This window comes from Lepidochelys kempii, chromosome 2, assembly GCF_965140285.1.
Source record: "Lepidochelys kempii isolate rLepKem1 chromosome 2, rLepKem1.hap1, whole genome shotgun sequence".
Classification (NCBI taxonomy): Eukaryota; Metazoa; Chordata; order Testudines; family Cheloniidae; genus Lepidochelys; species Lepidochelys kempii.
Window position 1 is genome coordinate 241,799,572 of NC_136381.1, and position 288,358 is coordinate 242,087,929.

The 288,358-nt window shown below is 42.0% G+C and overlaps 1 protein-coding gene across 1 annotated transcript; it reads right to left on the minus strand.

The window, feature by feature from the left end:
- Positions 1-26,910: 26,910 nt before the first annotated feature.
- On the minus strand, positions 26,911-157,584 carry NRP1 (neuropilin 1). The gene is given in 18 exon segments (XM_078851847.1): positions 26,911-27,432; positions 27,435-27,692; positions 28,925-28,981; positions 30,871-30,964; positions 31,457-31,731; positions 37,808-37,945; positions 45,651-45,710; positions 48,969-49,073; positions 52,826-52,970; positions 58,801-59,132; positions 62,093-62,237; positions 65,693-65,848; positions 83,413-83,579; positions 87,601-87,756; positions 96,592-96,819; positions 101,906-102,087; positions 153,203-153,377; positions 156,749-157,584. Coding segments are annotated over 18 exon segments (2,790 nt in total). The 5' UTR covers positions 156,816-157,584; the 3' UTR covers positions 26,911-27,382.
- Positions 157,585-288,358: the final 130,774 nt, after the last annotated feature.

A 288,358-nucleotide genomic window follows, 5' to 3' on the forward strand; every position in this document is an offset into this window, starting at 1 on the left:
GCTCTCATTAACATTAAGGGGAGCTACATGTATTCATTCAGGGGCAGACAGAACCCAGTGCCGCTAAGACACAGTTCAATGGTATGAGGAATGCTGGGGAGTGTCATCCCAGCTGCAGGGCACTGGAGGAGCATGGGTCACCCTTTTCCTGATTGTGGAGAGTATTTGCCCCAGGCATAGTTAGTTCTATGTGTTTGGTAGAGGAACCGAGTCTAGGTCCTCCTCCTGAACCCATCTCTCCTTGTCCCATTTGTTATTACTGCTGTTGGATTGTACAAAGACTGGGACTGAACCTGGCTCCTACAAAGGAGTATTGGTGGGTGGAAAGAGAAGGTTCCTTGTTGGAGCTGGGGTGTGTGTGTGAATTAAATAGTTTAATTTAATTGTGGGGTCAAGTGAATTGGGGGCTGAGGGGAGGGAAGAAGCATTTCTGGGGTCCTGAAAGCTATTAGTCAAATTCAGCAAAAGGTTTTGGTTGAACAGTTTTCTTTCAAAAGAGCCAGGATGTTTTGTTTTGATCATTTCATTTCAAGACATTTAGTTGTGAGAAAGTCAAAACATTTTGAGTTGACTCAGAACTATATTTTTCAGTTTTAGTTTTTGTCATAAATATAAAGGGAAGGGTAAGCCCCTTTGAAATCTTTCCTGGCCAGGGGAAAGCTCCTCTCACCTGTAAAGGGTTAAGAAGCTAAAGGTAACCTCGCTGGCACCTGACCAAAATGACCAATGAGGAGACAAGATACTTTCAAAAGCTGAGAGGGAAAAACAAAGGGTCTGTGTGTCTGTCTATATGCTGGTCTTTACCGGGGATAGACCAGGAATGGAGTCTTAGAACTTTTAGTAAGTAATCTAGCTAGGTATGTGTTAGATTATGATTTCTTTAAATGGCTGAGAAAAGAATTGTGCTGAATAGAATAACTATTTCTGTCTGTGTATCTTTTTTGTAACTTAAGGTTTTGCCTAGAGGGGTTCTCTATGTTTTTGAATCTAATTACCCTGCAAGATATCTACCGTCCTGATTTTACAGGGGGGATTTCTTTATTTCTATTTACTTCTATTTTTATTAAAAGTCTTCTTGTAAGAAAACTGAATGCTTTTTCATTGTTCTCAGATCCAAGGGTTTGGGTCGGTGGTCACCTATGCAAATTGGTGAGGCTTTTTATCCAACATTTCCCAGGAAAGGGGGGGTGCAAGTGTTGGGAGGATTGTTCATTGTTCTTAAGATCCAAGGGTCTGGGTCTGTAGTCACCTAGGCAAATTGGTGAGGCTTTTTACCAAACCTTGTCCAGGAAATGGGGTGCAAGGTTTTGGGAAGTATTTTGGGGGGAAGGACGCATCCAAACAGCTCTTCCCCAGTAACCAGTATTAGTTTGGTGGTGGTAGCGGCCAGTCCAAGGACAACGGGTGGAATATTTTGTACCTTGGGGAAGTTTTGACCTAAGCTGGTAAAGATAAGCTTAGGAGGTTTTTCATTCAGGTCCCCACATCTGTACCCTAGAGTTCAGAGTGGGGGAGGAACCTTGACAGTTTTGATGAAAACTTTTGGGGCAAAAAGATTTTTTTATTCAAATTGAACCAGAATACTTTTGGATGTTTTTGGTTAGGGGGCCAAACCAAAAAAGCCAGTAGTTTAACATTTCCACTCTCTCTCCACTTTGTGTTCATATTATCCAGCACTAAAATGTGAAACTAGACATTCCAGAATGACAGCCTGATATCACATCATTGCTCAGGAGAGGCCAGAGAGTAGAATAGCAGGGATGTTGTTCAGACTGACCCAAGCACAAGGGTCCTAGTCCAAGATGCAGTGGTGATAGGGGCAAATAGAAACTGCTTCTTATTTGCCACAGAGACAACACAATCTTTCTCTTCAGAAATCTCCCAGATGGTGAATCATAATGTAAATCTGATCTGTCTTCACTTGACCCCAGAAACAAGCAACTGTCATGGTGAATAACTATCATTGCATTTCTCAGGAACAATCACCTGCATCCAGGATGACCTTTAGAGGCACTGGGGCCAACAGACCACAGTCAGAACAGGAAACACAACACCCTTATTCCAAGAATTTGATCCATTTGCACAAGAGGGAGTGATAGATGGAAGGATTGACAGCATGCAGGCTTAAAACCTGCAACTCTGATCCTTGGTTTTCCCAGCTGGCGAAAGAACAGGGAACCTTAGGGCCTCTACTAACTGAAATTGTCAGCTCCTCTTTTGGAGTAAAACTCCTGTTTCTCTCTCTAAAACATGCAATAGTCCAGCCAGCACTAAAGAAACCTACCCTCAACTCAAGAAATGTATCCAGAGAAGGGAGATGGGGGATAAATGATCTGGAGTAGTTTATCTAGCATCTACTCTGAGCTTCCGAAAAAGGTTTAGGATTATCACAACAGTAAAGTCCCACGGATATTCACAGTTTCATATAGGGAAGAACACAACTTCTCTAAGGAAAAGGAAGTTAAACAGTGGCCTTCCTTTCTTGCCAGCTTAAGCGGCATATCCATTACATTACTCTTAAAATTACAAATCTCGAAAGAGATAAAAACAGAAGAATGAGTACAATGTAATACAAGGTATACACTCAGCCTTTCACTTCTCACTCCAGATCTGGTCCTCTGATTTTCTATATAGTGTAGCAGTTGCTTCATCTCAAATTAATGCCTTGATTTACATAGGTAAGGAACCGATCTTGCTTTTTGGGAAACTCTGACATAAGCCACTTCCTACTCTGGTCTTGGAGCTAAGGTGGCCTCTTCTTCCCATGAGTCTCTTAGTTGGGTCTGTAGACCAAGAACTGTTCCCTACATAGTAAATGGATCTGGATTCTGGAGGGCAGGATGCTGCTGTGCTTCCCTAGTACAGCAGGGAGGGGCAAACTGTTTCCTCTACCATCTGGCTCAGTGATTGAGTTTAGGCCGGAGTTTCCTAGCAACTCAGGGTTATTGGGCATTTGAGACTGAATTGAAACTGAGATGCCTTCTAATCACTTGAATTTGGTTGCTACAGCTACAGCCCTAGGGTGTATTGTGTGCTTTTTTAGCTCCCATGCTTTGGCACCTTTCACAAACACTAAATTTAAACAAACAAACACACACCCCTGGCCATTTTATAATGATAAAAATACACACTGGGAACATACATCCTTGCACTAAATGTTTTCCTCCTGCCAGGCAACTGAAAGCCTTTAGCTGCACAATGCATCAGAGTCATGTAAGTTTGGCTTAGAAGAACACCTCATGGTGTGTTGCACTCCTTCCTATGAAAAGATATATTTTTTTGAAAATAACTATAATTTGTTTCTTTAAAATCTCCTTCTTGGGCACTGGTATTCTTAATAATTGGCAGAAAGTCTTGTTTTTAAATGTAAACAGATGGATGGACTGCCAGCGTGGCAGAGTATAATTCTAATGCAGTGAAACTGATAGTGTTTGAGAGATTGTAACAAAATTATTTGAAGGAACTTTAATGTGTTTGAACAACCGTATTTGCTTTACCTTGGTTGTGGGTCTTGTCTTAATGTTTCAGACACTTCCCCTGTGAAGAAGTGCAGCCATCATGTCATGTGTTTCAGAGTCGAGACAATCCATACCTTTATCCATGCCAAAGATAGCCTATTTCCCCCAGGTGCCTCAGAGAATAATAAATCCTATGGATTGCTGTGGTCTCCTGACTGGCGCTCAGGAATGCCTGATATCCTGTACTAGCCAGGAGCCCAAATAGCTCACCAACACTACTATCAGCTGGTTGCCTCTGGGGTCTGAGGAAGGTGGAAAGATGAGAAGAAAATAGATTGTGAAAAAGCAGCCAGAAAAAGGAGTTAGATGTTAAAGGGAGACATGAAGAAGGGGATGGCAGATAAATCAGAGAAGGCTGGAGGTAGCATTAGATTATGTCCATGTGTCACAGTGTTCTGAGGGTGCAAGCCAGACCAATAAGGGGTTGTGTCACAACTTTTCCTGCAACTAGGGTGGCCTGGTTTTCAACTGGAAAGTCAGGTCGAAGAGGGGACCTGACAACGTCCAGTCAGATCTACTGACTGGACACTCAAAGTCCAGTTACTATGAGCAGGGGAGGTGGGGAGGCACCGGGTCATCATACACTCCAGCCCCTAATCAGCCAGAGCCCATCTCCTACCTTCGTTGGGTGGCTGCAGCTCCCAGCCCTGGCTCCCCAGGTAAGTCCCTCCTGACCTGGGGGTAGGAGGGGAAAAGTAGCGAGCAACAGGGAGAAGGGAGGAAGAGGAGTCAACGGGGGCAGGGTCTCAGGGGAAGAGGTGGGTCAAGGGCAGGTAACTCGGGGGGGGGGGCGGGAAGAGGTGGGGCAGGGCTTTGGGGGAAGAGGCAGGGCAGGGGAGGTTCCAGCACTCCTGTTGGAGTGTCTGGTTTTTAAATATTACCAAGTTGGCAGCCCTACCTGAAATCCTGGGTGCCTTACTATGCTTTGTTGCTTTATCTCCCAGCCTGTGGCACTCACAACTAGCCTACAAGCATGCAGATCACAGCTTGAGTGTCTGTGTGCTAGTTGGTTCATCAGCTCTGACCCCAGCAGCCTGTCTACAACTTCCACCAGCCATGGCTACAACCAGCAAGGTGACCAACACACCCCCAGTCCCAAATTTCCCCCAAACTGTATGCTCCGCAACGTCCAGCCCTCTCCTGGGCAGTTCAGAGAAATAAGGTTTGTTGCTCCTTTAAAGAGACAAAAAACACATTACAGCTTATTAACTTAGCTGAAGTAAATACACCTTCCAATCAAACACAGTACTAAGTTGGCTAATAGTAAAATAAAACAAATATATTAAAGGATATAGGTTAAGTGATGCCAAGGAAAAGGAATAAAGTTAGAAAGGGTTACAAGCAAATACAAGTGAAAGCATGCATCTAAAAATCTAAAACTTAATTGGAAAGGTACACTTTTTGTTCAAGATGGTTTCTCTCACCAGTCTTCCTTCTTCCCAGCCATGGCTGGTTTTCCCTCAGTCAGTTCAACAGAAATACAAAAAGCTGGTTTCCCTTGTCTTCCTAGGTGAACAATTTTTGCCTGAGCAGGTTTCTCACCTATATTAAGTTTCCAGAGACTTCAAGCCTGCCATGTTTGAAGGACCCATCTTTCTCAGCTTGCAAGAGCTCTGTTCCCTTGTGTCAGCATAGTAATGGATGCCAAAGATGGCTTCTGTCTTTGCTTATATCTTCCAAAGTTCAATGACCTTGTTTTGAGAGGCAGGAGGACCTCATTCTGTTCTTCCCTTCCTGTGAGCTTCTTGTCCCCCTGGTGATCTGAATGTAAATGCGGCTTCCATTGTTTTTGGTCTCACCTTGCTTAATTTCATTGGAGACAGGTAGATAGCTATGATGTTCCCTCTTGTCTGGGAGAGACCTGTTTTTCCCTTTGTTTGGTTACAGACTGTAAAGCATAATATTACTAAGAATCCATAATTCCTTATTTAGTATTAATACATATAATTTACAATGATATTAATCACCAGTGTCATAGGCTTCCATAAAACACCTCACTTTGTATACAATATGACTAATCAAGTTAATAATCAGTTGATTTAATTGCTTATGACTTGAGGTTCAGACCTGTCTTTATAGCCCAGTCAAAGTTTCTCTTCCCTGATGGAAGCAGTCTCCTCCCCCACTTGTTAGTTTTGTTTACCTAATATATAAATGTACCTACATCGTCTCTTCCTGATGCCTGGGGTGGTCAGAGAATCAAATACACATTGCTTTGTCTAGAGCAGATCTGTTTACCAACTCACCATGACCCACCCTGTGTGGGTCTAGCATATTTTAGTCATCATTCAAGCATATAGTCATAATTCTTAATACACATCATATACATACATCATGCAAGAATATTATTGGAAAGTGAGCTATTAGTTTTCCAATGGCATGTTACATTCCACCTTTTAGACATAGATTATAACTCGTGAATTGGAATACGCTGAATTGGTCAAGCCAGCTAAAACTCATTGCCTGAGACCAGTGAGCCCATTGCCCTGGGTTGCTCTTAGGGGCACACCATGTGATCATGACATTTTAGTTAAATTGATTACAAAGTCACTAGGTCTAGATGATAATCTTGAAGTCAGCCCTGGGTAAGGGGTGGCACATAGCTACACTGTTCCAGGAGCAGACTGGACAACACATTGTGACTCAGAGGCTTAACTCTTTCCCACTTGCTGTATGATGGAGTATGTGACTTCACCACTTTACATGGGAGAAAGTTACCTTGCCTCCTTGTCCCCGCAATGCACCTGGCCAGCTACTCTGTCTAGAGAGTGAGGGAGAGTGGGTACAGTCATGGCTTTGACCCTCACTGCTCTTTTGCTCATGATGGGGAATCCCTGCTCTCTCTTCTCCCACTGGAGGCGGGCTGAGCCGGGCAATAATTTGATACTTTCCTGCACAGCTACATAAAGGACTGTGATGATCATCTAGCCCTAAATACTAGCTCAAGTATTTCATTCCAGACGATTGCCAAGCACCTTACAAACTACATATAGTGATCACTTTGCCCACCACTGAAGTGCAGCAGGTAAAACTTTGCAACTATTCAGTGATACAAGGCAACAGTACATTAAGAGCAGGAAGTGAAGAAGGATACTGTTTCCAATTGAAATGCTAGGAAATTTAGGTAGTCAGAATTGGCTGTTAGAATTTGTCCAGGACACCCAGATTAAATTGAGTTTTTTTAGTAATCTGTGCTTTAACTAAGTAGTGAAGGCAATAACATAATTAAGTTGTGTCTCCATAGGCAATGTCTTCAGAGAAGAACTTTCATAAAGGGAGAATTGAAAGGTGCATGTTCTCATGGGAAAGTTGGGACAACTTGCCATAGCATGAATCCTGCTTCACTGCAAAGGGAAGACTATTTCAGCTAGTCAGTGCAAACAATGAAAGCTATTGTCCATGTGGAGATAAAGACAGAATGTAAGGCACCTCTGTAATTACACTCTTTGTTTAAATAGAAGTAAAGGGATATGTTTAATTATGCCCTCTGTACACACAGAAATCTAAGTTCTGATGAAAAAGGTAGTATTTTAAATGCTCTTTCAACAACTATTTCAACATCTTCCCATTAATGTTTAAATAGGTTTCAAACTGAGCTTTCAAAATGTTCCCACAGTGCATGACCTCTACTTCAGGGGATCATTACATCTTTGTCGGCTGACAAGATATGCTGTTATTTAGTCTCATAGTTATGGTTTGTTTTAAAGGTTTTTAACAGTCCATGGTCTTTGGAGGGTTCAGGCTGGAATTCATACTGAATATCCCCTTAGAGTGTGGGCAAATTTCACAGACATGTCTGGAAAAGAGTGGTGGCTTTGTAATCAAACCATAATGATGTTTTGAAAAGTTTAACTCTAGTTTCTAGCAGCTGCACAAGAGTTCAAATGGTGTATAGTTGAGATGGAATTTAAAAGGAAAACAATAGCTATCAAACACATTTTACAGTAAAAGAGAATAGGTTTGTTTTGTGCAATACCAGATTATACCAAGTCATATAGATATGGTTTTAAACTACTTGATTGTTTATGCTGCAACATATGGTGGTCACCAGGTTCTCGGGTCAAAAATTCTGGACAGATTCCATGTGCGTGTTAATATGTGGTTGCTGTCTTCCAGTAAAATTGAAAGTAGAAGAGTTTCAGTGAAGCTGTGCAGAACTGCCAAATGTTTGTGACTTGTTTGCCAGCTGCCTGTCTGATACACTATAAGTAGCCAGTGGGAACTGCTCATGGCATAAGGTTCCCTGATACGTGTTGTATGGTATCAGAACTGACCTCAGTGGGAGTACTTGTAGAATAATGTGCTACTAAGTTTGTGTAAGGGTATCAAAATCTAGCCCTACATTTTTTAAATTGTTTTCCATATGAACATTGATTTAAGTAAAAAATTCTTAAGATTTATGATATGTCCCAGTGTAAAATTCACATTTGTTTCACCACATTTTGCAATTCACAGTTATAATGTATAGGAATTGGGTAGTATCCTTTTAAATAGCTCGTGAGTCCACTTAGTGGCCTCCCTATTTTCTGTTGCAAAAGCAACCAGATCTTAATCAAGCCACAATGCATATATAAAGAGACATTGTTTGAATATAGTTAGTAAACATGGTTATTTGGAACCCAACTGTCTCTGTGGTTTCCTCATATTCTTTACATTGTCTATGGAGCAAAGACACAATTAAAGTTTAAGTTTGAGTGTCAAAAAATCACTTGAATGCTGGGGATCAGAGACTAAAATGCTATTGGCATTGCTTATAGGGCAAAATGTGATATTAAAACTGGTGTGAATTGTTAATGCACAGTTTATCCTTTATTTCAGCAATTGATTAAAAATGTCTTAGTTTGTCTCTGCTCTTCTTCTTAATGTCTGGTTCCAGAGGTAAGGAGTCTCACTAATACCCTTCTAAAGCACTGGTGTTGCCATAGAGTGCACTGCAGTGGACATTGGGCCTGAACGTGTACCCTTTGCTCATGCTGATTTTAGTGGAAGTTTCACTGGAATACAGAGTGCAGAACTGGGCCCAAAATTAGGATTGGTAACTGCAAAAGCATAGGGTATTTATGCTTGACACTTCCCCAGTGACAGCATTGCCCTGGGAAGCCAGGACCTCTCATAGGTTCATAGTAAAGGAGAGACTTGGAAATTTTGTTTGAACAATGTCTTTCAGCTATTTGGTATCATCTACACCTAAGGGATAGTAGCTGTCTGTTGCTTTCACTCAGATTTGGTTAAAGACTTGTATTGGATCCGAGGCAATAATCCTAAAAAGATGACATATTTATTACAGTGACCGAAGAGAAGGCATAACCTATATTGATGTTATTCCTGCAGAGGGGGACAAGAGGAAGTAGGAGATTCACCCTCAAAGTTACCCCAATTGTCAAAGACTCTCAATAAGTATCAGAAGATAGGAGAGTGGCTTCAGTCTCCCTAAACACACTCTGTGGGCAGCAAGCACAAAAAACTAGGACATGCATCACCAGCTGGTAATTTTGTTCATACATGTCATGTGCTGTAGTCTGTCTTGTTTGCCACATAAATGCTAAGGGAGGAGGTGAGGGAACGTGGGTTGTGACACTGCTGTTAAAATACCATGTCAGAGAGGAAATACAGGCATCACTAATAGGAGACAATCTGAAAAGAAGTGGAGGCTAATTGGAGTCAAAAGTGGTAGAAATTATCATCATAGCTAAGGCTACGTTTTAGTCATGGGTATTTTTAGTAAAAGTTATGGACATGTCACGGGCCATAAACAAAAATTCACGGCCGGTGACTTGTCCATGACTTTTACTAAAAATACCCGCTGTGACTAAAACTTGGGGGGAAGCCCGCGGGTGCTCAAGGGGTGGGTGGTCGGGGGGGGGGCGCAGGTGCTGGGGAAGGGGGTGGGCTGCGGCGCATGGCCTGGGACCCCTGCTGGTGCTGGGGGGGGGCAGGTTGGTGGGGCTGGTAGGGGCTTCCTACCCAGCTCCACGTCCCTGCAGCTTCTAGGCAGTGGAGGCAGGGGCCAGGACAGGGGCTCTGCTGCTCCTGCCAAAAGGCTGCTGCAGCTCCCATTGGCTGGGGACCACAGCCAATGGTAGCTGTGGGCGCGGGGCCCTTGGGCGCAGGCAGCGCGTGGCGCAGAGACCACCCCTCCACCCCTCCGCCATCTAGGAGCTGCAGGGTGGCCATGCCAGCGTGAGCCAGGGAGCCCCCCACCCCGAGGTAAGCGCCCCTGCACTCTCCAACCACCTGCTTCTAGTCCCCTCCCACAAACCCAAACTGCTGCTGCTGGCCCAGGGGCTGCCTGACTCGGGCAGCCCCTGAGCCAGCACTAGCTGCTGCAGAAGTCAGAGAGAGCATGGAATCTGTGACTTCCGTGACAGACTTGCAGCCTTAATCGTAGAAGTAATGCATAGAAACACCTCTGGCCCTTTCCTCTAGGTCACTTCAAGTTTCTCTTTGGCTCTAACTTTGTTCAATATGTTCACTTCGACCCTCTTAGAGGCATCATATGATACTGTGTCACTGGCAAAAGTATGTTTTTGCCTGAGAGCAATACCCAAGAAATCTTCTAAAATGGTAATCTAAAATGCCTTGGGGGGACACAAAACAGAAGAACTACTATTCTTATGGCATGGAGGAGTATGAGACCTTCCCCAGATAGCACAGAATTGGACTTGTGAAAGCTATGTCTTATTCAAGGAGTTGGAAGAAGCAAGAGATTATAAAACAAGAGGTAACTAAAATCTCTTTTAAAAGACAACTTCATACAAAACTATGCATGTAGATCAGAATGAAACTGAAATATGTGACTGTAAAGTAGGCAAAGAACAATTTACAGCTGGCACTATCAGGGGTGGCTCTACCAATTTTGCCGCCCCAAGCAGTCGCCGGTGACGGTGGAGCTGCTGCCAAATTGCCACCACCCCCAGAAGAGTGGCGGAGCTGCCGCCGAATTGCCACTGCAGGACACGGACTGCCACCCTATTCTGAATGCCACCCCAAGCACCTGCTGGAAACTGGTGCCTGGAGCTGGCCCTGGGCACTATACAAACTTCTGGAGTCTAAATTAGCTGTTATCACTCAAGAAAGATCTGAGAGTCATTGTGGTTAGTTCTCTGAAAACATTTGCTCAACATGCACCAGCAGTCAAAAAAGCTAACAGAATGTTAAGAACCATTAGAAAATGGATAGATAAGACAGAAAAGATCATAACGCCGCTATATAAACTGATAATACACTAACATCTTGAATACTGCATGCAGTTCTGGTCATCCAATCTTAAAAGTGCAGAGAAGGGCAACAAAAATCATTAGGGGCATGGAACAGCTTCGGTATGAGGAGAGATTAAAAAGACTGGGACTTTTCAGCTTGGAAAAGTGATAACTGAGGGAAGCTGTGACAGAGATCTATCAAGTCATGAGTGTTGTGGAAAAAGAATAAGGAAGTGTTATTTACCCCTTCACATAACACACGAACCAGGTATTATCCAATGAAATTAATAAGTAGCAGGTTTAAAACAAACAAAACAAAGTTCTTCTTCACATAGCACACTTTCAACCTGTGGAACTCATTGCCGGGGTTGTTAGGAAGGCCAAAAGTGTAACTGGGTTAAAAAAAGAATTAGGTAATTTAATGGTAGATAGTTCCATCAATGGCTATTAGTCAAGATGATCAGGGATGCAATCCCATGCTATGAGTGTCCCTAAACCTCGACTGCTAGAAGCTGGGACAGGATAACAGGTGTAGATCACTTGATAAATTGCCCTGGTCTATTAATTCCTTCTGAAGCATCTGGCACCAGCTGTAGTCAGAAGGCAGGATACTGGGCCAAATAGACCGTTGGTCTGATCCAGTTTGGCAATTCTTATGTTCTTATGCAGCTAAGATTTACTTTGCACCTAGCAGTCAGACTTATGTTCTGTCCACATTACAACTTTCCCCATTGCTACTGCTAATGGAACTGCACTGGTGGCAAACTGTGGGTGCTAGTTTTCTAAGTGTAGCCCAAGTGGTTAAATCTGCACTAACATCTTCCCATCAGATGGCAGTCCCAACAGAGATGATTAAGAGATTAAACACAATGAAAGCCATTCAGATCTTTGTTCTTGACACTCAAGGATCAGAAATCCAGAGAAATAAGAGAAGCTGTAAACAACAGAGGACTAGTTGACCTCACTGTTACTAATGTGAAATACTTTTGAATCAGGTAATGAAAAGCAAGCAAAATCCTAGGAATACCAGAGTGGATAGAGCTGGCAGCAGAGACTTTAGACAGGGAGGTTAGGTTTTAAAACACATAGTGGTAACATTATAAGCTCTTTGGGACACGGACTCATTTTCTATATTTTTGTACAGGATTTAGGACAATGGGGCCATGACCTGGTTGGTCTCTAGGTACTACTACAATATAAATGTTTAATAATAATAATCATTATTATTATTATAGCTCATAGGAAAGGCAGGTGGTATCCATTCTATGAAGTAGCTGAGGAACTCAGGAAACTGCTCATGAATAGTATGAAGGGATCAACCCATCACTGGCTCCTCCTCATGGCCAGGCATGGCATGGCAGCTTTTTCTCCACTGGGGTCTGCTGCCAGTGGCTGCCCCACCTGTGCAGTGGCCTGCCTCTTCCTGTGATTGGCCTTACAGCCAGGTCATTTCAAAATTCTCCTCTTCCAGGGTAGTCCACTGACAAAAGGCAAAGGGAATTAACACAAATAAACTGAGCTGGTAAGAGAGAGAGCAGAATGATTCTCTTTCAGGGTGTATCAAGATTTGGCTCTCCCTTCCCCTCAGGGCGGGGCCTTCAAGCAGTGGTTGTCTGGGAAGCTCCTGCCTTCAGTTAGCCCTTTCCTCAGGAGCTGAGGGTTAACAATCTGTTCTTTTCCCTGGTCTCCCCACAAGTGAGCCATTCTGTTCCCCTTTTAAGCTCCTCCTCCAACCTCTGCATGCTTTGCAGGTGTGGCGGGGAGGAGCGGCTGAACCCAGAGCAGCTCCTTAACCCCTAGTTGTCTAGCATGAAGTTTGTATAGCTTATCACACATAGGTTGTAAAGTTATTATTGTAAAACCCATAAATGATGTGTGTCTGGAAAGAAATGTTATATGTCTTCGTTTAAAAAAAATTGTTTTTCTAAAAGCCATTTAGATCTGTCAAGTCACTGAAACTGCACAGTTATGCACAAAGAAATGCCATAATGACCATGTTGAAAATCTGGATGGATAAAAAGAAAAAAAAGAGGGAAAGAAAGAAGGGCGTCTAAATACAAAGCAGGTTCTAAATGCTACAGCAATTTTATATTAAATGAGTCTGTTTAATGTTCTTCATTTGGTAACATGCATTGACAGTGCTCCTTTTAAAAAATGAACATATCCATAACCTCATTTAAACTCTGCATTGGTAAAATGAAATTGTGTGAAAATGCAAAATTACTGAACAGATTATGCAAATAATACATACACTGTCAGACAAAGTCATACCACTGTATTCAAAATTTGCTTTGAGTATCTCCTTGTGCATTACATGCAGAAATGGGTGAAGATTCTTCAGCACTACATAACCTGAAATGGGGAATTTCCTGGAATACTGACATGATAGTGAGTTGAAAACAGTTTCACTGAAAAGACTGTCTCTTACTATGGGTATGTACAATACCTAGCATAATGAGGTCCCAGTCTTGGCTGAGCTTTCTAGGTGCTACTCTAATACAAATAATTATTAGCAATAATAAAGTTCCAGTACAAAGCAAATTAAAGCTTGACATGCAAGCTAAAAAGTAGCCTTTAAAAAAATCTGAGGCATTTAAACTAATCTTATATTAACAACACTTCTGAAACAAGGTTCACTTTATATGGTTGAAATATGTACCTCTGGTGATTGGAGCAGCATCATGTTTGCACACCAAAAGCTCAATATAATATGTATATAAGCTCTATTGTATCTATCTATCTAAACACTGTACCATAGGTTAATATGAATATTAATACATATTACCAATGATCAGCAGTCCCAAAGAAAACCAGGAAAATGCCAGAAGGATGTTACCTCTGCAAGTCTATAACAAAGTGCCTGGAGCAAGTATGTTCTGAGCTAAAACTACAAAGGTCAGACTAGTGCTGTTCTGTACATTATAGTCCAGATTCAGGAGAAGTGACAACCTGTATTAAAGTTCAAAACCGATGGGAAACTGGGCTTGATTGAAATAATACCAGTTGTTATCTCTGCAGTAGTTCTCTATGTGAAGGGGACAAAAATCACAACGCAAAGTCATTTGATGCATAGAGCACTATTGCTGACATCTTTTCATATGAGTTTAAAGTAGGGATTGGCCTTGTAATGAAGCACTGGATGCAACTGTAATGTAGGGTCAGTAATAGAGGGAGCAAGAAGAATAGCGTTACATTAAAGGAAATGAAAGAACTGACTATCAATTTACCCGTATTACTCATGATGGAAAGTAAAATGAAGCATGTGACCCCATCCCCTCTCCACTCTTTCATGTCCTTCTTCAAAATGCATTTCTTCAAGGAGACCCAGAAGCCCCTAATTTTTCCCTCTAAATTGGCACTCTCTCTCTCTCACACACACTTATATAAACAAAAAGAGAAAAGAAAAGCTAGAATTGTCATAGGCTACAACGTGATCTTATGTTTGTCACTCTCATCCTTCCTTCCCTTTATCTCCCCAGCCTCTGTTTGTCACTGATGCTTGTTTTTTTTTTTCCCCTTAATCTAGACTGTAAACTCTTCAGAGCGAGGGCCTTGTTTTGCTATCAAGTTTTATGCAGATTTATGACACTTTATAAATAACAAATAAGAAGAACCACCAAGAAAGTAGGCTGGTGCCAATTTATTTCAGTTTAAAGGGTAAACTCATTGCTTTAATAACCAACTACTACTTAACTTTCTCTGAGAGAGCCTTACTAAACAGGACCTTCAGCAAGACACTTATCCTCTGTAGAAATCCATCTTTGCAGTAAAAGCTACTAAGAGCCATAAACTAATTGTAGATAATGGCCTACCATTCAGCAGCAGTGAGTTCAACCACTTTCCTAAGAAATATGAATTTAAGATGTCTACTTCAAGACCTCATTACGTACTTAGAAAGGAAAATGGATAGGAATAGACTCCTTACAGCAGCAAAGATGATCCTTTCAAGCCTACACAGTGATGCCTTTAGACAGCATTCAGCTGAACTTATAATAAACCACATATCACAAGTGGTATCAAGAAGGTTGTGAAAAGTTGCAGAAGAGGCAGTATAAATGCTGCAACTAAAATGAAAAGTCTGCTCCTGCAATGTGCTTAGCACTCCCAATTCCCATAGGCCCAGATCTTCAAAGGTTCCTAGGTATTGCTTCACTCAGCATTGCAACTCCTAACCCCTAGTGTTCTGCCAACTAGTAGACTCCTCATCCCCACGCTAGGCTCTCAGGCTCCCCATATAACACAAGGGGGAGAGTTAAACACCTAATAAAAGGATCCTTAGAAGCCAGCCAGCTGAGTGGGGAGCCTCCTGGGCTACCCAGGAGTAAGATGCTGAAGAGAGGAGCAGGGAGAGGAAAAGGTGTAGGTGGCTAAGCTGCTGAACTGGTGCCCCTGGCTGATGGGCCAGAGACAGGCACCTGCCGTTGCTTAGGATCTTCAACTGCAAACCCTCTCCTGGAGTTAGGTACCTAAGATAAGTCAGCTGCTTAGGTAACCCACACCTTAGCAACTGAAATTTTCCATCTCTGTCTCTCTTTTGCTCATGCTTGATACCTCCCCTTATGCTCGCCCTACATTTCCCCTGTGCTCCTGGCTGTCTTTGGGTATAGGTGCTCCATTGCCCCATCACCTATCTGGGCCTCCTGCCATGGGGTCTGACACATATTAGGTCTTAGACATGCTTAAAGTATGCCTACTGAATTGGGCCCTGCTAACAAGATAGGCTTTCCCCCCATTTACTTTGAGAATCCACTTCAGGGCGTCCTGAGCTTCAGCTTGAGCTAGGGCTTCAAGCTGCTCATTAGCTGTGGGGTGACATCAGGGATTAGGCACCTTGGTGACTGCCGACCGGTGGAAATTTTGGCACCTATGGGGTTAGGTGGCAACCAAACAGTGGTTTATAAAATGTCTGTGGAGTCTAAATTGTGGACTTTAGGCACCTGAAGGTTGGTCTGAGCCCTCATGACTGGTAGAAGATTCAGATGTTCTGCGCTATGCAGTCCTGAGCATCCTGTTGGACCTCACCTGAACTATTTGGTGATGGATGGCAGTGAGAAAAGGAAAGGAAGGATCTAAAGCCACGCTCACTGAAGAAATTTGGCCAGCAGTGAACCGTGTTGTGATGGAATATGCAGCTAAGCAATATAAGGAAATTGGCATCACTTCTTTGAAGTACAGCAGCTAAGGAGCCCAAGGAGAGGAGAAGAAAATGAGAATAGTGGCGCAAACAATCTGACAGAAAATCTCTGTAGGGATTATCTGTACACTACCATTAGTTCCATTTTAACTCCATCTTGAGACACACATGCAATATAGAAAAGGAGTACTTGTGGCACTTTAGAGTTTATTGTTAGTTAACAAATTTATTACAGCATAAGCTCACTTCATCAGATGCATTCAGTGCATACATTTGTTAGTCTCTAAGGTGCCACAAGTACTCCTTTTCTTTTTGTGAATACAAACTAAAACGGCTGCTACTCTGAAACCTGTCAACATGCAATATAGACACACTGTACTTGACGACCCATTTTTGGGGTGGGAGAGATTACAGGTTAGATGAACACAATACAGCCACACTACCTCCTTAGCAAGGGCCTCACCCCTGATCAAATCATGGGTGGCTGGCACTTCATAGCCATAGATATTATATTAACATCCTGAACTCAAGACCAGGATTCTTGTCTGTTGACACCTCCAACCTTCTGAGGACCAATTAACAGTGAAATCAGTAGAATCGAGCATAAATATCACCTTTCTGATTTACACCTTGCATCAAACATGTTCCTGCCTTCTCTCTCTCTATCCATCACCACAGGAGTCAAGGGACCCAAATCCTCACAACCAACCCACTCTGGTACCCTCATGTTCTAGCATTCAGAAACATTGTTCAACCCTCTCAGTCACCATAAAGTGGCCATCAAAGTGGTTACTATTGTCAGATGTTGACTCTGTGTGTGTGTGTGTGTGTGTGTGTGTGTGTGTTCTCTCAATATGCTGTCCCAGCTCTGTGCAGATAGCCGAAACTGCAGACCTCAATCAAACTGCCCACAAGGACTACAAGCACCCAGCCAGATTTATTGCCAATGAAGCATGGTGCTAATGACCTGGCTCAGTAGTTACAGTTCACTAACACATATGCCTGTGATAGTGGACCAGCCCAGTGAATGGCAGGACTTTCCATCCCCCCCCGGCCTATACAAAGACACTCCCTTTGGGGATCCTTTTTCTACCTCAATACAAGCAAGTTATGTATTGCCCCTCTGATGTGGTTAGTTGTCACCCTTTACCTTGTACACCCTTTACCTTCGATCAAAACATCCCTGTTAATCACCCTGTCATCCTAACCTTATCTTTAAGAGGGGTTCAGTTTGTCCTTGTATTATCTTTGGGGAATGTGTGTACACTGTGACCCTGTAATGGGGTATGCTGGTACCACCCTTCTGGAATATGTCCTGTGCCTAGAACTTCCTAGGAATGTGTGTGTTTTTGCAAGACCAGCTCTGTTCTTGCCAGGTTCTGTGATTAAGTAGGCAGCGCCTGACTTTTGCTAACTTTGCTTTATATTAGCAGTGTCTGCCTACCACTTTAGTCCAGGCCTCATACCGGGTCTCTGATACAAGGCCTCATGTCTCAGGCTTTCTTTCTACTACAGCTACAATGACAGAGGAATAGCCAAATGGCAGCTTCCAGAGCAGGTCGCAACATCCATATACAGAGCATGTGCTCTCCCACTACCCAACCTTAGCCTAAAGACTTCACACCCATCATGAATACCACAGACTCCATCTCCAGCAAAACTGATGGGTCTCCTGACCTGAACACAAGTTATTCTTCCTCCCCCAGGTATCTTCTAAAAGAGGTAGGTCTTCACTCTAATTCAATGAGTTGCTCATCCTCATGTATAGACAGGCATCCCTAGCACAACTCAGTTTTAGCTCTTTTAAAAAAATATTTTAACTAATACAGCTATAGAAGACTGATTCAAAGTAGAAAGTCAAAGGGAGGGGAAGATAAGACATGGAGATTTAGTAAGTAGTCTCAAAAGGCAGAAGAAAAATGACCCACTCCGGAATGTTAACAATTATGAAACTGGAAAGTAAATATTAAGTAGGATGGTTGGCATCAATATTTAATTAATGGATCAATACAAAGATGCCGTGCCTTGATGTGGAGTCAGAACAATAAGGGTTTTCTGAAACAGACATGATTTATTTAGGGGATGTTGTCTGATCCTATGATGTGAAAGTGGCATGGGGGAAGAGGTTCTAAAGCAGTATTTAAACCAGAAGGGAAGCAGAAAACGTGTGTCAGAAAATACATTAAGAAAATGAAAAAGTAAGAATAATTGTTTAATCAAGGTGAATCAGAATCAAAATGCCTGATTTGGAAGATAAGGCTACAACGGTGGGGGAAAAAGTTCTGAAAGTGAATCATAGAGTCATAGGACTGGAAGGGACTTCGAGAGGTCCTCTAGACCAGTCCCCTGCACACATGGCAGGACTAAGTATTATCTAGATCATCCCTGACAAGTGTTTGTCTAAACTGCTCTTAAAAATCTCCAACGATGGAGATTCCACCACCTCCCATAACAATTTATTCCAGTGCTTAACCACCTTGACCTTCCTAATGTCCAACATAAACCTCCCTTGCTGCAATTTAAGTCCATTACTTCTTGTCCTAACCTCAGTGGTTAAGAAGAACAATTTTTCTCCCTCCTCCTTGTAACAACCTTTTATGTACTTGAAAACTGTTATCATGTCCCCTCTCGGTCTTCTCCTTTCCAGATGAAACAAACCCAATTTTTTCAATCTTCCCTCATAGGTCATATTTTCTAGACCTTTAATCATTTTTGTTGCTGTTCTCTGGACTTTGTCCAATTTATTCACATCTTTCCTTAAATGTGGTGCTCAGAATTGGACACAATACTCCGTCTGAGGCCTAATCAGCATGGAGTAGAGCAGAAGAATTACTTCTCATGTCTTGCTTACAACACTCCTGCTTATAAATCCCAGAATGATGTTTGCTTTTTTTGCAACAGTGTTACACTGTTGACTCATATTTAGCTTGTTGTTCACTATGACCCCCAGTTCCCTTTCTGCAGTACTCCTTCCTTGGCAGTTATTTCCCATTTTGTGTGTGTGCAACTGATTGTTCCTTCCTAAGTGGAGTATTTTGCATTTGTCCTTATTGAATTTCATCCTATTTACTTCAGACCATTTCTCCAGTTTGTCCAGATCATTTTGAATTCTAATCCTACAATTATACTCTATATTTATACTCCTATAATCCTATAATTATACTCTCTATGCCATAACCTAAATCATTGATGAAGATATTGAACAGAACTGATCCCTGTGGGACCCCACTCGTTATGCCCTTCCAGCATGACTGTGAACCGCTGATAACTACTCTCTGGGAACGGTTTTCCAGCCATGGGAATATAATGCTCATGATTGACAGTCCTGGAGACTAGATTCCTTTATTAATAATATCCACAAAACAGGTGTAGATAGCAGCAATACAAGCTTTTTTTCATACTCCTCCCTCCCCATAACCTCGTGCTGGAAGGGCCACGTCTTGGAGTCAGGGGGATATTCCAGTCTCCATGCCCATTCAGACCGTGGCAATTGCCATCATGATTTTTGTGGTGCATACAGTGGTTCAGATTCTCAAAATGGAAAATTGGGGCATCTTGATATTGTTATGGAAGAAGGAGTGGAGAAGCGGAACATGCGAGTTCTCTGACAAACATCCTCTCAGCTGTCACATGCCATGCCTGTTAAGACAAGCCCGTTGGCTGAATTAGCTTAATTAGTTTAGCTTAATTGCTAAAACCCTCCAGCCCACTGTTGTGTACATCTACCCTTTGAGCTGAAGGGGTGATTCCCAGCTCAAGGAGACATACCTGTAAGCTAGTGCTCTAAAAATAAGAGTGTAGTCCCTGCGATGTACGTGGCAGGAAGGGCTAGTCACCTTGAATATGTACCTAGCATCTCAGACAGCTGATGACAATCCCTACCCAAACTGCATGTCCTGTCTAAATCTTCCTGACCCTTCCATGCTGGGTGTTGAAGGTTCTCCACTGATTATCAAGAACAGTGATTTTTCTATAGAAGCCACTTCCCCCATTTCTAAAGTGCAGTCACTCTGGTGTGAAACACAATAACTGGTGATCTCTGTGTGTATATAATGTCTGCTGCAGTTTCCACGGTATGCATCCGATGAAGTGAGCTGTAGCTCACGAAAGCTCACGCTCAAATAAATTGGTTAGTCTCTAAGGTGCCACAAGTACTCCTTTTCTTTTTACAATAACTCTAAGAGTAACAGTAGTAACAGTAATGTTGCACAATGATTTAGGATAGGAATTAAAGACCTCAGAGGTGATTAAAAACTGTAGGGGGTAATTATAGGTGGGCAGAATATAATTACTGAAGATAGAATTAGGTTTGGATGCATAAGACCCAATTGACTTGTGAAAAATGCCAGAGGATTTTTAGTCAGATTTAGATAACAAAATTGTCATGGATGTCTTGAGGTGGTACAGAAGAAGAAGAAGAAATTAAAGAGCTGATAAATTATTGCTCCTTGAACCAATTTGCTGCTAGGCATAATATATTTTAAATAACAGGTTAATTAGGAAACTGGAACTGAAACTAGTTGGACTTCTGGGATCAAATATTAGCGGTGCTACTAAAATTAACATTTATCTGATAGTTGAAACCAGTTTCAACATTCTGACTTCGGGCAACTTGGAAGTGAAGAATGGAAGAGAAAAATAGACTAGTTATACATAAGAAAACACAGAGAAGGAACAGTACTAGTGAAAATGTACTCTCTAAGAGCCTAAATATAGATGTTCCTTTTAACCCTGACTAGTTAGGAATGAAACTGAATGGAAATTCCAGTTATGTAAACCTTACAATGGAGTATGAAGATAAGAACATTGAGGAAAAATAGGAAAGTACTGTACTAGACAAAAGCAGTTAGAGTTGCACAAAGACAATTGAATGTACAGTACTTGGAACAAGGGTTGATATAAACAGTGAGTTTGCAGTATTTTAAAAGATAGCGGATAAAGGAAATGACATGAAAGAGCTGAAGTTTTAAATGTGTACCATACTTTAATATGGTACACATTTAAGTACATGGTACAAAAAGCTCTAAAATTAAAATCATGCCATTGGACATCATCTATGTACACTGGGTACTGGATGAGTTGCATGCTTTACAGTGGCCTCCCTCTTGTTGTTTGTGGTAACTCATATAACATTAATGGGGCTTATTGGTGTACTTCAGGGTGCAATGCGCCTCTCTGCACACAAAGCTTGAGCAGCTTTTGTAGGAATGGGGCCAGGGCCGTCCTTACCATATGCAAAGTATGCAGCTGCGAAGGGCACCAGCCCCTGCTCCATCTTTTCCCCATGCCCCCCCCCATCTCCACCCCAGCCTCGCCTCTTCCCACCCCTGCTCCACCCCAGCACCACCTCAACCCTTCCCCTGAGGACTGTAGCAGGGGTTGGGCGGTAAGTGCAGTGACCCAGTCCCAGCCTGTTCCGTGCCGCTGGTGAGTGCTGAGGGGCGGTTCCCCCTACCCCCCAAGCCCCAAGGCTGGGAGCCAGGGGAGCAGAGCGGAGTGGGCTGGGGCTGGGTCACTCCACTTCCCGCTGCCCCGTGAGTGCGGGGTTGGGCCCGCCAGCCAGTTAGCTATAAAATCCCTCTTCTTAGTTGTTCTCTACTTCCTTTGCCTGTAAAGGGTTAAAAAGCAGAGGTAAAAGGAAGGGAGTGGGCACCTGACCAAAAGAGCCAATGGGAAGGCTAAAACTTCTTAAAATTGGGAAAAAACTTCCTCTTTGTCTGTCTGTCTGTTGTTCTCGGGGTGAAGCAGAGGCAGGGCTGGAACTATGCTGTAAGAAGCTTGGGGCCAGGTATGAAAAATCCTGTGAATCATACCTAGAAACTACCTACTTGAAACCCGCAGATATGTAATTAGATCAAGAAATGTCTAGGAAGACGCAGTTAGGTTTATCTCGGTTTATTTCTTTATGGCTTGTGGACTCCTCTGTGCTAACCCCAAATGCTTTTGTGTTGCTTGTAACCTTTAAGCTGGACCTGAAGAAGGTTATTCTTGATGCTGAATTTTTGTAAGTGTGTTTTTTAAATCTAGCCTGAGTTTTCAAATGTATTTTCTTTCTTTTTGTTTTAAATAAAATTTACCTTTTTTAAGAACAGGATTGGGTTTTGTGTCCTAAGAGGTTTGTGCACATGTTTAATTAGCCAGTGGCAACAACTGATTTCCTTTGTTTTCTTTCTCAGCTCTCCCCTGGTGGGGAGGTGAAAGGGCTTGAGGGTACCCCACAGGAAGGAATTCCCAAGTGCGCCTTCCTGGGTTCTCAAAGGGGTTTTTGCATTTATCTGATGGCAGCATCTACCCATCCAAGGTCAGAGAAAAGCTGTAACCTTGGGAGTTTAATTCAAGCCTGGAGTGGCCAGTATTAATTTTTAGGATCCTTGCGGGACCCCACGTTCTGCACTCAAAGTGTCAGAGTGGGGAATCAGCCTTGATAACAATGATTAGGGGTTCTGAGAAAATAAAAAGAAGGGACATGGTGGGATTTTTGTGTTTAAGTGAAAGTGCATGAATTCCTTTGATTTTGATCTTTGTGTTTTTCAAGATGTGCAGGAGTTTAGCTGTGTATTGTTTTTCTTAGCAATGGGAACTGCATGGTGAAATTCCTGGACACTGGCTGTGTTGGAGGAAAAATGTACTGGTACTCTATTCCCATCTCCACCCCAGAATCCCAAAGTCTGCTCAAGCTCCCAGAATCACTGAATCTTGCTGCTACAGTTACGAACACGGACAAAGTTACCAGTGCTGACATTTAGATTGTCACCATTGGGCTTCTCCTATCAATGAATGGCTGCAGCTAACACCTCTATTGTTTCTACCTGTCTATCATTTGGAAGGTTTTCTTTGCACCCAAAAAGATTAGAAATTATTTTTTTAAATGAAAGCCTAAATTCTGCAAAGACTGATTGGGCTATCAAAACGTGTTCCCCCACAATGTATTAGGTCAGTCCAACCCATATGTATGCTGCATGCAAGACTGAAGGGCTAGTGTTAAGGATCCATTAGATTCTAGGCTAATTCATTTCCAGTAAATGAAGGAAAGACAAATTTCTGTCAACTTGAACTCAGAACTGTTTCTCCACTTCCCTAAAAGTGACCCTAGATGGACTAATTCTGTAGCTGTATTCTTCACACCACCTCATCTCCATCTGCAACAGTGAAATAAAATGAATTATGAGGAATCTGGGTTTGCTGATTATTCTGAAACCTGCTTTTCCAAATAGTTCTTGTGAGCAACTCCAGGCCTGGGCAGAAAGCAGTACCATGCATGGGCATATCTCCATAGCAGCATCTCACATTTTATACAGCAAGTCACAACATCCATCCTGATCAGTGCTTCCTGATCAATCATTATAATCATCAGCATTGTGAGTAATAATTTCTGTGATGTTTTCCACCTATGGTGGTAAAGTAGATAAAGAAAAATGTATATAAACAATTGAAGACCATGAACTTGTTTATGTATGCAACTTAAAATAAGAATAGGGCTTTTAGAAAGTTTAAAATTGAACAATATTAAAAAGAAACGTGGGTAAATATAATGTAAAGGGCATAGCTAATAGAATATGCAACTTGCAATTTATGCAAGGTCCGGGCCCAAACTACTTGACAATATTGCTATTCCTGTAGGCGATTTGTACTCAAAATTTGCACTGAAATCAATGGAAGTTCAGCACCACAATGATTGCAGGATTGGGCCCTGAGAGCCTGCTCTTGCAATATTTATTCATATAAGTAATCTGCATTTAGGTGAATAATCCCATAGGCCCAGATTCTGCAATCTGAGCTGCGTAAGCAGAACACTGTACCTGGGTAGGCCCGCTGATTTAAAAGGAATTCTGCCTTGGGTGTTTGGATCCACCTGCACAAATCAGGCTGCAGGACCAAGGCCATAGACCTTAAGTGGTGCATATTCCCTGTGCTGGATTTCTGCAAAGGGGTGAATTTCACTCTTGTGAATAATGGTGGCAGCCTTGGGGTTCTTATGAGTTCAATTTCAGTTAATGCAGATTGAGTCTAGCAAAATATTGTGTCTCATCCTTTTATTCTAAGCAGTGATTTTCTCTTCTAGCAAATGAGACTCTATTACTATATTGTGCTTGTTACAAGATATTAAAAAGACAAGCTCTTTTAAAAACAATCCATCTATGCATAATAAAAGGCATCAGATATGGGATATTTTATGAAAATGTTTAATTCAACTGTTTCTTTGGAATGTAGTAGTCATAGTTTGGAAATTTTAAGTTACAGTTCAGTTCTATGTGGTTTTTATGCTACTCAGTGACTGAGAATACAAATGTCATTTAAAGTTAAGGCTTCACTGTTCATTTGAAACAACAATTTACAAGTGTCATATTGTCATAGAAAATAAAAATTTCTGTAAAAAAAATTTGCACAAAATTTTATGATGGTACAAAACATGAAGGAATAATATACCAGTAAAATGAAATCATTTTACTACAGAAGATTTTTATAGTTTTTCAATAAAGAAAAAAAATATGTTATTTTACACTTTAAAATTATGAAACAATCTAAAACAATATAAACTGAACATTTTGTAACACTGCCTTTACAAATTAATAACTCTATAAACATATAATTTTTTAAATATATTTATCAGTGCAAGATACTTTTTCAATCTAAAGTTGCAGTATCATTTTTCCTTTATTGAAGGGCAACTTTCATTCCAACACCTTCAGAGAAATCAAATCATCAGTGCTATATTCTTATTTTGATAATAAGGGCTGGATACCCAAGGGAGATGTATTCTTTTTTGTTTCTTAACAAGTTTTTCCATTCAGATTAGACCAAGACCAGGAGTTGATCCAAAATCCATTGAAATTACTGGAAAGACTTTGGATCAGGCCCCCCAAATTTGGATTTCTTTTATAAGGCAATACATGTATGTAGGTTAATGGAATGTACATTTTCTTATCTAAGGAAGAACAGACCCTAATGCAATTAAATTGCACTACTGTGATACAAGTGCAGTGAAAAAAAATTTGAAAAACAATCTTCTTTGGGATAATTAACTAGCTGCCTTGATACCAATATGGTTAGATTACTGTATGAGTTGGACATGATGGATAAAAATCCTGGCCGCATTGGAATCAATGGGAGTTTTGCCAGTGATTTGAATAAGGGCAGGATTTCATCCTAAGTCTCTACCTTTTGAAGGTTTTCTGTCTTTTTCTTATGTTCCTGAAGGAGTTCATAGTATTAGCAACTAATAGGTTTTTTTCTATTTTGTCTTATTGTAAAATAGTTAAACTTTCTCATCCCCACTGCCCTGTTACAAGGATACACATGGATTTTCTGTAAGACTTTTTGATCTATCATTAGGACTGGTTGAATAATATACCTGGAACCATTTATCTGATGAATATTGATTACATTTATCACTTAAATTATTCAGGGCTAGATTGAGGCCTACTTAGTCCTAGCCCTGCATAGAGATACTGCATAGCTGTCCTATGGAAGCAGCTCGGGGAAAGAACTATGCATCCTAAAAATCACAATTATTTCCCTGGTTCCACTTTGCTCCAAGGAGGAAGCAAATCACTGCAGTGCTTTACTGAGACTCACTTCCCCCAAAAACCTTTGTGTTGAAATAAATCCACTGGTTGGTATATTAGGGGCATGTGGTATCCAAGTTCTGCCCACTTCCATCCCTCTTGCCCCACTTCCCACACACTTGCTTGTGCAAGAGGCTGATTTCACACTTTCATCTGCAATGGTGATCAGCCAGGCCATGAAAGGGCTGTGGGGATAGTTCTCACAGACCCTTACTCCCCTACCTGGATACCAAAGGGCAGTGACAATCTTGCCCTCAGTAACTCATTTCTTCTTACCTTGTTGGACCAGCTGCATAAGTGGCTGAGTATTATTTGCTGAACAATTTATTTGACAAATTTGTCACATCAATCATCAAACACATTATTTGTGAATATTTGTTTACATTATTCAACCAGCTGTATCTATCCAAAAAGCTGAGGGTACAAAGAAGCAGTACACCCTATAAAGAGTGCTGCTTATTCACTTGTAGCCAATAGCCAAAAGGCCTGGACACCATTTGATATAACCTGGCCTAAATGTTCATGTTCTATGTACAGTGTGGGATCTTATTCTGTCATAGAACATGAGAAACCCTGATTAGCATGAATACATACACACTTCAAGGGGAGAATAGAACCAGGGGAGGGGAATGTTTCTTGTTTTGGAGGCAATCTTTCAATAAGGAAATTCTTAATAATTTTCACATCTGTAACTATCTATTAATAGGCATCTTGGATTGGGTAAAATACATGTTTCACGACTAAGGAAAAAAGATACTGTCACTTTATGCTGTTAACAAGAAACCCAAAGTTCGACTTTGGAGGGTTACGAATTTTCCCTTATTTTTTTTAACACAAAGTCTAATAAAATCCTTTGCCATTACCAGCAAGTTAAAGCTGCAGTTTTCATTCCTTTACAATGGCATATGCTTATGCAATCTACTCAGAGAGAAAGAGAGAGAGAAAGAGAGAGTTTACATTTGAAAATACATTCTATATGAAAGAACAATAAAAGGGAATATTGCAGCTTTATACAAAAGGGTCAAGAGACATGAAATTGAAATACAGAAAGCAGAACAATCAAGCTAATTTGTCAAATATGATTAGCCCTTGCCTTTCCAAGGCTACTTTTTTACACTAAAATATACTTTCTTTTTAGTCAATGAGCCACCAGAATATGATTAAAGACAAGGGCTTTAACGGGAGGGAAACAGAGCTGTAGTTAATGTTAACACAATGAGAAGCAGTACAAACAAAAAGGCACTTGAGAGGACATACACTAGTCAGTGCCAAGGACTTTTTGTTTAGATTCTGGGCAGTACACTCGGTTGCCAGTTGTGTCTGATGATGGCACATATTCTTGTATGGAATTCACAAGCACGAAGTTTAGTACAACACTGAAAAACATCAATAAAATTTGACCGTATTGCTTCGTAAACAGAGCTGACACACTATATCAGTACTGATGCTACAGTACTTTTCAAAAACACCCTAATTCTTTTTTGCCTACGCACAACACGAGCAATTATACACAAAATACAGGTGCAGGAGTCCACTAAATTGCCATTACTCCAATATTTTCTGGGCACTGAGCTACAGACAGCATGTCCATCAAAAGGACCCCACTGAATACACTTTGTGACAGCATCTCGGATTTTGCACAATAAAAATAAAACTATCCATAAAAGAAAAACAAGAGAGAAGGAGAAAAAGAAAGACAAAATGAACTATAAGTCAATCATACTTGGTCTCAACACCAGCATTAGATTATTCCAAATAAAACCAACAGGAAAAGCAGACTGTACATGATTCAGATTGTTAACACAGATTGTTGTCCATGTTTATCAGTTATACTAATTGAAGCTCCTGAGAAAAGCTTGGCTCAGCGTTATCAACACACTTTTCAGCCTATACAGTAAAAGAAGATGGACAGTTCCCCAGCACAATCACGATATGTCCTTCCATTCCAATTCTCTTGAAACTTCTTTAGTTGCTTTTTACTTTCATGCTTCCGAATAAGAATTCTGTGTGTTTAGTTTATCTTTTTTCAATTTTACACCATCCACAAGTTCAAAATTGTAATTCTCCAGTGCAGATAAGTTCCTGTCTGACATTCCATTGTGCCAACAGGCACAGTACAGGACAACTCCACAGATGGCTCCTAGAAGCACCCCAAGTGCACTCATGGCTATAATAGTAATAAGAATGGGGTCTAGGGTCTTCAGCACATTGCCTTGCTTTCTGGCGACATTATCATTGTAGTGGTCTTCATGCTCACGATTCTGAGGAGTAAACCCTGAAATGGAATAATAATTGCAGCATTCACAGGACTGAGTATAAGAATGAGTATATGCAACTCAGGCTAAGAATGCACTGGTTTCTTTGGGAATGGAGGTGAGGTTTGGAGGAAGAATGTCTAGATTTTGACAAAAATTGATGCATCGTTTGAAAACACAATTTCTTTAGCGCAGTAATTTATAGGTAAAAACTACAGTATGGCCCAGATACTAGTTCAAGCTTGACTCTTATCTCTGAATTTGCTGTGGCTCATTTAGGGTATTATTCTTCTGCCTCAGAATTTGAGCGAGGCAGTGGGAGTCACTGGTATCAGGTATCAAGAAGGTAGTGTTCACCTGAGGCCCTTTGCCAGTATTCTATCGTTTTATTAAATGTGACTACTTTGGCTTCCAGAGATCAGAATCAGGCCCTGAGACAGGTACAGGAGAAAAAGCACTTTACAGATGAACTTGTTCTACCTCCTTATGTAAAATATTCAGTTGATGGCACAATGACTTCCCCCATCTCTATCTGGATTTATTACAGAGATATGATGAGGCTATAAAACCTGCTAACTTTACAGTAAAAACTGAAAGCGTTCTCTGGGTTAATCTTGCTTCCATTCAGTCAATAGTAACATTTCTATTGAATTCAGTGGAAGCAGGATTAGCCTCTTTGACGGCAAACTATGAACATATTGGGGCTATTTTTTTATCAGGTTAATGTGACAATTATGATACCTTTAATGAATATGTTGAGTGATCGATATATTTAGAACTATGATTATTACTGCTGGAGAAAACTGCACTGCTTTGGTTGATTGGTCATAAAGTTACATTTTCAGTGCACTGAGAGAAATTATTAGCCAAGAGAGTTTTGAGCGTAATTACCTGGGTATGACATGAACATACATTATACTATTTCCTTCAGCACTAAAGATCACTTACAGACAAAAAAATTCTAACCAGGTTTGCATTATATGGTGAGCTTTAGAATGAGTAGCTTTATGCTACTGTTCTTTACAATCTGATGGACTTTTATTATTTATATCTACTTAAAACCTCTTTAAATATATTAGATATATTTTATATTTTGCAAAATATAAATGGCATCTACAGATAGATCATAAATATTCAATACTGTATATCATTATATAATTTTATTTAGTAAATGGGATGATAATAAATACTCAAATTCACATGAAAATGCGCCTTTTAATTTATTCTATTTTAACAACAAGACCATTTTTACCTGTTTGATTAATTTCTGGGTCGTCTTCGTCTATTTCATTTTCCACATCAGTTGATTCTAATGAAGCAAAGAGAAATGACATTGATTATTAGGGTTACAAACACTGATTGACGATCATGCTGGCAATAATGGTATTGCAGATTTTTCTGTGTCAGAGCATCATTATGTCAGCTTGACAGAGCTGTTCATTACGTTGGAGCTTTGAAAATTAACAGAGAAAAAAGAAAGGTTTAAAAACTCCCCTCTGCCCAATCTTGGCACAGTTTTAGCGTTATCAGCAGGGGTTTTCCATGTCTGGGAAAGAGAAATCAGAATGAGAAATTAGCATCTCATTCATTCTATTTACAATTTTGGTGTCCAATCCTGTAACCCTTAATCAGAGAAGTAGTAATAACAAGAGCAGTACCACTGACTGCAATGGGACTACTTGTGTAAGTAAGAGTTGCAGGATCAAGCTCTTGATTGGAACTCAAAGGTCCAAATCCCTTGACCAGCATCCAGCCTGAGTAACTCAACTGGGGGGAGGGGGTGTAAGTAGGAAATTATCCTCCCCAACACAGCCAACTATGTGGGACAGGAGATGCTCTATAGGTTGGCTTATGGTCTTAATGTCCTGCTTAACATGGGGGAGGTTGCTGGAGGAACTGGATTATCCTAAACAACCAGTGTATGACAGCATGCAGGGTGCCCCACACAGCTGGATTCCACACTACGTAGGGAGTGGGTAGTTTCTTCAAATCCTGCCCCATCCTCCTGCAGAGAAGCCACAGTGGATTTACTGCATGTATGTGCAACATGCTGGCTGAGTTTTGTCCCCTGCTAGTGGACAAAGAGGATAAGAGTTTACTGTAGGTGATGGTGTTAGCCAAATGACAGAAACTGGGGCTGAAGGTCTTGGATTCTATTCCCCATCCCCTATGGTAGAATCATTACATAAGACACTTAAAGACAACAGGGTGGTGGCAGGACTTTACTCTTGGTGTACAGCTGGGATTGCTGCCAGAGTAACTGCAGTATGCTCTACCCATAGAGTTATTATGGAGTAACTAGAGACTGATCAGGAATTAAAGGTCTGAACTGCCCAGATGCTCCCAGATATAAATATCCATCTTTCCCACTGAGAGACTGAATGTACCATGTTCTTAAAACACTCAATGTTCCACACATCTAGAAGGTGGTAGTTAGGGGAATCAGGTCACAACCAATGCTGAATTACAGATTTAGCGGATGAAAGGAACATGGCAGATGTGATCTATCTGGGTTTTCATAAAGCATGTGATACAGTGCTTTGCAAAATCCTATCATAAATATTAATTCATATTGGCAGAGATAAGAACATTTAGTGTGTGTTTTGAAAACTGACTAAAATACTGTAAATAAATGGTAATGATAAATGCATTAAGCTTTGGGGAAGGTGATTAGTGGGGCTGGGCTGGGATCACTGCGAGGATCAGTCTGATACAATATAGCCACTAATGATCTAGAAGAGGGAGTAAGTAGCATGTTCACAAAATTCACTGATTAACTAAATTGGTTGAAATTCTGAAAATCAATTAGAACAAAGAAAGATACGAAGGGACTTAAACAGATTAGCAACATGATGATCGAAAAGGTCTTTTAATTTCTGTCTTCTGTAATTATATGGTTGCCTCATCTTGGAATGCTATCCGCAGTTAGGGGTTGGTATTTCAGAATTATTTCATCCAAGATGGTGGCATGCGCCATTTTGGCCCTGATCCTGCAGTCCTTGACTTTATTGGGAGTTTTGCCTGAGTAAAGACTGAAGTAGTAGGCCACATCATGACCTTGTTCAGAGTGCAAAACTCTCACTATAATCAATAAATCAATCCATTGCATGATATAGCCCTTAGCAAAACAACAGCTATCAGAGCAGGATGAATAGTGTTCTGGATGAGACTTTTGTGGTTTCTTCCAGTCATACTTACTTTGGCAATCCTCTTGTGCTATGTGGTTGTCAATATTAATGTCATCTACAGCAATTCCTCCATGTCCTTTTCCAATTTCTCCCTCGACAACCACCTGGCAAAATTAGATAATTTTACATTGGCTTTAGTGTTAATGCCCAATAACTGTGTTCAGGAATTCTCAAACAGTTCTTTAAAAAAGCATCCAGCTTAAGTTCACATGATGTCACATGTACATGTACTTTGCTTGGTTTTGGTCAATATTTGTTGCATACCAATATTGCATTATGTAATTTCACACCTTTTCTAAAGACTTTTAAATTGAGAACAATAGATGTAGTAAGGTTGAAACTTTATAAAGGTGACAAATGGTTGGTAAAGCAGTTCAACTAGCCTTCTGCAACAAACTGCTTGTATTCCTGTCATCTAGAATCCCATGAAATATGCCACTGCTGTTATTGTCATGGCAATAACATCCCACATGCAGCTACAACATTGTCTACAAAAATTGTTCCTTGACATTTTCTACCATCTCATATGAAATATAGCCGGCACAATCTCTCAGACCTTGACTCTGTTGCCCCAGAACAAATCCAACCAATCTTACCTGATAATGTTTCACAGACTTGTGAAGAAGGACACGTCCTTCTTTCCAGCAGTTCCCCTGATGTCCACTCAGTGTCCACAGAACCTGATCATATTCATCTGGCTTCTGGTATCTCAGTTTGATCTTCAAGGTGCCAACATGGGGCCCAGACATATGATACCAGAAAGTCATGCAGTGTGCAGAGTTCTGAGAGTAAATCACAGGGCTTAGCAGCCGTGCAACCTTGCCTTTCTGGTTTTCATCAGCTTGTGAGTAAATGAAATTGCCATCTCCTGCTGTCACAATAATAGTGTGTTAGAAACAGTGACCAAGTTTCATTTTTTGTTAGCCTAACAGACCAAAATATTCCAAATCACTCTATCCTCTTCCAGATTTATCTGTTAAGAGTCACACTGTTAAGGTAGGTGGAGTATTTACCTGGGGAATTTTTAAAAATGATACATTAGCAATAACTTCTTTTGGTTGTAAATCACAGCTAATGACTTTCTGTAATTCACCATGATCATGTATAAGTCTGATAGCGAACTGAACTGTAGCATCATGGTTGATGTTCACTGCTAAGGCATGCAGAGGTCATTCACAGTTGCCCAGGAAAGGAGACTAAAACATGCTCATTACAATGAGTGTTCTGTTTTTCAGTGTATGCCTACTGACAAGAGACATCTATGTTGCACCAGTCTAGATATAAATACACCTTGGCTTGCCCTACAATTATTGTGTGAAGGACTATTTTAACTCTGTTTTCAAATTGTGCAGTGTTTATATTTTTTAGGAAGGAATGAACATAGAAGTATAAAACCATTTTGAATAGCCATGGTTAGACAGGAACTGAAATACAAACATTGCTGCAGAAGTGATTTCTATTTAAAGCTGAACCACAATAAATAATGGCTGGACAAATTAATCTCTGGAATTACTCGATTGATTTCAGGGATGAATTTTGATTCAATATATTTGTGTGAAATACTCTCCCAAAACTCCAAGAATGTGCTGGGATTTCCAAAGCGTGCAAGTGAGTTAGGTGTCCTGGGATTTGGGTGCCTAACTCCCTTAGGCTCCTTCAGGAATCCCATCTTTAATGACTTTAAGTGAGAAGAATGTGGAAATTTTGTTCAGTTTGGGTAACAAAATTACACCAGTATGTTTCTCATAATGTCCATCCAACAAAGGATTATATTTAATTTCCATCCAACTAAGATTAGTTTATAGTTCATATACAGTACAGTTATAAGACAAAAAGAAAAGGAGTACTTGTGGCACTTAGAGACTAACCAATTTATTTGAGCATAAGCTTTCATGAGCTACAGCTCACTTCATCGGATGCATTCAGTGGAAAATACAGTGGGGAGATTTATATACACAGAGGAAGTGAAAAATGGGTGTTATCATACACACTGTAAGGAGAGTGATCACTTAAGATGAGCTAATACCAGCAGGAGAGCAGGGGGAGGGGTGAAGAAAAGCTTTTGTAGTGATAATCAAGGTGGGCCATTTCCAGCAGTTGACAAGAACGTCTGAGGAACAGTGTGTGTGTGTGTGGGGGGAATAAACATGGGGAAATAGTTTTACTTTGTGTAATGACCCATCCACTCCCAGTCTCTATTCAAGCCTAAATTAATTGTATCCAGTTTGCAAATTAATTCCAATTCAGCAGTCTCTCGTTGGAGTCTGTTTCTGAAGTTTTTTTGTTGAAGAATTGCCACTTTTACATCTATAATCGAGTGACCAAAGAGATTGAAGTGTTCTCCGACTGGTTTATGAATGTTATAATTCTTGACGTCTGATTTGTGTCCATTTATTCTTTTACATAGAGACTGTCCAGTTTGACCAATGTACATGGCAGGGGGGCATTGCTGGCACATAATGGCATATATCACATTGGTAGATGTGCAGGTGAATGAGCCTCTGATAGTGTGGCTGATGTGATTAGGCCCTATGATGGTGTCCCCTGAATAGATATGTGGACACAGTTGGCAACGGGCTTTGTTGCAAGGATAGGTTCCTGGGTTAGTGGTTCTGTTGTGTGGTATGTGGGTTAGTGGTTCTGTTGTGTGGTATGTGGTTGTTGGTGAGTATTTGCTTCAAGTTGGGGGGCTGTCTGTAAGCAAGGACTGGCCTGTCTCCCAAGATCTGTGAGAGTGATGAGTCATCCTTCAGGATGCATCCTTGATGATGCATTAGAGAGGTTTTAGTTGGGGGCTGAAGGTGATGGCTAGTGGCGTTCTGTTATTTTCTTTGTTGGGCCTGTCCTGTAGTATGTGACTTCTGGGTACTCTTCTGGCTCTGTCAATCTGTTTCTTCACTTCAGCAGGTGAGTACTGTAGTTGTAAGAATGCTTGATAGAGATCTTGTTTGTCTCTGTCTGAGGGGTTGGAGCAAATGCGGTTGTATCGTAGAGCTTGGCTGTAGACAATGGATTGTGTGGTGTGATCTGGGTGAAAGCTGGAGGCATGTAGGTAGGAATAGTGGTCAGTAGGTTTCCGGTATAGGGTGGTGTTTATGTGACCATCGCTTATTAACACCGTAGTGTCCAGGAAGTGGATCTCTTGTGTGGACTGGTCCAGGCTGAGGTTGATGGTGAGATGGAAATTGTTGAAATCATGGTGGAATTCCTCAAGAGCTTCTTTTCCATGGGTCCAGACGATGAAGATGTCATCAATATAGCGCAAGTAGAGTAGGGGCGTTAGGGGACGAGAGCTGAGGAAGTGATGTTCTAAGTCAGCCATAAAAATGTTGGCATACTGTGGGGCCATGCGGGTACCCATAGCAGTGCCGCTGATTTGAAGGTATACATTGTCCCCAAATGTGAAATAGTTATGGGTGAGGACAAAGTGATATATGCCATCATGTGCCACCAATGCCCCTCTGCCATGTACATTGGTCAAACTGAACAGTCTCTGCGTGAAAGAATAAATGGACACAAATCAGATGTCAAGAATTATAACATTCATAAACCAGTTGGAGAACACTTCAATCTCTCTGGTCACTCGATTACAGACCTAAAAGTCGCAATATTACAACAGAAAGACTTCAAAAACAGACTCCAACGAGAGACTGCTGAATTGGAATTAATTTGCAAACTGGATACAATTAACTTAGGCTTGAATAGAGACTGGGAGTGGATGGGTCATTACACAAAGTAAAACTATTTCCCCATGTTTATTCCTCCCCCCACCCCCACTCTTCCTCAGACGTTCTTGTCAACTGCTGGAAATGGCCCACCTTGATTATCACTACAAAAGCTTTTCTTCACCCCTCCCCCCGCTCTCCTGCTGGTATTAGCTCATCTTAAGTGATCACTCTCCTTATAGTGTGTATGATAACACCCATTTTTCATGTTCTCTGTGTATATAAATCTCCCCACTGTTTTTTCCACTGAATGCATCCGATGAAGTGAGCTGTAGCTCACGAAAGCATATGCTCAAATAAATTGGTTAGTCTCTAAGGTGCCACAAGTTCTCCTTTTCTTTTTGCGAATACAGACTAACATGGCTGCTACTCTGAAACCAGTTATAAGACAAGACCTTATGCTAGTGTAAATCAGAAAATCTCTATGGAAGTCAGTGCAGCTATGTCCATTTACACCAACCAAGGATCTGGTCCATAATCCTTAAAACTCTACAATAGATTTCTACAAACATCTCAGATGGCAGGACATAAGACTTATCCCGAGATCACGTAACAATGCATTGTGATTGCAGATGTATTTCTGCATATGAAGCGATGCAAATGGCATTAGAACTAAGTAATTTTGAATGTAGGAGAGAGAAAAGGAACAATAAAGGTATATAACACCTGAATTCTAAATTAGGTAATATCTGTCCACGCACACATCCAGTGTTTAAACAAAAGAAAAGAAAAAAAGCAAGGGTTGTATGTAACATAAGGCTATGGAAGAACAAGGCTATATTTTCAGGATTGGTGTTTATTTCTGTACAGTGTAGTGATATTAATACCCTAAAGCAGTGCTACCCAAAGTGATGGTCCGTGGACCAGAGCTGGTCCGCGAGCCATCAGCTGCCGGTCTGCGCGCACATTGGAAAAAAAAATTGCCGGTCCCCCACATCAGATAGCTTGAGTAGCACTGCCCTAAAGTACCTTTAGAACAACGTTCATTTGAGTGTTTTGTTGAGGTGTTGTAATGTGTTCCAAACTGGGCCAATGGGGGCTGACCAGCCATGCCACTCTGGGAAGTATGCGAGGGAGGAGACAGTAAAAGCTGAAGGAAGAAAGAAGAGAGGAGTGGGAGCCAGGAGCTAAAGGCAGTAGAGGTGAGAAAACTGGCCTCTCTAATGTGAAATGGGGGTGTTTCTGCTTTATTAGACTAATCATTGTTCAGTCAGATACCCAGTCCAAAGGGGATGCAGGGTAGATCAAGGTTTGGAAGAGCTCTGCACAGGAGCCAGGATGAAAATTATGTGATTCTTTCAGTTTTACTGCAATAAAGTTCTGTTCAGCTTCTCAGGCAAGGGTTTCTGTGCCTGAATGTTCCTCCCAGCCCTCCATTCTGTTCAGACTGCAACATATACATGTGCAAGTGTGCCTACAGGGTGGTGATAGGGAAATCTGAGGGGCGGGGGGAGAAGGGAAATGACTGAAGAGTTAGGCTGACTGACCAGGTTGGGAAGAAGTCAGTCCAAATATAACCATGTGGAGGCCTCATACCACATGTGTATGCTGAAGTCATGTGAGGCAGGCCTTGCAGTCTTAAAGCAATTGCTTCAGGGAGGGCGCTGTTGAAGTAAACATGACTTCAGGGGAGTTACTCCAGATTTATACATGTGCACATGAGAGCAGAATGTGACTCAAAATGGTTAATAATTTCTCTTCCATAATATATAAAGAACTCTGGAAGAAAAATTGCCTAACTTTAGTGACTTCAGATACTGGTCAGCTTGTCTATCACTGCAGTTCTGTGCAGCCAAACTGCTTGCTAGTAATCTACCTACATACCCATTTTGTAGCTGCTGCTGAGTGGGTGGCAAGCAAGGCAGGGGGAGACCACCTTTGAGTCAGAGAGGAAATTTAGGAAATTTTTGTGTGTTGCAGTAGGAGGGAGGAAAAGGGGCTTTAAGATAATGCTTTGGAAACTTCTCAAAGCTAGATACTGGAAATAAAAAGGTCCCTGTAATAGCAGAGCTTGGTAGGAACAACAAAATCTCATTTAAGAAATATCATTTCTTCAGCTCTTGACTGAAGACAAGTTCAGCCTCTATAATCTTTGGTAGCAAAGTGCAGATATTTCTCATTTCCAGAATATTATTGCAGTGCTGGGTCAGGAACTCTGTCTTCGTTGTCTTAATTAGAGCTTTACTTATGCATGCCTTTTAGATTTTGTCAGTCTCTGGCTAACGTAGCTTTTAACCTCCTTTCAATGTCAGATCTTATTGAACCATTTAACTTTACTTTGCATCAATTTTTCCACCATTACAGCCTTCATTTCAGCTAACTGCGTTTAGTTAATTTGATGCCATTTATTTGTACAGTGCCATTTATAGTCAAAGTATTTTAAGTTTTTTTTCTAAAACTACTGTACTTGTCTCAAGATTCAATTGAAAGTGTCTCAGAATTTAAGGAGTCCACTTTTATCTAATTTCCTTGTCATTCTCATTAGGCAAAGGGGCTGCAGAAGTGGAAAGGGGAAATTCATCTCTAGCACATTTAATTAGACTACACGTATGAAAAAGAGAACACTAAAACTAAAGATGTGCAGGTCATGAAATGCCCTCCCATCTCTGGTACTCATCAGTGTATCTATGATCCTGCTATGCCGAAGCCCGAGTTGGAGGGCACTTCTGGGAAAGGGGTTCCTCAGGATCAGCCAATCAGTTCTTTGAGATATTATTTCTTGAAGAACCATGTATGAAGAGGGGGATACCATCTGAGGTGGGTTGATGTTTGAAGAAGCCTTGGAAGTTACAATTCTATCTTATATATTGCTCCTTTGGTAGATGTATACCCATCATTATTAACAAGAATGCATAAGGATCCATTTATTATTATATTGGTTGTTAACTAGCAGTAACAGGATGAGTGACTGGATGGAAGGGTACTGCTGCAGACATTTGAAGTCTTAGTGCCCCGTAGAGGAGTTATCAACCAGGGGAATTGGGACTGATGATTATCTTCATTTCCTGACAAAAAGGCACATTTGTCTTGGCAGTAGCAGACTCAGGAGACCATGAGACCACGACTGTAAGTCATGGGCTGGGTTAACTAGGGCATCATCTTCCTGAAAAGACATATTTTAGAATGTAGATACAGCAAAGTCTCATGCTCTGGAAGATGCTCTGGCACTACACAAATGCCCCTTTCCCCTAAAAGGTGACTCCATCATGAACTCATGATTACCTGTATGATCTTGAATAGGCCCAGTTTTGCTAGTCAGCACTGACCACTTTAAATCTACTTGGCTGTCGTGTTCCCAGTGGCACAAAGTCTTGTGAGATCCCCAACCAAATCCACAGTTGAAACCATATGCTGGCAACTCTGCAGGAACAGAGGAAGGTGGGGCAAAAATAAAAGGATACAATTTATCAATATAACTTAAGATTTTTTATTTAAACAACAACAACAAACTACCTTGATTAGTCTATGGAAATAACCATTTCTACTTGAAATTCTGAGAAGCCCTTACAGATCAGGATTGCAAGGCAATAGCTAAAATAGCCAATTATTTCCAATAACTTATGTAGCTATTTTCTCCTGGTTTTATGGGCTAGACTGTGGCAAGGAACCTCGCTCATTTACAAGAGCCAGCCACAATGTGGCTAGGGAGCAAAGCCACTGCTCCATGAGGTAGTGGTACTCACCTCAGCAAAAGGACTGGGATGAGTGAACAGCAAGCAGATTTGGCTCTGTGAAGCGTGGAGGATCAGGTGGTGGACCTCCTGCTTCAGAATTCCACCTGGGAATTCAGCTTCAGCATGGCTCTTCCATACATTCCAAGACAGGGCTTTTTAGGCTATGTCTACATTAGAAGTTAGGGGTGTGATTCCTCTGCTCTCCTCATTGCACTAGCATGGATATAAATAGCAGTATAGACATGGTAGCCATGGTAGTGGCAGCAGAGGCATGGCTGAGCCATCGTGAGTACAAACTTGCTGTGCTCAGCATGGATCAGCTGTGCCTTCACTGCCACTACTGTGGCGGCTACACTGCAATTTGTACTCATGCTCGCTCCATGTATACACCAGCAGGGGAATCACATCCCTAGTTCACAGTGTAGTAATAGCCTTAGACACTGGTAAGCCCTATGTATAGTAGTGCCAATGGCTTTACATTAAAATGCAAGACCAATTTCTTTCCATAGCGTATATGTGATAACTGACAATTCTCTGCTCACCCACATTTCCACTCACAACAATATATGTAATATAAATGTACTTGAGGGTCACAAGGAAAAAATTGTGCCAAAGCCACAAAATGAGAGTCTCTTAATTAGTGATGGGTGAACCACATGGAGATTTGGTTTGGATAATTCATCAAAAATTCAGAGGATTATCTATGTCTCTGAGGAGGGCTACAAAACTGGTCTGAAAAACTCATAAGAAAAGGTTTTTAGGATTTCTGGTCCCAGGCAGAACCAGAAAGTGCAGAGAGGCTTGGAAAAGGAAGAATAAAATAAAGCTAGTCAAATATTTTTGAATATATAAATGTTTGAGTCCACTCTGATTTTATGTGACTTGATTAACTCATCTGCTCTTTGAAACATTATCAGATAACTTTTGTTGTAATACTTGTGGCTCAAAGAAGATGCTGTTCCAATTGTCATATTTTTTTTCTAATTGTTCATACCATAAGATTTTGATTTGTGTAATAGCTCACAATAAAATTTGGTTATGAAAAACAACAACAAAAAGTCAGACACGCTAATGAAAGGATTTGGGACAAACATGGCTCCAATAACAATGCAAACAACTCTGTAGGAAAGGCCTGCTGGCAATTACAGTACATAGGTTTAGTAACAAACAGTTTCAGCATCTTTCAGACAAGTTGGCCCACAAGATGGCAGCATTGAAATGGACAAATCAAAAATGAAAAGAGACAAATGTGGCCCATTGCCCACAAGTTCCGTGTAAAACAAGAGAAGTCTGGTATTATGGGGTTTATTATGGTCAGGATGAGATCATATCTTGTTTTCAGCTTCTCTTCAACTCTGCCTAAAGGTTTAATACAAAGCAGTTTTCAATGGAACTTGGAATTTGAATGGATAGATGTTACAAAAGATAGGATGGAATTCTTTGCATTTCTGGTTTCCAAAAACTGTTTCAAAATCTGTTACACTTTGTCCCCTTTGGAAGAGGGGCTCATCTGAAGCAATGAAAATTCACAGTGGAACAACCCCCCACTCTCAACAAAGTGACTGCTCAAAGGGCCAAATCCTGAAGTCGTTATTCAGTTGTCCGTCAGTCCTCATTCAGGAAAAACTTCCATTAATTTCAATGAGAGTTTTGTGTGGGTAAGAACTAAGAACAGAGGGCCTCATGCGCCCATCAATATCAACTCGGGGACATGAGCTGTGCTCCTTTTCATTCTTATCTCCAACTCACAAGGAAAGCCAATGCAAATACAATGCAGTACCTGCAGTATTACAGAGTTTCCCCTACTTATTGTGAACCACCCTGCAGGGGAGGTACAGAAGGCAATTTCTGTTGGGGGAACCCTTGGAACCATAGCTCCTGAAGGATCCAAGAAGTAATAATGGAGCTGGGTTGTAGAAGAGAGGCAAGGGGCTACTGGGTGGATTCCCTATTCCAGGGGATCCCCCAGGCTCTTTTTGGACAGAGGGGATCCAAAGCTTGAAGGAGCAGAATTCCCAGCTTCTCCACAGAGCAGGGGGAGCATCTGGCCTGGAGGAAAGAACATGTAAGAAATGCCTTCCCACATAGGTTATTCTCACAGACAGTGGGGCCCTGAGTAAAGATTAAAGGGATTAGGCCCTAAAAGGGAACACTTCAAAGTCAAAGGAAGTTTTTGAAGGAAGAGAGCTATGTTGCAGTGATGTGAAAGTTTTTAAGTTAGCAAAAAATATCCTTTCACGGCTAAAGATGATGAGAAAGACAGCTGCGTCACATGGCGGTGACATTGCATCCATGAAATAGGACTTTAAAAAAGTAGAAGAAAAATGTTAAACAACATTTATTTGATTGAACCCCAAAGGCAGCATCATGCAAAGCTTGTGACATCCCTCACAACATACAAACCACAACACAGGAAAATTGTGATCTATGCAGCACATTGGTCTGAAGCTATCACATAGCACACACAATGAGGCTGAAAAGACTGGGACTGTTTACTTTAGAAAGGAGACAAGTAACAGGGAACATGATAAAAGTATATAACACCGTGAATGGTCTAGAGAAAATTATTTAATTCTAAAAAAGAGTGCTGGAAGAGCTAGAAAACCTCATGCTTCAGGGTTTAAGTCAATCTCTAACTAGTAGGGATTCATGAGACCTTCATGGGGTGGGGGGGTACATTATCCAACGTATGCCTATTGTGGAGTTTCTTGCAACTTCCTCTGAAATATCTGGTGTTGGCCAATGCCAGAGACAGAATACTAGACTAGATGGACCCTGGTCTGAACTAATATGGCAGTTTCTATGTATCTGAGCTTTGGTGTGGTAGATACCATGGTTGGGAGTGAAAATGGGCTTCTTTTACCCAGATAGTCCCCTTGATTTCAATGGGCTAACTCTGGCTCACCTAACCCATGGGAGTAGTTCTGCTGAAGTTAATGGGACTTTTTTTGTGAGTTAGGCAATCAGGTTTGGGCCAGTGTATGCTTGCAGTTATTTGAAGTATTTGTTGCTCTGTCTCTATTGTTTTCTCAAAAATTGGCCTGGTGCTAATGCATATTTCAGAAAAACAGAACAGCAGTGTTAGGGAAAGGCATGACATTTCAGTGTGTTTAGAAAACAACTTAATGGGGAAGTGCAAGAATGGGCAGTAAAGAGATTAGGAATTAAAAGGGCCCATAAAATGAGAAATGGACATTTTAGCTATAGATATTTGGCTGAGGAGCACCAGGTGTAGAGCTGCTCTAAATCACACTCTTCAAGGTCCCAGGGAGTGATGCAATAGCTAGAGGTCAGCTGCAGCCATTCCCCCATGGACCCTATGTTGGCAGCTGTGAGAAAGGAAATTTAGATGCTGTGACACTGGGTCCATGCCACTAGAAGATCTTTTTGAACTACAGTGATCCTCTCATGACTTGTTAAGCAATCGCTAGGTTTGCTTTGTAACAACAGCATGGAGTAAACTGGCCATAGCTCAAATGCATATCAGGTTGTTTGCACTAGAAACAATTGGTTATGTGTGGCAAAATCCCCACTCTTTAAAAATGTAGGTTTATGTGGTATGGAATTAAACCAATTTATCCTCTCAGAAAGTATCCAATGGCTGTACTTCCAGGCTACATCTTGCTCACAGCTGTAATCATCAATGCTGCATATGAACAAGCTAGTCATTTGAAAATCCAGCTGGGTGAGTTCCTTTCAAGTCCATTTATCTTTCTTGGGACACAGTCTGACATATTTCTACAGTTGCACCAACTGGAGGCAAGAAGGAACAGAATGGCATTCAGGACATGAAGAAAACTCTTCATAGATGCTGTGAATCAGGGTTATCTGAACATTAAAATGGGAATTTATCAAAATAATTGGACCACGTCAGTGCTCACATACTGGATCTGATTCTCATTTACAGTATTCTCATTTACCACTCTGGCAGTGTAAAGCAGTCTTAAACTGGGAGTAAATTATATTTTCACACACTTTAAGGTCCTTTTACACTACTATAGTGGCAGGGCCGCGCAGAGGATTCAGGGGGCCTGGGGCAAAGCAATTTCAGGGGCCCCTTCCAGAGGCGTAGCCAGGTGAAGCGAACAAGGGGAGCGGACATAAAAAAAGGTGCCAGCCACTTGTACTCACCCGGTGGTGCTCTGGGTCTTCGGTGGCACTTCGGAGGCGGGTCCTTCACTCGCTCTGGGTCTTTGGCGGCATTGAAGGATCCGCCACCGAAATGCCGCCAAAGACCCGGAGCGCTGCCGGGTGAGTAAAAATTTAAAAGGCGCCAAAAAATTAAAAAGGTACCACTTGTGCTCAGTGGGAGAGCAGCCGCTGCCCCGCTCCCACCCTAGCTACGCTACTGGCCCCTTCCCTGTCTTAGACCTCAGACTTCACACATTCTCGTGGGGGCCTGGGGCAAATTGCCCCACTTGCCCCCCCCAGGCGGCTCTGTATAGTGGTGTAACGTTGCCCTAGTGTAAAGAGAATCAGACACACTCTACCTTAAAGATGTTTCTTGTCCCCTCATTTTACCTGATGTATCTTTGTAAACCAGTTATTACAATTGCATGAAACAAAACATTTGATTTATTAACTTTCCTGATTTACACAGGGCTGTGCACACCTGTTGAGCACATATAGTGCAAATACACAGCTTGGTTTATGTGTAAATAGGCAAGAGTTGAGCATGCCACTTGGTTCTTTAAATCAATTCCTTGCCACTGCAAGAGAGGTTTAAAAAGAACTGGGCTGACAAGGCACAGGAATGACACTTGTCAAGTAGTCATCTTGGTGGGCAGGACTGTTAATGCCACATTAGGTGTCTGGGTGACTCGACACTTTTCAACTTTTGCAAGCAGTTTAGATACTCTCCTAAGAAATTCAAACCTTTAAGCATTTTTTATTCCATTCTTGTTTCTAACTTCCCTAGGACTCAGCCCCACTGACATCAATGGCAAAAATCTCTTTGATTTAAATAGAATCAGGACCGAATCCGAGGGCCGTTGACTGCTGTACTGAAGTTACACTTGGAGCAGCTGAGGAGAGGGGGTGGAGAAAGATGGCTCTAAGTCACTCCTCCAATCCTGGGTCAGTGGGGGCCAAAGAGGTCCCAGGAATAACTTAGACCAGCTTCAAGGTTAGTTTAAATTACACTGCTTGCAACCAGTAGCTGCAGAGGCTGGGGATCTGAGTAGGGATCTTGCACTCTGCCCGACCCCATCCCTCCCAAACTTACTTGCCCCTTTTCTGCCACTCCATGTCCAAGGTTGACCCTTATGACAACAGGAATGGGTGATGGAGAGCCACTTACACTGCCTTCACATCACTAGAGATTTCCCCAATGTTAGGGAATATCCTCAGCTTCCCCTTTATGCAGCGTTTAAGGATGCCTTGCAGTGAGGCAGTGCAAAGATTCTGGAACTTTTGTTTTAATTTATAAACATTTTTTCAGGGACCATCACTATTTTATCTGGCTGCCCATCTGTCTGTGAGCCTTTGTTATATGCTGCCACATGGAGAATTGGAGTTTGGGATCGGCGCTTATCCCTTATGCCATGGGAGGAAGTAGTGCCTAGGTGAACACAAGTGACTGACTGAACAATAAAGGGAAATAACATTGGCAAGCTCTGAAGGGTGCCTCAAAGCAATGTCTTTAGCTGGAAAAATGCTGGCTCATCACAGAGCAAGTAACGGCAGTGTGGGGGGGCGGGCAGTAAAGAAAGACAATGAAGAGATCCTGAAAGACTCTACCCTGCCCTTGCCAAAAGTAGTCAGTCATATTACGGAACAGTCCACTCAAGCCAACAAGACTCAGCATAACTTGCAACTGGAGCTGTGTGCAGAGTGGAAATTCCATTTCATGGAGGATTTTGAGATTTCCAGATTTGTTTTCATTCCTATATGGAAGCAAATACCAAAATTTCAAAATTCTCAGTGAAAGCAAATTAAAAAACAATCACTCTGGCTTGGTCAGACTGTTTTGTTACAATATATAATACATAATAAGAATGTTAGAAAGAAAAAAATCATTTTGAAAGGAAAAATCAAAATGTTTCATTCTGAAAATGTCCTACTGGGATGTTTTGGAACTCTTCCCCACCCCCCTTTTTACTGCAAAACAAAATGTTGACAGCATTGACATGATGTCACAAAGTATTTCGATTTTGACAGAACAACGTTTTCCAATCAATAACTGCTTTGTCTGACTTTTTCTGACCAGCTCTACCTGCAAGCTGGTTGTTCCCTCTAACCGAGGTGGTGCAGGAGCAGGCAGGCAGAGCTGTCTGTTGAGATCCCATCTTGACTCGAAAGCAGGACATTGCTCAGAATAATACATGCTGACTAAACACATGCCTAGGACAAGGGAAACAAATTCTGAGGTGGGGGGAAAGTTTTCACCTATACACCTTTATTCTGGGAATCAGAAATTAAGAACAAAAACAACTTCTAAACTAAGTCAATTTTGCTTCTTAATCAGGTCACCAGTGTCCTTAAGGAAGCATTCTAATTATTAACACAATTCTTTTTGCTTGAAGCAAAGCCTGATGGTGTCCTATTGTGGAGGAAACACTGATACACAGTTACACACCCTGTTAATAATAAATTACTTGGGAGACCGTGCCTGGCTGTGCTTTACTAAAGGAAATGGGAATAACTGAACATTGACCTCCTCACCAGTCCACAGTTATTAATGCAGAGCATTTAAAATTGCTGCTCATACTTTTAGGAGTTTGGGTTTTGTTTTTTTTTTAAATTGTACAGGATATTAAAAATGTCCAGAACTCAAATGCTGTGAAGCCTGGGCTGTGAAGCAGGGGGAAGTAGCAAATGAAGGATTGTAAAAGCTGTTAGCTATTGTATTGATTAAGGAAAGATGACTTGCTGCCCATGACAGCTCCTTTCCTCTTAGTGCAAGTTTATGGTAGCAGTTTATATAACCCCATTTTGAAAGTACTTGCTAGAAAATAATATTGTAAACTTGCCAGCTCTGTGGTGGAGAAAACTGGCAAACTTTCTTTATCTTGGTTTTGCAGAATTGTGAGGGATGTCAATAGTGAATCTGTCTTTCTGTCTGTTTTTTTCATCTGGAGCTTGCAAACAGTGTCACACATATGCTGCATTTAAATGGAGTTTGTGGCGTGATTAAGTTAGTTTAGTTTATAACGAGTATTGTCACCATTAGGCATTTGCAGAAGGAAATATTGCTGTTGACTGCATATACATGTGGATGAAAGGAGTTAAATATTTACTGTACAAAGCTCAAAGACCAGATGCTTCTTTACTTCAGAGACTTTTAGGGAACAGAAAGCCAGGAAGTGCTGCAATTCATTATTTTTGTCTTTGGCATGAGATTTGGGTAAGGAATTTACTATGTTTTTAATGAGAAAATTTCTTTTTTATACCTGGCTGTACTGTACTGTCTATTACTGTCGGCTTTTCTGTAGTCAGCACTGTAGTACCACCTGAAAAATAAATTATACATGATATGACACATGAAACAGGACAGTAAGACACAGCAATCATTAGGAAGTTTCTAAATATACATGAAAAATATTACCGAGATGTTTGTCTGGCTAAGCACATACATATGTGAATGTGCATGCATAAATCTCATACAGAATGAGCGAGAGAGAGAGAGAGAGAGAGAGAGAGATCTGGTTTCCTTTTTCAACACAAGAATAATAGAAAATATTAATAACAAACAGCACCTATGTAGAGCTGTATATCGAAGAAACCATTTAGAAACACTAACTAATTAATGCTTACAACGTTCACTGTGATTGTCCTCATTTTATGAATGGTGAAAATTAGGCAGAGAAGTGAAGTAACTTACAGCAAGTCTTCCTTGAAGTAACTTACTGGCAGAGCTGGGGACTAGAATTCAGGACTTCCTAAAACCCAACTCTGCACTCAAGCATCCATACTATGCTGCCTCCCAAATCAGGGATAGAAAAGATCTACATTAGGGAACCTAGTCCATCCCCAGCGACTGCAGGATCCTTCCCCAGCATTGTCTTGTAGCTAAGTTGTGAGGAGAGTTCACATCAAAACTCCACAAGGCTCAGCTGGATCTGGGCTAGAATCTGACACAGACTTTGTGCCTGTGGAAGGGATGAGATGGATGAAAAGCTTCTCTTCTATCCTGACATGGACAGCCTGGATCTTGTGTTCAGGCACACGGGATAGAATGGAGAAACTATTCCACGTGTTTTCTTCTTGGAGCAGGTAGGCAAGGAATGGGTGGAGCCTTGGTTCCACTCTGCACTCAGTAATTTACTGCTGATGTCATCATATTGATAAAGGAAACAAAAAGTAAAGGAAGAGGAACGCTTGTTTATGAAGCAATAGGCTGCTGATTATCAGCCAAATCTCCCTTCTCTCACCAGTAAGTTTTACACGTTAGAGAAAGGCCTAGGATGAGTTTTAATGAAATTGAATGCCCAAGCTATATTGGTTTTCTGTCTGAGTGAGTGATATAATGGAGAGTCTGATGACGATGCAGGAAGACACACAAATAATTTAGCTATATTTGGGGCCAAAGTGTACCAGGGAAGAATCTGGTCTAGAGTGTAATGACAGTTATATTGTCAGACAAGGTTATTTTGATACTTACATTTGTGTAAATACTATCAAGCAGCTGAATCTGACAGAGTTATATATTTGAGAATGTAACCTTTCACATGCTAATTGAAAACTAGCAAAAAAAGGGAAGAAGCTGAAAAATCAGCTCTTCACCTGTCCAGTATCCGTAGTGTGGCACACAATTTACACAGCATAAAACATTCCTTTTATACATTTTGAAAATTCACTTAAATAATTAAATTAGCATCATTACATGTTTGTGTTATGTATATTATCTCCATAAAATACCACGTGTCTGAACAGTGCCTAGCACAATGGGGGCCTGATGCAGGCTGGGGTTTTTAAGTTCGATTGTAATACAAGCAATGAATAATATTAAAGCCTGAAGGCTTTATTGAAAAGCTTTATATAAAAAGGCAGTGTTGTGCAGTGGAAATAGAGCACTGGACTAAGAGCCAGGTGACCTGGTTCTGTTCCCTCCCCGAGTGGCCTAGCACTTAGGGAAGACTGAAGGCTGCATCACTGTGTTGGATGGTTCAGACTGCTCCCTGTAGTGTATTGTAGAGTTGGCCAGGGTGGATGGTTGGGGCCATGGTCTCATATCCTCCTGATATGGGTGCAGTTCCTTTCTCGCTGGAGAGCAGGGACTGTGAATGTCATTGAACTGGGAAGCTCTTTGTGTGCTCCTTCCTTCTTCCCCCTACCCCTCAGATGGGGCACCTGTGCCATGCACCATCTGCTCCTAAACTGTGAGCCTTGCAACTAGGGGCCCCAGTTGAATGTCATCACAGAAGGCCCCAGATTTCTTTGAATCAGCTCTGGAGATATATGCATGCAAGAAATCCAAAGGTTTACTGATGCTGAAAGCTTTCTGAACTATTTAGCAGTCAGATGGTATTTCCTTATTTCAGATTCATTGCTTTGGCTATTTTCAAAAGAATAAAAATCAGCTAGGATACTGTGATTTGAAAAGCAGGGACTGGGACTGTGCAGTGCCACTTCTGCTCAAAAGATCTGTATTTTTTAACTATGAATAAAACCCTCTGTTTGCAACTTGTGTTTACAGGAAATACAGTGAAGGCTCAGAAGGAGCTGGATGCTGAAAGGGCAGGTTTTTTGCATCCACTCTTGACTGCTTCCAGTGCAAGCCCCCCTCCCACCCCCAACTATCTAAGGTTATCCAAAGTGCTCTCAGACACAGAGTGCCAAATTTAAGCCATATTTTATATTATGGATATAGGAAGCAATACACATTTAGTGGCTAACCATGGAAGGGAGTGATAGTGCAATAACTTGTATCAGTTTGTCTGAAAATAAGCCCTGTTGGTGTCAGTGTATATTTCTGCTAACCGAGGGCCTTTTCCAATAGATCAGACACATAATCCTCTGAGATATGTAAGCCACAGAAAAATACCAAAGCTGACTGTGCAGCGCCAACTTATGCAGAGAGAAGGGGTCTCTATGCACAAGAACAAAAAAGAAACATAAACACCCTGGTCTGTGGCCGTATGAGCCCACCGCAGTGCACTGCTTTGGACTCTTTGTCTTCCTATCTCTATGCTGGTGGGGGTATCCTGAAGACGTTAGCAGCCACCCCTTATATGGTTGTGTTGGAGGGACAGTGGAGAAGAGATAGATCACGGCTGTCTCTGTGTGAATGTGTATTTGTTTACTCAATGGCCTCTTGGGAAAGGGCAATGGCTAAGCAGGGAATCCTGCCCCAGATGGCAAGGGCACAAAAGAAGTGTGAAAATGGGCCTCTTGAGTCTCAGCAATACCCTCATTTTGAGCTACCTTTGGTATCAGAATAAAACTTTTCCTAAAGGTCTGTCCAGGGTTTTTTTCCTGAGGGAAAGTTAAATAAGGCATTTGGTTAGATGCAATTCTTGGTCCAAAAATGCCCTATCTGCCTGCTAGTCACTATTCTTTGCCTCAAAAATTACACAGTGGAGAAAACAATCAAAAGTATTGTCACATATAAAATGCAGATGCCTATGTTGTGACAGTGCAGACAATACAAACTGCATACCAATGTCCATTCATCATGAGTGATTCAATCAAGACAGACATTTAGCTGGTAATTGGTGATCAACATGAACTAAAATGAGGCTGCAATGGAATGAGGATGGTTTCTGCACCTGTCAGTTGGTAGTCATCACCTGTTCCGCTGTGACAGTTTGCCTGGTCATCATCACACTCATCTACAGGATTGCCCTCTGTAGTGGTAGGGACTGATGTCGGTGCTGAAACAAAATCCCGGGGTTACTCAGTTAAAATGTGTCCTGGGGACTTGTCATTGTCTCAGCTGTGCGATTTTGATGAACAAAGTATATTGTACTTCATGTGCTACAGTAGGTGAAAAGAATCCCCTTGGATTTCCTTCCTACGATCTGTTCACTGTCATCCCCCCCCACCGCCGCCCTTTAACCGCCCATTAAGGGTGTTTGATCTGAAGTGCAGGGAGGGAATGGGGGATTTAATCATAGTAACATCCTTCTATTATTTACAATCTGATGAGTGATATGCTCCTACTAATGAAGGGTGACATCCGGCACAGTAGAGGGCAGGGCATGTGGGAGGGGAAGAGAGGAGGTGCTGTATTTGGTACAAGAGCCATCCTTCTGCTGCAGAGCAGGGTGCCTGTGGGCGGACCTGAGAGAGAGAATGTTCTGAAAAGGAGCAGCATGAGTGGTGCATGCTCACTTGCTACATACCACGTACTTCACTAGTGGCCTAGCTCTGGGCCATACCAAGTCCCTTGGGGCCGTGGAATGCGGGCCTGTGCAGAAGTCTGTGTGAAGGGGAAGAAGGAGGCAGAGGGAGCCCTTTTTTCCACAGAGCAGGTATTTACTTCACAGTCAGGAGAGGGACTCCACTGTCCAGCGTGCCCATGCACCACAGCCACAGGCATGCATAATCTCGCATTAGGGAGGCAGGCCCACGACTCTGCTAGCCAGCCCCTACACATCAGTCAGCAGCATGCACTAGCCTGGGGGACGTCCTTGCACTAACCTGGGGGACCATCCACTATCTCTTTTTCTGAGCAGCAGCTAAATGTGCTGCACCATGAGTTCCCATCCCCCCCAGCAGGATCCTGCCCTGGTTTGATCACAGGATTTACCTCCCGTATCCCTTGTTCCCATTTAGCTCCAGCACCAGCCAGGACACAATTTGACTTTTAGGATTATGCTGATCTGGATTTAGTCCTCCTTTCCTAAACTCCATGCAATAGAGTTTACTTAGGAAATATTAATCCTTGAAATTTTTAAACCAATATTAATCCACCCACTCTTCTGATTACTGTTTTAAGCATCATCCTTGTGTAACTAAACATTAAAAATGGTGGGCAACATATAACCATTCCCTTCGGAGCCTGTGTGGGAGAGGAACTGTCTGATTATAGGCAGGGTAACAGAGACAGAAAAGCATCATTATCAATGCTATTGCTTAATTTGAAGGTGTGAAAGTTATTTTTTTAAAGATATTCATAAATATGAGACATTAATGATGTCAGTAGCCGCTGCTGGCCATGACTCGTTTATGGCTGGTGATGATATTCTGGTAGCCGCTGCCTATCCAATAAAGGTCTGACCTTTTGTTATTATGATTAAGAGCTGTGATTTGTGAAAGGTGCCAGAAGACGTATCTAAGACCCAATGTCCACCAAACAAACAGCAATAACAACTCGGAAATCACAAAACCCAGACACCACACACACTGTTTAAGCATAAGATTTAGATTTTATATCAGGAGTGTGTAGCTATGCCAGGTGCAGTTAGCTGGCTCAGTGTAATCAGCACAGGGAGCTTGAACCAAGCTTTTATCTACTCTGGAATATTGCTATTTTCAGTAACAACTGGTCACTGTACTGAAAGCCCATGCAATAATGTGTGTCTCTCTTGGACTCCTCCCTCCTCTGCATTAGCCCACAGAGCTGGCCAGCCATTCCAGGTGCAAGTTATGTAGTCCCCTTGTATGCCAGAAATTCCAGGATGGATTGAGGTTCCTCTAGCAGCTCCATTCTGGATGAAACATGGTGGATCCACAGGGTCCACGTGCACTGTAGCTCTAGTTACAGACAAGAACAGGTCTCTACATAACTGAAGTAGGTAGTTAGGGTTGCCAACTCTGACTGAAGCTATTCCGGGAGATTTTTTTCCCTAACATGACATAATGTCATTTTCTTAAAATTTAAAAATTGTTTTCAATAGTCACCGGGAGATCAGTGCCGATGCTGGGAGACTGCAGGCCAATCCTGGAGGATTGGCAACCCTATACACAGTACATCTATTCCCTAAGTCAGGTATCTCTCTCTATGAATCCCTTCCTCTAGCCTTCGGTATCAAGTTCAAGCTTCTTATCTTGACCTTGCGGACCTGGTATCATCCCACCTTTGCCTGCATTTCAGCTCTTATTTCATCCTAACCTCTCTGAATGCCCTGGTTGCATGCAAACCTTCCTGCTAATCATTCCCATTGGATCCTTCTCCCACTCATATTTTTGCAACTTCTTCTGTGTCTCTGTTCCTATCACAATTTCTATCCCTTCTCCGGCTAGCCAATTCTCCTGGTCAGGATGGGATAGTGTGGTGGAGCCATGGACCAACCTCTTCACCACTTTTGGAGTGGCTAGTAATTCTAATGGCACTATCCTCACTCACCTTGTGTTCAGGTGAGCATAAAGACTGTGATTGTGCTCAGCCCTTGAATGAATACATAGAAGGGAGAGTCTTTATGCCCTCCCACTTTCCTTCTGAGTAGAGTACTATGTAGTGCTGTGTGTCTGCTTTAGGGTTTGATTCTGTTCCTATGAACATCGTTAGCAAAACAGTCATTGAGTTCGATTGGAGAATGATTGCACCATAGACAGCAAGGGCCTTTTGGGCAGCTACTGCATCTTCTCTCCTTGATCAAAAGCAAGGGCAATGACCTGCAGGAACTGAGAACTCCCACAGAATGGCCCCAGAAACAGAGAAGTCCCTCCAACCTCATCACTTTGCAGGCCAAGTGTGAATCACACTTCTTCAACCCGGCTTTCACACAAAGCAGCATATAGTTCAGCTTTAACAACGACACCTCCCACACTTTCTCCTGGGGAATGGAATAGAGAAGGAACCACATGTCATATACTAGTTGCTTTAATTTATCTTTGGATACCACTGTAATAGGACTAGTGTAAGAATCTCAATAGACTTGAATAGTGATGCTTCATAAATATAAATAAGAATAATGCAGAAGATCAGCAGCTTTATCGTTTGTAATGGCCACCCTTCTGCACTATTATCCATCCGATAAAATGACCAAATGCACATCACTTTTTTGGTATACAGAAATAAAGCCATTGTGATACTTCAGGGCACTGTTGCAGGATTGATTCCTTGACTTTTCTTGTCCTGGCCATCTATCTTCTAGGTGCCTGATACAGAACTGGGGCCTTGATTAGCAAAAAAACCCCAAACAAACAAAAAACAACAACAACCACTCAACCAACCTATCAAACCCACCACAGTGGGTAACACGATGTCTACCTTGCAGAAAGTGTCCTCAGCATCTTATTTTGTGTAAATGTGCCTCCCCATTCTTAGAAGCCTTCTCTTCCTGTGTCATGTCATATAACTAACCTCAATTGCAAACCACTTGGGGGTAGGGACGCATCTTTGGTCTCTCTGAAAAGTGCTGCACACCCCTCTTGTGCAATAGTCAAGTAATCCTGAGATTGCTTAAAGGAGCAGAAGACCCTGTGCGGTGAGACCATCACAAGGATTCACAAAAGGAATTGTGGAAAGAATAATATATAACTTAGTGCCGCAGACATATTCAAATGTCCTCAGTGAGGGCGTTGACCGGGCCAAGAAACAGCACTGATGGCAGTCACTGATGCAAGAGTCCCACGTGCTACTCCTATGGGAGCAGCTGTGCTCAGCAGTACTCCAAGCCAGAGTGTATCTGTATGAAAATAATTAATACAATGCATTCATCTCTGTCAGAGCAATTACCTTCAAATTCACAGCCCAGTAGTTCCATTCTCAGCCCCAGTCCTCCATGTGTGGCTCTCTCAGGGTAGACACGGATTAATCTGGTTGTTATGGGTTCAAAAGTACGTAGCTCAGGCGTATCATAGTTGGTGTTGCCTTCAAAAGTCTGCAAGGCATGACAAATGCTGCTTGTTAAAAAAAAAATCGCTTTCAACAATTGTCTTTTTTTCTTTAGGTCTCTAGTATTTGAATTGGATGAGAAGTAGGCCAAATCCTACCAATTTAATAAGTGCCTGACATTCCTTTCTTAAATGAGGAAGGAACATGTAGTTAAAGCATCTCTGAAAAGTGACACATCTCATTTTTCATAAACTCAGTAGCAACCAATCTATCAGGGTCATAACAGGAGCTGAGTGTCTAATGAGACATGTTTTTAAATGACACTGTGATATCTGGGGTTTTACTGGGTGACATTTTCAGCACTTCATGGGGAGAAAATGACTGAGGAAAAGATCCTGTCACTTTTTAAGTAGTTATAATAATAACCCAACTATTCAAGAGAAAACTTGAATCTGATTTCCCGCAGTGACAGAGTCAGAGTTTCATAAGTTATAGTTATTTTAAAAAGGTGCAAATTAAACTCAGGAGCAGTAGCTGCAAGAGTTCTTCCAATGAAACTGGTCTTGAATAAGAACAAAGAAAACTATCTACTAACAGATCTGCAAAGAGTACCCAACAGAATTTCAGAGGGCAAAGCAGCTTGATGGACATGTATTTGGGACAAAAATCTCTCAGCAGCATTGTGGATCCCTTAGTTATACAGCAGCTTTCAACTGCTTGTGACTCCTGCTGATGTCAGTGAAATGGAAGTTCTGTATGTAGATCAAGTTATTACTATTTATTATTTGTATTTCATCAATACCTAGAGGCACCAATTGAGATCAGGACCCCATTGTGCTAGGTGCTATACACACACAGCACATACACAGTAAACGACAGTTCCTGACATGAAGAACTTACATTCCAAATATAGAGAATAAAGGATAGGAAAAAAGGAAATATCATTATTTCCATTTTACAGGTGGGGAACAGAGTATTAAGTGCCCAGAATCATACAGAAGACCTGTGGCATTGCCAGAAATGGAACTCAGATCTCCTGAATTCCAGCATTACTCATAAAATAATTTCACTGAAGTACAGGCTAGACAAAAGAACAGAGCAATAAATTGTATGTAAAGCAGCTGAGAGTTTATTGTATAAGAACTGGCTGAATCGCAATGCTAATCAAAATCTCCTTTGAACTGGAATCCAAATTTGAGATTACAGTGACATTTAAGGGAACTTCCAGCTCTTAGTCCTTCAGGATGAAGCTTCATTTTTGCATTGATAAGAAAAGCAGCTGCCAGATACACGTCTTATTTGGATGAGACCACAACTGAACACACAGCACTTTCCTGCTAGTGATCCAAAGGCAGACAAAGCAGAGGCAGCAGGAAAAGCTGATTTTGTATTTCAAAGCAGGGATAGGCCACAGGAAAAACTGATTATTGATTTTTTTTCACTGTAATTCTAAAAATGCCACTTGTTTTTGGTTTGAGTTTCTATATAGTAAACCAGCAGCTCCCAACCCTTTTTGGCAACTGTACAAGTTTACTTGACTGAGACTTTGGCTGTACCAGCTAGTGCCCTGCTGCTTCCTATTCAATTGTGCATGGTCTAACCCACAATTAATCTTGGGGCTGTTTGGAGTGTCTCAGAGCCTGGCTTTTGGAGCACACCAAGCCTTATTGTGGAGTGAACTAGGCACAGTTAAATGGGTGGTGTACATATGCATATGCAAGGCCTTGCAATAAATTATTATTCTAGAGGACATGCCTCTGCTCCCTTTGAAATCAATCAGAGCAAAATCTGGCCCTAAAGTGTGGAGTTGAGTCTTGAGTATTAATCACCAAAAAACCCCAAAACCAATAGTACCAATAATGGTAAATATACCAGTACCTGGAATTACTGATATTAAGAGCTGCTTATAATAATGGCATGACTATCCTCACTCCCTATAGAAGACTGGGTTTCTGGGATTTCTTTCAAAGAGCACTAGGTCAGCTAGTGTTCTGAGAGAACTCAGAAGATTTTGGTCAGGAATGGGTATTCAGAAGGCACTGCGATTTGTATCTAATTAATTTACAATTATTAAGGCTTTCTTTTTATATTTGTATATTAATACAGCTCAAAAGGTCAGAGTAGCTACCTACTGTATGAAAAAGAATATGACAAGCCATTTAATGTGTAAAAGTAGGCAGACATATGTTATCTAAGGAATCCTGACTTCTCTTTTAATAATAGTCTTAATAGCAACATATTATAATGACAACTGTGTTATAAAAGACATCAGTACTCAGCACTGACACCTAGGCATTAGAATTTAAGAGGCATCTAGAATTATATTGAATCATAATTATATTGAATCATTGTCTTTTGTAGTATAGACCTGCCTGTGATTCAGTTTTGATTGCTCATTTCCAACACACACCAATCTTCTTTGCAGGGACAGAGGAAGGTGCATACAGCAAAACGTGATTGTGAGTTGTGTCTTTCATACAGGCTGTACCATAAAATGCTTTATTTGGTTACAAAGATAAATAATAACTCAGTAAAAGGGAAGGTAATAAGTGTTGGAAAGAGAGAAAATATATAATTCTTAGTGACATTTTAAAACAAAGTCAGCCTGGCAGATGGATTAAGGAAGATTGTTCCAGATGGCAGGAGATGCAAAGGAGAAGATTCTTGCAGCATCAGTGGCCAGAAAGCATGGAAAGAGAGTGAGAATGTCAGGAGGGAGAATGGAAAAAGAGAGACATGCTTCATGATGTAGATAGGAGCAAGTCCACGGGGGTTACATAGAAGGAGGGCAAACATAAATTGAATCCTAAAATGAGTAGGGAGCCAATGAAGTTGCCTGTGGATTGAAGTGATATATATTTCTTTGTACATTTGAGGTGGGTGGAGACATGCTGGAATCTGGAAGAGCTGGAAATTAAAGAGACCATGGAGAAGAGAATTATAATAGTCCAAGTGAAATGAGATGAAGACATGGATGGGGAGATAGAGTAAAAGAGGTGGTAGACACAGGACAGTGTTTTATTCCCGTGATATATATTGCTGATCCGCTTAGCTTTTCAGAGTTCTTTCTTTACTTGTATAACATGCAATTGTTTGTTTTTCAAAGTCAAGATTTTACCCAAGTGAAAATGATGTGTTTCATTTCATAAAACAAACAGGGATGTTTCCAATCCACTTTCATGTTGGGACTCAATATAGCTAGCATTCCGTACAGTCCAGCTTTATTAACATTTAAAAATAATACATTCCTCTATTAACATTTTAAATCCATCAGTTTCCCAAATCCTAGGATTTATCAGATTCCCTTTTAATAAAACTTTTTCTAAGGAAGAAAATGTTTTGAATTTTTGGGGTGGATTATACTGTTATAAAACACAACATTTTTAAAAAAGCCATTAATCTTGGAAGTTAATTTCTGATAGCAATGAAAGCTCTGGATAGACTTAAATGGGTTAGCTAGCATTCTTTTTTTGTTAACATTGTTAACTTTTGACAACGATGGCAAGCAGTTGGATTAGAAAACAGAAGGCCATGTAACATACGGTGTAGCACTTAAAGCATATGGCAACATTTTTCTTCTCATTGATCCAGCGTGTGGAAGTACATGTCAAAACAACATCCATTTTAACAGAGAAATGGTTAGATCTCAGTATTGATTTAAACCCTCTTCATACTTTATGGTGAAATCACAACTCATAGTAACGAGAAAGAGTAGTCAACTTCAAAGGATGACCCCATTTTGTGTTTATCCCCAAAAGAAATTAGGAAGAAAGATAATCAACTAAGAAGGACTCAGGACTGAGAAGGACTTTTCTGTGGAGTTGCAACAGGAAAGAATGAAGCCCACTATTTACAAAATGTGCTAAGAAAAGCTAGTCATGTGTCCACTTAGCCCAAGGGTCTCAAACTCATATGATCATGAGGGCCACATGAGGACTAGTACATTGGTCTGAGGGCTGCACCACTGACCACCCCCTCCCACGCTGCTCCAGCCCCGCGCCCACTCTACCCCTTCCGTGAGGCCCCGCCCCTGCCCTGCCTCTTCCCACCCATTCCCTGCCCCCATTCCAACCCCTTCCCTGAAATCCCCACCCCAACTCCGCCCCCTTCCTGCCCCCAGGGGGTGCAGGACAGGTGCAGGGTGCGGCAGGGGGCTCAGGGCAGGGGGTTGGGGTGCAGGAGGTGTGCGGGGTGTGGCAGGGGGCTCAGGGAAGAGGGTCAGGGTGTGGGGTGCAACAGGGAGCTCAGGGCAGGGGGTCGGGGTGTAGGAGGGTTGTGAGGTGCGGCAGGGGGCTCAGGGCAGGGGGTTAGGATGCAGGAGGGGTGTGACAGGGGGCTTAGGGCAGGGGGTCAGGGTGCAGGAGGGGTGCGGAGGGCAGCAGGGGGCTCAGGACAGGGGGTTCGGCTGCAGGAGGGGTTCGGGGGGCGGGTCCGGCCCAGCACACACAGGGGGCAGGGCAGGCATGGCCTTTATACCTGAACTCCAGAATAACAGAACTGAGATAAACAGGTGTGTGGAGTTTTTTGCTGCATTTTTGTCATTGCTCTTCCTCTCTTTATTCCCTTATTGTAGGTACAATTCATGGTTCTTTGTCATTATCATGTCAGTAGCAAAGCATTATGACCTGATTCAGAGTAGCAGCTGTGTTAGTCTGTATCCGCAAAAAGAACAGGAGTACTTGTGGCACCTTAGAGACTCTTACTCTACCTTTTCATGTTCTCTGTATGTGTATATATATCTTCCTACTATATGTTCCATTCTATGCATCCGATGAAGTGAGCTGTAGCCCACGAAAGCTTATACTCAAATAAATTTGTTGGTCTCTAAGGTGCCACAAGTCCTCCTGTTCATTATGCCCTGCGCAGTGAATGGTGATATCTCTTAAGTAATAGAGTAGGAGACACAGGCAGATTATGGAGGTGACAGTTGTGCTTTCAGGCAAAAATATCTAAATGTACATTCTGGGCAAAGATACCAAAAAGGCACATGAGACTAAATGGACAGGATTTTGGCTAGATATTTTTAAAACATTCCAGAGTATGCATCCAGGACTGGACCTAGGCAAATACACTATTTGGGGCCTGCTCTTTGTTGTTGATCTCTTTTTTTCCTCCTACCAGCTCAGTCACACAACAATCCACTTGGTCCTCTGTCTATGTCATTTCCTCCTCTAAAGTTTTTGCTATTTCTGCTCAGCCATATGTGTCAATTGCCTTTCCCAGACAGGGTCCCAAATCCTGCACTAGTAATAATATAATAGTACTGTGCATTGAAGACGGGGTCCATATCTTATCAAAATCATTCGGGAGTTTTCATTGATTTCAATGGGCATTGCATCAGGCCTTACAGAGCACCTCTATCCCAGTGCACTTTACATACAATTCAGAAATCCTCAGATCTGCCCTTTGAGGTAAATAGCATTGTCCCAATTTTACAGCTAGGGAAAATGAAGCACACACAGATTTAGTGATATGCCTAAATTCACATAAAGCCAGTAGCCAGGCTAAGAATAGAACCCTCCAGCATTTCTTTTCAGCATTTGTCACCACAGCGTTGCAAAGGATTCCGAGGCATACCTCAGACCCACAGTGTGCTTGCTGCACATGACCGAACAGAAACAGGGATCACGCTCATTTGCGGGGGATGATAAATAAGCAAAAGCTCCATAGCAGTGAGGAGCAATTTGGGATTGGCTTGTTGGAGCCTGACCACAGTCACAGTACTGTTTTAGTAACATTCGTTTAGATTTGCTGCTGAAGAAGTCTCCCTATTTAGCCTAGACCTAGGATCACCTCAACACAATCCTTTTCCAAAGATCAGAGCTAAGCAAGTGTTTTGTAAAAGAGAATTTACAATGTAGTGATTTCTCCCTCACCTTTATCTTCTTCTTACTGGCATCCATGATCATTTTCCAATCGGATCCATTATTGCTGTAGCCAATCTTGAATTTTTTCATGAACACTTTGTTTTCTCGGAGCTTGCCTCCCTGAACAATTATGCCCCGCACCATTTTCTCCTCACCGAGGTCGACTTGAAGCCATTCCTTCGTATACAAGTGAGTAGTTGGTGGCAGTGCCCAGCCTGAACGACTTGTTATAAGACGAGCGTTTTCTGGGATCCAGTTTCGGTCAACTTGACTAGATGCTGTAATCTGAGAGTCGGTAATGAGTCCAGACACCATACCCAACATCCCAGAGCAAGGATAATCTACAGAAGAAACAGGCCACGTTTAACAGTTAATCTGTGCAAATTTGATACAGCCATAAAACCAAAGTAGAAAAGGACATGCCACAGCCAGTTCAAAGAATATAAGAAATAACTTGACCCTTTCCTCCAAACTCAAATCTCATTTTGGTTGAGTCTTTAATTTAATTTATTTTTTGTTTGCTTAATTTTGTACTTCCTGGTTTCAGAAGGTAGTGGAAGTACCAAAATACCACAAGTATTTCTGGTCTGATGGGAACCAGGAAGTATCAGAAAACTCATTGTCAACTCTATTCTTGGTTTCAGAGTAGCAGCCATGTTAGTCTGTATTCGCAAAAAGAAAAGGAGGACTTGTGGCACCTTAGAGACTAACAAATTCATCTGAGCATAAGCTTTCGTGAGCTACAGCTCACTTCATCAGATGCATTCAGTGGAAAATACAGTGGGGAGATTTATATACATAGAGAACATGAAACAATGGGTGTTACCATACACACTGTAATGAGAGTGATCACTTAAGGTGAGCTATTATCAGCAGGAGAGCGGGGGGGGGGAACCTTTTGTAGTGATAATCAAGGTGGGCCAGTTCCAGCAGCTGACAAGAACATCTGAGGAACAGTGGTGGGTGGAGGGGGGGAATAAACATGGGGAAATAGTTTTACTTTGTGTAATGACCCATCCACTCCCAGTCTCTATTCAAGCCTAAGTTAATTGCATCCAGTTTGCAAATTTAATTCCAATTCAGCAGTCTCTCATTGGAGTCTGTTTTTGAAGTCTTTTTGTTGTAATATTGCGACTTTTAGGTCTGTATTCAAGTGACCAGAGAGATCGAAGTGTTCTCCGACTGGTTTATGAATGTTATAATTCTTGACATCTGATTGGGAATTTTATGGGTAAATGGGAATTTTATTAATATAAAAAAATGGAAGTAACTTTTTAAATTCAAAAATTAAACTTTTTTATTCAAAAATTGTTATTTTGGTTTTGTTTTTTAAAGACAGCATTTTGCTGGTAATGAGGGCCAGATGGTGCCATTACAAAAGTGCTTACACAGATCATCTGGGGAGATCTCTGTGCCACAAAAGGGCAACAGCACTCCAACCAGACTAATGTTCTTTCACAAATGGGAATCTGGCCTTATACATCTAGTTGTTGGAATGGTTTGTAGATCTGTGCGTTCACATCTTTTCTAATTTTCAATTTGGGTATCCACTATATATTATAAAGAGAACATGCAAATCCTAGTGCCCAAATAAGCACTTAGGCATTTATGCACCTCACATAAATGCTGATTTGAGTTTCAAGTGCAAATCTAGACACCCTGTTTAGATACTCATATTAACATTGGGCGGTATTCAGTAAATAGCTAGTATGCATCCGATGAAGTGAGCTGTAGCTCAGGAAAGCTTATGCTCAAATAAATTGGTTAGTCTCTAAGGTGCCACAAGTACTCCTTTTCTTTTTGCGAATACAGACTAACACGGCTGTTACTCTGAAACCAGTAAATAACTAGCTTTATATTCAGTGACCAGATAAAGGTTTTTTGTTCATCCCATGTTACATTGTCCTGGCTTTGAAATACAAAATGAACTCCTTAATAAATCTATAATAAAACCCTTGGCCTAACTGGGAATATCTTGGAGACTATGGGGTGCGGAAAGGAGGGCCAGGTGAGGGACTGTCAAAAGAGTAATGCATGACATAGTAAAATAATTAAAAGAAAACTGTACCCCAGTTTTCTCACCCCTTAAATCTGTAGTCTCTAAAGATGATGCCAAAGTAATGTTTGTATTTTTCCAGGGGTTTTGCTTCTATGGTTTTTATATTTGCTAATTCCACCTACTTTATGCCAAACTATACCCCTGTTTAGGGCTCTGCCCATGCAAATGTGGAAGACATGTGGACCTAGGGTTGCCAACTTTCTACAAAACTGAACACCCTTGCCCTGTCCCCTGCCTCGCCCCTCCTCCAAGGTCCCGCCCCCTGCCATGCCCCTTCTCTGAGGCCCTGCCCCTGCTCACTTCATCCCTCCCCCTCTATCGCTTGCTCTCCCCATCCTCACTCACTCATTTTCACCGGGCTGCCTCAGGGGGTTGGGGTGTGGGAGGGGGTGAGGGCTCCAGCTGGGGCCAGAAATGAGGACTTCAGGGTGCGGGAGGGGGCTCTGGGCTGAGGCAGCGGGTTGGGATGCAAGAGGGGGTGAGGGCTCTAGCTGGGGGTGCGGGTTCTGGGGTGAGGCCAGGGATGAGGAGTTTGGGGTGCAGGAGGGGGCTATGGGCTGGGGGGTGGAGCTGAGGGGTTTGGAGTATGGGGGGGGCTCTGGGCTGAGGCAGGGAATTGGGGTGTGGGAGCGGTACGGGCTCTGGGCTGGGGGTGTGGGTTCTGTGATGGGGCCAGAAATGAGGGGTTCAGGGTGTGGGAGGGGGCTCCAGGCTTGGATTGAAGGGTTCAGTGGGAGGGGGATCAGGGCTGGGGCAGGAGGTTGGGAAGCAGGAGGAGGTCAGGGGTGCAGGCTCCGGGCAGCGCTTACCTCAAGCAGTGGCATGTCCCCCCCTCACTCCTACGCAGAGACATGGTCAGGCAGCTTTGGACACTGCCGTGTTCTCAGGTGCTGCCCCCACAGCTCCCATTGGCCGTGGAGCTGGTGCTCGGAGCGGAGGCAGCACGTGGAGCTCCTTGGCTTCCCCAACACCTAGAAGGTGGAGGGGGGGCATGCCACTGCTTCCAGGAGCCATGTGGAGCCAGCCAGGCGGAGAACCTACCTTAGCCTCGCTGTACCGCCGACGGGACTTTTAAAGGCCACTGTCAGGGTCCCTTTTCGACCAGACATTCTGGTAAAAAACCAGACACCTGGCAACTTTATGAGAATAGTCTTTTTTTAGAGAACAGAATCATTAAAAAGAAAAAAGTGCCAAATGTAAATACAACAAATGTCAGGTTTTCAAAATCTTCCGGACACCTACCTGTTATCTTACAGCCATAAACTTCAAATCTCAGCGATATCCCATTTTCCCAGCTTGCAGGTCTGATCCGAACAAATCGTGCTAACACTGGCTTGGGAAAAATCCTATGAATAACATCAGTGGGGTTGACATTCCCTTGAAATACCTTTAGGAAGAAAGGAAAGGCACCATTTTTAAAAAATAATATATTTTCTTTTAAATGTAGTTTATAATTCTGTGTTTTACACATACCAACAATCCAAAGTTGAAACAGTTTTTTGCATGGAGGAATATGTCATTATACACAAAGCATCATTTCTGCAAGCAACTAAGCCTGGAAGATGCCTCTATATAACATACCAATGCTTAACAGTTTCTCTGCTGTACTGTGGCTTTGGGAAGAAAATTAAAGAAGACACAATATACATGACAATATTGAATGCAATTGTTAATCCATTATAGTTAGACTGGGATAAATTGGATAGGTCCTGAACCTCATGCTCAGATGAACTGTGTTCAGTGCAGAACACAAGGTGTGGGTAAAGGTAGCTATATGCTACCTAGATACTCCTGTGAGGACCTGTTTAACCCCTTTCCCCCCACCTCCACCAAGCAAGACAGGACAGCTTCAGGGACCATTAGGTGAGCTGAGGATCACTAGAGTGTAGCAATGGTCTGGCAATGCCTCTTTTCTCCTGGCATGTCCCTCATGCCAGGAGTCTGTGTGGAGGGCATGATGAAGGGCAGCTACACTGGGTCTGTGCTATCCAAGGATTGTGCTATGCTGGAAAAAACCTCAGCTGCCTGGTTAGGGCAGCTTTATGGCTTCTAAGCTTCACTGAGCTGGTGCAAAGAGGTGTTGTATGAGCCAGGGTCTTTGTTTACATGTGACTCAGAATCAAAGATCTGGATTTAATTCAGTGAGGAATGATTTGCATTTTAGGTTGTGTAAAAGTTCCTTTACTGAATCAGGATAAAATGTGCATTCCTTTGCTTGTACTTGGACTCTGAGTTTTGCAGGGAATAATACCGCTTATTTTGACCTTCTGTTATGTAAAATCCTTTTTAACAAATACCAAAGTTTTTTGTCTTGTATAGTGAGATTTAATCCTTATAGCTGATTGTTTTCAATCTTCTAGGATCCTGTCTTTGTCCCTTTAGGTCAATGGTCAAACAATAAGTCCCACAAATAAATATTGTATTGGTCTCTGCTTTCTTGTTGGTAAGCATGCTCCTCTGTAATAGGGCCAAAACTTCTAAAAGTCAGAGTCCAAAGACGATGACTCAGTTTCCTGCTTCTTCCTCAAATAGTGTGAAGACAAAATTTCCTGTTTTTTTTTAAACGTATGTAGGCTTAAGAACTTCTCCTTTTATGGGAGATTTGACAGTTTCTTACACATAATTCCAATTTTCCTGTTTGTCATGTTCAGTTGCTGCATTGACTTGGTGGGTTAGCTGTGTGCAGCCATCAGCTCATCCCTCTAAGTTATTCATTAAAGAATTTAATGTATTGGATTTGTTATCTAGGGAGAGCCTCTAGATCAGGGGTTCTCAAACTTGGTTTGCAGCTTGTTCAGGGTAAGCCCCTAGCGGGCCACGAGATGCTTTGTTTACCTGAGCGTCTGCAAGTATAGCTGCTTGCAGCTCCCCGTGGCTGGGAACAGTGCACCGCGGCCACTGGGAGCTGCGAGCAGCCATACCTGCAGACGCTCAGGTAAACAAACCATCTCGTGGCCCGCTAGGGGCTTACCCTGAACAAGCTGTGAACCAAGTTTCGGAACCCCTGCTCTACACTGATGTCCAGCTTCTGATCCATTTCTTGCAGCAAAATCTTTCAAAGAAGAATTGGTCTGGTTTTTCTTAGTGGGTGAGTCTGGATGGGCCCAATGATTCTGACTAAAAGGCATGGAACTCCAGGTTATGCTACAGCTGTAATCCTTTCAAAATGAAAGGCTCCTCAAAGAGCTGTGTAGTTTCATGAGCTTGTTGCTGCATCAATAGCCCCAGTCCCCCTACCTTTGGGTTTTTGATCAGGGATATAAAAATTGAGTGTCAGCCTGGTGTAGATTTAGTTGATGTGATTTTCTTTTCTTTTTTTTTTAATACTCTGACCTACAATAAAACATTGCTGTTTTACATCGGATTTGCTTTGACTAGAGAAAAAAGTTTTTAAACTCTTCTAACCAATAAGTCAGAGTGGTCAAATCTTTTCATTAACAAAGCATGTACAACAGCCATGTAAATTGTAAGTTTTCCAAGGAAACTGAATTTTGAGACTAGTTGTGAAAGAGGCATTTGTTCTGAGCACATGACGAACAACCAGAAACCCCTGAGTTCTAATACCACCTCCAACACTGATTTCCTCCATGATGTTGGGTGTCACTTAATATCTCTATATCTATTTAGGTTCTTATACAGTGCCCATCATTGTGGCACTTGACCTTGTGAGCTTCCCCTCATTTGTAAAACAGGGATAGTACTATGTGAAGTGGTTGCTGTGAGGATTAATTTGTTATTGTTCATGAAAGTGCTTAGAAGATTGAATCAGCTAAGTGATAGAGATTATCATCATTTTAGTGGACACTTTTGTTGAAGGTATGAGATCGGACTGGAAGATACAGACATGTCCAGATCACATAGATATGTTTATATATTTTATATTACATAACTATGGCAGGACTTCAACAGCCATGTCTGCTCAAAACAACTATCTTGAAAGAAGGCAGCATGGAGTTATTCAGTTTCCATTAGGTTACATTAGAAACTATTGGGAATACTGACTTCTGGGTGAGCATGTGAGTAGCAGTGAACAGACTACTCATGTGAGCAGGGTGAGCAGAATTTGGCCCTTAAACAAATTACTTTCATGCCCACGATGGTGGATAATGAGGATTTTTCTTACAAGAGGTAAAAGCTGTTTCTGTTGGAGGGTGGAGAGGGCAAATCCATAGACAAATGCAATAGGGAAGGTGATTTACTAATCTTTATAAGGCTGCAAAGATATGCTGAGTCATCTATCTGAGGTACTTATATGACCCCCAACACTGTAGTGTCCAACAGTATGTCTACACTGCAATTAGACACCCACAACTGGCCATGCCAGCTGACTCAGGCTCATGGGACTCGGGCTAAGGGGCTGTTTACTCACTGTGTAGACGTCTGGGCTCAGGCTGGAGCCTGGGCTTTCAGACCCTGAGTGGTGGGAGGGTCCCAGAGCTCGGGCTGCAGCCTGACCCCGAACAGCTACACTGCAATGAAACAGCCCCTGAGCCCGAGCCCCACAAGCCTGAGTCGGCTGGCATGGGCCAGCCATGTCTGACTACAGTGTAGACATACTCGAAGAGCCTCACAATCTTTTAACGGATTTATTTACAGAGCACTTCTGTGAGAGAAGAAAGTTCTATTATCCCTATTTTACAATGGGGAGCTGGGGCACAGAAAGACTAAAGTGATTTACCCAAGGTCACCCAGGAAGTCTGTTGTGGAGTAGGGAATTGCATTTGGGTCTTCCACATCCCAGACTTGGGCCCTAACTGCTTGATCATCCTTCCTTTCTTATTACTGTAGCTACTATGATGGTTTATCACTTGACAAGAGTGAGGTGAAATGGAAAAGACTTACCAAAGGTTTGTTTCCCTCTTTTAGTGTAATCCAATCTTCTCCGTTAGAGCTGACATCTACTCGGTATGATTTCACAAAATATATTTTCTTAGTTTCCTTTGAGATGGCTCCCTGGGTCCCGATGCTAGAGACAAATCGGAGAAGGCCTAGGTCTACCTGTGATAACAAACATGGAGATATGGACAATCTGTTTAGAGCATAATAATGTTATAATAGCAGAAAACAGCCTTGTTTCCAAAGGAGCATAAGGGGTTAATAAAAAAAGAAAAGTATCCTATTATTGATGGCAATGTGGCCTATAGCTCCTTATCTGTGACTGCATATCAATTTATTCCTAAACTATATTACCATAGTATGTGAAAACATCTGCCTTTTCAGTCAAGAGGAATAGGTATGTACTAAAAGGTTCTCTTTCATATATAGGAGAGATAATTCTTCCATCGACCTAGCTACCCCCTCTCGGGGAGGTAGTTTTACTACAGAGAGGGCAGAACCCCCCCATTGCTGTAATAAGTGTCTATACTGAAGTGCTGCAGCTGTGCCATTAGCATTTTAAGTGTAGATGTAGCCATACTGACATTTTCCAGACTGCTGGGGAAATGAATGCCACTCCATGTGCATTTCTGTGCAGTATATATAAAGATATATATATATATAGTGTGTTAGATGCATTCTCGCTCCCTCCCTCATTCAGACAGACAGCATTCAAAGGGTTGAGGGCAACCAAGATGGTTTCTAATAAGTAGGTCAATAATCAGAGCTGTACAACTTTTATTCCTTCCTTATTTTCTGGCTTTGTGCCAAACAGTAAGAAGTGCTAATTAAAATTAAGTTCATTAACCTGCCTTCCAAAAAGCTGGACTCTAGCTTTTGCCTCTTATAACAATTTATTTCATTTCAATATAAGAAATATAATTCGTCACAAAATATTAGCCCTACTAATTTACTCCCCTAAAAGGAACAAAAGACAGAGACTCCATGAAGTCCACTAGGAACTTAGCTATTGCTACTGTTTGTATGTGGAAAGTGCCCAGATACTACAGTGATGGGCAGCACTATAAAACCCTAAGGTAGATAGATTTATAACAGTCACATGAGTCTTTATAATTAATTCTGTCAGAGTGAGATTGATAAAATCATGTTACTAGTCAACATATGTCACTAAAACTTAAAAACGTCATTGTAAATGCAAAAAAAAAGTTGTCTTGTATATTGTGGCAATACAGCTATCATTAAGGAATAAATTGCTCAAATATTTGGTTCCTGCACAAATCCCTATTGAACCCCTCTCCCAAGCTACAGCATAATATCCTAGTGCCCAGCCATTAATAGATTGAATTAACTCCTCTTGTGCTAATGTGCCATGCATGTCTCTGGCTTTTTCATTATTTTCAAAGCATGCAGGATGCAGAATGTATGTCTCCAGTGTTCCACAAGCATCCTTTTTCCTGGATATATGTCATACACCCAAAGGCACCGGAGTGGCTAAATCAATATGCTCTGCATTCTTTCTCAGATAGCTGCAGGAAGTGTTATTCAGGACAGGGTAGCTGCTATTTTGATTTCCATGTCATATATAAGTTGTTTTGAAGTCCTGCAACAGAAGAACAGTAGCCCTGTGTGGGAAGGATAGTGCTGGCTTTCAGTGCAAAACCCTTGTCTCTGCCATAGTTTTTAAGGCTGGTAATGCCAATACTTGCATTTTAGCTTGATGAATCAAAAAAAAAATCCCGGCATCTGAATTTCTGGGGATGAAATGCTGCAAAGATTTGTTTGTAATAGAAAAAAAATTCTCTCTCTCTCTCTCTCTCTCTCAAAAAAAACCCCCAATACTGTCTTACAAAAACAATCAAGTGAGTTAAAGTTACTGGAGAGCCTTGCTACAATCTGAAAGTTCATGGGGGAGTCTGGGTATCATTGCACAGAGCAATCTCAACTTAACTTGAAATGCTCTCAAAATTGTACTCTGCTGATTGTAAAGTGTGCTGCACAGAGTCATGTCCAATATCACATTCACTTCCAGGCTGAAGTGCACTTGAAAATCTGGAAGTCTGAGGGAGTGTAGTGCTGAGTTATTTAAATGAACTGCTTTTCTTAAAATTTCCAACAGCTCTTCAGGTTTGAAATGATTAGGGTCCTAAGCATGTACAGTTCCAGCTGATTTGAAATGACTCTAGTGGGTTTTTTTTTTATTTTTTCACATACAGTCAGTAATACATTTTGAATGAAGTCAAGCGACAGTCTGTTATGAGAGTTCTAGATATTTGAAGCCAAGCTAAAACTTAACATCAGAGGCTAAGGGAAACGTTTGACTCTAAAGCAAACAATTATTGCCATCAAACCAGACCTTCAAAACCATGTTTATGAATCCTTCTTACTAACTGAGGTGATAACAATAATATAAAAAAGGTGGAAACTACCCTCGAAACTGCATAAGATGTCCTCCCGTGCTTTTAAACTCCCCATCACTGAATTCTCATATTAATCACTTTGAGAACTCACTTTGAACTGTGTTTTTCTTTCTAACGTTCATTAAGGATGAACATAAAGCTTTACAACCTGTTTAGAGAAGGGCTTTATAGGTGAAATTTACCTCTGTGCAAAGGGTTTAAGTGTTGCATAGGCCTCTGCACAGAGGTGAATTTCAACCTATATCCAAATTCCTACTACCCACTGGCAACTGAAGGTACCAAAAAGATAACTCTGGTCAGACACAGATGCTCAGTGTTAGAATTTCCAGAAGAATCATATTCAGAGGGCAATACTTCGAGGACAACTGTGTCATAATTTCATTAGATGTTCTTATGCTTTTGGGGTTGTGCTTACAGGAACAGCTGTACCCTACACTTTCTAGTCTTTGTCTATGTATAACAGTATGCTCACTTTTCCACAAAGGCTTCCAAACATTAATGTACAGAGATTGCCCATTTTTCCCTAACTCAGTCAGCCCATCTCCATTTGTGATAGATTATTTGACAGCTGGCTTTTTGTTTTATACTAGTTGTATTTTGGTACGTTGGTTTGAAGAACTTCTGTTTCGCGTTAATTTGAACTGTGGAGGGATGTGGTGATGAAAGACTGTACATCTGAAGCCGAACATCAAATGCATTCACTAAAATTATTTGACATTTCACTCAGTGTGTGATAAACAAACATCTGGTATTTATTTTCTGAGATGCAAACTATTTTGTAGAAGTTTATTGTGCTTTGTGTGGCTGAGTGGCCATTATCTGAGCTAGCCTAGAACAATCCACAATAGTGACATCATGACACGTCACTTTCAATACCAGGATTTTATTTTTGATTATAGTATCTCGATTGTTCTCTTCTTGAGTCTTTCCCTGCCTTCATTCAGATGAAAACTTATATCCCTTCTCAAAAATAATGCATTAGGGCCTGATCCCATGTGCTTAGGGTGTTACTTGTTACAATGAGATTACTTATGTTGGCAAGTACTACACTTGGTAGCAAATGTATAAAGGATTGGGCCCTTAGCTTGTGTGAAATGAGGATAATCTCAAATATATCATTTTTCTGGGAGAGAAATGGCCCTATCAAAGGAAAATAGTTGTTCTTGCTTACTGCATAAGACTTCTTAAAGCAATTCCTGCCCTGTGAAAGCATATTGAAAGATGCTGACTGTTTCCATGTATGAATATTGCCTGACTATTTATTCTGCAATGCCTCTTAGCATCCAGTAAAAATACTTTTTATAGCTGCACTATTGTCTGACAAACTATAGGAGTCACATTCCTGAGATATAGATATGCAAAATGCTGCACACATATTTTATTCAAAACCACTTAAGGAGGAGGACAAAGTAGCATACGTAGCACTGTGGAGTAAATCATACAGGAAATCTCTGCAAACTGCTGGTTAAAGAGCAGCATGTAGCTTACAAGCCATGAAATGAATATTACTTCTTCCTATAATCATACATAATCATGTCATAATGAGGAAGGCCTTATTTTCAAAATGAAAATCTGCTTTGCTCAATAAAATACAGTTCACTGAGGCTGTCATGGCAAGGGAATGGTTGTTACAAGCTTTTAACACCCTTACTGTAGGCCTGGGCAACAACGTGAGAAAATAAAGGACAAAGGGCTAGAGTTTGATAAACAACAGGAAGCTATTTGTTGTGAGCATCTCTTGTGGCTTGAAAAGCTGTATAATTAATCACTTAACATTACATACCAAAGTAAATATTGTTAGAGAATAGTGTCATTTCCTTAGATAACACACATGGCTCTCAGAGTCAGATGAACTATGGTGGTACTTCACTGCCCTACTATTTACTACTCTAATTATGCAAGGGTTCATCAGCATTGTCTTTCATTAGCATACCTTTTTTATAGCTGCTGTTGATTTGATTGATCACTTTGGCCCATGCTGTGTGTAGAACTATTATTCAATTCCTTTATTTATTGATATTTAAGTCACATGGGTTACAGCCTTTAATTGAAACTCTAAAGGAACTTTTAATTTACTTGGCAAATCAAATTAATTTCAGTAGTCTATATCCCTGAAATCTGTGGTCATTACAAAAGTACAACTCCTTGACTCATTGACTTCCACTTTGGCTTTAAGTGAGTAAAATGTATCCTTTCTCTTTGTGCAAAACTCCCATTGATATTAATTATAGTTCCATAAGGAGAATAAGGAGAGAGAATGGCCCTTAAAGAGGGATCCATCATGCACCAATGGACTGAATGGGAGCTTTCTCATTGACCTCAGCAGGAGCAGGACCTAAGTGCATTAGCAGAAATGTATACTCAACGTAAGTATGAAACAGATGATGGGGCAAACATTTGTGTCAAAGGACAAAAATATCACAGCAGCAAAACAAGAGCTGCCCTTGCTTTAAAAGCTGAAATATTCTTTACAGTCTTAGCTTCAAGCCTAAATCCCCATTGCTGCTTTGTAACCTTAAAACTTAAATGTAAAGGGGGCTATTGCATGCAGGCACTGACCCTGGTGTTGCAGTACTGAGTTTAGAGAGATTTTTCTTAGAGGCAGATTAACCAGCTTCTATAGGAGAAAACTTTGGAAAAGGATGAAAAGGTTTGGCTGCAAGGTATAAAGGAGCTTCAGCAACTGTCAGCACTGTGCTTGCTGAAGAAAGAAAAATGCATAAAGTGTAAGAAAAATGAAGTCCAAAAAGAAAAAAGAAAAGACCTCTGTTTTTTGACTGAGAAAAGATAATGCTTGTGTGGGCTGTATTACATCTGGATTCATGGCACATTCTCCCACTCTTATGTTAATTTTTTTTGCATAAATCAGAAGCAACTAATTAAAAAAGAAATATTTAATTCTGACAAGTTCTTTGAACTGGTGTTCCATCTGGTTCTATTTGAATAGTGAAATCTGCTGTAGTTGTAAAAATTGGCAAGCAGCACTCTGGTAAAGAGAAACAAAAGAGACTCAGTACAGCAGGTTAATACACTAGCATTTCAACTTGAGACATTTCCAGAATTCAGCATACCAAATCGCTCCAGTGTGGAAAGCATAAAGATCAAATGTGAAAGAAAAATGCGGTTAGTGAGGTGGGAGAAGCACTGCCACTGGTCGACATTAGCTCTGTGTGATATTTATAGTGTGAGTCTTTGAAAAGAGTTTGATTTTAAAGCACAGGGAATGCAATGTTATGATGAAATGGGCTAAATGTATTTTATGAAATGCATTAATTGCATATACAATGCTGAGAAACAACTCTTCAAATACTCATTTCTATGTTCTACTGAAATATATATATATATATTTTAAAATTTCTGAAGTAACATAATTATATTCAGAAGAATCAGAAAAATATCTTCTTCCTAATTTATCTCATATCTGATAACTCCTTACAACCTGGACACTAAGATACAATAAACTCTGATAACAAAGAGAAGAAAATGTAATAGTATTTGGATTTCTATGGACTCCAGAATCTAAGTAATCAGCATCTTATGCAATTTGAAACCTCCTTGTAGCAATGAACAGAAAGGCTGATGTACTTCTAGTGCTTTAGAAAAAGATTGTTTTAGTCTTCAAGAAGCATATCTAATTGCGAAATATTACTTCTTTAAAATGAAAACCTTTGCTTCAACTCTGCATTAACTTGCAGATACCCTAAGATGTACAATGAGTAGGTCAGAAAAAGGAAAAAATGTGAATGGATCTTTTCTCCAGCTAAGATACTTAGGAACCCTTGCTGAGCAATACATGATTCAAGAACTTAATACTTTTAATTAACGTTTTTGAATGCTTATTTGTAATTTACATTTAATTTTAAACCTGAGTTTAATCCTGTGATCTGGAATGAAGACAAGTACTTAGTACAGTCTGAATGTAACCTTCCCAAGTTTGTTAGAGACTATAGAAATGGGAAACTCTATAGCAATACTTACAGAACCTATTTCTTCTAATAGAAGAACATAATTACAGGACTTTTTTCAAAATGAATGAGTAACTAACACTCACAAATGAAAAGCAAGCACCCCAAAGTCTCCGAGCCAAATTGCTTCCCATGTGAGAAGCTGGGCTTTGTATGGGAAGCAGTGAATTTCACCAATACAGCACTATTGTGACATTTTGCCAGTTACAGTAATCACAGGTAATCACGTCCCAGACGTATCATAGGGTGTAGGTACCAGGACTTTGTTGCCTAATAAATTTTGGCATTCTGAATCCAAGTACATTACTATACACATGTAAACACACACAAATAACCTTAGCTTCCCCCTATTTTCTGCTGTACCACCCACACTAATGCAGTAGGAGGACATTGGTAAGCATGAAGAAGATATATTATAATGGATAAAACTTCTACTGACTTAGATCTTGATCCTCCAAATAGATCTGCCTGTGTAGCCACTGACATCCAGGAAGAGGCCCAAAGATAGACCTGATATTCATGAACATGGGAGTGAGTAAATACTCTTGAGTTACATGGGCATAGCCACAGTTTCTAGTTATCTGTGAGCAGCTCTCACTTTCTTAACATTTGGTACAATCTCTGCAAATCAGGCAATTGCTCACTTTTTTCTGCATTTATTTTTTCTCTTTTAAAGGGGGCTGTCAAGTTTGTGAGGCCAAAAAAATGAATCCCCATTTCTAGCACAGTACATGGTGCATGTTTCTTTTGTTTACTGTTAGCCTAGCAATAAGTCAAGTCTTTTTAAAATATATAGGCTTCATGCTTTCCTCCTGGGGCGGGGGGGGGGGAATTCCAATAACTATGGTGAGATGCTGTGATGACTGGCATGCTATGAACAGAGAGAGAAAGATAAAGTACATACATAGAAGGGTCACCTTGCAATGTCCTTAGTATGTTCCCTCTCAATTGAGAGAGGTTTTAGGATTCCCACAGGGTAGGAGATCTGGAAGTGCAGCAGAAGCCAAGCAACATTGGCATAGATCCTGTCATATAGGTAACCAACCCTTAAGTCAGTGGTTCTTAACCTATTTATCATTGTGGGCCACGTCCAATACTACCCTGAGGATGTCACATGGTCTGTAGCTCTATGCTGATTGGGCAGCATCTGGCCCACGGGCCATAGGTTGAGAACCACTGCCCTAAGTGGTGATCTCTGAGCCCCCTCCTCCCTTCTGACAGAATTTTTGAAGAACCTGCCCTGCTATAGGCTCTCTCCTGGTGCTAAAGGAGGGGAGTGTGGGGCTGGGTGAATTGCAGAGGGAAGTTAATGGTAATTCAAACTATATTAATTGCCATGAGGATTTCACTTAGAAATCTTTCAGTAGCTGAAGGGAACCTGGTGTGTTGAGTGGCCGTTCCCCAGTTCTGCTCTTCTCCCAGCACAACCTGTCTAGCTCAAACCATGCAGATTTCATGTTGATGGGTTTCTCAGGGCAGGGGATGATGCTATGGAGCTGCTGCTCCACTTTTCTGTGCTGTCCACCCTGTTCCTGCAGAAGCTGCTCCCCTCAAGCAATGTGAAAAGGACACCTATTCTATCTTTAGCATCTGGGTTTCTAAAAGCAAACACCAGAGTAGATTTCCTGAGGTAAAGATGTCATTACACAGAGGACCACTTGCAAGGGACATCAATTCTTCTGACCAACCAACTTTGATAACACCACTTTAAAATTATTTCCATACTACAAGGATCATGTCAGTCCAGAGCACAACCTGACCTTAATCGGAGTTGTATTGGTAAATCAAGGGCAATGCCTAATCTAAAGCATGTTTTTACTTTAGCCACTTAATTCAGTATTAAAATAATCTGCAGCCTAAAATATGCAGCTCTCTCAATTCATACCATAATGGAACAAGCTTATTTTTGGAGTAGCTTCAGTTAAGCTACACCATGAATGAATTTGGACCAATGCATTCAACGTAGGAGGCTGCAAAGGAGAGAAGGAACAGGTGAGATAGGTACAGCTGGTTGTTTGAAGTTATGTGTAAACAGTCTCTGAAGAAAAGCCAGTTGTTCCTGAGAGCAGGTGAGGTGAGCCTCAGTTTAATGTTTGGTCAGCTATGTGCTGGAAGCTTTGTTTATCAGACAGCTTGAAGGTTATACTGATGCCCCTTTGAAGATCATTTTAAAAAATAGAAAAAAATATATTAAACTTTTATACGTGAGCCAAAAATGGAACTTTCCCCCTGTAGCAATATACCCTTCTCCACTCCCTATCTTCTGGGGGCAGAGGAGTAAGTAACAAAACATGGGAGAGAAGTTGAATTGCCTTGTGAAGGACAGGTATTTACTACATGAAGAGAATGTCCTTTGTCCTTCCACCTTACCTATTGGGTAAGTAAAAGTGTCACCTAGTGGCAAAAACTAAGGGCTAGTCTACACTGGCAATGCTAAAGTGCTGCCGTGGCAGCATTTTAACGTGCCTTGTGTGGTCACGGTGCAGCGCTGGGAGAGAGCTCTAAAAAACCACCTCCACGAGGGGCATAGCTCCCAGCGCTGGGGCACTGTCTATACTGGTGCTTTACAGCGCTGAAACTTGCTGTGCTCATGGGGGTGTTTTTTCACACCCCTGAACCAGAGAGTTGCAGTGCTGTAAATTGCCAGTGTAGACAAGCCCTTAAGACAAAAAGGCAGGGAAACACAGGGACATATGAGGCAAATAACACAGCAACAGAAACCCTACAGCATGGTTGGGGGAATAGGGAAGGACCCACAAGACCCATAAAATCCTCAGCTTCATACCATTGTACAAGTGTGGAAAGAATAGGCAAAAAATGCCGGATTGTCTCAGTAAGATGCTCTGCAGTAAAATAAATACGTCTATCATCTTCAGAATAATGGACAGGTCCCACAGACACAAAGCTCTCTGGCTCAGTAACAACTATCCTTATTATAACACATCTCAGCTGTGTGTTCTGACCCACAGCCCCATATTTGTAACTGTTACCCTCCATCATTCTCTTCCCCCTTCTGTCACTGCTGCAGTCTGTCACCTGCCCTGTCTCGTAGATTAATTTTATTTTTGTTGCACTTAAAGTCAAATCCTGCTCCTTCCTTCATGTCTTCAGATGGCCTTGGCTGCAGTGGAACTGGTGGGATTCCACTGCATGATGGTGGGAGGCAGAACTAGAGGAGCACATACAGGGGCTCTGCTTGGCTCCAAAGGGGCTTTTTTCTTAGAGCTGTGGAGGAATGTGATGGGGTGTACTTCCCACACTGGCTCTGAGAGGGCTGAGTTAGGACAGGTGGGCCCAATCAGCCAATTGGGCTGCAAGCTCGGAAAATTAAAGGTGGGAGGAAAGCCCTAATTAGAAGGAGGCTCACCTGAGCAGAGGTGGGCTGAGCTAGTAAAAACCCAAGAAGCTAGCAGGAGCAGTAAAGACGGCTGGGAAACTCAGTAGTCACTTCTTGGGAGAAGGGAGGCATGGTTGGAGTCTGCAGAGCTAGATAGTCTACAGTTACTCCCTGGGAGGGTGGCAATCTCAGAGTAGGGGAGTGCCAGGTGGTGGTAAGGAAAGGGCTTATGGAAAGGTAGCAAAGTTGAGAATGGAACAGATCTTGGCTGCTGACTAGAAGGTCTCTGAGCTGGAACCTGGAGTAGAGGGCAGCCTGGGTTCCCCTGCTAGCTATTGAGGCTGTGGTACCATGGGTTAGTGAGTGGGAAGACTGAGGAAGTGGTGAATGGGAAGACTGCCTAAGATTGCTGAAGAAAGACTTTGATAGCCCTCAAGGGGGAAAATGCATATAGTGATCTGGCTGGAGGGTCAAATCACAAAGAGGCAGCAGCTTGGAGTAAGAGAAGCAGAGAGATGGTGCGCAACTGTGTGAAGGCACATTGACCTGATCGCTGGAATGACCAGGAGGAGGTGCCATCTAGCAGTGAGAAGAACCGGCATATGGGGATCTGGAGCTGGGCTGGGAAGCATGTGCATAGCTAGTAGGTCCATGCTTATGTTGATCCACGGGCTCCTCTATAATGGGTGACATGACCAGCGTAGTCTATTGCAATAAGGCTGCAAGTGCAGCCTTGGTGTGCTCCCCTATGCTGGAGATAAGATTGCCCCCTAAGGCCCATAGGATCCTGCTATATCAAGGCTAGCTGTCAAGGTCAACAGGGGCATAGGAAGGGTTTTCTATCATACTGCAGACTGTACCTATCATGGTTTGTTACAGCAAAGAATCTTGTGCAGTACTGTGTCGCCCCGCCACTCTGACTTCCCAGGGGCAAAGGCAAGACCTGGGAGTTCTCTTGGCTTGAACTGGCTCATTAAATGTTTGAAACATTCCAAATGTCATACTTTCTATGGCTCTTCTACTATCTGATTTCAGTATGAGCCTTTATCAAATTGCATCATTTATTTCCCATGTCACAGCTTCCTCCTGGTCAATTAACCCAGCTCCTGGCCTGTGCCATCTATACTTTGTAATAATATCCAGAAAGGAAGATTCCTGTAGCATTCTTTACCTTCATGCAAACATATCTTAAGAGCATAAGACACCCATAATGACACAACTGAACAGCCAGCATTGCTTGTTATAATTTGCTGGAGTGGCATTATGAACTGTAAAATGACATGAACTGAAATATAACTTGTATTCTTAAAGGGGGGAGGTGGAAGAATTGACAGTTACTGTGCTTTCATGTCAATACACTCCCTAACGATGGGTAAAGCTCACCAATAAAGCCTGTGAAGTTCAGCTCTCAGGCAGCCTTTCAAAGATTGGGAGGACTTGAAAGCTGAGTTTTTCCAGCTTTCATCTTATCTCATGCAGTAGTATGATGCACTTCACTGCAATGCAAACTCCAAAAGAACCAAAAACAAAAAAACACAGGCACCACTGGTTTATACTTCCCCAAGCATTCGTGTGAAACATTTAGATAAGCTTGCTCAGGAAAGCCAACTTAAACAACTGCCTGATGTAAGAATAACCCTGTTAAAGAAATTCATGTGCTGTGCACCAGCCTATATAAATACTGACTGTATTTTTAAGTGAATACCTGATAAGGAAATAGGCCAGTTACACAGATGATTGCCCAAGGCACCAAATGATGAAATGCAATTATTTTCAAACTTTTGCAGGAATAAATCTGCTGTGCACCAATTTATATCAGTTCTGCATGATTTTATGTCACACTTACAAAGGGATAAATATTATAGGAATATAGATAACTGCAAATTTAAAGAAATAAAGACAAATGTGGAATGAAAGCTCCATTTCAAAAGTCCCTATCATTCTGCTGAACTACTCTGTACACAAGAATGTTTAAAATCAATCTATATATTTTCTCTGCACAAGAAAATTAGCAGTAAATACACAATAGATACCTCAATCAAAGGAGGCTAGTGAGGGCTCAGTATTATTTAAGGGGGTCTGTTCTTGCCCCCCTACTTCAGACCTAGGTTTACATGCCCACAAGAGGCATGTAAACCCCAGAAAACTTGGGAAACTGACTTTGTATCATGTCTTCTGATCCTCCTGAGGATAGTCGGGCCTATTGAATACCCTAAGTAGGTGCTTAGATGCCACAGAGATGGGTTTGGTATAAGAATTTAGACAGACAGACCAGAGGATAAAAGGGGGATAACAGGGGACCTGCTCCATGGCCAGAAACCCGCTGCTCAGTCTAAGTACTTGTGTAGATAATAGACATGCTGTGCCCTTTTCTGCAAGCAACCTGCTTGTAGAGGGCTTGCTAAATGTTATAGGAGAGAAGAATTGTACTGCAAAGGAGCTACTGTCCAGCTAGGAGGAGGAAAGAAGAAATTGCACTGATATTCCTTCCCAGCTGGGTGGATGGAATAAGAAATGTACCCACAGATGTCATTGCCTGACCGTGCAGAAAGAAGAAAAAATGCACACCTCACACATCACTGCTGAGCTATATGGAAGGAATAATAGTTCCACAGAAATTGGAAGGAATATTTTGATAGTAACTTGCATATTCCGCAGTAAACATATCCAAAAAATGTCCATAGAGGGCTTGAAAAACTGTATTGGCATGAGAATTACTCATAGTGTAGGTCACCAATGAGACTAGTAATGGGCAACAAATCTCAAAATCACACACACCCATTGGTCTCCAGTGACTTCTGTTTAACCTACCCTCTCTGGTATTATGCTCTTTTTGTAGCACTGTAGTCTTTTACGTTCCCCCTTGAAGGGAAGTGGCTAAGCTCTATTACAGAGGTTCAGAGATGTAAAGGCCTGTCATGTTTAGGAGTGCTTGGTTTTTGCTCAAGGGCTTCAAAAACAAGATAGGAACATCATTTAAATATAAGAATTTCATGTGATACATTACACACAGTGTAACTATAGGTCCTAAATGTGAACATTAAATGTACTCTGTAAAAATCCAATTACTGGTGCAAGGGCAGAAATCAGCCATCCCTTTTAAAGGAAAGTTTTGAAAGTGCAGTCATAAAATCCTTGAATGTTATGGATTTCATTAACATTGTACTCCCCTAGGATTCCCAATTGTACAATAACAGGAGTTCTTTAAATTTTAAATACCACAGACAGGAACAGATTTCACTAAAGCCAGATGTGGAACCCTCACCCTGGCCTTCTCACTGGTTCTAAGAGCTGGAACTGTTTGGTAATTGATACCTATTAACGTGTTTGTTGTTTAGATTACAGAAATGGAAACACTATACTATTTTCCCCCTGAAAAGATATGTTAATAAGAGACACTGGCACACATTTCAACAGCAGTATCTTGCCCTTGATTAAATTAAAGGGTTGTTTTTATTTTATTTTATTTTATTCTATTTCATTACAAAATGGAAATTGACTGTGTGAAACAGTAAGTGAAATAAACAAGTAAGTGAAATAAACAAGTAGGTTTAGCTTAAGGTCAGGAGATAGTTAATTGTCCAATGGAATGTTACTAACTTAAGGCTTATTTTTGGTAACCATTGTCATGTGTTCCTTTCATGTCTTATTTCCATTTTTATTTGTATATTCATAGAAAATATTTACATCATCACTTAAAATGCACTGGAAGAAATTCAGCCCAGGGTAATTCCACTGGAGACAATATGGTCACCCCTAGGTTCATGTTATTTCAGTAAATTTTAAACATTTGTAAAAGAATAACAAGAAGTGGAGAAAGAGCTATGTGTAATGTAGTTTTGCTGTTGATCTTTTGTCTGAGCTTTTGACATATACTTTCAAAATGAAAAATAAAAGAAAGCATTCATTTAGCACAGGAGGGTGTGCAACTGATGTTCAGCTGAGCTTAAGAGTTAGTTAGAAATATTTTATGGGCACACCGGGAGAATCTAGTTTTCCCACTGAAGAATAGATCATATGTCCACAGCTTGAATTCATGCAGATCTTTGTTCAATTAAATGTTACAAGCAGCCACCATTTTGCTAACTTTCTTCAGTGAAATGGTCCCAGAGACATCAACACCCAAAGGAAAACAATCATATCATATGCCCTCTAGATGTCCCTCTCCAGATATGGAACTGAATTTTTTCTTTTAGCAAAAATATTAACCTTGAAGGGAGGGGGAAAGAAGGGAAAGGAGATTAGTGGTATTTGCCACATACAAAGAATGGCAAAGCAAGGAAATTAATAGTTAGGGCTACATTTTCAAACACCTTTGCATATGTACAGCTGCACACCTCTCATTTATACACCTGATTTGCGTATGTGTATCAGGAATTTAAAATGATGTTGTCGCTGTGTCAGTCCCAGAATATTAGAGAGACTAGGTGGGTGAGGTGGTATCTTTTATTGGTCCAACTTCTGTTGGTGAGAGAGACAAATTTTTGAGCTTTCTCATCAACAGAAATTGGTCCAATAAAAGATACTGCCTCACCCCCCACCTTCAAAGGCAGACATGGCCACTTAGCCACCTAACTGTTCATGCATAAATTGGGGCCTTACAAGTGTGAATGGATCAATAAATACATGCATTTTTGAAAATCTGTCCCATAAAGCCGTGGATTTTTGTCCAGCTAGTATTATAAGAGAAGTGGTTTCCACTTAGTTTCAGGTTCAACACTGATCTATCATTCAGCCTGTTTTGCTGTTCTCTGATTCCCAGAGTTCCTACTGTGTGTCATCAGTATAAGAACGGCCATACTGGGTCAGACCAAAAGTCCATCTAGCCCACTATCCTGTCTTCTGACAGTGGCCAATGCCAGGTGCCCCAGAGGGAATGAACAGAACAGGTAATCATCAAGTCATCCATCCCCTGTCGCCTATTCCCAGCTTCTGGCAAACAGAGGCTAGAAACACCATCCCTGCCCATCCTGGCTATTACCCATTGATGGACCTATCCTCCATGAACTTACCTAGTTCTTTTCTGAAGTATCTTACAGGAACCTTTTCGTTTTGTATTGTGTGAGTAAATATTTGCATAGAATTCACACAAATAGGCAGCTCATAATTCCACCAGATCAAAGGAGCTTTGATCTTTCACATAAGCACCTTTCTAGAAAGTGAATTTTCTTTCTCCAGACACTTATGAATATTTTGCAAGGAGCATGTAGCTGGTGGTTTAGCTGTGAGCTCTCATGCAGATGCATGTCCTTTCTTGGGGCCATTATATAAAGGAAAAATAGCATTTCCATGCTTTATTCAGGTAAAATCCCGCAGCACAGGTTTATTACAAGCGTTAACAAAAGACATTGAATCATAATGCACAACAGTCAAGATTTTCACAAATGGGTCCCTAAGTCCATGTTGAGGTGTCTGATATTTGAAAGTGCTGAGCAGCTGACCCAGCAACTTCAACTGATTTTAGTGGAAAGCACCTAGCCCATTGTTCCTCAGTATATAATTAAATAAATAAATATGATCATTTAAAATCAATCATTTATCTCTTCCTGCATTTCAAACTTCCTGGGCCAGTTGGGATGAAAAAGGAATCTAGCTACTGAAATGGATGCGGGACCAAGACATGGAATCCTCGGCTCCAACTCGCTAATCTGTCTGGGCTGCCAATTTGTGTGGCTGCTGCCACTGCAGAATATAGGTGGGAGCAATGGATTCATCCCACTCCTTCTCCCGACCTCACGCCATCATTTTGAGGCCTCTTTACACTGCTGGAGTGGTGTAAAGGGTCCTTAGTGTAACTCAGAAACAGACCCACAGAGTTTGGGTGAGTACATCTGTGCTGTCTGCATGCTCCTTCCACAGCCATATTCTCCCTCTCTGGTGAATTGCAGAGACCTGCAATGTAGAGCTCCGCTACAACATACAGGTTGAGTGGAGTTTTCGTATGTACTGTAACAAATCTTTAAACAGGATTTTATGTTATGGGCTCAATCGTGTCAACAAAACACAGCCCTGCACTGGGAGCTGTTTTGGCTCAGATGGCTCTAGGATTAATTCTGCTTCAGAGAGATAAGTCCCCCTGGAGACCCTAGCACATGGGGAAAATTGTCTGAGGCTATATTCAGGTATAGGTAGGGCCTGGGAGAGGTCAGCTGACAGTGTGCCAGTATGGAGCACACGGCACTCCACCAGTTTGTTGGCTGGCATAGCCGTGGGCTGCAGCCTGAGGCCACGCTAAATTATGTTGGAGCTTTTTCTGTCCCTGGCTATGCCAGGTTCGGAGTAATGGAAAGGTGTCTTAAAGCCATCACCCTCCTATCGTTTCCCCCCCCCCATCAGCTGTCCCAAGCATAAAGGTTAGAGCAGTTTATGACTGAGTACATTTCGTTAGATTTTTGTTATTAAAAAATAAAACAAAACAAAAAGAAACTTTTTCCTGGAAAGATCTAGTTCTTCAGTTAAGGGATTAAACTCTCTCTCTATAGTTACTATAAGTGAATAAAGTACATAGGCCACATGAATTAGATTTGATTAACTGCTTGTTTTGATTATGCAGCAACAAATGCGTAAGTGACAGAAAGAAAGAAAGGCAGCCACAAAAACAGATGAAACACGTGAAATTTGATTCTGATGCATTCCACTCTTTTCCCACACACATTCCATGGATTTCAAGAAGCATTGATTAATACCAAGCATATTACTTCTTAGGTAAAGATTGGGAGGGTTTTAACTCTTATTTATGGCTAATTAAGGGAATAAGAATCAACTGCTTTTTTGCCACATTCCAATATTACTGAGTCCATCACTTACAATTAGCAAGTTTCCAGCAATTCAGGATATGTCTGGGCCTCTTAAGCAGGCCTCTTGAGAGTCCCATTGTGTGCAAAGAATCAGAAATGTAAGAATTTTCCTTTCTTGCTTCCCCTTACTGACTACTGCTCAACATGCTTTTAAGCTTCCTTGCACACAGCAAACCTCACAGGAAGCACCAACGTGAACATTCTTGTTGATGGCTAATGATGCATTGTTTTTATATGTCAGTTAGTAATTTCCTATGGAAAACAACAGAAGCAGAAAGATAGCTCCACATATTTAAACTGCTGTAAGCCTTAAATACAGCATTATTAATCTGACATAAGTGAAACGTCTGGCTGTTGCTGTCAGCAAGAGAGTTTGGATCACAATTAAGGCAAGAAGTGAAAAAGATTCTAATAAATAATGCAGATAAGTTTGTATTTTTGTGTGTGTGTGTGATATTAGTATTAGTCTTCTAAAATGAATTTATTTGGTTTTATTCCACAATAATTAATATGAATACATCTAACTTGTTCAGGAACGATGTGACCAGTGAACTATGGACCTGATCTTGCAAATACTTTAAAACATGAGTAGTCCCACTGAACCCAATGAGAGTACTCAGGTACATAAGTGTTTGCAGGACCAGGGCTTATATCAATAGTTCTTTGGCAACAAGATTACCAGTCATACTAAAGAATGTTCTGTTTTGTGATATGGAAGAATAGTTACTAAGGGCAAGATTGGGAACAGTGAACTCATTTCATTTCTGACATAACCTAGAATTGGATTCAGGCCTTTAGAGGTGAAATTCTAGTCCATTAAAGCATGGTATCACATAACTCTAAGTATTATCAGTTAGAGGGATAGCACATGCTCAGTTTACTGGACCATTTCACTTTAAGTGTATGTTAAACTAATATTGACTTTTCCACTAAACCAAAATCTCTGTTATTTGTGCCCAGAAGACTGAAAAAACAATAGACGCAGGAAGCAAAAGAATTAATCTTCTTGACCTTTTCTTTGTTATACCTTCGGGAGTCAGTCTTTTTTGTGTGTGTATAACAGGCAATGTAAGATATTCACTTGCTACAGTTCTTACATTATGCAGAAATATTTTACTGTATTATTTTGTATATTCTTTACATTTTCCATTGCCAAATTGAATGCACTCCACAGAGTTTTATTAATATTATCTCTGTATTGTCTTCTTACCTGTATCCATTCTCTACTGGAATCTTCTCCAGGAGTCCATCCATTTTCAGCGTAATTTAGCCGGGACCTTTCTGAAGACCAGTTGGTGCTATACTGGGAGGAGACAGTGATTTGGTCAGAGTGAATTTCTCCTGATTCCATACCTAGTGGTTCCATGCACTGGAAATCTGAAGAAAAATAAATTACCATAATTACTATAGTCAGCTATTTCAGTTTAGTCTCAGGATAATGAGAACATGTTTTCCTGTTCTGAATATGAAAACCTAAAGATTTTTTTAATATGTGATTTTGAATTCTTTAGCAACTTTCACTGAGGCAGTACTGGGCTTGTAGTGTCATTCTTAACGCTGTCACTTGAGTTGTCATGGCAATTCCTGCAATAATAATGCTGTACAAATATTTTTAGCCCAGCATTGTAGCCATTTCAATACAGAACAATCAAATTCTCTTTCCTAGGATAGAAAAATACTTCTGTGGATGGATTTATAACATAAAACAATGTATGCTTAACCTATAATTACACACAGAACTGGAGCAAACAAGTCAGAAGTCACATCAAAATTTGTAATATATGAGAATTGGTAATGTATTAGAATCAAGTATAAAAATACTTTAAAATGTATTATTACAAAGTCCATCTATTCTTCCCACACCCGGGATATTGAGGAAAACAAACCAGGTTTGAATCCAGCCCAGGTGTTTAATGACTAAAAGGAGTTACCATTTCTTTGATAACTAGTTGTATATTCCATGAATTGATGGTCCCCATCCAATCTCCATAGACACAAACATTACCATGACAATTTAGCATTAATTGGCTGTCTAGTTAGTAGTCTTTACAGACTGCCCAAAGGCTGAATGGGCCATGGGGACTAGGCCATGGAGAAATTACTCCAGACAGGATTGAGACATATTTACATGGTGGGGTATATGCCCCCACTCACTACACTCACTCATTCCACACGCCACTCTTGCCCACAGACACTGCCCCCACCAGCTCCCATTGGCTGGGAACTGGCCAATGGGAGTACAGAGCTGGTGCTCGGGGCAGGGACAGCGTGTGGAGCCCCATGGCCTCCCCCCGCGCCTAGGAGCCGGACCTGCTAGCTGCTTCCGGGGCACAGCTCGGTGTCAGCCAGGACAGGTAGGGACTAGCCTGCCTTAGTGCCGCAGCACCGCCGACTGGACTTTTAACAGTCCATTCAGCGGTGCTGACTGGAGCCACCAGGGTCCCTTTTTGACTGGGTATTCCGGTCGAAAACCGGACACCTGGTCACCCTACCCATGATATACCACATTCTCCCCAAATCCTGAGCCACCAAAGTCTGTACCAGGTTTACAATGGTGCCAGTGGCGCCAGGCCCACACTTTGAAGGGGCCCATTATAGACCTATCTAATCCATCCATACATCTGGATCTGGCACCTCACTCAGGGCAGTCCAGCACCCAGGCCTGGCTGTGTGAGTAACTCCCAGCCAGCAAGTCCTGCTTGCCTGTAGGGGGCTCGCCACCCAGCTGCTGGGCTCCACTATGCGGGATGGGCAGGACTCCTGGCCGCGGGGCCGGTGGGTGTGGCCGGGCCTGGCAGGCTCTTGGGGGTTGCATCCAGGGGTGGGGTCTGCTCCACTCCCCAGTGCAATTCTGGCTCTGACTGGTCTCTGCTGTCCACCAGCTGTCGGACCCTCTGCGCCTCCCCGGGGCTGAGATGCCTGGGACTGGTGCAGAGACTGGGCAAGTCTCAGCCAATGGCAGGGGAGCAGCACAGGAGTGAGGGGGCATGGCTGGGCTCTACCAGGCAAGTGAGTCCAGAGAGAGCCTGGCCTGGGCAGGCTCTGCTCCCGCTCCAGCCTGGCTGATCACGTTGCTCCCAAGGGGCTGGACCGACCCGAGCCATGCTGCTGGCTCAGCACAGCAGATATGGTCACCTCCCAGTGGGGCTGGTGAGTGCATCGGGGGGGGGGGAGGGAGAGATGTGTGTTTTGGGGCCTGGGCAGTGGGGGCGATTGTGTGGGAGTGCTGGTCATAGAGGGGTGGGGGAAGTCTGGGTGTATTGGGGCAATGGGCAGTGGGGGGTTGTGTGGGATGCTGTGCAGTTGTGATTGTGGGGCTGTGGGGAGATCACTGGGCAGTGGGGCATCAGGGGGACTCTGGGCAAAGGGGCGTGTATGCGTTGGAGGGTGCTGGGCAGTGAGGGGTTTGTGTGGGACGCTATGCATTTGCGGTGAGGAGTGTGTTTGTAGGGTCTCTGGGCGGGGGGGCACTTGGCATAGCAGCTCTGGGCGGCACTGGGCATATGGGTCTGTAGGGGATTTCAGCTGGGGAACACAGGGCATAGGAGTTTGTGGGGTGGGTGTCTCTCGGTTGAGGGATGCTGGGTAGGGAGGTGGTGTGGTGTACGGAGTGGGCTCACCCCAAGGGGTCAGGGCAGGCCAGTGTGCACCTGGCAGCTGCTGCTGGTTGTAAACAGTGCCCATGCACTGGGATGGATGGAGCGGGGCCATCCCCGCCACACTGTGCCCCATTACCACTGGCCAGCTCCTCGCTCCAGGGACACCACCCCACCCCCCAGCACCATGCCCCAAGGGGGCCCACAAATACGTTTGTCACCAAGCCCACAAAAAATTAACCCGACCCTGACCACAGTACTTTATGGGAGCCCCTGGAATCTCAGCTGACAGCAGTAATGACTGTTTGAGGTAAAGGAGCGGTTCCCTTAGCTTGGAGCCGGTAGCAGACTCTATATGTGGTTTAGCCACTAGAGGGAACAAAGACACACCCTATTAGCATGGATTAAACAAGAAATCTGCTTCTGTGGTCAGTAAAAATAGGTTTCACTATTTCACTGTGAACAAATGTGCATATATATACACATACTTAGGCCTGGTCCATGCTAGGCAGTTAGGCTGGTTTAACTACATTGCTCAGGGGTATGAAAAGTCCACATCCCTGAGCAACACAGTTAAACTAACCCCCAGAATCAACAACCCCCAGAATTCTCCCATCGTCCTAACTACCACCTCTCATAGAGTGGAGTACTTACGTTGACAGGAGAAGACCACCTGTCGGTGTAGCTAATGTCTCCACTGAAGCACTAAGGTAGTGTAGCTATGCTGCTGCAGCGTTTTAAGTATAGACAAGCCCTAACGTTTTGACTGCACTGTATTTAAAGGGTAAAATTAACCCATGATAGTAGAAGGTTCCTAAAACAGTGGTTCCATAAACAGAAGGAAGGTGGCTGTGGAGCAGAGGCACAGGGATATGATACATCTCCTGCACCTTAGTAAGAGGCCAATGAATCTAAAACAACATACACCAAGTGGCCAGAATATCCCACATTCAGCGTGTACAGGGATAGAAGCCACAGCTCCAGTCTAAGGGGTGGAGTAGGGTGCTTTATATCCTCCCTGCAGGTTGGGTTGGCTTTTGGTCCATTTACTTAGATTTCACATTCAGAAGGGAGAGAATTTCACCCTATGCAAGGTAACTCTTCATTCATCTTTGAGGGAGTGTTACATTCATTCTGGGTTAATGTTTGGACCTCATTAGCTGGGACAAAGAGGAGAGGTTTGATTTAAAAAGGCCTGAAACCTAAGAGGTCCCTTTGTTTTAAGTTCAAACCAAACAAGGAAGTCTACAATGCTGTGGTGTAATGTGAGGTCTCCATTAAACATTTCAGGCTGTGTTGTGAAGGTAAGCACTGAAGAGATTTGAGATTGACATTTGGGAGAGAAATCTGTCACAGGTTTCAGAATAATGCAAAAGATTTCTTTTGATATGGTTTGAGGAAGGCAATGTATGGTAAATCAGTCCTTTTCACCTAGGAACTTGATCATCAAAGCCCACTCCTTGTAACAAAAGAAGAATATGAGTTTTTGAAGGGTACAAGCCTTGTTCATATTTCATTGTTTCAGTGCAATGCTTCCACTGCTCATCAGTCCCAGGTTTACTCTTCCATCTTAGTTATTTATAACAATTCTTCTGCCTTTTTGACTTTATTAAAAAATAAAACCATGAGGAAGTGTCTTCTCCTCACATTGATATTCAAAGGTTACCTGCTTAAAAACAAAACAAAAAATCCCAACATCCTTATTATGTAAGGCTTCTTTAATGTTTCATAGGGCATACATTGTGCAAGAAGACATAACAGAATATTTACCACAAAGCCCTGCAGGATAGATAAACACTGACCTTCTGAGACACTGTTCTGTAAGATGCTGTAGTTTGCTGAGAATCCCTCTTTTGCTATCGCACTGTCGGTATAAAAAACCATTGAAAGGATTCCAGTTGAAGAGCGCACTCGGCCTGGTGTGTTCTGTCCACAATAACGCCCTATGTGGGGGCCAACTGAAAAGAAACAAAGCATAACAGTTCCCTACCTTTCTCCTACAACAATAAGGGTCAATACAATAGCCCACCGAAGAGATCCCTCAGCAGGAAATAGGGAGTCCCTGCAACAGTTTAAAATTACTGTCTCTTCAATAGCTTAGTAATGAACAGTAAATTGCTCATCCTGCCATAATAATCTCGCTGGTACAATGTTCCAGATAACAGATAAAGCTAAATATAGGGCTAGATTTTTCAAAAGGTACAGTTTTTAAAGTGGTCCGTCATGGGCAATGATGTACAAAATTACATGCACAAAGAAGCAGAAATATTGACATGCGATTAAAGCACCTATTGATAATAAGGGGCTCTGAGTGGCCTAGTCTGCAAACCCAGCCTACAAGGTGCTGAACAATGTGAATTTTTCCTAAAGTAAAGGGCACTGAGTCCACTCACCACCTTGCAGAATCACGCACTTACTGCCCAAGGTTTGCAGGCAACCTGTCATTAGTTTTTCAGCAAATTTAGAAAAATGTTTTTTCTCTTGCCATTACATAGTGATCAATGAGTCTCTTCCTATTTAAGCTTTTAACAGATTCTAGCAGCGATTTTCTTCCCTTCACCCAGACACTGGCAACGAAAAAAAAAATGAAGTATGAACATTTCCCCCACCTGAATTCCTTAGAGATATTCATTACAGTTTGAAAGTTAAAAAACAAATCCTGATATTTTCCTGCTTGGCTTGTGCAAGTGTGACAATTTCCCCCCTTGACTAATCTGGCTACCGCACAGCCAATATATAAGGCCTTCCTGTACTTGTGCATCCCTCTTGGATAGAGCCATAAACTGCTGAATAGTGACAAATCTCTGCTAGCAAACATTGAATAGAGTACTAGATACTCTGCAAAAACTTACCTATAATACTGGCAGGCCACAAAACCCACACCTTCAGCCTTCCAGAACTAAATTAACACACTGCCCAGCATCATCATTGTTGGAAGTCTGGTTAGTTTTCAGTTTAAAACTTAAAACGTTTACGAAGCTTAATTATTAAATATGCGAGGAAAAGCATCAGCTAACATAATTTCTCTAGAAACTTACTGGGCTTTGCCAGCAAATAAAAGAGTTTCCACTTGGAATAACCTTCACTGCCAGCCACGCTTCTCTACTAGGCCATTGCTGCCAGAAGGAAGCAGCTTAGATGATGTAGTCCCTTCTGCCAATATAGGGTTTTATTTTTTCTCTATCTTCTGGCCACAGTCTCTTATAGAATCAGCTTCCAGTTGCCTTGGCAATGCCATCACATTTAAAATAATAGTCACCAGCCAACTCAGACCCTTTTTTCACCATGGCTGCTCTGGATGTATGGATGTAATGGAACATGCTGCAGAGGACATAAATTGAATTCTTTCCTGCCCTGGAAACCATGAAACCACTTATGATCTTATTATTTGAAATGAGAAAGCTGTTCTTCTAGAGCACTAGCTGTACTACTCTTTAAAAAACAAAATCTCTTCAGTCTGAATACAGCTTGACCCTTTGTTGTCTTTTTTTTCTCGGATGGGCAAACAGCTGTGACCCTGCTCCTTCCCACTATGGCCTTTGATCACTGTAGCCACTGACTTTGCTGAAGACTACAAGAGAACAGGAGAGATGTGGCCTCCATGTTATGGCACTCAGAGGTCCCCTCCCCCGTTTCCTGCAGGGAAGGACCCTTTGAAATGGCAAACAGAAGAGAACTTTGTTTAAAGTAGACTCATACTTTAAGATTCACCGTGACTCACTGGCTTATAATTTTTAAAACATACTTGTTAATTCTGCATTTCATTCTTCTGAATATTGCCTCTAGATATCACAGTGCTATTCTCTTTGATAGCTCTGTAGATTCAGGAGCCAAAAGCACTGCAAAACGTGATACAAAGAGGTACTGAATTTTCTTACACAACATGTAAGCCTTAACACACTGAACTAATGCAATATTGATCCTAGCAGAACTAGATTAAATAGAGGTTCTTATTCTTCCTATATAAATACCTACCACACTTTGAGGGCTTTTTTTCCCATTTAAGTCTTGCAGACTTCAGAATGAGAATAAATTACTTAATAATGTATAAAGAGTCACCACAACAAATAATGTACTGTGGAGAAAACAGCTTGAACAATAATCCAAAGAGACAATATCATTGCTTATTAGGATGGAATGTGTCTCTATTTCTTGTAGCGTCCTACTAATCCTTCCCATTCAGGAGAGAGCAGGCAAATTCTCACTTATGATGTATGTGGCAAAGGAATACATACATTTCAACACAGAGAATGCTCTCCCAAAATCCAGACAGAAGAATGCATCTGAATTCTGGACTGCTGATGCTAGAACGATAGCCTGCTGGAGATTAGGCCTAGAAATCTGTTTGTAGCCTCCAGCAATAAAGATTCATGTAATTTTGTTAGCACCCCACATGAGGATCTAGTCCAAATGTGTGTCACTTGGGGTATGTCTACACTCTGAGCTGGTGGTGTTATTCCCAGCTCAAAGACACATACTCTGATCAAGATAGGGCACTAAAAATAGAGTAAGCTGTGCCAGCATGAGCATTGGAAAGGGCTAGCTGCCCCAAGTATGTACCCATTTGAGACCAGAGGCATGTACGCAGGGTGGCTAGCCCCTCCTGTCACTCACACTGCCATAGCTACAATCTAACTTTTAGAGCCGTAGCTCAACCACAGCTGGTGTGAATACGTCTTCTCAAACTGGGAATCACATCCCCAGTTTGAAGTGTAGATACACCCCTGGAATTGAACTAAACTCAACAGAGGCCAGTTTTGACATTGCCAACAGAGCAGAGGCATCCGTGCAAGCCCTCCCTGGATTTGCCCACTTGGTTGCCAGTGCTCTATCTGTCCTTGAGATTCCTGCCTCCTTTCTCAGCTAGTCTGCATGGGACTGGTGTGATCATAGTGGAAAGGAATTCATTATATTTAGGCTAAAGGGTTGGAGGGGCAGCAAAACATTATTTTGCAGAACCATCCTAAAATGCAGACACTGGTTCTGCCCAGTCCAATTTAAAGCTAGATGTTCTGAGTATGTACATGGCCGGGGTTCAGCATTCACAGTGCATGCCTAGTGGTTTAACACACTCACTAGAATGTCTATTCCTAGTTGTGCTTCCTTTTTCCCTCTGTACAGATGAAGCCACAGAAGAGATGTTGAGCTGAACTATTTTCCCCTGAGGCCATCAGGCTCATCTCAATGTTGCATACTTTATGGTTGCCTTTCACATTGGCCCAAGAGGCCAAATTCATATCTTGCTTAAATCCACTGGAAAAATGTGTCAGTGATAGCCATCTTAAAATACTATTTTAAAGTGTAAATTAATTAGCCACCTTAAAGAACATTAAAATCTGTTTTTTAAAGTATACTGTATGGCATATAAAGTAGGGCTGTCAATTAATCGCAGTTAATTCATGTGATTAACTCAAAAAATTAATCGTGATTAAAAAAAATTAATTGCAGTTAATGGCAGTTTTAATCGCAGTTAAACAATAAAATACCAATTGAAATTTATTACATATTTTTGGATGTTTTTCTACATTTTCAAATATATTGATTTTAATTACAACACAGAATACAAAGTATATAGTGCTCACTTTATATTTATTTTTTATTACAAATATTTGCACTGTAAAAATGATAAAAGTAGTATTTTTAAATTCTCCTCATACAAGTATTGTAGTGCAATCTCTTTATTATGAAAGTGCAGCTTACAAATACAGATTTTTTTTTGTTATATAACTGCACTCAAAAACAAAACAATGTAAAACTTTAACACCTACAAGTCAACTCAGTTCTACTTCTTGTTCAGCTGTTCGCTAGGACGAACAAGTTTGTTTACATTTACAGGAGATAATGCTGACCACGTCTTATTTACAATGTCACCTGAAAGTGAGAACAGGCATTCCCATAGCACTTTTATAGCCAACATTGCAAGGTATGTACATGCCAGATATGCTAAACATTCATATGCCCCTTCATGCTTTGGCCACCATTCCAGAGGACATACTTCTATGTTGAGTACGCTTGTTAAAAAAATGTGTTAATTAAATTTGTGACTGAACTCCATGGGGGTGAATTGTATGACTCCGGCTCTGTTTTAACTGCATTCTGCCATATATTTCATGTTATAGCAGCCTCGGATGATGACCCAGCACATGCTGTTTGTTTTAAGAAGGTACAAATGTGAGATTTCTAAAGATAGCTACAGCACTCAACCCAAGGTTTAAGAATGTGAAGTGCCTTCCAAAATCTGAGCAGGAGGAGGTGTGGAGCATGCTTTCAGATATCTTAAAATAGCAACACTCTGATGCGGATACTACAGAACCTGAACCACCAAAACAGAAAATCAGCTTTCTGCTGGTGGCATCTGACTCAGATGATGAAAATGCACATGGAACAGTCTGCACTGCTTTGGGTTGTTATTGAGCAGAATCTGTCATCAGCATGGACGCATGTCCTCTGGAATGGTGGTTAAAGCATGAAGAGACATATGAATCTTTAGCACATCTGGCACATAAATATCTTGCAACACTGGCTACAACAGTACCAAGTGAATGTCTGTTGTCACTTTCAGGTGACATTGTAAACAAGAAGCGGGCAGCATTATCTTCTGCAGATGTAAACAAACTTATTTGTCTGAGCGACTGGCTGAACAAGAAGTAGGACTGAGTGCACTTGTAGGCTCTAAAGTTTTATATTGTTTTATTTTCGAATGAAGTTATTTTTATACATAATTCTACAACTGTCATGATAGAGATTGCACTACAGTACTTGTATGAGGTGAATTGAAAAATACTATTTCTTTTATGTTTTACAGTGCAAATATTTGTAATAAAAATAAATACAAAGTGAGCACTGTACACTTTGTATTCTGTGTTGTAATTGAAATAAATATATTTGAAAATGTAGAAAACATCCAAAAATATTTAAATAAATGGTATTCTATTATTGTTTAACAGCATGATTAATCGCACAATTAATCATAATTAATTTTTTTAAATCACTTGACAGCCTAATATAAAGTATTTCACAGGATAGTCGGGTTTTTTATTGTCTAAACATTTACATATAATTTAGTGTTTAGGGTGCTTAATAGTATTTGAAAAAGGAACACCTGTCCTAGCACATGCAATAGTCAAATATAAGTTGTTACATACTATTCCTTAAAAGGTTATCACCAATATAGAGAGTAACCACAATAACAACAACAAAAAGGCAGCTAGATTAATGGCATCCTTCATTTGCACTGATGTGAATGATAGCAAAGTGTTTTTAGTTCTATAATTTAGGGCACACATGTGTGGTATTGACCAGAGCTGTAATGCTTAGCCTGTGGTTCTCGAAACATACGCAAACTTCTTTAAATTGCTTTTGAGCTTCTAGAAGACAATCCATAAAGCTTCAAAAAAAAAAATGTGCATGATGAATATGTGCAGTTCATGCCCTCAGCTCTTCATGGTGTTGAGGGAACTGTTTTTGTTAGAAGTCATCAATTGATTGCTCTTAGCCAGGGTTTGGCTTAGGTACATTTGTGCCCTAGGCAAAGACACCAACACAAAATCACATACTGACTCACTGCTCTTTAGCTCCCCTGCTCACACTAACCCACTCAGTGCCCTGGGTCACTTCCTCCTTCAAAAAGATGGCCCTGAGTCTGCTCAGTCATTTGCAAGGGTTGACTTTAGTTTCCAGATATTCTCCAGAATAGTTTGCACCCACTGCTGCTGTGTTAAAGAGAGGAGCACCTGAGACCAAAAGATGCCCACCACACACAGTTCTGCAGAAACAGTGCTATCCTGCAGGGTGCTAAGCATTCTGGCCTTGTTCCCAGCAAGGCACTTACAACTCATGCTTAAATGTAAACACATAAGCTTCCCCAGTGAAATCCCTTTGAAGTCAGTGAAGTCACTCCCATGCTTAAAGATAAGCACATGCTTAATTGCTTTGCAGGATTGAGGTCAGATCAGCACCTGCAGAATGCTCATCACCTGCCAGGATCAAGCTGCTGGAGGGGTATAGAAGTGCAGCTGGTCTGAAACTCCACTTTGAGACTAGCTTGTTTAAGAGTGAGCATTAAAGCTGGTCAGAAATTTTCCAACAGAAGGTTGTTCCACTGGAAAATACCAATTCATCAAAAGTGAAACGTTTCACAGGCATGTCAATTTTGATGACACTTTATTTTGAAAAAAAAATCGGAATAGAGCATTCTGATATGGTCAAAATGTTCTGTTTGATCTTTTTAGAATAGATCATTTCAATTTTCTATTTTGAAACAATTTTTCATTTCAATTCTTTATGATGGCATACTTTTTTATACTATACTGTACTACACTGATATTATAGTGAAGCACTGGGATTTTATCCAAATGTTTTGATTGACCCAAAACAAATTTTCTTTTGAAATTTTATTTGATGGGAAATTTCAAATTGTTCCCTTTCAAAGTGGGGGGGGAAATATAATCCCGGAATTTCCTGCAAAATGGAAAATCCAGTTCCCACCCGGCTCTAGTGCCATAAACTGTCCCAGTTCTAGTCTGATGTCCTCTTATGCATCATGTCCTAGGCAGCTGTCTACTTAAACCTGTAACTATGGCTGCAGCTACACATATTTCCCATAATATTTCCCACAAAACTGCCCCATAAATTTCCATTAAAAATGTATCTTAACCCACTTTAAAACCTTTGCTATCATATGCAAAACAAACCATACATATGTTGCTGAAGGGCTTGGGTTAGGTGCATACAACTGTAATTACTGTGTTTTCCCAAACACCTTTTTCAGATAATACCTATGTTAAAATACCACATAAATCGACCCTTGTGCGTTTGTTCTCATCTGTCTGCAGAGTCTTGTCATTTACCTAGACATTTGGAGGCAGAGATTGCTTTGTTACCACACAATTGTACACAGCCTGGAACAATGGGATCTTACCAGGGTTTCAAAAATGTACTGCAGTACAAATAAATCATAAATAATAATTTTAATAGCAAAAATAGCTTCAGCCTTTATACATATTTTGTGAAAGAAAGGAGGATAAACTCTGCTGGCTGAAGAATCATCCATCTATGAATGATGTTTCAAATAAGTTCCTAAAACTATCACAGCCCTCAACCGAATGTATGTGAGGAGACATTTTGAACCATGGGTAAACTGGAAGGCTGATAACACTTGTTGTTAATTGTTCTTCAGTTTGGCTCAATCATTTTCTTCAACCAGAAAATTATCACTTTGAAAACCCCTTGACACTAATAATAATGTGTTTCTTTCTGAAAATATTCCATATAAGTTGGTTGATTGGATCTTCTTTTTGCATGTCAGTTTAAATTAAAATTCTACAGGAATTTAGACTGGAAAGATTTGGGCTATATGCAAATAAGCCTATTATTAACTGTTCCAGACTTGTTATAATATTGTTACAATTCTGTTTTCCCAACTAAGGAATTAAATATTGAATAGTCTGTCAGCTACTCTTTTGACTCTTCCCTTGATATTTACTGGAAAGTGTTTAAGAGAACCGTGATAAACCTATTACACCCAAAACCAAGAGGAAATATACAAACACACATTAAAAAACAGATACATTTGCTGTAGCGGGAACAAAAGCTTTTATGAAAATAGCACTGTTTCCCAAATGTGTAAACCCAGTTGTGGTGAAAAATAGATCTGTCTGGAGAACCACACATCCTTAAACTTGTTACTAAAGTGGGTTTCAAATGTGAAATGTTTCCATTAACACAAAATGTTATTACTGTACAGTATTAATGGTTTGTCAAACACCTACTTGCTACTGTTCATAAACTCAGAGAAAACATCCTTCAAAGCAGGGTATCAAACCAATAGAAATTTTTTGGGCAATAGCTCTTGGTACTGCATTATACAATGAGACAAGTTCCATGCTGGTGTATTTGGCTTTAAGTTAGAAAATACAGAGGCAAAAGGACAACTGAAAAATGCTTCTCTTTAGATGCTTATGGCACACACAAAAAAGCTTGTAAAAGGCATCAAGAACAGTTGGTTGCACATTACTGCTTGTATGATTCCTAAGGACTGTCAAGTTCTGATGTGTGCACCCTAAGGGGAAGTGCTCAACCTAAGGGAAACTTGATGTTAAACTCCAGTAAACTCAAGGCAACAGCAGCAGCAAACTGCAGGGTATCATCATATAATACTCATGTACCCTCTGAATTAGTGCTCAAAGTTTGGGTGCACAATAAGTGTCTAAATTATTTTAGCATAGAAGGCCCAGTTCTGCCTTTGGTGAAATTAATGGGAGTTGCATAGAATCATAGAATATCAGGGTTGGAAGGGACCTCAGGAGGTCATCAGTCCAACCCCCTGCTCAAAGCAGGACCAATCCCCAACTAAATCATCCCAGCCAGGGTTTTGTCAAGCCTGACCTTAAAAACTTCTCAGGAAGGAGATTCCACCACCTCCCTAGGTAACGCATTCCAGTGCTTCATCACCCTCCTTCATGAAAAAGTTTTTCCTAATATCCAACCTAAACCTCCCTCACTGCAACTTGAGACCATTATTCCTCATGTTGTATTTGAGGGCAGAATATGACCCTAAACCAATTATTTGACATTAAGGACAGTTTGTAAAACACCATGCACACTGTATTGTGCTAGTTATGTGCTGTATTGTGTGCAATTAAAGTGTATTTTCCCACCCCTTAAATTCAACTCATTTTGTTTAACTCAAATGAAGACCCTCTGTAATACAATATTTGAAAATATGACAATGCGCCTTCTGGAGCTCACTGTGGAGTAATGATTCCATATACTGCAGCTCATTTTTCTCTTACCCTCGGGGAATCCATCCCAGATTTCCAATCGGTCATACCGACAGAACACTCCGCCAGGAGGATTTGAATCAGGTTCTAGTTCGAAGCTTTCAAATTCTAGTATAATCTCTGACATCTTTGGTGCAAAGACAATGTATGTGCATTCAAGGCTATTGGGATATTTTTCAGGGAATCCTGGAGATTTTATCACTCCACTTGGTGAAGTAAAGTTTCTGGAACATTCAGGTCCTGTGTGACGAAAAAAAATACTTAACTTAGCACTATCTTACAAAGCAAGCTGGTTAACTAGAAAACAAATTAGGTCATTTTGTCTTTCTAACAGCAAAGTGGCTTTTCAATGAAACACCTCATTTTAATCACTGTATTAATCATCCAGCCAGCTTGTTCCTATTATTGATAGTCAGGTATTAAAATGTAATTCACATTTATTGTGTGATCTCCAATTTTCAATCTGTGCAGAGCAATATGAAAACTTGTGCCAGCTCTAGAAAAAAAAATTATGACAAATACGAAGTCATGTGGGAACAATGAAAGAGTAAGCTGCAGAAATCTCAACAGAGCCCCAGAGAAATAATTATAGCCCCTTCAAGCTTAAATCTTTAAATCTTAAGGTTGACAGCCTTTTATTGGTGAAATAGAATGTTTTACAAAAGCGAGTGAGTGAATTCAGTAGAGGGAGTAGTGGTTTCAGATTCCTAGAGCAGTGACTCAGTAACTCTGCCAGATGTGACCTATGCCTCTTTGACAAACTAAATGTGAAAGGTAATTCGTACATGTACCAAGGGTGAGTGACTCATTCTGAGTGGTGTTGACACAGGTGCACCAGTAAAGTGTTGCTGTTAGTGAAGGCATGATAAACTGTGTGATTACGGGCAGTGTTGCTAGAAGTCACCTAATATCAATGTTGACACATTAACCTTCCCCAAAGTACCAGTCTTGGCTTAATTTGGTGTTCCAAAAACTGTTGTTGGTTGAGCAAAGCATGACAATGGGGTGAATATAAAAGGCCAGATCACCGCATCTGCCTTCATAAATGTAGGGGACAAAATCCTTATCTGGTCTCTTGCTGGCAGGCCATATTTCTCCATTCCTCATATCCCATAGAAACCCTTCCACAGGATTCCAGCTCCGCAGGTGTGTTGAGAGTGGGATTCAGGCACTGCCTACACAACTTTCTCACCATATTAATGTACTGCTGGTACCCCTGGATGAGTTGTGGGCAATCGAGATCAAACATGAGACATCTGGATCTTAGTGCATGAGCCTCAACTGTTGGTATTAAAACAGCCAGTTCTCTTTTAGGCTTATCAATCTCTAAGTGGCCTAGCCATCACTAGAGGGGGACAGAGCACAACATTGAGTGAGCATGGTTTACACGAACATAGCAGCTTCCCTGCCCCCGCTTTTAATGGAGATTGGGATAGGGGAAGGTGGGGACAGCGGCTTTCTTGGGAGTCTGGTAGCAGAAGCCAGATGGAGCTGTTTTGCCATGAAGCCAGGTAAGGACCACAGGCAACAAACAGCCAACACAAATGCATGTGGATGGCCCTGGTCACATCATAGAAGTCACCTAATATCAATGCTGTATGACAACTGAGGAGTGTGCAGATTTTGGGTGCTGAACCCCCAGTTTCATCCGCATGAGGATGCTCTACTCCCTGGGAGAATGTCGTCAGCAAACTCAGTAAGGGAACCTTTGAGAATTTCCAGTCCTTAACCTAAGTTGTTTACTGTAAACAATCTGGCTTGTTGCATACATATGTATATGAATACCCATCACATCATAAGAAGTGGTGCTTTTGAAAATGATGCAAAACATACAATTTCACATTGATTTGGCAACCCTGCAAGTAAACTCAACATTTAGGAGATAGGTAGATCTGGAGGGTTAGCTCAGCTATTTCAGTCCTTAATTAGACACAAACATTAGATATTAATTTCAGGTCCTGAACACCCTTTAAAAAGGGTCATGACACATTTTGGAAGAATGCTGATATTGAAGCCCCAGTGGCATGGCCAATTCCAGTCTGGGAAATTACATTTTACCAAAAATTAAAATTCCCTCTCCAGTTTCAATTGTATAGAGTATTCATCTTCACTCCCTCTCATACACTGTTGTGTAGTGCTGTGGTTGCTGTTAAATAGTTGCTACTCTTCAGCTGACAGGTGATGCATTACGCTGCCATATTTTTTGTGTATGCCTTTGTTCGGTAAAGTGCTTTATGACCCCCCAAGAATCTAAATGAAAGGTGCTATATCAAATGTAAGTCATTGTCATTATTGTGGTATTAAAAATAAGGAGCCAGATCCTGACCTGCGAGATGAAGGAGTGTTAGGTAGGCACTTACCCTCACACCTCTGTCTCAGCAGTACCCTGACTCATTTTGAGCATGTTCAAACCAACATGCTACAAGGGCACAAAGTTCATTCAAATGAGACCCCTCATCAATATGCCCTCCATAGATCCTGATCCTCTATTTTCCCTGCACAGGGACTACAGGAGTTAAACCAGCTTTGAGGCTGTAGTGGACTCCATGAAGTGACACACTGGGGGAATATGGGAGAGGGGGCGGGAGGAGGAAGGGATAAGGGGCTTTGTCAGAGGCATCCAATGAATAGCCAGTTCTGAGTTGGGGAGGTTGTGCATGTGATTGTGTGTGTGTGAGAGGGAGGGAGAGAAAGAGAGAGGGAGAGAGGATACCAGACGTCTCTGCTACCCACTTGCACGTCATTTGCCCAGCCCTGGGAAGGGAATGTCCTTTAGCATGATGATCCCCTGTCCTTCCTGGCTGAGAGCTTCATTTCAGAGCTCTCAGCTGGCTTCTTAGGGCTTGTCTACAGTTAACATGCAACAGCAGCACAGCTGTAGCCGTAGCGCTTCAGTGGAGACGCACTACCTAGGCCGACAGGGAGGCGCGGGGAGTCCCATTGGCATAGGTAATCCACCTCCCTGAGAGACAGTAGTTAGGTTGATGGAACAATTCTTCCATCAACCTAGCGCTGTGTACATGGGAAATTAGGTTGGCTTAACTATGCTCTTCAGGGGTCTGGATTTTCACACCCCTGAATGATGTAGTTAAACCAACCTAATTTTCCAGTGCAGGCCAAGCCTTAGTTTGAGATCCTGGCTATCAGGCAACACCTCCTTCCCCAACATCACTCCCTTGCTCATCCTCCTGTCATATATAAAATCTCAGACTCCAAGCACGGGGTGTGTCTGAATCTTCTCTGTGGCTGCTGCTGCTGAGGGTAAGTCTCTCTGTTTAGGATTTGAGTAGCAGGTCCCTGATTATAGAGCCCGCGCAATACCACCTTAAAACTTAGCCCTAACTGTGTTGTAGAGGTGGGGTAACATAACTTTAATGAGTTGGGGGATGCCCTCAGAGGCGCACAGCAAAGTATTGTTCATGGCTATCCCCACGTGTATTGCAGTGAAGCTTGGCACCACATATGACATTTATGCTATATTTGTTGGGGTCTGGATCTTTTATCTGGAATTTCCTTTCATGTCTGTGGAGCTGAGAAGAATGTCTTATGGCAGGTGCCTGAGTAATAAGGTCAAGTTGGCCATGTTAGTAGGTATCTATATAATAGAATATACTGATCGGCTTTATTTGGCATTGTATTTATTTATTTACTTACTAAATATGTAGATTATGCATTTAATATATACAGTAATTTAATATTATCTGGGAGATACTAACTGTGCAAAAGTCAGGAAATTCAACATCCATATTCCCACAGCAACAGTAACTCATACCTTTAGCACATATGTAATATTTTCCACCTCTGTAGAAGGTGATAACTTTTGTGCTTTAATATTAGGTATATGTAGCATCAACCAGAGTTAAAGTTGCTTTGGGAGCCATAATTTTGAGTGTCCTGACTTCTGTGTATATAAAATGTTATTTGTAATGTTACCTTAACACAGCTAATGCATATCAGTGTGAGATTTAAATGATCACATGGGGAAATAAATGCAATATTCTTGTTAGTGTACTGTGTTGTCACTAGACTATTATGAAAAAGGTGTCTATCTGAAAATGTTCACTTTCAAAAACAGCTTGTTTCACAGGTCATTTTTGCAGTTGCTTTTTCTTGCACTTGCATTTTAACTCTTTTTAAAGAGAGGAAGGGGGCAAGCACTAAAAATCTAAGGGACAGATTTTCAGAGTAGGTCAGCTCCCATTCTGGCACCAGAATAAGTGGCCAGGTTTTCAGAAGAGCTCAACGCATTCGGTGCTGAATTCTTTTGAAAATCTGGCCATTGGAGCCACAATAGGAGCTCCTGGGTGCTAAGCACATTTAAAAATGTATCCCTGACTTAGGTGCATAAATGAGAGCTCTTTTTGAAAATGTGGGTCTCACTTAAGGGCATTGAGCGCTTGAAATTCTGAGCTTTGGGAACTTTGAAAATCTAGCCCCAAATACTTATGTTGTCAAAGACAACCTTGTTTCCTACAAAGTAACACTGTTTGTGTATTTATGCCTTTATTATCCAGTTTTGGTCTGGGGCTTCCTGGCTTCTTAATGTGTGATTTATCTATCTCCATCCAACTACAGCTAAGGTGTATGCCAAAAATGATCTCACCATCCTACAGCCCGTGACTCAGCAAATGAGCTGATCAGAGTGGGGGCCTTTTGCTGAGCCTATTAATCCTGGGTAGTTTCTCTCCCAGATGTTTTCTTCTGTACATACAGCTGCCCATGCTTGGCAGCCTTTACTGAAGTTCTTATATAGTCAGCCACCAGGATGTGCTTGAAAGCAGTGTGAACTGCCTCTTTCCCCTGCCTCCAAAAAACAAATGCTGAAAGTGACACTATTCTGATCCTTCCATCATCTGCTGGCCATGTGTAGCTAGGTCCATTCTGAGCCCATGGATATCTTTTGGGAATGCAGAGCAAAGCACTAACCAAATAAGCAAGGGACTGCAAAGGTTACAGTGTGATAAGGTGGAAACGTTATACATCATAGGATGACAGTCAGCACAAAGAAAGAAAATCAACAACTAAAAAAAAATCTAAATAAACAACTTTGTAGAAAACATGCCGCTGAAGGCTATCAGATTGGATTTAGAGGTGTAGATCCTCAACTGGAGCTCATGCACTGGAGAAATGACAATTTACACCAGCTCACAACCTGCTCTAAGTGTGTGGATGACACTAGCAATAAAACTTTAATCTACAACCAAATTCTTGTTTTTTCAAAAGACATAGCCTTCCTTTTGTCCTCAAGAACTATGATCAATGTTTCCATGAAAACAAAACAAACACCATGGTCTATGAGCTACATAATAATGAATAGTTTACTCACCTCTTTTGAAAACTTCATAGCGGATGGAAAATCCTGCTCCATGAGTTTCATAATCAGAGACAAATTTAATGAAGAGAAATGGTCCTGAAGACACCAGAGGAGCGGGAGCAATTTTTCCACAGTACTTTCCCCATACGCGGCCATTTGCATTATCTCCATCAATCACTTCAACGTAATCATACCTGATGGATAAATGGAAGAAAGAAACTTTTAACTTCCAGGAAAGAAAGAGATTTAATTAATTTAGAAACCATCGCTATACAACATAGATAATCAAGAAAAATGCTAGCCTGCTTGGAAACTGCATTATGCTGAGAGATGTAAGCAAAATGAAATAATTAAAATGGACTACATCATGTCTGTAGACATCATCTGGCAACATGGAACTATTAGGAAGAATGGCGTCCATTATGCTTGCAGACAATGTCAGCTTAAGTAACCAATTAACAAAAAAAAAAAAAAAAAAAAAAAAGGAAATCTCATGAGCACAATTCTGTATTATTAAATTGTGTTCCTTTGTCTATGGTGGTGTTATCAATACATAATGCATAGCATTCTTTTCAAACTGTGAAGTTCTGTTATGAATTCAAAATGTCTCTTTGGCTGGCGCTCTCTATGAACAATACTTTGATTTCTGTACACTACCCTCTAAATATATGGCCACAGAATAATAAATGAATCCCTAAACATTTGATTTAGCTGAAAACTCCACTATGTTCCAGACCACTGGCAGAAAATCTGTCATTTTCCATGTCAGTTGGACAGAAACTGAGCAAATCTTACAATCCACACTTTAATTATAACACTTGATTTCCTTCAGACAAAAGTGTTTTTTTTAACATATTCTTGTTTAGATATTTGAATTGAGTTGGTTTAAATGAATGTATTGTTATAACATTCATATTCATATAGTATATGATCACTGAACTCTTTGGACTAGGTCCTTATCCTCTGTATATCTGCTTGATTCCTGCATACATTATCAGTGTACAATAATGATTAATAGCAAATGTTTGTCTGGGGACAATAGTGGTGCTACAAAGTTTCTCAGTCCTCTAAACTAGATTTGTCATCTTCAAGGACCTGATTCTGCAAGGCTGACTTCAGTGGAGTTAAAGGGCTCAGCAACAGGCAAGCCTGAGCCTTATAAAGAGAAGAATAATCAAGAACAGCCTTGAGCTGCAGGACTTGGCCCAGATCCAAGGATTTCAAAGGCTCATTGGTGGATGATTCTGGAGATTTGTGTCAGCCCCTGGTAGAGACAGAGAACAGCTGCCACTTACAGAACCAGATTCAACCTTTCCTAAAATGTGGTGGTGTTCTGTATGCACATATTTTTTTGGGCCCATTTCTAATAATAAAGAGGCTGAGACATTGGAAAGCTTTTGTGTGCCTAAGGTGGTGTATTTTTTTGTCTCATCCATATTGCCTTTTTATTTATCGAGTTGCTGCTAGCCAGACAATCTCATTTAAGTTTCATATCTTACAACAATTGACATTAAAATGATGCAGTTAATTTGCTTTAGCCTTTTATTCTTCTATTATGTGCATTGAAATGTCCTGAGACATATTAATATACCAGAAATGGCTAAAAAAAGCAGTAATATAAACTTTATCTGATAATTTTAGAGTCAAAGAAAAAAATGTCTTTCATGATGACCAAAGTCACTTTTAATAACCCTGATCCAAACTGCCTTGGGCACATGACTTATGTTTACATGAAGTCCCATGAGATAACTGCAAAGATGATATCACTAGTTAAAGTGGCCAGCTTAAGGCTCTTTAAATTAAAAATGATATTCCCACATCAGTTAAAATTGTATGCCAGCTTTGGTATATATCCAGTAAAAAATAAAGCTGACGCTGATGGAACTGTAAGCATTAACCTATGTGAAATATTGTGATAACTGCATTTCTTTTAGTCTCTAAGGTGCCACAGGTACTCCTTTTCTTTTTGCATTTCTTTAGGTGCACCTGAAGTTTCTAGTAGCAGTTGCTCAGCCAGTAAGTTTCACTGTCCCATTTCAAAGTAATGGAAATACAAAGAGGAAATGTTTCCTTTTGAGATACTTTTACAGATGTTTCATGTGTAAAAGGCGACTTGTAAAGATTTTGTTATTTTTTTTTAATTGGGCTTGTGCACTTTTTAAAAAATCTCTTTATGATTTAGTAAAAGGTCTGAGGGTTGTGGGGGTTTTAAAAGAAGGGTTTTTTCTTTTTGTTTTATGCCTTTAGAAATATTTCATTAATTTCAACTTTAATCTTCCTAGAAAACTTATGGGATGTGTCAGAGGATTCATATGATCAGTTTTTACATCTAATGGAACGGTTCAGGGTGTTGAATCTTTAACAAAGACATCCTTTCTCCAAAATGTTCAATAAACATCAAAGTTACACGGTTAACGAGAAAGAAAAAGAGAGAGAGCATTTTAAACAGGCTGATCACAAGGCTTTTCTCTGTCATCATTTCATTAGTTTGTCATAGAACCTTCCAGCTTAGACTACAGTATTAGACTTCAGTTAGACTATAGCTTAGACTTCAGTATATCTGAATTTCCTAAGTAAAATCAAGAACCCCACCCATGGATATTTATTTAAATTATATAAAGCATTTCTTGCCTTTTTTGTAAATCATGAAGAAGCAAACAGAGGGCACAAACAGTATATTTTTCCATTGCAGGTATATATAAATTATTTTTCAGAGTTTTACTAAGGCTGTTGTATGCAGCCAGAGATAACACTACACGCTATGTACCAGTTCCCCCCCTGACGTGCACTGCAAAAGATACTCAGATGAAATCTTCTCTCTTTCTCTTTGTGTCTTCCTCTATGCAATAGCTTATCTGCACTCTTCCACTTTAGCTCAGAATGAGAGAAAGTGAATGGTAATTTACAGTGTTCATTCTCTGTAGTCTGGCTGATCTTCATCTGTATGTGACACAATTTTGATACTAATTGACTGGATTCTAGTGGATTTTGCAATTTATGTGCAAGCTGCATTGGGTGATCCAGACCTGCTGAAAACCAGAGGGTTTTTAGGTGGCAGATTTCTCTCTTGTACTTTAGGAAAGTAATAATGGCCATTAGAGACACCTAGCTGTGAGGGTCAGATGGCAAGTTAGAGATGGAAAGTTAGAGATCAGACCTACACAATAAGTATATTGACTTCCGCTTGGCAAATACAAGTCTTATTCTAACAAATGGATTTAGATTTTTCCACAGTGGAAGCTACATTTTACAGATGAGCTGCTGTACATTTAGGTATGGTATTTTGCTTATGGAGATCAAATTACTCTGGATTACAGTGGTTTATATTTGGAAACTGAAGTGATTCTGTCATTTTAGCACTTTTTCAAAATACCACCAAACAGAGAGCAAAGTGTATCACAAACAACAGTCCTTGTAAATAGGAGAATGCACAGTCACAACTTGAAAACGTTGTTGCTGCCAAAGAAGCTAAGAAAGCAGCTTGCGTCTCCCTCTGGAGTTGGTAACAGTTCCACTCCATAAGTTTGTCAGTAGAAAATGGTGTGCCAGGGATGCAGCTGGTATGTTGGCATCCCTCTTAGGAGACTGAATGTGTCACCTCAGCAGTGCACCCAGACGGTCTTGGCTCAGCGCCCAGAATACTGAGTTTGCAAATTTGGATCTCCCAGTCGGGAATTCATTGCTGCCAGTGGTGTGGCAAACATTTCTTGTAATGTTATAGTCCTGCAGCGTTAACAGCACAGACATGTCAGTATAAATATGGAGCTAAATGCTACCTGAAGCTTTAAGTGAAAAAGCAGGGTGTTAATGCATGAGTGCAAGTAGGAAAGCTCTGCTCTACATGGGTAGCACTTGGATATTGGCTTGGAGGTGCTCAAGGTCCAGTAAATATACCCGTAACATCCTATTTTTGACCCTCCAAGTTTGTCTGGGCTCTCCCATTTCCACCGTAGTTAAAGATTTCACACTGCAGTCAGCAAAGCTCTTTGTGGCTTAGAAGGGCTGGGTGGGTTCTCTGTTGCTCAGTAGCAATGCACAGACCTCTCATTCGCCTTCCCCACCAAGTCAGTGGCTGAACATGCTGCTATTAGACAGTCCTAATTTTATGGTTCAGTAAAAAAAGTCTGGGAAAAATTCTCATCAGAATGATGAGAGAATATAGAATTCCTCCAAGAATTCATACAGGAGTTTCAAGAAACTCATTCTCTTTTTGGAAAGTGTGAGTTACGGCTTCAGGAAAAAAGCCAGACAGCACCTATAAAAAAGAGCAGTGGGCAATGAGAAATGTAATCAACTACAAAACACGGCTTCTGGAGAATTCTTCATTCTCAGCTTCAGACAGGAGATTACAGTGCTCTGCTTATCTCTGTTTTTCCTCTTCTGAATATGTCATTGGCCCCTGAAATGCACCCTAGCATGTCTTGCTATTGAAGGTAAAGGCAGACTGCTATAAAGCATTGCCTGCTGCTGAAGTCAGCTACCGTACCAAGCTACTCACAGCTTCAGAAGATTTTCCTGTTATTAAGGCAGCAGGATCTCTTTACTTTTACTTTAAAATCTTCTTCCCACAGACTCATACACACAAATACAAAAGCTTCTGAACCCAAGAATTCTGCCACTTGACCCTTTGAACCAAGTGTTGAGTGACCAGACACGGGTAATTTAGATTAGCACATCTCATAGATATATATATTCTGAGACCCATTGTGCTTTGTTCCTATTGGCTGATCACTAATGTTTTGGTCAGCAAGGGCTCAAATATCTCTGCAAACCAAGAGTACCATCTGTAGAGTTACATGGGAAAAAAGTGAAGAATTGGCACAATTAAATTTTGGTTGGATTTCAGTCTCCAAATCAGAATTGTTTACATGTGTGAGAGAGCGAGGGGGACTGTTCGTATTCACTGTAATGTATATGTATTTTATAAGTTATTCTCTGATTGTTTGAAAGATAACAAAGCAAGCAGAATTTATGCTTAACTGATTCATGTTACAGAAGAGCTGTGAAGGTGGTTATGGGTGTTCCCCATAAAGAGAAGTGCTGAGCATTCTGGGAGGTTTGTTAGCACTTGCAACTCTTACCCTCACGTCTCCCCATTATTTGATGGATAATTAGTGGGTCAAACTACCTGTATAACTGAGAATTATTTTCCCCTGAGGAGTGAGAGGTTTGCCAGCATCAGTAGATTTTTGTTTGTTACCCACACAGCTCTGCTTTAGATAAACAGAAGGACAGAGCAAGAGGAAAACTAATAGAAGAGTTGCAAATTCCATTACATCATAAGTATTGCACCATGACTAACTGATAGTCAACAGTATGAAATTTACTGTTGTAAATTTACTTGTGGTACCTGTGACACAGGATAATTGGAATCCCAGAGCTCAGAGCCTAAGAACTACAAGAACTCAAGGATACTAGCCCAAATCCCAGTTTATTAGCAACAATAGAAAAAACAAATACCATTAAAAAAAATCAAGCACAACCCAAACTAGGATCACTTTCTGGCTCCTGCAGTCAGTGTCCGCCAGTCTTTCCTTCATCAGAGCCTTCTGTCTAGATTGACTGGTCTCTCGTAACTCATTTTGTATCTTGGAGGGTTTACCCAGCCCACCCTGCTCTCTACCTGTCATAGTGCTGCTAGACAACTCTACAGCTACTTTCATCATCAATCCCAAGCATCCAAAAATCATGAGTCTGGCTTCCCAAAATAATGGGGCCTTAAAAGCTCAGAATCCAGGTGAAGGAGAATTCCCCTAGTGCAGAAACTGTGGAGACAGCCACAAGGCTGCCTCTCAAGGACCCCCTTTCAAATCCCGGCATAGGGTGTGTGCCAAGGTTGGAGCTCAGGGGGAGAAAAGACATGCTGGGGCTACAGCACACAGTGTTTTGGAGATTCCAGGCAGCACTGAGGTCCAAAGGGCAGCGTGGGGTGGCTACCATAACTGAGACAGCCCACCAAAGGCTAAGTTACATTGTGGGGAGAAGGGGCTCTCCAGGGCCTGAACAGCTCAGGTTGAGTTTTCGGCTACTTTCCCATCTTCTGCCTGGGCTACAAGTTCTATGCTGTGCCTCAGAGAGGTGCAGCCCATAATCTCACAGCTAATTTACAATTGTCAATGTGATCGATATTTAAATAAATCACATCATGTATTTTTGCAATTTACTTCTATATCCATCACTTTGACAGCCTCTCATTGCTCATACACTTCTGTGATTCTCATATAGCCATGATTTTTTATAGCGTTTGTTCACTCAGGGCCAAATCCTGCTCACCTTCCTCATACAAAACTCCATTTGATTTAGGCAGAAATAAGGACATCAGCATTCGGCCATTGTTCACTAATGCACAAAAAGTCATTAATTCACAATGGGTCTCCAATACTCATGTTCCACTATACTATAAAACAATTTGCTGTGGCAAAAGAAAGACAAGAAAGAGTGAAGAAATTGAAGAGGTTGAATTCAGTGGGCCAAATCCTGTGTTAATTTACATCCCTGCAACCCCATTGAAAACAACTGGCAGATCCTCAGTTGGAATAAATCAGTGTAACTCCATTGATGTAGATGTATCTAATCCAGTTCATACTGAGAAGCTGGCTTAATGGGGTTGCATGAGTGCAAGTGAGGACACAATGTGATTCCTTATATTTACTTAATATGATTCTACTTTAGGTCAAATTACAATTGGAAAATTCTGAAACAGAAATGAGTATCTCATGAACCATTCCTTTTACTATAGGCGTGAGTCCAACAATGTCTTCTGCAATAGGTAAGAAAGAATGAGGCCACGGGCTAAAACACTTGCTCATTTACAATGGTGTTGCCATTGGGCTGCACCACTGTGTGTCTACACTGCATCTGGGAGTGACCCTCCCAACCTGGGTCTATAGACTTGTGCTGTCAGGTCACAAAAAATAGCTGTGAAGATGCTGTAGCTGGGGCCAGAGTTTGGGTTCTCAAGGCACCCTGCCTCCAGCCCAAGCTGCAACTGCTACAAAGCCATTTTTAGCATGCTAGAGCACAAGCCCCACCAGCACAAGTCTGTGGACCTGGTCCTCGAGGCTTGCTCCCAGATGCAGTGTAGAAATACACTAAGATAGTCAGAAATCCTGTCTGCAAAAGGCATTTTACCAAACAAAAGGGCTTGATGTTGAAGTCAGTGGTAAAACTCCCATTGATTTCTGTGGTTGTAGAATCAAGCTTGGAAACTATAATGTAATAATCCCAAAACATAAAAATGGAAAACTCTACTGGGAAGAAACATTTTACTCTAAGCCTATTTAGTAAAGAACTTCAGTTCATAACTTTCTGGCATAGAAAGCCATTAAGTTAGAAAGATTCACAAACCCAAGAGTTCCACTTTAAGGCGGATGGCGGGGAGGTGGAACACTTAGCAATTTAAAGATTTCAGAGAAGATAGAGCTTTCCAGTGTCAAACTGGTGAAGTTCAGTATTTATAGGAAATTCACATGTCTTTAATTACTCTAAACTCAGTTCCCAAGTAAAATGTGCCATCTGGAAGATATTAGAGTTATTTACAACATGTTCACCTCCCTATTTCACTGCAAAATCTTTCTTCTTGCCAACTTTCCACTGTTGTCCGCAAAATAAAATGCAGTCTAACTTTTGTTGCTTGTCTTAAAGCTAGTTGCTACATCTCAGAAGACAAAAATTGATGATACCGACGAAATTTTCTACAATTGTCTTTGTGATTAGATTAAGCTGAGAGGTGATGAGAGGGAGGGAGGTAAATGGTGTGGGTGGGAGAGATCTCGTATATGGCTCCTGTATGCAAAATATTTATTACCAAAACTCAGAAAACAATTCAGACAGTAAAGAAAAACTCAAGTTTTGGTTTTATGACCTCCCAGGAGATATCTATCAATCAGAATACTTTTCATTATTAAAGCACCTCCATCCAAATATTTCAAACTATTAATGTGACTCAAGGTTCACAATTCTGCTGTGAGGTAGATTAGTACTCTCATTTTCCAGGTGTAGAGACTGAGGTAGAAACAGACCTCATAGAAATTCCTTGCACATCCAAGAACAGAACTCAGATCCTTAGACTCCCTGCGCTTTAACGACTACAGCTTCCTTCCTGAGGCCTGATCCAACTCCCATTGATGTCAGAGGAAAGACTCCAACCAGCTTCAGTGGGAGTTGGATTAAAAACCAGACACTGACTTCCAACAAATGTGACAGAAACGTGGAGACTTTTTGAGTTACAGAATAACTGTGAGTTGGGCTATATTAGGTCATACACTAGGACAATTGCTAAAAATCAGTTAATTAGTGCAATTTTCTGGAATGGAGCTAAGGCAGGCATATATATATAAAATCACTAAATCCATTAAGCATTTCTTTTGATGTGCTGGACTGAATTAATCATTTGCAGTTGGATTAGTGCTGTTAGCATGTAGTGCAGAATTCACTAAAAAGTCCTCTTAATTGGTAAATTATGGAACAATCAGTGTTGTCTCCTTGAATACCTAAAGAGTATGGAGTCAGGTTTATACTGAAATGAGATCAGAATCTTATGGTCCTTTTCTCTTTCCATAAAAAGGAGCACTTTTATATGATGGCAACCTCATATCACTCCATTTAGGAATTTTGAACTCCTGATGAATTTGTAATTTTCCTTTTGGGATCTGTGTAGTTATTAAGCATAACCTTAGGAGCTCAGCTCATAAAAGTATTGGGTAGATGTTAGTTTTTCACAGAAACTGTGAAAGTTCAGAACATAAAATAAGTTCCAACCTTCTGAAATTCTCAAATCTTTATCCCTTGTGGGCAGTCAACAACTTCTCTGAGCAACATCCACATTTAGTGAAACCAAAGGGGCTAAAGGAGGAGTGAAATTGTGGCCATACAGATCAGCTGTAAAGTATAGGTTATCACAATTTTCTTCCATGGCAACCAAGTACTGAAGTTTGATAAATGTAGTAAAATGATGGATATTTATACATTTATTTTCATTGAGAAGCTATGTTAAGAGAACGTTAAGTATGCATAGTTAAGCACTCAAAATCCATGCTTGTTCGGTGTTGTTCACTTTGGTCCCCTTCTGCATCAGACTTCCCTCTTGGTAAATTCCTGCCCATGTGTGGAATCTGTTGTGGGATCAGTTACATTATGCATGTCTGATTCACTGTGTACTTTTGATATAAATGACTTTCATGGATGCTCTTTCTTTGCCATTCATAGAGTAGCAGAGTACTTGAGGATGCTACATGTGTACGTAAGTGCAGATTTTTGATGGTATTATATTGTATTATTCAAAAAGCAGCATGTGATCATGTAACCAAAGTCTTTATTGTAATGCACTCTCACAAGAAAGCCAAGTTAATGTAGTACATGCAAACTTAACTTTGACATTTCTTTACTTCCAATCCTGGAAATGTATGAGAGTTCTTTGCATGCAATTTCCTTAACTATTTAAAAAATAAAAAGATAGAACATTTAAAATATTATAAAAAAGGAGCTTCACTCTTTAGGACTTTGAAGATTTACTGGCTTGAAAAATGTTATAATATGTGTATATTGCATTATATAGAATTATTTGGCTAGATACCACAGAAACACCCATTGTCATGCAGCTGAGAAGATCTGCAGCAGCCTCTCTCCTGTTAAGCAGCTAAGGAGAGCTGCTGTGCAACTCCTGTGAATCTTAGGAGCTGCACAACAGCTCTCCTTAACTGCTTCATATCATACAAATTTTGTAGAGGGAGAGTCTCTGAGCATCTTACATAATCTCTAGTTGCTTTGCACCATACCAGGCATACAGGGCTGAATGAAGGGGTTGGAGGAATGCTTGCCTCAGTCCTTGTGCACCTTCAGCATATTTTCCCCTATATCATTAGGTTACCAATGTACAGAGGCTTTCTGATACATGCACTTTACCAGCTTAACAACAACAAAACCACACCAGGCAGAATATATTATGTAATAGGCATACCAGGCAACTTTCATGAAGCCACAGCTCAGTCAAATCAAAACCATATTTCACTAGAGCAGCCTAAGGCACCTTTACTTCTTGAGGGTTATTTCCAGGCCAAATTTCAACACTCTACCCCCAGCAAGCTTAGCTGCAGAGCTGACTGAAAAAAAGTCACAAGTTTATTTTTTTGAAAATGAGAAAGTATAGATTTTTATTCGCTCTCCTTATACTTAAAAACAATTTAATCATTTTTGCTAAGACTTTTCAAAGAAATTCACCCTTAGGCAGAGACTAAGGCTGGAAAATAATCAGCCTGAAAAATGAACATTTTAAAGTAACTAAAATCAGGGGCTTAGAATGGAAACTGTGATGCAAGCTTAACTATAGCTATTGTTACCACTTCTGCTATAGTACTGCTTTGTGTAATTTCAGCAGAGATTATAGTAATGAAATTTCTATGCGTAAAAAGCAGTGTTTCCTTATAGCTGTATTTGCTTTCTCCATACGTCTGCGCAACTAGCCAAACAAATATGCTGCTATAGAATACAAACTCTGTAAGTTTCAGTCCCTACATGACATATACATGCGGAAATACAGTAATGTCCTCAAAGTAATTTTCTTATAAAATAAACCAAGCCCTAACGTTTATGGCAAGGAGATCACTATTTGCTCTAAGCCTTGTTTAATGCAGAATTACAATACATTGTTTTTGTAGTGGTGCTCGGAGTAAAGTTGTACCACGTCAAAGCACCAGTATATAAAAGTTTATCCTGTTAAGCAACTTTAGTACCATTTTATTGTGTGTGTCATTTAGCTGAAAAGTACATATCACTCCAGTAAATGTTTGTATATTATGATAAAATATCCCATAGATGTTTAAAGCTGCTAAGCCTGAAGTTAGTTATTTGTATCATGTATCCCAGAGAATGTCACAGTTTTATGGGTTCTGTGACCTTATGATTTATATGGGCCTTGAGAAATAACTATGTGTTTAGAACTGAGGAAAACAGTGGCCAATAAACATTCCCAGTAGCCTAAAAGCAGGAACAGCTTGTTAGCTGAGGTCAGCCATATGACCCGAAGCACAGTGACAGTGCATTGTTAGGGCTGGAGCCTGGGGCAATTCAACCTAGCAAAAAAATCCACCCCCAAGGATCCACCTCTCATAAAAAAGTCTTTTTTAAAAAAAACATAAAGAGAGGCCTGTGATAATGGGTAATAGAAAAGCAAATGAACGTAGCAGGCCACTGTGTAAATCCCTAGACTTCAGTGGAGATACACAAGAAATGGATTTGGCCTAAACTATTTTAAAACAAAATTGAAAAATAAATTCCTGCCAGACTTCACAAGTGTAAACTAAAGCATATAATAAAAGGTCCTCCTGCTACTAAGTGCTCACTTGTGAAAACAAGCACAGATGTACACACACAAGGAGATGCGTGAACCAACTCCCACTGATTTCAATGAGATTTGGATCAGGGCCTGACTGCGTAAGTATGTGCCAGATCAAATCCCTTGGTGGGTAATGCCCATTTAAGGGATGTATTCTTCAGATGGCATGTTGCAGGGGAAGAAGAGCTTATTCCTGCACGGAACTAGTTGTGGGTTATTCCCTTAAGCTGTTGGAGCCCTGTGCTTCTGAACACCCTCCAAGCTAACCTTTGCCCCAGAGGTGAAAATAAGCCGGTACACCCCGGTACGGCGTAGCGGCAAGAGCCATTGCGCCGGACTGTGGCAGATCGGCTTCCCCAGGCAGCAATTTAAAGGGCTCCCAGCATCTCCGGCAGCAGGGCTCCGGGGATGATTTAAAGGGCCCAGGGCTCCGGCCACCGTTACCGCCCCGGGCCCTTTAAATAGCCGCCAGAGCCCTGCCGCCACTACCCCAGGGCTCCGGCAGGCTCTGGGGACGATTTAAAGGACCCGGGGCCGTAGTGGCAACCGGAGCCCTGGACCCATTAAATTGCTGTCCAAGCCCTGCTGCTGGAGCCCCGGGGGTCACGGTGGCAATTTAAAGGGTCCAGGGCTCCGCTGCAGTAGCAGCAGCCGAGAGCCCCTGGCCCTTTAAATCGCCACTGGAGCCCCAGGCTGTCACTGCTACCCCAGGGTTCCGCAGCGGGGCTCAGGTGGCGACTTAAAGGGCCCGGGGCTCTCACTGCTGCTACCCTCCGAAGCCCTTTAAATCACCACCCAAGCCCTGCTGGAGCCCTGGGGTAGCAGCAGGCCTCTGGCAGTGATTTAAAGGGCCAGGGGCTCCTGGCTGCCACTACTGCAGCGGAACCTCGGGCCCTTTAAAGCTACCCCAGGGCTCCAGCAGCTGGGCTTGGGTGGTGTTTTAAAGGGCTTTGGAGGGTAGCAGCAGTAGGAGCCCTGGGCCCTTTAAATCCACGCATCTCCTTGTGTGTGTGCCAGAGGCCGGGGCCCCGGGGTAGCATTGGCAGCCGGGAGCCCCCGGGGCTCCAATGGTTATTTAAAGGGCCCGGGGCTCTGCTGCGGTAGTGGCAGATGGAGCCCTGGGCCCTTTAAATCCTGATTTAAAGGGCCCGGGGTTGTAAAGGCCCTGCCTCTTCTAGTAGAGGCCACTCCTCTTTCAGTTGAGGCCCTGCCTCCTCCTCAGGACTCCGGAGTACCGGTAAGTCCTTTAAGTTACTTTCACCCCTGCTTTGCTCTCTCTAGTTCCCTGACAATGTGACTCTAGCTGGAGCTACACTGTCCTGGAATCCCCCCGATCTTGTAATTGCTGAAGCAGAGAATCCATAGTCAGCATTAATTTACTCACAAATAAGTGGCAGGTTTTTTGGGGGAAAGCAACTGTTCCCCACAGCCACATCCTCTTCCATCCTTGTCCTGGCAGCCTGCACACATGTGGATCTAGAACTGTACAGTTCTCAGGGAGAGGCTTTTGTGGAGTCTAAGTGAGCAAGGAATGATGCTCTTGAGATGGCACTGTCCCCTTCTTCATCTAATAGGCCAGGATCTGCTGCATGCCAATGTCTGTCTATTCAGGGAAGTGGACAGTGGGACAGGGCCCTGTATTAGTACATTACTCAAGTATCTCAATTAATTACAAACAGTGGTATGTTACAAATGCATGTCTCTTGTTACATATGGGAGATGGATGCCATATCTTCATTAGGTAACTATAATAAAAGGGCTCTTGAGAAGCAATAAACCATTACATAAATGATCACCACACCTATATTTGGCTGGACCATTGCAATTAAATGGATACAAATAGATATGATTGATTCTGTTTCAAATATAGCTATAATCAAAAACCTGAAGTTTTTCCTTTGTCTATATACTGGCTATTAATTATTAATATTTCTATTGTGCTAGTTCTATTGTCCCAAACAAAGATTAGGACCCCCTCATACTAAGCACTGCATCCCTTTTCCGCTGCACTCACAGTAAATAACATACTAACTCAAGCAGACACAAATGACATTTAATGGCAAACATGCCATTAAATACAATGGGCCAAATTGTCCATGATCAGGTGAAAGTTCACAAGGGGGAAGGAATGAGGTACCTCCCCTACTCCCGGTATACTTTGCACAGAGAGGACTGTAGTCTACCTATTCTGGAGAAGGCAGGAACTACTCCTCCTTTCATGCACCTCTATGAGTGTAAATTGACCAAAACAATGTGAGGCAGGGTGGGGAGGAGGTGGGGCAATGCCCTTCACTTCTCTTATGCTGGCCAATGGACTTGTACAGCTACAAAAAGGGAATTTTTCAGGATAGTGTAGCCTGCACAGTCCCCCTGTGGCCTAATCCTTCCTGAGGTCCTTCTTGGTGTGGCGGGGTGCAGATCAGTACCACCACAGTGCAGGTCAGATTTTGATTTACAATTCTAAAATGATCATCACTCAGCGAGTGGTTGAAGTTAAATGTAGTTATTTAGTTGTGTGTAAATCAACTTGTGAAGAACAACCCTCCAACCACTTTTTCTAGTGCCAGTCATTATGAAAATGTTTTCTCAGGAAATTAAATATTCGACTAAGTTTCTGAATATTATAGCCACAGTATACAATAAGCAGGTATTGGCCCATTGTACACTGTGTCTAGAATATCCCAAACTGATGGCTACAGTAACCAAGCTCAAAATCTTAGTTTCAAATGACGTGTGTTGATTTCTTGCTCAGCATAAACCATTCGATAACCAGGAGGGGGACCTAAGCATTGTTTTATTCAGTTCAGAAAACAACAAATTTACTTTTCAGATACCGAAACTTTTTTTCCCTTTCATGTGTAACTCCTTTCTATCTGAAGAACTCATCTATTTCATGCCATGTAGCCTAGGCGTTACTGTGTATTTCCCTTTAACGTTTTACAATGTAACATAACCTCAATTTGTGACATTGTAAAAAGTTCCAAGATACAAGATCCTGTTTTTTATTACAGATCTGAAATGGTAATAGCTCACCTCCCCAGGCACATGCAGAAAACTCCTTTAACAAATTAAATGTACACCATCTTCATTAGCTTCAACCCTAATTTAGTCTCCTGGGTATTATAAAGTCAGGTGGGCCTCTTTCTTTCTTTCTTTCTTTCTTTCTTTCTTTCTTTCTTTCTTTCTTTCTTTCTTTCTTTCTTTCTTTCTTTCTTTCTTTCTTTCTTTCCCCTATTTATGCAATATGAATGTAGCAATAGAATGAGAAATTGTACAGGTTAATAGATCAAATACAACTGAGGCAAAATTCTGTCTGATTCACAGCAACAACACACTGGGGCAAATACATCCTTGGTGTAATTCAGTTTTGGCATATCTGGCATATTACATCCTCTATTTCAGCTTTTCCACATTTATTGCACATATCTTCTTTTAAGTCAGATGCTATGAAATATCTTTCCCCTTCTCTTCATGGTTGCCATATGTTTAATTTTGGAACCATAGCAACATCTCAATGAAACTTTAAGAAATATTTAATGCCCTAGCATCACCTCCACTGCAGAGCACAGAACAGATGAAAAGTATAAATTTCACTAGGAAACACTCAAAAATAGCAAAGGAGGGGGAGAGGAACCATGCAGGATTGTTCCCCTTGTAGTAGGAAGAGAGCCTGAGACATAAGCCCTTGTGTCAGAGGCCTGGTATGTGGCCTGAGCTAAACTAATGGTCAAAACTTGCTAATATAAAGCAAAGTTAAGCGAGCAAGAGGCAGGTCCTGCTCACAGAATCTAGCAAGAACAGGGCTGATATTGCAGAAACACACATTCCTAAGTAGTGCTAGGCATAAGAATATATACACAAACACATTCCAGAAAGGTGGTACCAGAACACCTTGATAGCAGCACATTCCCCAAACAGAACAGGAACAAACTGAACCAGCCTAAAGATAAGGTCAGGATGACAGCATGATAGATACAGATGTTTTGATTGAACCTACAGGTACAAGGCAATGGGTGGCACCCTGATACATCCAGGGTGATACATAACTTGTTGGTATTGGTGTATAAAGATGTATCTCAGAGGGAGAGTCTTTGTCCAGCCGAGGGGGTAATGGAAAGTCCTGCCACTGACTGAGCTACGTCCATTGTCATGGGCATACATGTGCTAGTGTAACTGTAGACATTGATCCGGGGAACTAGGACCATGCTTTGCTGACAATAAACCGGACCAAGCGCCTTCACACCTTAATGGATGTTGTGGTCATTGGGTGGTTTGCTCAAAATCTGCTGTGCCAGCTATCTGCACAGAGCTGGGACAACACAAAGGGAGAACACACACGTAGCCAAACATCTGACGACACTCCTTTCCTCCCTGAGCCCATGGAAGACCCTCTAATGCAAGGAACATGGGAGCATGAATTCTTTGTGACATTATGTTGTGGGAAAGTTATGCTATTTCCATCACATTTCCCATTAGCAGTATTGCTGCTCAGAGCAGTGGTGACTTCTTCCTGACAGCTGCTGCTTCTCTCAGAGAGAGTTTGTGTGCAGCCACAGATTGGGAGCCAATGGCCATAGCACTCCTAATGATCCATGCTGCCCAGGGGAAAGGAAGCTGAGGAGAAAACATAGAGAGGCTGCCTTTCTGCACGGATGCCACAAGTTCTGTGAATCTTAAGTCTTGCAAGTGTTAGAGCTCTATGCTGCTTCCACATTAATAAAAACAGTGCTATTGGGTAGGGAGGGACCCAGAACAGTCAGATACCTATTTAAAATGCAGCTTTGTGTTGTGCCTTATCTTAAACAAAGATTGTAATGGGACAAGGACTGTGTCTGAACAGCACTTAACACAGTGGGGCTCAGACTTGGTTGAGGTCTATAAGTAATACTGTCATAAATAAATATTAACAACAATAATAATGGGAGGCAGTGCTGACTAGTGGATAGAGCACTAGACTGGGTTTCAGGAAATCTGGGTGCTAGTCCCAGCTCTGCCACTAGTCTGCTGGGTGACCTTGAAAAAGTTGGTTCACCTTTCTGTGCCTCAGTCTTCTCACCTGTAAACTGGGGATAATGATACCTCCTTTGTAAAGCAGGTAGAGAACTACTGATGAAAAGCATTATATTAGAGCTAAATAATAATAATAATTAATAATGCAATAGTAGCAAACACTTTGCTAGAATTGAATGCACTAATTGTAAATATTTTAGGTATAACTAACGCTACTGCATCCTTGCTCCGAAGACTTTTTAGTTCTCCCTTAAACCTTCTAACTTTGCACGTAGATAACTAATAAGGAGAACAAAGGAATCTGACACATTACACCCTTCTTGTGAGTCTCTCTCTTAAAATGTTCTTTGCAACACCAAGTATTGTGTTACCCTTCCAGTGACATCAAACCTCCTTGTAATAACCACCATTACCACATCTCTCATAACACATAAATGCTTGGAGGTATAGTCTTATTTAGATGTGCAGGGATTTAAATACCCATTAGTATTAATAAGAGTTCTGTATATAAATCCCCAGGCATTGGAAAGAGGCTACTGTGCATCCCTTAACTCCCAAGGATGGAAATTTAGTTATCATGAAGAGTATTCAGGTTGTTTTGTTTTGTTTCAGGACTGACTCTTTCCGGTGTAAACCCATGGTGGGTGTGAGGGTCATGAGGTCTTACACAAGAGGGTCTGAGTTGCCATCTGCATGAACAATGAAATGCCTGAGGTACAAATTAGCATAGAGGACTCTACTGTCACTCTCAGCAGTATTAGACCCAGTTCAGCTATGAAGGCTGAGCTTAGGGGTATGCCAACAGAATATCCATACTAGTGTTATCTGTGGGCTTCATGAACCAACCAGGTATATGCACTCAGAAGACTTCCTCTTTGAAGTCAGACACTTCCTGCACCTGAGGTCAGGGGTGAGAGGAAAAATGGTCATGTCTCTCCGACTATCTGCATAGGGGACAAGTGGCTATGGCCATTAGTCCAGTAACTAAACTGGAATAGGAACCACAGAGATGAATTGACCTTCCATAATCCCTGAGGAATTTACTACTTAAAGTCTGACTCTAGGCTTTGTGCTTGGGGGATCAATTTCACCTTTTGATATTTGGCATTTACATAGTATGGGAATGGTGCAGTTTTTTAAAATGAGTTTATTGTAAATACGTCTTGTTGCACAGGAGCCTTAACCAAGTTTGTGTACAGTATAGATTACATACACAACATGGAGTTGTCAAAACATTGTGATTTGACTAATGATGCTGCTAATTCTCATACTTGTTTCCCATATTGATCCTGCCCCTCTTCAGTTTATATCACACATTGCACAGTTAATGATTTTCCTCACTAGTCTTTTCATGCATCTGTTACATTAAAATGGCTTTCCTTTTACTTGGCATGTGGGAATCAGGGTCACTGTCATTTACACCCCGGGGCAGCACCAGACGAAGCAGACGCATCAACAACATCACTGCCCGTCTGCAAATCATTTTGAATTTGGAATTCTTGTCAACAAGTATGGTTGTCTCCCTTTAAACACAGAACATAAAGAGATTAGCTTGCTTTTGTTTGGTACATATTGTGTCTCCCAGTGCCCTTAAACCTTAGAGATGTAAACCACTCTGGCAATATAGTCTTTTCTTTTTTTTTTTTTTGCACCCCCAACCACCTTTTTGCTTTAAGAGCACAATGTAAGGTAAGTATATAAAAACAGCATTCTAGGAATAGGACCCTGAAAATAGCCAATTGTGATTTTTTTTAAAAAAAGCAAAAGCTGTCCACATCAAGGGCCTGATCCTGCGTTCTTTGCACACACACACTCACAAATTTGTACTTGGCAAGCACTGTACAAACTGTTATGTTTCGGGACTTGTCACATACATGCAGGGGTTTTTGTTTGTTTGTTTGTTTTTAGGGGTTTTTTTGCATTTCTTTCCATTTTAGAGCATTAGTCTCAAATGGTTGGTGCTTCACAACATTTTAAACAAAATATCCACCACAAATGCAAACCAGACACATTAATGAAACAGCATCTAAAATGCTGGCACAGTTCAAATTCTCCCTCACTCTTATATTCAGCAAAATCTCTTTGCACTTTCAAAATTTGAGATAACAACAGTATTAGGTACAGATTTGCTAATCTAATACATTAAGAACTAGAATGTACAGCCTTCCTGTTGGTAACATCAGTGGGACTATTAATAATCTAGCCCTAATAGTTTAGAACTGATCTGGAGCATTAGTGAAAGGCTTTACTTATCTGTAATATAACATCAAGCATGGACAGTATCTATGGCACAGCAATTAAGGCAGTATAAACAACAAATGAATAACTCTGATTATAAGGTTATAACTATATTTGATGTTATGTGTGATAAATTCTTTAGGTGAATTAGAAATGCACAATTCTTAAAGTGGAATCACTTAACATAATTTCAGATAAGCCCTTTTATATTCTATCTGGTCTTATAAACATCACCTAAAACAGGTTTCCAGCTTTTGTCAAATTAATTTTATTTCAGTTAACACTGGCTAAGAATCTGTCACAAATCCTGCAACTTGTGCATGCTTCAAATACCTTGGAATATTACATCAAGATTTACAAATGTATGCTCATACTTTCAGCAGTAGCTCATATGTTGTCCAGAGTGATTTTGTAACAAGCAGAAATTCAGTTTCTGCACTTATTGCAATAACCCCTCAGAAAAAAACAGCATAAAAAGTAGAGGGGAAAGCAGCTATGAGGTACACCTTGCTATTGTTAAAAGCAAGAGAGCATCTCACCTAATAATTTAAACATGGCCCTGTTGCCTGACATTTTTAAGGCCTTTTTGATCTCTTTCTTCTGGTTCCCTGTGTGTGCGCCACTGTAGAGTGCAGCGCATAGCAAGTTATGGATTAAATACTAAGTTTATTTTACCAATAGCACTTTTAGTTAGGAAAATGATTGGGTGCTTTTATAAATAGGTACTCCATAGGTGTCTGTAGAAAGCAACCTTTATTCAGAACTTTTAAAAGCCTTCAGCTTTCCAGACACAAACCAATCCATAAAACTGCCAAGTTCAAATTTTCAGCTATTATCAAGGCAATAACTCTGCAACACCTTATTAAGCTGATTTGCCATTTTAGTCAGCACAAATCAGGAACTGAGATTTAACTAATACAATCTGGTTTTTAAAATTAATTTAACATAAATTATCCTCCAAAGTAACTTCCAGTAACGCTTTGATGTATTTGCTTTTTTTATTTGGTGAACTTGGATATGATACTTACAAATGGTGAATTTTATGCTTGGAGAAGCAGCTCTCAGATAGAAGGAGAAATATTTCTTACCACAGTTGTTAATTGCTTTAGTGGAAGGGCAAAAAATAGTCTGAACAATCTGAAGATGAAATCTTATGAAAAACTAAGTACTTCAGTTACTAGCTTCTAGCTAAGAGGATCCTTCTCTCACTGAAATCAACATCAAAACTCCCATTGACTTCAATGGGAGAAGAATTGGGTCCAGAGCTTGCGCAAAATAGGGCCAAAACATTGAAAAACTAAAGTGTGACATAAAATTAGTGAAAACAACATATAAAATCATAGACACTGGGTCAGATGGATCACTAATGTAACTCTACTAACCTCAATAGAGTAATCCCAGGGAGGCATTTTATCCATTATGTTTTCACTAGGTCAGATTTAGTGTAGGAGATTGTAATGAACAGTTTTATGTATTTGCATTTAAGTAACATTTAAAATATTTAACAATTTGAGATGAAGCTGAAAAAACCTCTTTTCGGTACGCCCCACTTCAAGAGTACAGACATATTACAGTGTGGAGTGTCTGTAAAGGTCTGTCTATACTGCACACCACTGGTGGCAGAGTGTAGGATATTTATAGCTACATGATGTGTGTCCACACTGCGGTGCATAGCTCCAAGCAGCTGGGAAAGGCTCTGGCATGGGGTAGGCTGTGGGGGAGCCTTTCTCCGCTGGAGCCTTTCTCTCCTGCCAAAGCTTGTTATTGTGGCAGGGAAAGGCTCCAGCAGCAGGGAGGTGATGGGACATTACACTGCTAAAAATGACAGTGTGGACAGGGGAGGCACTGCTTGGTTGTGTAGAGAGCCATGTAGTACATACCTTAAGAGTTCAGGCATCTTTACTTGTCTAAGCAGTGCCTCATCATCTCCACTGGTATTTGTACCTGTGCTAGGGGGCCGTGCCGACACACCGCTGCAAGGAGTATGCAGTACAGCCATAGTCTTAGATTCACAAACTCATTTGGTTTGCCAGGAACCTCTAGTGGCTCATCTTGTCCACCCCCGTGCATAAAAGATAGATTTATTTAAATATTCTTGAAACTATTCCTGATAAAAGAGCATCACTTCTCGCCTTGAATATCTCCCTTGACAACGTCTCTTTGTTTAAGTGATCTCATAGTTACATTTTTCATAATATTTAACCTAAATGTTGTCTGCTGCAGATTAATTCCATTACTTCTTCCTTTAGCAAGTACAAAAGCTTCACTGCTATCAAACGATATTTCTAATATGAAACAGGAATTCATGCTAGAACTCTTTTATCAGAATACTTGCTGCCATGTTGACCTTTGACTCTGACACCTTGAACACATCTCTTGGCATCCTGTCCAAGAGAAAGAGACCACTTACTCCATAAAGGTTTTATGACTTGCCTTTCGTTTATATGGTCATATGAAATACAGGCCACAGTCCAAGATTGTCAGAACAGTCATTCGTCAGGTATACGTTTAACCAATTAATGGGAAAAGAGAAATATGTTCATTTGGCCATATTTTTCTTTCTGTTACACAGGTGCAGCCTCATTGCCCATGTAGCTGCTTCATTATAAGCAAGATCAGAATTTGATTCATTGGGACAATTCCATCCCTGGTGTAACTCAACCAAAGACAATAAAGTTACACCAGGGATTAATTTGACCCTAAAGTCGTCATTGTCACACAGAGGCCCATTGGTGCACCTGGCAAAGGGTTCACTGTTCTTTACAAGCAAGTCCTGTCTCAGACCTGACAAACTCACCAGGCTAATGCACTGCTTTCACTGTATCTATCAATAAAAAGGAGCATGTGAGGTCTCTACTGGAAGCTTGTAACTTGATGCTGGTAAACATTGCAAGGTGTGTGTAGAGGTAATATTTAAGGAATAATGTAACTATATTGAAAATTATGCCCTAAGCATCTTGGAGTGAAAGTGAGTCACCAGAAAATAATCTGTTTCGATGGTGGCCCATTCAAGCTAGAAGGAGTTGTCATCCCTTCCTGGCTAGCTGATTTTACAATGTATTGCTCAATTGTCTACCTTTGCACCAGCATAGAAAAGTCAACTGAAAATTATCAAAGACCAACTCCAATCATTGAAACCACTTGGAAGTGAAGAGGAATGATATGACAGTGAGGGGATTGCCCTGCCTGGGAATAAAGAAAAAAGGCTGATTCAGTACATCACAGGGTGAAGAAAGACACTCTGGATCCATTCACTGAGGAGGTACCTTGATGAGCTGGGGGTACTTCAACGAAGACTGCGTCCTTGGAGCTAGCAAGCACTACAAAAAGACTGAACTTTGGGGTGAGAATCTACTTTATTAGATAGGAAACTAACTGGGTAACTATTAGTAAGTGTAGGCCCTAGTTCACATTTTATGATTTTGCTTTGCAGGTAGCCATTTGTTTCCATCACTCACACTTGTTTCTTTTTGAATCTCTATTCTTTCTTAAAGTAAATTTCCTTTTGTTTTACTATAATTGAACTCAAGTGCTGTGTACTATACAGGAGCAGTGGGCTAAGGTAAAGCTGGTAAACTGGGGTACACAGTTCCTTTGGGAATGGAGGATCTGGGATTTTTGTGGGTGTCCAGTGATCAGGGGTTGGGTACCACAGGGGGACACCTTGAAGGGACTTGGGGGTGAGTGCATCTATTGTCAACCTACAGGGCAAAGGCAGGGCTGGTGCAGCAGGTGTGTTTGAGTGGCTGAGAGGCTGGTTGTCTTAGGGAGTTCACACCTGTCACAGGCAAGACTCTCTCATGCTACACGCTGGGGGCACCAACATGACTCACGGCCCCGAGGAGCATCAGAGTTACTATCTTCTAAAGCACAAAAACCACAAAAGAAAAGCCCACACCAAAACCACTCATTCACACAATAAGGATGTAAACCTACTACAGAGTCATTTCTGATGCTTTGGCAGACAGGGGATGAACAGAAGATTGGAATGCGTGAAGTAGGGGTGGAGATATGTGGGTGGAGTGGGGTTTTTTTTCTGTTTGCAAATTTCTGTATTTTTACTAAATGGTAAAGACACCAAGAGCTTGTGGGTAGATGCCTTTTCCTAATGTTTATACAAATCTAAATCATCAGCTAAAATAAACGCATAAATAGAAGACATTCCAGCAGGTCACTTATGAGATAACCTGCTCAGAGGGTACTTTTTTTTCCTGTCCCCATCTGCTGTGTTTGGTTTGTACCACGAAGCAATGGGTGGTCTATATTCCTTATATTATTCTGTATCTTTTCTAACATAACTGAGGATGTTCTGTATATCCATCTAAACCTTTCTGGAATCCTGCTAAGCTCTTGGTCTCAATTATTTATTGTAGCAATGAATTCCATAGGTTAATTGAATGTTGTGAAACTTTTGCATACTATGGACCTTGATCCTACAGTTCTTGCACAAGAGAACTTCCCACTGATGTCACTGGAACTTTGCCTGTGTGGGAAATGAAATGTGAAGCCTTGTCACAATGGGCCCAATGCACTACTTTACCCAACATGCAACCTATCAAATTTTGCTAATGAATTTAAAAATTTTGATTGTGTGGCATCAAATTTTGCTCTGAGTTATACCCTGTGAAGCTCCATTGGCTTTTATAGGTTTGCACAGGGTGTAAGTCAGAACATAATTTAATTCTTAGATTCTATTTCTGTGTGTGAAGAAAATTACACTTGGGGAAAATTATTCATAGTTCAATTGTTGATTTAAGAACCCGTGGCAAAACAGTAACCTAAGGACTATAATCAGCAAACATATCCAGTGTGTGCAAAACTCTGCCTGGCATTCTGATCCCTAGGGCCAGATCTTTAAATGGAGTAAATTGGTGTAGCTTTATTAATTTTAGTGGAGCTCTGTTGATTTACACTTTGGCCCCAAAGTTTAAAATGAAAGAGTGATTTAGCAGAATTTACAAATATGTAGAACTCTGCATTTTAATGTCTGCATCTTACATGATGACTTACATGATTTTCCGGATGACTGGAAAAAGGCTAATGTAGTGCCAATCTTTAAAAAAGGGAAGAAGGAGGATCCTGGGAACTACAGGCCAGTCAGCCTCACCTCAGTCCCTGGAAAAATCATGGAGCAGGTCCTCAAAGAATCAATCCTGAAGCACTTGCATGAGAGGAAAGTGATCAGGAACAGCCAGCATGGATTCACCAAGGGAAGGTCATGCCTGACTAATCTAATCACCTTTTATGATGAGATTACTGGTTCTGTGGATGAAGGGAAAGCAGTGGATGTATTGTTTCTTGACTTTAGCAAAGCTTTTGACACGGTCTCCCACAGTATTCTTGTCAGCAAGTTAAGGAAGTATGGGCTGGATGAATGCACTATAAGGTGGGTAGAAAGCTGGCTAGATTGTCGGGCTCAACGGGTAGTGATCAATGGCTCCATGTCTAGTTGGCAGCCGGTATCAAGTGGAGTGCCCCAAGGGTCGGTCCTGGGGCCGGTTTTGTTCAATATCTTCATAAATGATCTGGAGGATGGTGTGGATTGCACTCTCAGCAAATTTGCGGATGGTACTAAACTGGGAGGAGTGGTAGATACGCTGGAGGGGAGGGATAGGATACAGAAGGACCTAGACAAATTGGAGGATTGGGCCAAAAGAAATCTGATGAGGTTCAATAAGGATAAGTGCAGGGTCCTGCACTTAGGACGGAAGAACCCAAAGCACAGCTACAGACTAGGGACCAAATGGCTAGGCAGCAGTTCTGCGAAAAGGACCTAGGGGTGACAGTGGACGAGAAGCTGGATATGAGTCAGCAGTGTGCCCTTGTTGCCAAGAAGGCCAATGGCATTTTGGGATGTATAAGTAGGGGCATAGCGAGCAGATTGAGGGACGTGATCGTTCCCCTCTATTCGACATTGGTGAGGCCTCATCTGGAGTACTGTGTCCAGTTTTGGGCCCCACACTTCAAGAAGGATGTGGATAAATTGGAGAGAGTCCAGCGAAGGGCAACAAAAATGATTAGGGGACTGGAACACATGACTTATGAGGAGAGGCTGAGGGAGCTGGGATTGTTTAGCCTGTAGAAGAGAAGAATGAGGGGGGATTTGATAGCTGCTTTCAACTACCTGAAAGGGGGTTCCAAAGAGGATGGCTCTAGACTGTTCTCAATGGTAGCAGATGACAGAACGAGGAGTAATGGTCTCAAGTTGCAGTGGGGGAGGTTTAGATTGGATATTAGGAAAAACTTTTTCACTAAGAGGGTGGTGAAACACTGGAATGCGTTACCTAGGGAGGTGGTAGAATCTCCTTCCTTAGAGGTTTTTAAGGTCAGGCTTGACAAAGCCCTGGCTGGGATGATTTAACTGGGAATTGGTCCTGCTTCGAGCAGAAGGTTGGACTAGATGACCTTCTGGGGTCCCTTCCAACCCTGATATTCTATGATTCTATGATTCTATGACGTGGTTGAAATGCAATTTCAGCAGTCTTTCTCCAGTGAAAAGTGTGTAGTTTGCAAACATAAATTGAGTTATTTGTATAAAATCTACATATAATCATAGGACACTAGAACCTGCCATCCTGACGTGTGTAATCTCTGCATGTAACCATATATCCAGCTTCTAAGGAGTATGTACTAGAAGCTCCAGAGTAAACAGGATCTGTGCTCCTGGATGCTGTTCCTAAGCAGATAAGCCTTCCAAACATTACCAGCTGAAAAACAAATCCTTCTGTGTAATAACTTAACTTGAAAACATGGGTTTTGTTATTTTACTAATAATGCTAATGTGTGGATTTGAACGAATGTGTATTTTAGAATTGGGTTCATCTTGTTGGATACAGTCTAGCTGTTTTGTCCTCTTGAGCAGGAAAGATGCTTGCTTGTTATGGTAGAGGTGAAATTATCAGCTTTCATGAGTAGAAAGCCTCATTTCCCGCACTTCAGAAACTCCAAAACCGGGAAGCCAGATAACAGTTTAAAAAGCCCTCATTTGTTCATCCCATTTATCTTATTGGATATCTAATATTAGCTATCATATTATATAATCTCAATAGATTTCAGGGGAAATTAGATTTACACATGATTTGTTGAATATATACATTGCTTAAGGTAATTCTCCAGAGACCCAATCTTTCAACTCTGCTGTGATCTTCACATTGGTCTTCTCTCACAAATAATAATTATTTGGCTTGAGATACTCTCAGTCCCAGCTAGGATGACATTTTGGGGTAGCAGTTTAGCAGGGCTGAACCCTGGCTTCCCTGCGTGCAGGCACAGTTCATTCTGTGGGTGCACATCTCATTACCTGATTTTCACTTGCAATCTTGTAGTTAGAAGTGCAGCTACTCAGGATGTGGTGGTCAAACATGGTCAGAAACTGCATCTATCCTTCTTAAAATGTATTCCTTTCTGTGCTATGGGGTAAGGAGAAAGCCAAGGAGTAAGTCTGTGTTTGGCCCTTAGAGCAAGGTTTCTTGAACTAAGAACATCTGTGTAAAATCTACCCCAGCTATGGATGGGGCAGAGAGAATTCAGACATGGAAGCCCCAACACCTAGCTCAGATGTCAGATGAGCCCCCACACTCATAAGCAGTGAGGTGGCAAATAGGGTTTCTCCTTAACATTTTGAAGAACAGATGTACTTTGATCACCTCAGTATTTTTCACTCACTTTGACATAATCCTTGCTCACTTGGTTGGTTCCTGCCCCCTATCACAGGAATTGAACAGTGTCCAAAACATACATTTTCACACAAAGAACATAAATGTATAATTTGAATTAGAAAGAGGGGCTAAGCAGCATTCTCATTTAAATGATGCCTAAATCCAAGGTATACACGATCTAAGGGACATGAGAACAGGCATGAAAATCTTTCTACAGTGCTTAAAAGCACATTTGTTTAGCTGTTCCATACTAGGATTAAATTCCTATTTTCCCCGTAAGCCTGAAGTTGCTAAAATAGACAGCACATGGCTGACCTTTGGAGTGGGATTTTCGTAAAATAAATAAACTGGATAGCAGAGTATAAAAGTTACAAACCTCTTTAGAATGCCATATGTGAACAACTTGTAAACAGTCCATAAATATCACCTGCTGGGTAGAAGTCAAGGAAGCTGCTGCAAAATTCTCTACTAACATTTTTTTCCTGAAACATTGAACCATCTGGTAATGACAATTTATTCTCTAGTTCCTCTGTTAGCATGTGCCTAAAATTATAAAACATGTTACTAAAAGTCTGGAAACATGAACACAATTAACTCCTATAGTATGGGTTCAGTAGAAGCACTGCAGCACCGATTAACACACATTGAAAGCAGGGATGTTAACGAATGAATATTCAAAAATCAGACAGAGATTCTGGGTCAAAGTCTCTGTTGATGTAACTCCATCAAAGTAAATTGAGTTAAACCAGTAGAAATGTGGCCCTATATCCTTGATGACTACTCCTGCTCCTACAGAAGTCAATGGTACAAGTCCCATTGACTGTGCTGGTTGCAAGCCTGGGCCCTTAAATTTTCTTTCTGAGCTTAACTTTCTTATGAAGAAGTTAGACCTGATCCAACTCCCACTGAAGCGAATGGGAGCCTTGCCAATGAACGAGTTGGATCAAGTTCTTACTGAGCAGCAGAATTTTTTAAATTAAATGACTTGGTTGTGGCCATTTCTGTTCTAATTAGTTTTCTGAAATAACACACGTGATTTGATTGTTTTAAGAGCTAACTTCTTACCACACTTAGTTTTTGAAAACAAAATTAATTTTCAGTCAAACATGCAAAAAAATTTTTTTTTTAAATTGAAAAGTCTCAATGTTTTTATACTTATGAAACTACTAAAAGATCAAACTGATTTTTTTTCTTTAATCAATTGTGTTAAAAATATTTCACTCTTTGGCTGGATTTCATCCTGGCAGTGAATTTTTATGGGTCATTTTAAAATCCCTGAAAACAGGGGTTTATAATAGAATCTCTTATGTTTTTAACTGTTGTGCAGCAGCTCTAGCTGGCACTGCTCTAACTAGCCCTGCTTTTAATCTGGGGTTTGAAACTACAGCAGCAGAAATACTTTAGGGTTTTAAAGTGTACAGGATTGATGTGGATACTAAATGACTTGTTATGAGAAACAAATATAAGTACAGTACGTATGGTTTAATAGCTTTATCATTATGAACAGACACAAAGGCTGACATTTTAAAGTCATTATCCTCTTGCCCAAACTCGTACAATTATACTTTTAATCAAGAATTTCTATTTCTTTTGTTACTTCCGGTCTTTCTGAGTTCCTGTGATATACAGTTTCCATCGTAGCCTCATCCTGTTTTGTCCCTTTTCTTGTACGTTAAAAAGTCTAGCTCTGCAACAGGCTAGCATTTTTTCAAAGCAGTAACGTGATAAACAGGAAAGATTCCCTTCAAGGCGATGTTGTTTTTCTCTGATCAAAAGACCACTCTGGCATCTGTTTCTTTTTCAAGAAAAATATTATTTCAGTAAAAAGACAAGACGACTCTGGGCTAGGCTTGCATCGTTAGCTTTGTTAAAATCTAAGCAAAAGGCAATCCTGGCATCATGACTAATAAATATTCTGTGATGCTACTTAACTTGTAGCAGTCACAACATACTACGAGTGTGGAGAGACTAACAAATCAGTTTGCTAAGTGAAAATCCAGTGTACATGGGGTTTTTTAGCAGCTTTTTAAGCTACAGCACTTTCAAGACTGATTCCTTTTAGGGAACTCACTACTGTTAAATCAAAGGCATCAACACTGTAACCTAGTTTAGTAGGGTTGCACTGACAGCTTCCCAGGAGCCCAAAGACTGTACTTAATTTGCATGTGTTCAGGCCAGTGAGAGTTCTGCCAAAGTAAGAACTTCAGGATTTGGGCCCAGTAAGTAGGGCTAAGACAGGTAATCTTTTAGACCCGGATTCAGAAAAGTTTTTAAGCAAGTACCTAAATTTAAGCACTCGAGTAGTCCCATGAAAATTGTTTTTTTACAGCATCTCATCTTCAGTCCAGAGGTATGGACTGTGAAGATCACAAGTCCCTGCATGCAAAGCTCCATCTTGATTAAAGGAACCTGGTCTCTAGTTAAAGGATGTTTAAGACCGTGACTCAGCAATGTGCACATACATAACTCTAAGGACATGAGAAGTCCCATTTAATTAAATGGGACTTAAATTTCTGCTTGAGCACTTTGCTGAATCAGGACTTTATTCTCACCTATGCTTATTGAAACTAATGGGAGTTTGGTCTGAGTAAAGACTGAGGAGGACCTCAAGAATGTAAGTTGTGTTTTCTGAATTAGGCGGTCCATGCTATATGTCCCTCGGATTTTTCCCATTCTCTCTAACTTTCCATTCCCTGTCTTTTCATGGACTCTCATGTTCTCATGCCCTATTATTATCTGTTTTGCAAGAGAAGATGTCTGACTGTAAACTAATGCTTCACCACTGTGCAGCTCCTCTATGGAAGCCAGTCACTTTGAACTCTGTTCTGTGTCACTTCATGCAAAGAACAACCCCACCTTTTTGCTTGTCACATCAAGATCCAAAGCTGATTGCTGCCTCCTTTATCCTTGATATTCTGCCAGATTTACAAACATTTTGCAAAAAATCTCTGTTCAGCCATGTCGACATAGTCAGACCAAAAGTTGCGATATGTATTTCCACCCCGCTTGGCTCACCAGGGTGCCGAAGCAGATGTGCATGTGGGTGTGAAGGATGCTGGGCATTCATGCATAAGCACATAGTCCATGTACATTGACAAGAATCTGAGCACAGCGTGTCTGCTTGTGTGGTGGCTGTACCTACTGTTTGTGTTCTGGAGAATGACAACAAAAACACTAGCTGTTCTCTTACGATGCAGGTGTGGAAGGACTTCAGGATAGCCCTAAGATAGCAGCTATAGTAATGTTTAAATTGTTATTTATTAAAATTGGCTACTTGTATTTTAGTTGTTGCATATGATCAAAATGGGACAATTATCCCTATGAAGGGAAGAAAAAAGCAATTCTTCTCTTAAATACCTCCCAGGTGCTTTCTTTCCTTTATTAGATTAAATAAATGCCTACCTACTTCACAGAAACCTCTTAACAGTGAATTCCTAAGGTGGCATTGACATTTATCATGGATCAAGCATGCCAATATTGCCAGTATTACAGAAATAACTGGAAACAAACATAGATGTGCTCGTGAAATCATGGTGTTTTTTCCCCCAGTGAAATTTCCACTTCAGCTCCAAAGAAACATGAAATAATGTTACCGTCTGTAATGTTACCTTTATTATTCAGGCCAGATCTCCACTGCAGCTAGCACAGTGTTCCCATGCTGAAACAAAGCGTAGCTATTAGCAGTTACAAACATGGCTCAGTTATTAGCAATGGGATGTCTACATCCAGTTCATATCATCTGTGCCTCCTTTATTTATTTTGCAGAAACAATGCACATAAAATGTCTCTGCTGGACTCTGACATGGTGTTTACATAGGCAGATGTTTGTTGCAATCTAGGGACTGGGTGGAGAGGTGAAAGGAGGGTGCTGCTCAGCCATTGAAAGTTACTTTCATCTGTCTTTGACTTGTACATAACGGTTCCTATAACAAAGCCCCTTTGGAAAATGCAAGGAGAATGGGAAGAGAAGGGGGAAGGAAGGAGACAGCCACAAAAAGCAAAAATTGGAATGTGTTTTCTTATTGTAGTCATTTAAGGAGCTTTCTTGACAGATAATTCCTAATTATCTGTGAGACATGGGCATTATTTAGGAAGTAAATGTCTCATATTCCTCCCCCCCCCACTTATGCTTTAAAACTTTCTTGAGGGAGGTTGTAATGGTTTTGAAAACATACCACTGAAAACTACATAACCAACAGATAACAATGCCTATTAACGTCTGGAAAAAGTACTCCCTGTAGATATGCCACAACAACAAATTCACTTCGGTTCCGATGTGGAAGTTTCAAGAACATATGTGTCTATCTGTTCTGTTACTGATTCAATTCTCTGGTTACCAGCTGAGGATCCTTAGCCCAGAAACACAGGGTAGTGCATCACTAGAATCACTGACAAAACTAATGTTGTACAAAATCAGACTCCCCAGTATTGCTGTGCATAGTTATGACTGTATATCTTCGGAATTTTCCAAGAACTCACATTAAGAGAGGCTGCAGGGGGAAAATCTACAGCTGCCTGAGAAACAGGCAGAAGCCTAATTTTACAGAATTCTTCTCTGTACACTACTTAAGTAAAAACAACAGGCTGATTCATAGCTCCCAAATGATCCATGCAAGAAAAGTGATTCTTCCCTCTCCCCTAGTTAGACAATAATGGGAGTTTAGGATCCCACATCCTCAATGCTTTGCTGGAGGAACATGCTATAATCCACCCCAGCTCGCCCAGAGAAAACACACTAAAACTGTCATTGCAACAACTCATAAGGGTAAAGCTATTCGTCTGTATGTTTGCAGAATCAGGGCCTTAGTACAGAGCCCATTGTGCGCCCTTCCCCTAACCTGCTTCTCTGTGTCTCCATAAATTGAGAACTCCTTGGAGCAGAGACAATCCTCTTTGAGTGTTTGGAAAACACCTAACATAGTGGGCACCACTAGAAACAAAAATTAAATCAATAGTATTGCCATGTATTTTTAAATAGAAAAATGGAAGGAAACCAAGGTTGGTTTTTAACATAAAGCATGAGCTATGTAAATATTTTCATTTTTAAGACACAAGTGGAGCTGGTCGGGAACTGAAATTTCTGTTCTGTGGGAAAATCTGAAATTTCTTTAAAATTTTTGTTCCAAATCAGAATGAAAAGCAAAAGTTCAGAAATTTCCTGGTAAACAAAATCCCTCCCCCGCCCCCACACACAAAAAAATTGATTCAGGAGTACTGAAATATTTTGTTTTGATGGGTATTGAAAGATTTCATTTCAGTAGTGCCTTTGATCGTGTTGAAACATTTAATTTTGACAGTATCATTTCAATTAATTTAATTATGCCATTTATAGTGTATGAAAATGTTAAATATAATATTAAATGCTATATACAAGTATAATATAATATTAAAATTAATATTTTAATAAAATCAAAGTGATAGTTGAAACAAAAATGTCAACCTTTCCCCATCACAACTGACACAAAATGTTACAATTTCAACTAAACTGTTCCATGAAAAATTTTCCAACCAGCCCTATGAACAAGTAATATCACTAGGTTATGTTTTTCAGTACCAACACACACACATACACAAGAAAACATATGAACATATAAATGACAGCCTCACTCATGCCCCATCTGTACTCACTTGGAAAATTATTAATATTGTTCTAGCAAGAACTATTTTGGAGCATGGGTGTGTGTGTGTGTGTGTGTGTGTGTGTGTGTGTAACAGAAAGAGAGGGATTTCATTGGTAGAGAAGCATGTAGTTGAGGTTAAAATAATGACACTTCCATCATAATCCCATTTTCACATCTCAGAGGTTTCTGCAAATCTGTCCTTTGCTGGTGAAAATGTATACGCTTGGCCCCCAAACTCAATGATGAATTTTATAATTTTTTTTTAAATCTATTAATCCCTTTCTGAGTTGCAGAAAGGTAAAAATAATTCTTTTCCTCCTGTGAAAAAGATTCCTGCTGTGATGCTGACTTTTAAACAGAACTCTCTACTGTAATTAATGGGGAGATCTGTTTAACAATTGATGGCATGATGTGACCTTATGACTCTTTCTGTGTGGATTCAAAAATGGCTGAACTTGACAAATGGAAACTTTCAAAGTGGTTAGTCCTCACTGAGTATTAGCTTCCAGTCTTTTTTTTTTTTTTTTTTTGAGTTGGGGAGGTGGGATGAAAAAATAAATAAATAAAAATGGAAAAACACCGCAATTAATTGGTTTTTAAAGAATAACTTTGAGATTGCTTTAGCAATCATTATAAAATTTCCACTAAGTTTAGCGATATAGGGCCAGAACCTGTGCTGGTGAAAAGCAGCATAGCTCCAATGAAGGTAATAGAGATAAAGATCTAGAACCCAGTGTAAATATACACTATCAGTCAGTCATACTGGTTTTCACTGGTGTAATCTCATTGAATTCAATGGATCTGTGCCAGCACAATGTGGAGTGGAGAATATCAATGTTTGTTAGTAGCTGTGTGACGTTTATCTTTCTGTAATATTGAAAGGGGTAAAATTTACCCCAGTGGAAGGGATCTGCAGAAGTACCAGTGCTACACTTACACCTCTAGAGTAACTAAAATAGAAGGGGTGTTTGTTAGACCTTGAGGGAGTTTTCTACCCTGGGGTGAAGTTCACTCTAGCTGTGTAAGTTGTTGACTATGCAGTGGGGGAAGAACATACAGAAACAGTGAAATCAATCGATTAATGTTTTAATCTCTTTTATTATTCTCTTTTTTTCTCCCTACAAAACAGAAAAACGCATGCCTAATTCCTGTTCATTTCAATGGGAGCTGCATGGCTGTGACTGAGGTAAAAATTGGGTCCTAAAAGTGCAATGTGGGCAAATTAAGGCTTTGATGAGACTCCAGGGCTGCCAACTTTCAAGATTTTATCACGTGTCATGATATTTGGTGTTTTTCTTAAAGCACCAGCTGCTCGAATCATGTTATTACCTGAGAATCTTAGCTTTCAATTAAAACAAAGAGAGTTTCTAGCCCTCAAGGTTGCAGAGAAAAGCTTGAAAAAGTGAACCTTAAAGACTTCAGTACCAGAAGACAAATGAAAAGAACCCAATATTTCAAAAAGTCTCATTATTTCTACACCACTCATGACTTTTGAGGTCTGACTCATGATTTTCAAATGCTTGGCGCTGGCAATACTGAGTTACATTTCCAGAGTTTGGAGTATTTTACTTTAGATACAGTTTTTGTAACTGAGAGGAGGAGAGAATGTGAGCATCACAAAAGAGAGGGAGAGAGAGAGAGGCTGGAGTTCTGCTTTCTAAACAGAAAATTTATAAAAGTCTGCAATAAAGTTAGGTGCCTGAGTACAGGCTTATATAAAAAGGGTGGATTGTACAACACAATGCTTCATGTATGGCATTTTAGATTATTATTTATCAGTGTTTAAATAGTTGAAATAGTTGAAATAGATCTTATTGACTCGCTATACGCACTGTGCGTTTTAGAAAGAAAGTAACCATGTTACACCCAAACTAGAAATAGAAATAGAATAGAAATGGAAATACTGTGCAAGATACATCAGGAAAGTGTCCTTCATCATGGTACCATTTTGGAAATGGGCACCTAGAGAATGATGCACATGGGTGGCTCTAGGAATACCTATCTGAAAAGGAACCCTGGTGGTGCCGGTTGGCACTGCTGATCAGGCTGTAAAAAGTCCGTTTGGTGCGGAGCTGGCAGGCTCCCTCCCCGGTTCCCATGAAGTAGCCAGCATGTCCCTCCGGCTCCTAACCCTCCCCCCCTCCCCTGAGTGCTGGCTCTGAAGCTCCCATTGGCCGGAAACCATCCGTGGCCAATCAGAGCTGTGGGGGGAGCGCACAGAGTTGCCTGGCCATGCCTCCGCCTAGGGACATACCGGCTGCTTCCCGGAAGCCACCTCAGATCAGCACCACCTGGAGCCCGCACCCCTCACCCCCTCCCACACCACAACCCCCTGCCCCAGCCCTGAGCCCCCTCCCACACCCAAACTCCTTCCCAGAGCCCACACCCCCTCCTGCACTCCAAACCCTTTGACCCCAGCCCCCACCCCAGAGCCCGCACCCCCTCTCACATCCCAACCCACTGCCTCAGCCCGGAGCCCCCTTCCGCACCCTGAAGTCTTCATTTCTTGCCCCAGCTGGAGCCCTCACCCCCTCCCACATCCCAACCCCCTGAGGCAGCCCGGTGAAAATGAGTGATGGTGGGGAGAGCAAGCGACAGAGGAGGATGGATGGAGTGAGCAGGGGCAGGGCCGCAGAGAAGGGGCAGAGCAGGGGTGGGGGCCTTAGGGAAGGGGCAGGGCAGGAGTGTTCGGTTTTTTGTGATTAGAAAGTTGCCAACCTTGGGGGCTCACATTTTGTTCACTCGAGATGAAATCCTAGCCCCATTGAAGTAGTTTGGAGTTTTGCCACTGACTTCAGCGAGGCCCAGATTTCACCCTTGGTGGAAAGAACGGGCATGACCCTCCCAAAAGTAGGCATTGTGAGGACCAAAGTCCTAGTGTCTTATGCTCCCATCTAGAAACAGCTTTAAAAAAGTGAGTAAAGAGTGAACAATTTAAAGCTGCCCAAGATAGCTGTAAAGTGCTCCTTTCCCCCTCCACATATGAGAACACAGCCATTAGAGTTGCTGCTGTTAGGTTCACTACTCCTTGGGGGACATTCTGTGTAGGAGAGAATGGACTGGTTTCATGCTGACAATATGCACATATTTGAAATTGCTTGCATTTGGCGTTCAGTTTCGAGTTAGTGCTGCGTCTGTTATAGATTCTTTTCATCATGAGTGATATGTCTTTTGTGGATATGATTTCTGTTCTTTTCTGTTCTTTTAAAAAAAAACCCCAATATATTGGCACATGCATTTATACAGAATAGTAAATTGTTATCAACAAAACGTAATAGCTAGAAGATGAACAAGTACAACACGATGGCAAATAATTTTATTTATGATATTATATCCATCCAGTGCTCTCAAAGAGCTTTTCTAAGAGTGAATCCTCCCAACACTCTTGTAAGTCAGGGAAGTATTATTATCCGTGTGTAAACTGAGGCACAGATAGGTCAAGTGACTTGCCTAAGATTACACAATACATCAGTGGCAGTGCTGGGAACACAACAAGGATGTTCTGTCTCGCTGACCCAGAGTACTATTCGTCCCACTGTGAATTTCTAACTCACTATTAGAAATATGCAAATCAGTGTAGCTCCATTGACTTAAATGGAGTTATGCTTCATGAAATTCAATTAGATTTCTTTACACATATAAATCAAAATAAGCTGATCATATCTTCTGACTGGCCTTTGCTTCAAAATTCTCTGTAATGAGATGCAATACTTGATTTGCAATAGTTTTATACACTCATACTGTCAAGTTTTGAACTTTAGCCCTGTTACTGAAAGTGACAGAATACAAAAATAATCAATATTAGTATTAACAGATTTTTGATAATACAGTAAACTAATATGCTAATCAAAAGCCTTTGCTTATCACTGATGCTATGGTTGTGCTAAACTGAGGACATGTATACACATATGTAACCAGTTTAATTAAATTAATTTAGAAACTGTTATAGTTGAAGCAGTATGACCCCCTAGTGTAGGTTAAATGTGCTTATACAGGCATAGCTTATTCCTTATTTATAGAAAAAGAGTTATACTGGGATAAGGCACCTTTATACCAGTATTACTGCATCCATATTAGGGGTGGTATTCCTTTAATTATATTGGAATAAAAATCACACCCCCTAACTGAAATAGCTCAATCCGTTATAAGTTTTTTGTGGACCAGGCCTTAGAAGAGAAAAGACACAAAGCAACACGGAATCTATGAATACAGGTAGTAAAGATGAGAGTGATAAAAATATTATAGACACCATAGGTAGTCTGAGACTTGGAAAAATGATGCTAGAGCGGCAACTGGGTGGCTGTTCATCCATTGACAGGACATTCAAGTTTGGCCTACGGAAGAATTATTCACTTGGAAAAGGTTGGGGGAGGAGCACTGTTTTTATGGATGATGAAGCCCTTCATGGGAAGACTGAGAAGCAACTTGAGTACATAATAGATAAACTATCTAATCTCTTTAAGGATAATAAAAGACTTAAAAATAAAATGGGAGAGGTGTGCTAAAGAAGACATTGAATTGTTTGATGAGCATCATCCAGGGTAATGGTGGGGAATAAAACAATATAGAAACCATTAAGAGTAATGCACTTGTGTTATTTTATATGGCCTCAAGCAGGTTCAATTCCATTGAAATCAGTGGAGCTGCCTCTGCGTACATCAGGGGCTGAATGTGATCCGATAGCTGTTCAGTATACACACACACACTGACACACAAAAGAGAGAGAGAGAGAGAGATCTGCTCTTCTAAACACAATATAAAACTTCACTTCTGAAATGGAGTTTTAGAATATACATTGGGAAATTGAAATGTGCATCTATTATGGTTGGTTGCCAGTTGGAATAGAAGGAGAAGAGCCTAAATTTTGTTGTAAATGTATGTAAAGAAGTTTTGGATTAGAACCCAGATATGAATATACAAATAGATAAAATGTATAGAATTGTGACACAAAGTCCCAGGGGGTTGCGGGAATGTCAAAAAACACTCAGCAATCAGAACATATGCCTACGATGTTAATACATTTTATGTCTCTGTCTTCAAAACAGATTATGGAGATGGCTGTGAAATGGGGGAGAGAAAGACAGAGATTTTATTTAAAAACTACCTTTGCATATTTTCTGGGACTTAACTAAAGCTACTCAAATGGAGCGATTATCTAGCATTGCTTCTAGACAGTGTTTTCAGAATGAGGAATATAAGCCTCCCATTTTGCATCTTGCAAAGAGCAGTATTTACTATGGAAATAAGAAGCCTCAGCTTCTATGTGGTGATCAAGATAAAGCTTTTCTAAATTGCTGATTTGGTTCTCCAGTTATAGATGAGCATATCAAAGAATTGTCTGTAGAAGTTGATTGGCTCAATGACAGATTGGCAGAGGATTCCACATTGAGGTTAACCTTGACACTCCTCAGTGCATATGGCAATGTGCCTTAAAACCCATCCTGTAAAAGACTAAGATCCTTGAGAATAACTGATATGGTATTTATGGTGATTTATGAACTGCTGTGTCCAAAAGGATTAAACTTGAATTGTTGTCATGTAAGCACCTGAAAGTAATTTGTAGCATATTGTAAATTGTTCTGAAAGCAGCTGATTTCCATTGCTACAAATGATTATTATTGATTAATTTGTATAGTACCATACATTTATACTGTGCCTTAGAAACAGAAGACCTGCTAACTTTACTCATACAAGTAGTCCCACTGTTTTAATTGGTTTCATTGGGACTACTTACATGGACGCATAGACTTTAAGATAAGAAGGGACAATCATGATAATCTAGTCTGACCAGGCCCCCTCAGAGGTCCAGAGAGGTCTGCGCCACTTCCGGCTTTTGTGGCTCCTAGCCATAATAAAAATAAAAAATGACACATGAAAACAAAATAAGGCACCAAAAAAAGAGTGAGACATAAATTTGAATTTTTTTTATTTAACAAATGCTTTTCTAGCATTTTTCTGTGCAAATGCACAAATTATTGAGGAAAAATTGAGCTTTCGTGCAATGTCACAGTTGATATTAAGCATCGCAAGCCCATTCAAACGCTCTTGTCACATAGTTAAATGGTGATAGTTCTTTACCTGCTTCAACACGTTGAAGGTGTGTTCACCTGAAGCCACTGATGCAGGCAAACTGACAAAAATACTCAATGCAATTGTGATATTAGGAAACACCCCAGAGAGTCCAAGTTTGAGTATTTCTTGAAGAAATTCCTTTGGCTTGCAATCCAATTTAAAGTTCATGGAATATATTTGTTTGACGAAGATGACCTCGTCAAAGAGATCTTTTGAGATTTCTTTCTTGTATTGTTGCAGAAAGTACATCTTCATTACTCAGTGTGTTGAACTGCCAAAGAACCCTACAAATGAGTCTCAGTGACTCAAATTGATGTGTAGGACCAGATTGAATAGAGACAATGATTGACCCTATAATGCTGCTCAGCATCAGATTCAGTAAGTAAGTTGCAGTTGGTGGAGAACTCAGATGAAATGCCAATATTCTTTGCTACTAATTTGGACTCAGTCAGGATTGCATCCCATTGTTCATGAATCTGTTAAATGTCATTGATAAGACTTTCAATGTTATCCCTCTCAGCATGAAGTGTAGCATTGCATGCTTCAATTACCAGATTAGTTTGGTGGATCATTATAAGTAACTTCATCCACAAAGATGACATCAGAATGCATTCAAATTTGGACATGTGCTTCTGAATAGACTGAAGTTCCATTTGAGCCTGTGCAGTGAGATTGAGAGATTCAAGCTCATTTAAAGCCTTTCTCACTGAATTCAAATGCAGCGTAACTGGTAGAACACCAATCTGTACAGACCATCTAGTTTTGGACATCCCATGCAGTGAAACAGGAAGATATTGCTTCAGAATATCCCACCTTTGTGGACTGCTACCGAAGAGATTGTACATTTGCTAAACAGTTCCAAAATAATTGCCTCCTTGCATGATTCAGCACAGTCAACACCTACAAGGTTTAGTGTGTGGTTTCCACAGCTGAAGAAAATACAGCGTGAATTATGCTTAATCAGAATGGTTTGTACACTTTTGTACTTCCCAGCCATATTAGATCCATTGTCATAGGCTTGACGAATGCAGACTTGAAAATCTAACTTAAAACCTTCTAGAATTGCTAGTACTCAAGCAGCGATTTCTTTTCCAGTTTTTCTCATGAAGCTATCAAACAAAATAAACCTTTCCTCAATTAAAAATTTTGCACTGTCTACAATCTTAACATATCGAATAACTATACTCGTCTGTTCCTTGTGAGAACAATCTGGAGTGGCATCAACAATGGCTGAAAAATACGTGGCATTTTGAATCTCATCAAGAATTGTTGTTTGTATGAATGACCCACATAGCTCATTAAACTCATTTTGTATGCATGTGGAGCGATAACGGACTTGCATGCACTTTTGACTCTCTTGGGATTCTCGAATACGTTTAACATGCTCTGATAAAAGTGGGTCATATTTGCTGAGGAGCTCAATTATGCCTAGAAAGTTTTGATTTGCACGATCACCAATACATTGACTGGAACCAAAGAAAATCAATCCCCGTTCGGAAAGAAAAAGGATGACATTCAAGATGCGCTCAAGAAGTTTTTTCCTGTTATGAGTTTCTGTAGAGAGTTCAGTCAAGAGTAAATTCTCAACTGAACTTTCAGCTGATGTTGCCCTACTGGCTGATTTCCATGCAACATAGCTTTCTTTGTGTGACGTTGAACTCTCATGTGATGGTATTTGGTCTTTCAACTTCTTCCAACCTCTGTTGATGCTCCATCCTGATTGATCAGAACAAAGTGATGCATTTGACATGACAAAATCTGTATCAGTTAACAAAAAAATTATGTCTTTTAACAAATCACATCTCTTATTTGCTTAAATTTGCAGCTCTAAGCTGAGAGAGTGTATCACATTTTGGTCCGATAGGGATGCACATAAAAACAAGTTGCAAAACTTATCCAATGCCAAAAAATTAACAAGTGTCTAAAATTGAGGCCCCCTTTGAGCTTGAGGCCCAGGCCAAATGGCCCTCCTGGCCCATCCCCTCCCCCCACCCCCACCCCCCGATTGGCCCTGAGTCTGATCTCCTGCACTTGCAGGCCACAGAACCTCACCCACTGCTGAAATAGACCCCTAACCTCTGGCTGAGGTACTGAAGTCCTGAAATCATGGTTTAAAGACTTCCAAGTTACAGAGAATTCACCATTTACACTAGTTTAAACCTGCAAGTGACTCATGCCCCATGCTGCAGAGGAAGGTGAAAAATTTTCAGGGCCTCTGCCAGTCTGATCTGGGGACAAATTCCTTCCCAATCCCAAATATGGCAATTAGTTAGACCCTGAGCATGTGGGCAAGACCCACCAGGAAGATACATGGGAAAGAATTCTCTGTAGTAACTCAGAGCCCTCCACATCTAGTGTCCCATCTCCAGCCATTGGGAATTTCTTGCTACTGGCAGACGCTGGGCCACATGCCATCACAGGCAGTCCCATCATGCCATCCATCTTACATGGGTAAGATGAATAAATTTGACTCCCAAAAATAGTGCTTCCCAAAGTGTGACAGACTAGCCATGGAGATGTAGACAGACCTCTCAATTGTTCTCCGGAGTTTCAGCTTTCATTTAAAAATGGAGTAAATCTCTAGCTATGAAAATCTTCAAAATATGAAGCAAATGCAACTGATGCAGAATGTCTGCCTGAATTTGCAGATAGCCTGAACAAGAGTTTTGATGTGTCAGTTGCCCCATCATTTTTGTGGGTGCTAATTTTAAATGTCAACATTTTAAACTGTTTCACAACTCATTAGACCATGTAAGAAAGGAGACCCAAGCATTTTCCAAAATATGTGTGGGGGATGGGGAAAAAGGAGGAGAGGGGAAGAAACTGAAGTACTAGTCAGGAACAGAAAATCTATAAATTAAGATGTGTAGCCCTTTAACAGCAGACAGTGGGATGTGGGTGATTAGTTTTACTTTCCTGAAGGGGGGCTGAGCTTTCAAAAGTTTGGGAAACACTAAACTTGAGTCTCCCACTTACAAGTATATTGACATGAATAAAAATAAATTATTCTGTTGACTGTCCTCTTAATTTTAACGGAAAACCCTTCTAAATCTTCATTTTTGTATTGTTATGCCAAGATCTGCTTTTTAATATGCAAATCTACTCTAAAACAGTTTCTTTCTATTTAAATGAATTGTTATGCACGATATCACACAATACATGATATCATCTTTGTAAGTTGGGTTTTTTATTCTCATATTTTGGGACCTATTACAGAGAAGCAAATTACCTGTGCTCCTCAAAAGTTGCCAAACTTTCAAATCTCATTCAGGAAGGTCATAAAAATTCTGTATGGAACTAACCAGGTGCTTGTCTCCCATAGTACAAGAAGGAAATATGTCACCCTGCTTGAAAAATTATTTGGTTACTTAAGATAAAGAAATAATCATTATACCAAACTGTGTGGTTTTGTGATGGAGAACTGTGGGTCAGCAAGAAGAGAGCCAAGGTCAACAAAAGGAAAGTTTAAAGTGAACTCAGACCTAATTTCAGCAGTCAGTGGTAGAGGGAGGCCAGAAGAACAAAGTCTCTTCTATGGTCAGCTTGAAAACACTTTATAAGATTCTGAATGAAAACAACTCACTTGTTTTGAGCTAGTTCTACAGAATATTAATTTTTATTTTTCAAAAGAGCACAAGGGAGGTTTGTGTGTATGCTTTACGAGCATATCTGTAGCTGACAAAGTTACCTTCTTTGACATCATGCCATTGGATCCTGACCAAAATACTATGTCCAAGTCAACTAACAGGAAAATAGTAGGGATAAGCCTTTTTCTTTCTTTCTTCTGCCAAACCACTGCCTCTTGCAATCAGGACTGATTACAAACACCCAATTAAGAAGCATTTGGAACATGATCTGAACACTAATCCTGTCTCTTGTTTTCTTTATACCTAATTATCAGCCTTAAGATGGGTATTAGAGCTTTAATTAGTAGACTTACTTTTGGAACGCCTGCAAAAGCTAACATATCTATATTATATACATATATGTACCTATGTATACACACACACGTATGTGCAATTATATAAATATATATGTCCATAAAATATATATGTATGTGTACATAATCTGTCTATATATGCGTGCGTGTAGACGTATCCTCTGCTCACAGACAGAGAAATAATTTGATTCTTTGGGAACACTACAAAAGAAACATAATTGAATTTGGTTTTACATAAACCATATAAAGGCCTATATATTGTAATTATCAAAAGTTATGATCAAATGTTGTAGCTTGCAACAAGTTATAATTAAGCAAAGTAATTTCCATTAACACATAGGGTTTTGTTTTAATTAAATCACCATTGAGGCGGCAGAGGAGAAGTCAAATTAAAGAATGCAGACAACTTCATATGACTGTCTCTAATACAATGTGTTTCAGTTTATAAAAGACCCTGACTCTGTGCTCTGTCTTTTTGTAACTGACCTTGACATCACTGAGGGCTATGCACATATAAAGGCCAGAGGATCAGGCCCTAAGGATTCCATGTTATGCCCTTCTAACAATGTTATGGGTTGAAAGGTATCTGGTTATAGCACTTCAACATACAATTTTCCCCACAGTTCACTTAATTATATACAATACATTAATATTAATATCTACCTATATCAATATTATTATTGTATGTAATGCACTAGCACGTAGTGACCCCAATCAAGGTTTGAAGCCCCATTATGCTGGCAATGTACATACCTTGAGTGAAAAGATGGGCTCTGCTCCAAAGAAATGACAATTAATAATAAATGAAAGGAGGATTATTTGTCAAGCTAGGGTCCACTAGTGAAGTGACACACAACCAATATTTTGTCATGATTTCACTAATACTTTTGAAAAAGCTCAAAACCAAACAACAATACTCTGCAGAAGAAACACTTCAATAGTCTGACAATAGAGACTATTCACAGCAGTTTAGATGAGCAACAATAAAGCCTGGCTATTACATCAAATAATCAGGAACACAATATAATTTCCAACTTCTTTCAATTTTGATTTAGTCTCCGAAGCCCACTAAAATTACCCTGAACTATCTTTAGAAACTTGCGTATGGTACTTGGCTGCAAGTACAAGCTGAGTCTATAAAACAAGAGCACATACTTTTATATAGTTCTTATGATCCAGAGTGCATAATGAAATAAAAAAATATTACTTAGGAATAAAAGGTCCAGTCCTTAGTTGTGTCCAGGATCCATTGCAAAGATGACATTTGGGCTTCCCTGATCCTGGAGCAAGCTGGGGGCTTGTGACACAGTTTAGAACAGCTTGAGGGGTGCTGTAAGCCAGTGATTCTCAAACTCATTTGATCACACCCCATTTCTTTGTGTCTGTAGTAGTTTACATCCCCCCCTCCTGCCACACAAGTACATATACCAATAAAAAAAATCAACATGCAACTCCCACTAAATATTAAAAACAGAAAGGCATTGATTCGAACAGAGCCATTTAAGTATATAGCACAGGGTGGGCAAACTATGGCCTGGGGGCCAGATCCGGCCTGCCAACCATTTTAATCTGGCCCTTGAGCTCCCGCTGGGGAGCGGGGTCTGGGGCTTGCCTCGCTCCGGCACTCGGTGCTCCAGCCGGGGAACAGGGTTGGGGACTGCTCCATGCAGCTCCCGGAAGTAGCGACATGGCCCCGCTCCAGCTCCTACCCATAGGGGTAGCCAGGGGGCTCCACACTGCACACTGCCCCCTCCCCAAGTGCCGCTCCCGCAGCTCCCATTGGCTGGGAATTGTGGCCAATGGGAGCAGCAGGGGCGGTGCTTGGGGAGGGGGCAGCATGCAGAGCGGAGCCCCCTGGCTGCCTCTATGGGTAGGAGCTGGAGTGGGGCCATGCTGCTGCTTCCGGAAGCCACTTGAGGTGAGCGCTGCCCAGAGCCTGCATCCCTGAGCCTCTCCCCAGGCCCCAACCCCCTGCCCCAACCCTGATCCCCCTCCTGCCATCCGAACCCCTCAATCCCAGCCCTGCAGCATCCTCCTGTACCTCAAACCCCTCATCCTCAGCCCTACCCCAGAGCCCACACACCCCAACCCTCTGCCCCAGCCCTGATCCCCCTCCCACCCTCCAAACCCCTTGGTCCCCACCCGGAGCACCCTCCTACACCCCAAACTCCTCATTCCCAGCCCCACCCCAAAGCCTGCACCCCCAACTGGAGCCCTCACACACACCCCCACACCTGCCCCAGCCCAGAGCTCCCTCCCGCACCTTGAACTCCTCATTTCTGGCCCCACCTCAGAGCCCACACCCCCACCCAGAGCCCTCACCCCCTCCCACACCCAACCCCAATTTTGTGAGCATTCATGGCCCGCCACACAATTTCTATTCCCATATGTGGCCCTTGGGCCAAAAAGTTTGCCCACCCCGAAATAGTGTGTAGCTTTCCGGCCATCCAGCTCAGAAGGCAGCACTGCCACCAGCAGGAGCGCAGAAGTAAGGGTGGCAATACCATGCCATGCCACGCTGCCTTGGTGGTGGTGCTGCCTTCAAAGTTGGGTGCCTGGCCAGCAGCCGCCGCTCTCCACTGTGCCTTCTCATGCCCCCTGAATGCATTCCATGTCCCCACTAGTGGCGTGCCCCCCAGTTTGAGAACCTCCGCTCTTAGCTCAAAGCCAAGCTAGCATTGGCCACCAGAGGGCCATCCTCTCTCTAGTTATTGCTAGAATGCAGCAGTACTTCCTTCAGGACTGCCCACAGCGTACCCTGGACACTGTCTGTCTGGAAGGGGCTTCGGGACTGACCCCAGAAAGCTAAGTGCAGTATGTCTGATAGTATTCTGATAAAATAATTGGCAATGAAACAGTTAACGACACATTTTATTTACGTAATTTTAAATAGTTGGCAGGGTTCTCTAAGCCTGCAGGCAGTAGCGTAGCTGGGGGGGGGGGAGGAATGGGGCAGTGGCCGGTCCCCCATGAGCACAAGTGGCACCTTCTTCAATTTTTGGGGCCTTTTTAATTTTTACTCACCCGGCAGCGCTCTGGGTCTTTGGTGGCGGGTCAGGCGGCGCTTCGGGTCTTCAGCAGCACTTCGACGTCGGGTCCTTCACTTGCTTCGGTCTTGGGCGGCATTTCAGTGGTGGAGGGAGGGGAGTCCTTCAGTGCCGCTGAAGACTGGAGTAAGTGAAGGACCCGATGCCAAAGTGCCGCTGAAGACCCGGAGCGCCGCAGGGTGAGTACAAGCAGGTGGTGCCTTTTTTATCTCTGCTCCTCCTGTTTTCTCCACGTGGCTATGCCACTGCCTGCAGGTGGGTACTTTTTGGTTAGTCTAAATAAAAATAAATAAATAGATACATACGTAAATATGGACATTATTTAAGTTTCATTGTTAGGCTTCAGTGTTAATACCCACTGAAATGATTGGGGATAGTTTGCACTTGCTTAGAGCCTGCATTTTGCTCCCACTGAAATCATTAGTAAAGCATTATTGTAAATGAGAGCAGAAGAAGGCTCTTAAAACTATTGTTCCCACCTTTCTATCTGCAGGCTCAGTGACTGTCTACTATAGGATTTTCAGCTGTGTCAGAAAGTGATCAGATATGACTCCTCCATCCCCACTATCAACCAGTGCTGAGTTTGATTGTTCCTTTGCGTGTCCTTCTAGTCAACCCACCATTTGCTACAAGAAGTTTCATTCACTTGACCCTGTCTACCTCAGCAAGACAGCCAAGCTCAAAACCAGTTAAAAGAGGGTGTGAGGAACCTTGTTTGATACCCATTGTCAAACATGACTGAAATATCTAATATAGACACCACTTATAGATCAACTACACAAGATACATGTTCCATCATTCTTCACAACCATAGAGAACTATGACTTCATTCTGCTCCTATAGAAATCAAAGGCAAAACTCCCATTGACGTTGATGAGTGCAGGATCAGGCCCCACATACCCAGGCCCAGATCTTATGCTGCACCTGAAGAGGGCATTATACAGCCCTGGGGCTAGGGAGCACTGGGCCAGTTCCTCGTCACAACTTTGAGCAACCTGAAGGCTGCTGTACTTTGCATCACTGCCAATGGATCCAGGAACCTTTCTCATAGTCAGACAATGATGGGATATTCTGGCAGTGTCCTCTTTCCCCAGCCTCCCTAACTGCACTGGCAGCTGTTGCGTGAGTGTGTGATGCTGGAGTCACTACAGCAGCTCTATGCCACCCAAGGTTCCCCTTACACAAGGATAATCCTCAAGTGGCTGGATCCACTAGGTTTAAGGCAACTGTGCACTAGCTGGAATGATACAAAGCAGGCAACGCACTGGGGAATAAGAGTCTGAGTTTAGACAAATGTGAATGAAAACTTAAATTCTATAGAATGATAGTGTCACTAAAGCAGTGCCAACATAGTGCCATACACTGAGTATCGTCTTATTTTATGAACTGTGGGTTATTATACCTGCAGGTTCACAACCAAATTACATCGACATTATTTAGAAATGGAAAGGATGGATGGAATCCTATTTCTTCTCCAGCTCAAGGACTTTGAGGGGCTGCATCGATCTAGACAAACAAACATATTTTTGCTATCTATCCTTGATTGCAATTTCTATATAATTTCTAATCTCAGCAGTGTAACTAATCCCTTATAAACCCAAATTTAAAGAACAATTAACTATCAAATCTTTCCTTCTGCAATTTGAATGTTTCTAAAATGAACAAATTTTCCATTTGAACTGAGCTGGCAACAGTACACACAGGCTCAGTAATTGTCAAACAAGGATGATAGTACTCTCTGCATAGCTAAATTATGCCAATAAAACAACTGTACTGCAGTAGTGTATCTATGTAAGTCTTGTAAAACCATACAGTTAAGTCTGACAACAAAGTTAATAATTTGTCAGTAAGGAAACCACTACTGGGCTTTTTCTATCCAGCCCTCCACCTTCCTCAAGCCCTTGTCTCCTGAAGCTTCATATTCATTTTCTTAATGTTTTTAACCTAGTGTCTGTGAAATTTTTATTGCTCCCTAGATGATGATATCTGATCTGAATGTAACCACACACCTCTTTGCTCAGCAGCATTTGTCACAAACCATTATAAATTATCATGCTGATAGTTTGCATTGCTGGGAAACCGGAAAAGTTCTATAAATTCAAAGTACTGTATCAGTGACATCCTTGTTTATTTCCAGATATAAAGTTTTACAAGATTCAAGATGGCTACACTTACACAGTAGGATACTTTAAGCAACACAAGACTAGTACATCCTAGCTAAGTGCTGAAAAGCATTTAAAACATGCAACAAATATTCGAGCATTTTAGGTAATATTCAATCATATGTTTTGTCCCCTCCTTTTACTTCTAACTGTGTTCCTGTCTTCACAAACTACAGCTATTTTCATTGCCTGTTTGTGAGAGGACAAAATATTCAATAAGCCCAAACTTGTATTCTTTTGAAACCACCACCAGAATTTGGATTTCATTCTTTCCTGAAGCAGGCATGTAGCTCCCATTAATGTTAAAAGGTATCACTATGTACATTTGTGAGGAGAATATACCCTTATACTGTTATGAATGTACAGTTTGTTTTTAGGCTGCAAGACATGATTTTACACATCCTGTTGAGACAGTGTATTTCCAGAGCGCTTGTTTGGTAATTCTGTCCTTAGGATATTTTTCATTAGAGCTGCCTAAATTGTGTGAAAGTACATTTACTTAATTACTATTGTATCTTTATTCCCCAATATGATGAAAGCTGAGCTCTTTGGGATTTCTCTGAAGAAACTTGAATTTTAGTTCTGCTTACTTGAAATTTAAAATAATACAACTTCCTCAAATAAAGTATATTCACTATGATTATATAAATATCACATGACATACCATATGATCATTAGAAAACATTTGGGAAATATTCTTCAATTAGAGCAAAACATAATTGCTAGTTATACTTATACCAGGCCTGTAATGTGGAACTTCCAAAATCTTAAGACACAAAGATGCTCACTAAGAGTGCCACCAGTATAGCTAATATTTACAATTCTTGAGCCTATTTCTCCTTTCACTGACACTAGTTTTACATAGAAAGAAAAGGAGTACTTGTGGCACCTTAGAGACTAACCAATTTATTTGAGCATGAGCTTTCGTAGCTCACGAAAGCTCATGCTCAAATAAATTGGTTAGTCTCTAAGGTGCCACAAGTACTCCTTTTCTTTTTGCGAATACAGACTAACACGGCTGTTACTCTGAAACTAGTTTTACATAGGTGTAAGTTCACTGGCTTCAATGGATTTAATCTTGATTAACACCAATGTACATGAAAGATAGATGAGACGCCTTGGCTTTCTTGTTGCAAATAAAGAATAACTTGACATACATCTGAAGGTCTTATTGCTTTTCTCCATGGGCTCAGTGAGATTTCCAGGTCCTCATCATTATTCTTTAGGGACCAAACTCTAGAAGTTCTTACTCAGTCCTCACTCAGAGAGAAACAAACAAACTAAACCTCTATTGACATAAGGAGTTCAGGATTTAGTCCAAGACACCATCTGCTCTTCTAGTCCAGTATAATTGTATCTAGGGCACAGAGTTTTTCAACAGTGCCCCTTTTTTCCTTCCCAGAAATTTTATTCCCCAACCTCTGATTTTCTGTCTGCACATCATATTAGCTGTTTATTAATTTCCATGGTTGCAACTTTAAGTAAACTAGAGGCTAGCTTGAAATGTCACATTTCTATAGTACACACACAGCTGGCAAATAAATTGAAGATTATATTAGGAAATCAAAATTTACTTAATTGCAAATAACCGTGTCATATGTTTTATTATGTTTGTTTATTGCTTTAACAAAGATCTGGTAACAGGAATATGAATTTCTTCAGCAGTGAAATTTCAAACCAGACTGTTTCTTGATAACTTCCTGTTGCTGAAATCATTTTTACATTAGTCAGCTAACGTACAAACCTACTTACTCTCAAGTTAAATGGGACAGCCTTAAGCATAAGCAAAATTGTAGCTAGATAGTAAATAGTAGGTATCATAAGGTTCTGCATTTAAGAGGTCACCAAGTAACACTTGAACCATCATGGTCACTCCCCAAGAGTCCAATTCAAACCACTCTGCCTGCAGAGTTTCTGACCACCTGGGAAAGAACTTGCTACAGACAACTGTCAATAATAGGGAGGTCCTTTGGGAGGAAGAAGGTGAGTTCCTAAGAGGGGAGAAGAAGGGAGCAGGGAGTGATGGAATTGGGGAGCTCAGTTCCTTCATTGTCTAAGGCCCCAATGCACCAAAGACCAGCTTGCATATTTAGTGCATCTCTACATAACAATGGCTATTTCTTATCTAAATAGTTATATACTGTACATCATTTACTGTTCTGTTAGACTGAGACCGTTTTAGAACCTTGGAATACCTGTAATCTGCCAAGGAACACAAAAGGTTTTACCCTACAATATGTTTTATTTCCTTTCTGATATCTACCTAAACTGCAGAAAAAATTGATATCCAGATTCAAACACCTCTAAAGATTAGCAACAAGCCTGTATACGGAAGGGAAATGGAACATAATGACATTTATAAAATATAGGCAAGTGGACCACTGCACACGCATAACTGATTAAAGAGTCCTGAAGTATGTTGCCTGCAGTAATAACCATATTCAGAAGCATAATCTTAACCAGAAACTAGAATTGGTTCTATCAACATCCATGGAACCTGGAGGGAGGTGCACAGGTTGTTGGAGGGAAGAGTCCGGAGAAGGCACTAGGCAGTCAGTCCATGTACACATAGCTTGAATGCTAGCTGCAGTTGCAGCACCTTTGTAAATAGGTGCTTTAATAAACAGCCAGTTTCGTTTTACAAACATGGAGCCTTCTTTTGTTATTACCCACACATGGTACATGAAACGTTGGCCAAAGCTGGATTATGCAAAACACTGAAAATCGACTAAATGTAAACCAAACTACTACACTTGGTCACTAAACAAGTTAATTCTAAGTGAAATTAATATTCATGAAGTAACTAACTCAATTTTTATTACAAAAATTGGAACCAAGAAGATGTGTACGATAAAAGTTAAGCACTTCAGTCTAAGCACTGTCTTTCAGTAATCATAACCTTTTCCTTCCCATTGCATGTCACCATCTCTCCTCAGATAATGCTACCGTTAGGACCTGATCCTGTGAGATGCTGAAAAGTCCTGTGTGGTGCTGAGCACCTTCAAATCTCATTGTTTTCAAATTTATTTTCTTAGCTGAGGGCACTCAATAACTTGCAGGATCAGCGTCTGTGAGCAAGAACTGTGTCTTTTTTTTATCTGCAAAAGACCATGCACATTTCTGGAGCTGTATAAATAACGAATAATGAATGTGTTCTTGATGAAAGAAGTAGCCCGAATTTATGGACTGACTGTAATGAAATGGGGCACAATCAGACCATGGGTCACCATGTGCAAACTACCTGCTTTTCGGTCACGGAGATGGGGGTGGAGAGTACCTTCTGTTGGGCGGCTTTCATGACTGCAGAGTGAGTAGTGGGTGAGCAAGGGGGAAGAATGGGTGTAGCCTTGACTCTGCCCTACCTCCTCTCAGCCTACTGTACTGATTAAGTAGGGGAAGCAACCTGATAGAGAACAGTAGGAGAAAACCAGAGAGAGGAATTGTGACTATCAGACTGCTATGCACTGCCCCTTTCCAATAGGTCAGGGTAGACTCTCAGTCTAGACTATACCGTTAAGAGAAGTCAGTGCTTTGAGAAAGTGTACACCTGTGACCAGATTGTTTGGAGCAGTTAACTAACATGAAGGAGAGAACTATTTTATGGTACTTATTTTTTAAATAAAAACATGGAACTAACGTGTTTCATGTTGTGGTAAAAATCCCTGATCCTGGTCACATTCCCATAAAATGTATTATAAAGCTACACTAAGTTATGGCTTCTCTCATCACATATAAGTAATTCAAATGTAATTTTTAAATAGTAGAAAATTACAACATTTCCCCCCTAAAAATGCTCCTACTAATCCACTTTTACTGTGTATGGTTCTCGAAGAACTTTAGTAGCTGACTATTTCAGAAAAGTACAAACCAAAGCTCCATCCACTGGCTAACATACACACCACCACCACTAAATGACTGCAAATACTGAGGAAAGAGTTTCAACAGGAAAAACAATTATTGGGCCTCTGTATCCAGGAAAAGCAGACAGAAAGATTACAAGATTAAATCAAAGATAATCTTGCTGGTTTTTGAGGTTCAGGAAGCACAAAACCTAACTTTAGCAACTTTGGCACTAACATACTATCTGGTGCGGATTCAAATCCCTGATGGATTCATTTTACACACTACCTTGGACACAGCTGTTATTTCCCATGTAGACATCAAGACAATATGAACATTTCTATCCACTAGATGGTGCTCTGGCGCCCTTTACTGAGGGTCTCACTTACTTGCAGTCTCTGTCCTCCAAATCAAAGTGAGGGTTGAAGTTGATCATAATTCTCTGGTATGGTTCAGGAGCCTGAATCAGCCATTCACATTTTTGGCTTGGATGATAGGAATTAGGATAGCCAGGAGAAGTAAGGTACCCAGGGTTTACAATTTTTATATTATCACCGCATTTGTCTGCAATGAAAACAAAAATTTCCTGTTTAGTTTATCGTCTCCAATCAATCACAAATCTTTGAGTACAGCTGCATGAGTCAAGTGTGGTTAAAATGTTGTGTTTCCTACATTTTTCTTTAGCAACCTTTTATTGAGTTATACGCGTTTAAAGTAATCTCTTACAGATCACATTTTCTGTAGGAAAGAATATAATGCAAAATTCGGATGTACACCAGTTGTTGCTTCCAGGGCTAATCTGTGCAAATGGTGGCTCTAATTTTGAGAGGCCAAGTTTCAAAACTGTTTCTCCGCAAAGGTTCCCTTCACAAATAAAACCCTCACTTCATTAAAACACTGCATCCTCACAATTTATGTTAACACTGGCTCCAAGGGGTTTCATTTAGATTTATCTCAGAGACGTGTAATCTTATTAAGGAACAAGGTTTAAGTGGAGAGTGACTAAAAAGATGCTGTCTGACCCCCTGCACAGCTATTCTGATGATAAGCCTGGTCTGTGTCATTGGCCATCGGGGAGTTGTCTTCATAGACCCCTGCTCTCTTACAGCAAAGCCTTCTTTTGTTTTATCAGTCCATAAATCTAAGCAATTTGAAGTTATCTGTGCTCCTTAGATGCAGACTAACAGAGAACAAAGTGCATTTAGTGAAGCAGAAATGATTCAGTATTACTCCTTTAAGGAAGTTTGTTCATGCTTGGAGACCAGATCAAAGAAATGGAACAGAAACAACCCTCCTTTCCCCCTCCCCCTAAAAAACAACAACACCCAGGTTTATTTCTAATTGCAAAACAGTTGGAAAAGTTACTACAGTCACCAAGTGCAAGTATGAAATATAGTGGCTGCATCTTGCTCCTTTGGCAAATAATGTTAAAGTTACACATTTTAAGGTGTATTGGAAGAACAGAGAGAGCTAAGTAATCCAATCTGTAAGGTCATTTGTTTCATTATTCAGTGTAGGTTGGCACTGTGGCTTTTTATTATTATGGATTTCTTACCATAGATCTTCAGCTAAAGAAACTTTCCCTCACATACTGACATGCAATTTTCAGCAATAAAGTACGAGAATAAACTACAGAAGGAAAGCATATATGCACTAATAAATATAAATCTATATATCACTATTTCTCAATAATGGTATATACAGCTTGTAATACTGTATCTCATAGATTCCCTGTGGAAGGAAAATGGCATTCTTTGCTCTCAGCATGAATTTATAAATGTACAGAATTTTATTACAGGAAAACCAGGTCAAATGGAAATGAAAGATGAAGTGCATATAAAAAATGAATAAAGCTACAAGCATTATAGAAATAATTTTGCCATAAATTAGAAAGGAAGGAGACGACATATATGCTATTGTTTGTTCAAAGGCAAGATATTTCTAACCATATTGCTTGGGTTGGCCGGAGCCTATTTGTTTCTGTTTTCGCTTTCCAAAACAAATTGTTTATCTTTGCCAGGAACAAAAAGGTGTTGCAACCAAGAGCTCAAAAAAGAGCTAGTGATCTGTGTGATTCGCCTGTCTGTGGGTCCAAAGGAACCTAACATTATTTCCACTGTGTAGCAGACTTGGGAAGTGACCCTGACTTAGTGAGTCCACTACGGCTCTGTGCAAACAACATGGCAGAATCTGGCATCTGTTCAGTGAGTGAAATAAAACAGTGCTGTTTCTAGTCACTTGACAGAGTCACTTCAGAAGAGGTTGAGGCGGGCTCACTACCACCAGTGCTGTTTAATCTGCGACTTCTGGGAAAGTGACAGTATAATAAGATAATGCGGACTGCTAGACTCCCTGGCTCTGTGAAATCTCTCCCAACACTTAATTAAGAAGGGCAGTTTCTGATGACTTCGGACCATTAGTTCTAAATAAGGTTAATGAATTAATTTAGCAGACACTAGTATTGGACGGAGGTGGACATTGGCATTAGTAGGTCTGGTAAGTTACGGAAGAGGTTAATGGCCTTGGTGACTCCAGTAGGCTATTATGTCTGTACCTACGCAGACAGCCTGCTTCTCAGGCAGTTTCTTCATCAACAGCCCTCCCTATTTCTGCTCTGTATTTAAAGGAAGAATATTATCAGAAATATTGCAGTATCACCCCTACCCACCTCATTTCATTTAGTCCTATACGCGTTGGTTCAGCCCCCATTATCTTACCACTTCTGCTGCTGCTCCAAAGTGATGCAGAAATATGGAGCAGTCATTTTACATTTACAAATAATGGCTTCAGACAGAAGGAGGAGGTTATTGTCACCCCTCACCCTCCTTACCTACAGCTCACAAGGGCTAGACCAGGCTGGATCTCACTAAAGATTCACAGCCTAAGACTGGCACACGCTTTCTATCTTAATGTGTTTGCTTCTGTGTCAGATCACTGGAGGAGGAATCTCTTGCTTATTAAATTAGGCAGCCTCCTCAAAATTTATTGCAAAGAGATTAACTTTCATCACAAAAATGTGATTTACATTCCTCTCCGTGCAGGACACTCCACTTGTGATCTCTTATTAAAACAATATACCACTGCAAGTGGAAGATGCTCTTTTCTTTTAATTACTTTGATTGAAAGCCTAGTCAGGCAAAAGTAAATATTTGATAATTAGTTAATAATAATTGCTCAGGATTTGCTGGGAAAGGAAAATTCACAGGAGTTCTTTCATGTGTGCTAGTTAAATGTCAAACAATCCTACAATTAGACCATCCTTAAAAGTGTATAATTCAGGGAAATATTCAGTGTGCGGAGGCATTGTTCAAAGAACGAAGAGCTGGTTGTTTTTAATTAGCTATGTTTTCAAGTGTTGCCTGAAAGTAAATTAGATATAGAAGTCATTGTTATGGGATTTCTCTATTAGAATTGAGTCCCAAGCCCTTGCAAGCCTATAGATTCCTCTACAGACACTATTCAAGTTCCACGGGAACTCCAGACTTGCCACAAATAGGTTATGTCTTACTTGACCATGCTACCTGCCAGGTAGCTACAACTATAAAAGATGATATTCTGAATATCTAACCCCAGAAAAGCCTCCCCTTTAAGGCGCTCTTATCTTGCAGATTTTAAGAGTCTTATTTAATTGCCCATGTGAGGAAACATTATTACGATAATTGGCTGCCCTAATCTTGTGAAAGCGAGCAGCCCTCGTTTATATAACAACGGAAAGGGGCTGAAAATAAAGTTAAAAGGCGGTGTGATGATTCTGTGACACTGTAGTGCAGATCACGGATTTTTACTGAAAAGTTCCCCTCATCCTAATAATCAGGTTGGTCTTCCTTCCACTGCAAAACATTTCTCACTGATTGTTATTAGAACTCAGGAATGGGCCCTACATCTGAAAATATTATCTGAATAACTTGAAATCAGTTGTCTTCTCTGTCACTTACCGCTCCTTAAAGCCCTGGCTAGGGTGAAGGTGAGGGCTGCCCAGTGCAGGAGAAGTCCCCAATCCATCTTCCTTTCTGATTGTAGAAGGAGAGAGAGAGAAAAAAACCACCCCTCACAGCACACAACTCCTCTTAGCTCTTAAATCCTGCGGCTGGAGTTAGGGGCAGAACGCTAGGTCCGCAGCCGCAGCTGGATCCCGGTGGCAGAGACGCTTCTTTTTGTGTGTGTCTCAAGTCGCCTGCATCCCGTCAGTTAGCTCCGGTTTCCTCTCCCTTTTCCCACACTCGCTCCTTTTCCAGGCGTCGCGGCCGCTGCCATTTCCAAAGAGGCTAGAAAGCCAACTGACAGCAAAAAAAAAAAACCAAAAGCAAAACAAAACAAAACAAAACAAAATCCTGGCGGCTTCTGGAACCCCCGGAAGATGTCTCCAAGCCAGGGGTCCGGCCCGGGAGGGAGGGGGTCTGCGGAGAGGAGAGAGAAATGATGAGCAGAGAGAGACAGGACTTTTGCAAACTGCGTCCCTCCCTTCCCCAGACCAGCTCGCCTGTAACTCAGCCACACACACAAGTTTCCCCCAGCGCTGTCCCCTTTGTATGTGCGCTCCAGCAGCCCCGATGGCCAGTGCCTAAGACTAACCGGGCTCTGTTGGGGGAGAGTGCGGGGCACCACGCCTGGCTACCGCCGGGCACCTGCAAGTGGGACACTGCTGCTGCCTGGCGGCTTAGAGGCTCCGACGGGCATCCAGGCGGAGGGTGGGGGCCGTGGGGAAGTGCGAAGCGCCGGGCGGCTCCTTCCTGCAGCCTGAGGAGGAGAAGCGCAACTCAGTGGCAATAAGAGAGGCAGAGGAGCCGCCGTCTCCACAGCCCCAGTCCCCTCCCCCTCCCCGCCCTCCTCCTCCTCCTCAGCCCCCCAAGACATCGGCAGAAAGGACGGAACAGCACGCAAACAAAACAGGCTGGGGCCCTGAACTTCAGCGGGGGGCTGGGAGCCGCTGCCAGAGGCGGCTGGGAGGAGAGGGGCCGCCCCTTTCCCGCTGGGGCAGCCAGGTAAAGCCAAGTGAAACGGACGAGGCGTGCGGGGCCCATGTGCAGCGGGACAGAGCCGGCAGCAACGGCGCGGTCATTAGGCAGCGGGCTCCAGCGCAGCCCCCCCGGCCAGCAGCCACTGCCGGCTGCCCACCGGGCACGACCCTTCGCCTCGTCCCGTCGCCCCCCACTCAAAGAGTCACAGCGCGGCGTGTCCGCGGCTCCCACCCGGCTGGGCTCCCTGCCCAGCGTGTCCCTGAGCCGCCAGCCCCGCGCCGGCTCTCCCTGCCCTCCCGTTCCCGCGCCCCTGGCTCCAGCCTCTCCACAACCAGCCTCCTCTCCCAGCCGGGCTTACGGGCCACTGCGGCCACTCTCCAGCCTCCAGTGCGCGCTGCCCACCATCCACCATGCTCCGTCCAGTGCTTCCACCAGCACGGCCCCCATCCTGCAGTGTGCCCATCAGCCCCGCTATTCACTGCCCACTATCTCCCTCCAGTGCTTCCACCAGCACGGCCCCCATGCTGCACTGTGCAGTGTGCCCATCACCCCCACTATTCACTGCCCACTATCTCCCTCCAGTGCTTCCACCAGCACGGCCCCCATGCTGCACTGTGCAGTGTGCCCATCAGCCCCGCTATTCACTGCCCACTATCTCCCTCCAGTGCTTCCACCAGCACGGCCCCCATGCTGCACTGTGCAGTGTGCCCATCAGCCCCGCTATTCACTGCCCACTATCTCCCTCCAGTGCTTCCACCAGCACGGCCCCCATGCTGCACTGTGCAGTGTGCCCATCAGCCCCGCTATTCACTGCCCACTATCTCCCTCCAGTGTATCCACCAGCATGGCCCCCATGCTGCACTGTGCAGTGTGCCCATCACCCCCACTATTCACTGCCCACCATCTCCCTCCAGTGTATCCACCAGCATGGCCCCCATGCTGCACTGTGCAGTGTGCCCATCACCCCCGCTATTCACTGCCCACCATCTACCTCCAGTGCTTCCACCAGCACGGCCCCCATGCTGCACTGTGCAGTGTGCCCATCACCCCCGCTATTCACTGCCCACCATCTCCCCTCCAGTGTATCCACCAGCACTGCCCCCATCCTGCACTGTGCAGTGTGCCCATCACCCCCGCTATTCACTGCCCACCATCTACCTCCAGTGTATCCACCAGCACGGCCCCCATGCTGCACTGTGCAGTGTGCCCATCACCCCCACTATTCACTGCCCACCATCTCCCTCCAGTGTACCCACCAGCACGGCCCCCATGCTGCACTGTGCAGTGTGCCCATCACCCCCACTATTCACTGCCCACCATCTACCTCCAGTGCTTCCACCAGCACGGCCCCCATGCTGCACTGTGCAGTGTGCCCATCACCCCCGCTATTCACTGCCCACCATCTCCCCTCCAGTGTATCCACCAGCACTGCCCCCATCCTGCACTGTGCAGTGTGCCCATCACCCCCGCTTTTCACTGACCACCATCTCCCTCCAGTGTATCCACCAGCACTGCCCCCATCCTGCACTGTGCAGTGTGCCCATCACCCCCACTATTCACTGCCCACCATCTCCCTCCAGTGTATCCACCAGCACGGCCCCCATCCTGCACTGTGCAGTGTGCCCATCACCCCCGCTATTCACTGCCCACCATCTCCCTCCAGTGTATCCACCAGCGCTGCCCCCATGCTGCACTGTGCAGTGTGCCCATCACCCCCGCTATTCACTGCCCACCATCTCCCATCCAGTGTATCCACCAGCACTGCCCCCATCCTGCACTGTGCAGTGTGCCCATCATCCCCGCTATTCACTGCCCACCATCTCCCCTCCAGTGTATCCACCAGCACTGCCCCCAGGCTGCACTGTGCAGTGTGCCCATCATCCCCGCTATTCACTGCCCACCATCTCCCCTCCAGTGTATCCACCAGCACGGCCCCCATCCTGCGCTGTGCAGTGTGCCCATCACCCCTGCTATTCACTGCCCACCATCTCCCCTCCAGTGTATCCACCAGCATGGCCCCCATCCTGCACTGTGCAGTGTGCCCATCACCCCCGCTATTCACTGCCCACCATCTACCCTCCAGTGTACCCACCAGCACGGCCCCCATCCTGCACTGTGCAGTTGCCCATCACCCCCGCTATTCACTGCCCACCATCTCCCTCCAGTGTATCCACCAGCACTGCCCCCATCCTGCACGGTGCAGTGTGCCCATCACCCCCGCTATTCACTGCCCACCATCTCCCTCCAGTGTATCCACCAGCACGGCCCCCATCCTGCACTGTGCAGTGTGCCCATCACCCCCGCTATTCACTGCTCACCATCTCCCCTCCAGTGTATCCACCAGCGCTGCCCCCATGCTGCACTGTGCAGTGTGCCCATCACCCCCGCTATTCACTGCCCACCATCTCCCCTCCAGTGTATCCAGCAGCACTGCACCCATGCTGCACTGTGCAGTGTGCCCATCACCCCCGCTATTCACTGCCCACCATCTCCCCTCCAGTGTACCCACCAGCACGGCCCCCATCCTGCACTGTGCAGTGTGCCCATCACCCCCGCTATCCACTGCCCACCATCTCCCCTCCAGTGTATCCACCAGCACTGCCCCCATGCTGCACTGTGCAGTGTGCCCATCACCCCCGCTATTCACTGCCCACCATCTCCCCTCCAGTGTATCCACCAGCACGGCCCCCATCCTGCACTGTGCAGTGTGCCCATCACCCCCGCTATTCACTGCCCACCATCTCTCCTCCAGTGTATCCACCAGCACTGCCCCCATCCTGCACGGTGCAGTGTGCCCATCACCCCCGCTATTCACTGCCCAACATCTCCCTCCAGTGTATCCACCAGCACGGCCCCCATCCTGCACTGTGCAGTGTGCCCATCACCCCCGCTATTCACTGCTCACCATCTCCCCTCCAGTGTATCCACCAGCGCTGCCCCCATGCTGCACTGTGCAGTGTGCCCATCACCCCCGCTATTCAATGCCCACCATCTCCCCTCCAGTGTATCCAGCAGCACTGCACCCATGCTGCACTGTGCAGTGTACCCATCACCCCCGCGATTCACTGCCCACCATCTCCCCTCCAGTGTACCCACGAGCACGGCCCCCATCCTGCACTGTGCAGTGTGCCCATCACCCCCGCTATCCACTGCCCACCATCCCCCCTCCAGTGTATCCACCAGCACTGCCCCCATGCTGCACTGTGCAGTGTGCCCATCACCCCCGCTATTCACTGCCCACCATCTCCCCTCCAGTGTATCCACCAGCACGGCCCCCATCCTGCACTGTGCAGTGTGCCCATCACCCCCGCTATTCACTGCCCACCATCTCTCCTCCAGTGTATCCACCAGCACTGCCCCCATCCTGCATGGTGCAGTGTGCCCATCACCCCCGCTATTCACTGCCCACCATCTCCCTCCAGTGTATCCACCAGCACGGCCCCCATCCTGCACTGTGCAGTGTGCCCATCACCCCCGCTATTCACTGCTCACCATCTCCCCTCCAGTGTATCCACCAGCGCTGCCCCCATGCTGCACTGTGCAGTGTGCCCATCACCCCCGCTATTCACTGCCCACCATCTCCTCTCCAGTGTATCCAGCAGCACTGCACCCATGCTGCACTGTGCAGTGTGCCCATCACCCCCGCTATTGACTGCCCACCATCTCCCCTCCAGTGTACCCACCAGCACGGCCCCCATCCTGCACTGTGCAGTGTGCCCATCACCCCCGCTATCCACTGCCCACCATCTCCCCTCCAGTGTATCCACCAGCACTGCCCCCATGCTGCACTGTGCAGTGTGCCCATCACCCCCGCTATTCACTGCCCACCATCTCCCCTCCAGTGTATCCACCAGCACGGCCCCCATCCTGCACTGTGCAGTGTGCCCGTCACCCCCGCTATTCACTGCCCACCATCTCCCCTCCAGTGTATCCACCAGCACTGCCCCCATCCTGCACTGTGCAGTGTGCCCATCAGCCCCGCTATTCACTGCCCACCATCTCCCCTCCAGTGTATCCACCAGCACTGCCCCCATGCTGCACTGTGCAGTGTGCCCATCACCCCCGCTATTCACTGCCCACCATCTCCCCTCCAGTGTATGCACCAGCACGGCCCCCATCCTGCACTGTGCAGTGTGCCCATCACCCCCGCTATTCACTGCCCACCATCTCCCCTCCAGTGTATGCACCAGCACTGCCCCCATCCTGCACTGTGCAACCTGCTCACCTTTGTCCATCACCCACTGCCCACCATTGGCCAAGCGCAGCGCCGTGCGTTCGGTCTCTAGTCATGCACCACGCAGCGGGGCCCCCTCCCTGACCCTCACTGTCCCGCTGTGGTCACTATCCACGGCCCAGCATCGCCGGCCTGTCCGCTGCGATGTGTCCATCCACCCCTAGTCCCACCGCCTTTGCTTTTCACTCACCCCCCCTCCTCCCTCCCGCTCTCCTCCCGGGCGAGCGTGTCAGTCCGTCGGTCGGGACAAGGGCATCGGGCTCCCGGGGCCCCACGAGCGGGTGCCCGGGGCGGGGGGTGTCACGCTGCCCCCCAGCGCTTGGCGACTGGTCTCAAGCCCCCGGCCCCGCTCGGAGATGCTCCGTGGCAGGGTGAGATCTGCCCGCGCGCGCGGGGCCGGGGGAAGCGGCTCGCGGGCATCTCCGGCCGGGTGAGGGGACGCCAGGCAGCCCGGCGCCGCCCGCGGAGCTCGCCGGCGGGGTCTCGCGCGGGGGCGGGGGCAGGAAAAGACCCTTGGAGGCGCCGAGACCCACCCAGTGCCGCCGAAGCAGCGCACGGGTCTGGGAGACCCCGCCTGGCCGGGCTGGGGGCGCAGCCTGGGGGGAGGGGTCCCTTTCCGCCGGGTCAGCAGCAGCGCGTGGAGCTGGGGGGTGGGGGGTGACGGCCCGCACCCGGCGCAAACCCTCCGCTTCCTCTGCCCCGCTTCTCCCGGCGCTTCCTTCTCACCCCCTGCTACTCACTGCGCTTCCGTCCAGCTTCCCGCTCCCTGCCGCCCCCTCCTACTGCTCCCCCTCCACCCCAGCTCCCGCTCCCCTTCCCCTTCCCTCTGCCCCCTCTCCCTCCAGCTCCCACTCCCTTTCCCCTCTCCCTCCAGCTCCCACTCCCCTTCCCCTTCCCTCTGCCCCCTCTCCCTCCAGCTCCCACTCCCTTTCCCCTCTCCCTCCAGCTCCCACTTCCCTTCCCCTCTCCCTCCAGCTCCCACTCCCCTTCCCCTTCCCTCTGCCCCCCTCTCCCTCCAGCTCCCACTCCCCTTCCCCTTCCCTCTGCCCCCCTCTCCCTCCAGCTCCCACTCCCCTTCCCCTTCCCTCTGCCCCCCTCTCCCTCCAGCTCCCACTCCCCTTCCCCTCTCCCTCCAGCTCCCGCTCCCCTTCCCCTCTAGCTCCCGCTCCCCTTCCCTCTGCCCCCCTCTCCCTCCAGCTCCCACTTCCCTTCCCCTCTCCCTCCAGCTCCAGCTCCCCTTCCCCTCTTCCCCCAGGTGCCCTTCCCTTCCCTGCTCCCTCCCACTTCCCTTCCCCGCTCCCTCCAGCTCCCCTTCCCCTCTCCCCCCAGGTGCCCTTCCCTTCCCTGCTCCCTCCCACTTCCCTTCCCTGCTCCCTCCAGCTCTTGCTCCCCTTCTCCCCCCAGCTCCTGCTCTCCTTCCCCTCTCCCCCCGATCCCCTTCCCTTTCCCTCTCCCACAGCCTCTGCTCCCCCTCCCTCTGCTCCCCCTCCACCCCAGCTCCTGCTCCCCTTCCCTCTCCCCCCAGCTCCTGTTCCCCTTCCTGTTCCCCTCCCTCTCCTCCCTCTCCACCCCAGCTCCTGCTCTTCTTCCTCTTCCCTTCTCCCCCCAGCTCCTGCTCCCCTTCCTCTTCCCCTCCCCCAGTTCCTGCTCTCCTTCCCCTCCCACTCCTCCCCTGTCCATTTCAGCTCCTCCTCACACTTTTCCTCCCCCTCCTCCCTTCTCCACTCCAGCTCCTGCTCCCTTCTCATCACCTGAGCTCCCCTGGCTCTCCCTACCCACCACTCCTCACCTCTACACCCAGCCCTTCTGGCCCTCCCTCCACGTCCTACTGCCCCTCCTCTTTGCTCTCCAGCCAGACTATCACTCCATTCCCACCCATCCCTTTCCTAGCTTTCCTAATGCACCCCAACCTCACAATCTCCTTTCCCCATCACATATTAAGGGGCTTGAGGGGCAGTACAGTTATCCAGCTGATAAGCAAACCCCCCTCACCAACACTTGGGAGCATGCATAGGCTAACAAACTGCAGGGAGAGATGTTTAGGAGTCTGGCACCACAGCTGGCAGCAGATCCTTTCATTTTCTTTCACTGTTTTGTGCTGTCCAGCTACTGGGACTATCCCTACCCCCCCCCCCTATTGCTCTGCCTTGCACAGTGCCCCACTTCCCATTGAATAATCACCTGTCTGAAACTTGTTGCTTCCTTCATGCAGAACACATTCAGGTCCCTCTCTAGTCAGTGGAGGTGCTTTAAAAGCTCTGCCAAGCTGGGTCTGCACTGGGAAAATGACCTGTGGCTGAGGATGTATGTCAAGCACGTGTTCTTTCCCCCAACAGAATTTGAAAACTGTTTGTTACTAGTGTAGTGTAGGGCCAGATTCTGTTTTCAAAAAGCTTGTCAGGGATCTTATTCCACAAGGTGTTTCTTTAAAGGATGCTGTGACTGCAAGTTTGGCCCTGTTGATAGCCAGGGTCATATTCCTAGGGTAACCAGAGAATAAATCCCTACCCACTCTAAAGATACATTTGAAATATATTTCAGACACTGTTGTGAGAGTCTTCAGGCACACACAGAGTAGTTACAAATGTGTTACATCTGTGGTTCAGAAACCATATGCGGGCTCAGCCTTCTCTGTTCCTTTGTCTCCACACTTGGGCCTAAGCCCTTGACTCACTCTCAGGTGCGATCCCTCTTTTGCCTTTCTGAGCAGATTTTCCAGCCCTATTCAAGCCTTGATTTCAGGTCAATTTATTCCCAGTCTGCAGATTTAGATCCCAAAGAAAGACAGTTCTTACCCATGCCAATGTCTGCAGACAGCCTATGGTTCCTGGCTCAAGACTGGGCCTGCAGGCACTTCAGACTGAGATCTGGGTTTAGTCTTAGCCTTGCCTCACTTCCCCTTCTTCAATTAGTCTCTGGACCCATCATATATGGTATTTATGCATTTACTTGATAGAGTGATGTATATTTAGCAGATAGCACATTAAGTTCACTGCATTTTTTTCTCTTAGTGACATTCCAGTAGTATGGGAGGTAGATTAACAACATTGCTCTGAATATTGAAACTCAGATGCTGATATTACAGCCAATGACTTGGTGCCATCCTTAAAGCAACTGCTGGGTTAGTGCTGTGAGAGAGACTTTTTTTAGAAGTGTATCTATTTTTGTTAGTAAATTACATATTTAAAGTAGGTTGTTTGCATTTTTTATATATTTATATTTAAAACAGCCTTGGAAGCTGATTTTAGCTTTATTTTCACTTATTGAGCAAACACCCAGAGAATAAATATATTTAAAAGTTATCCTTATCTGAAAATCTTGGCTCTCTTCCTTCAGGATTTGTGCTGTTCTATCATGTAGTCTTTATGAAGAGAGAATAAATCCATTCTCAACTGCGCTATACAAGGATGCTCCAAATAAAAACCCATCTGTTTTTTTGTATTTGTTTTCCTATCAGTTTTGCAAGTTCTTTTTTATTTTGTGTTATTCCAGACTTATTATATTATAGTGTATTAACGTGTGTATTCTAAAATAAATATAATTCTTTGAACTAAAAATAAAATGTTTAAGTACAGAGCAAAATAGATATGCCACATAGGTGGAGGTGATATTCATGTGATAAACTGCAAATCCCAGTCTTTAAGGTTGCTTTCACCACCTTACCTGCCCTGTACCCACTAATCCATATCCCAGGATTTATTCCACCATTCTAAGGTCTAGATTTTTCTCCCATATTGAGAGATGTTTGCACTAGGACTGTAAGACAATATAGGACTGTAAGACAATTTAGCTAGGGACCTCTGCTGTTGCTACGTGGCCTCTAAAGCAGGATTCCTAGCTATCTTCAGAACTGAACCACAACTCTTGAGTTAGATAATGGGCATAAGAGTTCTGCTATTCTGAGTGCATATAATACAGTGTTACAGACTGGTGCATCAATAGTCTTTTCTCTAACTATATGTTGTTGGTCTGTCTTTCTGCCTCTCTCTCTTGTAGACACCCACATATGAACTTCCACCCATGTGAGAGTTGTATTCAAATGACTGATATGTGAAACCATTGTGTCCATGGTTTACGTATATTTATCTGAAAATGTTTAATCTTGAATCATCTAAATATACTGGCATCAGATGAAACATTCAGAAGCCTATAATCCGTAATTCACTTTTCACATTTTAGTTAGAATCGTTCCTGATCCTGCAAATGGTGACATATGTGCCTCACCTTACAGCTTCACATCAATAATGTGATTTTATAGTAGGAATGGACTAGAGCAAGAAAGTCTGGATCTGAAACTAGTCCATGTCAACATTCGTGAGGTGTCCAGATCTGGGGTTTTGGTTCAGGCCATCACTACTTTGAAATATGATTTAGTGTCTAATAATAATTTGTTGAAGATTTCCAGCATTTCCATTATAAACCCACTTCTTGAGAAGTTTATAATTCAGCCATAAAATATTTGCCCTGGGCTAAATCATGTAATATAAACCATAAACATCCAAATGAAAACAGGATTTTGCCATTTGAACAACAGGGGTACAGAACAGCTTTGAAGTCTACCCCTTTTATGCAGTTGTATAACTCAGAAATAAATGTAATAAAAATGAAGTTTGGCAAGTGATTAATCATGACTGTAGACATATTTATACGGTGTTATTTTGAAACAACAACTACAACAACAAACCATCCAAGATATTTGCTCATGACAGTGGAAGTTGTGCACTGTTACTTTATATTAAAGAAATTCCATTAGTTTTTATTAAATGCTAGAAACAAATGTGCACAATAAACAACATCTAGTAGCATCTTCATATCTACTTTAGTCCTAGTCCATTCTTTGTAACCTTCTCCTCTCTGGTCTTCCTGTCTCTCATTTAGTCTCCTATAAAGTTTCTCCAAAATGAAGCTATTGTGTTTTTTTCCTCTCCCGTTAGCCCCATCAAACACTTCCTTGAAACCTCCTTTTGGATTCCTGTCTTTTGCTGCATTGAATTGATGCTCCTCATTTTATAGATTATACATAATTTTGCCCTCCTCTACATCTCTCCTCTCCCACACTTTTTAACTCCTACATGTTGTATGCTCCCACTCAATCTTTCACACACAATGCTTTTCTCGGTCCTCTTATCTTACTTGTCCCTTCAGTATACAGCCACGTCGTTCTGAAAGATGCTCCCTCTTCTTCTCCAGCACATAACCTCACATTCTCCTTTTCCAGGCTGTTCTGTTCTGTTCAGGTTCTTACATTGTGTCCATCACTGGTATCAGAAAGATCTCCTGAAATCCTTCCTACTTTCCCCAACACCTTTCTTCCCTCCAGACATCTGTCCACACTTTCTTTACTAAATTATTTTTCTGATTCTTGACTTGGCTTTGTTAGTCTTGTTTGTATTAGACTAAGCAGTGGATATGTGAAACATAATATGAATTTATGGCATTATAAGCGATATTTAATAGTAAATGATTAAGAATTAATAATAACTGATATACCAAAACAGTTCTCAAGTAGCTATCTCCAATGATCAGAGAAATAACATGTACCAAATCTGCCTGTCTGAGGCTAAGGATCTGATCATACTCCCATCTAAGGCAATGGCAAAACTCTCATTGACTTCAGTGGAGCAGGAAGAGGCCTTAGATAATTAACTTGTTTTATCGACTTTTTCCCCCCCATTTGGTTAGAAAATGATGTGCCTGTGTATGTTTCAATGAAGATAAATGTGCAACATAAAAAATAGCCAGACCATTTAATATGTAAGGCTTCACTAAACTGAAGATATATAATCATAAAAAACAAACATGAGTAAAGAACAGTGTTAGACTTATCTTTTGTATTTCCTGTCTTTTTCTGGTTTGGTTAGAAAATTAATGTACTACCCATCTAATTTATCTGTCTATATACATTATATAAATAATATAGTAATGTAATTATATATTACTATACATATTTTACATAACGATGCTAGAAAGGATGCAATGTTATTAGGAAAATGGAAGCTGTCATCATGATGCTGCATGTTTTTCATGCACCCCCTTCAACTTGAACACAGCAATCACTGTAAACAAGCAGTTGTACTGCATTCATTACAGATCAGCTTTCCTTTCTCAGCCATCTTTCATCTTCTTCAATAGATGTTCTCTATCATAATTTTGTCTGTCACTTATTACAGCTGATGTTAAATGGCTTTTCAGATAAATGCTTGTTTGGGTTATTTATTAACTAGAGTATGTTTGTGGTGCATACTTTGATGTTATAAACCAAATGAAGGACCCACTTGTAGACTGTAGTGGATTGACCAGAAATTCAAGAATGGTATTCAAGATGATTAACCCTTAGGCTACAGATTACCTCCAGTGGGATGGTTTCAACTGTGAGCAGGGTTAATTAAGAGATAAAGTAATCGAAGTAGCAACTAACCTGTGCATCTTTATTCAGGAGGTGATATATGTTGATGGCCATGGGATTCAAATAAGTTAAATGTAGTCAGTTTATATAGGTTTTGCTGCTGTTCTTGTACCTTAAGGGTGTAAAATAGGTCTTGAGCAGCAATTTAGATTCTACATTAGTAAATTCTGTTTCAGAATGCGGCTTTGAAGTAGACAACAATAATAGAAGTTTGATCTAACAGATTCACTTCTGGAACGTCAGTGATGGTTTCTTTTAATATTATCCCCTTATTTCTGTATCTGTAGAACCAGTGCTGTGGGATGCTTTGAATTTTTTTTATGTATTTACATATTTTATGTTGTCATTTTTTTCAAGAAAAAATGAGTTTAAAAATAGAACCTCTGAAAGTACTTTAGCTTTATGGTATGGATGGGCAACCGGTTTGTTTGAAAATGCATTTGTGGTGCACTCTGAAGGCAGGTCAAGAAGGCATGATGGGGGAGAGGAAAATTGGATTGATAAACAGTCCTCAAGTGAACCTTTACAAAATAAATGACCAGGCTTATATGGGGAAATATATGTGGGAATACCCTATTTTGAAAAATGGTTGTGGTCTCCATTTCCTTCCTCCAGTTTTCATCACCCATGTTTTACAAATATTGGACCCTATGCAGTTAGCATTGAAGTCAATTGTAAAAATCCCACTTCAATGGGAGCAGGGTCAAATAATAATTTGTGTTTACCTCTTGGAAAAAATGTGTTGTCAAAAAATAAATAAATCAGTAGCTTTCCTAGCAATGGTCATCTTATAGATTCTTTAAGATCATAGAATCTCAAGAGGTCATCTAGTCCAACCCTCTGCTCAAAGCAGGACCAGTCCCCAATTTTTGCCCCATCCCAAAATGGCCCCCTCAAGGATTGAACTCACAACCCTGGGTTTAGCAGGCCAATGCTCAAACCACCAAGCTAGCTCCCCCAGTCACAAACTGTCACAATCTCCTGAATCTTATTTCTTGGGAAAAGTGACATAACTATTGTGATGTTAATTTTCTTGTGATCACCTAGATATTTTTTATATGGCAAACCATTTGAATCCATTTTGCACTGGATGTCATGATGACTTAGTGTCCTTTAGAATGGATTTAATCAGGAAACTTAAAGTTGTCCAAGTTGTCCAAGAAGCAGCTAAAACTTCTCCTTTTGTAAAATTGTCACCAGCCACTTGGCTTCTGTTAACCACTTAACCAGATACATTATTCCTTTAATGAAGTAGATCTTCAGCAGACTCCTTCCAAATCTCTAAGTTATCTGTCCAACAAGTATGTCACTGCTGCGTGCAGTATTTTATTCACAGAGGCCATCTGGACAGCCTTGACAAAGGCTGCGTATCATTTGCCAGAGAACATCTTGTTTGCTGTGAAAAAAATCAATTTTCTGTGTTCCTCAAAATGTACCCTGGGATGCTGGCTTTCCTTCTCAAATGCTCTCTTGGCCTTACAGCATTGGCGCTTCTTTGTCATCAGCCCAGGATTCATAAACATAATATCACCTCCTTTTTCATGTCTGTAGCTACAGTGTCATGCACACCATAACACTTTATGATTCATTTCAAACTCTAATGATTAACAGTCATGCATTTGTTTATTTCAAAAAGAGCCAGGTTTGCACTATGAGTCCCTGCCACTTACATGTTGTTTTTGAGATTTCCTTCTTGGCTTGCTCATCGTGCATTCCTTAAAACATTCAGTTATTTTCTCCTCAAACTTTGGGGTAAATTCTGCCATTAGAAAGAACTCACTGCTTAAAAAACAAAACAAAGGTGTACTATATTTAGGTGAAAAAAGTGGCAAAGCCCACCTAGGGGCTTGTCTATGTGCGGAAAAGAACTGAACAACCGGTGCAGAATAGCTATTGCTGTACAGCTATTGTGGACTAGCTCCCCCTATGGGCACACTTATTCCATACTAAAAGGGTCTTTGTGGGGATTAAATTAAGCCATTTCCACATGGGGAGTTAGTGTAGAGTGGTTATTTCACACTAACTTCCCAGTTTAGAAAAGCCCTAAGTGCAAAGACTCAGTACAGCAGCTCTGTGTGGTGAATTTGGCAGGCGCTCAGGTTGTACTGAGAGGAAGGAAAGGTGGTTTTAAGTTAAGCAGAAAATATTGTTGTGCGTTCATGGGAAAGGGCCAAGTCTGAGGCAGAGGGATACAGGCAAAATCATGGGGTAACAAAACCCCATGCCCCAAAGAGTGCTGAAAAATATCACTCCAGTTAAGACTCAATTTTACAAGATACTGAGCATTCTTAGAAGGTGCTGAGTGCTATCAACTGCCACTGGGAGTTCAATTGGAGTTGCAGGTGCTCAACTCTTTGGAGAAATACCCAGCACCTTGCTGGAGTGCTCTGTAATTTGGAGGATTGAACCCTTAATGCAGAATGTTTAAGCATTAATGCAGACCCAAATGCCTTTTCACTGAGTTCTCTATGATTAGGTAAAGGATCTAACAATTCCATCCCTTTGTGATAACCTGTCTGCATGAAACATAGTGTGAAGATATTCTCAAAATGGATGAAATACAATTTTTGACACAATTACAACCCAGGTTGTTCTCCTTGTTAACATCTCATCTGGCTAAGCTGCACGGACTGTATCACATGGACTATAACACATGTTAAATAAAATTAAACTATATTTTTGACAATAATAGGAACTTGTGAGATTGATTGGAAATATATATATAGACCTGTATTTTGTAAAATATGTTCATTATGTAATGTATAGATATGAATGTGAGGTAGTCAATACTAACATTATCTATTTTCCGTTATTTCATATGTGTAAAAAACTCTTAGTCCCCAATTCAGCAAAATATATAAGTCTATGCACATTGTGCTTTGAGTCTGATTCAATGCCTGTTGAAAACAACAGAATTTAGCCAGATGCCATAGCAATGCCTGGTGGCCAGGAGGAGCAACTGCAACTGTCTGTCTGCAACACAGCAGAACGCAGGAGACGGCAGCTGGGATGTGGGCAGGCATGACGGGGCTACCAAATAAATGAATGACAGTTGACAGCCTGGCAGTCCAGTTTCCAATGCACAGAAATCCACATCAGAAAACCTCCATCACAATCAGTACACTTGTTGGTAGGCTAAGAAGATAGGCCAGACAGCGAGTAGGTATTGGAGACTGAATTACACTCTGACCTGTAAAGGTGGTGGCCTGGAGAATGGGTGGAGGGCGTGACGCTGAGGCATGTTGGTGAGGCAATATTGGCAAGCTTGCCCTGTTTCTTTAGGGTTGTCCCTACTTTTGTGGATAAACAGATATCTTCAGTCACCAGGGTGCAGAAAATGGGGCATGGGCAGTCATGCCCAGTGGTTAGAGTCAGGGATTTGGAACAGGAGCTGAGGTCAGAGTGAGGTGTGAAGCCAAGGGTCAGAGCCAAATATGGAGTCAGGTGCTAAGCCGAGGTTCAGAGCTGGACTCAGGAGTCAAGCCAAGGGTCGAAGCCAGATTCAGCATCTGGGGTAGAACATAGAAGCAGCGACCTGAAATAAGGCAGGAAAGCAGGAACCACGAACGGACATGGGTCTGAGCGAAGGAGGACAAGAACCACGAACAGGCCCAGAGGTGGGCAAGTAGGCAGGGTCCATAGTAACAGCCAGCCAGGGATTCATCTAGTTGCTCACACAAATTCCTGTGCCTCTTTCCAGTTTAAGCCAGTTGGTGGGGTTGGATGTCTCCCCTAATCAAGTGGGGCTCTTAGCAGGCTAGAGCTTCACTAGCCCCCTTCTCCACATGTCCAGGGATGCTGCTGGGTGGTGGCTACGGTCTGTGCATTGCCTGGGGACCATGGTCCCTCGCACAGGAACCTCAGTCCATTACTTTTCCTAAGCACTACGTTCCCGTATGAAAAATTTATAAACGAAATGAAACCTATGGATATTGATTCCAAAATTAAGAATTCAATCTGAAATTTTAGAGTGTCCATTCATTGAGAGCACACTGTGTACATGTAAAAAAACACCTGGTATAGGTGCTGTAGCAGCTGTGTAAAAGAGGCTAGGAATATTCATTAATAATTCTTCTCCTCAGCGAAGAGGAGAGTTATTGTAGAAGTCAAGCTTACTATTATTGTCATCTGGTGCTGTATTCTAATAGAGTGCTGCTTTGTTGCTGATTGAAACATGCTCAGGTTCTTTAGCCAGGATATTAACCCACTGACCCAATGCCCCAAAATGAGAGTACTGTCTACCATAATCAACTTATACTGAAAAATAAAGTGTTATAGACATTGGGAAGAAACAATCCCTGAGCAGGAAATCATATGGTGTATCTGAGAATTATTTATTAAAATGGGTTTATTTTCCTAGAGAACTCAGGCCCCTTCTTATGTCCCTTTCCTATGCCCTAAAGAAAAACTCAGGGTTTACAAGTGTTAGCATAATATATATTGTATCAAATTAAAGTAGTTTAGCTCAACTGCTAATTGAATATACATCCAAAATTTGAGGGTTTTGTTTAAAAAGATGAGACCCAGAAGGTGTAAATGACCTGAAATGGAACACCCTGCAGTAATTACATTGCCCAAGCTGAGTGAAATGCAAGAAGCACAACCACCATCTTAAATGGCGAAAAGTAAATGTAGGGCCAGAGTTTGGATGATCTCTGTGTGAATGTATAGTGGATGAGCATGGCACAAGAGCCTCCCTTAATCTTTTTCATACACACTGGGGTTAGCCACAATAATAACCCAGGGTCTTCTCCTTGTTAGCATCCCATCTGACTAAGCTGAGCTTTCCGAAGGGAGGTCTCAGCAGCTGTGCTACCCAGTAGCACTGGGACCAGGGGGTGCTGGGACAGTTTGGCTCTGCGCTGCTACTAATGGAGACCTTTGCTTGATAATCTCAATCTTGCCATCTGTTTGTAAATTTCTTTCAGTTTTAATAATCTACAATATTAATAGTAATAGGGTAGAGACTTTTTTTAAAATTTTGATTTAAAAAAATCTTAAGTGTCCCTGTGGTTCACCATATTGCACTGCTTTTGTATCCAGGATACAGCAATGTCTTCATTTAAAAAAAAGTATATTTTGAGTCACATTCTGACATACTCTGTGGTCACCATTATAGTTGCCACAGCCTGTATTCTGATTGCTATTTTGCAAAGATATTAACAAGTTTTCCACATGAAAGCAGATTCTTCCTCAACATAGTTTAACATATATAAACAAAATCTGTTGCAGTAACTGTGAAGTCATTTGCATCCATAATTATAGTGGCTTTTCTCATAAGTTGCAATCATATCCAAGAAAACATAAAAATAGAAATACATTATTTATGCTTTTTGTTCAAAATGGATTTCTGTTTTATGAAGCTGCAATGATAAGGAATTACATTTACTCTAAACAAGAAACCTGAAATATCATAATGTGGCAAGGTGTTGACACATCAGAATCAAAAGTGCTGTAGTTCCTTCTGTGAGAAGAGTTAGTCTCTTTGAAATCATTATCACTGCAGCAGGGAAGAAAACAAAAAAAACACCTCAACTAGAAATAACACCACACAGTATAGATGTGATGACATTATTACAGTTGAGGGCCTCAACTGAACCAAAACATTTGAATTTTTCATAAGGTTTTACATTTTTGATGAAAATATCTTAGTGAAGAACTGTTACTAGATTAAAAAATATATCTGTCAGAGAAATATTCAGGTCTGTGGTGTTATGAATGCTTTTGCAAGTGACTCTGGATGTTCAGTTGATCAAAAGTCTCAGTTGATTTCGGATGCTCAGCAAAATCCAATTAAGCAAAGTAGAGACCAAGGAATCAAAATTTATCCTTTTCCATGAGACACCTGCATAGTTTCATGAATTTAAACTTTTATTTGTACCTTTAGCCTACATGAAAAGAATGAAATATTTTCTCTTCCAAAGAATTTTTATTACATCTAAACCCCACTTATCCAAAATGTTTCAGGAACACAAAGAACATTCAGGTAAACAGGTTTCACTTGATCAGGTAGAGCACCAGATGCATGTATTCACTTCTCGGCATAGAACCATAAAAATCAGATTCTGCCACCTTCACACTTTCTGAGTAGTACTTTACTCCATGAGTGGCTCCAATGAGATACTTCCACTACTCCTGGATATAGTATTATTCAACAAGAGAAAGGATGGCGGAATCTGGCTCACAATTAGGTCTGACTGTATTTTGTATCAAGCAGAGAGTGTCATGACTATTGACCATAGTCTCATACTTGAGTTGTTTTCTCCAGAAATGGGCTGTTAGAACAGCTGGGGGAGCCAATTCTGGAGTTGCAGGTTGTGCACAGGCACTATTTCCCAATGGTTTGAATCTCAGATCTGTTAGCTCAAGCATTTCAGTCAACATGATCTGCCATGGCAAGCTGACTGGTTGAGAGACATTTCTCAGAAACCTAGGACCCAAATTATTTAGTGATTTATAGATCAAAGTCAACACTTCGAGTTACAACTACAAGCAAACAGGGAGTCAGAGTAGTTTCCAGAGTAGAGATCTAATTTGCTCTATATGGCTAACACTGCCAAGCAGGTGAGCAGCTGCATTCTACCCCCACTGTAACTTCCAAGTGGTCTTTGAATGTGGACCCATACAGTACACATCACAGTAATGAAGTCTAGAAGTCACAAAGGCATGAATCACAGTGGTAAGATTCAGCTCCAAGAATAAATGATGCTTTGGGTCCCTGTTGCCACCTGTATTTCCATGTGTCAAAGAGGATCCAGCAGCACTCCAAATTGAAAACTTCTTAAATGAAAGAAGGATGGGAAGGACAATCACCCCACTTTTCCTTAACACACTTACAGTGCCTCCATCTTGTCCAAAGTAAGTTTCTGCCAGCTTGCCATTATCTAAGTATTGCTCTCCGCCAGGCACTATGAAAGCAAAGATGCTGCACCATCTGGGTTTGATGGAAAAGAGGCATAGAACTGTGTGCCATGTGCATTTTGATAGAACTAGAGACCAAATTGTTTTATTATTTTCCTCAGCATGACATACAAGAGGGGCAATCAAATTCAGCCTGGCAGAACATGCATGAGAGCTGTCTCTGGGCAGCAATTGATCAAAATCACAATCTCTGATCTCTTGGGGCCAAATCCTGTTCCCACTGAAATCAAAAGGAGTTTTGCTATTGAGTTCAATGGGAACAGGATTTGACATTTGGAGAGGAAAGAACAAAACCACTCATCAAGGGGTATGTTGCTTACCTCAGGTGTCGAAGGCTGCAGACTCATGTGAGAAAGTCAGCAGACAGCTGATCTTTGTCCAAGGGAGAGATCAGCAATCAATGAGCATAGAACAGTCTCTGTATCATATTCAACTCATAAGTCCATCTGCAAAGGTTCAAGGAAATACGAAGACTCCAGATTACTTTAAAGTTGTCTAACCACCATCTTCCTTCTCAAGTGTCTCTAAAAAGGGAAGATTAGAAACGGTGATAACTGGCAAAATTGAAATGGTTTCTTGAGCAGAAGCTTAAACACCATTTATTTGAGGGAAGATGGTATGTTTTGTTCCCACAGCAAGGAAACACTATCCATCTCAGCCAACGCTGGATTTAATATCTGAGGAGGGGCATGGGTCAGATTTGCAGGTCATAAACTGATGTTCTTCCTGAACCTCCAAAATTGTAGTAACTGCAGAAACTGGACAAATTTGAACAAGAGAAGAAGCTGCACTTGTCACCTCCAGTCACAGTTCTGTGGTGACTGGTCGGAAGACTACTTGTCCTGATGATTAGAAGAAGTGAAATGCAGGAGGTGGACAGTTCATTTGTCTGATCTATACTCCCCCCAGGTAATTCACTGCCAAGGAGTAGGTTTTGTTTGTTTCTCCTGTAGGATGACCTTTATGTATCCTGATGTGGAGCCTGCATTCACAACTTTCCAGGGTTTGCAAAACCTAAAAAGCCATTTATATTTAATGTATACTCAAACTCAAGGGGTCTATAAGGATTGATGAATATGTAGTTTTAGGATGAAGGGGAGGGGAAAGAAGTGGAGGCTTATAACACAGACCTCTTATTTTCTGCAAAATTTTATCAGCCACAAGTTTGCAAGTGTTTTCTTTCTTGGCAGAAAGGAAACACATGTATGGTGGATCTAATTGTACATTTGTCTGTCTGTAGATATATCCTTTGAATAGGATAAAGGCTGCTCTTCTAAGCAATCTCAGCCACATACTAGCATGGGTGGAAAGGAAATCCTAGCAATTTTCTGAAAAATTGAAAGGGAAAAAAATGACTAAGATTAAAAACTTAAGCTCATACTCATTAAGAGAACCCAACCCTTTAACATGATTAACATTAATAAGTAGAGTTGGAGCTGCATTTTAGGAATTTTAGGATAATTTGAGTATTACACTGTGAGAAATTAGTCAGTAGGAGAAGGGAGCTCCAGTTTGATATCTAATGCAAACATTGAAGCAGAGAAAAGAAAATCCTCTACAAAAGGTAGTGATTTAATAATGTAAAAACCAGAAATGTGTATGAAAAGTATTAGCGAAGATACTGATGGCTGAAGTGACTATTTCAGAAAACTGGTAGTTTTCTGATGATTCCTGATTAATGTAGTATTAAAAAGAACAACAACAACAACAACAACAAAGAAAAAAAAGCATTTTAACTTATTTTAATATCTCTTTTTAATTTAAACACAATTTTACAATAGGCACTACTTCCCCAGCATAGTAATGGTATTTAAAAAAGAATATGCACATTAACTTTTATGGTGTCATCATGACCTGTAGGTATTCAAATGTGTCAAAGCAAGACAATGTCATTGCTACCTAACTGTCTAAAGCCAGATCACTTAATACTTTATGGATAGTAAAAAGCATTATGCTCTGTTTTTGTTTTAATCATCACTGTAGTGCCTTTTATTGGAATTGAGTACATATTTTAAAATACCTTTTATCATTAAATATATTGAGTGACCAGAGTCGTATGAATTTATACTTATGAATGAACTTTCTGTTTTTTTAAAAAACAAACAAACTTTCATTTGTGAAATGGTGCAAACTTTATAATATAAATGTGTTTCTAATGATTTTAGGTTAAGCCATACAGGCTGCATCCAATATACTCACATTAAGGATTTTGATGACACAAAAGTTCAAAGTTCATTTTGCCTAAAGCAGTCTTTCTCTATTGAGATTTCAGTGAAGTACAGTGAAATGTGACTGGAATAACCAAGTAACGAACAATATTCTAGGTTATCACAAAGATAAAAGGATTAAAATGACACTTTGAAATACAGCTCTGAATGTGGAACATAATGGGGAAAACATTTTCAAAGAGAGAAAAGGGTTTATATACTATCTACAGATTAGTGAAATGCTACTAAAAGAGGTGCTAGGAAGGTTATGGGTTTCCTATTGGTAAAGGAAACCAACAGAGAAAAACAAGAAGTCAAGAAGTCTTTCATAATATGAAAAAACAGGATTCCTCTATGCTTGTAATTTGCATAAATTAGGCACATAGGCCAGCATGGTGTTTTAGAACATAGTTGGGGTAATGCATCAAATACATTAGAAAAATTTTCTGGCCAAGAAACATTTTAAGGAAGATTACAGATCCCCTACCCTCCTTCTCACACTGGGGTAAGAGTAGTTCTGTCTGACTGGAATCTGCAAGCAGGAAACGAAAACATTTTAACAGAGGATATTACTGTTCGCACAAACGTAGTGTTAATGTAGCATCTCACTGCATATCTTTCTATCAACACCACATAGTGCATACACAGAACACCTTCTTTTGAGAGCACCCTGTAGTGAAGTGAAAGCTATACTGAAGGTTTACATGAGAGTTGGAGATCTCACTAACAAGGTTCTACAGAATGTGCACTTCAGATACGGTGGACTAAATTTTCAAACACGACATTTTGAACGTTTAGTAATGTGCGTTTAAGCATGCAGATGTATGCGCAAATAGCACATACTGCTAATAAGAGAATTTGCATGCCCTGTTGTGCATCTAATTGAATGGTCAGCTTGCATACATACATAATTGGTTCTATTCTCCTCTTCTTATATGCTCATGACATTATAGGGGCTGATGCTTATATGTGAAGTAGAGAATTGATGCAGTATATGAAAGAGAGAGAGAGAACACTTTGTACCCATAGTATAGCAGATTTCATCTGTGAAATTCAAAGTGGTTTAATTAATTAACCCTTGTGAATAGTTACTATAGATCTGTATTATTATTCCTATTTTACAGGCGTCTGCTGAGGATGGACAAAGCAGTCTAGATAACTTGGGCATTCCCTTACAAATCAAACCAAACCTGAGGTTTGGGGGTTCAAAAAGTTTGATTAACTTTTCTTGCTTTTTAACTTGTCCATTGACTTCTCCACTTCCTGGTTTTTGGTAGACCTTGATACAAAAATACCATGTGAAAATTAGGCCTGTCCAGCAGAGCAAGTGACAATGACCTTAATTTAGATACATTATCTTCCGTCGTACCAACACTGCCATGATAAAGGTAGGACAATAGTATGTGTGTGTGCATGAGAAATCTTTAACTTTTACCTTCATTTTGGGAGACCACAAATATAGTGTGGGCTATAGGAATCAGTAGAATCATAAAGCTTAAACCCCAAGGTTTGTTATGCTTTGTGCCCTTATTCCTTTACATCTCCCTTTTCTGAGATTAACAAGTGGTATGAGGGTGGAGCACAAGGCTTTGAGAGTGCTGTGTTCTAGTCAAGTTTAATATAATTGCCGGGATGCAGCATGGAGCTTATTCCATATGAAATTATATATAATGTGATACATCCCAGTGCTGAGAAGACACAATCTCAGGAAATTTTTTCCTTTTTTCCCAAGGGCTGTGCAAAATTATGAGGTCCAGATCAAAGGATTTAGGTACCAACTCTCATTGAAATCAATGAGAGTTAGGTACCTAATTATGGTGGAGGATCTGGGTCTGAGTGCCTTTTGTTTGAGTGCTCCGAGAGCCAAACAATCCAGAGAGGACTGGGGACAGCGCTAAAATTGCCTTTGTTCACAGAACTAGCTTACCTGAACATAGTGTAGAGGGAGTTTTCTCTTTCAGCCTTCCAATGCCTAAATCTGGTCTCTGTAATTGTAAGAATAGTATATTGATTATGGCATAGCTACTATGAGGTCTTCTACGGATGCTAATTGCAAGGATCACTTTTTTTCTTGAAAATTAGTGGAACATTTGGTTCCTCCCCACTGGTTCCCAGTCATTTGGTGAGTTTACTAGCTAATTTTCTTAATACTCTCAAAAGCATGACTCCAGTCCTTTATACATTTTCCAGGTGTTCTTGTATTTACTTTCTTTATAATTTTTATACAGTTTTCATGACTTCCTACTAAAATTATTAGCCCACAAGAGCTGTTTTATCAACAGGAAACACTTTGCATTTCTCTTGGTTAGTTCATACACACTTCTATACACCTCAGAAAGCTCAACAGTAGAGAAGGCGTGAATGACATACAGAATGGTGTCAATCCTCAACTGCATTCTAGCCACTTTATGACATCCTTCAATGCAAAGCTTCCTAAAGTCACCAGAACAGCCCACAGCAGAAACACCATAGTTTACGTGATCCTTTGGTGACATAGAAGCCAGTGCACCAGCTCCTTTGGCATCCCTCTTCCCTGTGTCCAGTGCAAAATGTGGCAGGCAGAAGAGCTGTGGCCTCCCTGAGGCCTACTAATGCCTAACAGCTGTAAGAGCCCCTTCAGACCATCAGCAGTTGGTGTAACTTACAGTGAGAGACAGGCCCAGTGCACCTTTGCAATATGACCCATCCCCCAATGCTAAATTGCATCATGCCCTCCTCTGCTACAGACAAAAGATCAAGGCCAGTATGCCCATTTTCCATTAGCTATAAAGCTCCTAAGTGACGTACCAGAGCCAGAAGACTACCCTCCCTTTACCCAAATCCCTGCTGAAAACACATTATTCAATGATATGTGTTCACATTAATCTACCAGAGAAAGAAGTGTTATGAATAAAAAGATAGAAATAAAAAAGATAGAATTTTGAGATAAAACCTAGTTTCTTGGCTTGTGCACTGTGAATTTGATTCTCCCCTCTCTCATCCTAGTGCAGTGGTTTTCAATCTGTGGTCCAAAGATCTCTGGGGGTCTTCAGACTATATCTAAGATATCCAATGGGATCTGTACCTCCATTCCAAATTTTTAGGGGTCTGCAAATGAAAAAAAAGGGGTGAAAAAACTGCCCTTGTGTAAATCAGATGTACCACCCAATAGCTCAATGTCAATTCACTGGTGTGAGAGGATAATCATACTAAAAATGTATGAACTGCATGGTTTGTTTAATGTAGAAAGTAAGTTCTTTGGGGGCAGGTACCAAGTTCTCCTGTTTCTTTTTTACAGCACCAAGCACAATGGCAGCACTCAGATAATACATAGTAATAACAGAATAAGAAAGTTTCCCTTTTGCCAGAGTGGTTAGCCAATATTTGTGTCCTTGCTACAGTGTTTTCATTAGAAGGAGAAAATGATGATACAAGTCAGGTATATTCTTTCTATTTATTTACAAAGAATGTACACAAGGTCTTGTTTCCCTGAACACAGTAGATGGAAACAGTAGCAGGCAGTTTCCTTGCTCACAATGTCCAAGCCTGCCTCTTCAACAAGTTCATTGCCCTGAGGAGCTCTGTCTCTCTACTCCCTTTCACAGACATGCTCATGACTGCTTCTCTAGCTGTCTGCCCACTTTCTGTCTTTCACACACACATTCCTTAGCTCCCACATTTGCAACCACTCACAGAAAAATCCCTCTTATTCTCCCTGGGTTAGTTCTTAGTCAGGCCTTGCCATGCAAGGTCTATGGTCCTGCTTTGAGCAGGGGGTTGGACTAAACGACCTCCTGAGGTCCCTTCAAACCCTGATATTCTATGATTCTATGCAGCCCAGTGCCTTGGGCAGTGCTTATATTGTTTCCAGCTATCACTGGCTTAATTGCTCTTTCCTGTTAGCCTAATGAAGGTTGCTTAGACCATTCAGCTTTAACCAGGTGTGTGACTGTCCATGGATCAAAGACCTGCTTGATGGCAGCCATTAATATCCTCCAGCATAACAATAATAATAGCCCCCTAGAGGTAGCCAATAGCCAGAAAACCATTTCTGTAGATAATTATTCATATTTTTAATTAATTGGCTTCAACTCTGTTTGCTCACCTTTCAGGGTCACCTTCCATTAATATTCTAATAAACTGGTTTTGTGGCAGATATATCCAAAGGGGACCAGTATAAAACCTATGTCCCTAAGGGATTAAGAGCACTAGCTTTATGTGCAGGGGTGAATTTCATCCAGAAATAACTAATTTTTAGTGGCTTTTGCAGAATAATTGCTGGCAGTGATTTTTAAAATTCATATCCATGAGTTTTCATTCCAGAAAACTAAGCTTAGGTGGTAGCATACTTGTCCAATTAGAGAAAAGAAAAGTGCCATATGACCTGTGTGACCATTCCCAACAACCAAAATTTTGAATTTTAATTATCAAATATACATAATGAATTGCTCTCAAACAAGCTACAGATCAAGGATTATTTGGCAAGTCATTTTGACTAATGAATAAATTCAAGAAAGTCATTATCTGTTCATGGACAATTTATAAAGAGGATAGAAAGGCAAAATTCATCAAATAAATTATTCATTGCAAATCATTAGCCCAGCTCTACTGACATCCTACTCTTGTACTGTAAATCCTGTTTTTACCATAAGGAGAAATAAAATGCATTTCTAATTTGTTTTCTAATAAGTACTAATTAGTTCAGGCCTTTGAGATCCATAAGGAAATAAAGTGTGTCCTTGTAGCCTTCCAAATAAAGCTTTAAAACTGCATCTGGTAAGTCCCACAATTCTCTTCCTTTCCAGCCTTTAAGAAGAAATGGAAATCATTCCTCAGTTGATTTCAATATAAAATTTGGCAAAAAGCTGAATGAGAAATAGCAACAGTAACCATTCAAATCACTGGGCAATGTATGGGGACAGCTCCTCAGTGCTGGTTTAAGACCTGAGCTAGAGAAAAATCAAACACAAATTGTTAAAACAGTAGAAAAAATAAAATGTCATGTTAATGTTTTCCCTCAGAACATATTGTTTAAAAGGACCTTTCCCAGGGAGAAGTCCAGTCTGCTGTGGAAGATCACAGACCAAAACCACTCTGGGGGTGGAGGGTGAGTTGAGTTTCAGGTCATATGACAGAATCACTGAAGTCACTGATAGAAATGACTCATTAGCATCTCTAACCACTAGAGGAATTTCCCGCTCAGAATATTTTTCCCCAGTTCTACAACTTGCATTGGACCGTCTTTTTAAGGACAGGGTCAAAGAATAATAAAATCAAGAGCTTTTTATCTGGTGACTTTGTCCATTTCTGCTCTGTCCCCTCCTCTCCCAATTCAGGGTTGTTCTCTGCAGTGTATTCTCTGGTGTATTATCTAGTATCCCCATGATTCAGATGTATCTAAGTGTGTCACAGTACACCAATTGCAATTATACAACTTTAGCTCATTGTACTGGACAATGTAAATAATTTTGCAATCCATCCCAATTTCTGTGGTCCACTCAGTCTTTGTTTATGGTTACACATTTTTCCCTTTCACCATCTCCTGACTTTACTTTCTTTTCCACTGGGAGACTTTTGCAAGCAGAGAGGGCAACCAGTATCTACTGAGTGTCTCTCCTCTGCTCCTTCAAATAATTCCTAAAAACCTACTTCTTCTGCAGGCTTGAAGAGCACTAATGTCCACACCTGATTCCACTGACCACCCCCTGCATTAACTAGAGAGCTGGGCTGAGAAAGGTAATTGCATTTTGCCAAGGATTTTGATATTCTGAAATTTGGTTTCATTTCAATTTGAAACCAAAAGCAAATATTTCAAAATTTTCCATGAAGCTCTGAATCCACTGACCCTGGAAAACAGGGGGTCCCTGACTCTGATGCAGTTTGCTCTTGTAGAGTCATAGTGGCAAAACTTTCCAATGTAGACAATCTCTAGGCTCACAAATCACATAGACACTTTTGAAAATTGCACCTCACATCCCAAGTAGCCCCTCAGTACTACAACTTTAGAAACATTGCCACACCACCTCCATTTCTGGTGCACAGAAACGTAAAGGAGGTATATTCTGATGTGTGCTCCTGAATGCTGGCAATGGTCCAGCCTCACGTTCTCAGCTTGTTTGTTATTTTTGCTTGTACCTATTTGGCTAGTTTGAGCTTGTGTGTTACTTTCCTGCTCATTTCCATCAATAAAATATTCTTTTGTTGCCATGTTGCTGTTTCCCCTGATTATTTCCCACTGTTGCCTCTGTGTAATAGTGTTTCTTCTTTTACTTAAAACAGCAGGTGATTGCATTTTGAGTTAAGTTAATGGGGGATGGAAGAGAGGTAGCCAAGTCTCAACAGGAGCCCCAAAGTCTCACCACAGAATCTCTGCAAAACCCTTCTACAGATCTGGCTCAAATTTTCCACTGATTTCTGCTGGCTTTGTTTATTACTCACCAAGGTAGAATATTTTGTGCCACTTGGTATTTAATGAAATAGCCGGCAGTAAGTTCAATTTCTAGTACTAGCTTCCAGGGAACCAGTAAGAGCCCAGTAATTGTTACTGCCAGTAGAGCTGTGTTGGTTCTTTGCCATCATTACAAGAATAATGTATTACATCTGCTTCCCTTGCATTACAAAGCAGCTGCATAAAGCTCAATGTGAGCTTTATTATCTCTTGGACTTCCCATAATGTCTTGCGCACAATACAGTGCACCTATTTAGCAGCAAGGTCCTTTCTGCGATTGAACCTGCTCTTAGCAAGAGAAAAGAACTCCAGGCTGTGAATCTGCAGGTAGTAATTTTAATAGCCACTAATGTGAATTAATAATTCTAATAGCCTCATTTTTGATGCATTATCAGAATACTGGAGAGTGGGTTGCCATGGCTCCTATATTTTATTGCTCACAGCTGTGTAAACTCTCTTAGGCCAGCATAAAAAAAACTTGTGTATGACTTCTCACTGAGTGTGTTCTTACAGTCATATTCAGTGTGGACTTCTAAAACTCACAGGAAAGGGGTTTTTTTATCCCTCTGGGAGAATAAGCCATATTATTAGAAGCTTAGAAAAGTCCCACTACCCAGGGAAACATTCAAGCTAGACAATAGTTATCATCACCTTGGCATATTTATCATTCTGAGCATGCTGTCCGGACAATTCTCTTCAGGAAATTCAATAGTCCAAAGAAAGCCCTAGTGAAATGGTAGTATACATTATATATATTTTAGGAGACATCAAGTATCCTAAAAATACAGCACACCCTTATTCTTGAGAGCCTTTGTACCTGGATGGGATTTGGCCTAAATGAAGATTTCAAATAACAGTAAAGTTTGACTTTATGAAATAACCACAAACGTTTTCAGGCCAAAGCCCTGTAATTACTCATTACTGAGGTAATGCTCTAAACATGTGAGTAACCCCATTCCTAGTCAGCAAAGCACTTAAGTCAATGCCACTTACATATGTGCTTAAAGTTAAGCACTGGCTTAGGTGCTTTGCTGAACTGGGCCTATATCAGGATGGTTAAATAATATCTGAATAAGAGTTTAGGGAGTTAGGCCCCTTTTGAGCATGAGTCTTTTTTACCTTCTACTGTGCTTGGCAAAATAGAAGTTTCTATGCCATTTGCAGATAAAACAGTGGTTCGCACGGAGCAAGAGAACTCCCTTAATAGGTTCTGCTCTGACAACTGCCTCCTGCTAAAACTGCGGCTTCTTCTATATTCATGGCTTTGCTGCTAGTAACATTGCAAACAATAATATCAAGAGGACCCTACTAGAGCCTTACATGATAGTCAGAATTCAACATTTACTTCAGAGTGCAGATTGACCCCAGAGGAGGACCAAAAGTTTCAGTTCCTTATCTGAATAGTATCCAAACCTCAAGAGTCAGCAAATAGCTTGCTATTGTGAGTCTTTTGAGCCTTCTTGTGATTCTGATGGTAGCCAGAAGTACTACAGGAATGGTCTTTCTCATGGTATTTCAACACTTATTTCTAGCTCTGAGCACAAATCATAACTGCAGAAGTACAAGGAAATGAAAGAGATATATTTAAAAAGCTGACTGAACATTACAAAAAAGTTTCAAGTTTGCTTTTAGAAATGAGCAAAAGTTTGGGAAGGGGTTTACTTCATGCCCCGCCCCCCGCCACTCCTCCCACAAAATCCAAAACTGGTTCACCCATCCCTGCTTTATGTTCAGGTTCCCAAGTGACAGAACTGTTTTTGCCATAAAGGGCACCGAACATAATGTGCCAAATTCTTCTCTGGGGTCCATGCAGATGGCTCCAATGTACTTTGCTGGTAGCTGAATGTGTTTGTATCAGAGGGTAGAATTGGTCTTATACATTTCTCTATGACATGGCAGCCTGGGAGGGGATGCCAAAAAATTGTCAAGAAGATCCTGCTCTTCAGTAATGTTCTGAGAATAATTAAAGCAGAGCATGGGACAGTCCAGTGGAAAATCCAGTATGCTTTCTATAACTCTCCAGGATTGCAGAGCACCCACCTTCACGTGATGCCTACTTTCCCTTCACAGTTATTTAGAGCTGCCTCAGCATTTGTAACTATAGTTAATGCACATTGTGTTCTCCTGACCTGTTTATAATCCCTGAAAAGATCTGCAGAGTGAGCATATGATGAAAATCTTTGACAGGTGACAGAGTTTTTAGTTTCATGGAAAGCATTTTTGTTCTGAAACATCAGTGCAGATTGTCAAGAAAAAAAATCACCACTTTAAATATTCCATGTGATGTCTTTTGTTATGATGGATCACGCTGGCTTCAGTCCAGCCCAGTGGGTTACATTACATTAAAATGCATCCTGGTGTGACACCACACCACAATGTCTCCTCCTTCTTGGGTTTGATAAGGCTACTTTATATGACAAGGAATTAAATTTACCTACACACACATTTTTAATTCCAAATTATCTGGAAAACAAATGTTCTTATTTTGAATAGTAGAAATAGTTATATTTTTAAATGTATCATTGTGCTTATTAAAAATTATTATCTGAACATTTCTAGATTATAAAAATATATTGGTTCCTAGGGCAGATGTAGAAACACACACATTCTCCTTCCAGCAACAAGTACATAAACGGATTAGAAGATATTTCAGATTTGGACAACTAATTAAATTACTCTTAACTTTTACTGGCCTCTGTGGATCAATCTCTCTTTGACCTTCACAGTCCATCAATATAAGCCTAAGAAAAAAATTCTCATATCTCTCACTTTAAAAAAATGCCGTTTCTATATTAAAAAAAGCCTGACGTTGGTTGGATTCACTTGCCACTTAGCCTTCCACATCAGACATTAACATTATCTTAAGAAACCACATCTACTTTTTTCACATTCACTTTCTTTCATGGTACAAAAAGAAAATTCTCATGCACTCTGTTTTTCTTTTGCATACATCATTTACCATTTTTCTAAGCTAGGAATTTAAATGTATGCTGATTCCTTTATTGTCTTGACAGTTTAATGTTAAAAGTTCTGTCCAGTGTGATGAACAAAAGACTTTTCTTTTCAAATGTATAAAGTAGAAGATATTTTCTTTACGTCTCTTAGAAGATTAAACACCACCAGTTATTTTGCATAACATTTGGATACTCTTTTACTTGAAAAGCAGGGAATATACTTCCTTGAGGTCCTATTCTGATATTTTGCACTTACTTACATATAATTGTAATCTGATTATGCATCTCCCTAGCTGCCACATTAATAAAGTGGGGCACAGTCTGCCAGATATTATGCCCTTTTGATGTTGATGATCTGTCTCCATGATAGACAATTCACCGATCTGGAGGTAGGAACAGTTGTTTAGCTGCTTTGACTCCTGGTGTACTTTGCTATATGCTTTAAAAATGTTCAGATAATTTTCATTTGGAAACTGGACGTCCAAAAATTCATGACAAATTATTAAAATGACTTTTGCTTCTGTGAAGTAGTTTTAACTTTACTGATACCACAACGTATGATGCTGGATGGTGCTATGATGAAACCACACATTGGGTTATATTTGTATTCCACTTACAATATACAAACATATCAAGTTCAACTTGACGTAATGTAATGAAGCTTTTCTCAAAACTGGATTTAATCCACTGTTTTCAGTGCAAATTCATAGATATATCTGGGAGCAAAATTTGGATCAAGTCTTTATCAGGTGTAGAAATACACACAATCATAGAAATGTAGGGCTGGAAGGGACCCCAAGAGGTCATCTAGTCCACCCTCCTGTGCTGAGGCAGGACCAAGTATACTTAGAGCATCACTAACAGGTGTTTGTCCAACCTGTTCTTAAAAACCTACAGTGATGGGGATTCCACAACCTCCCTTGGAAGCCTATTCCAGTGCTCAATTATCCTTAAAGTTAGAAAGTTTTTCTTAATATCTAACCTAAATGTCCCCTGCTGAAGAGTAAATCCATTACTTCTTGTCAGTTGATCAGCACCCTCTTTATAACAGCCCTTAACACATTTGCACACTTATCAGGTCTCCCCTCAGTCTTCCTTTTTCAAGACTAAATGTACCCAGTTATTTTAATCTTTCTTCAGAGTTCAGGTTTTCTAAACCTTTCATAATTTTTGCTGCTGTCCTTGGAACTCTCTCCAAATTGGTCCACATCTTTCCTTAAGCATGGCGCCCAAAACTGGACACAGAACTCCATCTGAAGGCTCACCAATGATGAGTAGAGTAGGAGGATTACCTCCTGTGCGTTACATACAACACCCCACAATGATATTAGTCTTTTGTGCAACAACATCACATTGTTGGTTCCTATCCAATTTGTGATCCACAATAACTCACAAATCCTTTTCAGAGGCACTACTGCTTAGTCAGTATTTTGTATTGTGCATTTGATTTTTCCTGCCTAAAGCATAGTATTTTGCACTTGTCTTTCTGAATTTCATATTGTAGATTTCAGACCATTTCTCCAAGTCATTTTGAATTTTAAATCTGCCCTCCAAAGTGCTAGCAATCCCTCCCAGCTTGATGTCATCCACAAATTTTATAAGCATACTTTCCATACCATCCTCCAAGTCTTTAATGAAAATATTCCAGACTCAGGACAGACTCTTGCAGGACACCACTGGATGTATCCAGCAGGTGTCTGTCCTGGGTGTAGTATTATTCAATATTTTCATTAATGTTTTGGATGATGGAGTGGAATGCATGCAGCATAGGTTTTACATATGGTGTCATATGTGATCACACCATGGTGACCCTGGGTGATGCTGGTTTCGCTGTCTCAGAAGCTGTCAAGTATTCCTATGGTCACATTCAGGATTGTGCACAATATTCTTGTGGACACGCAGAAAGAAATTAAAACAATTGTTTTGAAGTTTTGGGACTCGGGAGAGAATAAAAGCCATATTTTCTGGTACAAAACAAGAAGATTTTTGCTACTATCACTTTTCACTGCTAAAAAAGCATCATTTGTCTGTAAATATGGGAGTTTTCACTAAGGACACGTTCATGATAATTCACAATTTTACCTCTGTTTGCATTTAGTTTTTCTGTTTATGCCAAAACATTCTTCATTTGCTGGGAGAAGTGAAGATGTTTCACCCTGCAACAAATGTATGAAGACTCAAAGTGAAAACTGGTAGATTTGGCCAATTCACACTAGTGTTGCCTATCATATCATAAAACTTCACAATAAAGACATATGAATTGTTAAAAGAAAACAATTATTTCCTCAAAGAATAAATCATTCCTCCACCTCTCCTTTTGATACTCACACCCTTTCTCTGTCCCTTTAAACCCTGCCCTTAACCCCATCCTAAGCCATTTTCTTCTTTCGGCCAGAGAATTTGTCCTCCTGGTCTCTCTTAATCCTTGTAAAGCAATTGAAAACAGCTTTACTTCATGCCCTCGGGGTATCCATCCATTTAACATAAAATTACGTAGGAATTCTCCCAATGGAATACATGAGACAGTTCCTAAGGTGTCAAGTGAATGCTTTCCACTCATGGTGAACTGACAAAATAGCCAATTCTTGATCAGTTCCAAAGCTCACCCAACTACAGTATTATCATTGCTATGTATATGTAACCCAACCAACATGCTTTCCTACCCATTTATTACTTCTCATTCCTCTCTTCCTTATCTCACTTAAATAATCACTAGCAGCCGTAAAATCTAATTACACACACTATCCCCTTGGTGTTCACATCATGAATAATGAGAGATTATTCCTTTTGAATCCATTGCTCTTCCTAATTCCAAGCAATTTAAACATGGTCCCTACAAACGCCCTTTCTCAGCAAAGGCCACAATGATACTAAATTAACCCTTAGATAGACTAAACTTCTAAGTGCAATCTGACACTTAAGGCATTAAGAAGGGCTTCTACGGTATCCTCTTAAGTACCATTTGACTAGCCCTGCTAATATACCACACAGTGCCTCCCACAATTTTACCCAGTGTCCCTTGCTAATATACCATAAAACTTCCATTAGTAAATGAAAGTTGCTGTCACAATCCTGTGAAAAGTTCAAGGAGGCAATCTTGTTAAACAGCCATTTTGCAGAGAGAAATATTAGAGATAGACTTTTAAAAAAAATTGATGTTTTCCAGAACAATTTATTAATGTGGTACTGTGGAAGAAGAAAAAAGCAGTGCACTACAGTATAAAGTTAGCTATTAATGGGCAGTTGGTCGTGGTTCAAGCTACTCCATCCGCTGCCATCCAACTGTGGAGGGATTTCTCTTTCCTGAAGTGCTCCACAGCATTCTTCACTTTCATTTCATTTTGGAGGTTGTTTGACAACAACCCTGACAGTCAAGCCTAATGTTCAAGCACATGATATTCCTAACACAGACTACAAATAATTCTGAAAGGAACACTGTCAATGTTGAGGGCCCCAAAATTTAACCTACCTGAAAACAGTATTTTTTTTCAAATTCCCCTTCTGATCCCTTCAAATCTATCCTTAGCTCCCAGGTGACCAGCATTTTGAGTTTAAGGAGCTGTACTTTGAACTATGAACTCCCTGGCCCATATGAAACCACCAGAAGCTGCAAAGTTTAAAGAAAAAAGACAAAAAAGAAGTAAGGAGTTTTATTTTGTTTTCTCAGACTCAGTGGTCTCCCAGAGAAAAAATGCAGAATATTTTCAGTAAAATTGAACACTGAGGAATTGTGACAGATGGGCATTAATCTGTCAGTCATATATATTTGATATACAGCAGAATAACTTTCAGAGGAAGACATGATCCCTATCTTTTTAAAGGCTAAATGAATGGGATTCAAATTGGTACTTTCAGCCAGGACAATTAAGGTGCAAAATGATGAGTTTATGGATACAACAAAAAGCAGATGGAAATAAGGGTGAACATGGGGGCTCGAGACAACTATTATGTTTATACAATTCCAGAAGGACTCTGCTAGTGACACAGGAAAAAAAGAGGGACCTCAATTTGTCCATCAAAGGCAGGGAACACAATCCTGAGTGGATTGAGGACACAAACAATGGACATTTTACAAGAGACTGTCATAATCTTAGATAATATATCTGGTGTAAATACTTTGGGCGGGGGGAGTTAACAGGAGGGACAAATGACAGTAATTTGAAAGGTACAAGTAGGGGCCACTGGGGAACACAAGGGAAAGGGAGGGATGACATGAGACACCCGATACCAGAGGTTTGGTCTCTGACATGCTGTTCAGGCAAAAAGTCAGAAGGAAGATAGACACTCTAGAGGAATGTAAGAGTCCTTGTTCCATGTAATAGCATGGATTATACCTATCTGGATTTGTTTTTGCAGAGGGAGAGACTAGAGAGGTTATAAATACTATTTCTTTTATTTTAGTCTGTTTTTCTCTTTTTATTCTTAATACATTTTGTATTTTCACAGTCCTTGTAATTTTAGATGGTTGCTTGGGAATTTCATACAGATTGTCCCAAAGAGTTGAAAAAAAAATCTCCAAATTCTAGTACCTGGCCTGAGTTTCTTGGTCAAAAGGGCCCAGTGTAAGGGGTTGACCCCACCATAGGGTACATTGCAGTCAGGGGTGTAACCCTGCAGGTGCACAGGCAACATGCCAGGTGACCCTGGAGGAGAACTGACCTTAAAAGGGCATAAAGTGAAAAGTACCTACACTGTCTTCTAGATTATGTGCAAAATTTACAGGGGACTCAGAAAGTATGCCCTAAAATTGGTGTGTACAAATGGGGTTATATTACCCTATATGTTTGTGCAAATGCAGGGACTTTTTATAGGCAAACATATATTTTCACATCTTGCAGAAACATTTTTGTTGGCCTGCTGAAAACTTGCTTCTAACATTTTTATAAACAGAAGTAACTCAACTATAATTATCATTTGAAACAGAAACAGAAACAGATGCCCAAAAGCAACAGAGCTTTTTATCAAACTTAATCTAGATACTGTAAAAATATTCAGGGTCATTGCTCCCAGTGAACAAGGTGTGTGCAGAACTTACTACACCTTGCATTTCAGATGCCTTCAGTATGGGGGCAGCTCTAGATCTAAGGGCTTGTCTACACTACTGCATGGGGTTGATCTAAGATACGCAACTTCAGCTATGTGAATAGCGTAGCTGAAGTCGACGTACTTACATCTACTTACCGTGGTGTCTTCACAGCGGTAAGCCAACGGCTGAAGCTCTCCCGTCGACTCTGCTTGCGCTTCTTGTTCTGGTGGAGTACTGGAGTTGATGAGAGAGCGCTCAGCAGTTGATGTATCACATCAGACACAATAAATTGACCCCCACTGGATCGATCGCTGCCTGCCGACCCGGTAGGCAGTGTAGACAAGTCCTAATTTTCAGAGGTGTTGAACAGCTGCAATAGTTCCTGTTGATCTCACCTGCAACACTGGGTGCTCAATTAGCATCTCCAAAAATCAGGCTCTTTGTTCTTTGTGAGCTAAAATGAGGTGGGCACCAAAAGAAAAGCTTTGATTACTCTGCTGGTTGATCTAATAAGAAACTCAAGGTTCCACTCTGAGTGCAAGCATTTTACATTGTACGCTTCTTTGCCTGTCTGTACAGATGAGGCCATGGGATTTCTGTATGTCCTACCACTACCACTTCAACACTGTACTGATTTATTTGCTGTGTACTTATTTATCTAGGTTTATAAAATGCAAGACATGCCTGTCTGAGCACCTCTGACAAATATTTAACAATATAATGAATTAATATATCAACATACACAGCAACCTCATAACATATAATACTAAGGTGATGATGCAGCGTGAAAGTAAAGCAAATTCATGTGCGCTATACCTCATCCTTAACAATATTTGCTTTTTTCAGGGCCAAGTCAAGGCAATCAGGAGTACTGCCTAGGCACACCCCCACATGGGGGACTCCTATGGCTACCACCCTAGCAGTAAGCATACTGGTGCACTGGGTGTCTTTCTCTTGTCTTTCTCCCTGCTCTCTTTCCCTCTCCGCCCCCACCCCTCATGTCTGCAGGGCCTTCCTTCTCCCAGGCAGTGGCAGGGCAGCATCCCTGATCAGGGGACCCAGTTTCCTTTAGTGGTGAGTGTGTGACAAGATAAACTTTCTCCCTGACTCTAGTGACTGCTGCTTCCAAATACAAGGACTAGAAACAATCTTTATTTTAAACAAAGGCTTAGACTGTAACTTCATTGCACGACTCAGGGAGCCATGGTCAAAGTCATATGCCCAGGCTTGGTTTCTTCACAAGACTCCAGCAGAGATGTGCCCAGCAGCTTATGCAAAGAACGGAGCAGAGAGACAAGCCTGACAGCTCTCTGATGTGTTCCTGCAAATGAAGGGTAGGTTATTGCAACCCTAATATCATGCGAGTACCCCTTTTTCATGTGACTTGCCCTGTTAAAAGAAAAAGACTACTCACATGAGTAACAGTTGCTGGGCAGTCATTTAACATAACTAGCAGAGTTAATTTCAGGGTTATTAGGATAACAATGTTCCTTTAATTAGCTAGAACTATCAAACTCATTTTGCTATGGTCTTCTCAGCATCATATGATTGTCATTACTGAGCTATTTCTAGCAAAGGCTGATTTGCTGCTGTGCAAAGATACTCTGTGTGAGATTTTTACTGCATCTTTTTTATGTTTGGGCTGGGCCAAGAGACACATGACTAATAGATACATGTGCACGACTGATTACCCATCCAGGCAACACTCTATCTGGCTCTCCGCTAAATATTTGAGCCCTTGGAAATTTTCTGGAGTGAAGGGTACAACAGTGTGTGTAACAAGATCTCAGAGGTCCCTAAAATAGGTTAGGGGCCCTGGTGTGTTTGTTTCTTCAGGTCCCATAGCAGTTACTATATAACATCTCTTCATGAGAGGCTTGACTGCCAGTGTTGGCCAGGGCCTTCTAGGTGCAGTCATCTTTAATCATCAACCCCATTTAAGTAAAAGCTCCTCCTTATTTTAGCCAGCTGAGCGATGGTTCTTCAGAGGACTTGGAGGTTCTGGACACTGACAGCTCCGAAGAACCGAGGGGATTGGGCCCAATCTGTTTTTGCCCAGACCCAAAACCAGATGCTCAACAGAATGCCAAAACAGCGGGGATGCTTATTCTATAGGCCTGTTCTATCTAAAGTTGAGGGAGAAATTCGGTATTAAGCCAGTGTGAGTTCATAACTGTAAAATCATGATGCGTGCAATTGTGTCAGCAGCTGTGCATGGAATCATCAAGCACTGCCTGAGAGAGAAACAAAATGAGGATTGTCCTGGGTACGCCATAGATGCCCCCGGTCAGAGGCATCACGACTGCATGCACTGGTCTTTAGATGATGTGAACTGTAAAATTAAAGAAATTAGCAGTAGTCTGTGTATGGAGAGTGTGTTAAATATCATCATCATGTTGGGATACGCACTGCAGTGCCTCTGTTTAACCCAGGAACATTTAGCTCTAGGGACAGAATTGGTGGACAAAGTGACAGAGGCCGAAGATCCAAATAGTGTTTTAGATGAAATCATCAAGCCAACAGATAAATGTTTAATGCAAAATGTTCAATGTCTACTTCGTTCAGCAAATTATAAAATCTTGCTAAGAAAAAACATTAAAAGTTAGAGCGTGTTTTGGGAACAAAACAGGGCGTGTTGTAAAATAAAATGTCAGTTGAAAATAACAGTGTGAAGTGTGTTTTTATGGAGTTCAAGGAATGTGGGGTTTGTCAAAAGAGTAGTAGGTTGCCCGCGTAGTATATGTGCAGTTAGGTTACAGTTTGTCAACAACAAGAGGTATATAAGCGGCTTGTTCCTCTAACAAAGACCCACCCTTCCACCCCACCCAGCCCTGGCACTTGTGCATGAGGGATATAGGCTGCAAAGCAAAGCAGTCCCAGAACCCCTCTTAAATCATACCATCTTCTGCTTTGGCTGTACCTTTTCATTTCCCCACTAGGCCCTATGCATTAGGACTTAATCATGACCCCTCCGATTTCAACAATGTCTCAGGTCTCTCGTCTACTGGTTCAAATTATTTAATGCTGTACAGCACCTAGGATTACAGTTTGCATAAAAGTGTTTTATAAAAACAAAACAAAAAATATTCTCTAGGGGCTTAGACAAGATAATGATAAATAAAATAGCTGCTTTGAAGGCACAGCAACAAAGTATCTTTAAGTTTGTTTTTGTAAATATTTCTGCTAGGCCGTAGGATGGGTGAGATAATACCTCATAAAGTGGGAAAGTGTTTCCGAATGACAAACGCTTGCCCATGCTAAAGCATAACAACTAATACAGACTGGCTGCCTACAAAACTGATTCACCAAACCAGTTATCAACATTCCCCCAAAACTCAGGACAGCTTTCTTACCCCCATGGCCTGATCGCTGTGGCTGTGGCTTTAAAAAGAATTTGTTTGTCCTTGGTTTAGATTAAAAAAAAAAAACATTAGAAAACAAAGAAGTGGGGCTGAGGGAGAGGGTGGGGGAGGGGGGAGAGGGGCAGACTCCTTATTTCTGGTAAAAAAACAGCTAACTTTTTTCATAAGCTAATTTTTTCTTGTGTTTTTTGTATAAATCCAAACTTTAAAAAGCAATCTTGTGTATTTTTTTTTGTTAATTTTGTTTTTTTTATTAAAACACACATGTAAACTCCCCTCAATTGCCAGTTTTCATATTCTTACCCCGTTGCTGTTTTGGTACTTTAAAAACACTATTTTAAAGAGGATAGGCTAGTAACTTGAGCCTTTTTAGTTTACTAAACTTCTACAAAATATCCCTAAGAATGGCCTTGGTTCGTTACAACTCAGCCAATACCGCTTTTTCATGTTAAACTTAAAAAAAACCCCAAACCATAATGCTTCAAATAGGCCTCACTGCATACGGAATATCCTTTTTAAAAGGTCATGTTATGTTACATCTCAGTCAATGCTGTATTTTCACGTTAAATGTTAAAAAACTTTGATATAATGAAACACTGCAAGTTTGGCAAGTGTTAAAAGTATGGGAGGAAAGTTGAAGGGTGGGGTATTCATAGAATCATGGAATATCAGGGTTGGAAGGGACCTCAGGAGGCCATCTAGTCCAACCCCCTGCTCAAAGCAGGACCAATCCCCAACTAAATCATCCCAGCCAGGGCTTTGTCAAGCCTGACCTTAAAAATATCCAAGGAAGGAGATTCCACCACCTCCCTAGGTAATGCATTCCAGTGTTTCACCACCCTCCTAGTGAAAAAGTTATTCCTAATATCCAACCTAAATCTCCCCCACTGCAACTTGAGACCATTACTCCTTGTTCTGTCATCTGCTACCACTGAGAACAGTCTAGATCCATCCTCTTTGGAACCCCCTTTCAGGTAAGTGAAAGCAGCTACCAAATCCCCCCTCATTCTTCTCTTCCACAGACTAAACAATCCCAGTTCCCTCAGCCTCTCCTCATAACTCATGTGTTGGGTTGTGAGTTCAATCCTTGAGGGGGCCATTTAGGGATCTGGGGCAAAAATTGGGGGATTGGTCCTGCTTTGAGCAGGGGGTTGGACTAGATGACCTCCTGAGGTCCCTTCCAACCCTGATATTCTATGATTCTATGTTCCAGTCCCCGAATCATTTTTGTTGCCCTCCGCTGGACTCTTTCCAATTTTTCCACATCCTTCTTGTAGTGTGGGGCCCAAAACTGGACACAGTACTCCAGATGAGGCCTCACCAATGTCGAATAGAGGGGAATGATCACATCCCTCGATCTGCTGGCAATGCCCCTACCTATACATCCCAAAATGCCATTGGCCTTCTTGGCAACAACTGCACACTGTTGACTCACATCCAGCTTCTCGTCCACTGTAACCCCTAGGTCCTTTTCTGCAGAACTGCTGCCGAGCCATTCGGTCCCGAGTCTGTAGCGGTGCATGGGATTCTTCCGTCCTAAGTGCAGGACTCTGCACTTGTCCTTGTTGATCCTCATCAGATTTCTTTTGGCCCAATCCTCTAATTTGTCTAGGGCCCTCTGTATCCTATCACTACCCTCCAGCGTATCTACCTCTCCTCCCAGTTTAGTGTCATCTGCAAACTTGCTGAGGGTGCAATCCACACCATCCTCCAGATCATTAATGAAGATATTGAACAAAATCGGCCCCAGGACCGACCCTTGGGGCACTCCACTTGATACCGGCTGCCAACTAGACATGGAGCCATTGATCACTACCCGTTGAGCCCGACAATCTAGCCAGCTTTCTATCCACCTTATAGTCCATTCATCCAGCCCATACTTCTTTAATTGCTGGCAAGAATACTGTGGGAGACCGTGTCAAAACCTTTGCTAAAGTCAAGGAACAACACGTCCAGATGAAACTCAGAGATAGCCTATGCGGTCACAAAGCGATGGTTTTTGTTTTTTATAATAAGTAAATGGAATAAATTACTTGTTATAACTTTCATAAAATGTCTTTCAATGTAATCTGGCCATTTGTTAAAACTTTAACAGTGTTTAAAAAGTTAGGAAAGAAGTCTGTGTAAAAAACCCAGCAAACTGAAGGGGTGACCTCTACAACATTGCTAAGGCAGACTATATGCATGGATCACTGGCTAGCCTAATTTGTCCGATCTGTTTTTAAAATGTAGAGAAAGCCACAGCTCCAGCCTGTGCTGTATTATTTTAATAAAATCTATGGATCAAAACAAACACAAAAGTTTGTACCTGCGTCTCAGCACATGGGTTGCAAACATTTGAAAATAAAGACATTCTGATAATGCAACAGAAAAATTCATACTTAAATCTAAAAGTCCTAAGAAAATGAAAGCTTAATATAACTTCCACATGGATTTATTAAAAAGTGGGGAGGAAAATAAACTTCTCTCTGATCCACTGGATTACAGAATAAAAGGAATATAAACTAGCTGTTACTAAGGTTCTGTGGTTTTAACTCTAGGGTGTTTCTGCATAGTCATTTTTTTAAATTGAAACATGTAAAAGTGTTAAGTAAAGGGCTCTGTCTTCATATAGGTTTGTCTTTTAAAGTGTTTATTCCTTTACAAAACTTAATATAACTTTCACTTGTATTTGTTAAAAAGTGGGGGGAAGAAACAAACTTCTCTCTGATCCACTGGTTCACAGAATAAGGGGAATGTAAACTGGCTGTTACTAAGGTCCTGTGATTTTAAACCTGGGGTGTTTCTGTATGCTCTATTTTATTGAAACACACCTGTAAAAATGTTAAATAAAGGGCTCTGTCTTCATATAGGTTTGTCTTTTAAAGTGTTTATTCCTTTACTAAACTTAATATAACTTTCACTTGTATTTTTTAAAAAGTGGGCAAAGAAGCAGCCTTCTTATCTCTGATCCACTGGCTTACAAAGGCTGTTTTTGCTGACAGTGGCTTTGTTGAAAAAGCATGCTGCTTCAAATTGTCCTTACTAAAAAATGTCCAATGTGAGTCTAAAATATAGGGGGAAACTTTTTTATCACTATCAATAACTTTTAAGAACAGGTTGTCTGTGATTGTAACCCTGGGATGTTTCTGCATGCTAATTTTTTATTGAAACACATATGCAAAAGTGCTAGGTGAAGGAATGTTTCTTCAGATAGGCTTGTCTTTTAAAGTGTTTATTCCTTTAGAAAACTTAATATAACTTTCACTTGTATTTGGTAAAAAATAGGGAAAGAAATAAACTTTTTCTCTCTGATTCACTGGCTCACAATGCTGTTTTTGCTGTAGCTTCAAATTGTCCTCACTAAAAGCATAGGGAAAAACTTTTAAAAATGTTTTGTTACTAAGAGTTTGTGGGTTTAACGCTGGGGTGCTTCTGCATGCTCATTTTTAATTGAAACATACATATAAAAGTGTTAAATGGAGGGATGTTTCTTCAGATAGGCTTGTCTTTCAAAATGGTCTTCTTCTTTTCTAATCCACTAACTTTAAAAGGCTGCTTCAAATTGTCCTCACTGAAAAATAACCAATCTTAGCAAAAGCATAGGGGAAAACTTTTTTTATTACTGTAATTACTTTGATAAACTGGTTGTCTCTGGTTTTAATCCTGGGGTGTTTCTGCATGCTCACTTTTTATTAAAACACCTGTAAATAAAGGTCTGTTTCTTTGAACAGGCTTGTCTTTTCAAGTGATTATAAAATAGAGCTTTATTCCTTTACAAAACTTAATATAACTTTTACTTGCTTTTGTTCAAAATGTTAAAAAGAAACAAACTTCTTATTTCTACATTCTAGACATCTAACAGCCTTCTTTATCTCTAATTCACTAGCTAACAAAGCTGCTTTTGCAGCAGCTTCAAATTGTCCTCACCAAAAGCACAGGGAAAAACTTTTTAAAACTGTTTGTTACTAAGGGCTTATGGTTTTAACCTTTATTAAAGCACATATGTAAAAGTGCCACATGGCGGGAAAGATGCCTGGGGTCTGTTTTCTTATATAAGAATAAGGCAGTTAAAAGGGAGGGGCATAGTGAGGGGAGGGGAGGGAGATGGCTCTTGTTTAAAAATCTTGGGTCTATAGGATTGGTTCAGGAAAATATATTCTATGACTCAGCTGTAGAATAGAATCTGATTGGTCTGATCCAAAGGCAGAGATAACGAGCCTGAGGGATTGTGAACCTTGGCAGCTCCCTCTTTCCCCAGGAACTCTCTCTGACTCAACCACATGCTACCTACCTTTGTTCTTTGCAAAGGGGCTTTCTTTTCCCTTTTCCTGCCATGTTCTCTCTTTTAACCTATCTTTATATTTTTCTCTTTTATTTAACTCTTTTTAAATGCTCTTTTCTTAACCTACCCTTATATTTAATAAACCTTTTAAATTTATCTCAGATTTTTTTATTCTTTAATAACATGCCAAACTAGCCCTTTAAAAACACCTCTCCTTACTAAACCTAATCAAAAATCTTTCTTTTCTTTAATAACTTGCGTCTATTTTTTCAAACTAACCCTTTAAAAACAAAAATCTTTATTTTTTTAAAAAGTTCTTTCTTTCTATTCTTTAATAACACACCAAACAAGGCCTTTAAAATCATCTCTCCTTACTAAACCTAACCAAACAATCTTTCCGCTGTTTAATAACCTTTCTTTCCTTTTTAACTCTAAACCTAACCAAAGCTTTATTTTTTAAAAATAAACCTCCTTTCCTTTAAGCTCTCTCACTCTATTCTTTCAATCTTTTTCTCTAAACAATCAACCAATTGTATCAAAGCACAAGCATGCAACATTCCCCCTATTCAAACATAAATAAGAATTAAAAAAAAATTCAAAATGGCCAACAGTGCCAAACCTCGACGCCAACGGAAATGGGAACAGAGGGTGAGACATAAGCTCAAAATGGGAAGTGGAAACTTGTCAAAAATACATGGTGATGAATGCTACCTAGACGTATACTACTGACCCCCTTTACAATTCCAAAATCTACACACCTCAACCCCACCAGCCACGGCCTCCTCAACATCCCCCACTGCCCCAATATCCCAGCCCCAACCTCCCCCTCCCCCCGAACAACCTCCATTCCTTTCACAGCCTCCTCAACTCACTCTTCTGTGTCCCAACATTCCCCACCCCAGTACCCCTCAACTTTCTCCATTCACCCTATAGCCTACCAACAATTCTCCCCCACCCCCAGGACCTTCTTGGCCACTCACTGGCTCAGCATTCCTCTCCTGTCCCAGGCTAAAATGGCTCCTCCACCTCCTGGCCACCCAGCAGTGTTACTAACTCCCATTACCTATGCTACACTCCATCTGGTTGGGTCCCCATAACCCCATAGGCCTAGCACAACTGCAACATTTGCACTATGTAGCTATGCTGCTGAAGTGGTAAGCCTACAAGAAAGTAAATCTTTCCTCTGTGGGTCTTGCATCCAGCTAGTTAAATGGAAGGTTCCTTGGTGCTCCAAGTCTATTCTATGCACTGAATGCACAGTGTTAACTACACATCTCCCATCTGCCACCTCTTTTTCAGGTGGAAGTAGAAGAATATTTATACTACAAACGCAATTGTGGCCACATGATAGATTTGGCCACATGCCATAGATTTGTGGGACTCCTTGACCACAGTGGATCTTGTATAGCATTATGTGGCATCCTGGTGTGGCAAGGCCAGAAATGTATAAAGAATATTTTTATTAATACCTACAAAAGATCCAGGTATATGCAGCCCAAGTTTCCCATAGTTTTCTCTAGCCAGAAGATGAACATGGGGACAAAATATGGCCCATTCTTTAATTAAGCTCTACCAGATCTATGTGACACAGGTACATGTTATTATATTCATTTTACAGATGTGCAAACTGAGGGGCAGGGAGGTTAAATGACTTGCCCAAGGACACACACTCAGTCAATAGCTGAATCAGAATTATAACCGAAGAATCTTGATTCCCATTTCCTGCACTGAGCCCCTGAATCAAACTACAAACGCAAGGTCCGATCCTTCAAACTCTTATCTATAGGGCCTAATTCGGAGTAATCCTTACTTACATGAGTAGTCCTACTTGAGTTAATGGAACTCTTCACACAAAGAGGAATTGCAGAATCAGATCCATGCATTTTTCCACTAATGGCCACCTATGTGAAAAAAAGTGAAAGAATGAATGACAAAATAAGCAGCTGCAGTAATTGAAAAAGTTGACTCTTATTGCGCTGACAACTACAGTTTATCAAAAAATTGAGAATGTAACAACACTCAATCCTCAACTGGAATTTTCAAAGGAGCCTAGGATTTAGGATCCCAACTCCTATTGACTTTCAATGACCCTTGGTATCACAACTGGGACATGGGAGGTCTGACCTAATGGTCAGAACAGGAGTTGGGAGCCAGGCTAGGTCAGAGTCCAAGACAGTTCAGAGGGCAAACCGAGAGTTTGGTGCCAGGAAGCAGGTGGGGTCTGAATACCAGGAGATCAGAAACAGGAGATAAACTTGAGAACAGAGCTACGGATCGATAACCAGAGTCAGGGCAGGTCAGGATACTTGGAAGTCAAGCCACAGGACTGGAAAGCACATAGTCCAGAGCAAGGTGAATCCCATTTGCACAGACAATTTCCTGCCCCTCTGCTGGGTTTAAATAGGGGCTGTGGATCAATCAGAACCCCCAGCATTCTGCCAATCAGCTCCCAGGAGTGGGCTCTTCTGTCTGGTTCAGCTCTTATTCTGACAACAGCTGGCAGCTTGGAGAATGCTAGCGCCACATAACCTTGTCAACCAGTGTTGAAGGCCCCCAGTCCCTGATGCTAGTGTGTCTAATTCCCTGAAGACTCTCAGAAAATTCTGACCTAAATTGACAGGCCTGGAGGGTTATTGATAATTAGAAAATGATTGATATTAATTATCAGTGCTACTAAGAGAATTTTTATTCAATATTTCAGCACTGCAGCATCTTGTCATAAAGAAATAGTTGCTGAATGATGGGAGTCTAGAATTATATAAAACTAGTCAGCATATTCCATGGTATATATTCCCTTTGGAATCAATTAAAAACATCTTCTTCAAATCAGTTTCTTCTTATCTTCATTTAGAAGGAAGACATAAACAGAATATTTAGGCAAAGAATTTTTTTTAATTAATTCTATCAAATTAGTGAAATTTTCTGTAATAAATGGTTATGTCTGATACCTTATGAATTAATTAAACTGAAAGCTTGTCTTGATATGTTTTATTTATTCATTTTCATGCACTGAAAATAATTTTGATAGATTTATTGGTGCATGATCATTTTTCATTTGCTATTTTTCCAAAGATATTATTTTTTAAAATACCTTCTTCAGCTCCACTTCTATGATACCTCAAGAAATTAGCCAGCTAAAACCTGATCCTGTGAACATTTGAGTCACTTTACTCATGTGACTGACTGAAACCAAAAATTACTCAGATGAGTAAATGTTTTCAAGATTAGACCGGTACAGCAGTAGCTTTTCAGAGCAGTGACTGTGTTGTCTCGTGTGGGTGGACAGCGCAGGGCACTTGGTGGCTGTAACTGGGCTGCAAACAACAAATAATAATGATTTGATCTCATCACTTTCTGCTCTTGAGTCTATAATGGATATTCTCTCAAAGGGGGAAATTCACCCTGGTGTGGAGTGTCAGCATAAAATTCCCTGCTCCATGCAGAGACTGTATAAAGAGAGGTGTATGTGTGCCACAGAAAAGGTCTCCTCACCATGAATCAGGTGGGCTGTGGGCAGATGAGGGGAAAGGCCACAGGATTCATTCATACATAGATCTCATGAGTCCAAACCCCTGCGCTACTGGGATTAGGGGCTATGACTACTAGCAGTTGGTAGGGCGCTGCAAAGCAGTCTCGCTCAGTGGCCCCAGGTTCCACCTATATTAAGCCTCATTACTTGGGCTTATGTAGGTGGAGTGGATTTCATCTAGAGTGAAATTGAAGTCTGTGGCAAAACTTTCATTGATTTAAATGGGGCCAAGATTTCACCTTTGTGTGTAATTAGGATATGGGCCAAATTCTGTGCATCTGACTCATGTGTGGTTTTATTCACATGCATAAGGCAATCAGTATTTATCCCTAGCCATTGTCTTATGTGCACTCTGTTAATAGAGAATAGAAATTCATGGTAAAACAGATGTGTAATACAGGAAATAATGTATTACCCGCATTGTAACACATAATGCTGTGTTTGTCTAATTACTCTAACCCAAATTATCTATGTTCGTATTGTGGTCATTTGTGAACAAATCGAGGCTTTTTCATGACATAGTGCTCTTTCACCATGAACTGAGTAACCCAGAGATGATAAATTCTGACCTCAGATTAAATGAGGATTTTAGGAATAATTCCGGTGTCTCAAAACATTTTGGGATTAGGAAAAAGTAATTAAAAACAAAAACCACAAATAAGATGACTGGAAAATAATCATCAGCCTTTTTAACAGCCCAGCCAATACTTTTCTGTGCTCTGTATTTTCTTGAAGCATGATAACCTCCCCCCTACCTCTTGTCAAGGGTCTGCTGAGACATTCTTTACTGTCTACCCCAAGGATTAAGAAAATGACCTGGAAATCCCTGACACTGAAGAATCTCTCATGGGGAAAAGCACTAAAAGAATCTCTAAAAAGTTTTTAAGCGTTCTTGGGGTTTAAACTAGTATACGACAACATATTTGTCAGGATTTGAACCATCAATCCCAGCTGTATATTCATGTGAATATTTTCAGTACATCTTGTCCACTGATCGAGTCAAATAATTGAAAATCTGACATCTTGGTTTCCAAAGCTCTCACATTTGAACACACTTGGATTTCTATTTAATTTTACTAGTGGGACTCACAAGTGATATGAGCAATTTTAGAAGGTTGAGATTCACTTTCTGGATAATTAACTGGCTGGTGCAAAGTGTTTATCAGGCTATTTCTTGGGAGACTATTTTTCTAGTAGTAAGAGCAGTGGACTGGAACTTGGAGACCTAGATTCTATTTCCAACTATGCCAGTGGCTGCTAGGTGACATTGGGCAAGATATATCATCTCTCTGCGCCTCAGTTACCCAATTTGTAAAATGGGGATAATGATATCAACCACCTTTGTAAAGCATTTTGAGATCTATGCTACACATATTAATGATATTAAGTAACAAGAAATATAAAGTGATCTTATATTTACAAATATCAAATGTTACAGTAATATTGCTCTCATTGAAAATATTAATTGTTTTATATTGTCCCTATAACCATGCAGTGCAAGTGCCTTATAAATATTAAATGAGGGGAAAACTAGGCCAAATTCTATTCTGTTATTCCCATGCAACCCAAATGAAGTGACTTGATATCAAATCTGGGATTAGTGATTAAAACATTTTTTCTATTACCTTCTTACCACTTATATTCTTTGTTAATTAATTAGCTGTAGTGTTTCAACAAGAATGGAACAATTTTAACACACCTACTTACTATGGATTTTACACACATTACGCTTGACAGAGTTGTATGGATAGGACAGAAGAAGTAATTCCAATCTTATTTTTGGTTTATTTTGTTTCTGTGCATCAGATACTATATTAAAAATAGTTTGGAAAAATAACACTTCCTACTTCCTTTCTGGAGTTTGGTGTACAGCTGACCATAGTTTATATGGAACTATAATTATTATTAAGAGGTCAGATCCAGTTTGTAGAAGTTATTTAGCTTACTTTCTTCATAGATTCATAGATTCCAAGGCCAGAAGGGATCACTGTGATCATCTAGCTTGACCTCCTGCATAAAGCAGGCCATAGAATGTTCCCCAAATAATTCCTAGAGCAGATCTTTTAGAAAAATATCCAATCTTGATTTTAAAATGGTAAATGATGGAGAATCTATCATGACCTTCGTAAATTTTTCCAATGGTTAATCACTCTTACTGTCAAAAATGTATAACTTATTTCCAGTCTGAATTTGTCTAGCTTCAGCTTCCAGACATTAGATTGTGTTATATCATTCTCTGTTAGATTGAAGAGCCTATTATTAAATATTTGTTCCCCACAGTCACCCCTTAACCTTCCCTTTGCTAAGATAAGTAAATTGAGGTCTTTGAGCACTGTGACAGTAATTACCCCATGTTCATCCTTTTTATAAGACCATGATAAATGTTGTACAAAATATACCTTGTGAGATATCATTGGAAAACTCATAATTTGCTGATCATGGTTGTCCTGGTAAAATGTGCATGTCAACGTTGCATATAAAGTTATAAGATTCTATTGTATAACTTTACTGAGACACAGTCCAAGTTTAGAAAAGCAGGCATACATCAGTTTCCAACAGACAAAAGGCAAACTGATGCCTCGTCCAGGTGCCAACAAAATCAAATGGACTGTCACCTGATTAAGCAGCCATTCTTTGGCAGGAAGAAGGGTGTGAGCAAAAATTCACATCTTGGTGATGGAACAGCAGGGGCTTTCCACGTAAACAGATTGGCTGTTGCCTTACGTCCAGCTGGAGATGACTCTCAAAGAGGAGGAAAAATATAAAAATGAGGAACAGAGGCCCCAAATCACCTCTCTCCCCTCACGGCATCAACAATGTTTGAGAGACAGAAGAAGCATCATTGAACTGGGGGAGGGGTCATTGTTGAAAGTTCCAGCCAGACTGTTGTAAGCATGTGGTGAGAAAAACCTGTTTTGCTTTAAATTCATTTAGCTTATTAAGTTAGGTATTAGTTGCATTTTACCTTTTATTTCTTTGTAACCAATTCTGACTTTCATGCCTCATTACTTATAATCACTTAAAATCTATCTTTCTGTAGTTAATAAACTTGTTTTTATTGTTTTATCTAAGCCACTGTGTTTGGATCAAAGTGAATGGGAACCTCCATTTGAGATAACATGGTTTGAGCATGTTATTTTTGTTAATGAAATGTTGGACTTTCTATGAGCTTGTATTGTCCAGAAGGGTGATGGGCAGTACAAGATAACACATTTCTGAGGACAAGTCTGGGACTGAGAATTTGCTGGTGTCACCCTTCAATATAATTCAGAAGTGACTGACTAGAAGCACTCCTATATTTCAGCCGGGAGTGATTTTGCTAGAGGCTGTGTGTGAACTAGCCAGGAGTGGTTGGTTTCACAGCAAAGCAGTGTAAAAGGCACTCCAGGCTAGAGAATTGAGGGAATATAGATGTTCAGCAGTACAGATTGTACCCCGGGTAATGTCATAGTTTACTGTAAGACATGTTTTCTAATTCTTTAATCATTCTCATGGCTGTTCTCTGAACCTTCTCCAATTTATCAACCTCCTTCTTGAATTGTGGGCACCAGAACTGAGCACAGTATACCAGTAGTGGTTGCACCAGTGCCAAATTCAGAGGTAACATGACCTTTCTAGTCTGACTCAGGATTCCCTGTTTTATGCATCCCAGGATCACATTTGATTTTTTGGCCACAATCTCACATTGGGAGGTCATGTTCAGTTGATTATCCACCATGACCCCCAAATCTTTTTCAGAGTCACTGCTTCTCAGGATAGAGTCTCCTATTCTGTAAGTATGGTGTACATTCTTTGTTCCTAGGTGTATAGATTACATTGAGCTGTAACAAAACACCTGTTGTTTGCTTGTGTCCAGTTTACCAAGTGATTCAGATCCCTCTGAATCAGTGGCCTGTCCCTTCCTTATTTGCCACCCCCGAATTTTTGTGTCGTCTGTGAACTTTATCAGAGATGATTTTATGTTTCCTTCCCAGTCTTTGATAAAAGTGTTAAATGGCAGAGGGACAAGAACTGATCTCTGCTGGCCCCCCCACTGAAAATACACTCATTTGATGATAATTCCCTGTTTACAATTATATTTTGAGTCCTATAGTTAGCCAGTTTTTAATCCATTTAATGTGTGTCATGTTAATTTTATATCATTCTAGTTTTTTAATCAAAATATTGTGCGGTACCAAGTCAAATGCCTCACAGAAGTCTAAATGTATTACATTAAGACTATTATATGTATCAACCAAACTTGCAATCTAATTAAAAAAAAGTATCAGGTTAGTTTGACAGGATCTATTTTGCATAAACCCATGTTAATTTGCATTTATTACACTACCCTCCTTTAATTTTTTATTAATCAAGTCCTGTATCAACTGCTCCGTTATCTTGTCTGGGATCAATGTCAGACTGACAGGCCTATACTTGCCCAGGTCATCTCATTTACCCATTTTAAAAATTGGCACATTAGCTTTTTTCCAGTCTTCTGGAACTTCCCCAGTGCTCCAAGACTTAATTTAATCACTGCAAAAAAGTCAGGCCACAGTCCAGCAACTGGATTTGTGAAAGTGAATGTTTCCACTCATGTGAGTCTAATTGTAAGACTGAGTCCTTAGACAGTGTCAAGGTTCCTTCCCCACTCTGAACTCTAGGGTACAGATGTGGGGACCTGCATGAAAGACCCCCTAAGCTTATTCTTACCAGCTTAGGTTAAACGCTGCTACCATCAAAGAGTTACACAACGAACAGGGGAAGTGCCCACTTGGAAACATATCTCCCCCTCCCCCCCAAAATATCCCCCCAGGCACTACACCCCCTTTCCTGGGGAAGGCTTGATAAAAATCCTCACCAATTTGCATAAATGAACACAGACCCAAACCCTTGGATCTTAAGAACAATGAAAAAAGCAATCAGGTTCTTAAAAGAAGAATTTTAATTAAAGAAAAAGTAAAAGAATCACCTCTGTAAAATCAGGATGGTAAATACCTTACAGGGTAATCAGATTCAAAACATAGAGAATCCCTCTAGGCAAAACCTTAAATTACAAAAAGACACAAAAACAGGAATACACATTCCATTCAGCGCAACTTATTTTATCAGCCATTTAAACAAAACAGAAATCTAACTAGATTGCTTACTAACTCTTTACAGGAGTTCTGACCTGCATTCCTGCTCTGGTCCCGGCAAAAGCATCACACAGACAGAGAGAACCCTTTGTTCCCCCCCGTCCAGCTTTGAAAGTATCTTGTCTCCTCATTGGTCATTTTGGTCAGGTGCCAGCGAGGTTATCCTAGCTTCTTAACCCTTTACAGGTGAAAGGGTTTTTCCTCTGGCCAGGAGGGATTTAAAGGTGTTTACCCTTCCCTTTATATTCATGACAGACAGTATTCAATTTTCAAACCTATCACTGGACCCAGAAACTTCTACTAATCCAATGAAAACATAAATTTGATATTTTTTGTTATTCATTATAGTTTTAATTATGAATATTTAGTACAGTTCAAATAACGATCTGATTAAAATCAAGGTATTTTTCATTTTGAAAATAACTCTAGTAGGATTCACAAACACAGTGCTAGCTTAATACCTGAAATGAGATAGCTACTGCTAGCACTTTAACGACAGTGGCTGTCATATGTCTCTTTTGTGCGCCAGAGCCGTACATAAATTAAGTTTTCCTAAATGATGGATCCAAATAAGGGTTCCATGAAATGCATTATTAACAGTACACACTGGCAGTATGTTCCAGTTACTTCAATTGTTTTAATGATAAATTTCCCTCAAAAAGTGGAAAGGGTTGTTGACAGACAGAAACACCAGCTAACAATGGACTATTTAGACTTGCAAATGATGGAACATTTAATTATTCCAAAATAGCATTCCTCAGTTCGGGTATGATCATTAAATCCATCATTCTTTAGTGTATATGCATGCATTTATCATGTCTTCTACAAACAGGAGTCAGTCATCTAAATATAGATTTTTGGACCATCCATTTCATCCTGGCATTTCATCGAAAGCCTAGAATTACATTTATTTTCAGTTACAAAGATAAAGTGTTTGTAAACTATTTGATAAGACCATAAAGCAAAGTGAAGTGAAATTTAGATCAATACAAAAGAGATAAATACAATACCTACTTTTAACACCAGGATTATTGTGAGAGAAAAATGAGATATTGGAAGTCAGCAGCTATGTTTAAGATAAGAACTTTTTTCTTTAGTGGATTTTTCATTAAAGTCATGGCCAATAAAGAATTATTTAAATGATTTTTTAAAAATAACTATTACAGACATTAAACCAAAAAACAGATGTAGAACAGTCCACAATCCACCCTGAACAAAGGCCTAGAATGGGCACAGCTGGCAAGAGTGCTAGGAACTCTAGGATATACCTCCATAAGTAGAAAGTCTGATTCAGATCTGCATAGTACAATATGGACACGCCAGCATGGTTGTGAGACACAGGTTCAGTAATTGCAAACCCAGGTTTACAATACAGTGTGGATGCCCAAGCATGGGCTTGCAAACACTGAGTCCACAGATGTATTTCTCTCACATCTGGCTTTACAATTAGTGTATACGTACACCGAGTAACTGATTTGTCAGAGTAATTAGCATCAAAGTACTTAGTTTTTTTTATAGCACTTTATTTTTTCAAAATACAGCCCTTGTTGACTTCATTTGCAATTGTGAATGATCACAGCATAGGCAACCTTAATTCTGGCATTTCCTAACTTTTAAGTGTTTGACTTTGCAACCTTAACATTCTTCTAACATAGATGATTTGTTTGCAGTTCCCTATGTTTTTTGAAAAGCACACTGCAGAAAAATAGAAATTCTATCGGATGGAACCACACTGACCGCCTTGAGTCATCAGCAGTGTTTGGACTTTTAGGGTATGTCTACATTAAAAGACACATGGCACGGCTACAGCTGCAGCTGGCCTGGGTCAGCTAATGGGTTTGTGGGGCTCAGGCTACAGGGCTAATTGCAGTATAGATGTTTAGACTCAGGCTGGCATCCAGGATCTGGGACCTCACAAGAGGGGAGGGTCTCAGAGCTCAGATTCCAGCTTGAACCTGAACATCTACATTGCAATTTTTAGCCCCACAGCATGAGGCTCATGAGCCTGAATCAGCTGACCTGGGCTCTGAGACTTGCTGCTGAGGGATTTTTATTACAGTGTAGACATATCTTTAGATACACAGCACCATAGGTGCTGACTCCGTGGGTGCTCCAGGGCTGGAGCACCCACAGAAAAAAATTAGTGGGTGCATAGTTTCCACCAGCAAAACCAAGCTCCCCTCCCTTCCCCTGACTCCCACCTGCCTGCGGCCCCTGCCGATCAACTCCTCCCCCTCTCCCAGTGACTCCTGAATGCTGCAGATCTGCAGAGTGCAGAAGGTGCAGGGAGGGAAGGGGAGGAGCAGGGATGGGGCATGCTCGGGGAAAGGGGCAGAAAGAGGCAGGGAAGAGGCGGGGTGGGGGTGGGGCCTTGGGGGAAAGGGTGGAGTGGGGGCAGAGCTGAGGGTGGAGCAGGGGCGGGAAGAGACTGGGTGCAGGTTGTGAGAAGGGGTGGAGTTGGGGTGGGGCCTGGGGCTGAGCGGGCAGTTGAGCACCCCCAGGGAAAATTAGAAGCTTGCACCTATGCACAGTATAGACCTCTGCCATTTGAGTGAATGGAGTAACAGATAGAAGTAATAAGCTAAAGTTATCCTTTCTGTGGATCAGCCACTAAAGGCGAGGGATGAGCCACACGCTTTTCAAGTGTGTGTTAAAACTATTTGCTGACAGCAGAGGAATATTGAGACTCAGAAATCTTGGGTTCTATTCCAGGTTCTAGAGGGAAATCTGCTTTTTCGGTTATAAACTCTTCTGCTCTGTATTTCTGGTTTCTGCTCTATAACTACCCCCCCATTCCACACAGCCCCAACTGACTCCTACCCTGCCTAGCCCCTATCTTCTCACACCCTGGGCTCCTGTCTTTCACTCCTATGCTCCAATTCCCTCTTCTTCTATCATCCTCCTTCTCTGATTCCTGCCCCTCCTATCCTTCTTTCTGGCTCCTGCCTTTGTCTCTCTCCCAGGAGTAGTCCTAGATGTTTTGCAGGGCAGGGCATAAAATGTTTTTGGTGCCCCAACTCCGATCAGCCTAACAAACAAACAAAACAAAACAAAACAAACACCACAGGTCTATCAGAACAAACAAAACAAACAAAAAAAGGCCCAGGGTGACAGCCCTGCTCACACACTAGGGTTGCCAACCTCCCGGTTTCGCTGGGAGTCTCCTGGAATAAGGCTCTATCTCCTGGAGGCTACTGAAGTCAAACCGGGAGATTTTAGGCCACTAAAAGTCTGGCGGTGCAGCGGGGTAAGGCAAGCTCCCTACCTGCCCTGGCTCCATGCCACTCCCAGAAACGGCTGGCACGCCCCTGCGGCCCCTGGGGGAGAGCGGCAGAGGGTCTCCACATGCTGACCCCCTCCCAAGCGCTGACTCCGCAGCTCCCAGTGGCCGGGAACTGCATCCAAGGGAGCTGTGGGGATGGTGTCTGCAGGCGCAGGCAACGCGCACTGTGCAGAGACACCTGGCCATGCCTCCACCTAGGGGCTGTACCTGCCAACTGCTTCCAGGAGCAGCACAGAGCCAGGGCAGCACCGCCGACCGGGAGCCAACCGACATAAGCACCACCTGGCCGGAGCCTGCACCCCTCACCCCGTCTTGCATCCCAACCCCCTGCCCTAGTCCTGAGCCCCCTCCCGGATCCAGCACCCTGTACCTTCTCCCACACCCCAAACCCCCTCACGTACCCCAAATCCCCTGTCCCAGCCCTGAGCCCCCTCCCGCACCCAAGCTCCATCCCAGATGCTACACCCCACATCCCCTCCTGCACCCCAGCGCTCTGCCCCAGCCTGGTGAAAGTGAGTGAGGGTGGGGGAAAGTGAGCAATGGAGGGAAGGGGAGATGGAGGGAGCAGGGCCTGAAAGAAGGGGTGGGGCAGGGGTGGGTCCTCGAAGAAGGGATGGGCAAGGGTGTTTGGGTTTGCGTGATTAGATATTTGGTAACCTTGTCACCCGTCCCTAGAGCTGGGCCTGCTGTCTCCATGTTTCACCACCCCACTGCATTCCAGTAAGGCTGCTTCCTCCTCCTTCTCAATGCTGCCTAGATGCCAGAGGGGGATTGTCTCTCTGATCTCAGTTCTTGAGTCCAGCACTACAGTGGGCCCTGCCCGTTAGGAGGATAAATAGCAGGGAAAGTCCTGCTCATCCCCTGTAGCCCTGGGATGGAGCATGCTCTGTCACTCTGTGGATGGCACATACGCAGTGTGATTGCCATGCAGCAGTTGCATGGGAATGGAGCATATTTAGCACAGACATGATTGTTGGAGAATTTAGCTAGCAAATTCTAACAATCCTCTACCATATAAGAAATGTGATTTTTCAGAGAATTATAATTTGGCCAGATTTTCAGAGGGATGGCAAAAGATACACTCCTGACACAAGGGCAACACCCTGCCAAATTTCACATTCTTGCTGCAAAACATCAAGAGAAATTGCCCAAAGGGTTAGACCTTTTTCCTCTGTTTTTTGTTTTTGAAGGAAGTATTTCTGGTTCTCTGTTTGTTGCTAAATTACGGTTATGGCAGCATCATCCCAGCCTGCTTCTTGCTTCCAGGCTCCCAAAGTTAGACAACTGTACGGATTATTAAGAACCTGTGACTGGGGCATTTTGCTCTGAATGACTGACAATTTTTTAACGTGGGCAAAGTAACATTTTAACATGGGCAAAATAACATTTTTCACGAACTTTGTTCTTGGATGTGATTAAACCATTTTTGCTGAAACTTGCCAGGCAAATTCAGGGAGGTGCAGACATCCAGCATGGAAAATTCCACCTCAAACTGTCAGTTTGTCAAGTTATATAAGAAAATGAAAATAGGTTCTTATAAAGGAGTGTCAGGCAACCTTAGGTATAGGTATTGCTACCCGCTCCTCTGATACTATACACATAGATCAACAACTATTATAACTCCCCATTACATGCAAAGATAAATATAATATATCACAGGCGCTGTCTTCTACTTTTCCCTGGGGGTGCTCAATCCTTGCTGAGCTTCAGCCCCCGCCCCTCTCCAGCCCTTCTCCCAGCCCCCCACCCTGCCCTGCATCTTCCCACTCCCGTTCCAGTCCCCGGGACTGGAGCACCCACGGAGTTGGCCCCTATGTAATATATGCATATATATAATGGGCAGTTAGTGTAACAGTTATTAATGCAGCTGGCAATCAGAATGGCACAGCTTTATGTGAGACTGTCGTTTGTACTTGTCTTTTTTATCTAACCTGAGTGGTTAAATACTAACTTCCAAAGTCTCCAAATTTTTCACATAAATTTAGAGTTTGTGGAAATTACTAGCCTGATGTTCATGAAGAACTAAGTCTTTTGTGTACATACAGGTCAGGGGCAGCAGAGACAGCAATAGTGCAAGCTTCCTAACACCGACCTGATTTTGTGTTGCATCCTTGATCTGAATGGAGCAGGCGGTGAAAGGTTAGTTCATTCACTTCTTTGTTTCTCTGCTGAGACTGCCATAAAAGGTATCAGTTACTGCCAGTTCAGTGTTGTTTTATGTGATGTGGAATCCCAAATCCATTGGGAATTGGACCGAGACCACAAAATCATTTCATACAGGCCATTATACAGTCATCTAATGGTAACAGCTCTCCATTTCTATCTAGACAGAATTTGAAATGAAACCATGATGTGAAATGCTGTATATTCCAGTATCAATGCCCTGAGTTATCCAGCCTCTCAACACTGTATTTTTGTCAGTTCATTTGAATCCAGAGGAGTGAAGTGGTGGAGTGAAGATGCTCTCCCTCGGTATAAAAATATTGAGAAAATAAGAAGATGATTAGAAATGACAGGAATTTTTCAGTAAAACCAGGATCTTGGAAAATCTCTGTGTTCCTATGCAGATCCTTATTGCAAAGGGACACATACAGTCATTAAGAGCAAATTGCCCCAGACAGAGGTTCTTAATAATTCATATAGTTGCCTAAGTTTTGCAGGGCTGGAAGCAGGAAGCAGGCTGGGATGATGCTGGTATAACAGTAACTTAGCAGCAAACAAACAGAACCAGAAACACTTTCTTTTAAAAATAACAAAGGAAAGAGGTCTGATCTCTTGGGCAATTTCTCTTCAAAGCATTAACATTCTACAATACTAGAGAGAGATCCTCAAAGTATCACATGAAGGCTATGAAGAAATGCTATCTATAAATTACATGCATTTCCCAGACAAGATATAAAACATTTTGCCACCAATATCAGTCCTGCTTGGTCCATGTGCACCATAAGTTTTCTCATAATGCAGAGCTGTGTTTATAAATTAAGACTTTATGTCAACAAGAAAGTTGCAATGGTTTAAGTTAAATGCATGTTTAAGCCAATTTAGTGAAATGTGTGCAAAAGGCAACGTAGACATTCTTATTTTGGATTAAAACAGACTTATTTTGTTTATACTTGTATAGTAGCCAAGAAGTGGGGTGCCCCAAAGCAAATTAAGAGAAAAAACATTCCCTTTAAAAAGGTCTCCAAACCAAACCCAGCCAGCAGAGTTCCTAGTCTCTTATGGTTATAGGATGAAGGCAGGATTTTCTCCCTTTCCCTTAGGCATAAGGGGAAGAGCCACTTAACTCAGTTCATAAGGCCCTGTCCTCAGAGCTTTGAGTCAAAGTAACTAAACGTATAGCCAGAAAAACAAAGTCTCTAGGCCTAGGTCAGGCTCAAGAGCTGAAGCTTGTAGCAGCAAGTATGGCTTCTAGCCCCCACTCCCTTGCATAACTTCCTTTTCTTGTTTATACAGTCCACTCCCCAAAACAGGACAGGATGCTCCTTGATTGCAACTAGGATGTTTTGGCTGTAAGCTCCAGACTGTTCCTAAAGGGGCACTACACTCCATAACAATGCTATGCTGATTAGGAATCAATGTTGTAAGCCAAACTAAGCTAAGAATAAGCCACTCTTAATCTGAAATAAGAATGTTCACACCACATTTTACACCATTTTAACTAAACCAGTTTAAAAATCAATTTAAGTTAAAGTAGTGCAAGTTCTTTATGTAGACAAGACCTAAACTCGTACAGCCCAGGATTCAGGTCCTCACAGAAATAAATGTTGTACAGCCATTGCTCTGCCCCAGACACACACTTCTTTTCAGTCCCTCTCCAATCCTGCCATTCTTGCTTCCCCTTCTCAATTCACTCACAGCCATATATGTCAGCAGTTAGACTTGACCATAGTCTCTGCAACAGAATAGACCCGTGTTCACACCATGCCCATTATTGTAGTGTTTGTACAAAGTATATCTTGTGAGGTATCATTTAAAAACTCATAATTTGCTGATCAGCAATATCACCACAAAATGCATGTAGCAATATTATATGTGAAGTTATAAACACAAGCTGAAATCACGACCAAAAGTTTTTTTTCCTGATAAGTCTGGGCATGGCCAAACCAGTTCCTCAGAGACAGTGGGTTAGCTGACCCCTCAGCCACATGTAAACAAGGCTGATGGACCATTACTTGCTACGTGGCCATTCTTTGGCAGGAAATGGGGCAGGGGCAAAAAATCTTCATCTTAGCAAAGAAACATCATGGAGTTTCCTTCCGCACAGACTGCCTGTCACCTTTCTCCCAGCTGGAAATGCTTCTCAAAGGGGGTTGGGGGGGACAGGACCATAAAAAGAAGGGGAAGATACCCCAAGACACCCCTCTTTCTCTCCCTGCCCATCACATTCACGGCACATTGAAGAGATAAAGGAAGCAGCTGTTGGACTCTGGGGGAAGGATCCTGACTTTAAGGGTTTGGTTGGTAAGATTGCTGAAAGCATGTGGTAAGAAATCTTTGCTGTGAAACTAATGTAGTTTGTTAAGTTAGGCACCAGTAAGCATGTTATCTTAATTTTCTTGTAACCATTTACGACTTTTATGCCTCATTACTTGTACTCACTTAAAATCTCTCTCTTTGTAGTTAATAAACTTCTTTTATTGTTTTATCTAATCCAGTGTGTTCAAGCTGGGGTAACAAGTGGTGTGTATATTATTCCCTTAAAGGAATAATGGACTTAATATATTTGCACTGTCCAGGAGAGGGCTGGACAATACAGGACATACATTTGTGGGGTCACCCTGTGGTAAGTTTTAAGGCTGGTAAGAGCCAAGGTGTGGCTGGCTGGTTGCAGCACACACACAGACATAGTTGGGAGTGACTTCCATGCCGGAAGCTGTTTGTCAGCAGTCCAGGTTGAAGGCTACAGCAGCAAGGCATTGCAAAGGGCACCCCAGGTTATATGGCAGGGGTGACACAGCTACTCATTAGTCTGGATTGTACCCTAGTATGTCACAGTCTCCCTCCCAGCAGCCAATCAGCAGCAAGCATTTGCCTTGGTAGCCATATAAAGCAGGAAGAGTGATACCAAATTTTGAGGGGACCTGCTGCCTCTGATGAAGTGCGGGTTGCTCTGATGATGCTGGTCCTCAACACTGGGGACTCAAGGAGCCAACATTAAACCATGTGTAAAGACAAATTCCAATTTGGGGTTAATCTATAATAGTGTAGATGCTCAGAATGAAATCCAGGCCTGTCAATTAGAGAGGGCCTCAAGCTGCAGAGTTGAGGTCTGTATGCAACCTCTTCTGAAGTTTGAGATTATTCACATCTAGGGGTTTGACTTGGGCTCATCTCTCCTGCCAAAGAAATGAAGTTGACAGGCAAGTGCCCTGAAGGAATGTATATAATTATAAAGAAAGACATTAACATACGAAAAGCATATGTGTAGGTTCCAGTAATATTGCAAAAAACCTGCCAGAATTTTGGTGGGAAGGGCCTGAAGTGCACACCCTATCTACTTGGCTGAGTGGGGAATAAAATCTCCTGTTTTAGAGCCTGATCTAGCTCCCACTGTAGTCAACTCCCATTAGCCTAAATGGTGCAAGATTGATCCCAAACAGTATGGAATATTAATATTCCTGCCCTTTATGTACCCTTTACCAAGAACTTCTGACATCCTTTCTATAAATGTTTTCCAAGGGCCTGATTAACAAAAAAATCCCTGTTCAGGGTAGCATTTAAGCATGTGCTTAAATTTAAACATATATTTAAGAGGATGGAGCTAGGCTGTTTTCAGTGATGGCAGATGACAGAACGAGGAGTAAGGGTCTCAAATTGTAGTGGGAGAGGTCTAGGTTGGCTATTAGGAAAATCTATTTCACTAGGAGCGTGGTGAAGCACTGGAATGGGTTCTCTAGGGAGGTGGTGGAATCTCCATCCTTAGCGGTTTTTAAGGTCCAGCTTGACAAAGCCCTGGCTGGAATGATTTAGTTGGGGTTGGTCCTGCTTTGAGTAGGGAATTGGACTAGATGACCTCCTGAGGTATCTTCCAACCCTAATCTTCTATGATTCTATGTCTTGAAAAGGGATGAATTTAAGTATGTGATTAAGTGCTTTGGTGTACTGAGGCCTAAATGAATGACAGTAGAAAAGCACGACCAATTTACACAATCCCACAATTTGGGAAACATTAATAACATCACCCAATATTTCTTTATAATCTACATAGTTTAGTAAAACCATTTGATTATTTTCAGAAGCAGTTTCATTTCTGCTTCTGAAAGTCTACTTGGAGATCTGCTTTCAGTTTTATGAGCCAGAGTCTACTCTTAATGCAGCAAAACTCCATCCGCATCAATAGTACTGCTGTAGATTTGTAGTGGGTGAATGAGAGCATTTACTCAGTCAAATACAAATGTTTGTAGCCTAGAACAAATGCTAACTACTTCAATTAAAAAAGGTCTACAATAGAACTATCCATAGTTGCAATGATAATGTAAAAGGAGGCAGTGAGTATGAATGTGCAGATAGCATGAATCAGTAGCTCTGAGAAGTGGGAACTGCCCTGTTCACCTAAACTGAGTGTTATATCTGAAGTGTAATGATGACAATTTAAGTGTGGACATTATCAGCAATTTCACCACTGATCAAAGCATGCCGGAAAGTAGCAACTCATTTTGTTGTCATAAGTGGTTGGAGCTTTGGCTGTGGGTGGAGTTTGCAAATGCTTATGTTTTCCAGTCTGGTTGTAGATCACTGTGATTTTTTATTTATTTTATATGTTGCAAAGATGAGAATAATGAACACTGTGAACATACTTTATGGGATTCTGAGTTATTTCCCATTGTTTAAATGTGTTTGTCTTATTCAACTTCTGAGATTTTTTGAAAAAGCCCTTTGCCGCCCGCCTCCTCCCAAAACCCCCACAACCAAACACAACAAATAAAAAGATAGCAACAGCAGAATATAATCCAGACTTCCTGATAGCAAACTCCATTAGATTTTTCATGCTGCTATGCCATCTAATTTTAATTAAACATTTAATATTTCTCTGCCATTTTAGCATCTTGGTGTCTTACACAAATGATAGAATTCCCTGATGTGCTAACATGGCAATGGTAAATGAGCAGCTAATACTACTTCTGTATTTATATAAGCATTATAAATTACAATCATTCTGAAAAGACCATGATTATTAATCTCCCCATTCAGCTATACATTTTATGTGACCAAACAAAGAACAGTGTGACCTCTTTGTAGTTAATTATTTACCGTATATTGGATTTTAAAACAAAACACATTGGTGACCTTATTCTGGTGACTTTTTTGGTATGTCAAATAGACTTTCTCCTGTGATGTGACAAGGGAAGAAAATGTTTACATAAGAGTCGTGACATTTAGTAACCTTACCTAAATTCCCTCCTCTCATACAATAATTAACATGTATATGTACAATAATTAACATGTATACCATGGAAACATATGAGCGCCTCCTGTCAGCAAAGAAAAGGATTCTGGAACTGAAGTCTGAATAGAAACCAAGCAGAACCAACATGGTTAAAAAAGAATTCACTCTCCTTATATTATATTTATTAAAGACTCTCAAAGGTTCAAGTCCCCTATAATAGTTATTTCTGTAACAAACCACCCCATCCCCATCCACCAAATCTAACAAACTAATGTAAAAAAATCTGTTGCCGTGTCTAACATTGACTTTCTTGCTTCATTAATGTTGGCACTGAATTCAGAACTGTTGCAATTTGAATGAACAATGTATGGTATATACACTTCTGTATTAGGGATAATAGAAATAAGTGTTTGAAGAAATGTTAATCTTAATCCAAACAGTCTCAGTCTACCCTGCACGCAGAATGGTCTGCACACACAAATAGTACAATTTGTTAATGCAAACTTGGTCATTAGAAATCTAATAATCTGATTTGCACACACAAACCATGATGTCCTGAAACAGCATACACACTTCTTGGGCCAGATGGTGGCATTTATTCTGCTAAGGTGGAGAGCTGCACCACCCAGGAGGAGCAAGTGAGAAACGCTGGTGTTAATCTTTGCGTATGGAAGTGGGGTGAAAGTGGGTGCACAAACTGTTCCATTAAGTAGGGTGGGGAAGGTTGCCTCTCCCAGTACTCCAGCCCTGCACTGTGGACCTCTGCAGATGGTGAGTGGGAGCAAGCAGTCCCCTGCTCCCCAGCATGACCAGTTCTGATGCAGCTGCAGGTGTGGAAGAAGCTTCTTGTATGGTTATCCACCCCTGCATGTATGAGTATTGACTTCTTGCGAGCTTGCCCTTAGAGTCCATTTGACCTTAACTTTTCAAATGTCCTGAGAGAAGCAAACCTTTCCAGGTTCAACTTCTAATAAATTCTGCCCAGAAGAATGGTAAATTGAATGGGAGTTTAAACTCTTCCTCAGCCATCTGTTAGCTGTTCTGGCTGTAGGAACAAGAAGGGACAAGAAACAGAGGGCAAGAGTAACATGTGAACAGTGATCCAGTGAAGAAAGGAAGTCCTGATCTGAGAGCAGTGGAACAGAATGAGATGAGATGGAAGATGGCCTTGGGCCTGATGAACAAAGAACTCTGCAGAATGACAGAGAGTCATGGAGGGGAAAGAGACATGGAAATAGAAAGACAGACAGCTGAGGAGAGGGCTTCAAGTAATGGAAGACAGAGATGAGATCCTGGAAGCAGAGATAGACATAGGGTGGAAGAAATGCTAATGTTACTGAAGAACCAGAGGAAGGAGCAGAGAGGCTGGGTCCTGCAGAAGACAAAGGGAGAGAAGTGGATTTACAAAGGCTGTTCAAAATGCAGAATGAAAAAGGCTAATCTAGGTACAAAGGGGATACCAGGGAGGAAAATTCAGAGAGGCTCACAAAAGGATTGGATCCTGGACAGCCTTCTGTGAGGCTAAAGAGGTCATATATCGGCATTTTTTTATTTTTCCCTGGTAGGAGCTCAGACTGGAGAGACGCCTCTTTCCAAGGTTCTCAGTATATTTCCATGAAAAATATATCCATGTTTTAATGACAAAGGTTTCAGAAAACTCAAAACTTCTTCGGGTCCCACTCCCATCTCTGCTTGTCGGTCACATGGGCTCCAAGAAAGCGTTCGTCCACCTTTTAAAAAATATACTGCGAATCTTGCCAAAAGTATTCAAAGGAATGAGGTTAGCTGCTCAGTGTTTAGTCACCAGTGAACTGAAGTTCACATAAAATGGATGTAATTCAGAATGATTAGCACGTCTACTCAGAAAAGGGTTAGGAGAACTAGAGTAACTGCGATACTGAACTCACCTCACCCTTCCAGAGGGCAGTCCCTCCAGCTCCATATTGTAGTTATTAGCATAGCATCTCACATAAAAGTTGCTTGTACTGCACCAGCCAAACGGATAAAAATAGTTTTCCATAATACAAATGAAAACGGGTAATAAAAGTTCATTTCCCATTGCAGTAGGAAAATACACAAATAGCCTCTCTTATTATTGGACTACTCAGTTTTTATGGTTTTCTAGTCATTAGCTGCTATGCATGGAAAAACATGCACATGCTAAAAAAACCTTATCATCTGCTTCAATGGCCTGTGGTCAAATGTATTTAAAACACTAACAGTAATAATGCACAATGTCTCTTTTTTCCCCTTGGAAGATAATCTCAGGCTCAGTTCCCAAACTGTTAGAGATAATTTTTCCTTAAGAAAAAGTAATGCACATTGACTACTGTTGGCTAAACCTTTTAATAACTTGCATTTTTGGAAATGCTGCTATTTTTCATCTTACTGTGGATCTGTAAGATAATACAGTTTCACACTCCTTTGGTTTCATCATTTTGACAAAAGGGTTTGCTATTTCTTATGAATTTTTGATTCTGCATTTCAATCATCTAGTAGCTGAATCGTCAGAAGTTTGAAAAATTCCAACTACTACTTACCGTGACTAATTTTTTTTTAGAAGAGCTTTAAGCCACATATGACTGACTCCTTATCTACAGTTAGCAGGGGAAAAAATGGCTTCTGTGGAAATAAACATCGTGATCTGTTAAATTATGGCTAAAGAATGCCCCGTTTTATGCCTAATTATAAAAATAATGAGCAAAGCATCGAAGAAAGTTTATTTTTGAATTCTAATGAAGAAGAAAGATTGTTCCTTCCATCCTCCCCCATTACAACTTACATCCAAAAGTGTAAAATTTCAGAAGGGCTGAGAGAACAGACCTGGTGCTTGCCAATTTTGTCCTCACTTTTTTGGGCTCACAAATTGAATCTGAGGTAGGTAGTGGTGCAGATATTTGGATCTGTACCTACAGTTCAACCAAAGGAATGATAATACAGGAATCTGAAAATGGGGGTTGGGGAGGGTCTCTTCTGAAAATGTACTCGTAGTCTGCAGGTAAAATGTTAGCAGCATCTAAGAGGTTAATCTTATGAGAAACACAAACACTGGGCCCAATCCTTAGAGTGGTTCTGGCTGCTTTGTGCTGGAGCAGTGCTAAGCAAAGGTAAAGCCAGCTTAACCAGTTTCCTGAGGGTTCCCCTTTGTGTTTCACTGGTAAAGTGTTATCCACTGAAGAGACATAGAGATGGAGTTCAGATTGGGATCTTAGAGAAGATTTCCCACATGTTGTGCATTTCAGTTTAATCTATGATCCTTGTGCCATTTTTCTAAACTGCCTTTGGAACCTAAGTTTGTGAAAGAGGGGGGATACATGATGTTACTTCAGGACTAAATCTTAAACAGGGACTTCAGAGACCCTAGAAAAAATATTTGGAGGGCATTAGGCTCTGCTGCCAACAACATGTGGCTGATGACACTTTCATCAGATAAAACTAGTCCCACCAAAATGATGTCTCAACGCCTAAAAGAGATCAAATACTGAATGAAGAGTAACTGGGCTCAAACCGTACCCAAGCAAGACTGAAATGATGCTGCATGAAAGGGGGAAATGCTTTGAATAGCCACTCTTCCCCCACTTCAGCAAAAGCACCTGTGCGGTCCAGTTCCTGTCCAGGCCAACATTAATTCTACATGATCAGGTAGCAACAGTGATGAAAAAAAGCCTTCTTCTATCTCCTGCTTGCTTCCTGTTCCTGCCTCCTGGAAGAGGATCTGGCCACAATAACCCATGCATTTATCAACTGCAGATTAGATGGCTATAATTTACTGTATCTAGGGCTGCATGTGAAAGCAGTGAGGAGACTCCAGTTTGGCTGACTGCTTCCTCAGTGGGTTAGGTCTTCAAGAACACATCACCCCTGTGCTTAAGACCTTCTACCGGCACCTCTTCTTCTATTGTCCTTGATTCTGATCTTCAAAGCCATCAACAGGTCAGGACCCTGTTACATCAGCAAATGCATCTCTGTCCACAGTCTACTAAGAGAGCTGGGACAATGCAGCTTTACAAACATTAAGCAAGGAACTTTTTTGTGACCGTTTTAACACTGGTGACCAATCAAAAACACTTTTCTCACTCTACATGCTCTGCTGGATAGTTGTGATGGGTCACATAGTATCGCTTCTGTTCCTCAGTTGGATGAAGGCAAAAGCATTTCCACTGTGCATGTGTGATTTTTGAAATTTGCTTTTGGTTAACATTCAGGCCTGGAAAGGTTGGTTGTTTGAATGCTTAGGGAGCGTGAATGCACACAGCATGGCTGAGGTGAGTTTGTTAATAAACTCTAGCAATTTTTGTGCTGTATTTCCCCCACTCCACCTGAAACATTTGTAAAGGCAGAGGTTGGCATCGCTGAGGTTGTCCTGATTACAGAGAAGGGAACTAAGCCACTTTCCCAAGGCTCAGCAGGAAAGGAAAAGGAGGCAACTGCCAGTGCTGTGCTGTTCAATGCTGCAGTGATGAGGAGAAATGGGGCTTCAGTCACTGCAACTGCTCGGGGGAAAATGTGACCTTAAATTAACAGAGGTTTTTGGTTAACTGGAGTTTGATAAATTGGGGCTACACTGCATATGGCAACATGGACTAATACAAGATTCTGGCAACATTTACAGTAGGAACTTTATTTTTCTCAAAATTGCTTTTGTTTTGTTGTGCCATTACCTATAAAAACGACTTTGCATATGTTTCCTTTCATCATGGCTCTTTTTAAAGCCTAAACAAAAGAACAGTAAGACAAATTATTCTGCAGGAGTGTATGAGTTGGCATAGAGTAATAAAAGGAGCCATTATGATCTGTCAGGCGACTACTTATTTAGGGACTTTTTAAACCACTGCTAATTGACTCACTAGAACAAAGCAGCTTCTTTGGAACAGATGGAGTTTATCGTGTAAATCATTTTAAAAAAAATGTTATGACCCTGTTTAAAGTATTTCAGACATAAATGGACAGTTAGAGTGTGGTATCATCTAAATGCATATTTACTGACATGATTCTATAGATACAGATTTAACATAACAAAAATAAAAACAGTTAGGGCCACAACCTGGTCCTTGTGCACAGCCAGATTTAACAGGAAGATGGTGGGAAGCTGGGGGAACAGAATAACCCACCCCAAAATACAATGTGGAGCACCCACACAGCCCACTCCATTGGGCTACTGTGAAAGCTGCCACAGTGCTTTGTTCCATGGGCACAAGATGAACATTCTACAGCATGCTCCTTCCCGCTCTACAGAACCATACTGGTTATGCAGCTGAGCATGAATTAGCTCAGCTCTCAGGCTGCTCTAGCTGATGGGGGAGAGCTGGATCGGTCCCCAGGGAGCCCCGGAATTCTGAGGCACTGCACAGTCATCTTGACACCTATCCCCTCAAGCTATGCTGAGCTCAGCTTGGCCACAGTTAAAGATTGGGGCCCCAGAGCCCAACTGCTTCCTCATGTAACCTGATGGCAGAAAACATTCGTTCTCTAGAATCCTAACCCAGGAGGGGACAAATTATTTAGAGAACCGAGGCTGCAGGAGAAATGAGAGATGAGGAAGAAAGATAGAAAGAGAAGTGGGAACCTGTGGCATGAGAAAGGAAAGGAGAGATGTGAGGTTGGGAAAAAAGAAAAGGAGGAAGAGGAACAGAGATAGACAGGCAAGTTTCGGGTGGGGGGAATTGGAGAGGGTGGGGAAATGTAAAAATGGGATTACTACTGGAAGAGAGATGGGTCAGAAAATAGAGTAGAAAGGAGACCAAGGAGGGACTGGCTAACAGAACATGGGAAGAAGGAGGGGGAGACCAAGTATGAAAATGACAACAAAGAATAAAAGGAAATATATTGCATTTCAAAGAAAAATAAAAGGCTACCTACAGGGGACCAGATTTTCAAAGCTATTTAGGTGCCTAAAGATGCAGATGGATAGCTAATGGGATTTTCAAAAGCCCCTAATCAGGCTAACCTCCTATGCATCACTAATGCCTATTGAATTTGAAAACCTGGCCCAGAATAAGAAGAGAAGAGCAAATAAGAAAAGACTGATCAGAGAGAGGGAAAACAAGAGACAGAAAAGACTAAAGACAGAATATGGTATGGAGGTAAAAAGGGATAAAGTATAGCCAAATCAGAACCAGTTCAAAATTTCCATATCTTACAGTGAGGAATAACCATATGGATTGCTACATGTGCTAAAACTTGTACTAAAAATATGGCATATGGTGCTCACAAGCATTAACAGACAATATAATGACAAGAACAATGCCAGTCTGGGATAATCCTGAACTATTCCAAGCACTTCAAGTGGATACCTCAGACAATGCATCTGCAGCATTTATAGGTTCAAAATATTGCTGCGTGTATTACAGGAGTGCCTACAACGTGATAGGTACTGTAAAGACTTCTGGGAAAGTACGGTCCTTGCTCTGAAGAGTTTCCAGTCTAAGAAAACAAAAACAGATGAAGGGTGGTGGGAGAGAGGTGAGTAGTCAGAGTGAGGACTGGTACATTTTGCTAGTTCTTTTAGCTTCTGTGATAGACCCAGTCCAGTTGGGTACAGCAGAGTAGTCCTTATTGGGATCCAGGAAGTGGGCGGGCAAAGCCCACCCACTGCTAAAGGATCCCCCCCCCAGGCTAAGGGGGGGGTCCACAGGACCTGGGAAACCAAATAATTACGGGGGACAACTAATGAACAACAGGGACAGGAGTGAGGTCAAAGGGTCAAACGAAGGGAACCGGATGGGGACACCGAGCAGAGAACCCCAGACAGCACCCACTGCTCCTCAAAGACGTCAAGGGAGTCAGTGGACGCCGCCCAGAGGAACTCCGCTCGGAGGCGTGAACGGACAGAGGATCGGAAATAGGCCCCGCAGTCGCAGGAGACTCCATCGGCCAACTGCCTCACCCTGGTTTTATAGATGGCCGCTTTAGCCAGGGCCAGGAGGAGGTTGACCAGGAGGTCCCACGACTTAGTGGGGCCACGGACAGGGAGTGCATAGATAAGGAGGTGAGGGGAAAAGTGCAACCAAAATCTTAACAAAATATTCGTGAGGAGCCGGAATAGGGGCTGCAGCCTGGTGCACTCCAGGTAGACGTGCGCTAGGGTTTCCCTCACGCCGTAAAAGGGGCAGGTGTCTGGGATTGGCGTGAACCCGCCAAGTACACGCCCGTGCTCACGGCCCCGTGAAGGAGCCACCAACTGATATCCCCGGCGGGCCTCGGAACCAAGGTGGAATATAGGCTGGCCCACCGGGGCTCCTCACCCTCTAGAGGTGGCAGGAGGTCCCGCCACTTTGTGTCAGGGTGGGACACGAGGGTGAGGACATACAGCAGAGTAGTCCTATTGGGGATCCAGGACGTGGGCGGGCAGAGCTCGTCCACTACAAAAGGGTCCCCCCACAGCCTAAGGGGGAGATCCACAGGGCCTGGAGAACCAACTAATTACGGGGGACAACTAATGAAAAAACAGGGACGGGAGTGCGGTCAAAGGGTCAAACGAAGGGAACCGGACGGGGACACCGAGCAGAGAACCCCGGACAGTGCCCACCGCTCCGCAAAGGCGTCAAGGGAGTCGGTGGATGCCGCCCAGAGGAACTCCGCTCGGAGGCGTGAACGGACAGAGGATCGGAAATAGGCCCCGCAGTCGCAGGAGACTCCATCGGCCAACTGCCTCACCCTGGTTTTATAGATGGCCGCTTTAGCCAGGGCCAGGAGGAGGTTGACCAGGAGGTCCCGCGACTTAGTGGGGCCACGGACAGGGAGTGCATAGATAAGGAGGTGAGGGGAAAAGTGCAACCAAAATCTTAACAAAATATTCGTGAGGAGCCGGAATAGGGGCTGCAGCCTGGTGCACTCCAGGTAGACGTGCGCTAGGGTTTCCCTCACGCCGTAAAAGGGGCAGGTGTCTGGGATTGGCGTGAACCCGCCAAGTACACGCCCGTGCTCACAGCCCCGTGAAGGATCCACCAACTGATATCCCCGGCGGGCCTTGGAACCAAGGTGGAATATAGGCTGGCCCACCGGGGCTCCTCACCCTCTAGAGGTGGCAGGAGGTCCCGCCACTTTGTGTCAGGGTGGGACACGAGGGTGAGGACATACAGCAGAGTAGTAGAAGGCAGATATACTGTCCACTGGATTAGCAATTTTCTGTTCCCTGACTGACCAGAGCAGGGGCTGCTCCAGGCTAATGAGAACACCTGACTCCAATTAACCTGCAAAGAATCAAGTGAGGCCATTAAGTTAATGTGCAAAAAGAAAAGGAGTACTTGTGGCACCTTAGAGACTAACCAATTTATTTGAGCATGAGCTTTCGTGAGCTACAGCTCACTTCATCGGATGCATGCATTCATCGGCTGTAGCTCACGAAAGCTCATGCTCAGATAAATTGGTTAGTCTCTAAGGTGCCACAAGTACTCCTTTTCTTTTTGCAAATACAGACTAACATGGCTGCTACTCTGAAATAAGTTAATGTGAACACCTGATTCTAATTAAGGCCCTTCTGATACTATACAAGGGCTCACTCCAGTCAGCCTGAGGAGACCCAGGGAGCCAGAGGAGAGGAAGTATGGTTGAGTAATGAAGACACCCTCAAGCCATTGGTAAGGGAGCCCTAAGGTAAGGGTGAAGAACAGAGAAGTGGAAGAGCTGTGGGGAAGTGGCCCAGGGAAATGTAGCAACTCTGGCAGTGAGAGGTCGGCTGCCAACAGCTGCTGCCATTAGGGTCCCTGGGCCAGAACCCGGAGTAGAGTGGGCCCGGGTTCCCCCAAAACTGCCACTACAGAAACACCTCCTGGGAGGGGAAGATAGGCCCCTGTCAGGACAGGAGGCTTATTATGGAATAAGCCCATAGGGACAACAAAGACTGTGAGAGTTCTCTCACCAACCTCCTTGCTGGCTTATGATGAAAAGGGCTCAGTAGACTGTAACCCTGGCCCTAGAGAGAAAAGGGTTATGTGGAGGGTTGCAGTAGAGCCTCTGAGGCTAGCATAAACCACCTGGAAGCGTGGGACCCACAGGGACAAGGTTGGAGCTCTGCCACACTTTATAAATTTCTCCCAACTGCCCCTCTGCCTAGTAGAGGTCAGTTCTAATGTTTCTTTTCTCCTTCCCACTCCCTCCTCCTGATCTCCTATCTACCTCAAGAAAATGTTCACTCAAATGCCTCTCACTTTCTGCCGGGGATCTGTCATCACCCCTGAGCGTGAGTTAACCAATTAGTCAGTTGGTAGAGCCAGAGTTCCAGATGACACCAGTGGACATCAATGGCTCATATCACTTCTTGTGATGTATGTGGGGAATTGAGAAATTTTGGCCGATGAAGTTGTTGAGAGGGTGAGTGGGCCAGGAGCACATATGGCCACTCTTCCCTCCCAACAGGCTCCTACTAACCCGCAACTAGTCCCCAGCAGTCGTAGTCCAGGTGATGTCATTTACTATAGTTTAAAATGTTCATTCAAGTTGGGAGCTGATGATGTCAGATGACTGAGGTCCTGAGAAGAACATCTCCCTTGCCCAGCTGTGTCTTACTGAAATCTGTACATGCAGTATTTCCCTCTTCTTCCTGTGGTCAGGGCACTTCTGGAGCCAGCTCCATGTGGATTGGGGCATAAATAGTCCCATTCCCTTTTAGTTCTCCTCCAGCTGATGGGCCCCTGTGATGGGATTCAGGGGGCAATCCAGACCGGCGTGATGTTGCGTCATCACTTGCCCTGCAGCCCTGGGTGCCTTACAATGCCTTGGTGCTGCAGCTCCCAACCTGGGATGCTCACAGCCAGCCTGCCAGCATGTAGATCACACCCTGGGTGTCTCTGTATAGCTTCAGCCTTGGTGCAGCAGACTCTGACCCCAGCAGCCTGCTAGCAACAGACCAGTCACACTCTGGCTTCCACCAGCCTTGGTTAGTACTTGCAGGATGACCCCAACACATTCCTAGTCCTGAATTTTCCCAAAACCATGTGCTCTGTAATGTCCAGCCCTCTCCTAGACAATTCAGAGAAATCATAAAGTTCATTGGTTCCTCTAAAGAAACAAAAACCCACCAGCTTATTAACTTAACTGGGGTGAATACAGCCTTTTATTTAAACACCATACTGAGTTTGTTTATAGTAAAATAACCCCAAATTTATTAACTATACTAGGATATGGGTTACGTGATGCTAAGTAAAAGGAATAAAGTTAGAAAAGGTTAAAAGCAAACAAAAGTGAAACCAAACATCTAAAAGTCTAAAACTTAATCTAGCAAGATATAGGCTTTGTTAAAGATGGTTTCTCTCATCTGTCATTCTTCTTCCCAGCCAAGGACTCTCAGTCAGGACCTTTGTCAAAAGCGCAAGGGGCTGGTTTCCCTTGTCTTCGTAGGTGAAAGATCTTTGCATAAGCAGGTTTCTCATCTATATTCAGTTCCAGACCCTTCAATCCTCCTCTCCCCTAGTTGAAGGACCCATCTTTCTCAGCTTTCTGGAGCTCTGTTATCGTGTGTCTGTAAAGTGATGGATGCCAAAAATGGCTTTTCTTATATCTTCCAAAGTTCAATGACCTTGTTTCAAGAGGCAGGATGACCTCATGCTGTTCTTTCCTTCCTGTGGCTTTCTCAACCCTCTGCTAATTTCTATGTAAATGGGGCTTCCATTGTGTCTGATCTCACCATGCGTAATTTACATGGGAGACAGGTAAAAAGCTGCCTTTTCTCCTGTCTGAGAGGGAACTTGTTTCTCCCTGTTTGGCCCCAGACTTTAAAACTTAATATCATTAAGTATCCATATTTCCTCATATATTGTTAATACCTTTATTTCAAATCGATATAAATCATGAGTGTGCCATTAGCTTTCAGAAAAGACCTCACTCTGTACACTTTTATACTGTGGTAATCTTGCATAACAACAGCAAACAATCAGTTGATCCAATTGCTTATCACAGGAGATTCAGCACCCTTGTCTTTATAGTCCAGTAAACCTTTGCAATGCATTCTTTGAAGAGTAAACCCCAGACCGAGCATCTCTCTCCTGCTGAGAACAGACACCATGCTGTCTTCTCCCCATCTTGTTAGCATGAGGTCTGCCTCCACCCCTTGCTAGCTTGATGGATCCGTTTACGTGATATGTAAAGACATTCTCATTGACTTTCAAAGGATTTTGGAAGTCACCCCCAGGTGTGGAAAACACATTCCTTTGTCTAGTGTAGACCTGTTTACCAACTCTCTCAGCAGATTACACACACTTTAGTCATAATTCCAGTCTGTATTCATAACTCCTGATACTACCACATACATACATCATGCAAGAATATCAATGATTAGTGAATCATTAGTTTTCACAAGGCATAGTTTGTACAAAGATTATTACAATAATGTGTAGGGTGTGAATACCGGGGTGCTTAGTGTCACACTCTCCTAGTGTCATGATACGGGCGGGCGAAAGAAGGGCTGACATGCCTACACTCCTGGTCTGCAAGTCTTGTTGTTCCTATTACAGCATGTTCTGGCTGTATTTCCTCTTCCTTCTTGGGGTCAGGGACATTATAGAAATATGGCTATATTGGCCAATACAACTTGGAAGAAAGCCAAATATATCGATGCATACCACTAAGAAGTGTTGTCAAAAACTGATGGCCTGATGCAGCATATAGTGACTAACATGTTTGTCTTTACTCCTGCAGGGAGTCCAACTGATCTAAACAGGACTATATGTGGGAGTACATTCAAAGGAGCTGCATGTGAGAGTTAGATATGCCCACAGCAGTAACACTTTCGTAGGATTGGATCCCTGTTTATTATTAGTTAATATTGTTATTTGTATTGTCGTTGCATCCAAAAACACCAGTCAGGATTGCAGTCCCAGAGTGCTGTCTGCTGAATACACACAAAAGCAGACACAGTCCCTGTCCTGATTAATTTAATGATTACTGCAAAGTTAGACAAGTTAATGAAAATAATACAGGAAGAATATAATGCTAACAATATGATATCCAAATTAAACAATATATTTGTGAAACCATATATGGAATTTATCCTACAACTGAAAACCCAGTCAGAAAGATCTGGGAAGCTAAACAGAAGATACACAATTTATCTGTCTAAAGTACTTATTTATCCCCCATTATCATAGGGTATAAGCAGCTAACAATCTTTAATGAGTTTATCTTCACAAAATCCCTTGGAGGTAGGGAAGTGCAACTATCCCCATTTTACAGATGGGAAGAGGAGGCACAGAAAGGCTAAGGGACTTGCCCTAGGTGACAAAGGTGATGTCTGTAGTGGAGTAGACTTCATTCCAGCTCTCCCATGTCCTAGTCTAGTGCATTGGACCATCCTTCTTCTCTGACAAAACATTTGTAAAAACACTAGAAATATATCCACAAAGGCAAAACATTTCTATAATCCATTAAATTGTTACCCCCAAACTTCTGTGACTCAATTGAAATGATCAAACATTTGAAAAGATATATTTATCTTTGTCCCAGCTGCCATTTGCACACTGGAACCTTCTGGCATTTAGTATGGAAATGTACACAGATGCAAATGTACTTGTTAAAAGTTAAAACAACAGTATACTGTGAGAAGTCAATATAGACTTGAAATATGTAAAATAATGCACTTGGAGATAGAAATTCAGAGACTGTGAGCTCTGAATCTGTGCTCATTATGTTACTGTTATTCCAGAGTAGCTTTCCTGTGAAATTAATTGATTTCAGAGGAATTATTCTGGATTTATACTGGCATGAGTAAGAACAGAAATATTTATTTTGATTTCTACTACACAAAAGTGTGTCTATACCAAGCTGTGGATGAACTTGACAATATCTTAGCGTACACTTCAAAAAATAGACAGAATCCAGCAATTACCCCAAGATCACACTACCCTGGCAGCAACATAAATATAAGAAAAATTTAATTAACTTCCACCGACAAAATCACTAGCTTTGTTGTTGGTTCAGTGTAAAAAAGCTCTCTTCTGGATGAAGAAGTCAATGGTCTGGGTTAAGTCCTGGATTCTTGATGTTATGAAAGCAATATTTATGGAAGAGGCCATTTATCAAATAAAGCCAATAAAGGCCAGGACTAAATTCATTGGCTATTTGAGACTGAAAAAAACAGTTATGATCATCTTGGTAATACTGTGCAGATATATTGTGTTGGCACTCTGCAGATATATTTACCTATATGGAAGTAATGCATTTGCATCAAAATCAGTGGGAATAAAGTGAAGGTATAAAATAGCCTGTTAAAATCATTGAGCTAAAAGTAATGCTGGGCCCAGTTGACCGTTCACACTGGAAAACGTGTGGGAAAGGACACAGGGAAAAAAAATCTATGCAAGGGTCTGTGACACGGTGGAGGTGGGCCCCATCCGGTGCAGGGTGAGCGCTCCCACCTTCCTCAGGGAATAGGGACAGGCGCACGAGCCTTACGGGCCTATTTCCCCCAACTCAAGTCCACACATCTGGGCTTAGCCGCGGGGTAGAATGACCCAATGGCCAGGGCTCATACAAATATCCCTCCCACTTGGGGTAATGTGGCCTAGCAGCCGGCGTCCGTGAAACATGCCCCTATTGTCAAGGCAGCGCGGTCCAAAGGTCGGAGTCCATACAAATATTCCTCCACACTCTCGGGGTAGTGCAGGCTAGAGGCTGGAGTCCATGAAACACGTCCTTACTCTCAGGGTACTGTGGCCCAATGGCCAGAGTCTATGCAAATGCCCTACTCATTCAGGGTAGTATGGCCTAGCAGCCAGAGTCCATGAAACATATGCGCCCCCCCGCCCCCTTTTTTGGCTTTTACACATGTTTGCACTTTGCAATGTTTTTTGTATTGTTTTGGGGGTTTTTGACTGTTTAAAAAAATGAAAACAAAGAATTTGTAGTTAGTGAAATAAAACAATTTCCTACTTGTGTACTCATTTAATTTTAACAAAATCACAATTACAAACAATTTGGGTTCAACTATACACTGTAATGAAAAATGTTAGTGTCTTCTGGTGCACCCAGTTTCACATAAATTAAAAGAATTTATATGAACTGAATTTTTCTGGTTTTTATACTTGCATAGTCTTTTAATAATTCAGTGAAATCTAAATTTTTTGCAATGGTACTTTCAATTTAAATTAATGCGAGTCCTGACAAACACTTTTGAGACATGAAAAGGAGGACTTGTGGCACCTTAGAGACTAACCAATTTATTTGAGCATAAGCTTTCATGAGCTACAGCTCACTTCATCGGATGCATACTGTGGAAACTGCAGAAGACATTATATACACAGAGTGTATATACACAGAGTGTATATAATGTCTTCTGCAGTTTCCACAGTATGCAACCGATGAAGTGAGCTGTAGCTCACGAAAGCTCATGCTTAAATAAATTGGTTAGTCTCTAAGGTGCCACAAGTCCTCCTTTTCTTTTTGCGAATACAGACTAACACGGCTGTTACTCTGAAACCTTTTGAGACATGGTGGACCTCAAATAATTTTTTAGTAATTTTAGTTTTGAGAAACTGCACTCACCAGAAGCCGCTGATACTGGTAATGTTAAAAGAATGCATAAGGCTATAGCAGTGTTTGGAGTGAAAAAATAATTTCTTGCTATAAATTCTATTACTTTTAGAGGAGAAGTTTTAGGACTTATTAGCTCAGATAAAGCTATTAATTCATCATACAATTCTACTCCATCAATGTCAGCAACGTTATCAGTACTGAATGCTAAATGTAGGTCTTAGCAATGCTTCATTAGGTCTTCTTTGGAAAACTGATTTTTAATATTTCCAGTATCGTATAAAAATTCAAAAGTTTCACAATGCCCATGCAACTGATAAAATATTTCTTCAATGGAAGTTATAGCTACCTCCAACATAAAAAAGACTACATCTTTGGTCTGTGAATACACTAACCACGATCTATTAATTTGGTCCCATTTTTCGTTTTTTTCTTCATACTGGATGGCATAAATCGATGATTCAACTCATTAAATGGATATTCAAATATAGGATCTAGTTTTGAAGGACCTTTTTTCCCAATAATCATTAGCATTGCATCAGTAATTATTGTCTGCCATGTACTTGGATCTGATCCTATGTCAGTTTCTCCACTTTCCAATAATTGTTCTTCAGTTTTAGATTTGGGTAACAGTTCTTCGTTTCTGGACTCTTCAGCTGAAGAACTAAATCTTTGGATGGATTGTGATTGTTCATCTTTATCAGTTAGCGAAGATAATCTTTGGTTGGTTATTTTCTGCGGCCTGCCAGCTCCCCACGGCATCCCTCTCCCCTCCCCCCCTCCCCCCCGCATTTACCTAGAGCAGCTCCGGCCTGGTGTGCACCGGGGGCAGGGCAGGTTCCCTGCCTGCCTGCCCTGCTCCCACGCCGCTCCGGGAAGCGGCCGGGACCTGAGGGAGGGGGGCAAAGGGGGCTGTGTGTTGCCCTGGCAGCTCCTCCAGGTACTTCACCCGAAGCTCCCATTGGCCCCCTGCCCCACCCTGCACCCTGACCCCCTGCACTTTTGTCAGCATTGCAAGGTAGTTACATGCCAGATATGGTAAACGTTAATATGCCCCTTTGTGCTTTGGCCACCATTCCAGAGGACATGCTTCCATGTTGATGATGCTCATTAAAATATAATGTGTTAATTAAATTTGTGACTGAATTCCTTGGTGGAGAATTGTATGTCTCCTGCTCTGTGTTTTACCCTCATTCTGCCATACATTTCATGTTATAGCAGTCTTGGATGACGATCCAGCACGTTGTTTGTTTTAAGAAAACTGTCACTGTAGATTTGAGAAAATGCAAAGAAGGTAATAATGTGAGATTTCTAAAGATAGCTACAGTACTCAACCCAAGGTTTAAGAATCTGAAGTGCCTTCCAAAATCTGAGAGGGATGAGGTGTGGAGCATGCTTTCAGAAGTCTTAAAAGAGCAATACTCCAATGCAGAAACTACAGAACCCAAACTACCAAAAAAGAAAATCAACCTTCTGCTGGTGGCATCTGACTCAGATGATGAAAATGAATATGCGTTAGTCTGCCCTGCTTTGGATCGTTACTGAGCAGAACCCATCATCAGCATAGATGCATGTCCTCTGGAACGGTGGTTGAAGCATGAAGGGACATATGAATCTTTAGTACATCTGGCACATAAATACCTTGCAATGCCAGCTACAACAGTGCCATGCGAATGCCTGTTCTCACTTTCAGGTGACATTTCAGGTGACAAGAAGCGGGCAGCGTGGTCTCCTGCACATGTAAACAAACTTGTTTGTCTGGGTGACTGGCTGAACAAGAACTAGGACTGAGCGGACTTGTAGGTGCTAATGTTTGACATTTTATTTTTGAGTGAAGGTTTTTTTGTGTATAACTCTACATGTGTAAGTTCAAGTTTCATAATAAAGAGATTGCACTACAGTACTTGTATTAAGTGAATTGAAAAATACTATTTCTTTTATTTTTACAGTTCAAATATTTATAAAAAAATAAATTACACTTTGTATTCTGTATTGAAACTGAATTCAATATATTTGAAAATGTGGAAAACATCCAAAAATATTTCAATAAATGGTATTCTATTATGTTTAACAGCTCAATTAATCATGTGATTAAATCAAGATTAATTTTTTAATCGCACGATTAATTGTGATTAATTTTTTTAATCGCTTGACAGCCCTAATAATAACCATTACCATTTTAAAAGGAAAACATTTTCTCTCTTTCTCTGTAGGCCCTAATTAAAAAGCAGTATATTTTTTGCTGTCTGCTAAATATTGTAAGAGATATAAGAATCTATTAATCCAAGAATCGATTGTGTCTGCTAGGTACATTAATGCCACAGTTTTATTAGAAGACAATTATTGGGCTATAAATTAAAACCATAACAACTCTGGCACATAAGTAGGTTTAGGTGAGTGGAGAATGTTGGCACCATAGGCATCGACTTCCTCTGTTCCTGGGGTGGTTCTTGACCCTCACTCAGCCCCAGGCCCCACCCCCACTCCACTCCTTCCTCCAAACCCCCTCCCCTGCCTCTTCCCACCCCCACTTCTCCCCTTGCCCCCCAGCACCTCCTGCACGCTGCTGAACAGCTGATCCACAGTATGCAGCAGGCCCGTCGGGGTGGGGAAGGAGCTGATCGCCGGGGCCTGCTGGCGGATGCTGAGCACCCACTATTTTTTCCCATGGGTGCTCCAGCCCCGGAGCACCCAAGGAGTTGGTGCCTATGGTTGGCACACAAATTAGGAGTGGACATGGACTTCAACCCCTGATACTTACTAATTTTGTGGCATTCAGAGGTGAGTTGACCCCCAGTTCCAATGCAGCCATTTGAGGATTGTGGGATAGCTCTTCCACCCACCCATGCTAAAGATTTCCTAGAGAACATTGTGAGACCTGCTAAGAGGTTCTCCCTTCCCTGTTGGCCCCTAAAACAACATAGAGCGTCTGCTCCTGAGCTCACTGATCGATCACCAGACAACACCAGTGGAATACCGATCAATACACTTCTGACTCTAGCAAAAGACCTGGACTTGGTCTATGCTTAAAAGTTAGGTCAACAGAGCTACATCAGTCAGCGGTGTGAAATATCCACACCCCTGACAGGCTTAGCTATGCAGACCTAACCTCAGTGTAGACACAGCTATGTCAACGGAAGAATGCTTCCATCAATGTAGCTACCATAATTCCATTATGTGCGTTTTCCTACAACAATGAAGAAACCTTCCTGTTAGTGTTGGCTGTGTCTACATATTGGGATTGTGCTCTGATAGCTATGCTGACATAGCTATGCGAGCAGTGTTTTCAACTCACTTTGCACAGGTGTCAGACTATACAATGTGCAAGGACAGTGGAAAATCATGTCATTTTTAATTTAAATTGAGAAATTTTCATGTAATTGGGAATGGTGGGAATGGTTTTTGAAGGCTGTCAGTATCTGAGTATGGCCCTTGTCAGAGAATTTCAGCATCTTGTAGGGACACATCTGAGAATATTTAGTGTCTCATTACTTTCAGGAGGAAGCAAAGAGCTATCCACTGCAGTGTTCTGGACTTTAACCCCCAAAACTCACTCTATTGACACCCTGATAAAAAATATTTGTTCAGAAGATGGCTGATAATACACATACACACACCGCTTTAAATCCCTCCATCATCCCTTCTCTGTTACAGGTAATCTTTCTTGTGTTTACGTTTTAGACTTTGTACATAGAAAAAAGGAGATAAAAATATAGCTAATGCTACTGTCCTGGCCAACTTATTGCTGGGTAATTATATTCTGCTCAACTAATTTAAGGCTTAAGGGGGTGCAGGGTTCTAATTTTTCCGGGTCTGATTCTCATTTATGCTAATGTCCATTTATATCACTCTGGCAGTATAAAAGGCACTGAAAGAGGGTGCCCATTTATATCCATTTTCAGGAACTTTACACTTAGTGGGCCTTAGTGTAAATGAGAATCAGTTCCCTTGTCTGAAATTACTGTGTAGTGTTGTTGTGTGCTGTTATACAGCCACTTCATTTCACCCCAGTGGTGGCTGTGTTTCAAAGGAGGCAAAGTGAGTCCTATATAGTTGTACATTCCTCATTTCTGTAAAGTGCCTTGAGGTTTGTGAAGGTACGAGGTTAAATAAATAATTATGTAACGAAATATCTCGTCTCTCTAGCAAATGCTCAACCATTCTATTCAAAGTCATCACTACACTTAGGAAACTTCTGCCAGAGTAACCAGTGCTTTGTAAAACTGGAGTAACACCGTGATGAATTGGGCCCCTTTTCTTTAGGCATTGGAGAAAATATAGATGCTATTCAGTCATGTTTGTGTATGTGATTTTAAGAAGGTATATAAGAAGATCAGACGGCAGAGAAACACTTTAACCAATTAGGCAGGTGTTTGGAGAATTAAAATGTTATGAATAGGAAAGAAGATATGCCGGGAATAGCTGTTCATTTCTGAGAGAGCCATATTCCACCCACCTTCCGTGGTGGAACGCTCAATGAAGTTAATAAGCAAGCTGCATAAAATCTTAAGATATGGCCCTAAGCATGTAAAGTTCTACTTATATCTGAATGGGTAGCAATAACTTGTAACCTAATTATGGGCTTGTATTTTTTTTTTAGTTTTTTTTTAATGATCATGGTCATGTGCTAACTTTGCAGTCCCTTTACAACATACCATGTCCTATTTTATACTTACACACACATTTGCCAGTCCCTATTAAAAGATTATTAGTTATTTAGTGGAAAAGAGCTTTGACCAACTCTAGGAAATGGTTTCACAGAAATTCTGCACATTTTTCTGTTTGTCAAATAGTTCATGGGAAATACTCCCATAAAATGCCAATTATTTTGTTCATGGTTAAAGCTTACAGTTCTATTGCCTACTTTAAAAGTCAGTTATGATTTACTCCCAATTTTTAATTCCCCCAGGACAATGACATTGTCTTCTCCTTAAAGATTAAGGTTCAATTTGACCTCATGTTTTGTGAAAAGGGCTTTAAAATGTTAGTCTTGATATCCTTACAACTCTAAATTTACTGATAAATATCCACTGGGATATGCAATTCAGTATGAAAGCTAGTTAAGATAATAAAGTGCTCCTTCTTCTTTGGTTGCAAGAATAGCAGGTGGTCGTTGTTTACTATGCTAAAACAAGCCACTACATCTGAGACAGCTCATTTTGGACCAATGCTGAATGCCATGCTTGAGTGATTCTACTCCTAACAAAGCAGCCAAGACTCTCATTCCCATTGTTTTATTTGAATGAGAATTAGCTGCTGCTGCTTGCATGGTCAGGACCTGCTATTATAAAATGGTTCTGCAGACATGTTTATTGAAGGCTAGCTGCCATAGAATATGGGGAATGATCTCTTAATGGGTCCATGCTTTTCACAATCAACTTTACAGTGAGATTGAAAGTCAAGAGAAGGCAGCAATGAATAAAGCAGAGAGGACGCAGCATTCTCTCTCAGCCTGTAGCTGTAGCTGCCTTACTATCTATACTTCTCTAGTAATATGCATTGCCGAAACTGTAGGCCCATATATTTTCATTAGGGTAAGGGAATGCAACTGCTCAGTGTGATGTCAGTGAAATTGACAGGAGACTGTGCTCAAACAGCACAATGTCAACACAATCACAATGTAAACTACTGTGATTACTACCAAAATCTTGGACAAAAGGGTAAAGCAAAATGAGATCTGAAACATGCTATTCTTATAGGTAACAAATTCCCCTTCGTGCAGTTTAAAAATGTTTTCTTCAGTGACTAATACCTTTTTAACAATGCGGGTCCTGCTTTATAAACCAAGACACATGCACCCTGGAACATCTAGGCCTAGTTTTCTAATAATGGAGTCTAGAGAATCTCACTTCAAATACACAGCATGTCAGAGCTCTTTAGAAATGATTCATATGAGTCCTGTTATAAGCATTAGGGCCAAACTGCTCTAATCAATCCAGAACACATTGAAAACTACAGGAACCAAAGTGCCTGCTTCTAACAGCTATGCCATCAAAGAAATCTGCTATTTTCCCTCCCACCCACAGCAACAACTGTCCACTTTTTAAATCTGGGCAATTATTTTCATTTTTTCCCAGCTAAAGTTAGTTAATAGTTAGAATAATAACTTAGAGATGGAAAAGATCTAAGTGTTATTATATTATAATTAGTAGTAGTAGGTTGTCTCTGCAAGCACATTCTTTGTGCCTAAGACAAAATGCCTTGAGGAGCTCTCACTTAGAGTCATATATCTGTGCCTTGCCTCTAACTACAAGCTTTGGCTTTAAGCCACAATTTAGGCCTTACTATTCAGGGCAAAATAGTGTATCTGGACAACATTATGTATCTCTGATGGTACTGTTTAATTAGGGATGGTCAAGCCAGAGCTTTCCCCCACAAAGTGGAACCAAACCAAACTTAATCTGTTGTTGAGAATTGATCTCATTCAATAAATTTTGTGATTAACCTTTTAATTTCCACATACCTTTGTCCTTCCTGATTTCAGCTGCAACCAAAAGTGGAAATACTGAAATAATTCAAGAGAGGCTTGTTTTTGGGGATTCCTAGTAACACTAGGAAACCTGTAACAAAACTTAATTTTGTGAGATTTCACAATTTTCAGACTAAAGGTTGAGATAATTCAAATTAACTAACATCTGAACTTTGGGCTTCTTATCCAAACTTCAGCTGAGCCTCCAAACCTTTAGACCTTGCTCATTATCTGTCTACACAGAAATTTGTTCTACCCCAAACAGTGAACATGCCACTAAATAATTTTTTAAAAAATCATCATTGGGTTTTTTGCACGTCCTCAGTATTGAATTACCTCTGACTGTTTGCTGTCATTTAAGAAAGACACTAAACAATTAGCAAGCCTGCTTTTTATCAGTGGAAGAACATTGCCATCTTATCAATCAAAGATAGCATATATGCAAACACTTGATCTATGCTTTTGTTCCTCTAGATTGTCTGGTTGCCTGTTTATGGCTCCCAGACCACCTTACCAGCAACAGACTTCAGTTAGTCACTCCCCCTTCTGTCTCTTTTTCCCCATTTGTCAAATGGGGATTAATACTTAGTGCTGAGATCTACTGATGAAAAACACTATATAAGAGCTAGGTACTATTATTCTTAGCTCAGAAATCTGAATCCAAAATAGTGACTGGTACAAAGAGACGCTGACTTATTACTCCTCCAACTTTGAAATCCCTCCATTGGTTTACAGTTAAATCCTGTATTAATGTTAAAAGTTTTGCTGATAATTTAAAAACCCGGACACCTTCTTGGGCTTTTATGTTTCAGAACTATTGGTGCAATAAACTCCATTTCTCCCTCTATGATATGCTGACTCATTCATTTCCTCTTACCAGTGAAGATAAGAGGAAGACTGCTGGGCTAGAGCTTTTACTGTTCTTGCCGTATGCATCTGGCACTCCTTCCTTTAGAGATAAACCAATTCCAGCTGGGGAGCTTTTTTAAGTAATAAACTAAACCCTTTTTGCTTGATAAAGCATTTGATTACTAAAACATCAGGGATTAGGTATAAACTGAAAGTATTGTAACAGCTTTTTTTTAAAAAAGTATATTGTCTTTTTTATTCACCCTTGAGAGAATACAAAACTCATTTTTAGCTCCAGAACACATATTCTGCCAACTTCTTTGATCTTCTCTACTCTCCTGCAGAAGAGGTTTGCTTTCATAATTATAGGGAGTTGAGGCAGTTTCGCCTTGCACAGGCCTTTGTAATAACTTAAGTATTCATCAGTGGTTGAACTTTCAACAGCATAGTTTTTTGAGTAGTTTAACCTGGTCTACAGATTAACAGGTGTTCATATGGTTTTTTTTAAAATTTTCACTTTAAAGGGCTTTTCTAACATGTGTGGTGGGGATGGAGGCCTTCTGCTAAGATGCTAGGCATTTCTACAAATGAGGACAGATAATGGGATAGCTCACAGCAGAGGCGACTGTGTGGCTGGACAGTGGCATGTACTAAGGAAGCGTAAGCATGAAGGGAGCACTGATCTACCAACTTTGGAAGAGGCAGGAGAAGACTAGAAAGGTGGCTAGGACCTAGTTTGCCCATGAAGCTTGTGAAAGAGGCCCCTAAAATAGTGGCGGTATGCCAAGAGAAGAATTTGAGCTTCAGGATTTCCTGTCTGTTTGGTTTTGCTGATAAGATACACGGTAGTCACATTTTTCTAACATGTGCCCCAGCCAGACGGTGCACAATGTGCATAAATACTAATAAGGTATAGTCAAAATTACATTATAAAAAAGGGTGCCTACGTTGAAAACATTGGGCTCCCTGTGGAAAACTCCAGCAGTAACCATCCCTCTACTAATGATCAATCTATAAAAACCCCATCAAACCCTAACACTGTTGTTAAGAATGTAAGTATAACTATATTTGTAACTTGTGCATAGGTCCGTATAAAATTTCTATATGCTTGGATAATCATAACTTTAATTGTAATGTTAATAAAACTTGTAAAACAAATAAACCTTGTACTTGTAAATGTGTGTGTGGTCACTACCCTTGGTCTTTATGTGTTCCTAAAAACTCTAAATCTAAAGCAAGTAGACAAGGTAACTTTCACTCTGTTAAGCTTAAATCTGTAGCAACCAAAGCCAAACCCCCGGTGCTGTAATACCACATTACAAAATTCACTTTAAATAAAATAAAAGGCTACAATGCTTTGTATGAGGCTGGAATTAGAATTTGTTGTTAAAGGGAGGCTGATGTTGTTACACGCTTTGAATCTAGTGTCTGGGGTGAGACTTGAGGTTGAGCAATGGAACATTCATAGACTGATCATCTCCTGTAGGCTGAGAGTGGGTCGTGCCTCTGTTATCAGCGCAGAGCATCTGTTTTGATGGCCTGCAGAGACTGATAGAACTGGAGTTTATCTAAAGGGCTCTGAGGGAGAGAATCATTCCTCCCTCAGACCACTTATGATGATTTTATCATTTTATAACAATTTTTTGTCCTCCACCTAGGCATCCTCTTCAATGATTTTGTCCTTATAGATTACCTTGGTTGACAGATGATCTGCAACAGATGAAGTGAGATGGTAGGCAGCTACGACATTTGTTGTAGAATTCTGAGGCAGAAGTGCACTGATTGCATCATAAAAATTCTTATACCACTGCTGTGCAGGAGACAAAGAAAAGATGTTTTGCCTGCAGCATAGTAACCACCAAATCTCAATATTTGTTTTGGGTGATGGATAGAGGACTGCAAAAAACAATTGGGTGGGCAGGGACACGATAACAGTCTTCAAGTACATAAAAAGTTGTTATAAAGAGAAGGGTGGTAAATTGTTCTCCCTAACCGCTGAGGACAGGACAAGAAGTAAAGGGCTTAAATTACAGAAGAGAAATTTAGTTTAGATGTTAGGAAAAACTTCCTAACTGTAAAGGTAGTTAAGCACTGGAGCAGGAGGTGATTGAATCTCCATCATTGGAGGTTTTTAAGAACTGGTTAAGCAAACACCTGATGGAATAGATAATACTTAGTTCTGCCTCAGTGCAGGGGATTGGACTAGATGACCTATCGAGGTCTCTTCCAGTCCTACATTTCTATGATTCTCTGACAGCTGGGGATAGATCTTGCCTCTCTCCACTCCATGGCTGATTTGAGTTCCTCCCCTTGTGAGAAAATTATTAACTATTTTGCAGCTGAAAATCACTTGAATTCAGACCAAACTTGTCTGAATGTGTGTATCTGGATGGTAAAAATGTTATATCATCTCTTCCTTAGTTTCATTCCTTTAGTGCTGACTGTAGCACTGAAGGAGTGGAGAGAACTTTGACTCAGAACTTGTGCTCTGGATCCATGACTTTCCTAGCTAGTGAGTTCTATAAGTGAGATGCTGAGCCCACTGTAAATAGATAGTCAACATTTTTTTTAAAGAGGACAGGCTGCCAGCTTCTCTTAAAGCCTCATTGATTTGGCTCAAGAAACAGTCAGTTGACAATCTGGCTAATTATTGGCATCTGTCGACTCTTCCTTTTGTGGTCAAGGTTACTGAAAAGGTTGTGGTAAGACAACTATTACAGTATATAGATGCCTCGTTTCCTGGACCCTTTATCAACGTGAGTGCACTACAAAGACTGCTCCTGTTTTGTTGACTGATCTGCTAATAGGTGATGGATGAAGATGAAGAATCCCTATCCATGATGATATTATTACTATCAGCTGTCTTTGATAATGTTCATCATGAAGCACTGTTGAGTGGGCTGGGCTGCTCTCACGTGGCTTCATTCTTTATCCTTGGAGAAGATCCAGAGACTGGTGTCGGACAATGACTCCTCTTCTCTTTAAGTTCTCTCATATAAAGTTCTGAAGAGTTTCATCTTGCTCTCCTTCCACGTACATATGATGATGTTACAGCTTCTAATAAGAAAGCATGGGCTATTGTGTCTTCAGTATGTGGATGAAATCTAGCTTTCAGTTTCTGTTGCTTTTGACTCAGATGGCAGTTAAACACCTTTCCCAGTGTTTGGTTGGGATTGGTGCATGGATGTGTGCAAGCTGACTGAGGCTCAATCCAACTAAAAACAGATAAAATAGAGATCATGGTGGGGAATATATTTGCTTCTCTGATTAAGGGTATTTGTCAGCCATTTGCTCTTCATTTTCACAAATTAGGAGTCTGGTTAGATTCCCAATTACTGGTAGACAATCAAGTTTCAGGAGTAGTCAGGGACTCTTTACTGAGAAGAATAGATAGGCCTGTAACCAGAGCTGATCCAGAAAATAGGAGGGTGTGCTGTCTTCCAGGGGCTAAGATACGGGATGTAGACCTGAGGTTGAAAAGGATTCTAAAGGGAGCGGGAAAGAATCCCCTAATTATCCTTCATGTGGGAACAAATGATACGGCTAGATTCTCGCTGGAAAGTATTAAGGGAGACTATGCTAGGCTGGGGAGGACGCTTAAGGAAATTGAGGCTCAGGTGATCTTTAGTGGGATTCTGCCTGTTCCTAGAGAAGGGCAACAAAGGTGTGACAAGATTATGACTATCAATAGATGGCTTAGGCAGTGGTGCTATAAGGAGGGCTTTGGGATGTATGGCCATTGGGAGGCATTCATGGATAGAGGACAGTTCTCTCAGGATGGACTTCATCTGAGTAGGGAAGGAAATAGACTTCTAGGATGGAGGCTGGCACAACTGATTAAGAGAGCTTTAAACTAGGAATTTGGGGGAGATGGTTGGGAGATGTCCAGGTAATCTCCACGCCAGAATTTAGCATAGAGTGGAAAGACAATGAAGTAAGAGTGGATACAGCTGTAGGTAGGAGGAAGGGCAGTGTAGATACAAGTCTAATAGGTTATACTGGTAGTAAAATAACCGTGCCTAATAGGGTACAGAATGTGAGTGAGGCCAAACAGCAAAAATTAAGATGTTTGTACACTAATGCAAGGAGCCTAGGTAACAAAATGGAGGAACTAGAGTTACTGGTGCAGGAAGTGAAACCAGATATTATAGGTATAACAGAGACCTGGTGGAATAGTAGTCATGACTGGGCTACAGGTATTGAAGGGTATGTGCTGTTTAGGAAAGACCGAAATAAAGGTAAAAGTGGTGGAGTAGCACTGTATATCAATGATGAGATAGAATGTAAAGAAATAAGAAGCGATGAAATGGATATGACTGAGTCTGTCTGGGCAACAATTAAATTGGGGAAGATAACTATTAGAGCCTCCCCTGGGATAGTGCTTGGGGTGTGCTATAGACCGCCGGGATCTAATTTGGATATGGATAGAGCCCTTTTTAATGTTTTTAATAAAGTAAATACTAATGGAAACTGTGTGATCATGGGAGACTTTAACTTCCCAGATATAGACTGGAGGACGAGTGCTAGTAATAATAATAGGGCTCAGATTTTCCTAGATGTGATAGCTGATGGATTCCTTCAGCAAGTAGTTGCTGAACCGACTAGAGGGGATGCCATTTTAGATTTGGTCTTGGTGAGTAATGAGGACCTCATAGAGGAAATGGTTGTAGGGGATAATCTTGGCTCAAGTGATCATGAGCTAATTCAGTTCAAACTGAATGGAAGGATTAACAAAAATAAATCTGCAACTAGGGTTTTTGATTTCAAAAGGGCTGACTTTCAAAAATTAAGGAAATTAGTTAGGGAAGTGGATTGGACTGAAGAATTTATGGGTTTAAAGGTAGAGGAGGCCTGGGATTATTTTAAATTAAAGCTGCAGAAGCTATCGGAAGCCTGCATCCCAAGAAAGGGGAAAAAATTCATAGGCAGGAGTTGTAGACCAAGCTGGATGAGCAAGCATCTTAGAGAGGTAATTAAGAAAAAGCAGAAAGCATATAGGGAGTGGAAGAAGGGAGGGATCAGTAAGGAAAGCTACCATATTGAGGTCAGAATATGTAGGGATAAAGTGAGACAGGCTAAAAGTCAAGTAGAGTTGGACCTTGCAAAGGGAATTAAAACCAATAGTAAAAGGTTCTATAGTCATATAAATAGGAAGAAAACAAAGAAAGAAGAAGTGGGACCGCTAAAAACTGAGGATGGAGTGGAGGTCAAGGATAATCTAGGCATGGCCCAATATCTAAACAAATACTTTGCCTCAGTCTTTAATAAGACTAAAGAGGATCTTAGGGATAATGGTAGCATGATAAATGGGAATGAGGATATGGAGGTAGACATCACCATATCTGAGGTAGAAGCGAAACTCAAACAGCTTAATGGGACTAAATCGGGGGGCCCAGATAATCTTCATCCAAGAATATTAAAAGAATTGGCACAAGAAATTGCAAGCCCATTAGCAAGAATTTTTAATGAATCTGTAAACTCAGGGGTTGTACCGTATGATTGGAGAATTGCTAACATAGTTCCTATTTTTAAGAAAGGGAAAAAAAGTGATCCAAGTAATTATAGGCCTGTTAGTTTGACATCTGTAGTATGCAAGGTCTTGGAAAAAATTTTGAAGGAGAAGGTAGTTAAGGACATTGAAGTCAATGGTAAATGGGACAAAATACAACATGGTTTTACAAAAGGTAGATCGTGCCAAACCAACCTGATCTCCTTCTTTGAGAGAGTAACAGATTTTTTAGATAAAGGAAACGCAGTGGATCTAATTTACTTAGATTTTAGTAAGGCGTTTGATACTGTGCCACATGGGGAATTATTAGTTAAATTGGATAAGATGGGCATCAATAGGAAAATTGAAAGGTGGATAGGGAATTGGTTAAAGGGGAGACTACAACGGGTCCTACTGAAAGGTGAACTGTCAAGTTGGAGGGAGGTTACCAGTGGAGTTCCTCAAGGATCAGTTTTGGGACCAATCTTATTTAATCTTTTTATTACTGACCTGGGCACAAAAAGTGGGAGTGTACTAATAAAGTTTGCAGATGATACAAAGCTGGGAGGTATTGCTAATTTAGAGAAGGACAGGGATACCCTACAGGAGGATCTGGATGACCTTGTAAACTGGAGTAATAGGAATAGGATGAAATTTAATAGTGAGAAGTGTAAGGTCATGCATTTAGGGATTAATAACAAGAATTTTAGTTATAAGCTAGGGACGCATCAACTAGAAGTAACGGAGAAGGAAAAGGACCTTGGAGTATTGGTTGATCATAGGATGACTATGAGCTGCCAATGTGATATGGCTGTGAAAAAAGCTAATGTCGTCTTGGGATGCATCAGGAGAGGTATTTCCAGTAGGAATAAGGAGGTTTTAGTACCGTTATATAAGGCACTGGTGAGACCTCACCTGGAATACTGTGTGCAGTTCTGGTCTCCCATGTTTAAGAAGGATGAATTCAAACTGGAACAGGTACAGAGAAGGGCTACTAGGATGATCCGAGGAATGGAAAACTTGTCTTATGAAAGGAGACTCAGGGAGCTTGGCTTGTTTAGCCTAACTAAAAGAAGGTTGAGGGGAGATATGATTGCTCTCTATAAATATATCAGAGGGATAAATACCAGAGAGGGAGAGGAATTATTTAAACTCAGTACCAATGTGGACACAAGAACAAATGGATATAAACTGGCCACTAAGAAATTTAGATTAGAAATTAGACGAAGGTTTCTAACCATCAGAGGAGTGAAGTTTTGGAATAGCCTTCCGAGGGAAGTAGTGGGGGCAAAAGATCTATCTTGCTTTAAGATTAAACTCGATAAGTTTATGGAGGAGATGGTATGATGGGATAACATGGTTTTGGTAATTAAATATTCATGGTAAATAGGCCTAATGGCCTGTGATGGGTTTTTAGATGGGGTAAGATCCAAGTTACCCGGGAAAGAATTTTCTGTAGTATCTGGCTGATGAATCTTGCCCATATGCTCAGGGTTTAGCTGATCGCCATATTTGGGGTCGGGAAGGAATTTTCCTCCAGGGCAGATTGGAAGGCCCTGGAGGTTTTTCGCCTTCCTCTGTAGCATGGGGCACGGGTCACTTGCTGGAGGATTCTCTGCTCCTTGAGGTCTTCAAACTACAATTTGAGGACTTCAATAGCACAGATATAGGTGTGAGGTCTTTTTTAGGAGTGGTGGGTGAAATTCTGTGGCCTGCATTGTACAGGAGGTCAGACTAGATGATCATGATGGTCCCTTCTGACCTAAATATCTATGAATCTATGAATCTATGACTTTAATTTTCATACGCCTAGGACACTGCAACCTTTACTCACAGATGTAGACCTCACTATTGTGATTCATACCTGAAGTATGCCTTACTTAGGGCTATGTCTTAAGTGTATTCAGATAATGACATTGATGCAGAATACAGCAGCCCTCTTTTTAGGTGGAATGATCTTGATGCAAGTATGCCATGGTGTTTCTGGAAGATTTAGATCCAGTTATATTAAACCAATGATATTAACAAAATACACTGCTTTTAATTCAAAACCTTAACCTTTTATTTATCTAAACCTGTAACCAAGGTTGTGGATCTCCCTAAAGGAATTGCCAAGTTAGCCTAGAGAGCCCTCCAATCAAGAATAGGCACACAAGCAATAATACCTCAAAAACAGAAATAATATTTATTTGGAAGCGAGTGGTTACAAGAAAAAGAATAGAGATAGATACAATAAGGATAAGCAGTGTGGCAACAAAAAGATACAGTACAATAATAATAATAAAAATAATAGTAATACAGTAAAAGAATGAAGCGCGCAGCAACTAAAAGACACAGACTCAATGCTATATGACATAACAATATAACTATTTAAACTAACACTCTATAATGTGTATCAATGTAACAATAATCATTAGACAGTTAAACATATCACATTTAACACTTAACTATTTACACTAACATCCACTAAGTGCTGATCAGGCAGTTATTAGATGGGTAGGGGAAGATCTTCTTCGACCACAGACATCCAGCTTTATTGACAGGGAAGACCCATACACTCTTTAATAATAAATAGGCAAACTTGCATTCTTCTAATCAAATGCCCTCTGATTTATCTATTGGTCCTTCTGCTCTGTCAATAAACGCTGTCTGCTTCCGCTGTCCGCTTGCCGCTGCTGAGGTAAAAGCTCTGTTGGCTGGGCTGCAAAGGAAGTCATTGCCGTGGCGACCTTAGAATTCTGTGGTTGCTGCTGCTTCTTACGTGGAACCCCAAAGCAACCCCCTCCCAAACCCTAACAAGCCTCCAACCAAAGCTGCCGAGTTTCTTCTCTGCTGCTGATGTTACTTCTCAGGTGGCTTCTTCTGCATAAGTATCTTCTCCCTTGCAGGTGTCTTGCAGCTTCTTCACTCTTCCAGGTCCCCAATCCCACTACAGGGTTTAGCCTGTCAGATGTCGCCCTTATCTACTGGTTGGTCAACCAGGCTCAGCCAATCAGCTTCCAGCTTTCTGCTGTCTCCATCCATAGCCCTGTCCAGGCAAACGTATCTACATGTGACAGGAAGTCCCACGTATTCCTATGGGCTACAACAGGGGTGGGCAAACTATGGCTTGAGGGCCACATCTGGCCCTCTAGACATTTTAATCCGGCCCTTGAACTCCCACCAGGGAGCAGTGTCTAAGGCTTGCCCCACTCTGCGTGGCTCCTGGAAGCAGTGGCATGTTCTCCCTCCTGCTCCTACGTGTAGGGGTAGCCAGAGGGCTCCGCACACTGCACCTGCCCCAAGCACCACCTCCACAGCTCCCATTGGCTGGGAACTGCAGCCAATGGGAACTGCAGGGGTGGCACCTGTGGACAGGGCAGCGTGCACAGCCACCTGGCCATGCCTCCGCTTAGGAGCCAGAGGAGGGACATGTCGCTGCTTTTGGGAGCTACTTGCAGTAAGTGCTGCCCGGAGCCTGCGCCCCTGCCCCCTCCGACACCCCAAACTCCTGCCCCAATACTGATCCCCATCCCACCCTCTGAACCCCTTGGTCCCAGCCCAGAGCACCCTCCTACACCCCTAACCCCTCATCCCCAGCCCCAACCCAGAGCCCACACCCCTAGCCGGAGCCCTCACCTCTCGCTACCCAACCCTCTGCCCTAGCCCAGAGCCCCCTCCCACACCCTGAACTCCCCATTTCTGGCCCCACTCCAGAGCTCACACCCCTAGCCAGAGTCCTCACCCCCTCCCACACACCAACCCCCAATTTCATAAGCATTCATGGCCCGCCATACAATTTCCATAGCCAGATGTAGCCCTCGGGCCAAAAAGTTTGCCCACCCCTCTGGGATTTTACTGAGTCATTCCCCACAGGAAGTGATGCAGTACTGTGCCTCTATTGCATCACCCAGAAATGATGCAATACTGTCTCCTGATTGCATCATCTCTACACCTTCCTGTGGGCTCCTATGGATTCCTATGATTTTTTTTCAGCTGACCTGTGGGTGATCCCTAGAGCTTTCAATCAAAATTCCCAATTGGAAGTGGAATTTACCATTGCATCACAGGAAGTGTAATTATTACATCAAAGGTAATGGACCCCTATGTCCCTTAAAATGGAATCTTCCACTGGAAATGGAACTTTCCATTACATTATCGGTAATGGAGTGTTCCATTACATAGAATCTTAGAAGATTAGGGTTGGAAGAGACCTCAGGAAGTCATCTAGTTCAACCCCTTGCTCAAAGCAGGACCAACCCCAACTAAATCATCTGATCCAGGGCTTTGTCAAGCCGAGCCTTAAAAGCCTCTAAGGAAGGAGATTCTACCACCTCCCTAGGTAACCCATTCCAGTGCTTCACCATCCTCCTAGTGAAATTGTTTTTCCTAATAATTCAACCTAGACCTCCCGCACTGCAACTTGATCACTGCTCCTTGTTCTGTCATCTGCCACCACTGAGAACAGCCAAGCTCCATCCTCTTTGGAACCCCCCTTCAGGTAGCTGAAGGCTGCTATCAAATCTCCCCCCCTCTCACTCTTCTCTTCTGCTGACTAAACAAGCACAGTTACCTCAGCCTCTCCCCGTAAGTCATGTGCCCCAGCCCCCTGATAATTTTCGTTGCCCTCCGTTGGACTCTCTCCAATTTGTTCAAACCCTCTCTGTACTGGGGGGGGGTCCAAAACTGGACGCAGTACTCCAGATGTGGCCTCACCAGTGCCGAATAGAGGGGATCTGCTGGCAATGCTCCTGCTAATGCAGCCCAATATGCCGTTAGCCTTCTTAGCAACAAGGGCACACTGTTGAATCATATCCAGCTTCTTGTCCACTGTAATCTCCAGGTCCTTTTCTGCCGAACTGCCACTTAGCCAGTTGGTCCCCAGCCTGTAGCAGTGCATGGGGTTCTTCTGTCCTGAGTGCAGGACTCTACACTTGTCCTTGTTGAACCTCATCAGAGTTCTTTTGGCCCAATCCTTCAATTTGTCTAGGCCACTCTGGATCCTATATCTACCCTCCAGTGTATCTATCTCTCCCCCCAGTGTAGTGTCATCTGTAAACTTGCTGAGGGTGCAATCCATCCTATCATCCAGGTCATTAATGAAGATGTTGAACAAAATTGGCCCCAGGACCAATCCCTGGGGCACTCCGCTTGATACTGGCTGCCAACTAGACATTGAGCCATTGATCACTACCAGTTGAGCCTGACAATCTACCCAGTTTTCTATCCACCTTATAAAACATTCATCCAATCCATACTTCTTTAACTTGCTAGCAAGAATACTGTGGAAGACCGTATCAAAAGCTTTGCTAAAATCAAGGGATGTCACGTCCGCCGCTTTCCCCATATCCACAGAGCCAGTTATCTCATCATAGAAGGCAATCAGGTTGGTCAGGCATGACTTGCCCTTGGTGAATCCATGTTGACTGTTCCTGATTACCTTCCTCTCCTCCAAGTGCTTCAAAATGAATTCCTTGAGGACCTGGTCCATGATTTTGCTGGGGACTGAGGTGAGGCTGACCGAAGTTCCCCAGATTCTCCTTCTTCCCTTTTTTAAAGATGAGCACTATATTAGCCTTTTTCCAATCATCTGGGACCTCCCCTAATCACCACAAGTTTTCAAAGATAATGGCCAATGGCTCTGCAATCACATCAGCCAACTCCCTCAGCACCCTTGGATGCAGCACATCCAGCCCCATGGACTTGTGCATGTCCAGGTTTTCCAAATAGTCCTTAACCTGTTCTTTCACCACTGATGGCTGCCCACCTCCTCCCCATGCTGTGTTGCCCAGTGCAGTAGTCTGGGAGCTGACCTTGTCTGTGAAGATTGAAGCAAAAAAAGCATTGAGTACTTCAGCTTTCTCCACATCATCTGTCAATAGGTTACCTTCCCGATTCAGTAAGGGGCCCACACTTTCCCTGACCTTCTTCCTGTTGCTAACATACCTGTAGAAACCCTTTTGTTACCCTTCACATCCCTTGCTAGCTGCAACTCCAGTTGTGTTTTGGCCTTCGTGATTACACCCCTGCATGCTCGAGAAATATTTTTATACTCTCCCCTAGTCATCTGTCCAAGTTTCCACTTCTTGTAAGCTTCCTTTTTGTGTTTAAGTTCACCAAAGATTTCTCTGTTAAGCCAAGCTGGTCACCTGCCATATTTACTATTCTTTCTGCACATCGGAATGGTTTGTTCCTGCACCCTCAATAAGGCTTCTTTAAAATACAGCCAGCTGTCCTGGATGCCTTTTCCTCTTATATTAGCCTCCCACAGGATCCTGCTCATCAACCTATAGCTGCCACTACTGGATTTTCTAAACTACTATTAATTTCTATCTAATTAAAGCCTTATTTTAAAAACTAATTACTAGTCTAAGCATCCCAAAGGGTCCTGACACTACCATCACCCTTTTTGTCCCCAATTACAGAAATTATAATTTTTCTGATTTTTAAACCTCCTCCTGAGGTTTTTCTGCAAACCTTCATTTAAGGTGATTCAAACTGAGGCAAAATTTCTTGCTACAATATGGGCTTTGTGATCTGAATGCCTAAGGATTTCTGGGTGGAATTTATCGTTTTGGTGTAGACTTATGAAGTACTAGGTGCCCTGGGACCTCCTTGTGCTATACTGCTGCAGTTTAAATCTGTGGATATGCTCAAGTTGGAGCTCCCCACTTAAAATAAAAGAGAGGGTGCTGCTGACAGACCGTTGTCTGTGAGGGCCCCTGGACTTCTGAGTTCACTTTCCCTCCCCCGCCCCACCCCCCGATCTAAGAAAGCATGACTTTCTTGACCTTAAGGATATGATGCACAGCCCATCATTTTATGGGACTTTTGAGGAATGAGCAACAAAATTGAAATTCAGTTTTATGTGTCTTGGAAAGGAGAATCTGCTTGGATTCAAACCTGTGACTCCAGGAAGTCTGAGTATTTCAAACCTAAGGCTTAGACCAATCATAGTAATCAGGGTATAAAATAAAATGGACTCAGTCGCTTAGTTTTTCAGATAAAAAGAGGCTCATGGTTATCAGGAGAGACAGTGGAAATTAGGAGTGAGTTATTGCTTGAGTAACATATCATGAATCAAGGACACAAACTGCTAACAAATAAACATCTGTTGCTGAGAACAGCAAAAAGGTGAGGAGGATATACAATGCTAGAGATCTTTTATCAAAACCTGGTAGTTTATACCATTTTGTTTGATGTTTTCAGTTTCCCCTTTCTTTGAGATGGTAGGAGGAACATTATTTCATGTATATCCATTTTTCAGGCTTTTTCGTGTTTGTGTGTATGTGTGTGTGTAATGGAAAAGAAGAAAAAGCTTGACAAATGGATATACATGAAATAATGTTCCTGCTACTATCTCAAAGGGAAAGCTAATACCATTTTATTTGATGTTTTCAACTACCAGGTCTTGATAAAAGGCCATTTTCCATAGATATATGTAACCTCTTTTTTTACCTGGATGTCTGTCTACATGGGCTTTTACTGCCAAGACAATTGGCACTGGAAGACATGGTCTAGCATTGGCGTAAGGGGCAATGGTGCTAAGTGAAGAGTAGGTGCCACAGTGGGCATTTCCTGCATCATCACCAAGACTATTGAGGCCTTTATAGATGGTGCAGGTGGGGTCTTCAGTGCTACTTTATTTTTTAACTGGTATTCACAGTGTTCGGTGAGGGATTTGCTCCTAGGTTAGGACCCCAAAGAGATTCTAGTCTTGAGCCTGGGATAGTAGGCAATGCTGAAGACAGAGCAGCAAAATGAGTCTTTGGTCCTACATCAGAGGACCCCAGCACAGAGCTGGTCTCGGTACATTCGAAGGGCATGTTGAGTCTCATGCTATAAGCACTGAGGAGCCAGATGAGCCTGGAGCCTCAAGAATTTCTCCCTTCTAGCACAGGAGTGAAGGCACAACTGACTGGGCCCTGGGTTACCCAGACATAAAAGTCCCAGGACGTAGGCATAGGTCTCCAGGATGATCTCAGCGCAAATGGTGCACCTCTTGAAGCCCTATAGAGCTGGGGGCTCAACCTGGTCCCAATGAGGGGCTGAAGGTTCCCAGTGAGTGAAGGCTATCTACACTAAATGATCCTATATTAATATAAACTATTTACAGGAAACTATTAAGCTAGACTAAGGGAAGTTCTGGCCTGTGGACACAAAGGAGATTTCTATTCACTCTCTGTGGCAGTGGTGAAGGAACTGAGGTGTTTGGGGGGAGATGTATTTATATAGAATAGGATGATGACATCACTCATGCATGAGAGGTCTCATGCATCCCCCCACCCTCTAAATGAACATAATTTTTCAAGGAAGTTCTGCAGCTCGATATCTGGGCCACCATATCCCGCAAATGGGAATGCAGAGAGGCCCTCAGAGAAGAAAATGAAAGTCAGAGTGACCCTTGATTGCTACACACACAACTTGCTATAAATTGAAGACTGATGAATTGTCTGAGCTAGATACATGCATTCAACTTACCTCAGTCTAAATTCCTACCAATTGCAAGCTACAAGACTGAAACACATATTACACATATCTTAGGAAATATATTGTGATCTATGATTTCACCATCTGCTGAACAGTAACAGGTTTCTCCAAGGCAGGTGTGGCTCCAGCTGGAGAAAGGGAAGAACTGGGGACTCCTGAGTTTACTATTCATTGTCACATCTTTTCTCCTGCTCTGGGGAAAGGCCAGGGAACGGACTGGAAAACAGAGAAAGAGAAACACTACTTTTCTAAAGACAGTAGTGGGACATTATAATCAGGAGCAGATTTACCGTGAAACAAACTGTGTGGTGGCAACCCCAATGACAGGGGGCCCCCAAAATGCAGAACAAATATCTGACAAAGTGCCCCCAAGTCCCAGCCAGCAGAGCAGCAGGGCTCAGGCAGGCAGGCTGCCTTCATGCCATGGCTGGTGGCCAGACGCTGTTCCCAGAAGTGGCCAGTTGCTGGCATGTCTCTGAGCTCCCCTGGCAGGGCGGGCAGGCGGCTCCACACGCTGCCCCAGCCCCAGGCAGTGCACAGAGACCCTGCTGCCAAGGGGCATGCAGAGACATGACAGCAGCAGCACAGCAGGGCTAAAGCAGCTCCCTGTCAGCTCTGCCTCCCTCCCTCCATGCTGCTTCGCTCCTGAAAGCAGCTGGCATGTCCCTGCAGCCCCGGGGAGGTGGGGGGAGGAAGGCAATGAGGGTGTCTCCATGTGCTGCCCTGCCCTGAGTGCTGACTCTGCGGCTCCTATTGGCCGGGAATTGCAGCCAATGGGAGCTGCAGGGGTGGCACCTGTGGGCAGCGGTTCATGGAGAACCCCTTGTGGCGTTGCACCCCATAAGGCTTTATAGAAATATGCTTATGAATGTATATATGACAGAACTGGAATATGTTTTATGCTACGTATGCCATGTAACATATCTCTGTAAAGGTTATGACCTACTGAATCTATTCATCCTATTTGTATGCATGTATCATTTCTGTGTTTGAAGTTATGAATATCAGCTGTGTACTTGCTTGATTTCTAAGTAGCCTTAGTAAAGCATTTGGTCAGCTTCTTGCGAAAGGAATGTGCAAGTTAAGTGCCCAATCAAGAAACACTTAAAGAACAACGGATCTTGGAAGGCTCCAATCCATATACAAAGTCTACTTGAGGATGTTCAACGTAGCATGTGAACTATGGCTGCTACCTGTAAGTTCTGAGTCATGCATGGACATGTGACTGGCCCATGTGACTCCAAAACTCCATCTTGTAGCTGGGAATCTACACATGGGGAGGGAGGGGTGTCCACCCACAAGAGAAAGTCTATTTAAACCCTGGGGAGGCCCCTCCATTTGGTCTTCAGCTGGCTCAAGAGATAGCCTCTCCACCCCCAAAGGATACTTGAAAGAAACTGGAACAAAAGACAGTAACCACAGGGGATGTGAGTAATTGCTGAACCCAGACTAGAAGGAGACTAGTCTGTAAAAGGAAGCTTACTGGAACACCTCTGAGGGTGAGGTTTTATCTGTATTCAGTTTTCTTACTGTATTAGGCATAGACTTGCGTGTTTTATTTTATTTTGTTTGATAATTTACCTTGTCTATTACTACTTGGAACCATTTAAATCCTACTTTCTATATTTAATAAACTCACTTTTTACTTATTATTTAACCCAGAGTATGCATTAATACCTGGGGGGGGAGGGGAGCAAACAGTTGTGCATATCTCTCTATCAGTGTTATAGAGGGCGAACAATTTATGAGTTTACCCTGTATAAGCCTTATACAGGGTAAAACTGATTTATTTGGGGTTTGGACCCCATTAGGAGTTGGGCATCTGAGTGTTAAAGACAGGAACACTTCTTAAGCTGAATTCAGTTAAGCTTGCAGTTTGTGGGATGTGGTTCAGACCTGGGTCTGTGTTTGTGGCCAGCAAGCGTGTCTGGCACATCCAGGCAGGGTTTTGGAGTCCCAAGCTGGCAGGGAAAGCAGGGGCAGAAGTAGTCTTGGCACATCAGTTGGCAGCCCCAAGAGAGTTTCTGTGATCCCACCTGTCACACCTCTGCCTCCCTTTGCCCTCCCCCGCCCCACTTGGGAGCTACTGCTGGAGGGGTGTGTGTGCTGGTCACTTTGGGAGCTGCACCGCCCGAGGGAAGCACCTCCCCCTCTCCCTCCTCCTGCACCCCAACCCCCTGCCCAAGATGAGAACCTGCACCCCACACCCAAACTTCCTCTCAGAGCCCACACCCCTCTCCCACACCCCAACCCCCTGCCCCAGCCCAGAGCCCACACTCAGCACCCAAACTGCCTCCCACACCCCTTCCTGCACCCCAAACCCTGCCCCAATCAAGGTACCTCACTTTATTTTATTTACTTCCCATTACTTAGAATATCGGAGGAGGATGAAGAAAAAAAGAATGAAAAAGGTGGGGGAGATAAGACAGAATGTTCTTTTTCTTGGCTGGGTCCCCAGGGGGCCCCCCACTAACTCTAAATCTGCCACTGATTATAATTATAATGGGATCTTTTGCCAGATATTCAAATTATAGAAAGTGAGCCCCTCAAAGTTCACTTGGAAAAGTTTGCTAACACTTTGCTATTTTCCTGTTAAGTTCAAGGGGGGAAAAGCAGACCTGAAAGCTGCCAATAGTTCTTTATTAGAATCAGCTGTTTTAGCTGAGATTGAGCCTAGTCATTGAGACAAAAAAGAGACAGGAGAAAGACTTTGAAAAGGCAGATAAAAAATACTCAGCTTTTTTTTTCTCCTGGTGATTCAACTTTAATTAGACTCTCTCTAGGGATAATTTTTTCTTGAAGGGGCAGGCAGAAAGAAAAGGAAAAGAAAGAGATTGTGTGCTATGTGGGGTTTTGGTTTACAAGTTATTTTTGCCAAGATAGCCTCAAGAGACACAACACCTCATTTTCACAAAGGTCCCAGGAGACAACAGGTGCTTTCATATCTCTCCACATTTGTATTTGGCAAGCTAATATAGCCAGTATCAACAAAACAGTACAGTACTTAGCCTCTAAGTCAAATAACCTAGATTCTTTCCAGTCATGCCTCAGGCAAGATATGGCATGGAAATAGCCCTGGGAATGGCTATGGACATCTTTCAGCTGCAGTTTCACTTCAAGACATTGGTCCTGAACTTAAAAGGACTGATCTAATGGGAAAGATTCCTCTTGACTGCCATGAGCATTGAATTGTTGCATAAAGTCCTGCTTGGGCTAGGTCTGATCTATCCCAGAAAATGCCTTGCCCTCCATGATCTGCCACCATAGATGACTTGTGCCTCCTGATACTGGGGGAGGAGGGGAAGACAATTTAAAGGGGAAGGCACATGACTGCCCCACGCATCTCCACTGGGAAGAACTTCCCCCTTCAGGGGCTGGAGATACAGCTTTCTCACTGGAAGATCCTGGGCTATAAGATCTTCTACTGGGAGGAGAACTAGCATAAGGGTTTGTCTACAGTTAGTTTTGCACCAATGTAAATAAATTTATAGAAAATAAAAGTATTTAAGTGAATACAAGCCCCTAGGGAGGACCCAATTATACCAGAATAAAGGTGTTTATATTGGCACAGTTTCGGTTACTGAAACAAGCTATCCAGATATAAACGCCTTTACAAACAGATCTATATAACTTCATCCACATTAGGGAGCTGTACTGATATAACACAATCAGTATTTTTTTTATTTAGTTAAGACAGTGCAAAGACAGAGTAGACCTGCCCTGCAAGGTGAAGGTTCAGATTCATAGAATTTAAAGTCTGTAGGACCTCATCCAGTCTGACCTCATGCATAACACAGGCCAAAGCATTTCCTCCAGTATTTCCTGAATTTAGTTCTTGTGGGTGAAGTAGAGCATATCTTTTAGAAAAACATTTCATCGTGACTTAAAGATTCCAAGAAATGGCGAATTTACCACATCTCATGGTCCAGTCCCAGTGGTGGAGTTAGAGTTAGTGGGGCCTTGTGCGCAGCTTCATTCCCCCGCCCCCCCGGGACCCAGCCAAGAAAAAGAACATTCTCTCTTATCTCCACCCCATTTTTCATTCTTTTTTTCTTCATCCGCCTCATATATTATAAGTAACGGGAAGTAAATGAAAATAAAGTGAGGTGCCTCGATTGGGTCAGGGGGTTGGGGTGCAGAAGGGGATGTGGGGTGGTGGCTCTGGGAGGAAGTTTCGGTGGGGGGTGCAGGTTCTGGGCTAGGGCAAGGTGTTGGGGTGAAGGAGAGGCACTTACCCTAGGCGGCGGGGGGGAGGGGGCAAAGGGTCTCTGCGCGCCCCTGCCTGCAAGCATCACCCCTGCAGCTCCCATTGGCTGCGGTTCACAGCCAATCAGAGCTGCAGAGTCGGTGCTCGGGGCAGGGGCAGCATGCGGAGACACACACCCTCCCCCAGGGGCTGCAGGGACGTGCCGGACACTTTCAGGAGCGAAGCAGCATGGAGGGAAGGAGGCAGAGTGGGCAGGGAGCTGCCTTAGCCCTGCTACTGGCACATCTCTTCCCTCCCCTTGGGGAGGAGGGGGGCAGCGGGTCTCCATGCATTGCCCGGGGTGGGAGCAGCACGCGGTGCCACCTCCCCCCCTGCCAGGGGCACACAGAGACATGCCAGCAGTTGGCCACTTCTAGGAGTGGCATGGGGCCACCAGTCACGGCATGCAGGCAGCCTGTCTGCTTAAGCCCTGCTGCGCTGCTCGCTGGGACTCGGGAGCTGGTTGTCAGATATTTGTCCTTCATTTTGTGGGCCCCCCTGTTGTTGGGGCCCCCGTGCCACCGTACGGTTTATTTCATGGTAAATCCGCTCCTGCCCGGTCCACATACAGTTTTGATACCATTATAACTATTTTGATTATGGGTGTAATTTTTTTTTTATGTAAATAATTCTTAGAGCTGGCCAAAGCTTGGAATTTCTGATTCACTTAAAATTGTGACATTAATGAAATTTGTCTTCATTCTGAATCAGACCAAAACCTAAATATTTTCAAAACTTCTCACAAAACAGAGTTTCAAAACATTTTGGTTTCTGGAGATTTTCATTTAGGAATTCCAACATTTTGTTTCCAAATTTATTTTACAGTTTTTAAAAATAATTTATATTTTGTAACATCAGTAATAAAGCTAGTACCGAAATATCATAATATGACATAATGGTGCAATATTCTATTTTTATTTTTTTAATTTTAGAATTATTAAGAGTGGCTGTTATGACTTAGTACCAATTTAGACATTTTCTTTTCTAGATCAAAGTAGCTCCGTTTGTGTTGTAATGAAACATTTTGACACTCCACCAGTAAAAAGAAAAGGAGGACTTGTGGCACCTTAGAGACTAACCAATTTATTTGAGCATAAGCTTTTGTGAGCTACAGCTCACTTCATCGGATGTATACTGTGGAAAGTGTAGAAGATCTTTTTATATACACACAAAGCATGAAAAAATACCTCCTCCCACCCCACTCTCCTTCTGGTAATAGCTTATCTAAAGTGATCACTCTCCTTACAATGTGTATGATGATCTAGTTGGGCCATTTCCAGCCCAAATCCAGGTTTTCTCACCCTCTGCCCCACCACACACAAACTCATTCTCCTGCTGGTAATAGCCCATCCAAAGTGACCACTCTCTTTACAATGTGTATGATAATCAAGGTGGGCCATTTCCAGCACAAATCCAGGTTTTCTCACCCCTCCCCCCCCACACACAAACTCACTCTCCTGCTGGATGAGCTATTACCAGCAGGAGAGTGAGTTTGTGTGTGTGGGGTGGGGGGGTGAGAAAACCTGGATTTGTGCTGGAAATGGCCCACCTTGATTATCATGCACATTGTAGGGAGAGTGGTCACTTTGGATAAGCTATTACCAGCAGGAGAGTGAGTTTGTGTGTGTGGTTTTTGAAAAAAAAAAAAGGGGGGGGGAGGGACTCCATTCCTGTTCTGTCCCTGGCAAAAGCATCACCCAGACAGACACAGACCCTTTGTTTCTCCCCCGCTCCAGCTTTAAAGTATCTTGTCTCCTCATTGGTCATTGTGGTCAGGTGCCAGCGAGGTATCCTAGCTTCTTAACCCTTTACAGGTGAAAGGGTTTTTCCTCTGGCCAGGAGGGATTTTAAAGGTGTTTACCCTTCCCTTTATATTTATGGCAATAACTTAATAATTAAAGGTCAGGAGTGAAAAGAAAAAAACAGCCTGGGACAGTATACTTTTCATCTGTATTAGTAGAAAGTTAAGACTATCATATTCTATTCCCACAAAGACACTTTTTAAAAATCTGTTTGATTTAATAAGATCAAATGCTGTATAATGTGGACTATTCTAAGTCTATCCTTCTGATGTTTATTTTTAAATTTCCACTCATCGTATAATTTATTTAAAAAGTCATTAAAAGATAAGTTTAAAAAAAACATTAAACACAGATGGGGCCAAATGACTCAGCTACAGAGTCTGCTCTCCAGTCATCTCCGATCACTCTCTGAGCTGAACAAATGTAAATAGGATAAACTAAATGGTCATAAATAAAATGACCCAGACATGAACTTACAGTGAATTCTGATCAAATTGATGATGTTTATTGGAATCCCAGAAGGGCATTCCAGTGATTAGGCTCTGCCACTGAGAAATTCCTGGCTCTAGGCCAGGCGTCCCCAATGCGGTGCTCGCGGGAGCCATGGCGCCCGCCGGGGCATTTTTGTGCACCCGCAGGACACCCCGCCACCAAAATGCTGCCGAGAAGCATTGACATTTCTCGGCGGCATTTCGGTGGCGACGCTTCTTCCTGCATTTTGGCGGCGGGGTGTCCAGCGCCCACCACAGTCTTCTGGGAATAGCAATATGCTAGAAAGGTTGGGGACCACTGCTCTCGGCTAATCCACTGTGAACTTCTGAATGAAGAAGAAGGTGACACAGGTCTGGTCTACACCTGAAAGTTTTACCAGTTAACTATTTTGGTGGGAGGGTGATATTTTACCATACTAATTATCCTGATTGTGATGGAATGCACCCCTGTACTCACACCCTACACACCACTGTAATAATCTTTGTACAAAATATGCCTTGTGAGGTATCATTTGAAAACTAATAACTCACTGATCAATAATATCATGATGAAATGTGGGTAGCAACATTATATGTAAAGTTATGATTTTCCCCTGAATGATGTTGGTGGCACATGTTCAAACTCACATAGTCCCAGTTATGCAGAACTGGTCAAGCAGGTTCTAAACAAAGGAATGTGCGTTTACCTCAATTTACATATGAGTTATAAACAGGGTCCTCAGACAGTGAGAGCATGAAGACAGGAGACAAGGAAAATCTGTATTTCAGCATACAGAAATGAGAAGAAACATTATACATCCTCTTTCACCAGACACCACGTCACCACCTTCGCTGTTTGATTAACTAGGCATAACCCTCAAGAAAATACATTTTAAAGGGTAACTGAACTATAAAACAGAGAGGCAAAAACACCCCAAGTTATCTCTCCCTATCCATCTATCTCTTTTCACCTAAAAAGACAGAAGAAACAGCTGTTGGACCTTTGGAACAGATCCTGGCCTGAGAATTTGGTCAGTAATGTTACTGGAACCCCGTAGAAAGAATTCCACCTTGAAACAAGTCTAGTTTAAGTTTAGAAAGTGTTTTATCTTTATTTCTCTTGTAACCATTTCTGACTCTAATGCCTTGTGCTCATTTAAAGCCTATCTTGGGTAACTACATTTAGGGTAGCAGACTGTTGTATATTGATCCCCTTAGAGAATCAACAGACCTAATATATCTGGTCTGTTTAGGAGAAGGCTGGCCAGTGCAGAACACACTTTTTGGGGGAATATCTGGGATTGAGTGTGTGTTGGGGTCACCTTGCAAGCAGTAACCAAGGCTGCTGGAAGCCAGAATGTGGCTTGTGCTTGCTGACAAGCTGCTAGGGTCAGAATTGTGGGACCAGGGCTGCTGCTTGTGAGGAGCCCAGGTTGGGAGCTACAGCAGCAAAGCATTGCAAGGCACCCCTGGTTGCAGGGCAAGTGGTGACACAGCCCCCCCCACTGGTGTGGATAGCACCCCAGAATGTCCTACTGATAAACCCCTAATGAGGAAGCAGCTATACCAGTATAAAGGTTATAGTATGGTTACTGGTAAAGTTATTCCCCTTCCCAGATGTGAATAATTATACCTATATAGCCTACGGAAGCTTATGCTCAAATAAATTTGTTAGTCTCTAAGGTACCACAAGTACTCCTGTTCTTTATACCTATATGAGCACCCTGTATTGATATAACTGCCACCTCTTAAGGGAGGGGTTGTAGTGCTTTAACTATACTGGTTAGATAAGGCGGTCCAACTTTCTGGTGTAGGCAAGGTCTCAGCTGATCTCAGCAGCCTTGCTGCTGAGATACAGAGCCAAAGTTCTAAGCATGAACCTCAATCATAGATTGTTAAGGGCTTTATAATATTGGTAATTAGATCAAATATCAAAATGAAAAGAACATTGAACTGAACATTTTGTAACTTCAAAATAATTTTAGTTTGAATTTTAGGCAGAGGTTCAGGGGAAGGCGACTGGTTCTGATTTTATCCAAATCAGTTTTCCTATTGTAGTGAGAATTGCAATTAATATTTGTTCTCATTTCATGCTTTTTCAGAGGTACATAGGATAACCTCTTCTCAGGAAGGATTCTGGACCTCTCCTTAATGGAGTGGGGGAGTCCTGTAAAGATTCCCTTCCTTTCTATAGCATTCTGACCAATCCACACAAGTGGTCCATTTCCTGGACATTACTGTATTAATAAGCGACGGTCACATAAACACCACCTTATACCGGAAACCTACTGGCCGCTATACTTACCTAGATGCCTCCAGCTTCCATCCAGGACACACCACACGATCCATTGTCTACAGCCAAGCTCTGGGTTACAGCCACATTTTCTCCGGTCCCTCGGACAGAGACGGACACCTACGGGATCTCTGTCAAGCATTCTTGAAACTACAATACACACCTGCTGAAGTGAAAAAACAGATTGACAGAGCCAGAAGAGTACCCAGAGGTCACCTACTGCAGGATAGGCCCAACGGGGAAAATGGCGGAGCGCCACTGGCTGTCACCTTCGGCCCCCAGCTGGAACCTCTCCAGTGTATCATCAAAGATTTACAACCTATCCTGAAAAATTATCCCTTGCTCTCACAGATCTTGGGAGACAGGCCAGTCCTCACTTGCAGACAGCCCCCCAACCTGAAGCAAATACTCTCCAGCAACCACACACCACACAACAAAAACACTAACCCAGGAACCTATCCTTGCAGTGGAGCCCGACACCAACTCTGTCCACATATTTATTCAAGTGACACCATCATAGGACCTAATCACATTAGCCACGCCATCGGGGGCTCGTTTACCTGTACATCTACCAATGTGATATGTGCCATCATGTGCCAGCGATGCCCCTCTGCCATGTGCATTGGCCAGGACAGTCTCTACACAAAAGAATGAATGGACACGAATCTGACATCAGGAATCATAACATTCAAAAAACCGGTAGGAGAACACTTCAACCTCTCTGGCCACTCAGAAAAAGATTTAAGAGTGGCAATTTTGCAACAGAAAAGCTTCAAAAACAGACTCCAGTGAGAAAGTGCTGAGCTTGAATTAATATGCAAACTGGATACCATTAACTTGGGTTTGAATAGAGACTGGGAGTGGCTTGGTCATTCCACATATTGAATCTATTTCCCTAAGTTAAGTATCCTCACACCTTCTTGTCAACTGTCTCAATGGGCCATCTTGATTATCACTACAAAAGTTTTTTTTCTCCTGCTGATAATAGCTCATCTTAACTAATTAGCCTCTTACAATTTGTATGGCAACTTCCACCCTCTCTGTATGCATATATATATCTTCTTACTATATGTTCCATTCTATGCATCTGATGAAGTGGGCTGTAGCTCTAATAAATTTGTTAGTCTCTAGGGTGCCACAAGCACTCCTGTTCTTTTTGTTCAGACTTGTCTACACAGACATTTAGTTCATGGCAAACTTGGATGCAAATCTAGCCTGCCACAAACTAAGTGTCCATGTGGACCCTAAAAGTTCCCTAGTGAACTTTAATCTACTTCCATTTCAAAGCAGAGTAGATTCCTGAGATTTCTCTGTAGGGAATAATGGACCCTAATTATGCAGATTTCCTTTGGTGGTGCAGAGCATCATTTTTCTTACTTTAAAAAAATGTAAGAGCATTTAATACTCATTAAAGATGTTAGGCTGACAGCCCTGGAGACTAAAATCTTCTGTATGTCCCCAGGACAGATACTGTATAGTACAATTAGTGAGTTTTCCCAAACCTCCACCAATGTGCTTCTGTCTTATGGGGCAAATGGTCTCAGGATTGAAAGATTAATCCAGTCTCTGTGTCCACTGAATCCTGAGCCTCACTGCTTTGATTGCTAACAAAAGTGCCAATTAGCAATGCATGTTTTAGTAATGTTGACATGTGTTCACTAGGAACTGAACTGCAATCCCATAGGCCACTGAATAGAGCCATCGGAAGAGCTGGATGTGAAACCTAGGGCCTTAAATCTACTTCCTGCTGGGTCCACACTACTTGATGTCAATGGGAGATGCTCTCCTGTAGACTCCCCCCACTCTTCTCGATCCAGTGGAGTACAGGAGTTGACGGGAGAGAGATCTGCGGTCGATTTAGCGGGTCCTCACTAGACCCGCTAAATCGACCACTGATGCATCGATTGCTGCTCATCAATCCCCGGTAAGTGTAGACAAGCCCCTAGAGAGTGGCTCTGTATCCTATTACCAATCCCCGAGCCAACCAGTCTTCCCAAAGCAGAACTTTATAATTTATGTGTTTTATATTGTCCTGGCTTTCTCCCTGTACTCTAACACTAGACAGCTGACAGAGGTGACACATGGTCTTATTCAAGGATGGGGCTGTGACAGGTTCAATGGGCAGTGGACTGATTTGTTGCTTTGGGGTTGAAAGCTCAGTCTTCCATGAAGCCAAAGTATATATTCAGGGTGGCGGATTTAAAACCTTGACATGTTTTTGATCTCATAAATGCTGGCATAGGGTACTTACAACATCTGTCCAGAATGTCTGGAATATGGATTGTTTTACATTGTATTTGATAAAGGTAGATGTGAAATACTATGGGACTCTCTGTAATTTTCCAAAGGGGATATTAGTCCATAATGGTTTCAAAACACTTTGGTTTAATCACCATAATTCTGAAAGTAAATTTAACTTGCTAAATCGAATCAGGTGACAGATCACCTGTTAAGGGCAGCATTAGAAGGTGTTCCATATTTTGACACGATGTCAGAAGAAATAATGTTCTGTTTTTAATTCTGCAAAGATGGTTAGAATAAAAGTGTTTGTTATGCTAGGCAAGCCGGCATTAATCCCTATTAATCAATGTTACCCATACCAAGTTCTAGGACTGCACAGCGAACAGATGTGCCAGTGCATCTGCACTGTTCTTGTGGGAAAATACAAACCACTTGTATTTTCACATAAGTAACGCTTCAAGATTGGGGTTGTCTCTCTGCCTTGGAGAAGCACACAATTCCTAGACTGAATGCAGACATCTGCAAACTGATTTTGTGGTAGTGATCAAGTAATCTTTTTATAGATGTTCCATAACTGTGCATTTTGAATATTTGGCTACATTTTATTAAAGTACAACATTCCACAGACATAACTGTTTGTTTTCCCCCCTCTAAATTTAGTACTCAGTTCATTCATTTAATAAAAAGAGTCCATTTTTTCCACGATACTCACTTAGGTCCCAGCTTAACAGCTGTTGGAACAGGTCCTAGACCTTTATGTTAAGAAAAGAGAATTAAACCTTTCTAAAGTCTTTATCCGGATAAAGAACTTGGATCAAAATGATGCCATTAAAAGGCTGTTGAAGAAGGACTTGGTGCAAAGAAAGTAACATGGAGAGCAGGTACTTTTACATTCATTATATACAGTAGGCAATCGCTTCCTTGTGCCTTACTTATTATGAGAGAGTTCCCAGAAGATAGAAACCAATTAACTCTTTATTTTGGCAGTGATGATCTTAGGTGTTCTGTTAATGGGCATTATTCTTCCTAAATTATAGATGAGCTTTGTAGTAGGACAAATGCCATTATCTAAGTTATTTATTCATGGGACGTCATCTGTAACATACCCACACACGTTTTCCTCAAAGTTTAGTATTGATCATTTGCTCTAATCAGATGTATCAAGGGATGCTAAATGATTCAGCAATTGCAGCTTTGAATATCAGCATCTATCTCTGGGTTTCTGCCAGGCCATAAGTGAGAGCTGAGGCCATGTCAAACATTAGGGAACAATAGCAATAAGTGGGGGCTTATTGTCTGTACATTAAGATAAGTGGGTCCCCCAAACTCCATAATGAATTATCATTAATCTGCCTGACTTGGTAGGCCATTACTGTACTTTTTTCCAGCTGATTCTGAGTTCTTACAGTATCTTCCACAGAACTATGGTAAGATGATATCCAGAAGGATTGCTAGCAGTGGAGAAGGTTTCTGCTCTCCTTAATGGTATCAGTCAGTATCCACTTTCTCTTTCCAGGTAAATCCTTCTAAGATCTACACTACAGACCTATATAGGTGTAACTATGTTGCTCAGGGGTGTGAAAAATCCACCCCCCCAAGTGTCATAGTTATACTGACCTAACCCCGTGTAGACAGCGCTATGTCGACGTAGGTGTTCTCCAGTCAACATACCTATCGCCTCTCAGAGATGGATTAACGAAGTTGATGGGAGAAGCTCTCCTGTCAGTGTAGCAGTGTCTTCACGTAAGTGCTACAGTAGCACAGCTGCATCCATGCAGCGTTTTAAGTGTAGACCTGCCCAAAGAGGAGAATAAGCAGTCTCTGCTCCACAGAAGCTATGAGGCTCAAAGCTAAGTCTAACATCAACACTCAGTCTGAAGGCAATTTAAGATGATGCCATTTTGTTTCTGTTATCATTTATACTGTTTAATGAGGGTCCAAATGAGAAGTTACATTGTACTCTACCACAGCATGGTGAATGACTCTCAGTAGTCTACATTAGGCAGAAAATGTATATAATTTTTTACATTTTACCTCTTGACACCAGGATTCAGTATTGCCTGATGCTAAGTGCTGATGCAATTAGCAGATCTGTCCTCTCTTCGCTCCCGTCACTGTTGCGGTGGGTACCACTTAAACAGTAAGACACCATTTACAGTGCATTTGTGGACAATTATAGCATACCTTTGGTTGTACTAAAAGACATAAGGTCAAAGACTGAGTATTGATAGCTTCCAGAGAAGTGCAAAGTCACCCTAAAACCTTGCAACACATTCCTACAGTGTGGTTTCACTATTATGAAATGAGATCTATATATATGAAAATTAAGGGGCCAACTCTTGAGGGGCTGACCCAACTCCATGTCAGTGCAAAACATCCTTTGGGAAAGATTCTATTTTCACTTGTAAAATCTAGAGGAACTCCACTGAAGTTAATAGAATTATGCTGCTGTGAGTGTAACATCAGAGTCAGGCCTGTTAACTTCAATGGGTGCAAGAGATGAGACTCATTTTTTACTTGATGCAAACTGCCTTCGGACTCATTAAAACTGAGTGAAGAATTTCAGATTTGGCTGCATCTTGGGAGCTAATCATTAAAGTAGAATCTTCTACTAGTTCCCAACAGGAGCAGCGGAAGCTTCCTAAAAGAGGGGGTGGGGCACCAGAGCCCAAAGCATAGCCCCTCCCTCACACCACCCGTTCCCCCCAAGGCCCTGCTGGCTCCTCTCCATCCCCCCTCCACTGTTGCTCACCCTTACGGCCAGTCAAAAGTGGGAAGGCATAGCCCTCCCACTTTTAAAAGTGGTGGGGCCATGGCTCCCTGGCCCTGCCCTGTTCCGGAGCCTCTGGTTCCCATACAGTTTTGTGCAGTTGTGTAAAATCTGAAACAAGTGTGTTTAATCAAAGACATGTTTAAGATAATTATCTCTGTAAAATGATTTATAATATGGTGTCTTTAAATTTGTCATTCTTACCTAGTGGATTCAACAAATTTTTAAATTATACTTACTACAGCCACCATTTTTTAAAAGATCTGACCTCCCTTCTGATGCAAGCTCTAGTAAGAGACAGCATGTGCATCTTTCTGTAACAATAGGGTACACAGTCCTCCCTATCCTTATTGGAACACAGTGGTCCCATCACTTCACGTAATCCCATCTGCTCCTATTTTGAGCCATCTATTCTTTTAGCTCAGGGAAGTCTGTCAACATCTCTGGGTAAGCAGCCGGAGAAGCTGCTGCTGCTGTTCTCTCCGAGCAATCACAGACCATGACAGCCCAGGGAACAAGAGTATTGTAATAGAACCTGGTTCTCCTAGTGCAGAGCACATCACCCGTGCTTGGGCCTGGGTTTTCTTCTTTTGTGTGTTTCATGCTGCAGCAAACAATGATTTTAATTAATACAATTAGGAACGATTAAGCTAAGTCCTGTAAAATAGGACAACTATCAACAGGTCAAATGTCAAAGCACCACAGGATAAAATTTTCATAATGAGCAGGGTCAGCTCTAGGTTTTTTGCCACCCCAAGCAAAAAATTTGCAGCTCCAAGAGCGCAACTGCCCAAGAAAAAAAAAAAAAAAAAAAAAAAAGGATGTCCGGAATTGTGCCATCCCAAGCACGTGCTTGCTTTGTTGGTGCCTAAAGCTGGTCCTGATTAAGTCCCACTTTCAAAAGGGATTTAGGCACTTAGAAGTTTAAATCCCACTGACTTTCACTGAGATTTAAGATCTTTTTTTCAAAAGCAGCTACATGACTTAGGCTCCTAAGTCCTGAACATTTTATCCTAAGGGCTAGTGCCCACATCCTCAAAAATATGTAGGCTCCTAACTTCCACTGATGTCTAGGGAAGTTAGGAGCCTAAGCACCTTCAAGAATCTGGGCCTACATCCACAAGGGGCACGGGCTCAGCATTGCAGCACCTAACTTTATGTACCTGCTGCCCAGTGGAATCCACAGCCCTTAGTTAGGTGCCCAGGCTCTCTGTACAGTGCAGGGAGAGAGCTAGGCACCTAAAAATGGGATTCACAAAAGCCAGAAAGCTAAGCAGGGAGCTGTTTAGCTGACTCTGCTGTTATGCCGACAAAATAAAACCACCTTGACAAGAACCATAAAGCCTTTTGTGGCAAAGGTAAAGTGACAAAGCGTCAGTGTAGACGTGGCCGTTCGATATGTCGACATAACCGGCCTCCCCCAGTATCCCACAATGCCTGCCGTGACCTCTCTTCTCACTGGTTTGAACTCAGCTGCCTTGCAGGCATGCATCCCTCCCCTGAGATCACAGAGCTGCTGAGGATGCTGCTCCCGGTAAGGAGGAGCTGAGGAGACGGTGGAAGAACATGGAGGGAATCACAGAACCATAGGCAGGCAGGCAGAGTGGGCTGCGGCTGCAGGGGGAGGGAGAGAGAGCCGGCTGCTGCTGTGCTGTGCAGAGCAGGGACTGATGTGGATCGGGGGAGGGGGGGCGGTGTCCCCCTGTCCTACAGGATTGGTTGCTCAGGTTGCTGTCTGAACTTAAAGACACAGCATGCCGACACACTCACTCTCCCCCAACACACATTCTTCCCCAACACACACACTGTTTCTGTCTCTCCTGCCCCGCCCCACACTCCCTGTCACACACTCTCCACCCCTTTTCCCCCACATGCACTTCAGTTGAAAAGTGGCTGGGAATCTAGGAGAATGCCCATGGAACAATGGGATTGAGAAACCTGTCCCATGTGATACTGTACTTGCCCTATGAGGCACTGCAAACCCTTCTCAAAGCACTCTGAGGCCAGTTGCACAGTGGGAGAGCTACCCACAGTGCACTGCTCTCTGTTTTGATGCAAAAGCTGTGAGTGTGGATGTGTTCTGCTGACACAAGGAGCATAGTATGGACATGCAACAGCGGTTTAATTAAAGCGACATAACTGTTTTCGACAAAACTCTGTAGTGTAGACAAGGGCTTAGACTAAGTCTGATATATTCTACTATCATATTTAAAATAGCTGCATGAGTGGTGTGTAATGGAGGCTGGGGTAGGCTGGGCCAGGTGGGACTCGGGGCAGCTCGGGCGGGTGGGTTGGGGCTCGGGGCTGCTCTGCTGTGCCTTCTCTGGCCGTAGTGGGGGAGTTGAGGCTCCTCTGGTCCCAGCGGGTGAGTACAGGGGAGTGAGGAATGGGGGTAGGACCTCGAGCAGAAGGGGTAGGGGGGCTAGCCTCCCCCAATGGGGGGGTTCATGCACCACCCCTGGACACCTGATTGTTGCTTCTCAGAGTGACACTACATAATAATTACCACAAGAAGACTGTATCTCAGGTTCTCCAGTTCCTGGGGAGAAAAGACTAAAGCCTTTTAATACTAAGTCTAAAAGGGTATGTCTACACAGCAAAGAAAAACTAGAGGCTGGCCCATGCCTCTGAGTCAGGCTTGTGGGGCTTGGGTTACAAGGCTGTGTCACTGCTGTGTAGACTTCTGGGGTCAGGCTGGAGCCTGAAGCTGGAGACCCTCAGACCCCCACATGGCTGGGGTCTACATAGCAATGCAGCCAGAACCAAACAAGCCCAAGTTGGCTGGCACAGGCCAGTGGCGGTTTTTCTTTGCTGTGTAGACAGCCCCAAAGGGACAGGGAGTGAATACTGGACAGTGAAAGCACCAGTACCAGACATAGAGTCACCAAGTATATATGTGTCAGCAGTTCGCCAGAGGAGCAGGTCATTACAGATATAATCTGTATATGTAGCGGTCGATGTTTAGATGTCCCCTGCCTTCTGTGTTGTTACCTGATTAAAATATGACCATATAGCCCATTGTTACAACCACTGTTATATACTTGCAACAAATCTTGTACAAAATGTGGCATGTGAGATATCTACAGAAAGGTTATGATTTTCTGAATATGATTATGCCTACTTGTATGCCTGTATCATTTTTGTATCTGAAATTATGAATATTGGCTCTACACCTGGATTTCAAATTTCTGAGGTAATGCCCACAAGGTAGATAGCCAGCACGTCTTGGAGGGACTAGTCAGATTGTGTGGCCAAGAACATTTAACTGACAATGGACCATGGGAGATGCCTATCTACAGATAATGGATTTTTCCGCTGTGACTAGGTGAAATGCATGGACATGTGACTTGCACATGAGACTTCAAACACTATTTTGTCACCTGTAATTTTCCACTAGCTGTGCTGAGGTTTTTGTTTGAAACATGGCAGACAATATAAAAGGCCCTGGAAAGCCCCTCTAGGGCTGGAGCACCCACGGGGAAAAATTAGTGGGTGCTCTGCACCCACCGGCAGCCAAGCTCCCCTCCCTGCCCCACTTTACCTCACCTCCTCCCCTGAGCGTTCTGCGTCCTCGCTCCTCTGCCTACCTCCCAGCACTTGCTGCTGCAAAACAGCTGTTTTGTGGTGTAACAAGCTCCGGGAGAGAGCTGGGAGGAGTGGGAATGTGGCACATTCAGGGGAGGAGGTGGGAAAGAGGTGGGGCCGGACTGGGGATTTGGGGAAGGAGTCAGAATAAGGGCAGGGAGGGGGTGGAGTTGTGGTGGGGACTTTGGGGAAGGGGTTGGAATGAGCGGGGCACGGGTGGGGTGGAGATGGAGTCAGGGCAGGGTCAGAAGTTGGTGCCTATGTGAATTTATACTAATGGGAGCATTCTACCCAATGGACTGAGGACCTTCCAATGATTTGGAAGCAGCCAGAGACTTGACTTAAGTCAGCAGTTTATTCCATCACTGCTACAAGCCTGAACCAAGAACTTTGCAATTACTGTATATATTTGATTCCTTCCAATTTTAACTCTCACCTTTCTTTCTTTCTTTCTTTCTTTCTTTCTTTCTTTCTTTCTTTCTTTCTTTCTTTCTTTCTTTCTTTGAATAAACTTTTAGATACTAAAGGATTGGTATCAGCATGATTTTTAGGTAAGATCTAAGTTATATATTGACCTGGGTGTGTGGCTGGTCCTTTGGGATCAGAAAAACCTTTTAGTGATGAGACTGGTTGTAAAGAACCACTCACCTTTAAATCCAGTGTTTTCAGAGGAAATGGCTTTTGTGACTTCTTGTTAGCCAGGGTGGTGAAACAGAAGTTTATTCTTGTTGCTGATTTGGTATATCCTATGGGGGATTAGACACCAGTCTTGGGGTGTATCTGCCCTATTTCTCATGAGTTCATCCTGAATTTGGCATCTTCAGTTGTGACCCACTGAGGCACAGTTACACCTTCCCTCACGGATGCTTTGTAGTCGATGTTTTAATGTCCCTTGCCTTCCCTCATAGGTGCTAATCTTCGTTCGCATACAATCTATTTGAATACCTTGAATGTCATTTGCACCTTTATTGATAAATGAGCATCAGAAAACAGATTTATCACTTTCTTTTCATTGCTTTGAAAATCAAAAGTGCTCTATAATTGTCAAGCAGTATTTATTTATGATTATTGGGCCATATCCACTATCCACTTTCTTGAATAATCTTCGACTGAAATCAATTTTCTGCCTCATATTTATTATTAAGAATCACACCAGAGTATCCACAAGATAAATTCAGAGTAAAGGAGACTCTCTTTTCTTGTTTTGAAAAATACAGTGAGTGCTGGATTAAATAATGGAGATGGTGTTTTAAAAAATAAATTGCAGAAATAAAATGATTGCTGAATATGAAGTCCAGTCAAAGCATATTAAGGGGGAAATTGTCAAGATACACAGGGATTTACGCCTGCATCTGTCACTAGCACTAATGGGAGTTCCACCAATACACCCATGGATGCTGTTTGCGCAGATCTTATCTTCAGCAATCATTTTATTTCCACACTTTACTGTCCCCATTCTATAATGCAACCCTCGATAATTTTTTTAAAGATCTCTATCAGTCTTGGTCAAGTGTGTGAGTTGATAAATTGTTGACAGGAACAGACTGCAAAGAAAAAATGCTATGAGTCATGCTGTCTCCTAGAAACCAGACAGCAAATGGCTTTCAACAACTATTTCAGACTTCCAAGCACCCTTCACTTCAGCACGCTTCAGATGTAATACTCTGCAACATTACCTGTGCTTTCAGCTGCCCAGAGAAACTTGTGAGGCAATCGTAAGAAAGCAAAGTTTAAATGAGGCTTCTCGATACCAACATATCAAGCAACCAGAGATCTGCAAATGGCCAATAGGAGGATTATGAGCATGACAAAAAATTGTTCGGTTAGCTAAGATTGAGTTGTGTAATATCCACAAGTAGATTTTTGTTACACTCTAAGGACCAGGCTGGGCCTAGAGAAGGACATGAGCCAGGATGTGGGTACCGCAGGCCTGTATCATGCCAGGAGCAACTCCAGTGTGCAAGGATTGCATGTTGTGCTTAGAAAGGTGCCCATAGGACAGTGCAGTGTGTGCGCTCCACTCTGCATCCAACCAATTCCACTGGCTAGTGAAGAGGGTGGGCTATGACTAGACTTGGAAGGATTCAATTTTTATCGTAACTGTCAATGTCAATTTCACCAGACACACAAATTGAGGAAAAAATATTTCCAAATGATAATAATAGAAGTTTTCAGATAGGCAAAGTAAGAAAAATGCAGCTTGAGAACTTCTTAGAGTTTGACTTAAGGCTAAAATTTTGATCATTAATGTTAACAGTTTGTGTTCTAACAGTTACAAAGCTTTAACTTTTTGAATCTTAGCACTGGCTGTCAATAATTATTGTCTGACTCAATAATTTCCCACATCCCATAATTTTGTGCAATTGTGAAAATTTAAATGCATAAAAATCAAAAAGTGCTTAAAAACAAACATCATAGAATCATAGAATATTAGGGTTGGAAGAGACCTCAGGAGGTCATCTAGTCCAATCCCCTGCTCAAATCAGGACCAACACCAACTAAATCATCCCAGCCAAGGCTTTCTCAAGCTGGGCCTTAAAAACCGATAAGGATGGAGATTCCACCACCTCCCGAGGTAACCCATTCCAGTGCTTCACCACCCTCCTAGTGAAATAGATTTTCCTAATATCCCCCACTGCAACTTGAGACCACTCCTTCTTGTTCTGTTGTCTACCACCACTGAGAACAGCCATGCTCTCTCCTCTTTTGAACCCCCCTTCAGGTAGTTGAAGGCTGCTATCAAATCCCCCCCCCTCACTCTTCTCTTCTGCAGACTAAACAAGCCAAGTTCCCTCAGCCTCTTCTTGTAAGTCATGTGCCCCAGCCCCCTAATAATTTTCATTGCCCTTTGCTGGACTCTCTCCAATTTGTCCACATCCCTTCTGTAGTGGGGGGACCAAAACTGGATGCAACACTGCAGGTGTGGTCTCACCAGTGCCAAATAGAGGGGAATAATCACTTCCCTTGATCTGCTGGCAATACTCCTACTAATACAACCCAATATGCCATTGGCCTTCTTGGCAAAAAGGGCACACTGCTGACTCATATCCAGCTTCTCGTCCACTGTAATCCCCAGGTTCTTTTCTGCAGAACTGCTGCTGAGCCAGTCGGTCCCCTGCCTGTAGCAGTGAATGGGATTCTTCCGTCCTAAGTGCAGAACTCTGCATTTGTCCTTGTTGAACCTCATCAGATTTCTTTGGGCCCAATCTTCCAATTTGTCTAGGTCACTCTGGACCCTATCCCTACCCTCCATTGTATCTACCTTCCCCGCAGCTTAGTGTCACCAGCGAATTTGCTGAGGGTGCAATTAATCCCATCATCCAGATAATTAATAAAGATGTTGAACAAAACCAGCCCCAGGACTGAGCTCCGGGGCACTCCGCTTGATACCGGCTGCCAACTAGATATCGAGTCGTTGATCACTACCCGTTGAGCTCGACAATCTAGCCAGCTTTCTATCCACCTTATAGTCCATTCATCCAATCCATACTTTTTTAACTTGCTGGCAAGAATACTGTGGGAGACCATATCAAAAGCTTTGCTAAAGTCAAGATATATCACATCCACTGCTTTCCCCATCCACAGTGCCAGTTATCTCATCATAGAAGGCGATCAGGTTGGTCAGGCATGACTTGCCCTTGGTAAATCCATGTTGACTGTTCCTGATCACCTTCCTCTCCTCCAAGTGCTTCAAAATGGATTCCTTGAGGACCTACTTCATGATTTTGCTGGGGACTGAAGTGAGGTTGACTGGTCTATAGTTCCCTGGGTTCTCTTTTTTCCCTTTTTTAAAGATGGGCACTATATTAGCCTTTTTCCAATCGTCCGGGACCTCCCGCGATCACCACAAATTTTGAAAGATAATGGCCAATGGCTCTGCAATCACATCAGCCAACTCCCTCAGCAGCCTTGGATGCATTAGATTTGGACATCAGTATTGTCTGTCAAAATTATAAAAAAATAAAATTCTAATTCTGCCAAATCTAGCCATGATCCAGACTCCTCCCCTACCATTCTCATGTCTTTAGTGTAGCTTGACCCTCAGGGGTACAATGAGGAAGTAGGGAGCAGAGGGACTAATTATGCCTGGTCCTTGCATAAAGAGAGAGCATTAGCTCCACTGAACAGAAAGGAAAACTGTGGCAGGGAGGATAAGTGGCTTACCCAGAGTAACAGAACAAGGTAAAATCAGCATGAGGAATAGAACCCAGGAGACTGCAATTCCCATTCCTGTGCCCGGACCACAGACCCTGCCTCTTTGTCTCCCATAGTAATAGTTACTATGGTGATGACCTACAAGAAAAAGTAACATTTGCATATGTATTTACTGATCCTTATGGATTTCCTTTAATTTCTGTTCTAATAGATTAGAAACAAAGGACACACTTCAGGAAGCCCCTAAGTGGATGTGCTGGGTGGAAGAGAAAAAAGACAAAAAATCTTCGCTCTTTGTAGGCATGCTCCTGCTTTGACATCAGCACAATTCAGAGCCAGCATTCCCTTGAACCCTAGACTCTAGCTGGCAGTGTCCCATAGCTCCCGGGGTGTAGTCTGGAGTGTTGCAGATGTGGTCAGAGTACCATCCCTTCTCATCAGGCAGTATGTTAACCCTCTCTGCAGGAGGTCTAAGGAGCACTGCACAGGATCCCTGTGCATCCTGTTTGCAACTGCACTGTACAGACAAAATGCATTGAACATCTCTCAGCTGCTCCAGCTATTTCCATACCCTCCTCAGTGATCCTCACAGTAGCTCCAATCTAGTACCATTTTTGTTATATTTGTATTTCAAGACAGATTGCTTTAGAATGGTAAGGGATTATGGGTTAAACTGGGTTTTCTCCATGTTATTATATAAACCCTGGCTCATATGGAAATCTAGTCATATATTTAACCTTGTTAGGAATGTGCTTGCAGTTTTCACTATCAATAAGAAAAGCTATAACCTTCTGTTTTACGTAAACGGTTTATTAAAGCCTATTTGCCTTACATCCCTTTCCAGTTCTTTTTTTTTTTCCAAGTGAATATTCAGTGGGTTTGCTAGGCTGTGAATTAGGTTACTATGAGATGGCAATCTGGAATCTGATCTCGGTTTTATAAGTTGTGTGTAAGCCTGATCTTGAAAGGTTTGGAAGGATGATCTATTTATCCTCAGTAAAGACAGTTTTTATCTCGCAGAACCAATCTCTTCTTTCTGTTTGCTCCTACTTTGAGTTTGTAATCCTCTGTTTGTGATACTACAAGCATTCCCACAGCAACAGATTATGATGTCACAAGCAAAGATTTATGAATCCCTTGCACGGAGAAGCTGGCAGAGGGCTCTGTTGACGTTCCCTTCTGCAAACACTTTCTTTAGTAATTACCCCAGTGAGGGGAAACTAGTCCTGCAGAAGTTATATTTTAACTATCCAAGTGACTTGTTACTAAAGTGTGACTAGCAAAAAGAACGAGGAGTACTTGTGGCACGTTAGAGACTAACAAATTTATCTGAGCATAAGCTTTTGTGGACTAAAACCTACTTCATCGGATGCATGCAGTGGAAAATACAGTAGGAAGATATATATGTACACAGAGAACATGAAAAAATGGGTGTTGCCATACATACTATAACGAGAGTGATCAATTAAGGTGAGCTATTATCAGTAGGAGAAAAAAAAACCTTTTTGTTGCGTGACTGGACATGGCTTTTCGTCTTTAGTTTTTCTGCTCTAAAAGCCATTTGTGAATCCAGACGGAAGGATTCTGAAATCCTTTCAGATGACTTCACAAGTGCCTCTAAAGAAAGGAAGAGAATGCATCAACCTGGGCAACATCTATGTCATCCCTCTCCATAAACAAAGGTCTGAACTGTACCCTTAAATCTGTACCTGCTTTGAGGGCAATGTGGTGCCTAGGGGGCATTTCCCCAGCTCCCTGGCATGCAGGGTAACATAAGCCCTAGACTTTAGAATGGTGCAGATTGCTTCTCTTTGTGGGCCTCGCCAGATCCATGGACTGGGGTGGAGTTTGGAGTAGGGGGGGCCGGACCATGACCCGTTTGGGGCAATTGGCATGGTTAGAGCACTCTGAGGGAACAGGAATGGGATACGACTCCTTACACCCTTTTATTCAATGCATTTGTACAAGGCTCAGAGACAACAGGACCCCAAAAATATACCAAATACTGAAATATGTAGTAAAAATATACAATGTACAAAAGGCTACAGAGTATTTGGTCTGGCTTTCCACAGGAAAGGAACAACTATGATTTGGACCAGAACAGGGACTTTAAGTGTCCTTATTCACACACCCACAATTGATGGGATTTATAGTCACATCCCTAGATGTCAGCCTACCTTTATGGTTTGAGTCTGGAGCACAGGACAGCAGAAATTCTGCCAGAACAACTGTGATGAGAAATTATGATTCTCTCATAAGATTAGTTGTTTGTGTGAGGTGACAGCGATTTGGGGTCAATACCTTTTTAGCACTGCTTGTGAGTTCCGTGCTGTCAAACCCAAATCCAAGCCTTAACCAAGGCTGGCCTTTCCAGACCTGGAAAGCCTTCAGACGTGGGTTGTCCCTAACTTGAAGAATCAGAAATGTAATGGACAATCTCAGTTTTCAGTTTTTCCTTTACCAAAAGGTAAGTTTCTACCCTGTTTCTTTGTGAAGATAGTCTTGAATATTGCAAATCAACCCAAACTGATCACTAGAGTTGAAAGCTGTCACTGATTTTTCCTAATGTTCACAAGCTATCTGAAGCAATGAAGGGAGGAACTACACAATCTCTCTGAAATGGTACGCATGATATCTTGATGACCATGAGAAAATCTATTTTTTTATATTATGCAGAACAGATTGCAGCAGATTTACCTACACCCCTGAAACTTGTCTTGGCAATGCCTGTTACTCTTGTCTGAAGTTTAAATTGACCTAGAATGTTCTGAATGTCAAAAAATGCTAAAGCTGGACCTAGCTTTAACTCTGGGTTCAGTCTCAAGCCTTCACTCTAAATTCTGGTCCAAAGTTAATTCAGATATGGATCCATACTTCCCCTCTTTGTCCTAATATTAATCACACATGAAAGATAAGCACCAGACCAGAGACTAGTTAGAGGGTTGGGTCACCATTTTTAGATTCTCTCAATAATTATGATATCGGATTTATGTCTTCTTGATGAAATAGTACAGGTATTTCTGATTACAAATAAGTAGCTATGACACCAAGAGAGGTTGGCTGAGGTAGCAGGGAAGTCTAGTACTTGGTTCTTGATGTTATTCCCAAAAACTGTTACCGTTCTACATGGTAGTGACAAGGTGGGTAAGGTAATACTTTTATAGGCCCAACTTCTGTTGGTTTAGAGACAAGCTTTCAAGCTACACAGAGCTCTTCTTCAGAGACCAATGCGGCGACAATAACATTGAATATGTTGCAGTGTCACTTTGTTTTAGAAGAGAGATTTTAAAAATCTATTCTAAAACAAGACCAAGAGAGAACACAGTCCAGAACAAATTTTACTGTAGCACTCATATTGATTTATTTGCATGGGGGGTGGAGTTGGGGTCATGAACTATGAACCACTGAAAAATAAACGGACACACATTCATAGGCTTGAAGTGGTTTCCATCAGATACAGGGTTTACAGTTTGGTTCAGTGGCTTTCAGCACCCTCACTATACAAATTGTTCCAGCACCCTGCACACATTTAAAGTTCACAGTCCAGCGGGAAAGGTATGCTTACAAAGCCAAACTCTTTTCAATTAATGTTAATTCATGATAAAATATTCAAGGTCCATGCTTTTTTTAAATAGCAAGTTTAGAAAAAAGGACTTGGCTAAATTTCATGAACTATTGTATCCACAATCACAGGAAAGGCACGCACCATTTAAAAAAAATCAGTCCTTAAAAATGTTGCCTGTCAGCTGGAATACGTATAACAAAACAAATGACGTATGTTTCCTTATATGCCTTATATTAACCTTACTGCCACACTTTCCTTAAGTAACCACCCAGGTAGAATTCTAGCTGTGTACTTTGTACATCGCTCAGCCCACATTGTCATTTCTTATGTTTCTGTAGGCCTGCTGCCTGAGGATGTCAAGCACTTTACTAATATCAATGAACCACAGAAGTTAGGTAGCTGTCATTATCTCCATTTTACAATGAGGAAACTCAGGCACAGAGGGGTTAAATGACTTGCCCAAAGTCACAAAGGAAGTCAATGACAGAGCTGGGAACAGAAGCCCAGAGCCAATGACACACAAGATCATCTTTCTTCTGCACAGAGTGTAGATTTTCCAGCAGACTAAAAGGCCCTGCTCCCTTTGTACCACTCAGGCAACACAAAAGGAGCAGAGACATGCCCCAGTATGAGGAAGTTCCTAGCAGGCACAGGATGCAGCTCCATTGCCTGTAGTCCTTCATTCCTCCAGCCCATGGGATAGGGCGCATTCCGGGAGGGGAAGAGTGCGTTGAGACATGGGGAGGGGCCAGACCACGATGTATTATGGCAATCCCCAGCTGGCTATGATATGCACAGGGACCAGCCCATGTAGTTTTGAGCAGCTCCCAGGCTGCTCTATCTTGTGTCTAGGGTTGGGAAGAGAATTAGCAGGCTGTAAGTAGCTCCTTGATGGAAGTAAAAAGATAGTGGTACTCTTCCCAGCACTACTCGCAAAATAAACCCTACCTCCATCAGATGGCACCTACAACAGAGAGTGAAGATGTTTCAAATGTGATCACACATGGTTCTAGGCTCATTATGTTCATCTCCCCTCTCAATGGGGTCCAAATACACCCATGTGCTTTGCCAGCACATCAGTCTGGCTTCCCTTCCATGAGGCTTGTATAGCCCCATGGGCTTCTTGATTGTGGCTCTCCCTGCATTCTGCTAGGCAACTTGGCCGTGGCTCCTTCATGACTGCGGGGAAGAGGGGAGGTTGGAGCTGAATTCTCTCTCGAACCATTTCTTACATACTTTGATGAACAGTGAAATAGCCAATGATGTTAGCATTTAACATATCTCACTGGGCATCGGAGTTAGCACCCACTGAAAGGGCTGGAGCAGGGCATACCACAGAGCTGTTGTTTCAGATTCTGCAAACACACTCAATTCACATTTTCAGGCATTCTCAGCAAGTGTCTCAGCAAGAGGCTTAGCTATCAAAGAGAGAGAGAAAACAAGGCAGCCTGGAAAAAGAGAAGCCAGCATGAAAGAAGTGCTAATGTGTACCACCCAATCCGAGCCCAAAGCTGAATGCTACAGAGACTATGGTCCACAGTCAACAGCATAAGAAATAGCAGGGACATGCTCTTTGTTTACTGTAATAGTGTTCATCTGTGTGAGATTATAGCTAGAAAGTAACCATCTACAGCTGTATAAAACACATAGCTGTTGGGACAATGTCACCCACTGGTTGAAGTTATTACTGAGGCAGTTTCTGAAATGCTCCTTTCTCCAACAGCTCTAGGGTGCAGCACGACTAAATCTTGAAACATGTCTTTAATAGGTCTATGATCACATAAAAAACAGGCATTGGTGTTGCATTTCCCCCCATGTAATATACTGTGTTATGTGGTTAATGAAATGTCTTCCTCCCCACCTACATCACGTACCACCCTCCATTGATGCACCACAAGCATGAAGCACAACTTCCAACAGGAAAGGAGTCAGATGAGAGGAGACAGGTGCCACGCAGGCACTGATGGTGCTACGCTTCGCTGTAGAATTAGAAATAGAAACAAACATGAGTAATGGAACGTTTGGGTTCTTTTTATCCCCCCCAGCCAGTGACAAGAATAACTTATGTCTCTGGCAATTTACTATGAAGAATAGATGTATAAAACGTATAAAAATTGGCAGACAGCATATTATCCTACACTTTAGGGTTATTGTCATCAGGGCTCTAAAGTAAAAAAAAATGATCATCTGAGTTAGAATAAAAACAGTAAATTGGCAACATTCAGGAGTCTCTTCTCCCATCAATATGTGATCGTAATTCTGACTGGTATTTATGGGAGTCACACACATCGAGAAGAGGCTAGAGAGCAAAAGGTTTGAGAGGTTCCTTTTTGACATGACCCCTGAAGTTGGGAGGCTTATCTGCACCTCTTTGTGGTCTCCCTTCTCTGCCTCCCATCTTCCTGGTGTTCTCTCAACACAAATAAATCCTTGGGATGGTTTCTCCTACTTTTGAATTGATGCAGTTAGGCAGGGGCAGCAGGTTTGTATAATTTTTGGTGGTGCCCAGAATGGGTCTAAGTCCCGCCCCAGCCCCACACTTGCCTTGTAAGCTGATATATATATATATTTAAAAAATGTAAAAATGGACTGGAAACAGTAAGCGTTTAATAGTTTCCATATATTGCACAATGTGGGGATGGGGGTGTGATGAGGGCTCTGGCTGGGGGTGAGGCTGGGGATGAGGGGTTTGGGGTGTGGAAGGGGGCTCAGGACTGGGGCAGAGGGTTGGATACAGGGGGGTGAGGGCTCTGGCTGGGGGTGAGGGGTGGGGCTGGGGATGAGGGATTTGGGGTGTGGGAGAGGCTCAGGGCTAGGGCAGAGGGTTGGGGTGAGGGGTGAGGTCTGTGGGGTGGGGCCAGGATTAAGGGGTTCAGGAGGGGGCTATGGGTGGGACAGAGGGTTGGGATTGGGAGGTGTGAGGGCTCAGGTGGGACTGGAGATGAGGGGTTTGATGAGGCCAGAGAGAAGGACTCCCCCAACCATCTCCCTGCTGGCAGCAGCAAGCTCCGGGGGAGCCCCCACACTGCCCGACAGCACACTCACTGCGCACCACTGTCACTTCACGTGCTCCTAGGGCCCCTCTCAGGTCCAGGGGGGTTACATTTCCCCAAAGCAAGAAATCCTCATTCAAAAACAAGAGCAACAAGAGTTCAGAGGGAAAAACCGACAACCAACAAACTTTTCCCCAACCTCCACTCCAGAGAGAGATTAGGAAAGGGGGAGAGACTTCACACTGAACCCTGGGAGAAGCCCTGAAAGGAGCTGCTCATGTGCGGGAGGTGTAGCGAGAAGTCCTGCTGGCCATGGGGCAGCAGTAGGCTATATTGCACCCAGGGAGACAGAGGGGAAAGAAGCTGTCTCCGTGGGAGAGGGGAGGAGGAGAAGGGGTAGTTTCTCCCCACAAAGTGGAGATGGGGAGGAGGAAGCCTGGAGTTGGGGAGTGGGGTCGGAGTGCCCTGGCTACAGCCACAAAGAAGGGAAACTAGCAAAATAAAAGAAAAGTGGAGGAGAGGAAGGGAAGGGAAAGAAAAAGCCCAAGGCAGGCTGAGCAGCCACCTGGGGCTCCCTGAGCTGCTGCAGTCACTCACTGCTCTGAACCTCCACCCAAACTCCTCAGCCTGCCACCAGCGCCGCTCCCTTCTGTAGCCAACAGCAGCAGCCAGCAGTGGCCGGCGAGGAAGCACAGCGCAGAGCTGCAGGGCAGTGGCCCACTGCCCAGGGTGCAGGCAGGGACACTCCGCGGGAGGCATGAAGGGGAGGCAGGTGGGGTCAGGCAGAGACCCGGCCCTGAACATTGGTAGCGCCAAGCCGCTGTGTCCCCATACTCTGAATATTGCTGGAGCATAGGCACCACGGGCCCATATACCTCGCTGCCCCTGCGGTGTTCAAAAGTGAACTTGCATGTTATTGTCTTTGTGTTTCACTGAGGAGAAACTATGGAAAAAGAGCCAGAGAGAAACAGTTCAAATTAAAAAAACAACGATGGGAGAAGGGTAGAACAATGAGCATAATTATGAACATATGCAGAGGCTACGAAAAGGGGGAGAAAGGGAGACAGAAAAATTGCAATGGAAAAATAAATATAGTAAACATATTGCATATGGCTCAGACTGGGGACAGCCTTGCTTTTGGGGCGGTCTCCTACCTGATACATAGCACGGGCTTCCTTTTTTATTTATATATTTGCTTTTTAAAACTGAATAATTGAATCATTCTTGGGGGGAAAAAGCTGGGAAGGTTGCATCTTAAAACCCTCAAAAAATAATCTGAGCTATTAACAGAAATCTCTCCCTCTCTCAGTGGTTTATCCATTCCTATTCTGGTTTCTAGCTGCCCCAAATCAATTTATTCCTTCCTTTGGCAACAGTCTATTGAGCAAAATCTCAGGTCTGGAATGCTCTCTACTGGACTCTGGCTGGCTGCTGTATTCAAATCTCATACACTCTTTGCCAGATCTGCTGAGAACTGATGATGGCATTTCTGCAAGACCAGGAAACAGGCCAGCAGGGGTTCAGGGAGTAGATGAAGTTATCTGTGGTTGTTGTCGTGCTGTGTTGTTTCTGGGGTTTGGGCTATTGTTTATTTAGATTATTTGGATTATTGTAATCTAAATAATAGTTCTGATTCAATTTGCAGTCTGGGCTGAGGTTCAGGTTGGCTGTTATGATATCTGAACCAGTTTGCCCATTCCTAGAATATGGCACATGCCCTGTCGGTGTGCATAACAGTTTCATAACAATATGCTGAGTTACGCCGCTCTCCGTGAAAATTAAAAAGTGACTGTGTATCACCTTTGTACTACTGAACACAGTAATATGAATGAACCTCCAGGCCCAATACACAGGCCCTTGAAATAGGGTTAGCCTGAGGGGTGGGTAAACTGGGTGGCTGCTCAGCATGCCTAACACTAGAGTGGACCACTGACATTCTAGGTTAATGTTTACCCCCAATTAATTACTGTTTTGGAGGGGCATGAAATTCAGGCTTGCCCAGGGCACTATTTGACTAAAGGCAAGCCATGTCTAGAAGCCCCAGAAGGCTGCAAATCTTGGCTCTGTGGGAGGGTAAGCTATTCAGCAGCAGACAAGTTTTCCTCCCATGGCCCACAATGCTCAATTCAAAAGAATTTTCCATCCTCCACCTGTGGCCATGAAAGGGAGTTGACAGCTGGGCTGTTGTAATGGGCCATTGTGAAAACAGTATACATTTAGCAGAAATGCTGAGGATGTGTGTTTACAGGAGACTTTTGTGGATTTTTATTGTAGACTAGAAGGGCTCCACAAGAGCCACTGCAGGTCTGCTGGGTTAATTCTCCAGGCAGAGGAAAAGATTTTTTATTTATTAAATAAATAATAAATTTCCCCTCTCCCCCCCACCCCCGCCCCAAAAATCTAGTGTCAGAACAGTGGGAAATCAGAAGCAGCTGAGCAGGGCAGGGTGGCCAGACAAGCACTGATAAGATCGGGGGGGGGGGAAGGGGGGGAAGGAGACACAATGTGATCAGGGGAACCAGAGGCAAGTTGTGGAGAAGTAGTGGGAGACTGGAGGCTGGGAGGAGAGGATAAGAAATAGCAGGGAGCCAAAGACAGAGAGAGAGAGTGTGTAAGGAGCAGTGACAATGAGGAATTAGAGGGAAGAAAAGGTGCCATTACGACAGGACTAAGGCAGTGGGTGTAGTCAGGGAAAAGGAGACCTGGCATGAGGATATGAACAATGAGGTAGTGCCATTTTGCAACTGGGAAGCTGGAAGGGCAAGTGAAGGGCTAAAGGGATCACTAACAGGGATGGAAGAAGAGGCAGATGGGATTTGAGCAGCCTGGAGAGGCAAGGAGAGCTGATCAGCAGCTGGGCAGGTAGGTGGACGCAATTGGCAGATGGCTGGCAATGGCTGCAGTGGTGTTCCAGCTGGCGGGGCAGGAACTTTGGCAGCCTAACACTGGTCAGTAGGATGAAGCAGCATGCTGGTTTAAAATCAAAGGGCATCAGGTATCCAGGAGCCCCTCAAGCCCTGATATGCAAAACCAGTCCTGGCTCTCAGGCATTAAACCAATAAATGAGAAAAGAGGGTCTGTCCAAAAGACCACATCTGATATTCCCTTCCGAGGGTCACACCCACATAAAGCCTAGCTTGAAGCTCATGCATTGAGGTCTGTGTGATGGTTTCCCCCCTGGGGTGCCACTTGGAACTGGGATACCACTAAGCCCACCTGTCCCACCAGCCTGGGTTCCCCTTACTCTGTGCTGCTGTGACAGGCTCTCAAGCCCCCTTCCAGCACACACACAGGTAGAGACACACCCAGCTGCAACAATATTTACACAGATGCTGAGATCAGCTCTGCATGGGAGAGCTCAGCTAAGGAATTGCCCAGCACCCAAGTGCACACCCCCTCTGTAAACCCAAAATTGTATCATCTTGCGCTGCACATATACAGCATAAGCTCATAAAATTCACCCTCTCCCTCAGTGTGGAGGGAGATATGCAACAGCTTTCTGTCCCAGGTATGAGTTCCATACTGGTTTTAGAGACAAAGCAAAACAAATCTATTAACTACAAAAGCTAGATTTTAAGTGATTATAAGTGATAGCAAATGGATCAAAGAAGATTACCTTAGTAAATAAACCGCAAACTGAGTTTAACACACTAGATAGGTAGGATATGAATTAGCAAATTCTCACCCTGAGTGATAAACAGGCTGGCAAATTCCTGGCTTTCCCAGGTTTTCATACACAGGCTAAAAAACCTTCTAGCCTGGGACCATCACTTCCCACAGTTCAGTCTTTGTTCCTCAGGCATTCCTCAGCTGTTGTTATAGGGAGAGTGAGGTCACCCCATGATGTCATTTCCCCCCTTTTATATCTTCTCCCCATTTGCTGGAAAGCTCTTTCGCTGTGACCTGGGTCAAATAGTTCCCATTGTGTAGTGCTATCTCTAAGAGGTTTCTATTGAACATAGTTCCTGGGGTAATCCTTGTACTTGTAAAAACAACAAGGAGTCCTTGTGGCACCTTAGAGACCAACAAATTTATCTGGGCATAAGCTTTCATGGGCTAGAACCCACTTCATTAGATGCATGGAGTGGAAAATACAGGAGCAGGTATAAACAGATGAAAAGATGTGAATTTTCTTTTCATGTATTTATACCTGCTCTTGTATTGTCCACTCCATGCATCTGATGAAGTGAGTTCTAGCCCACGAAAGCTTATGCCCAAATAAATTGTTAGCCTCTAAGGTGCCACAAGGACTCCTCATTGTTTTTGCTGATACAGACTAACACAGCTACCACTCTGGAACCTTGTACTTGTGTGCATTTCCTCAATAAGCCATTAACATTGTTTGGCCTTTTTACTGTTGTACCTGAAAGGCTGCTTATGGGTGTTTTCAACCTCACGACATGTTTCAGTAACACAGACATTGCAAACTTCATAACTTCACATACAATGATAACACATACAATCCAATGAGATATTACTGTCTAGCAGATCAAGACTTTTAGAATGACACCTCACAAGGCCTACTTTGTATGAGACATATCCTAATTACATGACAGAGGTGAATACTCGGGTGTCGAGGTGTCAGTCTGCATAAAATGGATTCTGATCTCTGATACCGGTGTCAGATAGGAATAACTCCATAGCAGTCAGTGTGGTGGCACTAGTGGTAAAAAGGCCTCTCACCTTTCTCTGAACCATGCAATAAATCTGCATCTTGACTTGTAACTCAAGAGGACAAACTCAGGCCAATGGTGCAAATAATTTATGGTCTCTTTCAGATTGTGTTTCACAATCAAATATGTATGTCTATATTAGACTACGCAAAAGTTTGACTAGAACCCAAATCAAATAAAGGTGAGTTTGGGCCCCAGCCAAATCCACCACCAACCAGCCCAGGTTTACAAACTTTTCCAGACTTTGACTGATAGTGTTTGCACAGCCTGAGGCTGTCCCCATAGCAAAAGAGTGACGCCTTCCAGTGTGTGTGTATGCCCCTTGTGCTCAGTCTACCAACACTGGCAACAGGAACAAGACTGATTCTTGCTGCTCTATGGGCGGGGAAGCAGTGAACCTTAGCTGGCTGTCCTCTGAAGATAGAACATGGACGTTCAGCTATGCAGCTCTCCCTGCAGACTTGTAGAAGAGAACAGCCAGAAGGTATTCTTTATTCCAGCTAGCTTGAGTATCGGAGCAGTGAAGCTGTGAAAGCATGGGCTTCAGAGTAGGGTAGCCACCTGAGTCGGTAGCCAGGGTTCTGGGTAGGCTTGTACAACCCACACTAACATCCATGCTGCTTCACTTCTCTGTTATCCAGGCTAGCTAAGGTATGTCTCCATATGCAATCACACCCTGTTACAGTATGGACATACCCTTAGATTGGATAACTGGACAGCCAGGACACAGGCCCTTAAAGTTAGCACAGAGAAGGTTGTAATTAGGATCTCCGGGGCCTACACGAAGGGGCAGGAGAGTAGTGAGGGTCAACTTTGCATGTTGTCTCAAGATTGGACCCAAGGGCATCTTTCTGGAAGCTAGGATTCAGATGTGTGGTTCTTTCTGCACTGAGGCAGAGTGCGCCCTTTAAAAATAACTGTACTTCACTGTAATTTACT